This window comes from Myxine glutinosa, chromosome 7, assembly GCF_964187855.1.
Source record: "Myxine glutinosa chromosome 7, kmMyxGlut1.1, whole genome shotgun sequence".
Classification (NCBI taxonomy): Eukaryota; Metazoa; Chordata; class Myxini; order Myxiniformes; family Myxinidae; genus Myxine; species Myxine glutinosa.
Window position 1 is genome coordinate 137855952 of NC_136267.1, and position 251079 is coordinate 138107030.

General features: G+C 44.9%; 3 protein-coding genes across 8 annotated transcripts; 1 reads left to right on the forward strand and 2 right to left on the reverse strand.

Annotated features, from left to right (window-relative positions):
• Window positions 1-5547: 5547 nt before the first annotated feature.
• LOC137431675 (putative methyltransferase-like protein 25) lies at window positions 5548-150930 on the reverse strand. 4 transcript variants are annotated; one of them, XR_013624175.1, is made up of 13 exons: window positions 150595-150929; window positions 133717-133845; window positions 130022-130122; window positions 129167-129835; window positions 124798-124948; window positions 87309-87394; window positions 67443-67472; window positions 54301-54374; window positions 36342-36435; window positions 26594-26668; window positions 25152-25223; window positions 13595-13803; window positions 5548-6606 (listed from the first exon to the last, which is right to left on the reverse strand). XR_013624175.1 is itself a non-coding variant. In XM_078782313.1 (12 exons), exons 1-12 carry the CDS (start codon window positions 150836-150838, stop codon window positions 13711-13713), a joined length of 1818 nt encoding a protein of 605 aa, XP_078638439.1. In that variant the 5' UTR covers window positions 150839-150929; the 3' UTR covers window positions 9728-13710. The 4 variants fall into 4 exon arrangements, 3 of the variants coding, with proteins under 3 accessions (XP_078638439.1, XP_067979367.2, XP_078638440.1); XM_078782313.1 differs by lacking the exon at window positions 5548-6606 and having other exon boundaries at window positions 9728-13803; XM_068123266.2 differs by lacking the exons at window positions 5548-6606; window positions 13595-13803 and adding an exon at window positions 24640-25016 and having other exon boundaries at window positions 150595-150930.
• Window positions 150931-151456: 526 nt separating this feature from the next.
• SAAL1 (serum amyloid A like 1) lies at window positions 151457-210153 on the forward strand. 2 transcript variants are annotated; one of them, XM_068123267.2, is made up of 13 exons: window positions 151457-152005; window positions 152118-152234; window positions 155019-155102; window positions 159400-159479; window positions 162015-162074; window positions 162806-162921; window positions 175725-175887; window positions 176022-176104; window positions 177146-177328; window positions 179239-179373; window positions 186265-186413; window positions 206574-206666; window positions 207180-210153. In XM_068123267.2, exons 1-13 carry the CDS (start codon window positions 151826-151828, stop codon window positions 207276-207278), a joined length of 1542 nt encoding a protein of 513 aa, XP_067979368.2. In that variant the 5' UTR covers window positions 151457-151825; the 3' UTR covers window positions 207279-210153. The 2 variants fall into 2 exon arrangements, with proteins under 2 accessions (XP_067979368.2, XP_067979369.2); XM_068123268.2 differs by lacking the exon at window positions 179239-179373.
• LOC137431677 (transmembrane protein 19) lies at window positions 206831-243523 on the reverse strand. Of its 2 annotated transcripts, XM_068123269.2 has the most exons (8): window positions 243165-243523; window positions 242850-242969; window positions 240815-240925; window positions 235472-235633; window positions 210317-210424; window positions 209678-209932; window positions 207980-208195; window positions 206831-207658 (listed from the first exon to the last, which is right to left on the reverse strand). In XM_068123269.2, the coding sequence occupies exons 1-8, from the start codon at window positions 243214-243216 to the stop codon at window positions 207501-207503; spliced, it is 1182 nt and encodes a 393-aa protein (XP_067979370.2). In that variant the 5' UTR covers window positions 243217-243523; the 3' UTR covers window positions 206831-207500. The 2 variants fall into 2 exon arrangements, with proteins under 2 accessions (XP_067979370.2, XP_067979372.2); XM_068123271.2 differs by lacking the exon at window positions 210317-210424.
• Window positions 243524-251079: the final 7556 nt, after the last annotated feature.

Below are 251079 nucleotides of genomic sequence, written 5' to 3' on the forward strand. Positions count from 1 at the left end.
TCTGCCATAAAAAAAAAACCGAACATGTAGAATTGATAATGTCATTGTTGAAGGACTGTTCCAGCATTCAATCCAACTGCTTTTGGCACGAGGGATGTACAGAACACCCAAATGCAAATTTTCAAGTAAAGTAATCGCTTCATGCAATAATCGTTCAGCCCATGCAACTCACGTCACCAAAATCTCATAATTTCGTCCTCGTCACATACACTACATCTCCGCAAAATTTTGTCCAAATCCGTCCACAACTTTTTGAGATATCTTGTTCACAAACAAAGACAGACAACCAAACAGACAGGGGTGAAGACATAACCTCCATCACCGATAAATCAAATCAGCAACAATGATGTGTTCAGTTTTTATGGCGGATTATATTGGTTAAGCGACGATTACTTTTTAGAGATTGCTGCCCATCACTAACTCATGGTTTTTAGCTCACCTGGAACGAAGTTCAGGGGAGCTTATGCGATGGCACGTCGTCCGTCCGTCCGTAAACACTTGAAACTTCGTCTCCGAAACCACTGATGGGATTGTGACCAGAATTGGCACAAATTATATTTGTTGTGTTGTGACTAAAGTTTGTTCACTGCACTAGAAAAATCGAGGTCAAAGGAGGTTTACCGGGGGTCAAAGTGGATCCAGGTTTGACCCCCCCAAAATAGGAATTTACTTTTTCCTCTGAAACTACACACGCTATTTCGATGAAACTTGACCACAACCTTCATCACGCATGACGTATCAGTTTGTTCACCGCACTAAGAAGATCGAAGCCTGGGGGGGGAGGCTGGGGTATACGGGGGGGGGGGGGGGGGGGCGGTAAAAGTGGGTCCAGGTTTGACCCCCAAAAATAGGAATTTACTTTTTCCTCTGAAACTACACACACTATTTCGATGAAACTTGACCACAACCTTCACCGCCCATGATGTACCGATAATGTTTGTTCACGGCATTATAAAAATTGGGGTCTGAGGAGGTATACGGTTTGTTCACAGCACCTGTTGGGAGTAGGGGGGGGGTCAAACCCCCCCCCCCCCAAATATGTCTTTTTTTGTTTGTTTGTTTAAAGTCTTATGATTATGTTAGTATGATTCTACATGCTGCCCTGTATTCCAGCATACATTGAAATTGGTTTAAAATACCTTTCGTCAGTGCAGTATACTGTTTATCCTACCAGGTGAGCGCCAGGGGTATTGCCCCTATTTTTACTATACCGAATCCCAACCACTTCTACCCTTGCTGAACCTTCATCACCTTTGCCTTCCTGGCACTTCTCTTCCCAGACTGTTATGTGTGTGCTTATTCTCCTCCTGTTCCGCCTATTCCCCTCTGTCAATTTCACTCCTTCAAGAGCCTCGACTACTGAATTAAAAACAAGCAACAGATGTAAAGCTGTGCGATCTTTACTAATGAGTCTGTATGTTTTATTCAAATTCAATCCATGAAAATCTCAACCTGCACAGATTTTAGACTTACTGGTCTGTAAATTTTCATTATCTCCTAAGAACCTCCTCTTAGTAATCTGTATAAAGGTGTTCACCTACTTTGAAGGTGTTTACTTGCTTCCTCATCCATGTATGTTTCCAATGTTTATCAATCTTCTCTTGAAAGTTAATCCTCGATGCAAGGCATATTGCCTTTTTCCGCCGTAAATGGAAAAACGGAATAACTAATTAACCAATCTGCCACAAATCTCCAGATTTACTCGCCCATATCTTCCCCGATCAACCCACAGTTGTCTAAGCCGACATTTCCATGTGCAGGTCATGCTGTTATCGGTAGTTCAACAGTGATGTATTGGTTATAAAACTGGACCTATTGCTCCAAATATCCATAGAGTTGTTTCGCTTTATGATGCATGCACAAGAGGATGCTCCACTTACTTCCGATCAAGAAACGAACTATCCTTCAGAAATTGATTAATTTACCTTAAAGATCACTCAGTACATCTTGAATAGGATAGGCCATCTAAACTGTAGATATCAGCAGTTTACAGATTAATTATAAAGGGATGGAAATGCTAAGCTATAACCTGTTAATGGCAAGAATGGGGTGAGTAAAACTGTTAAAAAAGTTTCAACAAGTACAGATACATTCAAAGTACACCATCCCCATGCCAAAAAATTAATATCCTCCAGCACGGTATAGCCGGGGCGCCTCCTGCGCCTGGCAATACCGCCATGCAGCACATCGAGCCGGTATTGGGAGGGAGACAACAACAACATGCATTTTAAGGCCATTTTCCCTGCTAGAGCGGGGGTTAGCCTCGGAGGGAGAGGGAGGGAGAGGGAGAGGTGTACAATAATTCATTGATTAATTGCGTAATTAAAAATAATAAAAAATAATCGTAAAAATAATTTTAAAAATAATTAATCAATTGGCTAATAGCATACCACGACCACCAGCGTTTCATCCGAAGCTGTAACTTTTTGAAAATCAATGAAATAAGCCATTAATCCCCCCAAAAAAATTCGTTGATTAATCAATACATAATAAGTCGATTAACTGATTAATCAATAAATCAAAAATATCCTTTATAGCCAAATCACTTGGTTACTGTCGTGTCAGCATATCAGCTTCCGAGCTCAAAAGGTGCCTGAAATAATGCACAGATGTGAAAGGAAATAAATAAGTACTTAATTAATCGATAATAATTAAGTAATTAATCAATTAATAGATGAATCAAAAAGCAAAAAATACAGTTTTTGCCAACGCAGCTCACTATTGTGCCGAAATGTCAGCTTCCTAGCTTAAAGGATTGCTGAGATAACGCACGGACAAACAGGAAAACAAGAAAACAAACAAAACAAACAACCGAAGTGAAAACTGGGTACTCCCTTTCAGCGTGCGTCATTGCCGGCCCCCCCCTTTTTTTTTTCTTTTTTTTTTTTGTATACTGAATCGAGGCTCGTGAAAGAGCTAACATTAACTTCACAAACAAATCGACCAGACAAACAAAATACACAAAAAGAGGGAGCGGAAGACAAGATGGGGAGAAAAGGGGAAGCACACACACACAACATTTGAGAGCAGGGAGATGTGTGGAAGGGAGAGGGCCCGGGGGGAGGAGGCGTGGGAAGGGGGGGGGGGAGGGGAGGGAGAAGTATAAAGCACAAGGACACCAAGGACTTCCAGGACAAAAGTTGGTATTTCAAAAAGTGGAATTGGGGTGAAATTAGCGGGGGTAGAAAAGATCAAGGTTTTGGATGGGGGAAGATAAGAGATGGTGGTGAACAGCTGTTTTAAAGACTTGGAGGGTGGAGTGGGATTGAAGAGAGTGAGGGAGTTTGTTCCAGAGGCGGGAGAAAAGAGGCATGAAGGAGTGAAGGTGAGCAGAGAGTCTTTATTTTGGCAGTTTAACCAAAAGAGGGTTGCAGGCAGATCTTGTGCGACCTGTAGGAATATTTGCGGGACAGAGCCCAGAGAGAGCTGGGGGGGGCAAGGCCAGAGAGGAGTCGGTAGAAGACGGAAAGACCAACAACCTGCCTGCGGTGAGTGAGTGAGAGGCCCTTGGAGTTAGCTTCATCGCGGGAGATTCCAATGATTCTGAATGCTTTGGTTTCAACAGCGTGAAGACGAGCTAGGTGTGAGGCAGGAGCACCAGCCCAGAGGGGAGAGCGGTATTCCATTGAGCTGCGGATGAAAGCCTTGTATGTGGTGAGGAGCTCAGGTGTGCCAAGGAAGGACTTCGCACCACGGAGGATGCCCAGTCGGCGACTGGCTTTGGAGGCCAGATTTGAAATGTGGTTTTTCCAGGAAAGATCATGGCAGATAGTGAGACCCAAAAGCTTGAGTGACAGAACTTCTTGGAGAGGATTATTCAGAAAGTGGATGGGAGGGTTGTCCAGTCGGTCTTTTCGGAGAGACATCGTAAGAGTGTGAGATTTGTCAGGATTGAAAGACATGTTCCACTTGTTTGCCCAGTCTGTGATTTTGTCAAGGTCTGCAGAGAGTGAGGAGGCTGCAGACTGCCGATCTGAGGGATGAAGAATGGAGCGACAGAGAGTAGAGTCGTCAGCAAAGAGATAGAGAGGATTTTCAAGAGAGTCAGAGAGATCATTGATGAAGATCAGAAAAAGCACAGGGCCCAGAACACTGCCTTGGGGAACTCCAGCCTGAACAGGAAGAGGAGATGAGAGAAACCCATTCAGGGCCACACGTTGACTACGACTAGAGAGGAAGTCCGCCAGCCATGCGTGGAGATTTCCATGGATACCAAAGGAGGAGAGTTTGGTGAGCAGAGCGGGGTGCCAGACCGTATCGAAGGCACGTGATATGTCAAGGGAGACTGCTCTAATTTCCTGTTTGGCTTTCGGTTCCCGGCAATGACATCATACAGCACCTGGAGATGGCATCGGAAATGAGCGGTGCACAACAATTGTGGATAAAAGACAGCTATGAGGAATCAAATGGTCTCCTTGTATGTTGAACTGTTTTGCATATCAATTTGAAATCCGGCTTACAATTATTACGTCCACCACCAAAGGTGGATGGAAGTTATGTTTTTACCCCTGTCTGTCTGTTTGTCTATCTGTGAACAAGACACGTCAAAAAGTTGGGGACGGATTCTGCCGAAATTTGGCAGAGAGGTGGTGTATGTTTCAAGGACGAAATGAATTAGATTTTGGTGAAGATCCAGATCTGGATCCGGCTAGTTGAATTTTAAAGCAATTCTTCACCATTGGGAGAGAGGGCCAAAAATGATATACAGCAGGATATCTCAAAAAGTTGTGGATGGATTTGGACGAAAATTGGTGGACAGGTTGGGTGTGTGACAAGGAAGAATCGATTCAATTCTGGTGAAGATCTGAAAGGGGATTAGGATACTGCAATTATTTAATTTTTTAGGTGATTCTTCACCATTGAGAGATTGGGTGAAAAGCGATATTATAACATGATATTTCAAAAAAAATATGGACAAGTTATGACAACTTGGTGGATGAGTTGATTCGGTGACGAGAACAAGCCGTTTAGATTTTGGTTCAGGTCCGATTCCAGATCCGGCGTATCAGTAGATAAAAAACCACCTTTAGAGGCCATTTTTCCCCGCAATGCGGGGGTTGGCCTTTTTCGGGGACCGTGGTTGTTGTTGTTTGTTTTTTTTTGATCCCCTTTTTGAAGCAATGTTTTACGGCTGGATGCCCTTCCTGCCACCAACCCCTTTTGTCGCCTTTTTACGACAAGCAGGGAATTACCAGTGAACTGGTACTCAATTAGCTGACCTCGGAAGGGATGACAGGCTGAGTCAACCCCCCTGGTGTTAATTCAGTGATCGACCGGGATTCGAACTCAGGATCCTAGGTATCCTAAGCTGGCACCCTAGCCGCTAGCCCAACACCAGGCTATTAGATTTTAGATTGAGTTGACAACTTGGTGGATGAGTTGATTAGGTGACGAGAACAAGCCGATTAGATTTTGGTTCAGGTCCGATTCCAGATCCGGCGTATCAGTAGATACAAAACATAAACTGGTCAGCCTGGCGGAGGTACACGCTCTCTACCGAGTGCCTTTCTAGTTAGACATATTAAAATGAATGTAGAAAAAAAGAAGAGGGATGCAAGCCTTTAATCGAGGACACAGCCCACAACTACAACTTAAAAATGGGATGTGTAGATTTTAATTTAAATAAATAAATAAACGACAGAGAAGTCTGTAAGTTGACACCAGAGTAAAGCTGATGGCACACCATCACAAATCGCCACACTTCCTACCGAAAGCAAAGTTGAAAGATGGCAAAAAGTTCCTCCAGTAATGACGAAATATCAAATTTTGGGTTGAAATTAGTCCAGATGGGAACACCAAAATGGCAAAACCAAAATATATTAATATTCTCAGTGTGGATGGATTGATTGGAATACATCAAATGCAGACAATATCCTCGCGGCATCCAACATATACAGCTCTGGCAAACCGTCTCGAACTTTCATGCACTTGCTACAGAGTCTATGTTTATCTTTTATAACTGCAGCAGAAGTCGAACAAATGGTCTGGTAAAAAGCAGCCAATATGTCTTGGACTTGGACTCGCTCTTTTTAAATAAAGGTGGCGAGTCTCATTGAAAGCAAAACACCAGATGGCAAAGGCCAACATATAAAGTGGAACAAATAATAAATAGTTGGAAAAGAACACACGGACGCATGACAATCCAATGAAAGAGGGAAAGGGTTTCAGCCTGTGCAATAAAGCTCAGAGGTGGAACTATCGAAGGCCTGGAGGGAAGATCTCCAGACAGCAAGAGAGCGATGAACGAATGGAGTTGAGTGTTTAAGCCGAGAATTTGAGAGAGCAACAAGGTAAGGGCTTCAGGTAGAAATGCGTGTAACGTTGGGAGAAGGGGAAGGGGGGGGGGGGCAGGGGATAGGTGGAGAGGTGAGAGGGAGAAGCAATACCAGAAGCATCCTAATATCCCACACGCTGATAGGCCTTATTTGTATGCAGCTTCACACTGCTGCTCAACCATGACTGACATCCTGCCAGGCAGAATACGCTTTTCAACATGAAGGACACCACAGCAGATGCATCGACGAGCCATTTCAAGTGACAACTTTCAGCATACTTTTGACCATTCGTATGTGGCCGAGGGTGTTATGTGAGCCACGTTGATCTTTCCTGCTTGGAATCACAAAACACACGACCGGCAATTAGATACAATGAACCTTTCAGATGCATCATGGTCCATACGAGAAACCAGTGGTTTTCGATAAGAAATCTTTGCATAATGAGATACAGACTCCTTTCTGGCGATTGCTGGTCATGACATTAATGCATTCACATTAGATCACTCTAAACATCATTACCTCCGCCACCGAAGGTGGGCAGAGGTTACGTCCCCGTCCCCCCCCCCCCCCAGTCTATTTGTGAACAGGATATCTCAAAAAGTTTTGGATGGATTCGGCCGAAATTTGGTGAAGAGGTTGGGTATGTGACAAGGACGAAATGATGAGATTTTGGTGAAGATCCGGATCCGATAATTTTTTAATTCTTCAAGTGATTCTTCACCATTAAGTGATTGGGCCAAAAACAATACATAGCATGATATTTCAAAAAGTTTTGGATGGATTCGGCCGAAATTTGGTGAAGAGGTCGGGTAGGGTATGTGACAAGGACGAAATGATGAGATTTTGGTGAAGATCCGGATCCGATAATTTTTTAATTCTTCAAGTGATTCTTCACCATTAAGTGATTGGGCCAAAAACAATGCATAGCATGATATTTCAAAAAGTTTTGGATGGATTCGGCCGAAATTTGGTGAAGAGGTCGGGTAGGGTATGTGACAAGGACGAAATGATGAGATTTTGGTGAAGATCCGGATCCGATAATTTTTTAATTCTTCAAGTGATTCTTCACCATTAAGTGATTGGGCCAAAAACAATGCATAGCATGATATTTCAAAAGGTTTTGGATGGATTCGGCTGAAATTTGGTGAAGAGGTCGGGTAGGGTATGTGACAAGGACGAAATGATTAGATTTTGGTGAAGATCCAGATCCGAGAATTTTTTAAATTCTTCAAGTGATTCTTCACCATTAAGTGATTGGGCCAAAAACAATACATAGCATGATATTTCAAAAAGTTTTGGATGGATTCGGCCGAAATTTGGTGAAGAGGTCGGGTAGGGTATGTGACAAGGATGAAATGATTAGATTTTGGTGAAGATCCAGATCTGAGAATTTTTTAATTATTTAAGTGATTCTTCACCATTAAGTGATAGGGCCAAAAACAATACATAGCATGATATTTCAAAAAGTTTTGGATGGATTCGGCCGAAATTTGGTGAAGAGGTCGGGTAGGGTATGTGACAAGGACGAAATGATTAGATTTTGGTGAAGATCCAGATCCGAGAATTTTTTAAATTCTTCAAGTGATTCTTCACCATTAAGTGATTGGGCCAAAAACAATACATAGCATGATATTTCAAAAAGTTTTGGATGGATTCGGCCGAAATTTGGTGAAGAGGTCGGGTAGGGTATGTGACAAGGATGAAATGATTAGATTTTGGTGAAGATCCAGATCTGAGAATTTTTTAATTATTTAAGTGATTCTTCACCATTAAGTGATAGGGCCAAAAACAATACATAGCATGATATTTCAAAAAGTTTTGGATGGATTCGGCCGAAATTTGGTGAAGAGGTCGGGTAGGGTATGTGACAAGGATGAAATGATTAGATTTTGGTGAAGATCCAGATCTGAGAATTTTTTAATTATTTAAGTGATTCTTCACCATTAAGTGATGGGGCCAAAAACAATACATAGCATGATATTTCAAAAAGCTTTGGATGGGTTCGGCCGAAATTTGGCGAAGAGGTCGGGTAGGGTATGTGACAAGAACAAAACGATTAGATTTTGGTGAAGATCCGGATCCGATAATTTTTTAATTATCTAAGTGATTCTTCACCATTAAGTGATCGGGCCAAAAAATATCATAGCATGATATTTCAAAAAGTTGTGGATGGATTCGGCCGAAATTTGGTGAAGAGGTTGGGTATGTGACAATAACGAAATAATTAGATTTTGGTGAAAATGCGGATCCGAGAATTTTTTAATTATTCAAGTGATTCTCCACCATTAAGTGATGGGGCCAAAAACAATACATAGCATGATATTTGAAAAAGTTGTGCATGGATTTTTACAAAACCTGGTAGATGAGTTAGTTAGGGGACAAGAACAAGCTGATTCGATTTTGGTTCAGGTCAGAATCCAGATCCAGCCCATCAATGGGATAAAAAACATAAACTGCTCAGCCTGGCGGAGGTACGTGCTCAAATATAAGAGTCTTCTGTCAGATTCGAGAAAGCAGTCATTCTATAATCATCATGTGAAGGCCACTAATTCAATCGCCCTCTGCTTCACTCATTAAACAACATCCTGTCATGTGATCAGGACAGACAAAATTGCTGACACGTAGCTGTGTCAAAAAACCCAGAAAATGGTGGCATTCTAAGGAATGCCATAAACCCCAAATGTGTTTTTTTCTGAAGGTTTTTTCTACAACAATCAAACTAATATGTACCACTTTGCTCTTAAGTAGTTTTTAATGGGTTTTAAAATCCTCTTGCGTTAGCAAATGGATTAGAAATAAAAGGAAATCCGTAATTTGATGCCAGCCACAGAATAATTAGGATTGCAAAAAATATATAATCCAAAAAATAATTGGTTTTACTGATGTCTGCGAAGTAAATAAATCTGCCTTTCGTACCCAGTGTGGCCTCCATTAAAATACACTTCCTTTTAATGTCATATGGAAGATGCCAGAATATCTCGGAGACTGTTACTCCACTTTGAGCCGTCCGCTCTGAGTTCAATCATCAGCCCGACTATAATCCGCCACCCTTGTAATCCAGGGTCATGGTGTTGTGCCAATGGGTGTGCTATCCCATGGAAAGTCGTTTAAAAAAGGGTGATGTCAAAATATCCCACGGTGCCTTTCATAAAGAGTTTGCTGTTGTATTCAATTTTGAAGATTTGACCGGTCAAATTCAAAATTCCTGCCGGAACCTACAGCACCCTTTCCATAGGATAACGCACCCATTGACGGAACGTCCTGACCCTGGATTATAAGGGTGGCGGATTATAGTCGGGTTGAGAATTGCGACAGGGTGGCGACTTGTCTGGAGTTGGTTTTAAGCCCAGGAATAATTCAAGAGTTAGAGGTAAAGTGACAATGCAGAAACACAGTATAGTTGGCACGGATAGATTTTTTTTTTTGGGGGGGGGGGGGGGGGGGGGATACAAGATCGAGGCTCGTGTAAGAGCTAACATTAATCACAAAAAAAAACAACAGACACACAAAGTATATAATAAGGGGAGCGGTACACAAGATGGGGAGAGAAAGGGAAGCACACAAACACAACATTTGAGAGCAGGGACATCGGGAGATCTGTGGGAGGGAGAGGGCTTGGGGTGGGGGTGGGGGGGTGGGGTGGGAGAAGTATAAAACACAAGGATACTACAAGGACTTCCAGGAAAGAAGTCGGTAATTCAAAAAAGTGGATCTGGGGTGAATTAATGGGGGTAGAAAAGATCAAGGTTTTGGATGGGGAAAGATAAGAGATTTTTATTTTTTATTTTTTTTGTACACAACATCGAGGCTCGTGAAAGAGCTAACATTAATCACACAAAAAGTCAAACCGACACAAACCGACACATAAAGCACAACATAAGGGGAGCGGTAGACAAGATGGGGAGAGAGGGGGAAGGACACAAACACAACATTTGAGAGCAGGGACATCGAGAGAAGTGGGGGGGAGAGGGCTTGGGGGGAGGTGGGAGAGGTATAAAACATAGGGACACTGCAAGGACTTCCAGGAAAGAAGTTGGAATTTCGAAAAAGTGTATCTGGGGTAAATTAGTGGGGGTAGAAAAGATCAAGGTTTTGGATGGGGGAAGATAAGAGATGGTGGTGAACAGCTGTTTTAAAGACCTGGAGGGGGGAGTGGGATTGAAGGGATTGGGGGAGTTTGTTACAGACGCGGGAGAAAAGGGGAATGAAAGAGTGAAGGTGAGCAGAGAGCCTAGATTTTGGCAGTTTAACCATAAGGGGGTTGCTGGCAGATCTTGTGCGACCTATAGGAATATTTGGGGGACAGAGCACAGAGAGAGCTGGGGGAGCAAGGCCGGAGAGGAGTCGGTAGAAGACAGAAAGACCACCAACCTGCCTGCGGTGAGTGAGTGAAAGGCCCTCGGAGTTAGCTTCATCGCAGGAGATTCCAATAATTCTGAAAGCTTTGGTTTCAACAGCGTGAAGCAGAGCTAGGTGTGAGGCAGGAGCACCGGCCCAGAGGGGGGAACAGTATTCCATTGAGCTGCGGATGAAAGCCTTGTTTGTGGTGAGGAGCTCAGGTGTGCCGAGGAAGGGCTTCGCACGACAGAGGATGCCCAGTTGGCGACTGGCTTTGGAGGCCAGATTTGAAATGTGGTTTTCCCAAGAAAGATCATGGCAGATAGTGAGACCCATAAGCTTGAGTGACAGAACTTCTTGGAGAGGGTTGTTGAGAAAGTAGATGGGAGGGTTGTCCAGTTGGTCTTTTCGGAGAGACATAGTAAGAGTGTGAGATTTTTCAGGATTGAAAGACATGTTCCACTTATTTGACCAGTCTGTGATTTTGTCCAGGTCTGCAGAGACTGAGGAGGCTGCAGACTGCCGATCTGAGGGATGAGGAATGGAGTGGCAGAAAGTGGGGTATTCAGCAAAGAGATAGAGAGGATTTTCCAGAGAGTCGGAGAGATCATTGATGAAGACCAGAAAAAGCTGTTTTAAAGACCTGGAGGGAGGAGTGGGATTGAAAGAGAGTGCGGGATTAATTTTGATTTTGTATAATTAGGCTTCACATCACCAACATGGAAGCTTGGCCACACAATATGCAATGGGATGGCTTGAGGCTTATTTTGAGATCATCATCGGAGGTAAGGAACAATATAACGTCCAAACTACATCTGTAACTCCAATTCCATCCGTTGTGACCCCTGGGTTATTGTGTACCTCATTGCCCCCCACAATCGCATCGCCCTTTTCCTTGGACATGAGCCTCAGTCTTTCCATCAGAAACACGTCATACCATGAACAGACAGGTGTGAGAAGTCAAGTCGAAACACTAATAATAAAGACGTCTGTTTCTGAATACATCACCGGCTGAATATCGTCAGGGGCCTTGCTCGACTTGAAGACTCGTGTCGTTTGTCTTACAATTGAACTGCTGTGCAATCTTGCTGTCCAGGAACAGAAATGGCAGACGCTCTGTGCGAAATGGTCCCCTGCAGGTGCAGGTGCAGTCAGGTCGTGCTCAAACCGTCTGCCTCCGTGAACACGTCTTTCACGCTTGGTTCCATTTTCTTAAGAATGACGTCACGGTGCTGTGTCCAGTCTTTGTTCCGCTTTGTCCAGTGTGAAGGGGTTCTATTGGATGTCCAGAGAACAAGCTGTGCAATAAGCAAACTGGTGTCCTGGCATTGATGCTGTGATGCAACTCAAGCGTCTTATCCACCGAGGCTGAAAATTAACAGCGTATATTTCTCTCCATAATCATATGTTGCTCTCCCCTTCAGTGCTTCTCTCGTTATGTACCTATCTCCTTCCGATTTGAAATGGTTTCCGGTTAGTACGTGCACCTGGATAGAATTCCCCACGTAGCCTTTTAAACCACAATATCAGATGGTCATTATCTATCTGTTACAAAATGCTCAGCAGTTTCCTCTCCATGGAGACGAATCGATGAAGCTTTGTTTTAATGAGAAGTCCATGAGAATTTGTTGCGTGACCATGAAACCTCAATAAAATTGGAAAAAAAATCGAGAGCTTCACAGATAATCCGTGGGACCTGACAACATTGCAGAAAAAGGAAAAGGTAAATAGGGGAAGGATGGGTGGACATATAAAAAAAGACGGTGAGAGTGGGATGGTAGGATTAAGAGCAACATATGCAAAATGGTGGTTCGACGGAGAGATATGTAAACTTCCCAAAATCTTGCTTTGTAATAAGAAGATGGCACAATCAGAAAACTATAACGACACTCGGTAGAGAGCATAGCTCCGCCAGGTGAACAGTCTACGTTTTGTATCCCACTGATGGGTCGTATCTGGATCCAGACATGAACCAAAATCTAATCGGCTTGTTATCGTCACCTAAACCAATTTATGCACCTAGTTTTGTCAGAACTCGTCCATAACTTTTTCAGATATCCTGATATATATCATATTTGGCCCCATATCTCAATGGTGAAGAATCACTTAAAAATTAAATAACTCTCCTATCCGAATCCCTATTCAGATCTTCACCAAAAACGAATCGATTCTTCCTTGTCACACACACAACCTGCCCAACAAGTTTCGTCCAAATCCATCCATAACTTTTTGAGATATCCTGATATATATCATATTTGGCCCCATCTCCCAATGGTGAAGAATCACGAAGAAATTAAATAATTCTCATATCCGAATCCATATTCAGATCTTCACCAAAATTGAATCAAATCGTGCTTGTCAGACACATAACCTGTCCACCAAGTTTCGTCCAAATCCGTCCACAACGTTTTGAGATATCCTGCTCTATTGTTTTTGGCCCTATCTCACAATGGTGAAGAATCACTTTTAAAAATTCTCCTAGCCGGATCCGAATCTTCACCAAAATCTAATTATTTCCTCCGTGTCACAAACACCAGCTCTCTCCCAAATTTCGTCCGAATCTGTCCACAACTTTTTGAGATATCTTCTTCACAAACAGACAAATAAACAAACAGACAGACAGACAGACAGACAGACACGGGTGAAAACAACCTCCATCCACTTTTGGTGGCGGATGTAATAAAATTATCTACATAATCCTCGGATCATGAAGGAACTAAACGACAGAGGGCCGCAAGTTCAGAGGCTGAGAGAGAGGATCAAAAAAGAACGGGGAGACAAAGTGAATGGGTTGCATGGAGGGGGGGGGGGGGGTGGGGGGGAGGGATTTCTAAAAATAAAGGAGAGCAAGGGTTGGAATGGGAGAAAGCATGAGGTGACAATGGGCAGAACTCTTGGAGGGGAGGGGTACAAGGAAAAAGACACAAGGAGTCGGTTCCAAAGATGAAAAAATTGAGGGATGAAGGAATGCAGATTCTCACCAATGAATTAGCATCCCGAATTCTATCCACGACCGTAATGGAATCCTCATTCAAACAGCCTTTTCATTCCCAAATGTACTTGGAAGCTCGAATTGTGAAGCCTATGAGGAAGCTCTTCACTGCTTGCCTTTGACAGCAACAATGGCATAGTGACGAGGAGACTTTGCAGGATCAAAAAGGGAAACCAGAGCAGCGTGGCAAGACGGATCCTGCGGGATGAACACGTTGACGAGACAAAGACAGTAACGGGTAAGAAAGTTAGGACAAAGCATAGTTTGCATAAATTATGAACTCAAATAATTTGAAAGCACAGTTTGCAAATCAGAAAATTCCATTTTTCACCCAAAACTTGCCAATCTAACAACCTTTGGGGCACAACTTTACACCAGCATTGTTATAACTAATCATCTTTCAGTCATCAATATATCGATCTGCCATAATCATTAATCATATCGGTGAAAACCCATGGGGTTTCCACAACAGCAACCAGAACTTTCCAGTTGTTGTGTTGATGCCAATTAACTCCACCACCGAAAGTTGACTTGGAGGTTACGTTTTCACTTCTGTCTGTCTGTGAGAAGGATATCTCAAAAAGTTATGGACGGATTCGGATGAAATTTGGTGGACAAGTTAGGTGTGTGACAAGGACGAATTGATTCGATTTTGGTGAAGATCAAGGTGTGAGAATTTTTTAATTGGTTCTTCACCATTGATACATCGGGCCAAAAACGATACAGAGCAGGTTATCTCAAAAAGTTGTGGATGGATTATGACAAAACTATGTGGACGAGTTGGTTATGTGACAAGAACAAGCCGATTAGATTTTGGTTCAGGTTTGGATGCAAATCGGGCCTATCAGTGGGATACAAAACGTAAACTGTTCAGCCTGGCGGAGATATGCGCTCTACCAAGTGCTGTTATAGTTTGCGTAATGTAACAAGAAAAAGAGCAATCAGAGATTGCAAACCCTCACCAAGATGTATTTTCAGTGGTTTTTAAAGGCTTTTTCGTTAAAACAAATATGGCGGCCGAACCACGTGACCGATGACGTCATCATTATTTTTTTTCTAAACTAATTTATTCCTAGATTATGCTGAAGAAATTTCATCTTGATCGGATGAAGTTTTGTACTTGTCCAATTATGACGTCATAATGGAGGCACCTATGACATCATCATTAACATATTTTATTCCCCATGGAGAGTTCTTTACAATGAACGATGTCTCATTTTTTTCTATTCAGTGCTTTCGGAGATATGGAGGTGCAATTTTTTTCGGTTTTTCCAAGATGGCGGCCGAACCACGTGACTGATGACGTCAGCATTTTTTTTTTTTTCTAAACCAGTTTATGCCGACATGATGCTCAATAAATTTCATCTTGATTGGATGAAGTTTTGTACTTGTCGAATTATGACGTCATAATGGAGGCACCTATGAAATCAGCATTAACATATTTTATTCCCCATGGAGAGTTCTTTACAATGAGCCATGTCTCAATTTTTTCGATTCAGTGCTTTCCGAGTTATAGGTGTGCAACGTTTTTCGATTTTTCCAAGATGGCGGCCGAACCATGTGACCTATGACGTCATGATTATCATAAAAAATTGTACAGGTGGAGTTGCACATATGGTGAAAATTTCCTGTCAATCGGACCAACGGTTGCAGAGAAAATCATATTTATGCTGTGCGGACAAACAGACAAACAAACAAACAAACCGACTCAAATGCGATACCCTCTCCTCTGGCGAGGGTAATAAACAAGTATAAATTGGAATTGTTCATTCTTTTATCGACCTCCGCTTACTCATCATATCCAAATGTAAAAATGATGTACTCTGATATCAATCAGACGATGAAAATAAACAATGACGATGTTGATCATTCTCCAGTAGGAATTTAAATTCCTCCTTTATCGAAAGCAAAGGGCAATTATATTTTAATATTTCACAATCGAGCAAACAGGGAGCAATTGCAGATAAAACGACCAATTATCAAAGTACCACAATTTGTAAACAACATGGCAAGCAAAATTTTCCGATGCATCATCCTGGTGTTGGGCTGTTGCTAGAACCCTGGTGTTGGGCTAGCGGTTAGGGTGCCGGCTTAGGATCCCGGTCGATCGCTGAATTAACGCCAGGGGGGTTGACTCAGCCTGTCATTCCTTCCGAGGTCGGCTAATTGAGTACCAGTTCACTGGTAATTCCCTGTTTGTCGTTAAAGGCGGCAAAAAGGGTTGGCGTCAGGAAGGGCATCCGGCCGTAAAACATTGCTTCAAAAAGGGGACCGAAAAACAACAACAACCACGGTCCCCGAAAAAGGCCAACCCCCGCTTTGCGGGGAAAAATAGCCTCTAAAGGTGGTTATCAGGAGTGCGGTAATGAACGAGTCAAAAGGGTTGGCCTGTTTTGTCATCCCATATGAATTGATGGGTCATGATGCCTGGAAATACAAATTTTATAATGCTGAGTATTCAACAACAGCCGAGGAATCTAAAGAGTAACTCATTCTCTTTGTTTTGTCAAACGTTTTTCTTTTGCATTTTGAGTCTCACCCTGAAGGGGACGCGAGACTATCGCAATGCCCCTGTCTATCTGTCTGTTTCGGCATCTATAGATTTTCGCTTTACAAATGGTTTTCTTTGCAACCGCTTGTCTGATCGATGTGAAACTTTGAACAAACGAGGGACTCCCCAGTCCCCATGGAGAATATTTCATTGCTAACTCTGACATCATAGGTCACATGGTATAGCAGCCATATTGGATTAAATTTAAAATAAATGTCGACATAATTTTCACTGAAACCGCTCAACTAAAAGAATTGAATGCTGGCATGTCATCAACTCTCCACAAACTATGGCTAACTCCCCATAACCATGTCATCAACTATGGTATTCCAGCCATAATTGGTTGAATTGAAATCTTTATCTGAAAAATCTGAAAGTTCATATGGCTGATCTATGACATGATGTGTGAAGAATTACATTTATGACGTTCATAACCCATGCCAATAAATTATGTGACATAATAGGGTGCGTGGATGACGCAAGTATATGGGCCATAATAGTCACGTGTTCAGTTAACAATGGTATTTCTGTTCATAATGAGAGTGCGAGGCGAAACTATGCACTCTACAAGTGCCGTTCTAGTTGTTGTTGTTGTTGTTTTTTGCATTTCTGTCATGCCATTGTATGTATGTCTTATCACAACATGAGAAATCAGCTCTGAATCTGGGAAGTTGGCGGTTTGAACCCGACTGTAGCCAATTCATACCAAAGACCTAAAATGATACGTGCTGCTTCCTTGATTGATGCTCGGCATTCAAAAAAGACAGAGTACAGAAAAAACAACCATCGAATGGAAGCCATTGCCTAGGGTTAATGGCCTAATGTATTAAGGTTCCTTGCAAGGGAACTCGTATTTATTTATCTTGTATAAAAACCAATGCAAAAATGAATAAATAAACATGTACAGAACATCTTATGCAGACCATGACCCAGGCTCAATCGTTTGGAAGATAACAATGATGAACAGTCTACTGCTGTTACACTTTATTTTTTTCAATCGTTGTTGCACTTTCGAAAATTACCTTTGGAAAATTATCTATGTAATCCAAAGCAGCAAGGAGAGGCATCATTTATCACTTTCGCAAGATATTGACTGCAGGTGTCAGTTCAAAACATATCGTCTCTGATCCCAATGGTAAGGCTGATGACTTGGGAACGACTCGGCAGGAACTCAACGTAAAAGGCCAATTATTGTTGGAGAGCATTCAGATAATTACTGTATATGAAAAATTATTCTGTTCTATATCCCGTGGCCTGTGTCTCGTGCTAGAATAAGACAAATGATTTAAAAAAGAAAAAAAAAGAAAAAAAAAAGCTGCTCTTCTCACTTCTTGGAGTCAGAAGTGGACTTCAACCCTGTTGAGAAACCTCCAAGGTAAACCGAATGATTCGGAGACGCAACGGCACAGCACGATGCGTCACCTACAGCTCTCCAACTTTTGGCGGTCCATCATTTGTTATCCTCACAAAAGTGATTGGACTTTTTGTTGAAACACAGGAATGCATAATTATCGACTTTGTAACAGATACCTATCCTAATCTTATAAATAGGAGTCATTTTCTGTGTATCTGTCGGTCTGTGTGAAATGCCAATCACGCCCAAGCTACTGGTCCAATTGGCACCAAAGTTGACACGTACACCAAAATTGACCTCCTGTTGAACATGAGCAACTTGTTTGTCTGTGACGATGGCTGATGATGATATCGCTAAATTAAATTCTAAATTCATTAGTTACTTATTCATTGTGGAGGTTTGTTGCGTGTGGCCTCGATGTGATCAGTTCCCGTTCCCTTCACCCCCCCCCCCCCCTAAATTTCAGTTTCTCAAATTCTCCACCTCGCATTTCCCTCCCGAGTTCAAAATTGTGAGACTCGTGTGTGAATTGCATTGTTTTGTCGAGATTTAAACTTTTAATTATTTTTTATTCCGCCATTTTGTGTTCCCCGTCTGGATTTTTATAATTTATTTGATAAAACCTCTTGTCTGCAGACAATCGCTCCGATGCATTATTAATCTGTATTCGTGAAAGACTTGCATGCCCTGGCCGGTTCGTGAAAAACTTAGGCCAAAGACTTCCCTCCGGCCTACCCGACAAGAACGTGGGAAAAAATATGGACGCTAAAGAAAAAGAATAATAATCTCCCTCAACATTCTCTGAAAAGGACTTTATTCGACCATTTTCTACAGCCGATGTAGAAAGAAAAAGAACCACCTTTAGATGCCATTTTTCCCCGCAGAGCAGGGGTTGGCCTTTTTCGGGCACCTTGGTCCCCTTTTTGAAGCAATGTTTTATGGCCGGATGCCCTTCCTGCCGCCAACCCTGTTAGTCGCCTCTTGCGACACACACAGGGAATTACCAGTGAGCTGGTACTCAAATTGCCGAGCTCGGAAGGATGACGGGCTGAGTCAAACCCCCCTGGCGTTAATTCAGCGATCGACCGGGATTTGAACTCAGGATCCTAGGATCCCAAGCCGGCACCCTAACCACTAAGCCAACACCGATGTAGGACAACCGGAATTAAAGAGTGACCCGAAGAATATGACACAAGTCTTCAGCTTCATGCCTCTGCAGCAGATGACTGCAGCTCTGTAATTGTGCGGGGTCCAGACACATATGTCGCCATCAAAGGAATTGGCCTCTCATCCACACTGGAAAGAATGGAAAGGCGAGGACACTTCCCTCGGTTTGATTTGTAAATGCATTAGGGCCTGCTAAGATAGATATGCTCATTGGCTTGCACTGTATAATGCTGTATGGCTAAACAGTTGCACCGTAAGGGTGTGAACGTGGAAGTGCTTTCCCAGCAAAGGGAAAAAGAGAGAGAGAAAAAGACGGTCTTCAAGATGAAAGAGGTCCAAGCAGTGTGCTAATCAATGCAAGCTTTTGGAGAAGACAATGAACTACATTTGGGACATTTGTCACCCCTCAATAGATTTCGCTGTTTGTGGTACAACCAGAGAGGATGAGATGTACACATGGCTAGGTACAATGCATTTTCCTAATGCTTTAAAGAATGTGACTGCATGCACTTCGCACAAATGAAGATGCATTACTGGTCCATCCTAAGTGTGCAAACTATCAGGCAGCAATTTATCGTCAGAGCCTTCTTCCACACATTCAAGCTCCAGCACCTGCTGGTTATGGTTGGAGGATCGAAGATGGGCAACAAATCATCCCTCAGATGGAAAGTAAACCAGCTTTGTAAAGTTAATATAAAATTTGTCACAGGAGATGTAGTAAATCAAAGTGTGGGAGCAAGAGTAGTTCCTTCTGCAGAACACATCTTCCATGTGCAGATGTGTGTGGCTGAACAAACTGTACCAACTTGCCCAAAAAGAAACAATTAGTGACAGTGATGAAGATTAATACTGTGCAAAAAGCTTATTTTTTTAAACACCAAACAAGTAAAAATTTTGAAAGTTGCAAATATAGGAAATTATCACAAAGTATACAAACAAGATCTCATGCATCTCATTCAGATGCGACATTTTGTATAACCAAATAGGTAAGCAATGATTTTGGGTACCTGAACACATAAAGTACAAAATTAAATAAAGAATGCACCAAACATATCATCCAATGCCTTGCATCAATTGCAACTCGTATGTCTTCAATGCGATTTTGGGACCGTTGACAGTGGGGCAGTAGGACAACATGTGGATACAAAGGGATGAATGAACAAGAGGAGGAAGGAGATGCATAGAAACATCAACCTGAAAAATTGATGCGGAGGTTGGTAAGGGGAGATAGAAGTAGGCAGGGATGGAGGTGACCTGACGTGAAGGCACACTGCCAACTTGAAGCACTGGAGGGAAGAGGGTGGGGAAGGAGTGGAGGTGAGCTTTAGGCCTGGATTCTGGGAGTTTCACAAGGACGTGGTTGCTGAAGGAACACAAGTGACTCGGAGGAACTGAAGAGGGACGGAGGGTTTCAAGAGCACATCAAACAAAACCTGAGGAGAGGCGGCAGAAAGCAGGGAGGTCACCAACCTCTCTGCGATGAAAAAGCAGTAGGCCCTGTGCTTTTGCTTATTTGTGGAAGATGCCAATGATGGTGAGAGCTGTGTATTCCACAGTGAACAGGACTGAGAGGTGTGAATTGGGTGCACTTGCTCCATGCGAGAGCAGTATTCCTTTGATCTAGGGCAAAGGCCTTTAAGCCGTGATGTGTTTAGATTTTAAAAGGAAGAACGTGTCTGCAGCTTGATTTATGGTTGAATGCCCAGTCTACAGCTGCTTTTGGAGGAGCGCTTTATATATATAGGTGAGGTGGTTGGAAACGGTGAGGCCCAGAAGTTCAAGAAAAGGGCCTTGTTCTAATGGTTGGAAATAAATAGGTGGGCTTGTTTGACAATGATTCCCGAAACAGGGTTTGGATGTGACATTTTCCTGGATTTAAAGACATATTCCCAGTGTTAGACCAGAATTCTGATCCTTTTCAGGTCAGCAGAGAGGGAAGTAACTGGTGCCGGAATATCGATGGGATGTTGAGTTGTCTGCAAAGAGAAAGAGGGTTTCCGATACATCATAATGTCAATAAATTAATCTACAAGCAGGACTGGACCCAGGCCATTGCCTCGAGATATTCCAGCCACCCTGGGAGAGGAGAGGAGTGGATTCTGTTGAGTGCTCCACACTGAAGGTAAGTGGATAGAAAGGTTGGGCATGTTGAATGACCGAGTATGTTCAGAGACACGGCGCTGATCTCCGGCTTAAGATTCAGGGCCTCCATCCATTGTGGAGAGAGAAGCAGCAGTATATCCCAAGTTGACATTATCGATGTTTTCACGTCGTCTTTGACTTGTGTCATCCCAGCAAAACAAAAATTCAATGCAAATCAAGCCGATAGCCAGTTTTAAAGGGAGGTAGGAAAAGAGAAAAGCTTTCATGTCTTTGATGTGGTCAAATTCAAAGGCCAGGAAAGGTTATCGATCAGCCGGGTTCATCAAACATCCTGAAGGGCACCATTTGTTTTTTAAAGTATAAAACGAGCATTACAAAGGAAGTATAACACCACATGCATAACTGGGCAACATTACATCCTACACAGTTACCTCTTAGCTCCTTGCTTCCTGCAGCAAACATAATTGGGCAAGCCTATATTTCCTTTGAGTTATTTTTTTTTGGTATATGATGAAGTAGTTATCAATATCTAGAGTGTCTAGTTAAGAGGAATAGAAAAGATCACCGATTATTGGTAAGGGCAGTGTGACAGACACATGAACAGCAAGCCAAAGTTTTATCAACAGCTAAGGGAGTTACAAGTGACAAGTTACTCCTATCTTGCCAAGTGAAGCTTTAGGGCTTCTCTCATTGGCGGAAGCTGCTCCAACTCTTTTCCGACCTTGCTGAATGGAGTGCACCTTAATTCATCCACACTCTGAATTTCCGGGTCTTCACCGCCAGACAACTTAAACCCAAATTCTTCTGGACCCGAGATGTCACCGTCCCGACCGATACCTTCCAGAAGGGCAGGATATTTCTGATACATCTTCCAGCATGACTTATTGGAGAACCCTGTCAAGGGCGAGATGGTATCACAACCGGTGAAGGCATGGAATCCAAAGCAAATTGGCTAAAAGAACCCCATCAAGTTTGGGTGCTATCAAATGTACCGAATAACATTTTCTTGGGTTTCCATACCTGCGACCATCCACACTTCCACATCAAGGCGTCCAAGATAGCAGAGCAGGAGGAGAAGTACATAGGTATCGCGACACATTACAAGTTACTGGTATTGGTTTTGGTTTTGGTAGGCATCTTTGCCATGGAGTATACGTCATGTATCTGCCTCTTTGTGGATTGCAGACAGGTTTGTGAAATGAATGAATGAATGATCGTTTTAAGGCCATTTTCCCCGCTAGAGCGGGGGTTAGCCTTGCGGGCCCCATGACAATCATGGTTCCCTGTTTGAGGCAATGTTTTTTTATGGCCGGATGCCCTTCCTGACGCCAACCCTTAGTCGCCTCTGATACGGTGTACCTATTCTAAATCGGGGTACACACCGTAATCATTCATCCCAGCAAGCTGGTACTCAATTTGCCGACCTCGGAAGGATGACAGGCTGAGTCAACCCCCCTGGCGTTAATTCAGCGATCGATCGGGATTCGAACCCAGGATCCTAGGATCCCAAGCCGGCACCCTGACCGCTAAGCCAACACCAGGCTTGTGACGTCTCATTTATTAGATCTTACATTTACAGGATCTAGATGCCCTCCACCAGTCATGACTTCATGGTCTCCTGTGAGAGAGGAAGACTTCCGAAGTAGCTCATCAGATAGAAAGTGGAAAGATATTTACTTTCCTCTCGTACCAGGAACTGATCCCAGACTTGTGGTAGAATACTTTCTGGTCCCTGAATAAGCTTTCTAATAGGTCTTCATTTAGATGTCCTTTTGGATTGCGTTGAAGACAAGATGCATCCAAGCAACATCCTGTGGATATAAAACCAAATGCAGCACAGCGTGATCCAGGTGTTATCGGACAAGCCAGGTTTGCATGTATGAGTGCGTGTGATGCAGATGGATGCGCAAATCCAATGACCTCAGAGGCTGCTGGAGTTGACAATTTATTCAGATGAACTGTGGAATATCTTCATGTAACTGAGTTTGCACTGGTACTGTGAAAGTACACAAGTGTTATTTTGAAAACACAAAATCATGGTTTTGAAAGGTTGAAATAAATAACTTCTAAAACCATCCAAAATTATTTGGTATATTTATTACTCTCGATATTAAGTATTTTGAAAAACAAAAATTTGAAAAACTTGAAAGTCATTTTGAAAAACAAAAATTCATGTAATCATGAGTTTTTCATGCAATATTGTATATTTGACCTTTGACTATTGGGCTGTGACCTTTGGCACTTGACCTTTGACCCAAATTTGTTTTTGGTTCCTTTAAAATGAACAAAATACCTTTTATATATATATCTATCTGTGATATAGGATATTGTAAAGCCTATTTATGCAGTAAAATCTGCACTAATATGGTACGACTTCTAAAATAAGCCCCCTGGATAACCTTTGACCCTTAAATGACCTTAAACGCAAATATCCAGAATGGCATCCGCCTCAGGTGATGATTGTCACACACCAAAGAACATTATGAGCATGGATGTTGGCCATTAACAAAAAATGCCCTCAAAACTTGTTTAGACCTCTAAACCTACATGCTACTCCAATTGCAAAACAGGGAGGGGGTCACATGACTTGTCAAGTGAAGAAGAGTTATCCTTTCTGAAGATTGGTACTGGGATTACACGGGTGCACCTTAACAATAGACCAATGCATGATGACAGGACACTCAGAGAGGATACTCGCTTTTGACCTTTTGACGCGATGATACACCGTTACCGCCAGATGACTCAATGGCTACCATTTGCTTGTGGACGTTAAAGACCCCACAGTACCTCAAAAAAAATTAAAGGGAGTGGGGTAGGCCATTTTGTGCTGACATCCTGACTACATTTTAAATTCTTGCCCAAATGTACGAGGGAAGGTGGGTGGAAGTGGAGGGGGTGGAAGGGGGGAACAGTTTCAGTGCCATAGCTGCACCCCCAAAAATGAAGCAACCAGCACACAGGCAGTTGCTGCAAAATGTATGAATGAATATCTTCGTTCATGACAAAAAAAAAAAAAAAAACGTACCTCGAATCATTTTACTCATGCGGAAGATTTAAGTTGATAAAGAATCATTAAAATAACAACTGAAAAGTGCAAACGAGATTACATCAAAATCCGTTTGAGCTCAAATTTATTCTTCCTTCCATGTGATTGGTTTATACACTTAACTTGCATTTGTGATATACGAGAGCCTTTGGAATTCAATAAATACATTTGCCTCCTCCGATAGTTTTGTCTCTTTTCTTACTTATTTTTCTATATCAACACGCAATCTAACTTTACCCTTCCCATTTCAATCCATATTTTCCAGTAAAGCCATTTATATGTTTACCCACACTTGTTATTACCGCGATTTTGAGCGGTGTACTTGGCTGCCAGCCTCATCGCATTAGTCTTGTCTCAACTGGTTTTGCCATTTGGATAATAAGCTTCAAGTCTGATAGCACCAAGGCTGGAATTGACGTCCAGTTACGCAAATCTAAAGTAACAAGTGCTCACCTTCACTCCTTCATTCCTCTTTTCTCCCGCCTCTGGAACAAACTCCCCCACTCTCTTCCATCCCCCTCCACCCTCCAGGTCTTTAAAACAGCTGTTCACCACCATCTCTTATCTTCCCCCATCCAAAACCTTGATCTTTTCTACCCCCGCTAATTTCACCCCAAATGCACTTTTTTGAAATACCAACTTCTGTCCTGGAAGTCCTTGGTGTCCTTGTGTTTTATACTTCTCCTCCCCCCCCCCCCCCCCCTTCCAACGCCTCCTCCCCCCAAGCCCTCTCCCTCCCACACATCTCCCTGCTCTCAAATGTTGTGTTTGTGTGCTTCCCCTTCTCTCCCCATCTTGTCTTCCGCTCCCTCTTTTTGTATATTTTGTTTGTCCGGTTGATTTGTTTGTGAAATAAATGTTAGCTCTTTCACGAGCCTCGATTCAGTATACAAAAAAAAAAAAAAAAAAAAAAAAACAATGGAATGCACTCTTGTTGGGCAAAAGCCAGCATTGTCGTGGTTATAATTATTCAAATATTTTCAATCCGCCAATCATTTGTCCTGATTTAATAACTGCAATCACCTGGACTAAGCTTCATCTTGAATTTCAACCAGCACCAATTCTTACTCTATCCCACTCCCATTATAGCTTCTTGTCCTGACCTCTTCTTCACTTAACCCTTGTTAAATGACCACACCAGGGTTCATTATTGTGCACAAAGTTCTTCCAAACAACCTGGTTCCCGGTTCCTCGACAGGAAAAGAAAAACAAACAAACAGCTGTCTTACCTCATGAGATGAATCAATAACAGGAGTGAAATGGACATTTACATTTCATCGTAGCCATAAAGCAGCAACGGTTCACTGCAAGAATGAAAGATTCACCTGTTCGAGTAGAAAGCAGAGACGATCAAGGAAGATGATGGCTTCGACACAGGGGGATAATGCCGCTTTGAGCTGCCGCAGACACAAAATATCAACCGTTCGTCAAACAAAAACGACTTTACAAAACCACCACTTGATTTGAAGGTCAGAAAAGACCGGACATCTCTTACAAGTCCCAACAGCTTATTTACAGATTAACTGTTTTACGTTCCAGGTTGTACAAGTGGATCATGATGCGCAGACACCAGGCTCAAATCTCATATAACTGGAATGGCACTCAGTAGTGACCATACCTCCGGCAGGTTGGCCATATCACTCAATGGTGAAGAATCGCTTAAAAATTAAATAATTCTCATATCCGAATCCATAATCAGATCTTCACCAAAATCGAATCGATTCTTCCTTGTCACACACACAACCTGTCCAACAAGTTTCGTCCTAATCCATCCATAACTTTTTGAGATATCCCACAATGTATAGTTTTTGGCACGATCTCCCAATGTTGAAGAATCACTTTAAAAATGAAATAATTGTCATATCCGAATCCATATTCAGATCTTCACCAAAATCGAATCCCTTTGTCCTTGTCAGACACCCAACTGGTCCAACACGTTTCGTCCAAATCCATCCATAAGTTTTTGAGATATCCCACAATGTATAGTTTTTGGCACTATCTCCCAATGGGGAAGAATCAGTTAAAAAATTAAATAATTGTCATATCCGAATCCATATTCAAATCTTCATCAAAATCTAATCTATTTGTCCTTGTCAGACACCCAACTGGTCCACTATGTTTCGTCCAAATCCGTCCACAACTTTTTGAGCGATCTTGCTATGTATCGTTTTTTGCCCTATATCTCAATGGTGAAGAATCACTTTAAAACATTATAGTAGCCGGATCCGAATCCGGATCTTCACCAAACTCTAATCATTTCGTACTTGTGACACACGCTACATCTCTGACAAATTTCGTACAAGTCTGTCCATAACTTTTTGAGATATACCGCTATGCATCTTTTTTGGCCCGATCTCCCAATGGTGAAGAAAGGTGAAATCACTTTAAAAATTCTAGTAGCCGGATCCGAATCCGGATCTTCACCAAAATCTAATCATTTCGTCCTTGTGACATACGCTACATCTCTGCCAACCTTCGTACAAATCTGTCCACAACTGTTTGAGATATTTTGTTCACAAACAAACACACAAAAAACAAACAAACGGACAAACAGACAGGGGCGAAAACATAACCTCCATCCACCTTTGGTGGTGGAGGTAATAAATGTTTTGTCTTTTGTGTACCAACATCCTTGCAATTCAACCATGAAAGTAAGTTGACGTCTACTCTTGTATTTGCTCTGGAGGGAATTTACTTAGAAGCTCCACTACGAAGACTTAGATCACCATGAAAAAGAGTGCAATGAAATGGCATCGACTTCACCTACCATGTTGAAGGCTTCTAGTTCATGGGCACGTGGAGCATAGCTGTCGTGGTATGCAGTGATGTCATCGTCTGAGATCTGCGTACATTGCAAGCATGCATGTCCAATTTGACCACCGCCAATGGTAGCGACTATTTTACAAAACTAAACAAGAAAGAGCAATCAGAGATTGCAGACCCTCGGCAGGTTGTGTTTTCAGTGGTTTTTAAGGCTTTTGTGTTGAAACAAATATGGTGGCAGAACCACGTGACCGATGACGCCATCGTTTTTTTTTTTTCTTCACCAGTTTATGCTGACATGACGCTCAAGAAATTTAATCTTGATCGGATGAAGTTTTGGACTTATCGAATTATGCCGTCATGATGGAGGCATCTATGTCATCATCATTAACATAGTTTATTCCCCATGGAGAGTTCTTTACAAAGAGCCATGTCTCATTGTTTTCTATTCAGCACTTTCGGAGATATAAAGGTGCAAAGTTTTTCAGTTTTTCCAAGATAGCGGCCGAACCACGTGACCTATGACGTCATCATCATTTGTTTTCTAAACTAATTTATTCCTAGATTATGCTCAAGAAATTTCATCTTGATCGGATGAAGTTTTGTACTTGTCGAATTATGACGTCATAATTGAGGTACATATGACATCATCATTAAAATATTTTATTTCCCATGGAGAGTTCTTTACAATGAGTGATGTCTCATTTTTTCTATTCAGCGCTTTCGGAGATATAAAGGTGCAAAATTTTTCGGTTTTTCCAAGATGGCGGCCGAACCACGTGACCTATGACGTCATAATTATCATTAAAAAAAATTCTACAGATCGAGTTGCACCTATGGTGAACATTTCCTGTCAATCGGACCAACGGTTGCAGAGAAAATCATATTTATTCTGTGCGGAAAAACAAACAGACAAACAAACAGACAGACAGGCAAACAAACAAACGGACTCAAATGCAATAGCTATACACACCTTCCTTCAAAATGAGAGAGACCGACCTTGGAAATGCAATAGCTAACACAATATAATTACTCCTCTGGCGAGGGTAAATATATTGAAATCACCTACACCACCGATATGCTATAATAAACAACTCAAACATTTATATCCATCAGTGTAATTAAAACAGCTTGCTGTTGGCTTCGCGGTTAGGGTGCTGGCTTGGGATCCTAGGATCCTCAGTTCGAATCCAGGTCGATCACTGAATTAACGCCAGAGGGGTTGACTCAGCCTGTCATCCTTTCGAGGTCGGCAAATTGAGTACCAGCTTGCTGGTATGAATGATCCCGGTGTGTACCCCGATTTAGAATAGGTACACCGTATCCCTGCGTGTCGTAAGAGGCGACTAAGGGTTGGCGTCAGGAAGGGCATCCAGCCATAAAAACATTGCCTCAAACAGGGAACCATGATTGTCATGGGGCCCGCAAGGCTAACCCTCGCTCGAGCAGAGAAAATGGCCTTAAATCGACAATTCATTCATTCAGTGTAATTAAAACGAAGAGGACATCACAGCGTTCACATCAGTTTGGTCTTTCCATCGACAATGATTCATTGCCAGTTTCAATCAATTAGCACCAAAAACCCGAATCAGAATGCACCGACCAATAAAAGCAAATGACAAATGTAACTTAGATACTGTATCACCCATAGCTACAATCAGCATCATGATGATTCACGAATGTTAATCAATGCACGACAAGAAAAGTTTATCTGTTGGAGTCTCCAAACGTTTGAGGCGGTCGTATTCCTGTGGTCTTCGAGCATGAACTTTCGCAGGCAAATGCCACTGCTGTTCCAATTAGAACGACATCAACAAAGGCCAAATGGATTCTTTACGAACAAAACAAAACTCAGCAAGAACCAGGGGCAGCCTTTATTAAGGGCCGTTTGTTTGTCAAATAAGAAAAGCAAACATTAAATCTAGCTATTAAATTGGAGGAGCGTGGGCCATGTCTACGGTCACCATTGCCATAGTGCATCGGGATGCATTTATTCGAGCCTGATGTATCTTCGTGGAACAAATTCGTCGTTTTGTTGTGACCTTCTCTCCATTTTCATTTCTTCCTGAAAGGAATCATACAGGGTTATCGTTAGAAACCCATTGTGCGAATTCCATGAGTGGAATATAAGAGGAACAATGGAGTGGAGGTGAGCAGTACGCCTGGATTTTTGGAAGGTTACCAAATAAGGGCTTATTTGAAAAAAATGCATGTCTCCTGATGAGGCTGGGGAACGGCAGGGGACAAAGAAAAGGAAGACATAAAACAGGAGGACCAACAACTTGCCTGTGTTGAAAGAGTAGTGCCTTGGTTTCTTGGTGGACAACTCCAATGAGGTTCAAAGCTTTGGATTCCATTTCATAGCATCGAGAAGTGACAAATCCGACACGAGGGTGCAATTTGCACAAGACAGAGCAGTCGTCCAATGAGTTATGAACAAAGGCCTCGTGGACCAGGAAAGGTTATGAACAAAGGCCTTGTGGACCAGGAAAAGTTATGAACAAAGGCCTTGTGGACCAGGAAAAGTTATGAACAAAGGCCTTGTGGACCAGGAAAAGTTATGAACAAAGGCCTTGTGGTCCAGGAAAAGTTATGAACAAAGGCCTTGTGGACCAGGAAAAGTTATGAACAAAGGCCTTGTGTGCTAGAAAAAGTTCCATCTAACTTTAGAGTCAAGCTCAGAAGTGTGGTCTGCCCTGGAGAGGATTTGTCTGATGGCAAGGCCCACGAGTTCAAGGGAAAGGACTTCTTCCAGGACAGAACACAGAAATAATGTGTGGGTTGGACAGTTGATCCTTCCAAAGAGACACAGTGATGAGCCAACATTTACCTGGATTAAATCAATTTCCAGTTGTTGGACCACCTGTCGATCTTCTCCAGATTTGCTGCGAGGGATGCAGCTGGCACAAATCTGTTATTGTAATGAGGTCCCTTTCGACAATATGGAATGAAATGCAAGGCGAATAAAGAGGATTCCAGAAGTTTAGGGAGGTCCTCACGTAGACAATTCTCCTGAGATTAGTTCGGTGTCCAGAAGGTTGGAATCCACATTCTCAACACTATTGCCTTCAGAACTGGGTTTGAATCTGCAAGCTTTGGCATACAATTCCAGCCTCCTCAACAAACCATGTCACCTACCATGGGAACAAACATGGATTCCCCATCTTGCTGACATTTCACACCTCAGTTGACCTATAACTTTTCTGTCTGTTTTTACACTGTTGGCTGTCCCAACTGTCTTTTTGTTCCCCAAATACCTATTCTATTGAACATCACTTGGATGAGCTTCTGTATATCTTCTTGTTTTCCTGCATGGCCTTTGCCTGTCTGCTTGTACTTAACTGTATGTTCTTCTTTGTTCCCTCACCATCTATCTGCGCGGTCTTCCAAAAACATTGGCCTTTATCAAAACGAGCAAAGAGCCCATCCTTATAGACACGAGGAAGAGGAAGCAGGAATCAGAGAACGTGTTTACTAAAGTACCACTGTAAAACACGCAAACAAACTAGAACAGCACTCGGTAGAGCACATACCTCCACCAGGATAAACAAATGTTGTATCCCCACTGATAGGCCGGATCTGCATCCGGACCTTAACCAAACTCGAATCAGCTTGTTCTCATCACCTACCCAAATCATCCACCAAGTTTTGGCATAACTCGTGCACAACCTTTTGAGATATCGTGCTATACAATACAGTATATTGTTTTTGGTTCCATCTCTCAATGGTAATTGTCACGGTTCCCTTTTTGAGGCAATGTTTTATGGCCGGATGCCCTTCCTGACGCCAACCCTTTTAATCGCCTCTTACGACACGCAGGGTTACGGTGTACCTATTCTAAACCGGAGTACACACCGGTACATAGGGGGCACCTCCGGGACACAAAGGTGATCCCGGGCGAGGAGGCTGTTTCACAGCACCACTTGGTTGTCTGCGACACAAGCGTGAAAGGTGCGAGGAGAACTCGGCGGGTGAAGTACCAACCGAAAATAAAGGTGTGGAGGTTGAAAGAGACTACGGTGAGGGAGGCATTAAAAGAGAGGCTGAGTATGGTAAAGGATGATGTGGCTGAGCTTGAAAGTGGTTGGAAGTCAATGAAAGATAGTCTGTTGGGAGCCGTTGGTGAGGTATGTGGATGGACAAAAGGACCACCGAGGCACTTGGAAAAATGGTGGTGGGATGATGAAGTTGGAAAGAGGATTGACGAGAAGAGGAAGAAGTTCAAGGAGTGGCAGAAGGCGAAGGGCACAGGGGCAAAAAGGCAAAGCATGAAAGATATAAGGCAGCCAAGAGGCTGCAAAGAAAGAGGTAGCAAAGGCAGAAGGCAAAGGAAATGTTGCAGGAAAATGTTCGGAGAACGCTTGTATTCGGCAAAGGGTCAGAGAGCAGTATATAGGATTGCAAAGCAGATAGCTAAAGAGATGTACTATGTGATGGGGGTGAGTTGCTTGAAGGATGAAGTGGGACAAATCGTTGTGGACCCAGATGGAATTAAAGGAAGATGGAAGAGATATATGGAAATGCTGTTGAATGCAGAGAATGAATGGGATGGCAACATAGAGAGTAACCCAGTTTTAGGACCGGCAGAGAAGATAACTGAGAAGTAGTGGGGCAACTTAGCATAACAATTGTGCATTTTGTGAGGAAAGCACCAAATTTGGCACACTCGTAGACTATCATATTATGAAAAGATCTGGATATTGGGCCATCTCAGATTCAGAGCTTTGATTTTTGCAAGATTTCGATTCGTTTGTGATCGAAGAGAACACCTTCTTCGTCTTCTGTACAGTGACGTTGCCAGCCCTGAATTCTCTGGCTACATCTGGATGCTTCATTGGGAGTGCAGCCATGTCCCTCAGGTGAACAGGGACCCACCTGGCATAGTGTGTATGGTCTAAGGCATGGAACCATGGGACCAGTTCCGTCAGGGCATCAAGGTACATCATGAATGAAGCCTGCCGCAGAGAACGCACGTAGACCAGTACCAACATCTCTAGTTCCAGCACAGTTGCCCAGTACTGAAAGTTGGGAATGTCTTCTCCTCTCTGGTGACACCAGTCTTCGAACTCAGGCAGGTCTTCTGCATCATCAGCATACGTCATACAGTGGCGTTCATACGCACAGTGTTTCAGGATGTGCAGTGCCGCTGCAGTGGTTTGATGAGCTCTTCTTGTGCGGGTGACGTGGGCAGCTCGCAGGAAGGAGTCGGCCGTCCCTGGCGTTGCAATCTCAGCTTGAAAATCTGCAAAATCTGCAAATCTTGCAAAAATCAAATCTATGAATCTGAGATGGCCCAATATCCAGATCTTTTCATAATATGATAGTCTACTAGTGTGCCAAATTTGGTGCTTTCCTCACAAAATGCACAATTGTTATGCTATATTTAGCTTGGCTGCCGGACTAAAGGAAGTTGAGGAAGCGATAAAAGCAATGAAGAGTAGAAAAGTGGGAGTGGCGACGGGAGTTGTGGGAGATATGTTGAAGGCAGCAGGAAGTTGGGGTGTGAAGAGAATGGCAGAGATCTGTAATCTGGTGGTGAAAGAAGGTCACATTCCAATGGATTGGGAACTGAGTACCCTCATCCCTCTATACAAGGGGAAAGGTGATCCTCTGGACTGTGGCTCGTATCGAGCGATAAAGTTATTGGAGCATGGAACGAAGGTATTGGAAAGGGTGTTGGAGAGGAGGATAAGGAAGAAAGTGAAGATCGACAAAATACAGTTTGGATTTATGCCAGGAAGAGGAACGACAGACGCGCTTTTTATTGTAAGGTAGTTGCAGGAGAAGTACATGAAGAAGAAGAAGTTGTTTCTTGTGTTTGTTGATCTGGAGAAAGCATTCGATAGGGTTCCACGCGAAGTAGTGACATGGGCATTGAGGAAGTTAGGAGTGGAGGAATGGTTGATCAGAGTAGTGATGGCAATGTACGAGAGAGCGCGCACAGCTGTAAGGACGAAGGACGGGAACAGAGGTGAGTTAGAGGTGAAGGTGGGAGTGCATCAAGGGTCGGTACTGAGTCCACTACTATTTGTAGCTGTGATGGAGGTGCTGGCTCGGAATGTAAAGGAGGGTTTACCGTGGGAGTTGTTGTATGCAGATGATCTGGTGTTGATTGCGGAAAGTATGTATTTTTTTTTTTTTTTTTTTTTTTTTTTTGTATACTGAATCGAGAGCTCGTGAAAGAGCTAACATTTATTTCACTAACAAAACAACCAGACAAACAAAATATACAAAAAGAGGGAGCGGAAGACAAGATGGGGAGAGAAGGGGAAGCACACAACCACAACATTTGAGAGCAGGGAGAAGTGTGGGAGGGAGAGGGCTTGGGGGGAGGAGGCGTGGGAAGGGGGGGGAGAGGTATAAAACACAAGGGGACCGAAAAAAATTTTGTATACTGAATCGAGGCTCGTGAAAGAGCTAACATTTATTTCACTAACAAAACAACCAGACAAACAAAATATACAAAAAGAGGCAGCGGAAGACAAGATGGGGAGAGAAGGGGGATGGACTGAAGGAGAAGATGAACAAGTGGAAGGAATGTATGGAAACAAAAGGTCTGAAGGTGAATATCAGAAATACGAAGGTGATGGCAAGTGGGAAAGCATGTGGTGATGTGGAAAGAACTGGGAAGTGGCCATGTGCTGTGTGCAGGAAGGGTGTCGGAGTGAACTCCATTCAATGTACAGTGTGCGCTGAGTGGGTTCATCAAAAATGTAGTGGTTTGAGAGGGTCATTAACCAGTGTGGCAGCTGCATTCAAGTGTAAGGTGTGCACGGAGGGAGCTGCAGATGGAGGAAATGTTGAGTTGGATCTTGGAGACGGTGTGAAGCTGGAATGTGTGAAAACATTTTGCTACCTCGGAGACATGCTGAATGGAGAAGGCGGATCAGACTCGGCAACGGTTGCGAGAGTGAGATGTGCAATGGAAGAAGTTTCGGGAACTGAGTGGCATGCTGATGAGGAGGGGAGTGTTGTTGAAGCTGAAGGGAAAGGTGTATGCTGCATGTGTGAGAAGTGTTATGATTTATGGGAGCGAGACATGGGTAATGAACGTAGAGCAGCAACGAAGGTTGGAAAGGGTGGAAATGCGAATGGTTAGGTGGATGTGTGGAGTATTGTTGAGAGAGACGAAGACAAATGATGAATTGCGAAAGATGATGGGAATAGAGCCTGTGATTGATGCTGTGAAGAGAAACAGGTTGAGATGGTTTGGTCATGTGTTGAGGAAGGATGAAAGTGACTGGTTGAGAAGAGTGATGGAAATGAATGTAGGAGGAAGTAGAGGACGGGGATGACCGGTAAAGACTTGGCTAAAGGTGGTGGAAGAAGAAATGCGGGCAAGGGGGTTAACAAGGAGAGATGCAGAAAATAGGGCAAAATGGAGAAGATTGTCATGGGGACCGCAAGGCTAACCCCCGCTCTTGAAGGGAAAATGGCCTTAAAATGCCTGTTGTGTGTTGTTGTCTCAATGGTGAAGAATCACTTGAAAATAGTTGTAAAATTCCAGGTCCGGATCCAGATCTTCACAAAAATCGAATAAATTCATCCTTGTCACACACCCAACCTGTCCACCAAAGTTCGTCCGAATTGATCAATAACTTTTTGAGATATCGTGCTCATACAGCTCACAGACAGACAGACAGGGGTGAAAACATAACCTCCGCCACTGAATATTTTCCCTCTCAGAGATACTGTGGAGTAATTGGCTAGGCATTAAAAGGTTGCAGGTAAAATATAAGGTAAGATACAGGTTAGCTGGGGTTTAGGGATAGGTAAAAGAAGCAGAATGATAGAAAACAATGGGGATAAATGCAACAGTTAGTTTCTGATCTCGTGGTAACCAACGTTGCCTGATAAAATATCATCCAGGGCCATGTTTAACTCTCCTGTGACATTCTGACAGCAAATTATACTTTTATATACGTTCATTTATCTTAGTTTATCATTGTATATATAATGCGCAACCCGTCTGTTGGTTTGTTCTACAGCGACACTCCAAGTCCTGCTTCCTCTTCCTCCTGCACAGGAGGATGATGATGATAATAATGCAACATCTTTACCATGTAAAAGTCAACATGAGCGCTTACCCACTAGTTAGTGGATCCGGTTCAATCCCATAAAAAGCCAAGTTCGAAATTTCTTTCTTATTTGATGCGGAAAAGTGTTACACACAGAAATAGGCAAATACAAATGTAAAATGGCCCATAGGCTATGAGCCAAGGGGGTTGGTCAGTACCATACAGATGGAGTAAGGCTCATTGTGATTTTTAGCAAGATATATGTCCCTAGATATGAAAAAAAAGGGATAGCAGTGTATAACTCTCGGCCATCTCTGTGTTATCACCCGAAATATTATTATACGCCCGCTTCGCTTCGCCAAAAAATGTGATATTTGCTAAAATTGGAATAAATATATGTTTTTAAGGACAACAGAGTGCCAATAATTTGCATACTGGATGCCAACTAATATAGTAATAGAAATATAGAACATTTGTGGGGGTTATTTATCAAAATATTGATATAATGACAAAAAATATGTTAAATTTAGTGAAAAAGTGGTCGAAATCGCTTCGAGTTCAGAATTCACATTGTACATTTTTGTCAATATTTCAAAAATCAAAACTCCCAGAGTAACATTTGACCCCTCAAAATCTTCGCAAGGAACCACTGCATTGGAATATATCATTACTTTGTAATATGGTGGTTGTTTGGGGCACATATTTTGGCAAAGTTCAAAATATGTTCAACCATACCCCCTAATTTTGATATTTTGGAACGAAACATAGCTTTTGAACATTTTAGGTTTATTCGTCTACTACTTTTGGTATCTCAGTGTAATTTTTGGTATTAGCTAGTATCCTAAAGTAGGTTTGTAACATCAGCTACATTATATTTCACAATGCATGCAAACTTGCTCCACACTCTAGGTTTATCATGATCTCTCGAACAAATACGCCTTGTTATTATACAGTATTATTACCAATCAATTTTTAACACAATTGACACAGATTACAGGCATTTAAAACACATACTAAATAATGCTTATAAATTGAACCTATCCTTTTATGCATCGGGCTACTTTAACCATATTACAATGTGCCCCAAACAACCACCATATTACAAAGTAATGATATATTCCAATGCAGTGGTTCTTTGCGAAGATTTTGAGGGGTCAAATGTTACTCTGGGAGTTTTCATTTTTGAAATATTGACAAAAATGTACAATGTGAATTCTGAACTCGAAGCGATTTCGACCACTTTTTCACTAAATTTAACATATTTTTTGTCATTATATCAAAAATTTGATAAATAACCCCCACAAATGTTCTATATTTCTATTACTATATTAGTTGGCATCCAGTATGCAAATTATTGGCACTCTGTGGTCCTTAAAAACATATTTATTCCAATTTTAGCAAATATCACATTTTTTGGCGAAGCGAAGCGGGCGTATAATAATATTTCGGGTGATAACACAGAGATGGCCGAGAGTTATACGCTGCTATCACTTTTTTTTCATATCTAGGGACATATATCTTGCTAAAAATCACAATGAGCCTTACTCCATCTGTATGGTACCGACCGGTCAATTTGGGGGGTCTGGCTCATAGCCTACCATGTTTATTTGTATCTGGCCTTCTCTATACCTCAATTGAACAGACAGATCTGTGACTAATATGCAGCATATTAGTTTGCTGCAACATTAGCAAAATTTCAGAATTTCCACCCAACCTGGCATCATTATCACCCACCTGTGAGTCATCGAGCCCGAGGAGGACGAAGGCTTTTCTGCAATAGCCAAGGAACGAAGCACTCTTGTTGCAAGCCTTCCCAATATGCTGTGTACTGCAACAACAAATGGCAAGGAGAATTACCATGGGCGGTGATGGTGGTGGGAGAGAGCTTACAGTAACATGCATGGGGTGCAAGAATCACCTGCTGGCTTCGTTTTGAGACGTGGTGCACAGATTACTCACCAAATAGAAGCTACGCTACTGGCTCCTGGGTTGGCCTGTTTGGTGCTCCCAACTGAGTATACAGTTCATAACACCGGGATCCCAGAAATTAAAAGCATAGTCTGTTGATGTAACCATTGCCAATTAGGGCTCTTGGAATTCATGCAGAAGTACCCTCATGCCCACGTTCTGCACGTAGTTATTATAATTGTTAATCAAAGAAAAGTTACCTTTACATTACCAATTAGAGGCAAATCTAAGCTTTGCATAAGGCTGGCGGCGTATTTGACGTACACTTTTGCTATGCTCCCAACTGATAGCGAAACTTTGTTTTGTGGTCAGCCATGGTCAATATTTGGCTACAACCACCATGATTGAGAAAATGTTTGGCAACAAGTTCATCCTCATCATAATCGTCACGACAATAAAATCCCAATTGAATTTGAAACCTCAAAATATCATCAATGGCTGACTTGATATTAAAGGTAAAAGTGCGGCGAACGGTGAACAACCCGAATTATCAAAAAGGTGGAATCAGGCTTTTTGGCTTCATCACCTGCAACTCCACCACCCTATTTCCTACCAGAGCAAGAAGCATTGTATTGTATTGTTCCATTCATCTAATGACTACTTTTGTCACCTTTCGGTGGAGTCATTGTCTTTAAACTTCTTGCCATCACCCAAATAGCAAAGTTTGGGTTAGGGTTAGGGGTTAGGGGTTAGGTTAACTGCATCAACTCTAAGGAATTCAAGCAACCGTACAAACTATGGTATCCACGAAATTGCTTGCCCGCCGTTCCTCGCATTGCATTGAACAGTATGCCCCAGCTGTGACTCGTCACATTAAAATGCTCATTCTCCCAACTGATTAAGCACTCCGCCATTCACCCAATTTTCAGTTAGCCAGCTCACCCACAAGATATTACCGAGAACAGAATTTGTTCAGTGCTTTGCACAGTCCAAGTATTGGTGTGATGCCAACTTTGCCTGTGAAATCAGCATCAGTCAAGGATGAAAAATGGGATTGGAAGACTCATGCTAAAGGATTGAGAAGGTGGAAGATGGGGAAAGGAGAGCGATTTAAATGAGAGAACAAAATATGGAGAGTGGAAGGTTAATGTACTGGAAATGGACGGCATGCACAGAAAAGTCAGGGACCATTGAACAAAAGTGGACAGAGAAAGAGAACTAAAGCATTGATTCTGGAGACATCTTCACCTTATTGAGTGACTGATTCAATGACCATCGGATCGGCAGCTAGACACCCAAAGAACGAGAGAGGGGTTGGGGGTGGGGAGAGGAGAGAGTGGGTGAGGGGGTGGGTTAGGAGAGAGCGAGAAAGAAGGAGATAAAGAGAGGGAGAGAGAGAGAGAGAGAGAGATCGAGAGAGAGATCGAGATAGAGATAGAGAAAGAGGGTGGAGAATGAGAGAAACAGAAAGAGATAGACATAAAAAGAGAGAAAGAGAGAAAGACACAAAGGGACAGAAAAAAAATGGAGAAAGACAGATAGACCAACCGGCTGGCAGAGAGACAGGCCGACCGGCAGAGAGACAGGCCGACCGGCAGAGAGACAGGCCGACCGGCAGAGACACAGGCCGACCGGCAGAGAGACAGACCGACCGGCAGAGAGACAGACCGACCGGCAGAGAGACACACCGACCGGCAGAGAGACACACCGACCGGCAGAGAGACACACCGACCGGCAGAGAGACACACCGACCGGCAGAGAGACACACCGACCGGCAGAAAGACAGACCGACCGGCAGAGAGACAAACAGAGCAGCAGACAGAGAGACAAACAGACTGGCAGACAGAGAGACAAACAGACCGGCAGACAGAGAGACAAACAGACCGGCAGGCAGAGACAAACAGACTGGCAGACAGAGAGACAAACAGACCGGCAGACAGAGAGATAGACAGACCGGCAGACAGAGAGACAGACAGGCACACAGAGAGACAAAACTACCGACAGAGAGCCGGACAGACTGGCAGAGAGACAGAGAGACCGGCAGAGGGACAGACTGGCAGAGGGAAAGACCGACAGAGAGACAGACCGACAGAGAGACAGAGAGACAGAGAGACAGACCGACAGAGAGACAAACTGACAGAGAGACAGACCGACAGAGAGACAGACCGACAGAGAGACTGACAGAGAGATAGAACGACCGACAGAGAGACAGACAGACTGACAGGGAGACAGACAGACTGACAGGGAGACAGACAGACTGACAGGGAGACAGACAGACTGACAGGGAGACAGACAGACTGACAGGGAGACAGACAGACTGACAGGGAGACAGACAGACTGACAGGGAGACAGACAGACTGACAGGGAGACAGACAGACTGACAGGGAGACAGACAGACTGACAGGGAGACAGACAGACTGACAGGGAGACAGACAGACAGGGAGACAGACAGACTGACAGGGAGACAGACAGACTGACAGGGAGACAGACAGACCGGCAGACAGAGACAGGAAGACCGACCGAGAGACACACACACAGACTGACAGAGAAACAGACCGACCAACAGACAGACACAGACCAACAGAGAGACAGACACAGACTGACAGAGAGACAGACATGGACTGACAGAGAGACAGACACAGACTGACAGAGAGAGAGAGAGAGATGGACACACATAGACAGACACTGACAGACAGACAGAGAGAGAAAGAGAGAGAGAGAGAGAGAGAGAGAGAGAGAGAGAGAGAGAGGGGCAGAGAGACAGATATGTCATACTAAACAATAAGGAGAAATATGAAATGATGATGAGCTGCCACAATAGAGGAATGAATGGAGGTGCCATCGAAATGATGAAAAGATGCAATTCAAGATGCTGGAAAAATGAAATTCGAATAGCACGAGGTTGGCAGTGAGTTTGTTTGTATTACGTGTACTCCTTCAGGGCTAAGGATGGTCAGGTGATGAAGAGAGAGGGAGAGAGATAGAATCAATTGGACTCTAAGGTTGCCATAATATTCCATTTACTGCTTCCGATGTGACCAGAAATGGAAGGCGTCATCATGCTGGATTCGCAAGCCACAAAATACATGCCCATGCCACAGCACAACACAAAATGAAATGCATCAACACTGTATAATGCCTTCACATGATAAAAAGTTGCTCAAAAAATAAGTTTACTATTACAAGCTCCTCCCATCGTGGGAAATATGAGGGAAAAACAATGACATCACATAATTGCCTCACCAGATGAAATCATCCCGTCACCCCTCCCCCTCCCCAACTACCACCCCTCCAATCCATGTGCTGAATAAACATTCAACTCAGCTCGGTTCGGTCTAGCAATACTATTTGCAATAATAATAAATAAATAAAAACACAAAAACCTGTACAGGTATTGCATTTGCCAGAAATATAAAATAAAGGATGCCATGGCATGTGGCCACAGGATGAAAGTGAAGGAACAAAGCAATTACGATATCTTTATAAAAAAGATCACATGGTAATGGCAGATCATATCCACAAGGAGTCATCAATCTGAAAATATTTACTTTGAAATTTTCCTCTGTTTTGTACAAACACTGAATATACTCTGGTAATTGGGAAACCATGTTGATACAAACAGTGATTAACTGAATCAAAGAAATAACATGGAGTGAGAAGCTTTTTCAGATTCGATGATGAGCTAGCTCTCATCGAGGTGTCTTCTCTCCTGTAGTGGTCGGACCGAGGGCAGGTACCGTCCTGCCAATGCAGTGTCAATGCGAGGATTGCACCGGGTGGTTTACCACTCGCTGCCTTCCTATCGGTATCCGGAGCTGGGACCTGTAAATTATTCAGGGTGCCGGTGATAACTTGCCAAATCCTTCTCGACAAACACCATGCGATCTTTAACGAGCACAAACTAATGAGAGAACATGGGTCCCCAAGGGGGACATCAATCCAAAGGATGGTGCACTTTGTGACGGAGCATCATGCATGCAAAGCACCAAACCAACAGTTTATAGTCGGGTAGGGAATCAAACGCAGAATGGACAACTCAAAGGTCAATGCACTGCCGGGCATTTGTTTAGTCCGGGCATTTGTCCAGGCAAAGCTCGGATGATATCGAAATATCATTGGGAGATCCTGTCAGGGCAAAGCTGATGTATCTCACCATACTGAAAATGACTTCGTAATGACAATTACAGTGCCTTCAGAAAGTATTCACACCCCTTGACTTTTTCACATTTTCTTGTGTTACAGACTGAATTTAAAATAGATTAAATGCAAATTGTTTTGTCACTGATCTACACATAATACTCCACAATGTCAAAGTGGAATTTCATTTTTAAATTTTTTTACAAAGTAATTAAAAATGAAAAAAACATAACTACAGTCACGTGAAAAAGTAAGTACACCCCATGTAAAATTTTGACGTTTTCAACAAATTTCAACATACAGCAATTTGATCTTCATTTCAACAATATTGAAAGATAAAGGTGATAAAATATAACAAATATAATGAAACATTTACATTTTGTAGTCCATTGTATAATTTAAATAAATATAAATGCAAATTTCGCATGTGGAAAAAGTAAGTACACCCTTGGCTCCAATAGGTGATATTGCCCCCTTTGGCAGAAACGACCTCAAGTCAGCGTTTCTTATAACTGTCTACCAGTCTCTGACATCTACTGGGAGAAATTTTTGCCCACTCCTCCATGCAGATTTCTTTCAGCTGTGCGATGTTTGAGGAGTTTCTTGCATGCACAGCTCGTTTCAAATCCCCCCACAACATCTCGATGGGATTTAGATCCGGGCTTTGACTTGGCCATTCCAGAACACTCCATTTCTTTCGTTTCAGCCATTCCTTGGTGGATTTACTGGTATGTTTAGGGTCATTGTCATGTTACAAGGTCCACCTTCGGTTGAGCTTCAAGTTTCCGACAGATGGCTCCACATTATCCTCAAGCACCCTCTGGTACAATGAAGAATTCATAGTGGATTCTATGATGGTGAGCGGCCCAGGCCCTGATGCAGCAAAGCTGCCCCAAACCATAATATTTCCACCACCATGCTTTACAGTTGGTATCAGGTTCTTGTGGACAAATGCTGTCTTTGGTTTTTGCCAAACATGTCTTCTGGTACTGTGGCCAAATAGCTCTACCTTTGACTCACCTGTCCAGAGCACATTGTTCCAGAAGTGCTCGTCTTTGTCTAGGTGTTCATCGGCAAACTTTAGTCTTGCCCTGATGTTCTTTCTGGAAAGCAAAGGTTTCCTCCTGGCACACCTCCCATGTAGATCAAATTTGTGCAGTGTTACGTCGTCCTCCCTGTGACCGCCTGGTCTCGGTGACCCCCGGACCTTGAGAGGAACCCCGCCAGAAAGATATATGATTTATACGCTTTCGTAACACAATCAATACTAATTAAACCCTCCGGTGGACCAACGAAGGAAACAATCCAAATCAATAAGGAAATCACACCAAGGATCCGGATCAATCAACAATATATTCACCCCTGGGTAGAATCATCCACAACACAATACTTCAACGTTCAGTATGAATATTCCAACAATATTGCTAAGATGGCCATCTTATATATTTCCCCCCTTGACCCCACTCACGGCCCCCTCAATAGTCACTGTCCCTCACAATGTCTCTGGGCCCCTCCAGACCAAGGTGAAGGTCGACTTCTCCGCACACGGGCGGTTGAACGGACCCCTGGCCGACGTGCTCCAAACGTGCACGTCCCGTACCGGGAACGGTTGCTGCAGCGGACACCTCCTCAGGACGCCACCGGGGTCGGAGCCCGTAATCGCGGCCTCTGGGCTGTGAACGGCTCGCAAAGCGCGCGAGGCCCAAGGTGCGGCCCGTACACGCCCTCGTAGGCGTCGAGGCGAACAGTGCCGGATGCTTGGTTCCTTCCAGGAACCCACGGCAACCTGACACGTAACAGGCAATCACCCCGCGCAGGTAACTCCTCTCGCCAGACGGGCTTTTCAAACTCAGCGTTCCAAAGCAGGTAAAGATCGACTCGGCTCGCGTCAGAGCTGCTCGAGGATCAAGATGGCCGCTTCTCTCCCGACCTTGTCTTTTTTCTTCTTCCGGTTCACCATCCCGTTTCCGGTCTCCTGTTATCAGGAGCGCTTCTAACCATTTAACCACAACAACCTTTAATGGAATAAACATTAATAAGCAATGACCTGAATAGTAATTCACATAAATCCGGAATCCGTAACACTCCCCCCCCTTCAAGAAAGAAAGTTTGAACCCAGCAAAAACTTTCTTTGCAGGCCAACTTTGATAAACAAACAAGATAACTCACACCCCAAATCATCAGTTCCCCCAGGCACAATTATCACATCTCAAAAAACAATGCAACAAAATTTCACAAAACCCCCAGAGATTCCAAAGGTAATTCACTCTGGACCAAGCGTCAACACTTCTAGTTTCTCTTAAATGCCGGTTAAGGGGTGGTGACCAAAACCCCAAAGTTAAACAACTCGATAGCACTTTTTCGGGAGGCCAAGCTGAGTATACACTACATGGACGCCTTAAGGAATGTGGAGTTCACGGTTAGTCCAGGGAGGAAAGTTCATTACATGGACGCCTTTAAGAACGTGGAGTTCACGGTTAGTCCGTGCAGGAAAGTTCACTACCTGGATGCCTTTAAGAACGTGGCGTTCACGGTTAGTCCGTGTAGGAGCCCAGGCTCGGCGGCTCCGCCGTATATAGTGCTTCAACTTCTCCGGACTCCTAACAGTCACGGTGGGACCACTTGACCCAGTAGTCACCTGACTGGTGGTCTCCGTCTCGGCCAGTACTCTGACAATCATTCTTTCGGGGGATGCCGTAACTCTGGGAGCCTCCATAGTAATATCGGCTGCTGCCAACACCAAAACTACCGCCAAGTTGTCCTCTTCTGTAGACCTCTCGACGCCTACGAAATGCCTTCCCTACTGTTATGGTCCAACCCTCCAAATCCTTACCATTCCAATTCTTCTCTGCCTCTCTGGCGTCTTTTGTGCTTGCAAACGTGACAAAGCCGAACCCTCTTGACTGTTGCGTTTCCCTGTCTTTTACCAACCGCACTTCCACCAGCGGCCCATATCTGTTGAAGACAGAGGTCAGAACTTCTTCCTCTGTTTTGAAGTTCAGTCCCCCTACAAATAACTTGGTACTTTTGTCGCCCTCCCGAGCTGGTGTGGTGTTATTTTCCCTGCTGGGCTCTTTACCAACCCTCGGGTTACCATAAACTTGACCCCCGGCCAAATCATTCCCGATAACCACACATACTCCCTCTACAGGAAGCGTGGCTTGTAAACCGACGGTGACCGGTCCTGACACCAAATCGGATTCCAAATGGATGACATGAAGTGGGGCACTAACACAGCCACCGATCCCTTGTAACCGAACACTATCACCAGTTGCTGTACTCTTTGACAATGGCAAAATGCCTTCAAGCATTCAGGATTGATGGGCTCCTGTGTCCCTCAATACCCTAACAGGACTTGGGTTAGTCAAGTCTCCCTCTAGTGAGACAAACCCCTCATAAATAAATGGTTGGTAACTCTTCTGTGGGTGATTTCTTACGTTTGCCATCGCATTCGGAGTTGTACTAGTCGGACTCCGCTCTGGGTTGTCCCTTTTCATGAGGTAACAACTGGACATCAAGTGTCCAGGTTTTTTGCAAAAGGCGCAAGTAGGCCCGGAGGAAAAACTCGTGGTCTGCCTCGGGCCCCCCGGGAAATAAGTTTGTCTTGGGCCCGTAGCCCCCTGATTTCGAACAGTTGGGGTATCAGATTTGTCCCCATAATCCTCTCGAGGCCGCCGCCATGTATTGTCGTTCTCCGCACCGGGTGTTCCATAACTCCCCTGCTGAAGTCTAGGCGAGGAGTTAGGTTTGTGGACCCCTATCCGGTGTGTTAAGGCATAATCATCTGCCATGGTGGCTGCGTCCCACAACTTTGGTACTTTCTTTTCCTGCAGGTACACTTTGATGTCCTCGTGGACACACTGTTGAAATTCCTCCACCAGGATCAAGTCACGCAATGCTTCAAAGTCTTTCCGACTCCTTTTGACTCCCACCACCGATCAAACATGTTTTCTTTCGCTCTGGCAAACTCCACATGGGTCTCACTCTCACTCTTCCTGGCATTCCTGAATTTTTGCCGGTAAGCTTCAGGAACCAACTCATAGGCTTTGAGAATGTGCTTCTTCAATACCTCATAATCTGCACATTGGTCCATTGGTAGTGCCGAATAAATATCTTGAGCTTTACCCACCAGCACACTTTGCACTAGGATGGTCCAGGCCTCCTCCGGCCAGTTTAACTGTCGAGCCACTTTCTCAAAGTGTGGAAAAAATTTAGCGACTTCCTTTTCACTGAAGGGAGGAACCAGCCTCACATGTCTGCCCACATCCCAGGTGTTCTGGCTAGGTGTCGGCCCCGTCAGCAAGGGTGGTACCTCTCCCCATTCTCTCATTAACTCCAGCTCCTTGAATTTAATTTCTTGCTGAAGCGCCATGTCACGTTCCTTTAATTCCCTTTCGGCTTTTCTCTCCTCTGCTTTTCTCCCTTCTAACCTTTCCTGGAGTTCTCGTTCCACTCTCCTTTCCTCTGCTTGTTTCTCTTCTCTCCTCTCTTCTGTTTCCTTTCTTCTTCTGCTCTTTCCTTTTCTGCTTTCCTTTCTTCTTCTTTGATCCGTTCCTGGCTCCGTAATTGCAACTCCAGTTTCCGGAGCTCAACGTCTTCTGGTTCTTCGGGTAGCCACTCCCAGGCTAACTCGTCCCATGTTCCTAATCCCACCATAGATTGTATCACCGCGGTCTGCAACTCTGCCTTCCTCAAATTAGTTCGGACCTCCAAGTTAAAATGTTTGGCCAATTTCAAGAGGTCCGATTTTAGTAACGCTCGGAACTGTGCCTCACTAGGGGTTACTGCAAAGTTCTGTGCAACAAACGCCATGGTGACTACCGTCAACACCTGTTAACCTTCACCCAAGACTTTACCACAATTTCCCAAAAATTTACCAATTAATAATTAATTAATAAAATTTAATTAATAAAAATATTATTTTATTATTTTACACAATTTTATATCCCGGAATTCAATTGGACGAGCCCCCAATTCTGTTACGTGGTCCTCCCTGTGACCGCCTGATCTCGGTGACCCCCGGACCTTGAGAGGAACCCCGCCAGAAAGATATATGATTTATACGCTTTCGTAACACAATCAATACTAATTAAACCCTCCGGTGGACCAACGAAGGAAACAATCCAAATCAATAAGGAAATCACACCAAGGATCCGGATCAATCAACAATATATTCACCCCTGGGTAGAATCATCCACAACACAATACTTCAACGTTCAGTATGAATATTCCAACAATATTGCTAAGATGGCCATCTTATATATTTCCCCCCTTGACCCCACTCACGGCCCCCTCAATAGTCACTGTCACTCACAATGTCTCTGGGCCCCTCCAGACCAAGGGGAAGGTCGACTTCTCCGCACACGGGCGGTTGAACGGACCCTGGCCGACGTGCTCCAAACGTGCACGTCCCGTACCGGGAACGGTTGCTGCAGCGGACACCTCCTCGGGACGCCACCGGGGTCGGAGCCCGTGATCACGGCCTCTGGGCTGTGAACGGCTCGCAAAGCGCGCGAGGCCCAAGGTGCGACCCATACACGCCCTCGTAGGCGTCGAGGCGAACAGTGCCGGACGCTTGGTTCCTTCCAGGAACCCACGGCAACCTGACACGTAACAGGCAATCACCCCGCGCAGGTAACTCCTCTCGCCAGACGGGCTTTTCAAACTCAGCGTTCCAAAGCAGGTAAAGATCGACTCGGCTCGCGTCGGAGCTGCTCGAGGATCAAGATGGCCGCTTCTCTCCCGACCTTGTCTTTTTATCTTCTTCCGGTTCACCATCCCGTTTCCGGTCTCCTGTTATCAGGAGCACTTCTAACCATTTAACCACAACAACCTTTAATGGAATAAACATTAATAAGCAATGACCTGAATAGTAATTCACATAAATCCTGAATCCGTAACAGCAGCCTCTTTCTAATGGTAGACTCGTGCACTTTGACATCAACAGTGGCAAGAGCTACCTGTAGGTCCCGTGATGACATTCTGGGGTTCTTGGAGACTTCTTTCAGCATCTTGCGGTGTGCTCTCGGGCTGAACTTGCTGGGGCGGCCTGGCCTGAACAAGTTGGCAGTTGTTTGGAATCTTCTCCACTTGTAGATGATCTTCCGGACAGTCGAATGATTGATTTCAAATTGTTTGGAGATCTTTTTAAATCCCTTCCCAGACTCGCAGGCATCTATAACCTTCTTTCTGAAGGCCTCAGAGAGCTCTTTTGATCTAGGCAGGGTGACGCCGCACACTTCAACAACAAAGAGGAAACCAAACTAAATGTTTGAGGTTTAAATAATAAAGGTTCCTCCAAGATCCTCTCTAACGATGTTCTAATCATTTGTACCTGAGCTGGTGCACCTGATTCTAATTTTAGGTATTTGAAGTAGTGATAAATGTAGGGGTGTACTTACTTTTTCCACATGCGAAATTTGCATTTATGTTTATTTAAATTATACAATGGACTACAAAATGTAAATGTTTCATGATATTTGTTATATTATATCACCTTTATCTATCAATATTGTTGAAATGAAGATCAAATAGCTGTATGTTGAAATATGTTGAAAAAGTCAAAACTTTACATGGGGTGTACTTACTTTTTCACGTGACTGTATATAATTTACATAGTATTCAGCCCCCTGAGTCAATACTTCTTAGAAGCACCTTTGTCAGTGACTGCAGCTTTGAGTTTTCTTGCGTATTTCTGTATCAGCTTTAAACATCTGGATTTGGGGAGTTTCTCTCATTCTTCCTTGCAGATTTGCTCAAGCTCTGTCAAGTTGGATGGGGAGTGCCGGTGCACAGCAATCTTCAAGTCTTTCCACAGATTCTCAATAGAATTAAAGTCTGGGCTTTGGCTGGGCCACTCAAGGACTTTCACATTCTTGTTCTGAAGCCCTTGCAGTGTTGCTTTGGCTGGATGCTGGGGGTCATTGTCCTGTTGGAATATAAATCTTCGCTACAGTCAAAGGTCTTTTGTATTCTGAAGCAGGTTCTCCTCAAGTATTTGCCTGTATTTCACTCCATTCATTGTTCCCTATTTCCTTACACGTCTCCCAGTCTTTGCCACTGAAAGGCATCCCCATAGCATGATGCTGCCACCACCATGCTTCTCACGGCAGGGATGATGTTAGATGGGTGATGAGATGTGCTTGGTTTCCTCCAAACTTAGCACTTTGTATTCAGGTCAAAGAGTTCAATTTTTGTCTCATCAGCCCACATAATATTTTGCCTCATGCTCCCAGTCTTTGATGTGCCTTTTTGCAAACTCCAGGTATGCTGTAATGTGCCTTTTTCTCAGGAATGGCTTCCGTATGGCCACTCTCCCATAAAGCCTATATTTGTGAAGTGCTGCAGAGACTGTTGTCATTCCGGCAGATGATCCCATCTCATCCAAGGAACTCCGTAGTTCTGTCAGAGTTGTTATTGGGTTTTTTTTTTGTTTTTGTTTTTTGTATACAACATAGAGGCTCGTGAAAGAGCGAACATTAATCACACAGAAAGACAAACTGACACATAAAACATATAACATCGGGAGCGGTAGACAAGATGGGGAGAGAGGGGGAAGGACACAAACACAACATTTGAGAGCAGGGACCGAGAGATGGAGACATCGAGAGATCTGTGGGAGGGAGAGGGCTTTGGGGGGGGGGAGGAGGCATGGGAAGGGGGGGGGGTAGGAGAGGTATAAAACATATGGACACTGCCAGGACTTCCAGGAAAGAAGTTGGAATTTCAAACAAGGTGGATCTGGGGTGAATTAGTGGGGGTAGAAAAGATCAAGGTTTTGGATGGGGGAAGATAAGAGATGGTGGTGAACAGCTGTTTTAAAGACCTGGAGGGAGGAGTGGAATTGAAGGGAGTGTGGGAGTTTGTTCCAGAGGCAGGAGAAAAGAGGAATGAAAGAGTGAAGGTGAGCAGAGAGCCGAGATTTCGGCAGTGTAACCATCAGAGGGTTGCTGGCAGATCTTGTGCGACCTGTAGGAATATTTGGGGGACAGAGCACAGAGAGAGCTGGGGGAGCAAGGCCGGAGAGGAGTCGGTAGAAGACAGAAAGACCACCTTCCTGCCTGTGGTGAGTGAGTGAAAGGCCCTCAGAGATAGCTTCATCGCGGGAGATTCCAATGATTCTGAAAGCTTTGGTTTCAACAGCGTGAAGCCGAGCTCGGTGTGAGGCAGGAGCACCGGCCCATAGGGGAGAACAGTATTCCATTGAGCTGCGGATGAAAGCCTTGTATGTGGTGAGGAGCTCAGGTGTGCCTAGGAAGGACTTCGCACGACGGAGGATGCCCAGTCGGCGAGTGGCTTTGGAGGCCAGCTTGGAAATGTGGTTTTCCCAAGAAAGATCATGGCAGATAGTGAGACCCAAAAGCTTGAGCGACAGAACTTCTTGGAGAGGATTGTTGAGAAAGTAGATGGGAGGGTTGTCCAGTCGATCTTTTCGGAGAGACATAGTAAGAGTGTGAGATTTGTCAGGATTGAAAGACATGTTCCACTTGTTTGACCAGTCTGTGATTTTGTCCAGGTCTTCAGAGAGTGAGGAGGCTGCAGACTGCCAATCTGAGGGAAGAGGAATGGAGCGGCAGAGAGTGGAGTCATCAGCAAAGAGATAGAGAGGATTTTTCAGAGAGTCGGAGAGATCATTGATAAAGACCAGAAAAAGCACAGGGCCCAGAACACTGCCTTGGGGAACTCCAGCCTGAACAGGAAGGGGAGATGAGAGTAATCCATTCAGGGCCACACGTTGACTACGACCAGAGGGGAAGTCCGCAAGCCCTGCATGGAGATTTCCATGGATACCATAGGAGGAGAGTTTGGTGAGCAGAGCTGGGTGCCAGTCCGTATCAAAGGCACGTGATATGTCAAGGGAGACAGCTCTGATTTCCTGTTTGGCATTGAGGACCTCCATCCATTGTTGAGACAGCAGAAGCAGCATGTCCAGAGTAGAGTGACCTGGTCTGAAACCAAATTGATGATCAGAGATCAAGCCATTGGAGAAGAGGAAAGATTTCATATCCGAAGCAATGATGGATTCCATGACTTTGCTGATAATTGGGAGCAGGCTGATTGGTCTGTAGTTGCAAGGATCTGTTTTTGCACCTTTCTGTGTAAAGCGGTCAGGTTTGCTGATTTCCAGGATGCTGGCAGATGACCTTGAGAAAAAGAGAGGGTGTAAAGAACAGAGAGAGGGTGAGATAGAGCGGCAGAGCAGGATTTTAGGACCCGTGGGCTGATGCCGCCTGGTCCAGTTGCAGAATCAGAGTCGAGGTTAGACAAAAACTCCTCCACCTTGTCAGGAGAGAAGGACACAGAGTCCAGGAGCAGTTGGGTTCGACTGGGAAAGGTGGGAACAGAGAGAGATGGGTTTGGGACGAAAGATTTTGAGGCAAACACAGAGTTGAGGCATTCGGCTTTGTCACGTGCGATGTCAACTGTGTAGCCATTTGAGGTAAGGGAGGGGATGGAGGGGGAACAAACACCAGAAACGGATTTGACCAGACACCACCAGGATTTGGAGGAAGGAGACAGGTTTGAGAGTTCATTCTTGAGTGTGGAGAGATAGTGCTTCCTGGCACTCCTGAGGGTAGACACACACTTGTTCCAAGCTTGGTGGAAGGAACTGAGATTGCCTTCAGTTGGATTAGCCTTCCAAGAGGCAAAGGCAAGTTGTTTCAGGGCAACTGCCTCACCACAAGATTCAGTGTACCATGGACGGGAGGAAGGGTAAGACAACTGAAGACAAGATGGGATAAATCTGTGCATGAGAGAGAGCAGTTTGCTTTGGAAGAATGCCCAGGAAGAATTGATGTCAGAGGCAGTGGAGATGGGAGACCAATCCAGACGATTGATGGCTGCTTGAAGACTGTCCCAGGCGGCCTGAGTGAAATGCCAGACTCGTCAACGCTGAGGAGGCTCTCTGAGAATGGCCAGAGAGATGTCCACTTTGACAAGCACATGATCAGAAGAACCGATTGGAGCAGAAGAAGAGCAGCAGACATTAGCATGGAAGTTTGTCATAACCAAGTCTAGAAGAGAAGATACTCCATTGGCTGAGATCCGGGTCAGGAAATTGACAGATTGTGTCAATCCCAGTGAGTCACAGAAGTCCTTTGCTGAGGTGCCATGACTGGTGAGAGAGGAACCCACACCCAACCAGCTGGCATGATGACAGTTGAAGTCACCACATATGAGGAAGAGAGAGTTGGGATGAGTGGATAGAAGTTGGTCCATGTTGTCAGACAGTGAAATGTAAATGGAGTCATCACTGTTTGGAGGACGGTACAGAACACATATGAACAAAAGGTGGGAGCGGAGAGGAAGCCGTAGCCAGAGGTACTCCTGGGGTTAAAGCCGTAGCCAGAGGCCGTAGCCAGAGGTACTAGCCAGAGGTACTCCATAGGTACTCCTGGGGGTTGCTGAGTTTGGTTGGACGGCCAGCTCTAGGTAGTTCCATATTCTTTCAATTTCCTCATGATGGAGTTTACTGTGCTTGAGTTTACTGTGCTTGAGTTTACTGTGCTCTTGGGAACTTTCAACACTCAATAAATTGTTTTATACCCTTCCCCAGTTCTACACCTCCTCACAATTCTATCTCGGAGTTCTACGGAGAGTTCCTTGGACTTCATGGTAGAGTTTCTGCTCTGACATGCACTGTCAACTGTGGGACCTTAAATAGAAGGGTTCTTCTTTAACACAACAACTGTGCTTCTTTCTAAATAATGTCCAATCAATTGAATTGGTCACAGGTGGACTCCAATCAAGTTGTAGAGACATCTCAATGATGATCAAAGGGAATCGGATGCACCTGAGCTCAATTTGGAGTGTCATCGCAAATGTTTCATGATAGTGTCCCTGCGCTTGCAAAGGGGTTGACTACTTATTGACTCAAGACATCTCAGCTTTTCATTTTTAATTAATTTGTAAAAATTATATTTAGATCAGTGACAAAACAATCTCAATGTAATCCATTTTTGATTTAGGCTGTAACACAACAAAAGGTGAAAAAAGTCAAGGGGTGTGAATACTTTCTGAAGGCACTGTTTATGAGGTCCCACAGTTGACAGTGCATGTCAGAACAGAAACTCTGCCATGAAGTCTAATAAACTGTCCGTAGAACTATGAGATAGAATTGTGAGAAGGCATAGATCTGGGGAAGGGCATGAAACACTTTTTAGATTGTTGAAAGTTTGCAAGAGTACAGTGAGCTCCATTATTAGGAAATGGAAAGCCCAATTCAGAAAAAATATGAAACTACCCAGACGTCCTAGAGCTGGCCGTCTGACCACACTGAGCAACCAGGCAAGAAGGACCTTGGTCAGGGAGGTAACCATGAACCGAATGATCACTCTGGCAGAACTCCAGAGTTCCTTGGCTGAGATTGGAGAACCTGCTGGAAGAACAAGTCTCTGCAGCACTTCACAAATCTAGGCTATATGGGAAAGTGGCCAGATGGAAGACACTCCTGACAAAAAGGCACATGACAGCACGCCTGGAGTTTGTAAAAAGGCACGTGAAAGACTCTGAAAGCACGAGGCAAAATATTCTGTGGTCTGATGCAAGATGGAAATTGAACTTGTTGGCCTGATTGCAAAGCGCTACGTCTGGCGGAAACTGAACACAGCTCCTCACCCATTTGACACCATCCCTACCGTGATAAGCATGGTGGTGGCAGATGCTTTTCATCTATGGGGATGCTTTTCAGTGGCATGGACTGGGAGACATGCAAGGATAGAGGGAACAATTAATGGAGCCCAATTCAGGCAAATCCTTGAGGAGAACCTGCTTTAGAGACCAAAATACCTCAGACTGCAGCGAAGATTTATGTTCCAACAGGACAATGACTCCAAGTATCCAACTAAATCAATACTGGAATGGCTTCAGAACAAGAACGTGAAAGTCCTTGCATGGCCCAGCCAAAGCCCAGACTTGAATTCAATTTATAAATCTGTGGAAAGACAAATCTTCCCAAATCCAGATGCACAAAGCTGATACAGACATACCCAAGAAGACTCGAAGCTGTAATCACTGCCAAACGAACTTCTATGAAGTATTATTGACTCAGGGGGTTGAATACTTGTGTAAATTAGATATTTCAGTGTTTATTTTTCAATAACTTTGTAAAAAATTTCTGAAAACATGTTTTCACATTGTCATTTTGGGGTATTATGTGTAGATCGGTGCCAAAAAATTACATTCAATCCATTTTACACATTCAATCCATCGACATCGTGATCTGCTTCCAGCTGAACGGCAAAGCCTCTCTCGAACTGGACTCAGAAATTCTCACCACATACACATTCCCCAATCAAGAACTCAGCAATATAAACAATCCAGTGTCCCTGCGCTTGTGAAACTGATAAACGTCTGGTTGAAACATGATTAATGTATTTTAATCTTTTAAATGAATTTTTTTGTTTGTTTTGATTTTCTGCATTTCTAGAATAATAACTTCTATACGATTTAAACTTTTATAACCAGAATGTGTAATTTAATACAAAGTAAATATATATTTTCCTGTATTATTGTAATAAAATGCATAATTTGGGGAGCATGATTAATGTATTTTAACTTTCTAAATTAATTTATTTTGTTTTGTTTTGTTGATTTTCCGAATTTCTGTAATAATCTCGAAAGATTTAAATTTTTATAAACAACATGTGCTATTTGACACAAAGTAAATACATTTTTCCTGTATAACTGAAATAAGACGCATAATTTGAAATACTTTGATTAATTGATTGAATATTTAATTTTTGTAATGTTATATACCATTCCATTTTTAAGTTAGTGTAGGCTATTTAATACAAATCTGTTAGATATTTTGAATGTAATTATTGACATTCATATATTGACCGAAGCATTTTAACTTTTTAAATGAATTTCTTCTGTTTTGATTGATTCACCAATGCAAATAGATAATTGATTTCTTTTTCTGTCTGTATAAGGTATTTGTTACTATGTGAAATTATTTATATTGTAAACCTGACATTATTAGTCCTTGGACAACAGTCATGTACATTTTTTCTTTTTTTCTTTTATTCTAGTAAAACCGAATTGATTGATTGATTGATTGATTATAAAAACAGGTTGTAACACAACAAAATGTGAAAAGTCAAGGGGTGTGAATACTTTTTGACGGCACTGTGCATGGTACAATTTCATTGGGTAATGAATGATCGTTTTAAGGCCATTTTCCCTGCTAGAGCAGGGGTTAGCCTTGCGGATCCCATGACAATCATGGTTCCCTGTTTGAGGCAATGTTTTTATGGCCGGATGCCCTTCCTGGCGCCAACCCTTAGTCGCCTCTTACGATGCGCAGGGATACGGTGTACCTATTCTAAACCGGGGTACACACCGGGATCATTCATCCCAGCAAGCTGGTACGCAATTTGCCGACCTCGGAAGGATGACAGGCTGAGTCAACCCCCCTGGAGTTAATTTAGCGATCGACCGGGATTCGAACCCAGGATCCTAGGATCCCAAGCCGGCACCCTAACCGCTAAGCCAACACCAGGCATCAGGGTAAGCACAAATAATATTATTAAACAAACTCAGCCAAAGGTAACTCTCAAAATAAACTAATAAAGAATATGTGACATTCTGTGAAATGGTGAGGGTTTGTGCTTCCCCTGAGTGCAAGCAGTGTGTGCACACATACGTAGACACGTGTTTAAAGCGATCTCGGATGATCACTTGGAGAACAGCCCAGCGAAAAAGTGATTGGTTAGGGAGCTGTGGAGAGAGAAGATGAACAGGAGGAAACTTTTGGGTTGAATTGCCAAACGAACACAAAAGGTCAATTATGCTACTTTGCAAGGTTCACAATAAATTAAATTAAATTAATACACTCATTCAGCCATTACAAGATGCTTTTGCTTTAAAGACAACTGGCATTACTGATCGTTTTGAATTCAGGCCGGGCTGTGTATATATCTGGGCACTATATGCCATATCGACAATCATGGATGAGGGTGCACATACCCAGAATGCATCCTTGGTTCAGGTATGTGCCGAACGAATGTTTGCTATACTTCAAGAGCATGGGATAAGTAAGGACCAACAATGCAAAAACTAGAACAGCACTCAGTAGAGAGTAAACGTCCACCAGGCTGAACAGTTTATGTTTTGTACCCCACTGATGGGTCGGATCTGCATCCGGACCTGAACCAAAAGTTAATCGACTTGTTATTGTCAATGACCCAACTCATTCACCAAGTTTTGTCATAAATCATCCACAACTTTTTTTAATATCATGATTATTATCTCAATGGCACTATCACTATCACTCAATGGTGATACTATCACATAAAAAAATTCTCTGATATGGATCCGAATTTGAATCTTCACCAAAACTGAATCAATTATTCCTTGTCACACCCAACCTGTCCACCAAGTTTCATCTGAATCCATCCATAACTTTTTGAGATATCCTGTTCACATAAAGGCAAACAGACAGACAAACAGAGAGGGGTGAAAACATTACATCCATCCACCTTCGGTGGCGGAGGTAACAAAATCAATATTTATACAGTGAGAATTAAGAAATTAAACGACCAGAAAATCAGCCAAAAGAAAAAGTAAAGTAATGAAGCAGAAAGTGTGTGTGTGCGTGTCATTGGTTGTTATCCCCATATGTGAGTTTCAAAATGTGGAACGGAGCACTCTATGGTCTCAACGTATCCAACTCCAATTCGGTAAGGGATCATGATTCATGGACCAAGTGGTGAAGTTTTCTTCTCAACGTTTTGTTCCAAGGTCTCTTTTGAGGATCGTCACTGAGCCCCTGACAGCTTCTAACTGCAGTTCGTTTGTAGTAATATTCCGAGGGATGGTTTTAAAGATACCTGTCATCATTCCCGTTGCTCCAATTATCACAGGTATAATTTTGGTGCTCTTCAGCTTCCAGGATCTTTTCCACTTCATTTTTTAGATCTTAGTATTTGATCATTTTCTTGATTTCTGCAATGCCTCGGCCAAAATCGCTGGATACCGACACCTCAATTAGCAATGCTGGCCTTTCTTTTTTGTACCTCAGTTCTATATCCAGTCACAATGCTTTGTTTTCTATGTTCATGCTCAATAGGATCATCAGGTTATACGTGAGCATTACATCCTTGTTTTCAGTGATTGCATTTGGTTCATGTTTCCATGGGTTTTCTGGAACTGGGAAATTCAGACTTTTGCAGATGTGCCAGTGGATTACTCTACATACCTTGCTGTGCCTTTGAGTGTACAGCTGCTCTGACATGAGTTTTTTTACATCCCGATTGGAGGTGGCTCGTACTTTCTGTTTCTACATTGCGGAACCTATACTTGTCCGATTGGCTCAATCCCACCATTTTCTCAAAGCCATTGGTGTAGTGTCCTTGGCCTTGGGCATTTTTAATGATTTGTTCTCCATCCCAGTTGAGCGAACCTCTTCTTAGCCATTCCAAAGAGCCTTCTTTGTATATGGAAAATCTGTCCAACTCTTTTATTCAATATCTTCCTGCTCTTTTATCATTTTTCAAGTTGTCTGTGTATATCTGTTGATGTTTCCTTCAAGTTTTTCTTTTGTCTTTTTTTGCAATCATGGGGGCTGTATTCGTTGCTGTTTCTGTTTCATGTTTGACATTTTCCTTTCACACTTGTCTTTGGAAATATTTTTGCAAGGTGAGTTTTGCAAGATGATTTTTGCAAGGGGACACCTTTTTGGCTTGCTGTTTTCATGTTTGCTTACTAATTGGATTTGGTAGTCTGTTTAACTTTTCACGTACTGAGCCAATCCTGCAGTTGTCGCTCTGTGCATTTGTTTGAGCTCCATCAGGCCACTATGATGGAGGCCGCCACCTTCTCCATCAGGCCGCCACCTTCTCCATCAGGCCGCCACCTTCTCCATCAGGCCGCCACCTTCTCCATCAGGCCGCCACCTTCTCCATCAGGCCGCCACCTTCTCCATCAGGCCACCACCTTCTCCATCAGGCCGCCACCTTCTCCATCAGGCCGCCACCTTCTCCATCAGGCTGCCACCTTCTCCATCAGGCTGCCACCTTCTCCATCAGGCCGCCACATTCTCCATCAGGCCGCCACATTCTCCATCAGGCTGCTATGATGGAGGCCACCACCTTCTCGTTTCAGCAGGCGCATTCCTGGGATGCATTGTTTTTTGGAGAACATTTTGTGGATAGTGAGGAGTTTCCTGGTAGGCAGTAACTAGTTTTTTGAATTTCCGCTTGTGGCCAGTATATTATTCTGTAGCTGTATTGGAATAGTAGTGGTACTGCGAGTTGGTTTATGGCTTTGATTGTGTTTCTCGGGATGAGGTATGTTTTTAGGATCAGCGTCAGTCTTCATCAGTATTCTTTGGTAATTGTTTTGCACATTTGTTTGTAAGATATTTGGTGGCCTTCTTCTACTCTGAGGTATTTGTGTGATGCTTCATTCTCCAGTTCCTGTGTTGTTATAATTAGGTCGATTGTTATGTTGCCCGTTTTTGTTGGTCTACCTTGTACGACTGCGCAATTGGCACATTTATTTCAGCCAAATTCCATTTGAATGTCGTCAGAGTAGCATGTCACTAATTTAAGTCGTTCTGCCAGTTTTTCGTTGTGAGGTGTGAAGATTTTTAAAAATCATCCATGTATAGTAGATGTGCCACTTTTCTTGTCTCTTTGGACACTCTCTTATTGAACGTTAGGGTGGATCCATGCCCTTGCTCATTAATGAAGTTGCTCAGTGGGTCCAGGGCCAAACAGGAGTGGTGAAAGACTGTCATACTGGAAGATATCGCGTTGTATCGTCACTCCTGGTATTTCAATCTTCCCTTCCGATTGCTGGAATATATCAATGTGGTGTCCCAGAGCTCCATTGCTTTCTCAATCAGTTTGATTACTTGGGGGTTGATCTTGTGTAATTCCATGTATTTTATCATCCATGATTGTGGAACACAATCAAAGGTTTTTTTGTAGTCTGTCCATGCTGTGGACAATTTGTTTTTTATTTTATTTTACAGTTTTCGAGTATGGCCTTGCTTAGTAATAGGTGGTATATTGGTCCGTAAAACCTGCTTTTGGCTTAACAGTTAAGGTCGCTACCTTAAGATCTTAGGGTCTTGAGTTTGAGCCCCTGTCAGGCCATTAAAGAACACAAGGTGGATTGACTCAGCTTGTCATCCTTCCGAGGTCTGCAAAATAAGTACCAGCTTACTGAAAACAGGGGGAACTGCATCAGTGGCACAACAACTCTCTCAGAAATGATGCAACCAACAGCCACAGGATGCTTACTAAATAATAATATTAATTGTTCTGCATCATCCTCTTTTACATCCCTTCTGTTCTGCCTGTGGGCCTCCTTTGTGTGGTCGATGATGGTATATCATTTCTGTGATGATTCCCATCAGAAGTTTGTATGTTGTTGGTAGACAGGTTGTTGGTCAGTATTTGTGAGGTCGTTGGGTTTCTTCAGATTTTGTGATGAGGAAGGTGTTACCTTCTGTGAGCCACTCATCCAATTACCTTTTCCTTCAAAATAGAAGGTTGATCAAAAAATGTTCAAGTGGATAAAGGAATTCGGTGACCAGAGGTTAGCGATGGTTGATCATGAAAAAAAACCAAAACGTGCTGTCAACGTCATGGCAATCATTAAACAGTTTCATTTTCCGACCAATTTCAAAAAGGGATTTTAGAGCCCGAGTGTGAAAAGCTTATATTTGACAGCATGGTAATGTTGATTCCCTTAATCTTCTAATCATTAGATGTTTACGAGTGAATGTGCCAAAACCAATTCCACAACACTTCAAAAACATCACATTAAAATGCAACAAGATTCAGCAACCTGACATAGGAAATCTGCAATGATAAAGCATCCCCTATTTATAATCGGGAATGTGGCAACGGAAGCAGAGTGCGAGATGTCAAAGAAGGCATTTGAGATTTGAAGCTTTCGGCAGACATTTTGAGCACAAAGGAGAGAGCTTAAGAACAGCGTGTCCATAACAAGAGCGTGAACAATCGGGTCCAAATCAAACCTAATGGCAAGAACACTCCACAAATACACACACAAACGCATACACTATTACGCATTCGCTCTTCATAGCAAGCTTATTCCATCTCCAGCAATCTACCTATTCCAATTCCATCACTTATCGTGGAAATCACACACACACACACACACACCTAAAAAAAAAAAACAGGATTCTGGCCTCATTAATTTTGATTTTTACATTAAGGAAGAGCACACTCTAAGCGAACTCACCTTTCGAACCAGAACGATCAACAAAGTGCCAGCCTTTGGCTAAAGCATTGCCACAGCCTACAGAGAAGGCTTTATATATTCTCTTACCAAGACGAATCACCGACTGAATCATCAATTTTGAAAGACATCTTCAAAGCACATCACTTTAGTGGGCCGCTCAAAATGACAGTGTGTAATGGTCACATAAGTTTGCAAGTGGTCCATTTTGAACATGGCCCGAACAGCACAACAAAAGATTGGAACATGAAACAAAACAACTCGAGCTATAAAGCCGATAAGCAGTTGACGAGTGGAATAAAGGATGAATTCAAATGGGAGAAGCCTTGATCAATAAAACGACTTGATAGTCCGAGTGTGCTCAGTGCAGTTAGATCCTGGAAGCTCAGCAAGTCGAGCCTAGTTAGTTCATGAGTGGGAGATCTTCAAATAATTTTTTGGGGATCTAGCCTTATTTGAAATTTGATAATATATTGTGTATAAGACACTCAGCAATTGGACGTTTATTGGCCAATCAGTCGGATTCTAAACAGCATTGTTGCACAACAAGTGGGCAGAGGATGTATCGCCGTAAATACGAGAGTTGCTGAGGGACGTTGTAGCCGAACGAGGCTGATCAAGTGTGCTTTGTATGGCCCAGGCAGTATAGATGCATCCTACAATCGGGTATTATTACATTGGTAGGTGTGCAGTATATATGAAAAGTCTTTCTCCGTGTGCAATTTATCACACTTCAAGCAAGGATGATCAAAGCACAAGAAGGACCTGGCTCGCGCAGACAGCAGTTCTCCAATGTTTGAGACAAGAGTGGGTTCTTTACAAGACAGAATTATTCAAAAGTGGATGCATCTTCAAACTGTGAGTAGTGAAGTCAAAAAGGTTTGGATAACTATCATTAGGAATCCAAAGAGTGAGGGTAGGCTAGCCAGGATGCATCTTCACAGGGACATTTGTTTGAGGTCATTAAACAAGGATAAGCTCTGTGCTTCAAAATCTCTTAAGGTAACACTAATTGTGACTAATTATGCCGTCCCCTGCACAGCACGAGATGGCGTTTTGTAATCGCATCTGTGTCTGTCTGTCTGGGCCGTAACGTTTTTACCATTTGACCCATTGTCATCAAATTTTCACCAAAGCTTTATGATAATATGGAGAAGGCAAATTATTAATTTTGCCAAAAGGTCAAAGGTCAGCATCACAAGGAATAATCAATTCCATCCAATTGCCCTGAAATTTAAATTTACCATTTGGGTTTTGTTATCAAATTTTCAACAAAGCTTTATTATGATAATATGGAGAAGACAAATTAAAAATTATGTCTAAAGGTCAAAAGGTTAAAAGTCAGCGTCACCTAAAATAATCAATTTTCATACAATTGACCTGAAATTTAAATTTACCATTTGAGTTTTGTCATTAAATTTGCAACAAAGCTTTATTATGATAATATGGAGAAAACAAAATTAATAATCATGTCAAAAGGTCAAAAGGTTAAAAGTCAGCATCACCTAAAATAATCAATTTTCATACAATTGTCCTGAAATTTAAATTTACCATTTGAGTTTTGTCATCATAATTTGCAACAAAGCTTTATTATGAGAATATGGAGCAGACAAATTAATAATCATGTCGAAAGGTCAAATGGTTAAAAGTCAGCATCACCTAAAATAATCAATTTTCATACAATTGACCTGAAATTTAAATTTACCATTTGAGTTTTGTCATTAAATTTGCAACAAAGCTTTATTATGAGAATATGGAGAAGGCAAATTATTAATTTTGCCAAAAGGTCAAAGGTCAGCATCACAAAGAATAATCAATTCCATCCAATTGCCCTGAAATTTAAATTTACCATTTGGGTTTTGTTATCAAATTTTCAACAAAGCTTTATTATGATAATATGGAGAAGACAAATTAAGAATTATGTCAAAAGGTCAAAAGGTTAAAAGTCAGCGTCACCTAAAATAATCAATTTTCATACAATTGACCTGAAATTTTAATTTACCATTTGAGTTTTGTCATCAAATTTGCAACAAAGCTTTATTATGATAATATGGAGCAGACAAATTAATAATCATGTCGAAAGGTCAAATGGTTAAAAGTCAGCTTCACCTAAAATAATCAATTTTCATACAATTGTCCTGAAATTTACATATACCATTTGAGTTTTGTCATCATAATTTGCATCAAAGCTTTATTATGAGAATATGGAGAAGACAAATTAATAATTATGTCAAAAGGTCAAAAGGTTAAAAGTCAGCATCACCTAAAATAATCAATTTTCATACAATTGTCCTGAAATTTTAATTTACCATTTGGGTTTTGTCATCAAATTTGCAACAAAGCTTTATTATGATAATATGGAGCAGACAAATTTATAATCATGTCGAAAGGTCAAAAGGTTAAAAGTCAGCTTCACCTAAAATAATCAATTTTCATACAATTGTCCTGAAATTTAAATTTACCATTTGAGTTTTGTCATCATAATTTGCAACAAAGCTTTATTATGAGAATATGGAGAAGACAAATTAATAATCATGTCGAAAGGTCAAATGGTTAAAAGTCAGCTTCACCTAAAATAATCAACTTTCATACAATTGACCTGAAATTTAAATTTACCATTTGAGTTTTGTCATTAAATTTGCAACAAAGCTTTATTATGAGAATATGGAGAAGGCAAATTATTAATTTTGCCAAAAGGTCAAAGGTCAGCATCACAAAGAATAATCAATTCCATCCAATTGCCCTGAAATTTAAATTTACTATTTGGGTTTTGTCATCAAATTTGCAACAAAGCTTTATTATGATAATATGGAGAAGACAAATTAATAATCATGTCGAAAGGTCAAATGGTTAAAAGTCAGCATCACCTAAAATAATCAATTTTCATACAATTGTCCTGAAATTTTAATTTACCATTTGAGTTTTGTCATCAAATTTGTAACAAAGCTTTATTATGATAATATGGAGAAGACAAATTAATAATCATGCCGAAAGGTCAAAAGGTTAAAAGTCAGCTTCACCTAAAATAATCAATTTTCATACAATTGTCCTGAAATTTAAATTTACCATTTGAGTTTTGTCATCATAATTTGCAACAAAGCGTTATTATGAGAATATGGAGAAGACAAATTAATGATTATGTCAAAAGGTCAAAAGGTTAAAAGTCAGCATCACCTAAAATAATCAATTTTCATACAATTGTCCTGAAATTTAAATTTACCATTTGAGTTTTGTCATCATAATTTGCAACAAAGCTTTATTATGAGAATATGGAGAAGACAAATTAATAATCATGTCGAAAGGTCAAATGGTTAAAAGTCAGCTTCACCTAAAATAATCAATTTTCATACAATTGACCTGAAATTTAAATTTACCATTTGAGTTTTGTCATTAAATTTGCAACAAAGCTTTATTATGAGAATATGGAGAAGACAAATTAATAATTATGTCGAAAGGTCAAATGGTTAAGCATCAACTAAAATAATCAATTTTCATACAATAGTCCTGAAATTTAAATTTACCATTTGAGTTTTGTCATCATAATTGGCAACAAAGCTTTATTATGAGAATATGGAGAAGACAAATTAATAATCATGTCGAAAGGTCAAATGGTTAAAAGTCAGCTTCACCCAAAATAATCAATTTTCATACAATTGACCTGAAATTTAAATTTACCATTTGAGTTTTGTCATTAAATTTGTAACAAAGCTTTATTATGAGAATATGGAGAAGGCAAATGAATAATTTGGTCAAAAGGTCAAAAGGTTAAAAGTCAGCGTCACCTAAAATAATCAATTTTCATACAATTGACCTGAAATTTAAATTTACCATTTGAGTTTTGTCATTAAATTTGCAACAAAGCTTTATTATGATAATATGGAGAAAACAAAATTAATAATCATGTCAAAAGGTCAAAAGGTTAAAAGTCAGCATCACCTAAAATAATCAATTTTCATACAATTGTCCTGAAATTTAAATTTACCATTTGAGTTTTGTCATCATAATTTGCAACAAAGCTTTATTATGAGAATATGGAGCAGACAAATTAATAATCATGTCGAAAGGTCAAATGGTTAAAAGTCAGCATCACCTAAAATAATCAATTTTCATACAATTGACCTGAAATTTAAATTTACCATTTGAGTTTTGTCATTAAATTTGCAACAAAGCTTTATTATGAGAATATGGAGAAGGCAAATTATTAATTTTGCCAAAAGGTCAAAGGTCAGCATCACAAAGAATAATCAATTCCATCCAATTGCCCTGAAATTTAAATTTACCATTTGGGTTTTGTTATCAAATTTTCAACAAAGCTTTATTATGATAATATGGAGAAGACAAATTAAGAATTATGTCAAAAGGTCAAAAGGTTAAAAGTCAGCGTCACCTAAAATAATCAATTTTCATACAATTGACCTGAAATTTTAATTTACCATTTGAGTTTTGTCATCAAATTTGCAACAAAGCTTTATTATGATAATATGGAGCAGACAAATTAATAATCATGTCGAAAGGTCAAATGGTTAAAAGTCAGCTTCACCTAAAATAATCAATTTTCATACAATTGTCCTGAAATTTACATATACCATTTGAGTTTTGTCATCATAATTTGCATCAAAGCTTTATTATGAGAATATGGAGAAGACAAATTAATAATTATGTCAAAAGGTCAAAAGGTTAAAAGTCAGCATCACCTAAAATAATCAATTTTCATACAATTGTCCTGAAATTTTAATTTACCATTTGGGTTTTGTCATCAAATTTGCAACAAAGCTTTATTATGATAATATGGAGCAGACAAATTTATAATCATGTCGAAAGGTCAAAAGGTTAAAAGTCAGCTTCACCTAAAATAATCAATTTTCATACAATTGTCCTGAAATTTAAATTTACCATTTGAGTTTTGTCATCATAATTTGCAACAAAGCTTTATTATGAGAATATGGAGAAGACAAATTAATAATCATGTCGAAAGGTCAAATGGTTAAAAGTCAGCTTCACCTAAAATAATCAACTTTCATACAATTGACCTGAAATTTAAATTTACCATTTGAGTTTTGTCATTAAATTTGCAACAAAGCTTTATTATGAGAATATGGAGAAGGCAAATTATTAATTTTGCCAAAAGGTCAAAGGTCAGCATCACAAAGAATAATCAATTCCATCCAATTGCCCTGAAATTTAAATTTACTATTTGGGTTTTGTCATCAAATTTGCAACAAAGCTTTATTATGATAATATGGAGAAGACAAATTAATAATCATGTCGAAAGGTCAAATGGTTAAAAGTCAGCATCACCTAAAATAATCAATTTTCATACAATTGTCCTGAAATTTTAATTTACCATTTGAGTTTTGTCATCAAATTTGTAACAAAGCTTTATTATGATAATATGGAGAAGACAAATTAATAATCATGCCGAAAGGTCAAAAGGTTAAAAGTCAGCTTCACCTAAAATAATCAATTTTCATACAATTGTCCTGAAATTTAAATTTACCATTTGAGTTTTGTCATCATAATTTGCAACAAAGCGTTATTATGAGAATATGGAGAAGACAAATTAATGATTATGTCAAAAGGTCAAAAGGTTAAAAGTCAGCATCACCTAAAATAATCAATTTTCATACAATTGTCCTGAAATTTAAATTTACCATTTGAGTTTTGTCATCATAATTTGCAACAAAGCTTTATTATGAGAATATGGAGAAGACAAATTAATAATCATGTCGAAAGGTCAAATGGTTAAAAGTCAGCTTCACCTAAAATAATCAATTTTCATACAATTGACCTGAAATTTAAATTTACCATTTGAGTTTTGTCATTAAATTTGCAACAAAGCTTTATTATGAGAATATGGAGAAGACAAATTAATAATTATGTCGAAAGGTCAAATGGTTAAGCATCAACTAAAATAATCAATTTTCATACAATAGTCCTGAAATTTAAATTTACCATTTGAGTTTTGTCATCATAATTGGCAACAAAGCTTTATTATGAGAATATGGAGAAGACAAATTAATAATCATGTCGAAAGGTCAAATGGTTAAAAGTCAGCTTCACCCAAAATAATCAATTTTCATACAATTGACCTGAAATTTAAATTTACCATTTGAGTTTTGTCATTAAATTTGTAACAAAGCTTTATTATGAGAATATGGAGAAGGCAAATGAATAATTTGGTCAAAAGGTCAAAGTCACATAAAATCGCCAATTTTCATCCGATTGACCGGATATTTTAAGAACTTGCATATTGGATCACTGAATTAGTTCATCAATCAAAATATAGAGCTGATGTTTTAGATAAAAAGGTCAAAGGTCAAAATGGCCTTAAATTGCCAATTTTCACCCGGTTGACCTGAAATTTAAAGAACTTGCATATCGGTTCACTGAATTGGTTCATTAATCAAAAGATAAAAGCCGATTGATTTTTAGATCAAAAGTTTTTTTTTTTTTTTTTTTTTTTTTTTTTTTTGTATACAATATCGAGGCTCGTGAAAGAGCGAACATTAATCACATGAACACAGAAAGACAAACCGACACATAAAACATATAACATAGGGAGCGGTAGACAAGATGGGGAGAGAGGGGGAAGGACACAAACACAACATTTGAGAGCAGGGACCGAGAGACATGGAGACATCGAGAGATCTGAGAGAGGGCGAGGGCTTTGGGGGGGGGGGGGCGTGGGAAGGGGGCAGTGGGAGAGGTATAAAACATATGGACACTGCCAGGACTTCCAGGAAAGAAGTTGGAATTTCAAACAAGGTGGATCTGGGGTGAATTAGCGGGGGTAGAAAAGATCAAGGTTTTGGATGGGGGAAGATAAGAGATGGTGGTGAACAGCTGTTTTAAAGACCTGGAGGGAGGAGTGGGATTGAAGGGAGTGAGGGAGTTTGTTCCAGAGGCGGGAGAAAAGAGGAATGAAAGAGTGAAGGTGAGCGGAGAGCCGAGATTTCGGCAGTTTAACCATCAGAGGGTTGCTGGCAGATCTTGTGCGACCTGTAGGAATATTTGGGGGACAGAGCACAGAGAGAGCTGGGGGTGCAAGGCCGGAGAGGAGTCGGTAGAAGACAGAAAGACCACCTACCTGCCTGCGGTGAGTGAGTGAAAGGCCCTCAGAGATAGCTTCATCGCGGGAGATTCCAATAATTCTGAAAGCTTTGGTTTCAACAGCGTGAAGCCGAGCTAGGTGTGAGGCAGGAGCACCGGCCCATAGGGGAGAACAGTATTCCATTGAGCTGCGGATGAAAGCCTTGTATGTGGTGAGGAGCTCAGGTGTGCCGAGGAAGGACTTCGCACGACGGAGGATGCCCAGTCGGCGACTGGCTTTGGAGGCCAGCTTGGAAATGTGGTTTTCCCAAGAAAGATCATGGCAGATAGTGAGACCCAAAATCTTGAGCGACAGAACTTCTTGGAGAGGATTGTTGAGAAAGTAGATGGGAGGGTTGTCCAGTCGATCTTTTCGGAGAGACATAGTAAGAGTGTGAGATTTGTCAGGATTGAAAGACATGTTCCACTTGTTTGACCAGTCTGTGATTTTGTCCAGGTCTTCAGAGAGTGAGGAGGCAGCAGACTGCCGATCTGAGGGAAGAGGAATGGAGCGGCAGAGAGTGGAGTCATCAGCAAAGAGATAGAGAGGATTTTCGAGAGAGTCAGAGAGATCATTGATGATCATCTCAGAGAGATCATTGATGACCAACAAGTTCAAAGGTCAAGGTTGAGTAAAGTCACCAATTTTCATCCAATTGACGTAAAATTTTAAGAATTTGCATATATGGTCACATAATTCCCACACATACATACATAATATACATACAAAATATCACATACATAATATATGGTACATACATACAACATGTCACATACATAATATATGGTCACATAATTTTAAGAATTTGCATATATGGTCAGTGGTCACATAATATCCATAATTATGGTAACATAATTCCTCCCGCTCCCTTTATTTCGTCTTGTGTCCGTTTTTTTTTTTTGTCATTAATGTTAGCTCTTACATGAGCCTCGATCTTGTATACAAAAAAAAAAAAAAAATTGGTTCACCAATCTAGGTCAAAATGCTAGAAGCCGATTGCTTTTAGCTCAAAAGGTCAAAGGTCAAGGTTGCGTAAAATCAACAATTTTCACCACATTGACCTGAAATTTAAAGAATTTGCATATTGGGTCACTGAATTGGTTCACTCATCAAAAGGTAGAAGTCAATTGGTTTTTATTACATCAAAAGGTCAAATGTCAAGGTTGCATAAAATCACCAGTTTTTGTCCAATTGAGCTGAAATTTTAAGAACTTGCATATTGGGTCACAGAGTCTGTTCACCAATCAAAAGCTATAAGCTGATGGGGGCATAAAATCATCAATTTTCATTTTGTAATTTTTTTAACCGTTTTCATTATTTTGAGCATACGGAAGAAGATGATGATGATGTCTGAATACAAATGGTTGCGGACGGCCTTTGCATTTTCAGATGCTTTCTAGTTATGCATTGTAACAATTTGTGGAGTGAATTAAAAAAGAAATTAAATTACATATATTAAAACAAAAAACAAGTGTTCTCACCCCTTTTCCCCGCGCTGCTCTCTCTGGTGCCTGCAAGAGATGCGATAAAATTAGAGTTTAATACACGTTTAATCTGCCCAGCAGGCACCCTTGCCACAAAGTCATCTTCAAACAGGATGTCCCCAATCCATTGACCATCCTTTAATCCAAAATAGTCCTCAAACCATTTAAAATATGACAATGAAAAATTAATTTAACCTTAAAGGTTACAAAAGAGAGTTAAGGAGCATTTTGGTAAGAAGTTCAAAAGGGGGCATTTATTTTGGTTCTGTGAACATCATCCTCATATTACAAACCTTGGTGAACAGCGAGTAAAGAGACCAAAAAAAGGGAAGAATAAGAAAAAAAAATGGGGGGTTGAGTGGGGCAGGGGTTAGTTATATTTAATATTTACAGTTGTGAATGTTTCCTGCTCACCATGTTTTAGGTACGATTCCCAATTCATGCGTATTTGTAAGTCGGTTGCATATTTTTTCGTTTTGATATTCTGAACACGAGGCAGAAATCACGTCACAAACTCTCTTTTGAAACCAACCAACATGATGCTCTGTTTTAATTATAACAGCTAGAATACCCTTGTGTACTCCGGTTTCATACATGGGTTGTTTACGATCTCTGGTTTATGCAGCACTGCCGGTCGTCGGCCAAGGCACCAACCTATACACGAGTACGCATTTGCTGACCGCCACGCTGGCCTATAAAGGTCAGCTGTGGGGTGAAAGAAGGGTGAGCATGAAATACGGATGGTCAAGGTCGAGGACGGTGCACACATTGTGGCACTAGCCACAACTAGCACACACCACAATCGACTGGGAGGCAATCCAGGATGAAGAACAAAGACAAGATCCCATCGTGATCTACACTTGCCATGAGCTACATATGGGGTGAAGAAAATAAAATTGGTGTTGTGGGCATTGGGAAAGGTTCGTCCCGACCGCACATTTATTCTCCCAACCAATAGACACACAGGAACAGTGCTGGCCTCATCATTGATAGCGTGGAAAGTGTAGAGACAACACTGTCAAGGGAAAATACAAGGTCCCAAGATGACACGCAACACCATTCGACCGCACAGTCCTTATCAACCACCTCAGGTCCCCTCTTGGTGGTTAAACAAACAAAAAAACACCACCAGCTGATGAGCGTGTTCCCATGCACCACTATGGGCCTCAACATGAATGTCTCAGCTGTTAAATGCAATCCTCGAACCTAAAGTCATTGGTCTAGCCCTGTATTTAATGCTATTCATCATATCTAAAGATCTTTTTAACCACTGACACACTCGCTCTTAAATGTTTAGTACTTTCTAGAATGTAGATGTACCAGAAACTTGAAATTTGACATACAGATATTACTCGAAGCCACAATTCCAGGAGCAACTAGAACAGCGCTCAGTAGAGAGCATACCTCCGCCTGGTTGGCCATATCATTCAATGTTGAAGAATCATTTAAAAATTATACTAGCTGGATCCAGATCCGGATCTTCACCAAAATTGAATCGATTCTTCCTTGTCACACACACAACCGGTCCAACAAGTTTCGTCCAAATCCATCCATTTCCTTTTGAGATATCCTGCTAATGTTGATTTTAGTCCCGTCTCCCAATGGTGAAGAATCACTTTAAAAATTAAATAATTCTCATATCCGAATCCATATTCAGATCTTCACCAAAATCTAATCGAATCGTCCTTGTGAGACACCCAACCAGTCCACCAAGCTTCGTCTACATCCGTCCACAACTTTGAGATATCCTGCTATGTATCGGTTTTGGCCCTATCTCCCAATGTTGAAGAATCACTTTAAAATTTTTATAGTAGCCGGATCCGAATCCGGATCTTCACTAAAATCTAATAATATAGTCCTTCCTGCTACATCTCTGCCAAATTTCGTCCGAATCCATCCACAACTTTTTGAGATATTTTGTTCACAGACAAACCGACAGGGGTGAAAAAATAACCTCCATCCACCTTTGGTAGCAGAGGTAATTAAATAACAGTTTGTGAACAAAAATTGACCCGCGGAGCTCATGGTACTAAATAAATAAATAAATAAATAAATAAATAATAATAATAAATAAACAAATAAAAATTCCCACCCATGGAGGGCTGACTAGCCAGCTTGGAGGCGAATGTGCAGACCTATAGGCCACCCTTATCACAATGATAGTAAATAAATGAAACAAAAAACTTCTTTGTTTCCTAAAATACATAGCTTTGTCAAAAACGGTGACTTTTTATTTAAAAGGGGTGTGTGTGTGTTTTTTTGTGTGTGTGTGTTTTTTTGTGTGTGTGTGTGTTTTTTGTGTGTGGTGTGTGTGTGTGTGTGTGTGTGTGTGTGTGTGTGTGTGTGTGTGTGTGTGTGCGCGCGCGTGTGTGTGTGTGTGTGTGTGTGTGTGTGTGTGTGTGTGTGTGTGTGTGTGTGTGTGTGTGTGTGTGTGTGTCATTTGCTTATCAATTTAAAATGTGTGAATTTCATTCATCAATCATTTTGGGGACGCCAATGGTTAGTGTCGTGTTAAAACTTGATGTGACTGTCGATAAGAAATGGTGATGACGTCACGACTGACACGTTTTTGCAGAGTTCCGATAACTCAAAATCAGGCACTGGCGTGTGTCCAAAGATAATGGCAAGTCACATGATCTTGCACGGGAATGGGCACGATCGATTGAGCATGATAGCAAGTGTTTGTCTGTTGGTAGTGTTTATGGTGGTACGATTAGAGAAGTATCAGTGGGTTTTTGTCGTTTACCGACGGTGTACAGTGTTTAAGTGTTAAATTACATATTTTAAGTATCACATTTCTATATATATATATATATATATATATATATTGTTGCGGATCTCGGACATCGGCTCTCCCCTTATCAAGGGGGGTTTAATCCCCCAGTCCTTTTATCTGGCCGACCCGAGTCCTGGAAGTTATAACGTTCCTTCCGGTCAGTGGTAAATAGGGTTGTTGGTCGAGTCTTAGTCCAATTACCTAAGTACTACCACCGGCCGTAAAGCAAGGAGATAACTCCCGCCCGAACCACGGCGTTAGTGGACATGTCGAGCGAAGCGAGCCGCGATTCGGGCCGTTAGCAAGGACGAAACCCGATTCTGAGCGGTTTCTAATCGTGCCACGTTTACCCAATTAGAGAAAATACGGATGCGATCGAATGGAGAGGAAACCCAGAAAATAGGAAGAACAAGGATTGGTTTACTAACAATTTACAAGAAGGAGAAGAGGAAACGAAAGAATGTACAGGATAGGAAGAGGAAGAAGAACACAGGGCAGCCTTAAACAGTCTTATTCTTAATACCCAGGACAAACATACACACTCACACGGGGATTGTAGATGGTTGATGGTCACCAGCGAGTCCAGGCTCCAGCCCGGCCCCGGTCCAGGCTCCGATCCAGCGGACGAAACCCGGCAGGCAGCTCCGCATGTAGTTGGAACACGACCGGACAATTATATAGCGGGGGAAAGCTGGTGTCCTATGACGTATGTAATAAATGCAAACTTGTGCCAAACGCCCCCTCTCTCCAAGGTCCTTTCGCACAGCGTGTTTCCAACCAGTCCTTTACAACGCCGATCGTACGACGCCGTCTTTGACAGTTCTCTCATCAATCGTGCCGTATATCACTTCACAAAGGTGCGCTCTCCCGATAAGTCCTCCTTTAATAAGGTCCTCCTTTAATCAGCGCCACTGCATCAGTTCTCCGGTAAGTTCTCTCATCAAGCGCGCCATATATCTCATAAGTCCTTTTGCAATGCGCGTTTCCGAGTAAGTCCTGTGAAAGGGCTTTGCGTTCACGCTTTTATAACGCGACCAAGCGATCGCTCCGCGAGCCCCAAAGCCACGCCTGTCGACGATGTCATTTCAGCCCTGGTTGGCTGGTTATCGCTGACCGGCCACGCCCTGATGGTGGGTTGACGTGGCCACACCTTCTTCCTGGCGCTCGGCCCCCCTTCTCGGGCCTTTCCTCGTGGCTTATGGCGGCGTTGAGCGAGCGCTAAGGCAGCTGCTGCTGGCCGAGGCGCATAACACTTGGGAGGGGCCATGATGTACAGACTGTAGGGGCGCGTAATGGCGTCGCTTGGAGGGGGAGGCTTGCAAAATGAATGGAATGGGCCTACTTCTTATTTGATTGACACAACGCAGATTCAACTATTGGAAACATGGCCTTACCTACACACATACTAATGAAATAACTGAAGTCCTATGGTGACCGACGTGTTGCTTGTGGCCTAACTATGGGGTGCAACCTTTAACCCTTTAATGTCATATTTATTTACAAGAGTGTGGGTTCTCAAAACCGCAACACTGCACCCCCCCTTTTCCAGGCTCGTCCCGAGCCGAAACAATCGGGACAATCTTTTAAATTAGTGTGACACTTTGGTGTGGTTACCCTCTACTTTTGACCTACTACCCTGAGTGCGACAGTTTTAACACTAGATATGTCCCCCCTGCTGCGTTGCGTCCTATCTAACTGACTCATGCCCACAATTAACCGAATTACGGAATTATTCTCAAACTACACATAGAGCCGGTGGGGAGCATTATTTACAAGACTACTATTATTTACACGACAACCCAGGACCTGTCTTTTGTGGAAAAAAGCAGAAAGAATTTGAAAAGAGGAAATGCCATTGCAATGCACTGCACCGATACACCATACCCATATGTACCAAAATGCACCAATTCAAAAAAATATGCACAAAAAGCACCAGCACCAATATGCACAGTCATCACATTTCAAAAATTATAAAGGATGACGTCTTCTTGCGCTTCTCTGCTGGGCCGATGTATCTTGGCTTCTGGCTTGATGTTCTTACTTGATGTTAATTAATGAAAAGGGCACAAACCGCGTCCGCTTTTTTATTTATGGCCAGCAGGGCCAACTCAGGTGGTCCGACTGCTGGGCATTGATGCCACTTAAAACAGTGGTCCACAAGCCAGATACTGCTGGCAGCAAAGGTCTGTCCCAGCAGAGGTGCCAGGCCACAGAACGTGTGGTCCATAAGTGCCAGGCCACAGAATGTGTGGTCCATAGGTGCCAGGCCACAGAACGTGTGGTCCATAGGGTGTACCGGTGCAGGCAGGCATGCAGGCAGCACAATTCAGGGCACCTGCACACTCCCCTCGTGCAAAAAGACCATGGTCCATGAGTGGGGAGGCAGACAAAGCAGAGGTTAGCAGGGGACAAGGGCGCAAGGGTACACATCAATACAAGGCAATGCGACATGAAGGGCGCTGGAGAGCGAGCTGAGAAAGCTCGTCCCTAGCGTTCGTCACCCCCCATGTCACCTACTCTACCCTTGCCCCTACCCTGTATTTACACAATTTACAACTTTACAAATTCGTCTCTACTGTCACGTCCCCCATATCTCCCCTAATCCAAATTCGTCATCAATCCATCCTAAGGAGGAAGAGATGGAATACCCACAGTGTCTCACCCACGTCAAGATGCGTCTTACATTCCAAACATTTGCCAAAACCTGGTGTGGAGTTCTATCACCTTAGTGAGTGGATGCGGATGGTGCGAAGAGATTTTCTCCTAACTATCTTCTAATTGACATTAACACTTTAAACTACCCGGGGTCTTGCCCTGCCAATCCATTGGCCATCTTTACACTATGCGGTTCTAAAAACCAATTCCCATTGACCATATTGGGGCGCTCTACCAATTTGGGGTCTCACTCCCCCGATTTTTCTATACTGTGCCCTCGCACAATTTCGGGGCTGGGTCGTGTGGCTCTCCTAGCAGGTCCTACTTACCTGCGCACCTCCGCCACCCGAGCTTGCCTAGCTCCTCACTACCCTAACCTACCTGGAGAAGGCCTTCCCTGGCGCTTACCCCCTCCATGCCCACCTTGGCATCGGGCTACCGGGTCCTTCCTCTGGATGCTCGGGCCCCACTTAACTCTACACAACACTACCTGGCTCCCACAGCCTACCTGCGGCCTCACCTGGCCGACAGACTACCAGTGGCGGAGTGCTCATCTAACCATACGCACTAACAGGCTTACACGCCCAGCCATTCCATACACTTATGCACCCAACAAAACACTTCTTTACTACTACACGCACCACAGATGTCAATATCCACCTAAATTTACCTACTCCCTCTACCTACTTTTAAACTACCCTCCCCGGGTATTCGTGAAGGGGTCCATCCTTCCCCCATCCACTCCTTCACACCATGCACTCCACTCCACTCATCCCACATTACTCACACCACACCATTTATTCCACACACCAAGCTCTCTTGCACACTCTTGTGCTCTCACCATTCATCCACTTGCACCCCTTGCAAGTCAATCACTCAATACACAATGACACACATCCTCAATACTCCATCCATACACTTTTACACACACACACACATCTTTCACGAGCATTGCCTCATTCGCTCAGATTTTCCCACGCTCCAATTCCTCATTTCAACATGCTCACCAGCAAGATTCCCATACCAATTCCTCATTTCATCCTAAACTTCATGCTCATACACACAGCATCATTTAATCTAACTATTTCCCCTAATACTGGTGCTTCCCCTGTCATCCCTTATACTAAGCACTCCCTCGTCGTTATCATCCAACTACTCTACTCTACGTCCCCACTACCTGTACAATGTCACTACTTAAATCTTAAGTCTCCCAAAGTCATTTCTAGGTCCCTAGACATTTATCCAAGCCCTCCCTGGCTAGTTCATACCGCCAAACCCCATAATCCTATAGCTCCTCTGCCCCAAAATTGAATGGTACAACTACCATTCCTATCACTACCACTACTATTTGTCCATTAAACTTGAGCCTCTCGGTGCGGGAAATACATTTTCGCAGCTCGGCTTCGCAAAGCCAAGCCATGTATACGGATGGTCAGTCTCCGGTAGGTTGGGTCCGTTCGGCATTTTCGATTCTGGGGAGGAGGCATACTCGGGCCGAGGTTCCAAGCTCCATCTCGGCGCCTCACCGATGACCCAACCTCACCCGGTCGGAACACCGCGCCCACCAGGGGGCGGAGGTCCGACCTGGCCTTTCTCCCCCGGAATCATGCCGCTCGCCGCAACGACGTGGCACCGACCATACAGAGCGGAGCCCGGCCCGAATCGTGCACGGCGCTCCTTGCAGGAGCAACGCGGCAACGATCCCCGCCGGCCCCCGCAGCACACAAAGAACACCACGCCCCGAGCGCTCGCGTCGGCTATATGTCGGCCTAAGCGCTGCTCCGGTCAGCGTCGATGCTCGAATCGCATGCTCACATCCACACGTGACTCTTCCCATACTCACAAAACGCGGCGCTCCAGCGCCTCCCATACACTCCACACATTTTGTCATTGCATTCTCTCTCCGTGCACTCTCCCGTGCACACCACCCAGGCACACTCACACACTCCGTTACACACCTCTCTCGCGCACACCCTGGCGCACTCTCCTCCGTAACACTCGTGGGTGTGCACTCTTGCATCCACCCACTCAGCGCACACCTACCCACAGGTGTGCACTCTCTGGTCGCACACCCAATCACGCGCTCTACTGTACATCCCGCACACTCTCCACAACCAACTCAGGTGTGCATCCTCGCACACGCTCCTCATCCATCCCAGGTGTGCATCCTCGCACACTCTCTCCATCCATTTCACTCTCTGTATCACACTCACTCTCGCTATCACACTCTGTTGTGCACTCACCCTCACTTTCACACTCTGTCGTGCATCCTTCCTCGCACTCTGTAATACACTCGCGCTCCGGCGCCGTCCGCACACACGCGCCAGTCGCGCCATTCTCTTTCATACACCTCTCCACGGACCTTCCACAAGCGCCCGGGTTATGCCGGGATCCCAAGCGCGCGAAAAATCCTTTCGCGCCAAACCTCTTCGTGCCATATACAGCCCGGCTTACCTTTGGGATCCTTTTCTCCACACGCACCTGCAAATCTTTATTGGAATTAGGCAGCACGACATCATGATGTGAACACAGACTTTGTACATACTCCATCCTTTCCTCCCGCTGTTGCTCTTCTAAGTCCGCCGTCTCTTCAAACCCAATTTCCACTATTTCTTCGATTTTATTTTCTTTATCCTTGTTAAGCTCGACGACCGCTGGTGCTAATAAAATTTTCTTTTCTACTTCTGCGGTCGTCGGCTTTCCCATACCCCGTGTCGCGATTTCTATCCCGGTCCACCCGGCTGTGCTTTGCTCAGGCTCGCTTTCCCCGCGCTTCTCAAGCCGCGCTACCCCATCGCATACTCGTGTGCCTTTCCCGCTCGACATGCGGTCTATGTCTTCCCCCAATTTTTCCATATCACACCTGGATTCCTCCCTCATTTTTTTAATGTCCCGGGTGAATTTGTCCATTTCCTCTTTCAGCATCGCGGCGAATTGCGTCATGAATAACTGCATTTCTTCAGCACTTATTTGCACAACGGGGTTGGCCCCCGCCGCCACGTGCGAGGTGCCGCCACCTCCTTTACCAGCTGCCGCACCCTTTTCTGCTTCCCTTACCAATTGCCTCTCTCGGTCCTGGGTTAACTCTAATTCCTCATCTACCCCCACCGGCATCCGATCGCCTTGGCTATCCATGGCACGATTCAAAATTTAGGTGTTAATAAAATTTCGGCCGCTTGTAATTTTGACCAAATTTTTCCACAGATAAGAAAATGTGGTTCGGGCTCACAAAGGTGCGCACAAAGGTGCGCTCTCCCGATAAGTCCTCCTTTAATAAGGTCCTCCTTTAATAAGGTCCTCCTTTAATCAGCGCCACTGCATCAGTTCCCCGACACCAATTGTTGCGGCCAATAGCACAATTGGTGTCCAAAATTTGGTCTACTAAATTTAGTCCCAGGTTCCAAATCCCCACTCCTGACTACCAATTGTTACGGATCTCGGACGTCGGCTCTCCCCTTATCAAGGGGGGTTTAATCCCCTTGGCCTTTTGTCTGGCTGACCCGAGTCCTGGAAGTTATAACGTTCCTTCCGGTCGGCGGTAAATAGGGTTGTTGGTCGAGGCTTAGTCCAATTACCTAAGTACTACCACCGGCCGTAAAGCAAGGAGATAACTCCCGACCGAACCACGGCGTTAGTGGACATGCCGAGCGAAGCGAGCCGTGATTCGGGCCGTTAGCAAGGACTAAACCCGATTCTGAGCTGTTTCTAATCGTGCCACGTTTACCCAATTAGAGAAAAGACGGATGCGATCGAATGGAGAGGAAACCCAGAAAATAGGAAGAACAAGGATTGGTTTATTAACAATTTACAAGAAGGAGAAGAGGAAACGAAAGAATGTACAGGATAGGAAGAGGAAGAAGAAGAACACAGGGCAGCCTTAAACAGTCTCATTCTTAATACCCAGGACAAACATACACACTCACACGGGGATTGCAGATGGTTGATGGCCACCAGTGAGTCCAGGCTCCAGCCCGGCCCCGGTCCAAGCTCCGATCCAGCGGACGAAACCCGGCAGGCAGCTCCGCGTGTAGTTGGAACGCGACCGGACAATTATATAGCGGGGGAAAGCTGGTTGCCTATGGCGTATGTAATAAATGCACACTCGTGCCAAACGCCCCCTCTCTCCAAGGTCCTTTCGCACAGCGCGTTTCCAACCAGTCCTTTACAACGCCGATCGTACGACGCCGTCTTGGACAGTTCTCTCATCAAGCGCGCCGTATATCTCTTCACAAAGGTGCGCTCTCCCGATAAGTCCTCCTTTAATAAGGTCCTCCTTTAATCAGCGCCACTGCATCAGTTCTCCGGTAAGTTCTCTCATCAAGCGCGCCATATATCTCACAAGTCCTTTTGCAACGCACGTTTCCCAGTAAGTCCTGTGAAAGGGCTTTGTGTTCACGCTTTTATAACGCGACCAAGCGATCGCTCCGCGAGCCCCAAAGCCACGCCTGTCGGCGATGTCACTTCAGCCATGGTTGGCTGGTTATCGCTTACCGGCCACGCCCTGATGGTGGGTTGACGTGGCCACACCTTCTTCCTGGCGCTCCGCCCCCTTTCTCGGGCCTTGCCTCGTGGCTTATAGCGGCGTTGAGCGAGCGCTAAGGCAGCTGCTGCTGGCCGAGGCGCGTAACACTTGGGAGGGGCCATGAGGTACAGACTGTAGGGGCACGTAATGGCGTCGCTTGGAGGGGGAGGCTTGCAAAATGAATGGAATGGGCCTACTTCTTATTTGATTGACACAACGCAGATTCAACTATTGGAAACATGGCCTTACCTATACACATACTAATGAAATAACTGAAGTCCAATGGTGTCCTACGTGTTGCTTGTGGCCTAACTATGGGGTGCAACCTTTAACCCTTTAATGTCATATTTATTTACAAGTGTGGGTTCTCAAAACCACAACACTATATATACTACATGGCCAAAAGTATGCGGACACCCCTTCTAATTTGTGGATTCGGCTGTTTCAACCACACCCATTGTTGACAGGTATATATAATCAAGCACACAGCCATTCAATCTCCATAAACAAACATTGGCAGTAGAATGGGCCATATTGAAGAGCTCAGCGACTATCAACGTGGCACAGTCATAGGATGCCACCTTTCCAACAAGTCAGTTCGTCAAAATTCTGCCCTGCTAGAGCTGCCCCGGTCAACTGTAAGTACTGTTATTGTGACGTGGAAATGTCTAGGAGCAACAACAGCTCAGCCACAAAGTGGTAGGCCACACAAGTCAACAGAATAGGACCGCCAAATTCTGAAGCACATAAAAATTGTCTGTCCTCGGTTGCAACACTCACGACAGAGTTCCAAAATGCCTCTGGAAGCAACATCAGTACAACAACTGTTCGTCGGAAGCTTCATGAAATGGGTTTCCATGGCCGAGCAGCCGCACACTTGCCTAAGATCACCATGCGCAATACGTCGGCTGGAGTGATGTAAAGCTCGCCGCCAGTGGACCCTGGAGCAGTGGAAACGTGTTCCCTGGAGTGATCTCGCAGTCCGACAGACTAATCTAGGTTTGGCGGATGCCAGGAGAATGCTATCTGCCCGAATGCATAGTACCAACTGTAAAGTTTGGTGGAGGAGGAATAATGGTCTGGGGCTGTTTTTCATGGTTCGGGCTCGGCCACTTAGTTCCAGTGAAGGGAAATCTTAACGCTACAGCATACAACGACATTCTAGACGATTGTGTGCTTCCAACTTTGCGGCAACAGTTTGGGGGCAGGCCCTTTCCTGTTTCAGCATGACAATGGCCCTGTGCACAAAGCGAGGTCCATACAGAAATGGCTTGTTGAGATCGGTGTGTGTCATGTATGAAGCTGCAAATATTCACCGTTGTATCCCGACACCGTGACCGCGGGTTTATTTCGGTTTTTCCGGAAGTTACGGCCCAGCTCGGATGGCGCTGCGGTGAATCGGGCCTGTATCAGGAGAGTCAATAAAAGTGTGCTACAATCGATTGTGGTCTGTCGAGATACCTTACATGGCGACGAAGATAAACATCTAGACCATGACTTCTTTCGGCCATATCGATGAATTCGACCCTCATGAGGGAGATTTTGACACGTATTCTGAGCGGTTGTCTTTCTACTTCGAGGCGAACGGCATCGTGACCGAAGCCCGGATGAAGGCCGTCTTCCTGTCCGTTTGCGGGGGTGAGACATTTACACTCGTTAAAAACCTGATTCGGCCTCGGACAATCCAGGAGCTCACGTATGCAGAGCTCAAGGCCGCTTTGAAGGAACATTGTAATCCATCTCCTTCAGTCATCCTGAGTCGGTTTAATTTTTACATGTGCAGACAGCATCAAGGTCAGTCGATCGCAGACTTCATTGCACACCTCAAAAAACTGTCACATCTATGTGGGTTTGGGGCCACGATTGATGACATGCTCGATGATTTGCTGGTGGTTGGCATGTCCGATGACCGCACTCGTAGACGCCTGCTTGCTGAGAGAAGACTGACGTTCCAAAATGCCAGAGACACCGCCATTTCCATGGAAAGTGCTGAACGCAACGCTACAAGCATCGGTGTTTTCCTTAGTTTGCTTAGTTTTCTACAACTAAGTGTTCCCACATCCGCTTGAACCAACAATGAAGCATTTTGATTTTATTTTACTTTCTTAGACGGGTAAAAAAAATGCTGCCGCTCTGCTTGCATTAACCACTGTATTTATAATTTTAGAAAATAAACAAAGAAATCATCCATTATATTACAAGTTCATTTTAGAAATTCTATATTTTAGTCTTTCAAGTTTAATTTGAAAATAATCCATTATTTTATTGATGTAACACCTTGTTTTGACACCACTCCCCTCCTCTCATGAAAATCGTGAATAATATACAACTCTAACTGAAGCCAGGGTGATGGGTGGTGTCGGGGGTGAGGTGGGAGAGGGAAGAGGAGTGAGGAGGAAAGGAAGGGGAGGGGAGGGAGAGGGGAGCCCATATTAAAAATGAAATTATAATACCGTCTGCCAACACCACCAGGTGGCGCTACACGGCACACATTTACATAGAGAATGTTTGACCCCCTATCTCGCACTACCCCACACTCCCACATGATACCACAGCCACATAGCCTATGTTACCCAATGTATAAAGTTGCATCTGTACCTCGAGTTTGGAGTTTGCAACTTAAAATATGTGGCCGTGCATAGAACACATACAAACAAAGAGAGAGAGGGGGAGACAGACAGACAGACAGAGAGAGAGAGATAGAGAGAGATTTTTGCCTTTTATAAATATACATTAATCCATGAAACATGACCCAAATTTTACCAATCTCTTCCATTGTTAGGAAAGTCCTCAAACCATATGTTGAGCATCAGGAAAGTCATATTATGTATTATCAAGTCTTCATACCATATTGTAACGGATTTGAGAAGTGTAACGGATTTGCGAAGTGTAACGGATTTGAGAAGTGTAACAATTTTGAGAAAGTGTAACGAATGTGAAAAGTATGGTTTTGTTGTGTGTAACTGACCCTCATAATGTAAAGAATGGTCGCAGCTCGTCCTCTTAGTTAATTCCATAAACCTACACACATGACACGATATATCCTTTTAAATAGTTAGTCCCTTATTCTCTGTGTAGGCTAAGGATGTGTTTCCCACTAGTTTGACTCTTCATTGCACCGAATTAAATAAGAGTAGGCCCTCCGACGCCCCATGGCAGCTTCCAAGTGCCAGGTTTGCACTTTGCTGCATTTTCATCTGCCGTCCACTTTGCAGCAGTTGACTCCATTACGCACGAGGTAACGCCGAAGAAGAAAGGCGGGTCTCCACCTCGTCATAGAGGGGAGGAGTAAGTCGGCCCCGCTCATCCAACCCAGAACGAGGGGTTTGGCTTGAGAGGGCGGAGAGAGAACGTTTGGGGAAGGTTCGAAAAGGGTGAAGGGCGGGGCCTATATAACCCGCTGCTGGATGCTCCCAAAAGGAGTTGAGGTGAGCTGAGAGGAGGGATGAGTTCTGGGTCCAGGAGATGCGCTGGAGACGAGCAGGTGTGACCGAGCCGCCGTGAAACGTGCCGCGCTGCAGGAGAAACGGACCGGGGCAACGCAAGGAGCGCACGAGGCAGTACGGAGAAAGGAACTTCGCCCGCGCAGTTTGGGGCCAAAGCTCGGCTTCTTGACGGCGGTGTCTTCTGGCCCGACCGTGCCCAGCACCCGCTGAACCTTCCTTGCCTCTAAAAGCCACCCATCTCCAAGCCATTCCTTCCTGCCTGCATTTCCCCGTGTAAGTGTGATCGTCCGTCTGTCTTTAATGTTGTCCTGGGGTTTATTAATTAAGCTTGAATAGGTAAGCTAACGATTTCACTGTGTGTCTGCTCCTTCCATTTTCTGTATATAACCGACTGCTCTCGTTGCTTTGGCTTGTGAAAATACTTAATAAATCCTGTTATTCCTCCGTACTTCTTCTTCTTCTTCATTCTCGTTCGGTCGCTTTAGAGGTTTCCATATTGAGGAGCTGCGGCGCGATACGGCCAAAGTTTGGGGTGAATCGGGTTTTAGTCAGGGAAGCACTGTTCGGTCGCGGAGCCTCCGCTCGGCAAACATACCATCTTTAACCGTGTACCGTAACAATATATTGAGCTCTGTTATTAATCCTGTAAGCGTAAGGTATTCGATTTTGGCTGTAATCATTATTATTTTTTGTTCGTTTTTATATTTCTTCATCTGATTAACAAGAATACAATCACAGAATATATACATGCATTGTTTACATGTTTGCATCTCTGCGTTTAATCCTACTCATTCGTACACTGGACTGGAGGTTATAAAATGTGTTCTTCGGAGATTTATTTCAACATCTAAAAGGTGGAGTATCCATTAAGTCAAGAGCAAATAACATCATTTATATAGGACATATAGGACAAAAGTTTTTTTTATCTTATCCTGATATAATAATAATAGCCTTCATTATATCCAAACTTAACGATGAAGTTTGAAATCATATCAAACACCTCTGTTTCACATAATTGTTCCTCCTCAGAACTGCCACCCTGAATCATCTGTAGAACTCCCCTCGTATGAATCATATCATCTGTGCAAAAGGCTTCACTATCATCTTCACTTCACGAAATTTTCCGTTTCCGGTCCGGTCGTGAGAGGACGCTGGCGTCACTTGCTCGCCGCTTCTCTGACTGGACCATTGTCCGTATCTTGCTTTCCTGGTGGTCGTGGTGGATTTTTGGCCATCGAGTCTGCCCTCTGCACGGTCCCGGCTCTGCTCTGCTGCTCCTGGCTTCACCTGCTCGGCTCCTTCGCTGTTTCCTCGGGCTCACTCTCGTGGGTTGTGCCCATTGTTTGCAGCGGCGGTGGTGGCGGTTTGCCGCCGTGATCTTGATTAGCGGCGGCGGTCGTTTGCCGCTGCATTTGCCGCTTTGCCTCCTCAACCTTGGCCTCGTGCTCGTCTCTTCGCTCCTGTCTGCCCTCTGCATGGTCCCGGCTCTGCTCCTGGCTTCACCTGCTCGGCTCCTTTGCTGTTTCCTCGGGCCCACTCCCGTGGGTTGTGACGATTGTTTCGCCTCCTCACCCTTGGCCTCGTGCTCGTCCCTTCGCTCCTGCTGGCATGGCTCTGCGGTACTCCGCCGCAAGGCTTCTCCTGCTTAAAACCCGCTCCACCCCATCATGCATCTCTGCAATCAAATCGAATGGACTCCTGCGTCGACCCAGGTACATTCACCGTGGCTCCGGTCGTAAGTTTGTTTATTTACAATCAGGTCACTCCATCCCCATCCTCTGGTCGGCTCAGCGCACTCCCACTCATCGTCCCAACACACCTGGTCACAACAACGCACAAAATCGCACCTCCTGTCTGCGAACCCTGGCCAAATCACCTGGATTCATACCCGCCGTACAAAACAACATCAAGCTCACCCTGTTCAATACCCGGTCCCTCAACAACAAATGCCTCATCCTGAACGACTACATCCTGGAAAATAAACTGGACTTTGTCTCACTGAGACCTGGCAACAACCACTGGACTACTACACGCTCAACCTCACCACACCCAATGGATATTCTTACATCAATAAACCACGCTCGGAGGGCCGAGGTGGTGGAATTGCCGTTATTCACCGACAAGACATCAAGACCAACCTCATCTCCATCTCATCTGCTCCATCATTTGAACACCTGGCTTTTAAACTCTCTGGTCATACACAGTCAGTCATGGCTGTTGTCTACCGCCCTCCCAAACCACACCCATCATTCCTGTCTGACTTCTCCTACTTTCTGACCCAGCTATGTTCCCTCTCCCCCTCAATCCTCCTCCTTGGTGATTTAAATATCCACATGGACTCCACTGACTCCATGCTAACCACTGACTTCACTGATTTACTCACCTGCTTTAACCTCACTCAACATGTCAACTTTCCTACCCATAACCGTGGTCACATTTTGGACCTTGTCTGCTCTACTGGACTAATTTTGCACCATCTCTCTGGCTCCGACCTCACTCTCTCTGACCACCTAGCCATCACTCTGACCATCAACATCCCCACCCCAGCACCAAGGCATTATCGCACTATCAACTTCCGTAAGCTAAACGCTCTTTCACCTACCTCATTCTCATCGACCCTCTCTGAAAAAATGTCCACTTCTCCCTTCGTTGACCTCCACACCCCTTCTGACCTCACTGACTACTACAACCACACTCTCTCCTCCTGCCTTGACCAACTTGCGCCTATAAAAACCAAAACAGTTTCTTTCACCCATTCTGCTCCCTGGTTTACCCCTGAACTCCGCCTGATGAAAACTCGTGCTCGCCAACTTGAAAGACTCCGCAATAAAACAGGTCTCACAGTTCACTCCCAGGCCTACAAGGACCACATACAACACTACAAAGATGCCCTCTCCCGTGCCCGCTCCGCCTACTACTCTCAAATTATCCACTCTGGCTCCGGAAACCCAAAAGCACTCTTCTCTACAATAAACAAACTCCTCAGCCCCCTGAACACCACCACCCAGTCATTCACAATAGACAACTGCATCTCCTTCCTTTCATTCTTCCAACGCAAAATTGAAAACATCTACAACAGCTTGACCACCGCCGCACCCGCTCCCCCTCAAACCACCTGCCCCCCCTTATCCTGCCATCCCCTGTCTCAATTCTCCCCAGTCTCCCCTACTGACCTCTCTGAACTCATCGGAATGAAAACTGCCACCTGCACTCTTGACCCCATCCCCTCCAGCTTTGTCAAGGCCTCCCTTCCTGCTCTCTCTCCACTTATCATTGCAACAATAAACTCCTCCCTGTCTACAGGCATCGTCCCACCATCCCTCAAAATTGCTGCTGTTACCCCCATTCTGAAAAAACCTGGACTAAACCCTGACACCCTAAATAACTTCAGAACCATCTCCAACCTACCCTTTCTGTCAAAGGTTTTGGAACGCGCTGTAGTCACTCAACTCAAACATCACCTCTCTGCCAATAACCTGTATGAAACATTCCAATCCGGATTCCGCTCCAACCACAGTACTGAAACTGCTCTCCTCAAAATCACCAACGACCTTCTCCTCTCCTCTGACGCTGGCAACCTCAACATTCTCATCCTCCTCGACCTCAGCGCCGCCTTTGACACCATCGATCACACCATCCTCCTCACCCGACTTGAAACCACCTTTAACATTACCGGCACTGCCCTCTCTTGGATTAAATCATACCTCTCTGACAGACGTCAGTTCATCTCCATCAATAACTGCAAATCCCCCACTGCTCCCCTCCCCCAAGGTGTCCCCCAAGGTTCAGTTCTTGGCCCCCTCCTCTTCATCCTTTACCTGTCCCCCCTCGGTCACTTAATCCGCCGTCATGGTCTCCAATTCCACTGCTTCGCCGATGACATCCAGCTTTTCATCTCCACCAAGTCCATCTCCACCGCCACCCACTCTATCCTGACAAACTGCATCACTGAAATAAAATCCTGGCTTCAAATCAACTTCCTCAAACTTAACTGTGATAAATCTGAAATAATCATCATTGGCCCAAAAACGCTCACCAAGTCCACCCATAACTTTGCCCTCAACATCGACGGTTTCCCAGTGTCCACCTCCCCTCACATCCGGAATCTTGGCATCATCTTTGACCAAACCCTCTCCTTCGACAAATACACTAAACAGATCACAAAGACAGCCTGCTTTCACCTGAAAAACATCGCCCGTCTCCGTCCATCCCTCTCCTCCGTGGCTGCAGAAACCCTCATCCACGCCTTCATCACTTCCCGTCTGGACTACTGCAATAGCCTCCTTTATGGTTCACCCTCAACAATCACCAATAAACTCCAATACATTCAGAACTCCGCTGCCCGTCTACTCACCCATTCCCGGACCCGTGACCACATCACCCCCGTCCTTTACAAGCTTCGCTGGCTCCCCATCTCCCAGAGAATCCAGTACAAAATCCTCCTCTTGACCTACAAAGCCCTCCATAACCTGGCCCCATCCTACCTGGCTGACCTCCTCTCCAGACACACTCCCACCCGCAACCTCCGCTCTGCTGGTACCAACCTCCTGACCCCCCCCCCATCCGGACCAAATTTAGATCCTGGGGGGACAGGGCCTTCTCCATCGCTGCTCCCACCCTCTGGAACTCGCTACCTCACACCATCAGAGACTCCTCCTCACTCACCACATTCAAAACATCACTAAAGGCCCACCTGTTCAACACTGCATTCAACATTTAACCCACAGCATCTAACCCCTGACTATCTCCTCTCCTTCTCCCTCCTTTGTGCTTTGAATATTTCCCTATTGATTCTTCTTTTTTTGCAATTGTTTTTATGTTTTGCTATGCATTATGTTTTGCACTCTGTCAAAGCGTCTTTGGGCTTCCTGAAAAGCGCTATATAAAATAAATGCATTATTATTATTATTATTATCTGCTATCTCTTGAGGTGTAATAACACATTTATTAATGCAAAAAAACCTGACAGGAGACTGCAAAATTTTACTTGCACAGTATTTACATTTTTTGTTTCTTTTTTAAAATATACTTATGAGTCTTAGCATTTATGTTTATCTTAATGGTTACACCTGTAAATTTATTTTGTATCTTAATTGGACTTTCCTCTCATCAACAAATGTTCCTAATGCTTTCTTATTTACCTGTTCTGAACATATCTGGTGTTTACAACTGCAAATGGTATTCATCCTTCCATATTATAAAATAAACTATGATAATAATGTCAAAAATATAGTCTTTGATTACATTGTTCTTTTATTTATCTCCTAAAAATTTTTTTATCAACCTTCACCAAAGCAATGGATAGGCAAAAGTGTGGAGAAAGGAAGTTACTACATTATGATCCAAAGCATACACCTTCACCTGTGAAACATGGTAGAGGTCATGTCATGGCTTGGGTTTGCATGGCTGGCTCTGGAACAGGCTCACTCATCTTTATTGATGGTGTAACTAATGACGGCAGCAGTAAAATGAATTTTGAAGTACCGGTCAGTATACAGAAACATTTTGTCTGCCAATGTACAAGAAGATTCCTCCAAACTCATTGGGCGGTGCTTCACCAAGCAGCAAGACATTGACCCAAAGCACACTGTCAATACAACCAAGGAGTTCATCGGGGGGAAAAGGTGGGAGGTTTTAGACTGGAGAAGTCAATCTCCTGATTTAAATCCAATGGAGCATTCATTTCACTTACTGAAGAGGAGACTAAAATCAGAACCCCCAAAACAAACAACAACTGAAAATGGCTGCAGTAAAGGCTTGGCAAAGCATCTCAAAAGAAGATACCAAGAGTTTGGTGATGTCACCAGGTCACAGGTGTGATGCAGTTATTGTATGCAAGGAATATGCGTCCAAATACTGACTACTATACTACTCTAATTTACTTTAAGTTAATCTGTTCCAATAGTTATGCTTACCTAAAATGAGAGGACTGAGAATAAAAAGTGTTGTTGCTCTACAATGGTAAAATATATTTACATCGAAATTCCAATAAATAAAAGCTGACCTTCTGTACTCTTGCCTCATATTCATGTTTTGATCTCACATCCAAATTTCTTGAGTATATAGTAATAATAACAAATTTCACTTCTCTATTCCAATACTTGAGGGCACGTTACATGTTTTCTTGTTCTTCTTCATTTTTCAAAATAATGCTTAAAACACATGGAAAGGTTCATCATATTTGGTACTTATCGAATATGGATATCTAACATGCCCCCTTTAAACCCCACATAAAATTGCAGCCAAGTTCATCCCGACTGTATCCATGTGTCATATCAAATGGTAGATGTAACTCAACTTTTGTGCTGAGATAATATCACATCTACAGAAGACTGAAATGCAAACAACTTGGATTTTGGTTATTTTTCTTATCAATCATTTGAAGTGACATTTTCCAAAAACCAAACCATATCATTGTTTTCATTAACTCTCCAGACATCCCCCATCCACAACATCTTGCTTACCAGGCAGGCGGTCATCTTCATATTCCGTCCAAGTCTGAATCCAGACTTCATAAGGAAATGGCTCATTGGGAAACCACATGGCTCATCTGCAAACAATCAATCAAGATTTGTTTTAATGCACCATACCCTTTTCCAGGGTCTCGGCGCTGCCAAAGCAGTCTCTTAACAAGGGTTATGCTGGAGGTTCGTCGTTGCCATACCAGCAATCAGTAAGAGCAGGAAATTGCAATTTGTTCAGGATGCCAGCGAAAACTGACCTACTCTTCATAAAAGACACCGAGGGACATAGAATGTCCACAAACCAAAGCCCGCAAACAGGTCCTCCGGCTTAGCATCCACCAACAGACAGCGCACACAACTATGTCTCGCTTTGCATGCAAAACACCAGGATGACAGTTTGTAGCTCGGACAGGATTCAAACCCATGCTGGAAAACTCAGAGTGGAGGGCACACACTTCCATGCTATCTGCTAACCCTTTGTTTTTTTAATATATGTATGTCTTTAAAAAGAGGCTTATGGAAGAGGTATGCAGCTTACTGAAAATAGGAAATACGGATTATCATTATCAATAAGGAGGGATGCCAAGATTGCCTAAGAAGCATGCACCTTCACATCTCGGCTGTCTAGCCTGGGTTCCAATATCGGCCAAACTATAATCTGTCACACTTGTGTTTCGCAAGTACAGTGAGACATCAATGTGTGCGCCTGTCTTGGATGTGTCTTGGATGTGTCTTGGACGGATGCAAAAACCGGGCATCCCGTCTGCCAGTTGTTAACGATCACATTGCATCCTTTGCAAAGAGGAGGCAAGCTATCGCCGACACCCTCCAAATTACTCCCTTAACCTACAGGGGACACTGCATCAGAGGCACAGCCATGCCCTCAGCAAATGATGCAACCAGCAGCCATATGCTGCATACGAAAAGAAGAAAGAAGATATCAATGAGCAATGAGATAGTTGGGGAAAGCTTGGCAAGAATGAACCCAGAAACAATTCTCACTTTGCCTGATAGATAAGTTACAAACTACAAAGCATCATCATTATTAATTAGGAACATGCTAACACATATGATCGTTTGCTTAATGGTTAATTTGTAGTGCCATTGACTTGAGTTTAACCAGAGATGGTGACATTTTGGTTTGAGCATCTGCTCTGAGTCAGTGAGGTCGGTGGTTCAAATCCAACCCGACTAGTCCCAAAGACTTTAAAAATGGTACGTGCTGCTTCTTCGCTTGACGCTCAGCATTTAAAAGGATAGAGCACGGACAAACAACCATCGGTTGACAACCATTGTGGAGGCTTGATGAGCCCAATGGGCCTCCTCCTGCATTGAAGTTCCTTGTAATGGAACTCATAAGTTGCTCAAGGTGTCTTTGCAATCGATAATATTGCCATAATAATGCAAAGCAACTGTAAAGTTGACAGTTCGGGTAAAGGCTAGTGCCTGATGTTGGCCTAACGGTTAAGGTGGCTCGCTTGAGATATTGGGGTCCTGAGTTTGAGCCCCATCATGCTGTTGAAATAACACCAGATGGGTTGACTCGGCCTGTAATACTTCTGAGGTCGGCAAAATGAGTACCAGATTACTGGTAATAGGGACACTGCATCAGCCATACCTGCAGAAAATGATGCAGTAAAGCAGCCACAGGCTGTATACAAAACAACAACAACAACAACAACAAGGTAAAAGCTCAGCAGGAAGTAGTTATTTTAATGCACAGTAAGAAAAGACTCATTGCTGAGCTGAGCAGAGGTCGCAGACGGTGTTATTTTAATTTATCGGGGTTCAGCTGATCACTGTGTAACGCTACGCAATTTGGATATTGCTTTGGCATCTCGTTCGCAAGATTACCACTCGGTCATGGAAAATTTGGGCTTCATTCAGTCTTTGCCCTTTTCTCATTTCTTTCCTGCAGTTTGCAATTGTGATGTGTCCTGCTGTATATTCAAATTGCATCTCATCATATTGTTGCGGATATGGGATTTGCATCCATCCATATCCACTTGTAAATATTCCCCTATTTCCTCAATACTTCCCAACTATCCCCAATCCCCCATTCCCTAGTCCCATTTTCTGTAAACAACACTCTGTAGACCCGACCTCCCCCTATTTCCCCCATTAAATGTCGTGCCCAGGTTCACCACATCTCGTGTAAGACAACTATAGGACATCTTGCTAGTTATTCTTAGTCTATGTCAGTTAAGGACTCGTTTCCATTAATTCTGACCCTTCGTTGCACCAGAATGTGATTGTATGGCACCGTTAGGAAGTTTAGGACCTCCCAATACCTCCCCGCAGCTCTTCCTCACGGTTCAGCAACAACAACAACAACAACAACAGCAACGGCAGCGGCGTGCACAGGGAGTGCGCGTCCTCACTCCGGCTTGGTTGGTAGGGGGTGTTGGGAGGGCACGAGGCCTTCCCAACGAGCCGCCATCGAACATGTGCTCGACGGGGTTACCAAATAGGGGCTCCCTGTCAGCTCCTCGTCAAGGGTGGAGCCCGGTAACCCCCGCACCCAATGGAAGCGGCGGACCAGCCCCAGGGGGGCGGAGCCAACCAGCCGAGGGCGTGCCACTCCCCGCTGAGCATGCGCAGGGAGAGGGAGGTGACGTCAGATGCGCGCTGAGCTTGAAGCAAGAGAGACGTCCCTTCCGAGCGCTGTGACACCTCCCTGCATCTCTTGGACCGTGCTTGATCCTGTCCCCGAGCCAAGGTGCACCTTGTGCTATCAACCTACCTGTCCATTCCTGCCATCAATCCCTGTGTAAGTCTACCTTGTTCCGTTTGTCTGTGGTCTGTCTCGGTTAAGATAAGACTGTAATTAAGTGCCTATCTCTTCTGTGTCTTTACCTCACTGCCTTGTAATCTACCCCCTTTTCTCCACCACTGTAATTATACCCTCCTCCGGAGGTCTTGAGAACTGTACCCCTTGCGTCGTTTCATCTATCCCAGTCGTTGTGTCCTTTCCATCATTGATTTAGCATAGCGCGATTTGGCCAACGTTTGGGTGGAATCGGGTGAGTTGGGGAAGAATCGGGGGAACTGTTAGGTCGCGGCAATACCACCGCTCGGTAAATAACATCTTAACCACGTCCGTAACAATATTATCAACAAATCTGCATTCTTGGAAAACTAAAATATAAAAACCTAACTTACAATTTTAGAAGATGAACACATCTAATAGTCAAGATGGTTCTATTATTTTCCTTTTTTTAAGGGTTGAAGGTTCATGGAAGAGTTGTTATACAAGTCGTGCACGCACATGCAGACATTGACATATGACAACAGTGGACTTGACTTTAGACAAACACAGCCGGTGACCTTAGGCGAAGAACCTTCCAGGGCACCCTCGGTACAGCAGTGCCGGATAAGCCTTGCCAGAGCCGGGGGCAAAGAATATTTTCTGGCCGGTCTCAACATGAGTGCCATCCCCGGAGCACAGGATGTCTGAGGTTGAGTAAATAATCTCTCATCTCTCTGGCTTATTTACGTTTTGAGTCGAAGGAGCTATATTAATTAAATACGTTTTTTAATTTTCCTCATTTAATTGATTACCTGCACATATATAAATAATATTAAAAACTGAAAAAAAAAATATATATATACAATCATGAACGACCATGTACATACCGTACAACCATGTGCATACCGTACAGAGCACCTCCTTAACATCTGACTTATAAAAAAATAAAAAAAATAAAAAATACAACCATGAACCATCTTTCTAAAAATAATAATAATAATAAAAAAATACAACCATGAACCATCTTTCTAAAAAAAATAATAATAATAAAAAAATACAACCATGAACCCGTCTGACTTCTAAAAAAAAAAAAAAAAATATCAGAAAACTCTCAAACAAAACTTATTAATAAGAATACTGAAATAATATATAATGGACAATAAGACAAACACTAATGGAATATTTAAAAAATAGCACAAAGTGATGCGTACATCCCCCACGCTACGTGGGGGTGTCCGCACGGGGATGTACATTTGTACAAACCGTACAGAGCAAGCACCTCCTTAGGACTTTTTTTTTTTAAATCATTTTATCAGTTTTTTCTGAAACAAAAAGTAAAAGTAATCATGATTATAGTCAGAGGTTTCCATTTTTTTATTATGGTTTGGTACGCACGAAAAAAAGAAAAAGAAGTGAGGTTCGAGTGTGCTCGTCTGCTTTCCCAAGCGCCACTCCGATTTTTAAGGCCGCTCTCAGCTTATTGTCTCCCTTACCATTCTCACTCTTCTAATAGCGCTTTTTTGGAACGTCCGCTCCAGACGAGACACTCGCAAGCCGCTCATTTTTTAGTTCCAGATGTAGCTTAACCTCCTCTTCTTCCTCCTTACTCGCGCGTTCTCCTTGCATCTATTTTTTTTTAATCTTAAAAGTTATAAACTTACAATATAACTTATAAATTATAATGTTATCATTTATAAACTTAATTTTGTATATTTAAATTTTAAAATCACAGCATATTAAATATCAGCATTATTGCAGAAGAATCTTACCGACACGAGCTCAGCAAACCTCCTCTTCTTCCTCTTCGCTCAAGTGTTCTCCTGAGATGTGTTTTTGTTTAATCTTATGTCATAAGTTATATGACTTTGCCACCGAAGGTGGATGGAGGTTATGTTTCCACCCCTGTCGGTCTCTTTGTTTGTTTGTTTGTTTGTCTATCTATCTGTGAATAAGATATCTCAAAAAGGTGTGGACGGATTCTGAGGAGATTTGGCAGAGAGATAGTGTATGTGACACGGATGAAATGATTCGATTATTTATTTTTTTGTATACAAGATCGAGGCTCGTGTCAGAGCTAACAATAATCACAAAAAACATAAACGGACAACATAAACGAAAGATTTTGGTGAAGATCCGGATTCGGATTCGGCTAGTAGAATTTTTAAGTGATTCATCATTGGGAGATAGGGCGAAACCGATACATAGCAGGATATCTCAAAAGGTTGTTGACGGATTTGGACGAAACTTGGTATCCAGTTGTGTGTGTGACAAGGACGAATCGATTCGATTTTGGTGAAGATGTGAAAGTGGATTCGGATACGAGAATTCTTTAATTTTTAAGTGATTATTCACAATTGAGGGATCGGGTGAAAAGCGATACATAGCAAGAATCTCAAAAAGTTATGGACGAGTTATGACTAAACTTGGTGGACGAGTTGGATAGGTGACATGAACAAGCCGATTAGATTTTGGTTCCAGTCAGAATCCAGATCCGGCCTATCGGTGGGATACAAAACATAAACTATTCGGCCTGGCAGAGGTATGCCCTCTACATAGTGCCGTTATACTTAATTATAGTGTTTTAATTCAGAAACTTAATTTTATACACTTACATTTTGAAATCACAGTATAACAGTACTGTATATCATAATTATCATGGAAGAATCTTACCTACACTAGCCTCTGTACTGGTAGTACTGTACGCTTTTCAGCTTTCTTAGCATCTTTGAAGTAAGTTGTTTTTTTTTGTTTTGTTTTTGCCGCACATGAGTATCTGTATCCCAGTTAATAGTTATGTGAACCCTCGATTATAGTTACTTTATGATACAGAACAGAACAGATTACCAAGTTTGGACCATATCCTGTGTCCACCCAGCTATTTTCCGTTGTAAAAAGAGAAACTGCATAAAACCATTTTCTTCACTCAATTTTTTGGGGCCAGACAAGATCTGGGGCAGGGGGCAAATAACCCACTTGCTTGACCTCTGACCTCAAAAACAATCGTCTTTCAGCTCGTCACTACCTCTACTAGGTGGTGAACTTTTGTGAAGACCAGATTTAAAATGTGACCTGTAGGTGACTGACATACAAACAGAGAGACAACCAGAACAAGAAAGATGTAGTGTAGAGCACAATACTTGCAAAATCCTGAAAACAAATTTGGCCTTAAAAATAACTGGTAGTTGAATTCAATAACCAAATGTGCATATCGTGTTCAAATTTCAAGTCAATCGGATGAAAATTGAGAATTTTAGAAATTTCACCTAGGTTGTTGACTTTTGGCCTATGTTGACCTTTTGGTCGACCTTGACGTAGAAAATAATTGGTGATTGAATTCAGTGACCTGATATGCAGATCCTCTTCAAATTTCAAGTCAATGAGATAAATATTGAGGATTTTCGAAATTCCACAAAGTTCCTTTCTTCCATGTAAGTGCTGCTTCATCAGGATGAAAATCACCTTTTCCTTTGGCCTATGGATTTTTTTTATGTTGTAGGCTCCAGTCACGGGATATATATTCCTCATCGAGGCAAGGCCTTAAATAAAATAACTGCATAAAGAGAAATAAAAGAGAGAGAATGTAAAGGTGAGGAATAAAAATGAGTAAACGTTTATGATGAAAAGTGTGTGATGTTTGTTTGCGAGAAAGAGAGATTGAAGCTAGCCCGCTAGCTATAGTTTGAGTGAGACAGAAGGTAAGACCAGCAATCCTGACAAGGAGAGTGTAAGATGGTTTCGGGCACCACTTCAACGCTCCTAAATCCGAACGGTAGTACTACCCTGGGCGGTTGCTGTCCACAACCTACTACCTAAAAAACCGGTCCAAATTGGATGGGTGTTTTTTAGGAGACACCATTTCCTTACTGGATGGTGTTGGCTCCCGAAAGGAGCTCATCTGCACTTTAAGAAGGTATTGTTTTTAGTCCTGCAGGGTGTCATAGTCACCCTCCCCACTGGCAAACCAGTGAGGGTAGTCAAGTCAGTTTAGACACCGACTACCGGACCATGCGGCAGGTAGCACTGGGTTGCATGTTACCAGTGGCAGTCAAGAGACAGACCTGACTAAATTTTGTTGGCCTTTGGCCTATATTCACTTTTTGGCTGATATTGACCTCAAAGATAATTGGTGGTTGAAATAATTGACCTGATATGCCAATCCTCTTCAAATTTCAAATCAATTGGATGATAATTGATTTTAGAAATTTGACAAGGTTGTTGACCTTTGGCCTATGTTGACCTTTTGACATCAAAATCAATAGGCTTCTTCCTTATGGGAAACTCTACCATTTGGTGAAATTTCATGAAAATCGTTTTGATATTGTGACCTGTATACGACTGACATGTAGACAAACAGACAGACAGAATAACACAAGCGACCAATCAATATATGTGTACATGAAAAATATTTGATTTCCGCAAAGAAATAACAGACCAGACAAAGCAATATATTTGCGAATCTTCTTCACAAGTAACAAACAGACAGGGGTGAAAGCATACCTCCGTCCACCTTCTGTGGCAGAGGTAATAAAGTTACAAAACCAAATGTTGAGAGAGGCAAGCTCATTATCATGGGTGCTTTTGTAGCTAAAGACGGCCAATCACAAGTGACATGCAAACAAACTGGGAAAGTGAATTTGATTATAGTGTAGGGGCTGCTGCCCAAACAACCACACACAGAGATAGCAAATGGTGCAACCTGCACGTTGCATATCCAAGAAGACCAGACCACTTGATAACCGTGGTTTTAGGCCACAAATTGTAATTTGTTAAAGTTGCTGGTGATGACTTTCGTACTCTTCGCGAATGACACGATGGGATCTTTAACGTCCACCAATGATATGAGTGCCAGCAGATGCGTCCTCCGGCTTAACATCCCTCCAACAGATGGCACCCGTTATGACACCTTACCTTGCATGCGGTTTTTATGGCGACAGTTTATAGTCAGCTCAGGAATCAAATCCAGATATGCAGCAAAAAGGTAAGTGTACACCTCCACCATGAAGTCTGATGTAGGTATGCTGACGACTGTGGGAATGAAAGTGAAGTGATGTTTTGGGTGTGAGTCCCAAAACTCACCCCCCCCCCCCCCCCCAAAGCCCTCTCCCTCCCACAGATCTCTCGATGTCCCTGCTCTCAGATGTTGTGTTTGTGTTCCTCCCCCTCTCGCCCCATCTTGTCTACCGCTCCCCATGTTATATGTTTTATGTGTCGGTTTGTCTTTCTGTGTGATTAATGTTAGCTCTTTCACGAGCCTCGATCTTGTATACAAAAAAAAAAAAAAAAAAAGTTCTTCAAAGTAAGAGAAGGGGCTCACATGTGAAACATCGCTATTAATACAATCCTCGGCTGGTTTGCGTTAGCTTTAGGGAAATACAGTGCATTCAGAAAGTATTCAGACCCCTTCACTTTTTTCACATTTTGTTATGTTGCAGACTTATACTGAAATCGTTTAATTCATTTTTTCCCTCATCAATCCACACTCAACACCCCATAATGACAAAGAGAAATCAGGATTTTAGAAAGTTTTGCAAATTTATTAAAAAGAAAAAACTGAAATATCACATTGACATAAGTATTCATACCCTTTGCTATGACACTTGAAATTTAGCTCAGGTGCCTCCCATTTCTCTTGATCATCTTTGAGATGTTTCTATACCTTGATTGGAGTCCACCTGTGGTAAATTCAATTGATTGGACATGATTTGGAAAGGCACACACCTGTCTATATAAGGTCTCACAGCTGACAATGCGTATCAGAGAAAAAAACAAGCCATGAGGTCAAAGGAACTGCCTGCAGAGCTCAGAGACAGGATTGTGTCGAGGCACAGATCTGGGGAAGCCTACAAAAAAATATCTGCTGCATTGAAGGTTCCCAAGAGCACGGTGGCCTACACAATTCTTAAATGGAAGAAGCTTGGAACAACCAGGACTCTTCCAAGAGCTGGGGCCGCCCGGCCAAACTGAGCAATCCGGGGAGAGGGGCCTTGGTAAGAGAGGTAACCAAGAACCCGATGGTCACTCTGGCTGAGCTCCAGAGATGCTGTGTGGAGATGGGAGAAACTTCCAGAAGGACAACCATCACTGCAACACTCCACCGATCTGGGCTTTATCGCAGAATGGCCAGACGGAAGCCAAACAGGTCAATCTTGGTTTCATCAGACCACAGAATCTTGTTTCTCACAGTCTGAGAGTCCTGTAGGTGCTTTTTTGCAAACTCCAGGCGGGCTTTCATGTGTCTTTCATAGAGGAGAGGCTTCCGTCTGGCCACTCTGCCGTGAAGCCCAGATCGGTGGAGTGTTGCAGTGATGGTTGTCTTTCTGGAAGTTTCTCCCATCTCCACACAGGATCTCTGGAGCTCAGCCAGAGTGACCATCGGGTTCTTGGTCACCTCTCTTACCAAGGCTCCTCTCCCCGGATTGCTCAGTTTGGCCGGGCGGCCAGCTCTAGGAAGAGTCCTGGTTGTTCCAAACTTCTTCCATTTCAGAATTATGGAGGCCACTGTGCTCTTGGGAACCATCAATGCAGCAGAATTTTTTTGTAGGCTTCCCCAGATCTGTGCCTCGACACAATCCTGTCTCTGAGCTCTGCAGGCAGTTCCTTTGACCTCATGGCTTGGTTTTTGCTCTGATACGCATTGTCAGCTGTGAGACCTTATATAGACAGGTGTGTGCCTTTCCAAATCATGTCCAATCAATTGAATTTACCACAGGTGGACTCCAATCAAGGTGTAGAAACATCTCAAAGATGATCAAGAGAAATGGGAGGCACCTGAGCTAAATTTCAAGTGTCATAGCAAAGGGTATGAATACTTATGTCAATGTGATATTTCAGTTTTTTCTTTTTAATAAATTGGCAAAACTTTCTAAAATCCTGTTTTCTCTTTGTCATTATGGGGTATTGAGTGTAGATTGATGACTATGAGGGAAAAAATGAATTAAACGATTTCAGCATAAGGCTGCAACATAACAAAATGTGAAAAAAGTGAAGGGGTCTGAATACTTTCTGAATGCACTGTACCTTCATCTTTGGAATGACTACAAGAAATAGATTTTTTTTTTAAAGGGATCTCTGCTGACAATCAGACTAAGATTTTCAAATTCAGACCAAAAGGGTGTTTGTGTACCTATTTGATGGCCAACACATCTCATACATTACTAATAAGACCCCTTCAATAAGACCCCTTAATAATAACAATAATAATAAGACCTTAATAATAATAAAAAGACCCCTTAAATAATACTAATAAGACCCACCTAATAAGACCCCGTTACCCGTCCCCCCCTCCCCCTGTCCCCCCCTTCCCACGCCTCCACCTCCCACAGATCTCCTGATGTCCCTGCTCTCAAATGTTGTGTTTGTGTGCTTCCCCTTCTCTCCCCATCTTGTCTACCGCTCTCATTATATAGCTCCCTTATTATATACTTTGTGTGTCTGTTTTGATTTTTTTGTGTGATAAATGTTAGCTCTTTCACGAGCCTCGATCCTATATCCCCAAAAAAAAAAAAGTCAGCTGCAAGTCTGTTAACCTACTTGGGCTGATCAGGATCCACATGGATGTTATTCAAGGCCTTTACCTTATATGGCACTCTACACGTCAATGTTATTTCTGGGTGGTGGTTAAATATATTCGTCGAGAAACGTGTCAAAATGCTTCTCTAGCACCAAATCGTAGCAGAAAAGCACCTGTTATGGTTCATTTAGAAGGAAGCAGACCCCAAGAACCAACGCTCCCCAGCTTCCATGTGCAAAATGAAGAATGCACGTTGATAGTCCCATGATGTGTTTGTCAAGAAATCGTAATGTCAAAACTGCTGCAGGCACCACATGGTGGCAGATGCACAAAACATGGAAGGAATATCAATGAATTTTGATCACAAAATGCTTATGATTATGGGATAAAGGCTGAGAATAGTCTTGTGTTCAAATCCGACTTCATCAATCACAGCAAACTACTTCAAATAATGTCAGCTGCATATTTTCTGCATATTTTTTTTATAATCCAAACCACACGACCATGTCCTGGTTTATTTACAAGCATATTCATGTGGAGTACAGGGAGGGGGACAATAAGCCTTGTCTAACACCAAAAATGGTTCCTTGTGCGAGTTTGATGCTGGGTTGGGAATTCCAAGCCAAATTCCATAAAGTAGTGGAAATCGAGACAAAAAAACCCCGTCACTGGGACTCCAGCCCAACGGCCCTGCCAATGGGACTCCAGCCCAACGGCCCTGCCAATGGGACTCCAGCCCAACGGCCCTGCCAATGGGACTCCAGCCCAACGGCCCTGCCAATGGGACTCCAGCCCAACGGCCCTGCCAATGGGACTCCAGCCCAACGGCCCTGCCAATGGGACTCCAGCCCAACGGCCCTGCCAATGGGACTCCAGCCCAACGGCCCTGCCAATGGGACTCCAGCCCAACGGCCCTGCCAATGGGACTCCAGCCCAACGGCCCTGCCAATGGGACTCCAGCCCAACGGCCCTGCCAATGGGACTCCAGCCCAACGGCCCTGCCAATGGGACTCCAGCCCAACGGCCCTGCCAATGGGACTCCAGCCCAACGGCCCTGCCAATGGGACTCCAGCCCAACGGCCCTGGCAATGGGACTCCAGCCCAACGGCCCTGCCAATGGGACTCCAGCCCAACGGCCCTGCCAATGGGACTCCAGCCCAACGGCCCTGCCAATGGGACTCCAGCCCAACGGCCCTGCCAATGGGACTCCAGCCCAACGGCCCTGCCAATGGGACTCCAGCCCAACGGCCCTGCCAATGGGACTCCAGCCCAACGGCCCTGCCAATGGGACTCCAGCCCAACGGCCCTGCCAATGGGACTCCAGTCCAACGGCCCTGCGACTGGGACTCGAAGCCAACAGCCCTATGACTGGGACTCGAAGCCAACAGCCCTATGACTGGGACTCGAAGCCAACAGCCCTATGACTGGGACTCAAAGCCAACAGCCTTGCAAATGAGAATCGAAGCCAACAGCCGTGTGACTGAGACTCGAAGCCTGCAGCCTTGCAAATGAGAATCGAAGCCAGCAGCCATGTGACTGGGACTCAAAGCCAACAGCCCTGTGACTGGGACTCAAAGCCAACAGCCCTGTGACTGGGACTCAAAGCCAACAGCCCTGTGACTGGGACTCAAAGCCAACAGCCCTGTGACTGGGACTCAAAGCCAACAGCCCTGTGACTGGGACTCAAAGCCAACAGCCCTGTGACTGGGACTCAAAGCCAACAGCCCTGTGACTGGGACTCAAAGCCAACAGCCCTGTGACTGGGACTCAAAGCCAACAGCCCTGTGACTGGGACTCAAAGCCAACAGCCCTGTGACTGGGACTCAAAGCCAACAGCCCTGTGACTGGGACTCAAAGCCAACAGCCCTGTGACTGGGACTCAAAGACAACAGCCCTGTGACTGGGACTCAAAGACAACAGCCCTGTGACTGGGACTCAAAGCCAACAGCCCTGTGACTGGGACTCAAAGCCAACAGCCCTGTGACTGGGACTCAAAGCCAACAGCCCTGTGACTGGGACTCAAAGCCAACAGCCCTGTGACTGGGACTCAAAGACAACAGCCCTGTGACTGGGACTCAAAGCCAACAGCCCTGTGACTGGGACTCAAAGCCAACAGCCCTGTGACTGGGACTCAAAGCCAACAGCCCTGTGACTGGGACTCAAAGCCAACAGCCCTGTGACTGGGACTCAAAGCCAAAAACCCTCTGACTGGGACTCAAAGCCAAAATCCAACTTATGGATTCGGACGAAATTTGACGGACAGGTTGGATGTGTGATTGGGACAAACTCATTCGATTTTGGTGAATACCTGGATCCGGATTGGAAACGAGATTTAAATATTTTTGAAGCAATTCTTCACCATTGAGAGATAAGACCAAAAACGATATTTAGCATGATATTTTAAAAGGTTATGGATGGGTTATTACAAAACATGGTGGATGGGGGTGGGTAGGTGACAAGAACAAACCGATTAATTTTGGTTCAGGTCCAGATGGGATACAAAATATCAGTAAGCCATGTGTGGAGTTGGCATGCAAGGCCAATGACTTCCTCTACTCTCGTATCCAACAGAATCCTTTCTTCACTCCTTGTCTCTGAAAAATCATCTTCACCTTTGCTGATGACTCCATGCTCTGACATGACATTTCCCATGCTTCAGACAGGCAGACAGCGGCCTCTTCCCTTTCTTCAGACTCTGACAAAATCACAAGCTAGTCAAATACTTGGAATATGTCTTTTAACCCTGAGAAATCCCACTTTTTCTTTCTTTCTTTTTCTCTTTCTCTTTCTCTTTCTCTTTCTCTTTCTCTTTCTCTTTCTCTCTCTCTTTCTCTCTTTCTCTCTCTCTCTCTCTCTCTCTCTCTCTCTCTCTCTCTCTCTCTCTCTCTCTCTCTCTCTCTCTCTCTCTCTCTCTCTCTCTCGTGGTTGGTGAGTCGTGCGTGGGTGTGGCATCATGGTGGCTGTGCATGTCGAGCTGTAAGTTCTCTGTCGTGTTGGTTGGTTTTCCTATCCCCCATTTCCCTCCCTTGTGTCCTTGTTTATGCTTGTAAATTTTCCTCTGTGGGTCCTTTCATTGTTGAGACAAGAGAGAGGGAGAGAGCGCACACGGTAGGTGGTGTTCGGTTGCCTTTTTTCGAACCTCCGGGTTTGAGGCCTGGCCTCCATTTTTGCCGTGTTTTCCTAGTCCAGGCAGCGGTGTTTCGCTGCTCTAAACGGTTCTTGGACCTAGTCCTTTAGTTTTGGTTTTACCTCCACTTGCCGGTGTTGCTTGTGGTTGGTATCGTTTTGTTGATTTCTCACCTTTTAATTATTTAATTTACGTTCGCTATGGCAAACGATTGTTTGAGGAATAGAATGTATGAGTCGCTCACTCGCAAGCATGGGCTGGTGTGCGACCCTCCGAGCGAGGTAAAGATGGAGCAAGTGCTTCTAGCAATCGGAAAATGCGTCGGCTCGTATAATATCCGTGCAGCCTCTCGAATGAACAAGAAGGTTGTTGTGTTTGTATCGGAGATGCACATGGTGAACTCCGTTGTGGAGCAAGGCCTTCTTATAGAACCCGACCTGTTTCTAGAAGTTTCCCCATCAGATACACCTGCTGTGAGGGTCAATGTGTCTAATGTCCCTCCCTTTGTTAAAGGTGAGGACTTGTGTGCTCTATTGAGCAAGTTCGGTACGATCGTATCAAAAGTGACAATGGTGCCGATACACTCGGCAAGGGGCGAATTTCAACACGTGATGACTTGTTTACATGATATTGGCCGAAAATGTGCAAAAGCTAAATGTAGTTTTGCATGCAAAGATTAATGGCCATACTTATAGAATGTATGCCTCCACTGACGTCATGGCATGTATGGGTGTGGAGCTTACGGACACGTAAAGAGTTCCTGTCCCGGTTTGGTGAGATCATTAGAAAATCGAGACCAGGTGATTGCAGATTCTCCTCCCTCCCCACCTAATGGGGCGGATGATGTTGTAGACTCCTCCACACGACCTAATGGTGATCGGGAAACAGTTGACTCCTCCCCCTCACCTACTGGGATACGTGGAATGGTAGACCCCTCCCCACAACCAATGGGTGAACGGGAAACAGTAGACCACTCCTCCCTACCTGCTGGTGTGACAAAAGTGGTTGATACCTCTCCTACTGTACAGGACTGCACGGATGACAATATGGAAGGGTTCGTAACCGTGGCTCGTAAGAAAGGACATAAACGTTCATGTCCCGTCGTGAAGGATGCAAGCACAGTACAAAGTAAGGTACTCGTTGTGTCAAATGTGTCGCTGAGCTTGCAAGGTGCAGCTTATGTAGAGAATCCTTGTTTGGGATTGCAAACTGAACCGGAACCGGGTTTAAATCTAAGCAATTCGTTTGCACCACTTGCCGAACTGTTTGAGGGTTCTGAGTGTGATATAGACATCGAGAATCCTCGTGCATCTCAGGAGGACACAAGTGGTGATATTGATAACCCTGATGTCTTACATGACATTAATGTAATGGCCACAGAGGTGGGCGCAGGGATGGCCGGGCGTAATGACAGAACAGATAAGTTGGACAGCCCCTCAGAGGAAACCTGTAAGTGTAAGCCTACATGTTTCGAACAATATAAAAGGGATGATAAGAAGGAGCTGCATGTGACGATGAGCAGCTAAACAGGAATGAAAACGACATCCATGTTTCTGATCCTGGGGAGATTTGTGCCTCAGAAATAAGTTTGCATCAGGAAGAGAATGACAAAGATTATGCGTTTGATTTTGATGAACCCTACTCTAGCCCATCAGGTAGTGGGTTTTGTGCCCAAGAGGATGAGGATGGGGACACTGTAGTTACAGAAGATGAAATTAAAAAATTCCTCGATGAATCCTTCAGGAAAAGGAATGTCAGAATTCAGGATTATTTCCCAAACCTACATGCTTTTCTAAAAACTACTAGAAACACGATTCGTGAACCCCAGCAAGTTGGGATCTCAGAACCTCAACTTCAGCGGTTGAGGAAGTGTGCCACTAAGGCAGGAAAAGAACTCCAAGAGGAGGAAAATTAATAAAGAATAAATTAAGGTAACGTCTCTCAATATAAACGGAGGCCGCAGCTGTATGCGGCGTCTGAGGGTGTTACAACTATTTGAGAAAGAAAAGATTGATATTTTCATGTTACAAGAGACACACATCAACCAATCTTGTGAAGACGAGTGGCGCAGAATGTTTAAAGGGTGCCATGTTTTCTCCAGTGCGGTTGAAGAAGCTAAAGCGGGGGTGGTGAAGGAGCTGTGCTCCAACTCGAATCGAAAGAATGGACGCGACAAAAAGCTGGAATTCGTCCGAGTTTCTTTATTGCATCAAATCAACTCGGGTACTCTGAAAAGCCCGTTTATCGGGCAGCATTATATACAAGCACTCAAATATCTCATGCCGGAGCGTTTGCCATTAAAAGGCGTGACTGGGCGTGTCCGGGAGACCTGGGCGAGTCTGGACATGCCCGGGAACGGCGAGACTGGGTGTCGCCGAACGGGCCGGGCGGGCCCGGGAAAGGCGAGTCCGGGCATGCCCGGGAAAGGCGAGACTGAGCGTCTCCGGGCGGTCTGGGCGAGCCCGGCACAGCAATCGCTCCGTGGTTGCGTCCTCGGCAGGTGTAAGGCGATTGTGTATGTTCAGCGGCAACCGCTACACACGCCCCCCCAGAATCGACTTGCACCGGCAGGGTCAATTTAAGGGGGGTCCTGATAACCCGGCCGAAGCGACCCCTGGAGGGTTGTGGGGGGGGGGGGTCCGGTGTGGGGGTGGGTGGTCGAGCGGGAGGCACCGTGGACGGGGGGCGGCCTCGCCGCGGAGGAAGGACCAACCAAGGTGGTTGGTCGATATCCACGTGCGCCGGCTTGAGGCGGTCCACCGAAATCCGGTCCGACTTGCCGCCGACGTCGATGACGAAGGACTTGTCGTCCCGTCGCAGGACCCGGAAGGGTCCGTCGTACGGCGGCCTGAGTGGCCCCCGGGGTGCGTCATGACGCACGAAAACGTACTCCGCTGTGCGAAGCGCTGGGGGGACGTAGGCCTGGGGGTCACCGTGGTGGGACGTTGGCACGGGGGCAAACCGTCGGGCGGTCTCCTGGAGGTCCGAGCGCTGGCGAGCTGCGGACCAGGGACTGGTGGCGTCGGGCACGAATTCGCCCGGGACGCGTAGCGGCTGGCCGTAGACCAGCTCGGCGGTGGACGCCCGGAGGTCCTCCTTGGGGGGCCGTGCGGAGGCCCAAAAGGACCCACAATAGCCGGTCGGTCCAGCCGCCGTCCTGAAGGCCGGCCATGAGCACGGCCTTCATGGAACGGTGGAACCGCTCGCACAACCCGTTGGCTTGGGGGTGGTAGGCCGTGGTACGGTGGAGCCTGACCCCCAGGTTGCGGGCGACCGCGCCCCACAGCTCGGAGGTGAACTGCGGCCCGCGGTCCGAAGAGATGTCCGCCGGTGCGCAGAAACGGGCGACCCAGGTGGCGATGAAAGCCTGCACCACGTCGGCGGTGGTGGTGGAGACGAGGGGAATGGCCTCCGGCCACCTGGTGGTCCTGTCCACCATGGTGAGCAGGTGTGTGAAACCCCGTGATGGGGGGAGGGGGCCCACTAGGACAACGTTGACGTGGTCGAAACGCCGTTCGGGCACGGTGAAAGGTGCCAGCGGGGCCTGGGTGTGTCGGTGGACCTTGGCCTGTTGGCAGGCCGTGCAGGTGCTGGTCCAATCGCGGACATCCCGTCGAAGGCCGTGCCAGACGAATCGCGCCGACACCAGCTTCTGTGAAGCTTTCCGGCCCGGGTGGGAAAGGCCGTGGAGGGAGGTGAAGATGCGGCGTTGCCAGGTAACAGGCAGGATGGGGCGAGGCTGGCCTTGGGAGACGTCGCAGAGCAGGACAGTGTCCGCGAAGGAGACGTCGGCCAGGCGGAGGCCCGTGTCCACCGCCCGGAGGGCTTGCACCGTGGTGTCGGTGGTCTGGTCAACCGCCATAAGCGCGAAGTCCACGCCGAGTTGGACCGCGTTCGCGCTGGCCCGAGAAAGACAGTCGGCCACGGCGTTGTCTTTGCCGGCGACGTGCCGGATGTCCGTGGTAAACTCCGACACGGCGGAGAGGTGGCGCTGCTGGCGGGCCGACCATGGCACCGTGACTTTGGCCATTGCGTAAACCAACGGCTTGTGGTCGACGAAAGCCGTGAAGGGTCGGCCCTCCAGGAGGTGGCGGAAATGGCGAACGGCCAGGTGTAGACCGAGGAGCTCGCGGTCGAACGTGCTATATTTGACCTCGTTCGGCCGGAGTTGCCGGCTGAAAAAAGCGAGTGGCTGCCAAACCCCGTTCACCCATTGCTCATGTATGGCACCCACCGCGTAGTCGGAGGCATCCGTGGTGAGGGCGATGGGAGAGTTGAGCACCGGGTGAGCGAGCAGTGTTGCGTCGGCGAGGGCCCGCTTTGAGCTTGTAAATGCCGCGTCAATGGCTGCGGACCAGACGACGTCGTGTTTGGCCGGCTTGCCCCGGAGGGCTTCATAGAGGGGCCGCATGAGCTGAGCAGCGCGGGGCACGAAGCGGTGATAGAAATTCACCATTCCGAGGAACTCCTGCAGGGCCTTGATGGAGCGGGGACGTGGAAACGCTGTGATGGCCTCGACCTTGGTAGGCAGCAGCACGGCCCCGTTCTTGGTGATGTGGTGGCCAAAAAAATCAACAGCCGTCGTGCCGAAGTGGCATTTGGCCGGGTTGACGATTAGGCCGTGCTCGCTGAGGCGCCCGAACAGTGTTCGGAGGTGGAGGAGGTGCTCGGCCCGGGACGCGCTGGTGACGAGGATGTCGTCAAGGTAGACGAAGAGGAACGGCAGGTCGCGCAGCACGCCGTCCATCAAGCGCTGGAACACCTGAGCCGCGTTCTTGAGGCCAAATGGCATTCGAAGGAATTCAAATAAGCCGAACGGCGTGATGACGGCCGTTTTTGGGACGTCGGCCGGCCTGACAGGTACCTGGTGGTATCCCCATATCAAATCGATCTTCGAAAAAATGACCCGTCCTACCAGACGGGCGAAGTCTTGAATGTGCGGGATCGGATACCTGTCGGGGGTGGTAACGTCGTTAAGGCGGCGGTAGTCGCCACATGGGCGCCAGCCGCCCCCCGGCTTCGGTACGATGTGTAGTGGCGAAGCCCACGCGCTATCGGAGCGCCGCACGATGCCGAGGTGTTCCAAAGCGTCGAACTCGGCTTTGGCCATGGCGAGCTTGGCTGGGTCGAGGCGGCGGGCTCTGGCGTAGACCAGCGGGCCCGTAGTTGGTATGTGGTGCTCGATACCATGTCGTACCGCGACGGCCGAAAACGTCGGCCTCGTGAGGGCCGGGAACTCCGCGAGCAGGCGAGCAAACTCGTTCGCCGCCGGGAGGGCGCATGCTAGCTCGGTCGGCGTGGAGCTGCTCAACGTGCATGCCAGGGAGCTGAAGGTCTCGGCGTTGACGAGGCGATGCCGTTTGACGTCAACCAGCAGCCCGTGTGCGCAGAGGAAGTCGGCGCCCAGCAGAGCCATGGGCACGCTTGCGGTCACAAAAGTCCTCGGCGCTGGCTGCCGAAGCAGAGGGTGACGTTGCGCGGGCCGAAGGTGCGGATGGCCGATCCGTTGGCCGCCACCAAGGAGGGGCCGCAAACCGCGGACTGCCTGTCCTGATCTGAGGCGGGTATGACGCTCAGTTGGGCGCCGGTGTCACACAGGAAGCGCCGTCCGGACGCTTTGTCCCTGATAAAAAGTAAGTTGCCCATGTGGCCGGCGCTCATGGCTGGTAATGAACGCCGGCCGGCCGTTTCCCGACTTGCCGAAAGTGCATGGGGGTCGGCATGTCCGGGCCTTTTGTCCGAACCTGGCATGGTAGTAACACCACGCCTGGTCAGGTGTAGTCCCCGGTCGTCGTATTGGAGGCGGTCGGCGCGGCCGCCAATTGCACCGGCAGTTCGGCCGCCGACCGTGCCGGGTGCTCGGGCGCCATGGGCGTTGCTTCGGACGGCGGCGTGCTCCAGGTCGCTGCCCCGATGCGTTGGCCTGCCGAGGAGATCTTGTCGGCATCCCTGGCGAGGGCGCGGGGATCCGTGATCTGCGTGCTTGGCAGGGCGAGGCGTACCTGGCTAGGCAGCTGACGGAGGAACAGCTCTTGAAAAAGAAAATCCGGGGCGTGCTCCCCGAGCAACGAGAGCATGTAATCCATTCGCTCGGACGGGCGCGTGTCGCCGAGCTCGGGCAGGTCGAGCAGGCGCCGTGCGCGTTCCGCCGATGAGAGGGCGAAAGCGTCGAGGAGGAGCTTCTTGATCACGCCGTACTTGTCAGCGGCTGGCGGGTGCTGGAGGAGGCTGAGGGCGCGGGCCGCGGTGGCTGAGTCAAGTGCTGCTACCACATGATGGAAGCGGGTGTCGTCGGCGGTGATGCCTCGCAGGGCGAACTGGGAGTCCGCCTGGGCGAACCAAACCGCCGCGTGAGCCTCCCAGAAGGTAGGCAGTTTGAGGGCAACTGCCGTGTCCATGTCGGTAGGTCACCAATGAAGGAGCTGTGCTCCAACTCAAATCGAAAGAATGGACGCGACAAAAATCTGGAATTTGTCCGAGTTTCTTTTTTGCATCAAATCAACTCGGGTACTCTGAAAAGCCCGTTTATCGGGCAGCATTATATACAAGCACTCGAATATCTCATGCCGGAGCGTTTGCCCTTAAAAAGCGCGACTGGGCGTGTCCGGGAGACCTGGGCGAGTCTGGACATGCCCGGGAACGGCGAGACTGGGTGTCGCCGGACGGGCCGGGCGTGCCTGGACATGCCCGGGAACGGCGAGACTGGGTGTCGCCGAACGGGCCGGGCGAGCCCGGGAAAGGCGAGTCCGGGCATGCCCGGGAAAGGCGAGACTGAACGTCTCCGGGCGGTCTGGGTGAGCCTGGCACAGCAATCGCTCCGTGGTTTCGTCCTCGGCAGGTGTAAGGCGATTGTGTATGTTCAGCGGCAACCGCTACAGTGGCAATAATTTTGCATCCTCGCCTTCAACCATCTGAGATTCACGATAAAGAGATTTGTAAGGGTTTCTTGATGGTGGTGGATTTTATTAGCAGCAATCAAAAGGTTAGCATTATTAATGTGTATTGCCCCAGTGACAGTGCTGAAAGGGCTCTATTTCTTCCAAAAATAGCGGATTGTTTAAGCAATGTTGATTTGACGTTTAATTTGTATGGGGGTGGGCGGGGGTCTATAATTGCACACTCAACCCTCGACTGGACAGGAACACTCCTGAGCCACATCCACCCAGTGCAAAGTCCTTGGCACAACTTGTGAATAAATACAAACTTAGAGATGTATGGCGATTACAAAATCCAAACACCCGTCAATATACATGGGTGTGCTGTGCAAAAAACCAGTTAACCATGGGTCGACTGGACAGATTGTACGTGAACCAAGGAATGGTGAATCTGGTTAAGAGAACATGTATAACTCCATTTGGCTTTTCTGATCACCATATGATTGCAATGGATTGTATGTTACCCTATCATTGCTGTAAGAGTGTACACTGGAATTTCAATGTGAAATTGTTACAAGATGAACTTTTTTTAAATGCCTTCAGACTGGTATGGGAAGGATTAGAAAAGAAAAAGTTTTCCTATGTCAATATGCGACAGTGGTGGGACTGTACCAAATCACAAATTCGGATTTTCTGCCAACAATATTGCTCGTATGCCACCAGTAATACGTCTGGGTTGATAAGTGCTCTAAAAGCAGATGTACTTAAATATGAACAAGAAGCTGGAACATCTTGGGGAAGTGACCAATATCAGCAGCTGATAGAAAAAAAGACCCTGCTGGCCGAACTGGTCAGAGCGTGCGGCGGGAGCAATGATTCACCTGCGGATGAGCAGAATACACCTCGAGACTCCAAACAAAGATTTCTTCAAAATGCAGAAGGCTGCCAACACTTCTCGGCAGATTCAGAGTCTACGCTCTTCCGACGGTGTTCTGACTTGCCAGAGTGACATTAAACATTCACTGCAAGCGTTTTACTCAAACTTGTTTACTCCAAGAACGGTGGATAAAACGACGGCAAATGAGATGATTGAACTTCTCCCATCTCTTTCTGAACAGCAGCAACTCCAAATGGATTGTGATATTTCTCTGGAGGAGCTCACAACAGCAGTGAAACAACTCGAAGACGGCAAGGCCCCCGGAATTGACGGACTTCCTGCTGAATTTTACAAAGTTTTTTGGAACGTTCTGGGTCCTGCTTTAATTGAGATTTTTCACGAGAGCCTAAATCAGGGGGAATTGCCCCGGGCTGCAGAAGAGCCGTCTGATGTCTTCTTCCCAAGAAAGGGGATTTGCAGCAGATTACAAACTGGCGGCCTGTGTCATTGTTAAATACTGACTGTAAGATTGTGTCAAAAATGCTTGCAATGCGTCTTAAAAAGGTCATCCCGTTCTTCGTTGGGAATGACCAAACGTATTGCATACCTGAACGATCCATGTACAACAGTATTTTCTTGGTTCGAGACTTGATTATTATCGATCAAACTGCGTCGCAGGCTTTTGGGTTATTACTCCTTGATCAGGAGAAAGCTTTTGACAGTGTGGATCACTCATTTTTGTTTGCAGTTCTTACTAAAGCAGGATTTGGAGAAAAATTCATTTCTTGCATAAAACTTTTATACAACAATGTATCATGCCTGCTAAAAGTAAATAAGAGTCTGTGTCGTCCTTTCCCCTTTCAGCGTGGCATCCGTCAGGGCTGTCCACTGTCAGGCATGTTGTACACACTGTCCATCGAACCCTTACTGGCTCTCCTTCGTACCACCTTATCTGGTTTGTCCTTGTCAAACAATTCCAAAATTGTTATGTCAGCATATGCAGACGACCTGTGTGTTGTGGTTAAAAACCAGGAAGATGTTTTTGAGCTATCCCGGTGTTTTGCCAAATTTGAACTTGCTTCATCAGCAAGAGTAAATTGGAACAAGAGTGTAGCTCTTTCTCTGTACCCAGACACCCTATCTGAGTCACAGGCTTCACATATGGTTCCCCCAACTCTTCCAGGAGGAATGTTATGGAAAACGGATGGGTTTAAATACTTAGGCATCCATTTGGGAACTACAAGCTATATGAAGAAAAACTGGGATGGTTTCCTAGATAACATCAAGCAGAAACTATCAAAGTGGAAAGGGATGCTCCATATCTTGTCACTTAAGGCACGGGTAACGATAATAAACAACCTGGTGCTTCCAATCGTATGGCATAAAATCATAGCACTCCAGCCTCCTCAAGCTCTGATCACCAACATTCAGAGGGGTCTAGTTGACTTCTTCTGGGGAGGCCATCACTGGCTTAAGCCAGATGTGTTGTTCAGACCACGTAATTCAGGTGGTCAAAACCTGGTGCACATCCCTAGTCGAATAATGGCTTTTCGGCTAATGACAATAAAACGTCTGCTGTACAGTGAGGTTGTGCCCTGGCGTCCTCTCACGAATACCTTGCTCAGGCAAGTAGGTGGAATGGACTATGACTGGGAGCTTTTCCTTATGGACTTGAAGCAGGTCGATAGAGCTTGGCTCCCTGCATTTCATCGGTCTCTCCTGAATGCCTGGCAAGCTCTAGGAGTGCAGCGGTTGGAGATCTCTTATGATCCCAGGAGGTTTGTGCATGAGCCATTGTTCCAAAACTCACTATTCGCTGAAATATCTACCAGCCGAGCTTTTATGGAACATTTTACGAACAATGGGATTAATAAAGTGCGAGATCTTATGGAGCTATCCTTGAAGCGATGGTTGTCTGCCAGCGCTGTTTCTGGAAAAATTGGCTTGCGTTCAATTAGAATAGTGAGCAGGGTCATAAAGATTGTATCCCAGACTTTTTTTAGATTTAAATATTGGGTGGAATGGGGTAAATGAAGAAGTAGATTTTCGTTTAACCTTCCCTGAACTCTCAGTCACTGCCCAGGAACAACATGGTGTGTTTTCCTCTAACAGCGAAGAATCCGGTGTGTTCCACATCATGGGGAAAAGGGCAATGTATAGAATTTGTCTAGAGGTGTGCTTACCGGGCTGTGCAGCACCCTTAAGGAACAAGTGGAAAGAGTTTTTACCTGCATGAGCATTTCTCACTCCAAATTGGGATGAAATGTACGGGTGTCCTACTGTCGGACGTACAGGAGACCTAAATTGGAGACTGGTCCATCACGCCTTGGCCACACAGGTGTTAGTTCAGAAGTTTAACCCTGCTGTGTCTAATTTATGCCCTTTTTGTGGTAATGTTGAACATTTGTATCATGCGTTTATTGAGTGCAAGAGATTGTCATCTCTGTTTCTGTATCTGAGCCGAATCTTTTGTAAATTCAAAATTGTTTTTTCTGTTACAATCTTTGTTTACGGACTTGCATTTAATACTAGGAAAAACTCTGATTTTGCTTTTGATTTTTTTTGCTTGGAATTGCTAATCTTGCAATTTATAAAACCAGAAAAGCCAGATTAGGTAGTGGAAAAAATGAAAATGCACTTTTTTGTTTCATAGGGATGGTGTCAGCACGTATAAAGCTCGAACATGCTTATCATGTAAACATGGGGAACCTTCTTGTGTTTGAAGAGTTAATGGGGCATTAATGGTGTTTTGTTGATGGTGTTTTGTGCAAATGCCTTGAAAATGAGGTTGTGATTTGTATGTAAAGTGGAGTTGGAATACTTTAGTTTTATACTTTTATAATAAAAGGACACAAAAGTCAAGTCTCTGTCTGTGTCTCTCTGTCTGTGTCTCTCTGTCTGTGTCTCTCTGTCTGTGTCTCTCTGTCTGTGTCTCTCTGTCTGTGTCTCTCTGTCTGTGTCTCTCTGTGTGTGTCTCTCTGTGTGTGTCTCTCTGTGTGTGTCTCTCTGTCTGTGTATCTCTGTCTGTGTCTCTCTGTCTGTGTCTCTCTGTCTGTGTCTCTCTGTCTGTGTCTCTCTGTCTGTGTCTCTCTGTCTGTGTCTCTCTGTCTGTGTCTCTCTGTCTGTCTCTCTGTCTATGTCTCTGTCTATGTCTCTCGGTCTGTGTCTCTCTGTCTGTGTCTCTCTGTCTGTGTCTCTCTGTCTGTGTCTCTCTGTCTGTGTCTCTCCCTCCCTCCGGATTCGTCACTTCCGTCTTTGTGGTTGTCATCCACTTGAAGCATTTTTAGTTTCATGTACTATTATTGTTACAGTTTGAGTGTGAAATGGAGATAACTGTCTTCAAAGGTAAAACTAATGTCTCAGAAGAAAAACGAGATGGGTGAGGGAGAAAACGGAAGAAGAAATCTGCCAACATCACCGCTTTGCACAAAAAAGGTGCAAAAACAGATCCCAGCAACTACAGACCAATCAGCCTTCTCCCAATTATCAGCAAAGTCATGGATTCCATCATTGCTTCAGATATGAAATCTTTCCTCTTCTCCAATGGCTTGATCTCTGATCATCAATTTGGTTTCAGACCTGGACACTCTACTCTGGACATGCTGCTTCTGCTTTCTCAACAATGGATGGAGGTCCTCAATGCCAAACAGGAAATTAGAGCTGTCTCCCTTGACATATCACGTGCCTTCGATACGGTCTGGCACCCCGCTCTGCTCACAAAACTCTCTTTTGGTATCCATGGAAATCTCCACGCATGGCTGGCGGACTTCCTCTCTAGTCGTAGTCAACGTGTGGCCCTGAATGGGTTTCTCTCATCTCCTCTTCCTGTTCAGGCTGGAGTTCCCCAAGGCAGTGTTCTGTGTCCTGTGCTTTTTCTGGTCTTCATCAATGATCTCTCTGACTCTCTTGAAAATCCTCTCTATCTCTTTGCTGATGACTCTACTCTCTGTCGCTCCATTCTTCATCCCTCAGATCGGCAGTCTGCAGCCTCCTCACTCTCTGCAGAACTGGACAAAATCACAGACTGGGCAAACAAGTGGAACATGTCTTTCAATCCTGACAAATCTCACACTCTTACGATGTCTCTCCGAAAAGACCGACTGGACAACCCTCCCATCCACTTTCTGAATAATCCTCTCCAAGGAGTTTTGTCACTCAAGCTTTTGGGTCTCACTATCTGCCATGATCTTTCCTGGGAAAACCACATTTCAAATCTGGCCTCCAAAGCCAGTCGCCAACTGGGCATCCTCCATCGTGCGAAGTCCTTCCTTGACACACCTGAGCTCCTCACCACATACAAGGCTTTCATCCACAGCTCAATGGAATACTGCTCTCCCCTCTGGGCTGGTGCTCCTGCCTCACACCTAGCTCGTCTTCACGCTGTTGAAACCAAAGCATTCAGAATCATTGGAATCTCCCGCGATGAAGCTAACTCCAAGGGCCTCTTACTCACTCACCGAGGGCAGTTTTTTTTTTTTTTTTTTTTTTTTTTTTTTGGTGGTCTTTCCAAAAGGTTGGTGGTCTTTCCGTCTTCTACCGACTCCTCTCTGACCTTGCCCCCCCCCCCACCCCCCCAGCTCTCTCTGGGCTCTGTCCCGCAAATATTCCTACAGGTTGCACAAGATCTGCCTGCAACCCTCTTATGGTTAAACTGCCAAAATAAAGACTCTCTGCTCACCTTCACTCCTTCATTCCTCTTTTCTTCCGCCTCTGGAACAAACTCCCTCACTCTCTTCAATCCCACTCCACCCTCCAGGTCTTTAAAACAGCTGTTCACCACCATCTCTTATCTTCCCCCATCCAAAACCTTGATCTTTTCTACCCCCGCTAATTTCACCCCAATTCCACTTTTTTGAAATACCAACTTCTGTCCTGGAAGTCCTTGGTGTCCTTCTGTTTTATACTTCTTCCCCCCCCCCCCCCTTCCCACACCTCCTCCCCCAAGCCCTCTCCCTTCCACACATCTCCCTGCTCTCAAATGTTGTGTTTGTGTGCTTCCCCTTTTCTCCCCATCTTGTCTTCCGCTCCCTCTTTTTGTCCCCCGTCGCACAGCGGAGCGAAAGGGGGACTATGGCTTTCCCCTCCGTACGTGTGTCCGTCCGTCCGTGCGTGTTTGCGTGCGTGCATAAGCGAAGGACCGCATTCGAATTTGGTGTGTGGGTGCAACCCACGTCAAAATCCAAGATGGCCGCCGCCATGTATGTCTGATGCCATGTATGTCTGAAACTTGTGAGATGAATATCTTGAAAAATAAGCGAAGTACCAACTTCTAATCTGGTGTGTGGGTGTATCTAGGCATAAGGAAGAACACCATTGAAAATTGGGTCGCCACGTCTAAATCCAAGATGGCCGCCGCCATGTATGCCTGAACCTTGTGAGATGAATATCTTGAAAAATAAGCGAAGTGCCAACTTCTAATTTGGTGTGTGCGTGTATCTCGGCATAAGGAAGAAAGCTATTGAAAATTGGGTCGCCACGTCAAAATCCAAGATGGCCGCCACCATATATATGTCTGAAACTTGTGAGCGAAATATCTCGAAAAATAAGCGAAGTACCAACTTCTAATCTGGTGTGTGGGTGTATCTAGGCAAAAGGAAGAACGCTGTTTAAAATTGGGTCGCCACGTCAAAATCCAAGATGGCCACCGCCATGTATGTCTGAACCTTGTGAGATGAATATCTTGAAAAATAAGCGAAGTACCAACTTCTAATTTGGTGTGTGGGTGTATCTCGGCATAAGGAAGAACGCTATTGGAAATTGGGTCGCCACGTCAAAATCCAAGATGCACGCCACCATATATATGTCTGAACATTGTGAGCGAAATATCTTGAAAAATAAGCGAAGTACCAACTTCTAATCTGGTGTGTTGGTGTATCTAGGCACAAGCAAGAAGGCTGTTTAAAATTGGGTCGCCACGTCAAATTCCAAGATGGCCGCCGCCATGTATGTCTGAACCTTGTGAGATTAATATCTTGAAAAATAAGCGAAGTACCAACTTCTAATTTGGTGTGTCGGTGTATCTCGGCATAAGGAAGACTGCTATTGTAAATTGGGTCGCCACGTCAAACTCCAAGATGGCCACCACCATATATATGTCTGAACCTTGTGAGTGAAATATCTTGGAAAATAAGCAAAGTACCAACTTCTAATCTGGTGTTTGGGTGTATCTTGGCACAAGGAAGAACGCTATTGAAAATTGGGTAGCCACGTCAAAATCCAAGATGGCCACCGCCATGTATGTCTGAACCTTGTGAGCGGAATATCTTGAAAAATAAGCGAAGTACCAACTTCTAATCTGGTGTGTGGGTGTATCTAGGCATAAGGAAGAACGCTATTGAAAATTGGGTTGCCACGTCAAATCCAAGATGGCCGCCTCCATGTATGTCTGAACCTTGTGAGCGAAATATCATATCATAGCATGTTTTCTGCATCTTCCACTTTGTCAACTCACATCACTTCACCAACGGGGGACCTAGGCGTAACGCTTGTTATATATTTTGTTTGTCTGGTTGATTTGTTTGTGAAGTAAATGTTCGCTCTTTCACGAGCCTCGATTCAGTATACAAAAAAAAAAAAGAAAAAAAAAAAAAGAAGAAGCAGCGGGCGAGCGGATTGAGTGAGATCGGGAAAGGAAGGCCTATCTGCTTCGAGGTGTCGAGCGGACGCTGGTGGACATTGGTCACGAGCGAATATTGGTTTCCCCGGGAAAGGGATTCCTGTGACAAATAAACCTGCGTGACGGGTTTTGCTTTTGGTTCCGAAAGTGAATCATCGCTGGAGAGCAGGTACGCCTCCATTACCGGCCCGTCCGCCATTTCACCTCACACCAGCCATTTCACCTCGCACCAGCCATTCGCCTGGTTCTTGTGTGTGTCGTGGATTTCGCTTGGGAACTCGCGGTTCTTCACGGTTCTCCGCTTGGGAGCCGCTGATCGTTCATGTCAGCGTCATTGTCTGGTGAACCGAAGGTGTGAATTCCCAGTCGCTTTTTGGGTGAACTTTTACCGGACCGACGTCGGCCCGACACCTCACCAAGCAGCTCGTCTGCAGCGTCGACTGTTAGCCGTTCTGGGTTCAGGTCTCAGTACGACCTTTTCTTGTGATCCCGAGAGCCAAGGGGATCGACTTTGGCCTGGTATCGTGACACAGTGACTTTGGGGGATGTTACCGATTGCTCACGTGGGAATACCGTGAGTTATTGATTCAGGAAATTGGTGGTACCATCATAGAAATTATATGGTGTTTGCTGTGCAAATGAGGTTTTCTTGTACGTGCGTTACTTGTTATTATTGTGTGGTTTTAATACAATACTTGGTTTTTGTAACTGATTGGTGTGGTTTCACCATTGGCCATTGGCACACATAATAGCACATCTTTCTGCCGTGACTCCTTTCGGGGCTCGGAGGTACACCGTGGCCGGGGTTTGGGGAGGAGCACGTAACTAACACGCGCGCACACACACACACACACACACACACACACACACACACACACACACACTCACTCTCTCTCTCTCTCTCTCTCTCTCTCTCTCTCTCTCTCTCTCTCTCTCTCTCTCTCTCTCTCTCTCTCTCTCTCTCTCTCTCTCTCTCTCTCTCTCTCCGAAAGGAACGTACCACAAACCCTCCAATCTACTTTGTCTCAAAAAAGTCCAGTCACCCAAACTCTTGCATCTCACTCTCAGTTATGATCTCTCTTGGACAAGCCACATTTGATATTTGTCCTTGAAAGAGAGTCTCTAACTGGGCACCCTCCGTTGTGTAAAGTCTCTCCACACCCAAATTTTGTTTCTGTTTCCATCTTGTCCACTCCCTGCGTTCTCCCCTACACCTCATCGTTAACCCAGGCATCAATTGTTGTCCGTCTCCATTTGGTTCTCCATCAGCCCTGCTGTTGCTATTTCCCCCCTTCTCTTTCTGCTGTTAATTTTGTTTTGTTGCGTCCTAACCCGAACCCTAACCCTAACTAACCCTAACCTTAACAACCCTAACAACTATAACCCTAACCCTGACCCTAATTAACCCTAACCCTAACAACCCTAACCCTACTAACCCTAACAACAACCCTACCCTGACCCTAACAACTGTGTTATTGGTCTTCCACAAGCCTCGAAAAAAAAAAAAACGTTTCTTTAGATTTCGCAAGTATCGTGCTCCATGCGACATCTTTCTTGCTTGTTTGTTTCACTTCTATGCATTCCTAAACCACCGGAAAGAAGAAGGTGAAAACTGTTGACGCTCCTTGGTGTGTGCGCAGGAAGGTTTTAAGTAGTAATAAAAAAAAACCATCAGCCTCAGGATTCAGGGTTGGGTGGAGAGGATAGAAATTCTCTCTGTAAAAGTCTCCTCTAGAAACTCGCTCCGGTGTGGGGGGGTATTACATATAATAAAATGCCCCAAATTCTGTGCATGAAAACCATCGACATCATAGAGGTGGGGAAATTATACCATTACATAATTCTGTTTGTGTGTTTTTGATTGACGTCGATGCACTCCTTAAGCACAGCACGGAATGAGGCCAAAGGTTGTGCTTGCACTCGAGGTGGACATAGGAAGCTTCGAGGCAAAAAATAAAATTCATACCCAGAAGTGGGAACTTTACAAGAACCAAACCGCTGGACGGAACGAGTTGAAAACGCGTGGTTGTACTCGAGTGGTGCCCGTGAAGGTTTTATAGGGTTAAAAAAAAAATTAAATGTCGCGGAGGTTCAGGATGGGGGGAGCAGCCCAATTCTCTCTGTGCTGCACAGGTCTTTATCGTATTGTGCCACTTGGTGACAGCCAGTATTATGTTGAAGGAGCCGGGGCTCCCACGTCGATCGGAAGAATGGACGCGACAAAAAGCTAGAATTCATCTGAGTTGCTTTAATGAAATCAAACACTCAGGCACTCTGAAAAACCGTTTATCAGTCAGCAATATATATCTATTCCGCCAGGGGGTTTGCCCAGGCCCGGCGCCAGGGGGCGTGGCCCAGCGTCCTGGCTGCGGCCTGGCAAGTTGAGGGCGAGCCTGCCCGGGCATGCCCGGGCATGCCCGGGCGTCCCGACTGAGGCCTGGCAAGTTGAGCGCGGGCCTGGGCGTCCTGGACGAGCCCGGCATGGTGATCGCTCCGCGTCCTTGATAGGTGCAAGGCGATTGTGAAAACTCAGCGGCAGCCGCTACACACGTCCCCCCAGAATCGACTTGCACCGGCAGGGTCAATTTGAGGGGGGTCCTGATGACCCGGCCGAAGCGACCCCTGGCGGGTCGTGGGAGGGGGTCCGGTGAGGTGGTGGGCGGTCGAGTGGGGGGCACCGTGGACGGGGGACGGCCTCGCCGCGGCGGAAGGGCCACCCGTGGTGGGTGGTCGACGTCCACGTGCGCCGGCTTGAGGCGGTCCACAGCAATCCGGTCCGACCTGCCGCCGATGTCGATGACGAACGACTTGTCGTCCCGTCGCAGCACCCGGAAGGGCCCGTCGTACGGCGGCTGGAGTGGCCACCGATGTGCGTCGTGACGCACAAAAACATACTCCGCTGTGCGGAGTGCTGGGGGGACGTAGGACTGGGGGTCACCGTGGTGGGATGTTGGCACGGGGGCAAACCGTCGGGCGGCCTCCTGGAGGTCCGAGCGCTGGTGAGCTGCGGACCAGGGACTGGTAGCGTCGGGCACAAATTCGCCCGGGACGCGTAGCACCTGGCCAGAGACAAGCTCGGCGGTGGATGCCTGGAGGTCCTCCTTGGGGGCCGTGCGAAGGCCCAAAAGGACCCACGGCAGCCGGTCGGCCCACCCGACGTCTTGAAGGCCGGCCATGAGCGCGGCCTTCATGGAGCGGTGGAATCGCTCGCACAACCCGTTTGCTTGGGGGTGGTAGGCCGTAGTACGGTGGAGCTTGATCCCCAGGTTGCGGGCGACCGCGCCCCACAGCTCGGAGGTGAACTGTGGACCGCGGTCTGACGAGATGTCCGCCGGTGCGGGCGACCCAGGTGGCGATGAAAGCCTGCGCCACGTCGGCGGTGGTGGTGGAGACGAGGGGAACGGCCTCCGGCCACCTGGTGGTCCTGTCCACCATGGTGAGCAGGTGTGTGAACCCCCGTGACGGGGGGAGGGGGCCCACCAGATCCACGTTGACGTGGTCGAAACGTCGTTCGGGCACGGTGAAAGGTGCCAGCGGGGCCTGGGTGTGTCGGTGGACCTTGGCCCGTTGGCAGGCCGTGCAGGCGCTGGTCCAATCGCGGACGTCCCGACGAAGGCCGTGCCAGACGAAACGCGCCGACACCAGCTTCTGGGAAGCTTTCCGGCCCGGGTGGGAAAGGCCGTGGAGGGAGGCGAAGATGCGGCGTTGCCAGGCGACGGGCACGATGGGGCGAGGCTGGCCTTGGGAGACGTCGCAGAGCAGGACAGTGTCCGCGCAGGGGATGTCGGCCAGGCGGAGGCCCGTGTCCGCCGCCCGGAGGGCTTGCACCGTGGTGTCGGTGGTTTGGTCCGCCGCCATAAGCGCAAAATCCACGCCCAGGTGGACCGCGTTCGCGCTGGCCCGGGAAAGACAGTCGGCCACGGCGTTGTTTTTGCCGGCGACGTGCCGGATGTCCGTGGTAAACTCCGACACGGCGGAGAGGTGGCGCTGTTGGCGGGCCGACCATGGCTCCGTGACCTTGGCCATGGCGTAAACCAACGGCTTGTGGTCGACGAACGCCGTGAAAGGTCGGCCCTCCAGGAGGTGGCGGAAATGGCGGACGGCCAGGTGTAGACCGAGGAGCTCCCGGTCAAACGTGCTGTATTTGAGCTCGTTCGGCCGGAGCTGCCGGCTGAAAAAAGCGAGTGGCTGCCAAACCCCGTTCACCCATTGCTCATGTACGGCGCCCACCGCGTAGTCGGAGGCATCCGTGGTGAGGGCGATGGGAGCGTTGAGCACCGGGTGAGCGAGCAGTGTTGCGTCGGCGAGGGCCCGCTTTGAGCCTTGGAAGGCCGCATCCATTGCTGCGGACCAGGCGATGTCGTGCTTGGCCGGCATGCCCCGGAGGGCTTCGTAGAGGGGCCGCATGAGCTGAGCAGCGCGGGGCACGAAGCGGTGATAAAAATTCACCATTCCCAGGAATTCCTGCAGGGCCTTTATGGTGCGGGGACGCGGGAACGTGGTGATGGCCTCGACCTTGGTTGGCAGCGGCACGGCCCCGTTCTTGGTGATGTGATGGCCCAAAAAATCAACGGCCGTCGTGCCGAAGTGGCATTTGGCCGGGTTGACGATGAGGCCGTGCTCGCTGAGGCGCTCGAACAGCGTCCGGAGGTGGAGGAGGTGCTCGGCCCGGGACGTGCTGGCGACGAGGATGTCGTCCAGGTAAACGAAAAGGAACGGCAGGTCACGCAGCACGCCGTCCATCAAGCGCTGGAACGCCTGAGCCGCGTTCTTGAGACCAAACGGCATCCGCAAGAATTCGAATAAGCCGAACGGCGTGATGACTGCCGTTTTAGGGACGTCGGCCGCCCTGACAGGTACCTGGTGATATCCCCGTATGAGGTCAATTTTCGAAAAAATGACCCGTCCCGCCAGACGGGCGGAGAAGTCTTGGATATGCGGGATCGGGTACCTGTCGGGGGTGGTAGCGTCATTGAGACGGCGGTAGTCGCCACACGGGCGCCATCCACCCCCCGGCTTTGGCACGATGTGCAGTGGCGAGGCCCACGCGCTATCGGAGCGCCGCACGATGCCGAGGTGCTCCAACGCGTCGAATTCGGCCTTCGCTACGGCGAGCTTGGCTGGGTCGAGGCGGCGGGCCCTGGCGTAGACCGGCGGGCCCGTGGTTGGTATGTGGTGCTCGATCCCATGCCGTACTGCGACGGCTGAAAACGTCGGCCGCGTGAGGGCCGGGAACTCCGTGAGCAGGCGAGCAAACTCGTTCGCCGCCGGGACGGCGCATGCCAGCTCGGTCGGCGCGGAGCTGCTCAATGTGCATACCAGGGAGCTGAAGGTTTCAGCGTTGATTAAACGACGCCGTTGGACGTCCACCAGCAGTCCGTGTGCGCAGAGGAAGTCGGCGCCTAGCAGAGCCACGGGCACGTTGGCGGTTACAAACGTCCAAGCAAAGCGTTGGCCGCCGAAGCAGAGGGTGACGTTGCGCGGGCCGAAGGTGCGGATAGTCGATCCGTTGGCCGCAACTAAGGAGGGGCCGCAAACCGCGGATTGCCTGTCCTGGTCAGAGGCGGGTATGACGCTCAGTTGGGCGCCGGTGTCGCACAGGAAGCGCCGTCCGGACGCTTTATCCGTGATGAACAGTAAGTTGCCCGTGTGGCCGGCGCTCATGGCTGGTAATGAACGCCGGCCCGGCCGTTTCCCGGCCTGCCGAAGGTGCACGGGGGTCGGCATGTCCGGGCCTTCTGTCCGAACCTGGCATGATAGTAACACCACGCTTGGTCAGGTGGAGGCCTCGGTCGTCGTGCCAGAGGTGGTCGGCTCGGTAGAGCGGCCGCCAATGGCGTCGGCAGTTCGGCCGTCGACCGTGCCGGGTGCTCGGGCGCCCTGGGTGTTGCGTCGGACGGCGGTGGGTCCCATGTCGCCGCTACGATGCGCTGTCCTGCGGCGGAGATCTTGTCGGCTTCTCTGGCAAGGGCCCGGGGATCTGTGATCGTCGTGCTTGCCAGGGCGAGGCGTACCGGGTTAGGCAGCTGACGGAAGAACAGCTCCCGGAACAGGAATGCCAGAGAGTGCTCGCCGAGCAGTGAAAGCATGTAGTCCATGCGCTCGGAAGGGCGCGTGTCGCCGAGCTCAGGCAGATCGAGCAGGCGCCGTGCGCGTTCCGCCGATGGGAGGGCGAAAGCATCGAGGAGCAGCTTCTTAATCGCGCCGTATTTGTCAGCGGCTGGCGGGCTTTCGAGGAGGCTCAGGGCGCGGGCCGCGGTAACCGACCCGAGCGCAGCTACCACATGGTGGAAGCGGGTGTCGTCGGCCATGATGCCTCGCAGGGCGAACAGGGACTCCGCCTGTGCGAACCAAACCGCCGCGTGAGCCTCCCAGAAGGTAGGCAGTTTAAGGGCGACTGCCGTGTCCATGTCGATAGGTCACCAATGAAGGAGCCGGGGCTCCCACGTCGATCGGAAGAATGGACGCGACAAAAAGCTAGAATTCATCTGAGTTGCTTTAATGAAATCAAACACTCAGGCACTCTGAAAAACCGTTTATCAGTCAGCAATATATATCTATTCCGCCAGGGGGTTTGCCCAGGCCCGGCGCCAGGGGGCGTGGCCCAGCGTCCTGGCTGCGGCCTGGCAAGTTGAGGGCGAGCCTGCCCGGGCATGCCCGGGCATGCCCGGGCGTCCCGACTGAGGCCTGGCAAGTTGAGCGCGGGCCTGGGCGTCCTGGACGAGCCCGGCATGGTGATCGCTCCGCGTCCTTGATAGGTGCAAGGCGATTGTGAAAACTCAGCGGCAGCCGCTACAATGTCATAATTAAATAAACAATAGACATCTGGAAATTGGGGAAATTAACCCATCCGTTGGGACCGGTTTTTGTGCTAGTTGTAGTAAATACATCATGCAACTAGCAACTCACCATTTGTCAGAAACAGTAATCATTGACAAATATTTGCCCAAGATTGTCATTCCAGGTCCTCCATATTGTAAGTACTAAATCCTTCCATCACCTATAGTTCATTGTGATATTCAAGATGGATGATGTAGGTCTAGTGTGACTCGATAGTGACAATCATTTACGGCATGCCTACTAATTGTTATTATTCCTTCCCATGCGACATTCCAAATTATAGCTGTTGTCATAATTGACTGAAAGAGGGTAGGATTTTGTTGTATATAACCTGCTTAGGTAATGCATCTGTGTTGTTACAGGTTGTCCTGTTTTCACTGAATAAAGCCGACCCTGTTCGAGTACAAACAAATCAAGCCCGTCTCTTCGACACTCCCTTTGGCTTATCTTACCCAACAAGCAAGTGGAAGCTGGCCCGGGCAGGCCTTGGAGACCATGAGCTACCGTGAGATTGGCGGCTGGGATGTGCCTGGGTCACAGATTATGAAAGCGAATGGAGATAAAAAGAGACAGGTGATATGAAGAGACATAGGTACCTGATCCAGGTGAGGGGACACCAGTGAAGTCACTGTGATTGTATTGCTGTCGTCTTTGACGGGGATTCTCCCTTAGAAACAAGGATGCTCTTGGAGCCTCAGAATGAGTCAGAGCCCCAGCCTCAGTGCGGCTGAATTGACTGCTTTGCGTGCTATTTATTGCAAAGCTCATACGCTCTTGGCTGGTTGTTCAACCTTGGTGAATCTACTATTGAGGACCCGACAGCTTGAACGTTACTCGGGCTGTGGCAGACATAATAAATCCAAATGGGAAGACTTTGCATGGAGATGCCAAACAAAACATGTTCTTAGCATCACTTCCCAACACAGGATCTACTTCTGCTACTGCTTCGCCCTCTCCTTCACAATTGCCTTCGTAGCAAATTAATTGTAGTTGCATCAACTGCTGACTGCCTCGTCAAGTCTTTTATCGACTGCTTCATTGTAAAATAGTTACAATTGCCTCCACAGCTTACATCAAGTTGGTCATCAAGTGCTCGATATGATGCGACATTGTGCCCAAATACTGATTGGCTGGTTATTCCAGCTGTCCTCTTGTAATCGGGTCTACAACCGGCTCCATAACTCTTGGTGTGCTTGCTGCTTTTTGGGTGTGGCCAACTAAGTATGCCCTTTGGTTGCTTACAATCCCCAAAGACACGACAATATTCAAAATCAAGTGGAGTGCAAGGTGTTCAAATCCCGGTCGATCGTTGAATTAATGCCAGGGGGGTTGACTCACTGACTCAGCCTGTCATCCTTCCGAGTTCGGCACATTGCGTACCAGCTCACTGTTAATTGGGGCACTGCATCAGTGGCACAAACAAGCTTCCAGAGAAATGATGCAACCAGCAGCCACAGGCTGCATACAAAACAACAACAACAACAACAACAGGAGACTTCAAGAGTTTCTACATGAATTACAAGTATATTGAGAGACAAATAACAAATGTACACAATATATGTTTTTCTATATCTCCGCAGCCAAAGGCCTTCGGCCGGAGGGAGGCATTATATTTTCGGGCTGTCCATCCTGCTGTACATCCATTATGGTTTTTGGTTACCATGATAACTTGTGAACCACTGAAGAAATTTCAATCACACTTAGCACAAGTATGGACTTTCAGACAAGGATGGAATGCTTTAATTTTAAGTTCAAAAGGTCAAAGATTCTGTGCCCTTTGAAAATCATTTTGCACACCATGACTTGAGTTAGGAGCATCTGATGTTGGCTCTCTTCTACTTATTACCTACCCAACCTTGTTAGCCTGTTTGTTTCTGTCTGTTTGTGAACATGATATCTCAAAAAGTTGTGGGCGGGTTCGGACGAAATTTGATGGAGAAAATTTGATGAATCGATTTGATGAATTTGAAAATTTGATGAATTGATTTGATGAATTTGAAAATTTGATGAATTGATTTGATGAATTTGAAAATTTGATGAATCGATTTGATGAATTTGAAAATTTGATGAATCGATTTGATGAATTTGAAAATTTGATGAATTGATTTGATGAATTTGAAAATTTGATGGACGAAATGATTAGATTTTCGTGAAGATCTGGATCCGGATCTGGATCTGAGATTTAAAAAAAGAGATTCCTCACCATTGAGAGATGAGGCCAAAAACGATATATAGCTTAATATCTCACAAAGTAGTCGACGACTTATTACAAAACTTGGTGGATGAGTTGGGTAAGTAACAATAACAAGCCAATTCGATTTTGGTTCAGGTTCGAATCCAGATCTGGGCTAACAGTGGGATACAAAACGTAAACTATTCAGTCTGGTGGAGGTACGCTCTCCACTGAGTGCCGTTCTAGTCTCTCATGTGACCTTAAATTTTTCACGTGACCTTTAATTGTGATCAAATGTAATAGTGGGATGCAATGTAACATCAAATGGCGTAACACCCATGTGGGTTTAGGAATATCCAGATGCATTTGCGTCAAACTCTATTTTCTAATTGAATCTGGGCGACAAGCATCACGAGCTACATGCTCAAATAGAAACTCCAAGCAGGCTGAAGTCAAAGTTCAAATACGCAGCCATTATGAATTTACAATCAAAAATGCATTTGGGTAAATGTGGCAAAAGTAAATAAATCATTAAGAGACCACCAACTCCCTCACTCAGCTTATCATCGACAAAAAAGACATTTGATGGTTAACAAATAAAAGAGTTCCTTTTACGTAATGAAAAATTAATTCAGGAGATGCTCCGTAGGGATTATCTAATGGATATCCAATCAATGAATAAGTGAATGCTTGAATTTTGAACAGAAAAATAAAATCCCTACCAGCATCGGCTCCAAGCAATGAAGTCTCTGTAAGTAGATGGTAACAGCAACCGACATTGCTGAGGGCACGGAGCTGTTTATGGCACAGGAAGATGCGGAGCATGTTCGAGCCAAGATTTCCGCATGTATGGAGACCCACGAGGACAGAATCCTAGAGGACGTATTTTTTAAATTGAATTAGTCATTGTTGCATTCATTGTGAAAGTGAATTTCATGTAATCACATAACCCATCTCTATGGCTCAATTTTTTTTTTTTTTATACAGAAGCGAGGCTCATGTAAGAGCAAACACATTGAACATGAAAACATGTACAGACACGTAAAACATGCAATGAAGGGAGCGGGAGACAAGAGGGGGAGAGAGGGAAGTACACATGCATAACAACAGAAGAGAACAGGGACATCGGTAGATCTGTGGAAAGGGGAGGGCTGGGGGAGGAGGGATGGGTACATGGTATAAAGCAAATTAACACTTCTAGGAATTTCAGGAAAGAAGTTGGGGATTAAAAGAGGCGGATTTGAGGTGTTTTAACGTGGGTAGAAAAGATCAAGGTTTTGGATGGGGGAAGATAAGAGATGGTGGTGAACAGGTGTTTTAAAGACCTGGAGGGAGGAATGGGATTGAAGGGAGTGTGGGAGTTTGTTCCAGAGGTGGGAGAAAAGACGAATGAAGGAGTGAAGATGAGCAGAGAGTCTTGATTTTGGCAGTTTCACCAGAAGAGGGTTGCTGGCAGATCTTGTGTGTCCTGCAGGAATATTTGGGGGACAGAGCACAGACAGAGCAGGGGGAGCAAGGCCGGAGAGGAGTTGGTAGAAGACAGAAAGACCACCTGCCTGCCTGCGGTGAAAGAGAGAGAAAGGCCCTCAGAATCAGCTTCATCGCGTGAGATTCCAATGATTCTGAATGCTTTGGTTTCAACCGCGTGAAGCCAAGCTGGGTGTGAGGCAGGAGCACCAGCCCAGAGGGGAGAGCAGTATTCCATTGAGCTGCGGATGAAAGCCTTGTATGTGGTGAGGAGCTCAGAAGTGCCCAGAGAAGACTTCGCACGACGGAGGATGCCCAGTCGGTGACTGGCTTTGGAGGCCAGCTTGGAAATGTGGCTTTCCCAGGAAAGATCATGGCAGATGGCGAGACCCAAAAGCTTGAGTGACAGAACTTCTTCAAGAGGATTGTTCAGAAAGTAGATGGGAGGGTTTTCCAGACGGTCTTTTCGGAGAGACAGAGTGAGAGTGTGAGATTTGTCAGGATTGAAAGACATGTTCCACTTGTTTGACCAGTTTGTGATATTGTCCAGGTCTGCAGAGAGTGAGGAGGCTGCTGACTGCCGATCTGAGGGTTGGGATATGGAGCGGCAGAGAGTGGAGTCATCAGGAAAGAGATAGAGAGGATTTTCCAGAGACTTGGATAGATCATGAATGAAGACCAGAAAAAGCACATTGTCTGACAATGCCTGACAGGAAAAAAAGCAGAAAACCAATGTCTGACACATTACCCAAGCTGGCAGTACAAAGCAGGCATATGGTTCTCACCATCGATAACTATAAATGTGTCGTATTCAGAATCGGGTTGTGTCGGACGAAGAGCATTATTACCCCCACCAGCGACAGCAATGTTTTCTACCCTGTTTCTGTCTGTCTGTGTGAGCACGATATCTCAAAAAAGGTATGGACTGATTCAAACGAAACTTGGTGAAAATGTTTGGGTGCGTGACAAGGATGAATCGATTGGATTTTGATGAATATTGGGATCCAGATGAGGATACTAGACTTTTTAAAGCGATTCTTCACCATTGAGAAATAGGGACAAAAATGATATATAGCACAAAATCTCAAAAAAGTTGTGGACAGCTTTGTACGAAACTTCAAACTGAGTGATAACTGAGAACTGAGAAAACTGATTTTTGTGAAAAGTGAGCGATTTTTGGTTTTGTGAAAAGTGAGCGATTTTTGGTTTTGTGAAAAGTGAGCGATTTTTGGTTTTGTGAATTATTTTATTTTTTGTGAAAATTTGTGAAAACCATTCACTTGTAAGCTGAATAAGCACAACTTTAAAGTACTAAGGAGAGCGCAACTTAAGGAAGGGGAGGGAAGAGGATGGAGGAGGCAGAGAAGAGGGAGGGAGGTAGTGAGCGAGGTGGGGGGAAGAAGAGAATAAGGAGGGAGTGAGTGGGGGAGGAGGAGAAGAGAGAGGGACAGAGGGGGGGGGGGGGTGAGCGAAGGAGAAAGAAAAGAGGGGAAAAAGGTGGAGGTTGGGGGAAGAAGAGAATAAGGTGGAAGTGAGTGGGGGAGGAGGAGAATAGAGAGGGACAGAGGGGGGGGGGGTGAGCGAAGGAGAAAGAAAAGAGGGGAAGAAGGTGGAGGTGGGGGGAAGAAGAGAATAAGGAGGAAGTGAGTGGGGGAGGAGGAGAAGAGAGAGGGAGAGAGGGGGGGTGAGCGAAGGAGAAAGAAAAGAGGGGAAGAAGGTGGAGGTGGGGGGAAGAAGAGAATAAGGAGGGAGTGATTGGGGGAGGAGGAGAAGAGAGAGGGGGGGGGGGTGAGCGAAGGAGAAAGAAAAGAGGGGAAGAAGGTGAAGGTGGGCATCAGTGCCTTGAGGGTGGGAGAGTGGAGTCGAGTGGGGAGGGAGAAGGGGGCCGGGTTGAGAAAGAGTGGTGTATGTGTGTGTGTGTGTGCGTGTGTGATCACAGGATTACGAGAACAGCATCGGGTAAAAGACAATTTGGTGTCTGTCGAACCGATATATATTTGGTCGTTACTTATCAAATTACAACCAGACTTGACAGGGAGACGAAGGGTTGCGGTTATAGCGATTTAAGCGGAAGGTTTAGAAAAGAGGCGGAAGGTTTAGAAAAGGAGTGGAAGAAGTACAGAGAGGCATTTAGGGGGATTGCAGAAGTGCTGTGTGGAAGGACAACAGGAAAGGGTGCATCGTCAAGGGATAGAAACCAGGTATGGTGGACTGAGGAAGTAGTGAAGGCAGTTGGTGAAAAGCAGGAGGTTTGGAAGAGGGTAGAGAAGATCAAGGATAGAGGTACGCAGTCAGATGTGGGGTTGTTGCACCTGTATGGGCAGAAGAAGAAAGCAGCAAGGAGAGCTGTGGATACGGTGAGGAACGATATGGAAGACGGGGTGTACAACAAGGTGGAAGAGGATGGTGAGAGGAAGATTATCTATAAATTGGCTCGTGACAGAGATGAGGATAGCAAGAACATGAAGAGGGGGTGGGAGAGTGGGTAGGTTGAGGGACCAAGGTAGGAGGAAAATAAGTAGACTGCTGTTGATATGGAAGGATTGTGTGAGGACATATATCAGTAAGGTGGGGGTGGTTGGAGGGTGGAGAGAGTCGGCTAAGGACAGAGGGGAGTGGAAGAGTGTTGTGGTCAAGGCAGGGCAGGGGCTTGGTGCCATTGGACCTCACCCCCTTACAAAGGGAAGAGGAAAAGAAGAATCGTTTTTGGCCCTATCTGTCAAAGGTGAAGAATTGCTAAAATAATTCTCATATCCGGATCTGGATCTGGATATTCATCAAAATCTAATCATTTCGTCCTTGTCGCACACCGACACTGTCCACCAAGTTTCATCTGAATCCGTCAGAGGTTTTTGAGACATCCTGCTCACAAACAGACAAACTAACACCCTGCACGAGTTTACGATACTGCTGTTGAGTGTTCCTTGTGAAATGAATTGCAAAAGATGATGGGAATAGAGCCTGTGATTGATGCTGTGAAGAGGAACAGGTTGAGATGGTTTGGTCATGTTTTGAGGAAGGATGAAAGTGACTGGTTGAGAAGAGTGATGGAAATGAATGTGGAAGGAAGTAGAGGACGGGGAAGACCGAGAAAGACTTGGCTAAATATGGTCGAAGACAAAATGCGGGCAAGGAAGGGGATTACAAGGAGAGATGCAGAAAATAGGGCAAAATGGAGAACATTGTCATGGGGACCGCAAGGCTAACCCCCGCTCTAGCAGGGAAAATGGCCTTAAAATGCATGCTGTTGTTGTTGTTGTTGAGTGTTCCTTGTGCCATGGCTTGTTACTCAGACAAAATAAACAGCAAAACAATTTTCAGTTAACCTGACAACTATGTAACTGCACCACAACAACCTAGTCCAAGGGAAACCGTACAACAACGTCTAAAACAGGAGCGCAAGCCATGGTACCTGTGCATATATCCCATGTAATTTTACATGAAGGACACCAGTTGAGATTGGACCAAATCGACATCATATACTGTATGGGGTTCCACCCTGGGTTCCAATCATCAAGCGCCCACTAAATAAGGCAACACGAGCCAGCACCAAAGAGAACACAGCTGTTGTTAAATGGTATTTCTAAGTCCAGACGTAATCCATTTATGTAATTAATATCTTACCTCCAATGCAGGGAAGAGTTGTTCCAAGTTGGTCTTATGAGTCAATCGAAGAGTCACTGGAGAGAAGAGTCCTGCATCATTTGGGGTCCTCTCAGTCGCTGCAGCAAGTTCTTGATGGTCCGTTCGATGGGCTTCACAGGTCGAGATTGTTGCGGAAGTATTAATGCTGTTGGCAAAACGTTGCTCTATATTGTCATTCACCTGAAATCCATCGGTGTTCTGCCTTTCCTGAAGCTGAAGTGGACGACCCATTTGTAGTGTTTCAGGAAACACTCCCTCAATACTTTTCGAGATCGAAATTGGAGTATCAATCATCTTCTCGGTGTTAATCAGCTCCACGCCGTTGGAACCTTCTCCTGTGAAAACTGCTCTAACAGGAGTAGTCCAATGAGCATTAGCTTCTCCTTCTGCATCAATCGTTTTTGTTCCAACTTCAATCTTTATACCACTCGTTCCACCGTCGACAGATTCTCCAATGACATTGCGCGGCACAGATTTGCTTTTGCATGTGGCATTCTGTCTCCGATTCAAAAACTTCTGCAGCTTTTGAGTCCTCTCGTGAGCACCGCAAGTGACCGTATTTGATGCATCGATGCCGATTACTTTGAGGCCGTAGCATTCAGAAAGGTGCGAGCTCAGGTATCCCTTCCCAGAACCAATGTCAATAACCTGTAAAGGCATGCATTTATAAAACACCGACATTGCCAATCCTTCAATTTGGAGCTCTAAAATAGGCCTCGATGAATGCGCAAATAATACAAAAATACATAAATCAACCCATTCGTAACTACTGCACTCATTTGACTTCCCTCTTTCAAATAAATTAATTAATTAAACCCACACTTCCTCTCTCACCTGGTTCAAGGCACAGTGCTGCATGAGTGTAACGACGAGGTGTGACAGCAGTGCCACCTCGTGGCACTTCTTGTCGCCCATGAGGGAGGGTTCTCGAAGCTCTGCATGGATCAGCATAATAATACATCAATGTTTGTGGATTAATTTGTCTCACTACTGGGCATGGCATAGTCATCCACTTTGGAAACCGCACTTAGAAAGCACTGGATTGTAATATTAAGCATTTTACCTTCATATTCCATGCAAATACATCAAACGTTATCCAGCATATCCAATCCTTTGTGAATTACAAAATAAATAAATAAATAAATAAAGACTTGTTGGGGGGCATCAAATAAATCCGGCCCTTTGTTCATAACAAAAATGTCTTCAAAACAAAATAAACAAATAAAAAGACTTGTGGGTCATCATTTCATCAGGTCAAAATCAAAAAATTAAATCAAACAGGATGTTGGGACCGTATTTTGTAAAAAATAAAATTTCACAGCTAACATCTTGAGCATTTTGACACTTTTCAACCAAAAAACATCTCAGCTTTTAAAAATTATTGAAAAGGTATTGATGATGTAATAAATGACCCTATACATAGCACAATGTTTAAATACATGCCAATTTGTTTGGGAGCTATTCAAGGACATAAAATCAGTTGTACAATAACTCAAGTACCAATGTTCCCGAATGGACCAGGTGTTTCTAGTCTAAACACAATGGCAATACTTATACAGTCTTTTAATATGATTGGAGATCTTCGTTCATATGCAGCACAAGGCTGTGGGGCAGTAGCACAAGGCTGTGGGGCAGCACCCCAGGCTGAGGCGTAGCACCCCAGGCTGAGGGTGTGGTTGTATCGCTAATACAATGCCCTCTGCAGGTTAGGGCAGAACTTTGGAATTTGGCCATGGTGCCGGTGATAGCTTGCCTACTCTTCATGAAGAACACCATAGGATCTTTAATGTCCACCAACGAATGTTGGGTGATTGTAAATACAACTCAAAAAACATAGTAAATAAGTTCCAACACTTCTTCTTTCGTACATGGCACAAGGCGGTAGGGTAGCATAATTGGCCGAGGAAACGGCTATGCCGCTTATGAAATGCCTTCTGCAGGCAGGGCAGGAATTTGTAATTTGTTCCATGGTGCCAGCAATAGCTCGCCTACTCTTCGGGAAGGACACCATGGGATCTTCAATGTCCACCAACTAATGCTAGCAGATGGGATGCCGAGTTCAATGTCCATCTGAGGAACGGAACACACATTGATGAATCACCTTTCCTGTGAAACACTGGGATGACATTTTATAGCTGAGATGACATTTGAACCCAGGCTGGACAACCTAGAGGCGAGCGTGTGTCCCTCATGGCCATCCTGCCAGCCTTAGTTCCAATACTGATCCTGGCTTTAAATACAACTCAAAGTATCGCCCAAACTTTCTCTCTCCATTGCTAAGAAAGTTTTCCGTTCAATGACCTGCCGAGCAACCACTTCCTAGGTTTTGAACTTCAGTAATCATGTATGGAAATGCATAAAATAAAAGGCTTTATTCATGAAAAATTATGATATATATAAAGCCGAATGCACCCGGCGTTGCCTGGGTTCTTTTTGAATGAATTTACCACGATAATTCAGCTTTTACTCGCGGCCGAATAAGATTGACTACTATAATTCAGCTCAACTTTTAATTGTGAAATGGACCTAGCCCGGCCGAAGCGGCCCCGACCGGCCTCGCCACCTAGCCTATAACCTTCCCGGAGCCTGTCCCAACATTTTAGTTCTTTTTGAATGAATTTACTACTATAATTCAGCTTTTACTCATGGCCATAGAAGATTGACTACTATAATTCAGCTCAGCTTTTAATTGCCAAATGGGCCCAGCCCGGCCGAAGCGGCCTCGTCACCTAGCCTATAACCTTCCAGGAGCCCGGCCGACATTTTTGGTTCTTTTTGAATGAATTTACTACCATAATTCAGCTTTCACTCGCGGCCGTAGAAGATTGACTACTATAATTCAGCTAAGCTATTAATTGCGAAATGGGCCCGGCCCGGCCGAGGTGGGCCTCGACCGGTCTCGCCACCTAGCCTAAAACCTTCCCAGGGCCCGTCCCGACATTTTTTGTATTGGAGGTTTCCTCCTATCTTTCACCGTTCAGGAGATTAGCTTGCGCAGACAAACAAACAAACAAACAAAAACTTTCTTTTATATTGTTGTGGTTTTTAGAACCCTCCACTTTGTAAATATTGTAATAATCCCTTATAAATAATCCCCTGTAAATATTCCCATTTTTGTGTAAAAGGTCAAAGGTCACAACCTAGTTAGGCCACAAGCAACACGTAGCACACCATAGGATCTTCTTTAGTTATTTCATTAGTATGCGTTTCAGGTAAGGATCTGTTCCCAATAGTTTGACTCTGCGTTGCATTAATCAAATAACCTAGGCCCCTTCAATTACCCCCAATCTCTCTCTCTCTCTCTCTCTCTCCAAAGTGCCAGTAGCACCTACGGACGGGGTTTGTCCCTCCCAATGCTTTGACGTGATTTTATTAGCAGCTTTCGCTGCATTCAAACGCCATTGAACACGAGGTCGGCTCGAGGAAAGAAGAGGCGGAGCCACGGGAAGAGGTGTGGCCTCGCCCACGAGCCGTCGAGGGTGGAGCCGGTGAGCCCTCGCTGACCAATCGGGGCTGAGGTAAGCTCACTGATAGGCGTGGCTCGATGAAGCGCGCATGGATTTTCCAAGCGCGTTATATAAACGCAAGTGGGAGGACTGCTTGAGGAGACTGCGCAGAAACATCTGATTGCAACATTGAGGAGACGAGATCTGATCTGCGCGAGGGTACCCTTTGATACGGATGTTGGGAGAGAGAGAGTTGGCACGCATATTATGTACGCGGCATCCCAGTCCCTCGCATATCTATATGGTCCGGTCGGGCGCCAACGACACCAGCTGCCTGCGATTCTTAGCGGCGGACCCGGAGCCTGGAACCATCTGCTGGACCCTTCTCTTCCTTCCCACCACCACCACCTTTTCGTGTAAGTGTGTTTGTTCTGTCCTGGGCGTGTTAATTAAGGCTGTATAAGGCTGCCCTGTGTTACTGCTTCTTCCTCTTCACTGTACATTCCCTTTCATTTCTTCCTTGGTTTTGGTTTTGTACATAATTAATAAACCTGTGTTCTTCCTTCTTATTCTTTGGGTTTCCTCTCATCCGGTCGCTTTAGTGATTTCTCCATTGATATACGTGGCACGATTTGGCCAACGCTCAGGATCGGGTTAGTTTTATTGCTAACGGCTCGGATTTCGGACTGCTAACCGCTCGGCAAACTCCATCTTGTCCAGGTCCGAGCTGGGAATTATATCCCTGCTTTGCGGAGAGGTTGGCAAGGGTATCTGGGAACCCGTTGACCAGTCACCCTGGTCAATCTCAACCCCGTAAAGGAGCGTGTAATTTCCAGGAACGGAGGATCGGCCAGTGTAAAAGACAAGGGGATTTACCCCCCCTTGGTAAGGGGAGCGCCGACCCCCAGTTCCGCAACAATATATATATAAAATAAATATAGAAGATATATAAGATAGCACTGCTGTGAGAAATTCACAAACTTATAACTTTGATGATTTGTAAAAGACTCGTTATGATATTGTTTATCAAATAGATTTTATGCACCCAGCTGAAAGTCCGTGGCACTCCAAAACAAGACCCACCGGTATGTACAGAAGACGGAAACAAATGCAAAACGTCTTGTGTGGACAGGAGGAAGCCCAATCCACCAAGAGTATGATGGGCAGCTGCCCTCAAGAACAGCTCCACGTTGACAAGCTTCTGCTGATCGACTGCAATTCAAAGCAGGATTGGGTCACTTGTAACAATCAAACACTCATCCTTTCATTAAGTGATTTTACAATGGTGTTTCCATTTTTGTCCACGACCTGTGTGTACGTACGTACGTACATACATACATACATACATACATACATACATACATACATACATACATACATACATATATATATATATATATATATATATATATATATATATACATATATATATATATATATATATATATATATATATATATATATATATATATATATATATATATATATATATATATATATATACAAACTTGGCATTTAATATGGAATTTTTTTTTTGTGGGGGTGAACTTAGTTTTCAAGATGTCTTAGAACCAAAAGTTCATTGGAATTATGAGGAAATTATTCTAGATTTTGTTAATGTGACCTTTAAAAGAAACAAAAACCACATTTGACATTTCAAAACAAATAAATTGATCCTTGAAAGTGATGTAAACTGATATCGAACTCAATTCACGGACAGTACTGTGTTAAACTTCTGTACGTTTTCCAGAAGTATCTCTTTATTTTGCACATTAACCTAATTTTTTTTTGAACAAAAACAAAAGTTAAATTACGACTGGGATTACGGACAGTAAAATTACAGTTCAGTACTTCGTGTAACCCCCACGAGCATTCAGGAGAGCACGTACACGTTGAGGCATGCTGTTCATGAGATTTGCCAAGGTTTGGACAGGAATCGCTTGCCATGCAGTGACAATAGCCTGCTGCCATTCTTGCACAGAGGTCGGCTGCTGGTCCAAGTGGTCAATTTGACGCGTTAATTCTGCTCACAAGTTCTCTATCGGATTCATATCCGGGGACATGGCAGGCCACTCCATATGCTCTACACCACGGTCAGCAAGAAAGTGTTGGATCATGCGAGCACGATGAGGCCATGCATTGTCATCTTGGAAGACAAAGTTTCCTCGAAAGGCTGCATGAGCAAATGGAAGCAATGTTTCTTCCAGAATGGCCCTGTACGTGAACTGGTTCAGGTTTCCATTCAGAACAACCAGGTCAGTTTTGCCCCCTGCATGAAAAGCAGCCCAAACGGTCACCCCACCACCTCCAGCTTGGACTCTTGGCACTATACAATCTTTGTTGTAGGCTTCATGCACTTGTCTGTGCACTCGGACGCGGCCATCTTGACGATAGACCAGAAATCTAGACTCGTCACTGAAGATCACGTGATTCCAGTGTCCTGGCTGCCATTGACAGTGCTCTCTGGCCCACTGCAATCAGCGCTGGCGGTGTTGTCTGGTCAGGCGTGGCTTTCTCAGGGGACGCCTGGCACGATAGCCTGCTTGAACCAGTCATTCGTTGACTAGCCTTCTGGATACAGGCACATTTGTCAGTTGCTGCCACTCAGCCCTAAGCCGATTAGCTGACTTGGTACGGCCATTGCGGACTAACCGGTGCAGCTGGCGATCATCCTCCCTTGTGATTCTGCGGGGACGTCCTGGCCTCGGTATTGGAGTAGGGACACCCCTCTGAGCATTTCGTTTCGGGATCTTTGACACCTGACCTTGAATGATGCCATACTGCCGAGCAATAGCACGCTCTTTCATGCCGTAATTTCGTAAAGCCGCCACTCCATGTCAAACAGCATTGTCGAGTTGACGGACCATCTCCAGAGGAAGCGGCAATAACTTTTGGAGACGTGCAGCAGTTGTTTTCCACTAATACAGAACGCAACAACCCTTGTATACCCGACTGTGAAGCCAATCGTCAAATGCACCTGTCCGTACATTTTGCCACGCCACCTGTGATATAATCCTGTTGTTGACTTGTAGCTGCGACAGACAATCAGTGACATGGTTCTTTGAACAAATAAATCACCAAAGTGTAAAAGAAACTCACCAGATTGATATACTGAGTTAAGAAAGTAAACCCAAGTCAAGAAAAAATATATATTCCATATTAAATGCCAAGTCTGTATATATATATATATATATATATATATATATACACAGACTTGGCATTTAATATGGAATTTTTTTTTTGTGGGGGTGAACTTACTTTTCAAGATGACTTAGAACCAAAAGTTCATTAGAATTATGTTGAAATTATTCGAGATTTTGTTAATGTGACCTTTAAAAGAAACAAAAACCACATTTGACATTTCGAAGCAAATGTAAACTGATATCAAACTCAATTCATGGACAGTACTGTGTTAAACTTCTGTACGTTTTCCAGAAGTATCTCTTTATTTTGCACATTAGCCAAAAAAAAAATCAACAAAAACAAAAGCTAAATTATGACTGGGATTACAGACAGTACAATTACAGTTCAGTACTTCGTGTAACCCCCACGAGCATTCAGGAGAGCGCATTCAGGAGAGCACGTACACGTCGAGGCATGCTGTTCACGAGATTTGCCAAGGTTTGGACAGGAATCGCTTGCCATGCAGTGACAATAGTCTGCTGCAATTCACGCACAGAGGTAGGCTGCTGGTCCAAGTTGTCGATTTGACGCGTTAATTCTGCCCACATGTTCTCTATCGGATTCATATCCGGGGACATGGCAGGCCACTCCATATGCTTTACACCACGGTCAGCAAGAAAGTGTTGGATCATGCGAGCACGATGAGGCCGTGCATTGTCATCTTGGAAGACAAAGTTTCCTTGAAAGGCTGCACAAGCAAATGGAAGCAATGTTTCTTCCAGAATGACCCTGTACTTGAACTGGTTCAGGTTTCGATTCAGAACAACCAGGTCAGTTTTGCCCCCTGCATGAAAAGCAGCCCAAACGGTCACCCCACGACCTCCAGCTTGGACTCTTGGCACTATACAATCTTCGTTGTGGGCTTCATGCACTTGTCTGCGCACTCGGACGCGGCCATCTTGACGATAGACCAGAAATCTAGACTCGTCACTGAAGGTCACGTGATTCCAGTGTCCTGGCTGCCATTGACGGTGCTCTCTGGCCCACAGCAATCGGCGCTGGCTGTGTTGTCTGGTCAGGCGTGGCTTTCTCAGGGGACGCCAGGCACGAAAGCCTGCTTGAACCAGTCGTTGGTTGACTAGCCTTCTGGATACAGGCACATTTGTCAGTTGCTGCCACTCAGCCCTAAGCCGATTAGCTGTCTTGGTACGGCCATTGCAGACTAACCGGTGCAGCTGGTGATCATCTCTCCTTGTGGTTCTGCATAGACGTCCTGGCCTCGGTATTGGAGTAGGGACACCCCTCTGAGCATTTCGTTTCAGGATCTTTGACACCTGACCTTGAGTGATGCCATACTGCCGAGCAATAGCACACTGTTTCATGCCAGAATTTCGTAAAGCCACCACTCCATGACAAACAGCATTGTCAAGTTGACGGACCATCTCCAGAGGAAGCGGCAATAACTTTTGTAGACGTGCAGCAGTTGTTTTCCACTAATACAGAACACAACAACCCTTATATACCCGATTGTGAAGCCAATCGTCAAATGTACCTGTCCTTACATTTTGTCACGCCACCTGTGATATAATCCTGTTATTGACTTCTTGCTGCGAAAGACAATCACTGACATGGTTCTTTCAACAAAGACATCACCGAAGGGTAAAATAAACTCACCAGATTGATATACTGAGTTCAGAAAGTAAACCCAAGTCAAGGAAAAAAAAATATTCCATATTAAAATGCCAAGTCTGTATATATATATATATATATATATATATATATATATATATATATATATATATATATATATATATATATATATATATACAGTGAAACCTTGACTTACGAGTTTAATTCGTTCTGTGACCGAGCTCGTAACTCAATTTGCTCGTTTCTCAAATTAAATTTCCCCATTAAAAGGCATTGAAATGCTATTAATCCGTTCCAGCCCCCAAAAAACCACACCAATTTTTTTTGTTACGTGTTTTTAAATAAGAAAAATGTACTTTATAAATAACAAATAATGTATAAACAAGCACGACCTCGTATATACTGTACATAATAAGCGGCGTTACGCACGCTGCTTGTAAACAAGGAGGAAGCGGACAACGCGGTCATTTGTAAGAGTCTTTATTCAAGAGCTCACTGTAACACTGGCGCGCTCCGGTCCGGGCTGCGCGCCCGGTGTATATCCTGAGGCCACGCCTACCCCTCGGCGTGGCCCCCGCCCACTTGGTGCGCGGAATGATGTCACCACGCCAGTGAGCTTCCGTGTCCGCCACAATGTAAAGAAATAAACTGGTTTTATTAAGTGTATTTACCATGAAGATCAGACGAAGATGCTGGCGGAGGTGGAGGAGATGACTTTTGCCTTTCCTCGCTTTCACTTGCAGGGCGTTTCAATAAAAACCTGTCCAACGAGGTTTGTTTCTTCCTCCCTTTCAAAATGTTTCGATCGTACTGCTACGATCGTACTGCCTCGCCAAGTCGACAACACGCACACCTCGCTCATGTTTTTCGACGATTGCGTGTTTTATATCCAAGCACATCATCCTCTTCTTCTTTTCAGTACTGCCCTTGGCACTCAATTTCTTAGGACCCATGGTTAAAACTAAGAAATTTTCCAAAATAACCAACATGCGAAAACAAAGCAGCAGCGATATACGGCAGAGATGCTTGCACGGCAAGATAACCACGTGACCGGAACGCTCGTTGGGCCACCTCGTGGCGGGTGGTGTAAGCTCGTAACTCAGATCTCGGCTCGCATCTCAAAGCAAAAAACCGCCCGAGCGACGGCTCGTATCTCGGAAAACTCGTAAGTTGGTGCACTCGTAAGTCAAGGTTTCACTGTATCTATCTATAATTCCAGTAATCTCTGTGTGTTTGTTTGTTTGTCTGTGACCGCTGTTTCTCGACAACCACGGGTCCGATATACTTTAAACTTGCCAGGTATATTGCTGGGGACCCGAGGATGTGCCTTTTCAAGGTTTCATATTAATCGGACAATTACTTACCGAGCTATGTCCAAAAAACGATTCAACCAATCAGAGAGCAGCGAGCTATCGCGTGTGCCGAACGTGGCGAACACACTCTGCCTCGGATGGCACATTTGAGAGCGTATTCATTTATTTCCCGTCGGCAAACTATGTTGGCGCTATGTTGGCGTTAAACGATGTTTTAAAACTAATTAAAACCCCGGGGGGATTGTCACTGTACTCGCAAGCCGTTCGCCGTTCGCTTTGGCGTTGCGAATGGACCAAAACATTTCATGGACCAAACCATTTCATGTAAAGCGTTCGCCGTTCGCTTTGGCGTTGCGAATGGACCAAAACATTTCATGGACCAAACCATTTCATGTAAATAGAGGGGGGGATATAATTTTAGATATAGATATAGTACGGGCATGCCCTAGTATATATAAATCTATCTATATACAGGGGTGTGAGGGGTTGGAGAGGAGTGTGAGGGGTTGGAGAGGAGTGTGAGGGGTTGGCGAGGAGTGTGAGGGGTTGGCGAGGAGTGTGAGGGGTTGGTGGTGAGATGTTTATAATTTCGTGGTGGTGAGATGTGTTTAATTTCGTGGTGGTGAGGTGTTTGTATATATAAAACACAGTTTGTGTGTGTGTGTGCGTAATGTTACCGATAGACTCCGAAACGGAGAGGCTCACGTGCTTGATATTTGGCATAGACATGGCCATTGAGCCTGGGACGAACATGGCCGAGACAATATTTGACGAGATCCATATTTTTTTATTCATATTTACCTCAGCGCATTTCAGCGAAGTACCCGCTAATCTCAGCCAGTGCGAGCAGCTCGCTGATTCGCTCAGAGCGATCACGTGATGTTCCATCCCGTCACACGTTTGCACGTAATTCAGGGAGAAAAGCCATTGCGTTTTTTCACCTTTATGCGACCGTGTTTTGTGTCGATTTGTGCGATATGAATTAAATTTTAATTCATATTTCGTGTTTACGAATTTGAATACGAAGGATTTCCCCTTTCGATTTCGAATATGAATCGAATACGAGCTTGAGTCGAGAGGGCGAATGTACGGGTTGGGAATGTGCGGGTCTCCCTTCCCCCGCCCGGCAACGCCGGTACTGGAGGACGTGGGTCACAGGATCAGTGAGTCTCCAAAATCCGCTTCGTGCTCTTTCGAAGATGCAGGACGATGTCGCGATTGTTGTGCTGCTCTCCGACCATGAGAACTGCAACGTCATTGTTGACTGGCCCTCCCCCTTCCCCCTCCCCCGTCCGTCCTCCCCCTCCCTTCCCCCTCCCTCCCCCTCCACCCTACCCCTTCTCCCCTCCCCCCTCCCCCTCCATTTCCCCCCCTCCCCCTCCATTTCCCCCCCCCCCTCCCCCTCCCTTTCCCCCCCCTCCCCCTCCCTTTCCCCCCCCCCTCCCCTTTCCCCCTTCCCCCTCCCCCCTCCCCTTCCCCTCCTCCCCCTCCCCCTCGCCCCTCCTCCACCATCCCCCCTCCCCCTCGCCCCTCCCCCCTCCCCCTCCGCCATCCCCCTCCCCCCTCCATGGCACCTTTAGATGAAGAGCAGGACAGTTGTCGCTGACATTCTGAAAAAATTTCAAAATCCTGCCACAGCTTCTTGTCGTGGTTCTGAGGCTTCTGTGGTCGTTATAGACCAGAAATAATCAAACACGTACAATTTGCAATTTCACCAGGCTGACAATGTTCCAAACATTTACGAAATATGAAAGGTAGTATATGGGATTTTTTTAATGCATTGACTCAAAAGGTCCATTAGATCTTTCACACGTGGGATGTAAAGGTTATCTATTTCCATCAAGTCGTGTCGGACTTCTGGTGATATTTATGATTCAATTTCGCCAAACATCCCTATCCTACACAGGCTCCCATAGGAAGCTCTCGCAAAGAACGTGGTTGCACCTTTCGATGAAAAGAAGTGAATTTTAAACACTAACATTGGATCCTTTATGCATAGGATCTACCTGTCTCATGAGATATTTACTTCGGCCACCGAAGTCTATTTGTCTGTCTGTCTACTGTCTGTCTACTGTCTGTCTACTGTCTGTCTACTGTCTGTCTACTGTCTGTCTACTGTCTGTCTACTGTCTGTCTACTGTCTGTCTGCTGTCTGTCTGCTGTCTGTCTGCTGTCTGTCTGCTGTCTGTCTGCTGTCTGTTTGCTGTCTGTTTACTGTCTGTTTACTGTCTGTTTACTGATGGTATTTTTTACATGTGGGATCTAAAGCTATGATGGTATTTTTTACATGTGGGATCTGAAGCTATGATGGTATTTTTTACATGTGGGATCTGAAGCTATGATGGTATTTTTTACATGTGGGATCTGAAGCTATGATGGTATTTTTTACATGTGGGATCTGAAGCTATGATGGTATTTTTTACATGTGGGATCTGAAAGTATGATTGATGGTTTGTTTTACATGTGGGATCTGAAGCTATGATGGTATTTTTTACATGTGGGATCTGAAAGTATGATTGATGGTTTGTTTTACATGTGGGATCTGAAGCTATGATGGTATTTTTTACATGTGGGATCTGAAAGTATGATTGATGGTTTGTTTTACATATGGGATCTGAAGCTATGATGGTATTTTTTACATGTGGGATCTGAAAGTATGATTGATGGTTTGTTTTACATGTGGGATCTGAAAGTATGATTGATGGTTTGTTTTACATGTGGGATCTGAAAGTATGATTGATGGTTTGTTTTACATGTGGGATCTGAAGCTATGATGGTATTTTTTACATGTGGGATCTGAAAGTATGATTGATGGTTTGTTTTACATGTGGGATCTGAAGCTATGATGGTATTTTTTACATGTGGGATCTGAAAGTATGATTGATGGTTTGTTTTACATGTGGGATCTGAAGCTATGATGGTATTTTTTACATGTGGGATCTGAAAGTATGATTGATGGTTTGTTTTACATGTGGGATCTGAAGCTATGATGGTATTTTTTACATGTGGGATCTGAAAGTATGATTGATGGTTTGTTTTACATGTGGGATCTGAAGCTATGATGGTATTTTTTACATGTGGGATCTGAAAGTATGATTGATGGTTTGTTTTACATATGGGATCTGAAGCTATGATGGTATTTTTTACATGTGGGATCTGAAAGTATGATTGATGGTTTGTTTTACATGTGGGATCTGAAGCTATGATGGTATTTTTTACATGTGGGATCTGAAAGTATGATTGATGGTTTGTTTTACATGTGGGATCTGAAGCTATGATGGTATTTTTTACATGTGGGATCTGAAAGTATGATTGATGGTTTGTTTTACATGTGGGATCTGAAGCTATGATGGTATTTTTTACATGTGGGATCTGAAAGTATGATTGATGGTTTGTTTTACATATGGGATCTGAAGCTATGATGGTTTGTTTTACATGTGGGATCTGAAAGTATGATTGATGGTTTGTTTTACATATTGGATCTGAAGCTATGATGGTTTGTTTTACATGTGGGATCTGAAAGTATGATTGATGGTTTGTTTTACATGTGGGATCTGAAGCTATGATGGTATTTTTTACATGTGGGATCTGAAAGTATGATTGATGGTTTGTTTTACATGTGGGATCTGAAGCTATGATGGTATTTTTTACATGTGGGATCTGAAAGTATGATTGATGGTTTGTTTTACATGTGGGATCTGAAGCTATGATGGTATTTTTTACATGTGGGATCTGAAAGTATGATTGATGGTTTGTTTTACATATGGGATCTGAAGCTATGATGGTATTTTTTACATGTGGGATCTGAAAGTATGATTGATGGTTTGTTTTACATGTGGGATCTGAAAGTATGATTGATGGTTTGTTTTACATGTGGGATCTGAAGCTATGATGGTATTTTTTACATGTGGGATCTGAAAGTATGATTGATGGTTTGTTTTACATGTGGGATCTGAAGCTATGATGGTATTTTTTACATGTGGGATCTGAAAGTATGATTGATGGTATTTTTTACATGTGGGATCTAAAGGTATGATGGTATTTTTTACATGTGGGATCTGAAAGTATGATTGATGGTTTGTTTTACATGTGGGATCTGAAGCTATGATGGTATTTTTTACATGTGGGATCTGAAAGTATGATTGATGGTATTTTTTACATGTGGGATCTAAAGGTATGATGGTATTTTTTACATGTGGGATCTGAAGCTATGATGGTATTTTTTACATGTGGGATCTGAAGCTATGATGGTATTTTTTACATGTGGGATCTGAAAGTATGATTGATGGTTTGTTTTACATGTGGGATCTGAAGCTATGATGGTATTTTTTACATGTGGGATCTGAAGCTATGATGGTATTTTTTACATGTGGGATCTGAAGCTATGATGGTATTTTTTACATGTGGGATCTGAAGCTATGATGGTAATTTTTACATGTGGGATCTGAAAGTATGATTGATGGTTTGTTTTACATGTGGGCTGTAAAGGTATGATGGTATATTTTACGTGTGGGATCTAAAGGTACCATGAGATCATTAATAATTTCATGGATGGGATTTAAAGGTATGATCGGATTTTTTAGGTGTGCGATCTAAAAGTACTCGTGCTTCACTTCACCAAAAAGGGCGATAATCGCGATGGGATGATAAACGTGCTTTAGATTTGCTATCGGATAAAAATAATGGTAATTAATTACCGCGATAGCTGCTGCACATGCACAGTAGGTAAATCGCAATTTGAACCCGGATATTGATGGAGTATCGGCTGCTTTTCGTTTTAGTGAGGTTTTTTTGTTTTAGTTTTTAGTAAACTTTTAGTTTTAGTGTGTTTAGTTCTCTCATTAGCTATACCTATATTAAATGCAGCTCTATAAAATAGAGCAGGTGATATTATATGTCATGTATATTGTCCAAGATGTAATTTTAAGGGTATATCATTAATACTAGCAACGGTACCCGCCCTACGGGTGGGTCTTCAATTGGGAGGCCCAAATGAAAAGGCAACATATCAGAAATTGAAGGCTTTTTTTAATTTTAAACGATTTATAGAAACATCCGTTAAATCATATCACATGCAAATCATCAAAATCTAAACAGTATTTGTAGAATTTCAATAAAAGCCACATCACTGTTCATATCGGTAAATATTATTCCATCGTTTGGAAAAACTGGAAAATTGGAAATTGGAAAAATCGGAAAGTATTTTTAAAAATTGGAAAAACAATATAGCCTATTTTACTTCAGGGGGTCCCAGGATTACCCACCCAAAATTTCGTTGCAATCGGTTTAGCCGTTTTTGCAGTACCTGGGAACAGACGGACGGACAGACGGACAGACATTTGGTGAATTATAGTAAGATAAGGGTATATCATTAATAATAAGCAATAAACGTCCAAACAAACAACTGCTCAAGGTGCCAAAAACGCTCTGGGGTCGAAATCGGTGATCCTTTTGAGTTTGATTGAAGTTAAGCAACCAAGGCAACATAATGTGAAAAATCGAGAATATGAGCGTCCTTGGTGTGCGGAGTTTTGGCACCGAGGACAAGGACAAGGAGGTAATCTCGTTCTTCTCTCCTTTCACCATTCTCGTTGGACTGAACAGAGCAGGCAACATGGTGTCTTGTGTTCCATTTATTTATCCCATTTTTGTCAACATCGGATTGCTTGAAGTTCCAGATCAAAGGTGTTATTTTAAATGCCTGAAGACAATAATATATGACTTTCTTCACAAATGTCCCAATTAGCAATCAGCTTGCTTGGTGTGTTCTGTTAGCAAGAAGCTTGCTCGGTGTGTTCCGTTTGCAAGAAGCTTGATCGGAGTGTTCCGTTAGCAAGCAGCTTGCTCAATGTGTTCCGTTAGCAAGCAGCTTGATCAGTGTTCCGTTTGCAAGAAGCTTGCTCGGTGTGTTACGTTTGCAAGAAGCTTGATCAGAGTGTTCCGTTAACAAGCAGCTTCCTCGGTGTGTTCCGTTAGCAAGAAGCTTGATCGGAGTGTTCCGTTTGCAAGAAGCTTGCTCGGTGTGTTACGTTTGCAAGAAGCTTGATCAGAGTGTTCCGTTAACAAGCAGCTTCCTCGGAGTGTTCCGTTTGCAAGAAGCTTGCTCGGTGTGTTACGTTTGCAAGAAGCTTGATCAGAGTGTTCCGTTAACAAGCAGCTTCCTCGGTGTGTTCCGTTTGCAAGAAGCTTGCTCGGTGTGTTACGTTTGCAAGAAGCTTGATCAGAGTGTTCCATTAACAAGCAGCTTCCTCGGTGTGTTCCGTTAGCAAGAAGCTTGATCGGAGTGTTCCGTTTGCAAGAAGCTTGCTCGGTGTGTTCCGTTAGCAAGAAGCTTGATCGGAGTGTTCCGTTTGCAAGAAGCTTGCTCGGTGTGTTCCGTTAGCAAGAAGCTTGCTTGGCGTGTTCCATTAAAATGTAGCTTGCTCGGTGTGTTCCGTTAAAATGTAGCTTGCTCGGTGTGTTCCGTTTGCAAGAAGCTTGCTTGGTGTGTTCCGTCAGCATGCAGCTTGCTCGGTGTGTTCTGTTAGCATGCAGCTGACTCGGTGTGTTCTGTTGGCATGCAGCTTGCTCGGTGTGTTCTGTTAACATGGAGCTTGCTCGGTGTGTTTCGTTAACATGCAGCTTGCTCGGTGTTTTCAGTTAGCAAGCAGCTTGCTCGGTGTGTTCCGTTAGCAAGCAGCTTGCTCGGTGTGTTCCGTTAGCATGTAGCTTGCTCGGTGTGTTCCGTTAGCATGTAGCTTGTTCGGTGTGTTCCGTTAGCAAGCAGCTTGCTCGGTGTGTTCCCTTAGCATGTAGCTTGCTCGGTGTGTTCTGTTAACATGTAGCTTGCTGGGTTGGTTTCGTTAGCATGGAGCTTGCTCGGTTTGTTCCGTTAACATGTAGCTTGCTCGGTGTGTTCTGTTAGCATGCAGCTTGCTCGGTGTGTTCTGTTAGCATGGAACTTGCTCGGTGTGTTCCGTTAGCATGCAGCTTGCTCGGTGTTTTCCGTTAGCATGTAGCTTGCTCGGTGTGTTCCGTTAGCATGTAGCTTGCTCGGTGTGTTCCGTTAGCATGTAGCTTGCTCGGTGTGTTCCGTTAGCATGTAGCTTGCTCGGTGCGTTCCGTTAGCATGTAGCTTGCTCGGTGTGTTCCGTTATCAAGCAGCTTGCTCGGTGTGTTCCGTTAGCATGTAGCTTGCTCGGTGTGTTCTGTTAACATGTAGCTTGCTGGGTTGGTTTCGTTAGCATGGAGCTTGCTCGGTTTGTTCCGTTAACATGTAGCTTGCTCGGTGTGTTCTGTTAGCATGCAGCTTGCTCGGTGTGTTCTGTTAGCATGGAACTTGCTCGGTGTGTTCCGTTAGCATGCAGCTTGCTCGGTGTTTTCCGTTAGCATGTAGCTTGCTCGGTGTGTCCGTTAGCATGTAGCTTGCTCGGTGTGTTCCGTTAGCATGTAGCTTGCTCGGTGTGTTCCGTTAGCATGTAGCTTGCTCGGTGCGTTCCATTAGCATGTAGCTTCCTCGGTGTGTTCCGTTATCAAGCAGCTTGCTCGGTGTGTTCCGTTAGCATGTAGCTTGCTCGGTGTGTTCCGTTAGCAAGCAGCTTGCTTGGTGTGTTCCGTTAGCATGTAGCTTGCTCGGTGTGTTCCGTTAGCATGTAGCTTGCTCGGTGTGTTCTGTTAACATGTAGCTTGCTGGGTTGGTTTCGTTAGCATGGAGCTTGCTCGGTGTGTACCGTTAACATGTAGCTTGCTCGGTGTGTTCTGTTAGCATGCAGCTTGCTCGGTGTGTTCTGTTAGCATGGAACTTGCTCGGTGTGTTCCGTTAGCATGTAGCTTGCTCGGTGTGTTCCGTTAGCAAGTAGCTTGCTCGGTGTGTTCCGTTAGCAAGCAGCTTGCTCGGTGTGTTCCGTTAGCATGTAGCTTGCTCGGTGTGTTCCGTTAGCATGTAGCTTGCTCGGTGTGTTCCGTTAAAATGTAGCTTGCTCGGTGTGTTCCGTTAAAATGTAGCTTCCTCGGTGTGTTCCGTTAAAATGTAGCTTGCTCGGTGTGTTCCGTTAAAATGTAGCTTGCTCGGTGTGTTCCGTTTGCAAGAAGCTTGCCCGGTGTGTTCCGTTACCAAAAAGCTTGCTCGGTGTGTTCCGTTAGCAAAAGGCTTGCTCGGTGTGTTCCGTTAGCAAAAAGCTTGCTCGGTGTGTTCCGTTAGCAAGAAGCTTGGTTGGTGTGTTCCGTTAGCAAGAAGCTTGGTTGGTGTGTTCCGTTAGCAAGAAGCTTGGTTGGTGTGTTCCGTTAGCAAGAAGCTTGCTTGGCGTGTTCCGTTAGCAAGAAGCTTCGTTGGTGTGTTCCGTTACCAAAAAGCTTGCTTGGCGTGTTCCGTTAGCAAGAAGCTTGCTCGGTGTGTTCCGTTACCAAAAAGCTTGCTCGGTGTGCTCCGTTAGCAAAAAGCTTGCTCGGTGTGTTCCGTTAGCAAAAAGCTTGCTCGGTGTGTTCCGTTAGCAAGAAGCTTGGTTGGCGTGTTCCGTTAAAATGTAGCTTGCTCGGTGTGTTCTGTTCGCATGCAGCTTGCTCGGTGTGTTCCGTCAGCATGCAGCTTGCTCGGTGTGTTCTGTTAGCATGCAGCTGACTCGGTGTGTTCTGTTGGCATGCAGCTTGCTCGGTGTGTTCTGTTAACATGGAGCTTGCTCGGTGTGTTTCGTTAACATGCAGCTTGCTCGGTGTTTTCCGTTAGCAAGCAGCTTGCTCGGTGTGTTCCGTTAGCAAGCAGCTTGCTCGGTGTGTTCCGTTAGCAAGCAGCTTGCTCGGTGTGTTCCGTTAGCATGTAGCTTGCTCGGTGTGTTCCGTTAGCATGTAGCTTGCTCGGTGTGTTCCGTTAGCAAGCAGCTTGCTCGGTGTGTTCCGTTAGCATGTAGCTTGCTCGGTGTGTTCCGTTAGCATGTAGCTTGCTCGGTGTGTTCTGTTAACATGTAGCTTGCTGGGTTGGTTTCGTTAGCATGGAGCTTGCTCGGTGTGTTCCGTTAACATGTAGCTTGCTCGGTGTGTTCTGTTAGCATGCAGCTTGCTCGGTGTGTTCCGTTAGCATGCAGCTTGCTCGGTGTGTTCCGTTAGCAAGCAGCTTGCTCGGTGTGTTCCGTTAGCATGTAGCTTGCTCGGTGTGTTCCGTTGGCATGTAGCTTGCTCGGTGTGTTCTGTTAACATGTAGCTTGCTGGGTTGGTTTCGTTAGCATGGAGCTTGCTCGGTGTGTTCCGTTAACATGTAGCTTGCTGGGTTGGTTTCGTTAGCATGTAGCTTGCTCGGTGTGTTCTGTTAGCATGCAGCTTGCTCGGTGTGTTCTGTTAGCATGTAGCTTGCTCGGTGTGTTCCGTTAGCATGTAGCTTGCTCGGTGTGTTCCGTTAGCATGTAGCTTGCTCGGTGTGTTCCGTTAGCATGTAGCTTGCTCGGTGTGTTCCGTTAGCATGTAGCTTGCTCGGTGTGTTCTGTTAGCATGGAACTTGCTCGGTGTGTTCCGTTAGCATGTAGCTTGCTCGGTGTGTTCCGTTGGCATGTAGCTTGCTCGGTGTGTTCTGTTAACATGTAGCTTGCTGGGTTGGTTTCGTTAGCATGGAGCTTGCTCGGTGTGTTCTGTTAACATGTAGCTTGCTGGGTTGGTTTCGTTAGCATGTAGCTTGCTCGGTGTGTTCTGTTAGCATGCAGCTTGCTCGGTGTGTTCTGTTAGCATGGAACTTGCTCGGTGTGTTCCGTTAGCATGTAGCTTGCTCGGTGTGTTCAGTTAACATGCAGCTTACTCGGTGTGTTATGTTAGCATGCAGCTTGCTCGGTGTGTTCTGTTAGCATGGAACTTGCTCGGTGTGTTCCGTTAGCATGTAGCTTGCTTGGTGTGTTCCGTTAATATGTAGCTTGCTCGGTGTGCTCCGTTAACAAGTAGCTTGCTCGGTGTGTTCCATTAGCAAGCAGCTTGCTCGGTGTGTTCCGTTAACATGTAGCTTGCTCGGTGTGTTCTGTTAGCATGCAACTTGCTCGGTGTGTTCCGTTAATACGCAGCTTGCTCGGTGTGTTCTGTTGGCATGCAGCTTGCTCGGTGTGTTCTGTTAGCATGCAACTTGCTTGGTGTGTTCCGTTAATATGTAGCTTGCTCGGTGTGTTCTGTTAGCATGCAGCTTGCTCGGTGTGTTCTGTTAGCATGCAACTTGCTTGGTGTGTTCCGTTAATATGTAGCTTGCTCGGTGTGTTCCGTTAACAAGTAGCTTGCTCGGTGTGTTCCGTTAACATGTAGCTTGCTCGGTGTGTTCCGTTAACATGTAGCTTGCTCGGTGTGTTCCGTTAACATGTCGCTTGCTCGGTGTGTTCCGTTAACATGTAGCTTGCTCGGTGTGTTCCGTTCGGATCTACTGCATATGGGATGTTAAGGTGTCATGGGATCTACTACATATGGGATCTACTGCACATGGGATGTTAAGGTGCCATGGGATCTACTACATATGGGATGTTAAGGTGCAATGGGATCTACTACATATGGGATCTACTGCACATGGGATGTTAAGGTGCCATGGGATCTACTGCATATGGGATGTTAAGGTGTCATGGGATCTACTACATATGGGATCTACTGCACATGGGATGTTAAGGTGCCATGGGATCTACTACATATGGGATGTTAAGGTGCAATGGGATCTACTACATATGGGAGCGAAAGGTGCCATGGGATCTACTACATATGGGATCGACTACATATGGGATCTACTGCATATGGGATGTTAAGGTGCCATGGGATCTACTACGTATGGGATCTACTGCACATGGGATGTTAAAGTGCCATGGGATCTACTACATATGCCATATGGGATATGGGATATGGGATATGGGATGTTAAGGTGCCATGGGATCTACTACATATGGGATCTGGTGCATATGGGAGGTTAAGGTGCCATGGGATCTACTACATATGCCATATGGGATATGGGATATGGGATGTTAAGGTGCCATGGGATCTACTACATATGGGATCTGGTGCATATGGGAGCTAAAGGTGCCATGGGATCTACTACATATGGGATCTACTACATATGGGATCTACTACATATGGGATCTACTACATATGGGATCTACTGCATATGGAAGCTAAAGGTGCCATGGGATCTACTACATATGGGAGCTAAAGGCGCCATGGGATCCACACCATATGGGATCTACTACATATGGGATCTACTACATATGGGAGCTAAAAGCGCCATGGGATCCACTACATATGGGATCCACTACATATGGGATCCACTACATATGGGATCCACTACATATGGGATCCACTACATATGGGATCCACTACATATGGGATCTACTACATATGGGATCTACTACATATGGGATCTACTACATATGGGATCTACTACATATGGGATCTACTACATATGGGATCTACTACATATGGGATCTACTACATATGGGATCTACTACATATGGGATCTACTACATATGGGATCTACTACATATGGGATCTACTACATATGGGATATACTACATATGGGATATACTACATATGGGAGCTAAAGGTGCCATGGGATCTACTACATATGGGAGCTAAAGAGTAAAGGTAGCGTGACAACCGTTACATGAAGGAGCTACAGGTACCATGCATGGGATCTAAAGGACACATGGGAAAGGATAATCCGTTTTCCATCCCCTCTGAAGTGAAAGACAATATGCTCCACAACGTTGTGGGACCTGCGAGTACTCAAGCCACAGTTTCATTGGAATCCCGTTCAGTCAAAACAATGGATCGATGTTAAACCAGCGGACAAATGCTACTCGTGAAATTAATGTCACTGATCACTGGTAGACAAGACATCTATTTCCGACATCAACCTTAATTCCCAACAGATTGTTATCCAAAGGAAAACCATTAATACCGTCGATTCCCCAAGTGTGGTCGCAGTTCTCGGGGGTCACCCCCATGCTCGAGGTGAACTCTCGCGCCGCACTGATGAGGTCGCGCGGATCCAACACCGGAAGCACGTGCTCGCGCCACGCACCCTTCGTATAAAACTCGGACGAGTTTACGTCCAGCACGAAGCGGACGGAGCGCAGAAAATCCGCGCACGTGCGCAAGTTTTCCTGTATCCGAGGGATGTCATCTTTGGTCATGAGCGCCATACGCAAGGGTGTGTTCACTTTCAAGCCGGCTGTTCCTCATCAACGGTTTCGAATGGAATGCTTAAGCTACTTGGCGAGCGCTCCACGAGAAACTTGCAAACTGAGCAGTGGCCACATTTATCTATGGGATTCTTGATAAATCGTTTTGATTCATCGTTGTTTTTAAGACGTTTAAGATGATTAGCTGTAATTACGTAACAAAGTAATAACGATGCAGTAACCGTTCTTTCTGAAAAAATTGAGGCTGTGTAGTGTGTACCGTGAAATAAATTCAGAGAAAACGAGTTGCACGAAAAAAATAAAATTTTTAATGCATTATATTTATACCGAGCGGTAAAACGACGTCGACTACACCGCCAAAACGAAAGGCTTGAACGATAATTTTAAAAAAAACAGGAATAAATATATTTCTGAAAAGAAACATAACGAAATAGAGATGGAATCATTATGAAATGTTCCAAACGTCTTCTTAGGAATTAATAAATGCACTCATTAGTTGAAGAAGTGCCATAATTTCTTCGTGAATTTTGACCTGAACCCGAGGGATCAACTACTCAATCTCTGAAGGTAGAATAAGAAGAGGAGGAGGTAGACGAAGTAGAAGAAGAATAGGAAGTTGACAACCAGAAGAAGAAGAGTTTGGTGATTGGAGAATTTGGAATCTGCTGTTTCGATCTTCCGGATATTTTCTACCCTTTTGTGCTATATGGATCCTCGTGTATGCAAAGTGACTATAATTTTTCAAAGAAACCAGAGATAAAGATTCAATTTTCGGAAGCCTGACGACCATTGTTTAGCTTTTCTTTTCAGGATGGCGTATATAGATTATCGCCACTCAGAATAGGCCATTCCTTTCAAAGAAGAAGAAGATTAGGGATCATTCAGCAGTTCCGCGTAGCGGATTCGTAGTAGCTGTAGATCAGCAGCATCAGCTTGTCAGCACGTGAATGAGTTTGGAGCAAAGCGCAGGGAAAGCCCTAAATTGCGATGAAGCACTGCAGTCCTTTTAAGCTCAGGAATCCATCCCCACCACCGAACGAGAGTAGCGATGATGAGGAAAAAGAAGAGAAGGCGAATAATGAGAAATCCGACAGGAAGGTGGGAGGTCCAGACGCCATTGGAGACACTATTTACAGCAAGAGTTGGCTGCTGTCTGTTCTCTCACGGGTAAGATGTGTTGTTTGTTTGAACCACCGTGAGTGGTGACCCTTGCACGTCGTCGGTTTTGGTGGTGCGTCGAATTGCTTCAGGTGGAGACGTTGCACGTCCTGTTTCCCAGGTGGTTGAACAGGCACAGGTGAACAGCACTAATAAAGAGGTTGTGAAGACCGACTTGGTATTGGACAAGGAGCTTGAAGATGACATGTGCAAGATTTGGGACATGTCCATGGATGAGGTATACCACTTGGTCCTGATAAAAACAACTTTTCCTTCAAGCAAACCAAACTTAATGAATCGTTATTGTCTTGTAAATGAATGATCGTTTTAAGGCCATTTTCCCCGCTAGAGCGGGGGTTAGCCTTGCGGGCCCCATGACAATCATGGTTCCCTGTTTTGAGGCAATGTTTTTATGGCCGGATGCCCTTCCTGACCCAAACCCCTTTATTTTCTTGTAAATTTTCTTGCGCTTGTTAAAGTGGACATCTCTCTGACCATTCTCAGAGAGCCTCCTCAGCGTCGACGAGTCTGGCATTTCACTCAGGCCAACTGGCACGGTCTTCAAGCAGCCATCAATCATCTGGACTGGTCTCCCATCTCTACCGCCTCTGACATCAACTCATCCTGGGAATTCTTCCAAAGTAAATTGCTCTCTCTCATGCACAGATTTATCCCATCTCGTCTTCAGTTGTCATACCCTTCCTCCCGTCCATGGTACACGGAATCTTGTGGTGAGGCTATTGCCCAGAAACAACTTGCTTTCGTCTCCTGGAAAGCAAATCCAACGGAAGGAAATCTCATTTCCTTTCACAAAGCCCGAAACAAGTGTGTGTCCACCCTCAGGAGAGCCAGGAAACAATATCTCTCAGTTCTCAGGACCGAACTCTCTTATCTGTCTCCCTCTTCCAAATCCTGGTGGCGTCTGGTCAAATCTGTTTCTGCTGTTTGTTCCCCCTCCATCCCCTCCCTCACCTCAAATGGCCACAGGGCTGACTCTGCACGTGAAAAATCTGAATGCCTCAACTCTGTGTTTGCCTCTAAATCTTGTGTCCCAAACCCATCCCTCTCTGTACCCACCGTACCCAGTCGTACCCAGCTGCTCCTGCACTCTGTGTCCTTTCCTCCTGACAAGGTGGAAAAGTTTCTGTCAACCCTCGACCCGGATTCTGCAACTGGACCTGACGGCATCAGCCCACGGGTCCTAAAATCCTGTTCTTCCACTCTTTCACTCCCTCTCTCTGTTCTCTTCACCCTCTCTTTTGCTCAAGGTCATCTTCCATCTGCTTGGAAATCTGCCCACATCACCGCTTTGCACAAAAAAGGTGCAAACACAGATCCCAGCAACTACAGACCAATCAGCCTTCTCCCAATTATCAGCAAAGTCATGGAATCCATCATTGCTTCAGATATGAAATCTTTTCTCTTCTCCAATGGCTTGATCTCTGATCATCAATTTGGTTTCAGACCTGGTCACTCTACTCTGGACATGCTGCTTCTGCTTTCTCAACAATGGATGGAGGTCCTCAATGCCAAACAGGAAATTAGAGCAGTCTCCCTTGACGTATCACGTGCCTTCGATATGGTCTGGCACCCCGCTCTGCTCACCAAACTCTCCTCTTTTGGTATCCATGGAAATCTCCACGCATGGCTGGCGGACTTCCTCTCTAGTCGTAGTCAACGTGTGGCCCTGAATGGGTTTCTCTCATCTCCTCTTCCTGTTCAGGCTGGAGTTCCCCAAGGCAGTGTTCTGGGCCCTGTGCTTTTTCTGGTCTTCATCAATGATCTCTCTGACTCTCTTGAAAATCCTCTCTATCTCTATGCTGATGACTCTACTCTCTGTCGCTCCATTCTTCATCCTTCAGATCGGCAGTCTGCAGCCTCCTCACTCTCTGCAGACCTGGACAAAATCACAGACTGGGCAAACAAGTGGAACATGTCTTTCAATCCTGACAAATCTCACACTCTTACGATGTCTCTCCGAAAAGACGGACTGGACAACCCTCCCATCCACTTTCTGAATAATCCTCTCCAATAAGTTCTGTCACTCAAGCTTTTGGGTCTCACTATCTGCCATGATCTTTCCTGGGAAAACCACATTTCAAATCTGGCCTCCAAAGCCAGTCGCCGACTGGGCATCCTCCGTCGTGCGAAGTCCTTCCTTGGCACACCTGAGCTCCTCACCACATACAAGGCTTTCATCCGCAGCTCAATGGAATACCGCTCTCCCCTCTGGGCTGGTGCTCCTGCCTCACACCTAGCTCGTCTTCACGCTGTTGAAACCAAAGCATTCAGAATCATTGGAATCTCCCGCGATGAAGCTAACTCCAAGGGCCTCTCACTCACTCACCGCAGGCAGGTTGGTGGTCTTTCCGTCCTCTACCGACTCCTCTCTGGCCTTGCCCCCCCCCCCCCCCAGCTCTCTCTGGGCTCTGTACCGCAAATATTCCTACAGGTCGCACAAGATCTGCCTGCAACCCTCTTATGGTTAAACTGCCAAAATCAAGACTCTCTGCTCACCTTCACTCCTTCATTCCTCTTTTCTCCCACCTCTGGAACAAACTCCCTCACTCTCTTCAATCCCACTCCACCCTCCAGGTCTTTAAAACAGCTGTTCACCACCATCTTTTATCTTCCCCCATCCAAAACCTTGATCTTTTCTACCCCTGCTAATTTCACCCCAATTCCACTTTTTTGAAATACCAACTTCTGTCCTGGATGGAAGTCCTTGGTGTCCTTGTGTTTTATACTTCTCCCTCCCCCCCTCCCCCCCTCCCCCCCTCCCATGCCTCCTCCCCCCAAGCCCTCTCCCTTCCACACATCTCCCTGCTCTCAAATGTTGTGTTTGTGTGCTTCCCCTTCTCTCCCCATCTTGTCTTCCGCTCCCTCTTTTTATATATTTTGTTTGTCTGGTTTGTTTTGTTTGTGAAGTAAATGTTAGCTCTTTCACGAGCCTCGATTCAGTATACAAAGAAAAAAAAAAAGAAAAAAAAGTGAAAAATGACCTGAACTCATTCTCTTGCAGGTTGTTGCTGCGTTTCTGCAGAAGGTCAACGGCATTAGCGTCTTGCACGGTGTGATCGAGAGGTCTTTGTCTTGGAGGCTCATTGTAAGGTTACTGGGACAGTTGCTGTATGTGATGTGTATCACTTGCCCATCTCTTTGCTCTTCTTAGGAGTAAATATGGTGGATTTATTTTCATCCCAACATGCCCCCTCCCCATGCTTGTCTCCAGGTCTCTCCATAGATTCTCCTCCCGCCTCCGTTTTCATGACCTCCCATCTAAACATTTTTCTTTCTCTTCTCATTCCTCACACGCTCTCCCTTTGTTTTTTTTGTAATCTCGTCTCGCTTTTTGAAGAGATGAACTTATAAAATGAGTCGTGATGTCCGGATGTCTGTCAGTCCATCCTCCGTCAGTCCGTTACCTTTTTGCTGTTTTTTCTACTCCCTTATCCTTATCCCTTATCTGTGGTGGGAGGAGACCTAAATGGACATGTGGGAAGGAGTATGGACGGTTTTGAGGGAGTTCATGGGGGTTACGGATATGGTGTGAGAAATGGAGAAGGTGAAAGGATTTTGGAGTTTGCTGATGGAGCTGATTTGTTGATTTGTAATACTCAGTTCCAGAAAGAGGACAATAAGCTTGTTACATACACGTCAGGTGGGTCGACGACAACCATTGACTACCTGATGGTGCGTAGGCGAGATAGGGGGCACCTCCGGGACACAAAGGTGATCCCGGGGGAGGAGGCTGTTTCACAGCACCACTTGGTTGTCTGCGACATAAGGGTGAAAGGTGCGAGGAGAGCTCGGCGGGTAAAGTACCAACCGAGAATGAAGGTGTGGAGGTTGAAAGAGGTGACAGTGAGGGAGGCATTAAAAGAGAGGCTGAGTAGGGTAGAGGATGATGTGGTTGAGCTTGAAAGTGGTTGGATGTCAATGAACGCTAGTCTGTTGGGAGCCGTTGGTGAGGTATGTGGATGGACAAAAGGACCACCGAGGCACTCGGAAACATGGTGGTGGGATGTTGAAGTTGGAAAGAGGATTGACGAGAAGAGGAAGAAGTTCAAAGAGTGGCAGAAGGCGAAGGGTACGGGAGCAGAAACAGCAGAGCATGAAAGTTATAAGGCAGCCAGGAAGGCTGCAAAGAAAGAGGTAGCAAAGGCGCAGGAGGCATGTAGGAAAATGTTCGGAGAACGCTTGGATTCGGAAGAGGGTCAGAAAGCAGTATTCAGGATTGCAAAGCACATAGCGAAAGAGAGGTGTGATGTGATGGGGGTGAGTTGCTTGAAGGATGAAGTGTGACAAATCGTTGTCGACCCAGATGGAATTAAAGGAAGATGGAAAAGATATATGGAAATGCTGTTGAATACAGAGAATGAATGGGATGGCAACATAGAGAGTAACCCAGTTTTAGGACCGGCAGAGAAGATAACTGAGAAGGAAGTTGAGGAAGCGATAAAAGCAATGAAGAGTGGAAAAGCGGGAGGGCCGACGGGAGTTGTGGGAGATATGTTGAAGGCAGCAGGAAGTTGGGGTGTGAAGAGAATGACAGAGATCTGTAATCTGGTGGTGAAAGAAGGCCGCATTCCAGTGGATTGGGAACTGAGTACCCTCATCCCTCTATACAAGGGGAAAGGTGACCCTCTGGAGTGTGGCTCGTACCGAGCGATAAAGTTATTGGAGCATGGAATGAAGGTATTGGAAAGGGTGTTGGAAAGGAGGATAAGGAAGAAAGTGAAGATCGACGAAATGCAGTTTGGATTTATGCCAGGAAGAGGAACGACAGATGCGCTTTTCATTGTGAGGCAGTTGCAGGAGAAGTACATGGATAAGAGGAAGAAGTTGTTTTTTGGGTTTGTTGATCTGGAGAAAGCATTCGATAGGGTTCCACGCAAAGTATTGACATGGGCATTGAGGAAGTTAGGAGTGGAGGAATGGTTGATCAGAGTAGTGATGGCAATGTACAAAAGAGCACGCACAGCTGTAAGGACGAAGGACGGGAACAGTGGTGAGTTTGAGGTGAAGGTGGGAGTGCATCAGGGGTCGGTACTAAGTCCACTACTATTTGTAGCTGTGATGGAGGTGCTGGCTCAGAACGTAAAGGAGGGTTTACCGTGGGAGTTGTTGTATGCAGATGATCTGGTGTTGATTGCGGAAAGTATGGATGGACTGAAGGAAAAGATGAACAAGTGGAAGGAATGTATGGAGACAAAAGGTCTGAAGGTGAATATCGGAAAGACAAAGGTGATGGCAAGTGGTAAAGCATGTGGTGAGGTGGAAAGAACTGGGAAGTGGCCGTGTGCTGTGTGCAGGAAGGGTGTCGGAGTGAACTCCATTCAATGTACAATGTGTGCTGAGTGGGTTCATCAAAAATGTAGTGGTCTGAGAGGGTCATTTACCAGTGTGGCAGCTACATTCAAATGTAAGGTGTGCACAGAGGGAGCTGCAGATAGAGGAAATGTTGAGTTGGATCTTGGAGGCGGCGTGAAGCTGGAAGGTGTGAAAACATTTTGCTACCTCGGAGACATGCTGAATGGAGAAGGTGGATCAGACTCGGCAACGGTTGCTCGAGTGAGATGTGCATGGAAGAAGTTTCGGGAACTGAGTGGCGTGCTGATGAGGAGGAGAGTGTCGCTGAAGCTGAAGGGAAAGGTGTATGCTGCATGTGTGAGAAGTGTTATGATTTATGGGAGCGAGACATGGGTAATGAACGTCGAGCAGCAACGAAGGCTGGAAAGGGTGGAAATGCGAATGGTTCGATGGATGTGCGGAGTATCGTTGAGAGAGAGGAAGACAAATGATGAATTGCGAAAGATGATGGGAATATTGCCTGTGATTGATGCTGTGAAGAGGAACAGGTTGAGATGGTTTGGTCATGTATTGAGGAAGGATGAAAGTGACTGGTTGAGAAGAGTGATGGAAGTTAATGTAGAAGGAAGTAGAGGACGGGGAAGACCGAGAAAGACTTGGCTAAAGATGGTGGAAGAAGAAATGCGGGCAAGGGGGTTAACAAGGAGAGATGCAGAAAATAGGGCAAAATGGAGAAGATTGTCATGGGGACCGCAAGGCTAACCCCCGCTCTAGCAGGGAAAATGGCCTTAAAATGCATGTTGTTCTACTCCCTTATCCCCCCAGCTGATTGTTCTGAAACATGACACATTACGACAAGACAGTAGGGCCCCCCCCCCCCCCCCCCCCCCCGAAAAAACCAAAACTTTGGATCCCTACTCGTCCCTTATTTACCAACCAATTGCTCTGAAACCCAATACAGCCCTTCTACTCGATGTTCCGCAGGATCATTCGGGTTTAGATTTTCTATTTCGTATCGGTGGGCCTCCCAGGGAATCAAAGGGGGTGGGGTGGTCCCCCAAATCAGCAGAGGTCTGAACTACAATCTCAAGAGATGAACGCCAGCCCACTCGAGGCTATTTATTTTGTATGCAGAGTCAAGGCTCATGGAAGAGCTAGAACACAGAATGGATCAGGAAGCAACATAAAAGGAACAGCAAAAAAGAGAAGGGGGAAATGCCAACAGCAGGGCCAAAGAACAAAATAAAGAGAGACAGACAACAATCTATGTGGGTAACGATGAGGGGTAGGGCAGAATGCAAGGGGTGGACAAGATGGATATAAGCAAAATTTGGAGGGTTGCGGGGTGGTTTAACAGGTGTAGGAAGGATCATGGCTTTAGATGGGGGAAGGGTTTCTCAGATTATGGTGAACAGCTGTATTGAAGACCCAAAGGGAAGAATGAGACTGAAGAGAATGTGGAAGTTGGTTTCACAGGCGGGGAGAAAATAGGAACGAATGAGTGTAGGTGATTAGTGATTCTGGATGTTGTGAGTCTCCATAGGAGGGGGTTGTTGGTAGGCCGCATGCACCCTTCAGAAACCTGGAGGGAGGGAGGGGGGGGGGGGGGGACAAAGCATGGACAGGGCAGAGGGTGCAAGACCAGAAAGAATGTGGAAGAAGACAGAGACCACTGACCTGTCTGCGATGGCAGCGATAAGTCCATAGACTCAACTTCGTTGCGGGAGATTCCAATGATCTTGAAGGCCTTGGTTTCCACGCGTCAAACTGATGAAGGTGTGAAGCAGGGAAGCCAGCCGAGAGGGGAGAGTAGTATTCAATCATCACTCAATTCTACCCACACTCTCTCTATTTGATTTGAAGTCTGTGAATTTTGACCTTCTCTCCCTATTCCTCACACATTCCTCCAATCTTTCTGTCTCCTATTGTCCTTTGTCTTCTCTGTTCTCAATATTTCCTCCACCCACTTTGCATACGTAGTAAATATGTAGCCTCTGAAATGAATGACAGTGCAAATATTCAAACAACTTTTCAGACACAGCCCGAAGTTGTGGATAAATTTGAGTTTTCTGAAGTTTTTGTTCATCTAGGAGATCTGCGTTGGAATTTTGGGAAACATGACCTGCTTTTTGCCATGCTGCTTGGCATTGAATAACGATGAAGCATTTATGTGAGTAACAACAGCTAATAGTTTCCAGGTTTGGTACAATTACCATGTCTTTTCGAGTCACTCTCTTGCATGCTTTACGATTTGAATTAAACGAGCTTTACAAGCCAGTAAGAATGCTCTTTTCTAAATTCAATATTTATTTGTTTTGCTGTTTCGAGGTTTATCTATTACATGTGCAAACATAGCGAAATTTTGGCGTCTTCATCTCCAAACTCAATACCATGCTACCAGAGCATGCTTTGCATTTTGTAACTTTTTGAGGTTAAAAACAGCTGTACATCCAAGTTGGGTAGTTTTATTATTAACATACCCCAATACTGTATTCTTGACCCGATTTCCCCACGTCCCTCCCCCATTTCTCTCCTGTGTACGTAATAAATAGATGGCCCCTTAAGTGATACTCATTGAGTATGCGGATGGAATACACATCTTGAATAAGTTGGGAGATTTATTTAACTTTGGCAAAACAAAAGGTAATCAAGGGAGGCACAAAGCACCCCTCACTTTATATGGTCCGTCCGTCCATCTGTTCACCCAAAATGTGTTGGCACTCATATCTCAAAGGCTATACATTGAAACTAGCTGAAACTTGGAATATACTTCTACCAATACATCTAATTAATGGCTTATGAAGCAAATGAAAAATCTGCGCTCATAAAGGTGGTGTGGTGTTGGCTTAGCGGTTAGGGTGCAGGCTTGAGATCCTAGGATCTCGAGTTCGAATCCCGGTCGATCGCTGAATTAACGCCACGGGGGTTGACTCAGCCTGTCATCCTTCCGAGGTCGGCAAATTGAGTACCAGCTTGCTGGGATGAATGATCCCGGTGTTTACCCCGATTTAGAATAGGTACACCGTATTCCTGCGCATCGTAAAAGGCGACTAAGGGTTGGCGTTAGGAAGAGCATCCGGCCATAAAAACATTGCCTCAAACAGGGAACCATGATTGTCATGGGGCCCGCAAGGCTAACCCCCCACTTTAGCGGGGAAAAATGGCCTTAAAATGATCATTCATAGGGGGGGTTTGTGGGGGGGGGGGGAGGTTTGTTAGTACAATTTGTTTGTTTGTTTGTTTGTTTGTTAGCAACTTCCCGTTAGTACAATTGGCTAGTGGCGGCAGTGGATATTACACATATGCACACACACACACACACACACACACACACACATCTCGTTTTTTCATTTCTGTTCCTCACAATTCTATCCCTCTCTTTCATTCACAGACACACACACACACACACACACACACACACACACACACACACACACACACACACACATACACTTAATTAATTGTACAGTATCGGTTGTTCCTAAACTTAAATAATTTAAAGGATTGTTGTAAATGATGTTAATTTCACAACATCCCATATTCAACTTTATTTAAATTGTAAACCTCAAAACATAGTTCCTCTACCTAAAGCAAGAACCTTAACCCGTAAGCAACTGACTTGTTTCCCGACTGCATGGATCATCAGCTGGGCCCCGTTCTTCCTCGAGGTTTCAATCCTTTCAGCCCAGGACCTCTCCAAACGGCGGATCCACATCAGTAGATCCACAACCTCAGTTGCGTCCAGGCAGTCAGTCAACCCATCAATGCAACATCACTTATTCCAACTTTACTTGCAATTGGATTTAATGTGTTGTCATATATTTATAACTTTCCTTACACACTCTATAATATGATATCATTAAATCATCACACACACACACACACACACACACACACACACACACACACACACACACACACACACACACGCTTCTCCTTTTGCCGATGATGCAAACATCGAGTATAATTTCTCTTGTCACCCTGGAACTAAACAATGAATATATATTTAAACGGCCCTCACATACCATATAGCTTCAGCCCCCACAAACTCCCCCCGCCCCCTCCTCCTAAACATCATTAATCGTAATTATCATTTTAAACTTGCTCTGTGCATTCACAAGCCCCAGATATCTTGTCATCATTGTTAAGAAGCACCCAAACCAGATACGGTGTTTTCCTTTGGGAAGTCTGCCTGAATGTTGGTAAAGATGTCACCGTCTTTCCAAGTGCATACTTCCATTAAATAAATCAGCAAGCATGCCACATTGGCACGAGCTAATCCCGCAAGGTTCAAAATCCACTCGCTGACTGGGATGATCGGGGGGAGGTCAAGTAGAACGCACCCGTCCACAGGCCCGGGCCCACTTTGTCGAGTTTTTGCAGTGCATGCTGCAAGATATCAACTTTTTGAGCGAGTTGATCAGGAAGTTCTCCAAATCTTTTGTTGTGCAGAGGCACACCCCGCTCTCACAAGTACATTTCCAACTATTTTTGGTTTCTTTCATAAGCTTTTTGAGCCATTTTATGCCACGATGCTTATCTGGCATGCGGAATATACTTCCGGTGGTCTTCGTTGCTAGGCGTCTCTGGGCATGCTCACCGAACATTCTGGGGTGAATTGCTTCATTTTAAAAGTCTCGTATTTGATTTGAGATCATTATTCATTGCTGTTCATATTTCCAGTGACAGACATTTCTTCCCACAGTGATTTTCTGCTGCAGCTTCTTGGTGAATCCGACCCGCCAACCCTTCTGGAAACCTCTCGGTAAATGAATCAATCGTTTTACTTAGCGTTTTTGAAATTAGAAGGATCAAAGGCAAGGTTTGGTGATGATGAGTGCTGCGCTTTAAAGGACTTCCGGAAGGGATAAAACTCAAGTGGGTAGAGAATTCCAGAAAAAGGGAAGAAAATAAATGCCGACGATGTGCGAGACGTCAGAGGGACACGAGGACTTCGGAAGGGTCAATGAGGTTATTAACTGAATGACGGTGTTTTGCCTTTGAAATCAGCTGGTAAAAGCAGGAAACGTAATGGAATTGGTATCGACGTGAAACATGGCATTTGGCTGAGCCATATATGTACTGGCAAACATGGATGGCCCCGTTAATTGGCATTGAAGAATGGCAGCAGACATTACGAATAACATTCGTTGCATAACTTTATATCGTTTGTGTGCACACGTTATGCAAAGAATGCCAAGTTAGTCGTGTCCCCAACGGATTACGAGTCTTTGAAAGCGATTGTTGATCTGCATCGGCGGACAAAATAAAATTGGATTAATCAACTAAAAGTTGAAGAATGTTTGCCTATCACTGTGTAATACGAGGTGCAACTTAGGTTTTGAATAAAAAAGTGCTAGCTCTGATAAAGGGCTAATGCTCGAAACATCAGGACCACCTCTTTTCCCTCAATGGTAAAAATGCTCTTTTCAACTTTCATTTCATCAAAATCGATTGTTTGTGTGCCCATTTGCTCATTGTTGTTTCTCTCTGCAGGCTCATTTTGACTTGTCTTTCTCACAATGAGGCGTCTAGCAGCTGGCTGGCTAAAATGAAAACGTTGGACTCTGTGTTTGACAACGTCTGCTTCATTTTGAAGAGTTCCACAAATGGTGAGTGATTTTGACTTGTGAACTAGTCGGCAGTTTTATCCTTACTTTGGAGGATTGGCAGGAATGTGATTATTTGGGAATGTTACGCAACGTTATGTTGTAAAGGGAGGGAGGGATCCATAGTTAAGTATATTTACTCTTGTAAACAGGGAAAATGTCAGAGTAAGTGGGCTTGCTTAACATGATGCTGAGGAGGCATCGTATGTAATTTTATAGACAGAAGAGCACGCGATAAGATAGATGATGTGTAAAAACCCTCCTTTTAGTGGGTGGGACCAGGTGAAGACTGACGACCACAAAAAAGCACAATGGAAGTGTTTTGCACTTGTAAAGGGACCGATCATGAACTGTTTTGCTGGCGCTCCGCAAGCCATGGCGACAAGGTCGGCTGTGGAGTTCCGCTGAGAGAGGGAGGAAGTCTTTTTCATTGGGGATGGCCCAGAAGATGGCACCTCCCACAGGCAACTGGCAGCCAATCACAGGACCTGCCACAGTTGAAGGTGGTCCCAGAGTCTACAAGGGTTGTAGCCGCACTTGCATGCGGGAGTTGGGCCTTTGACTCCGAGAGAAATCTCTTTTCTCTTTCTCACTCTCTCACTCTCTCACTCTCTCTCTCTCTCTCTCTCTCTCTCTCTCTCTCTCTCTCGCCCTCTTTCTCTCTTTCTCTCTCTCAAGCTCGCTTGCTCTCTTGCTCTTTCTCGCACTCTCGTCTTCTTTGTCTCACTGGCTTTCTTCGTCACCCACTCAGCTTCATTGTCAGGATAGGGAAGACTATTCTCTGGAGATGGGTATGCCACCTCACAATCTCTCGCCTCCACCGTGCCACTCCTGCCACCCTTCCAGTCCTGAGCTGCGCTTCACCTGTGCACCAACGACCTGCAGTCACCACCAGCTTCCGGCCTGCTAAAGTCCTCACCTGCTAAAGTCCTCACCTGCTTCCCCTTTATTAGTAAGAGTTGTGTGTGGTACCACAGCTACGTTAGGATTGTTAACGCTGAGTTCATCACATACTGAACCGTCCGTCGTCTGTCGTCGTCGTCGTCGTCTGTCGTCCGTTAACTTGTCCAGTCAGTTCAGTTGAGTTCTGCTTCCCTGGAAGCTCTAGTTTGCATTAGTTTTTATTTTATTGTATTTTATATTTTACATTTTATTGCCATTTTTTGCATTAGTTTTTATTTTATTGTATTTTATATTGTTGCGGATATGAGGACTGTTTTTTTTTATTGTGTGCTTTATTATTATTATTATTATTGGTTATTCTGCGCCTCCTGCCTCCGGAGCTGTGTAAAGGTCAAAAGGGCGTCCCATAATTAGTCCACAAGCATACACGTCAGCCAATAATAGAATACCCCTGTTCGATAGTTATATCTTATTCTGTGTTTTAGGATAAGGCTGTGTCTCCCATTAATAGAAATACTCCATTGCACCAGTGAAAGAGATAGATTCCCTTCATTCCCACTCCCAAAACTTCCATTTCCCCTTTCGTCTTTGCCAGGCCTCGAGTGCCATTGCCAATTACCTCCCTTCCAATTGCCAACTGCATTTTGGGTGGTTTTCCCTTCATCCGCCATTGACCACGAGGCAGGGTTGGGGAAGAAAGGCGGGTCCCCACCTCGTCATAGAGGGGAGGAGTGAACCAGCCCTTGCCGACCAACCCAGAACGAGGGGTTGGCTTTAGAGGGTGGAGAGAGAACGTTTGGGGGAGGTTCGCAAAGGTTGAGGGGCGGGGCCTATATAACCCACGGCGGGGCGTTTCCGAAGAGAGATGCGCTTTGAGTAGAGTCGAGGAGGGAGGAGATCAGAAGACAGGAAGGCCTTGAGTTGGACTAAGCAAGAGAGGAAGTTGTTGGACTGGGTGGGACTAAGAAAGAGAGAGAAAGAGTCCTGAAGCTTGTGAGGGAAGGAGAGAGAACCCGTCACACCAACCCCCCACCAGCCGCGTTGGCTCCACCAACCGTTCACCTCCACCAAGGCTCCACCAGGCTCCGCGTTGGCTCCACCAGGCTCCGCGTTGGCTCCACCAAGCATTCACCTCCACCAAGGTTCCACCAAGCTCCGCGTTGGCTCCACCAAGCGTTCACCTCCACCAAGGCTCCACCAAGCTCCGCGTTGGCTCCACCAAGCGTTCACCTCCACCAAGCTCCGCGTTGGCTCCACCAAGCGTTCACCTCCACCAAAGCTCCACCAAGCTCCGCGTTGGCTCCACCAAGCGTTCACCTCCAGCCATCCACCTCCTGCCATTCCTGTCATTCCCCGCGTGAGTCTGTCTTTTGTTTGTTCTGTCCTGGGTTAATTAAGACTGTAGGTAAGCTAGTATTTGCACTGTGTCACCTGCGTCTTATGTGTTGTAAATAAACGTGACTGCTTTCTTTTTACTTGTGTGTATAATAAATCCTGTTATTCCTCCGTACTCTGTTTTCTTCTCTCTTCCTCTTTACATTCGGTCGCTTTAGAGGTTTCCCGATTGAATACCTGTGGCGCGATCTGGTCAACGTTCAGGAAGTCGGGCCAATCGGGGATCCTGTAACGGTCGCGGTTGACCATCCGCTCGGCCCAAAGTAACATCTTGTCCGCGACCCGTAACAATATTTTACATGTTATTGCCATTTTTTGCATTAGTTTTTAACTCAACTGGACGAGGTAAACCTCGTGTACCGGAGGGTTCAGTATGTGATGCTCCAGTTGAGCATCACATACTGAACCCTCCGGCATCTGTCGTCGTCTGTCGTCTGTCGTCCGTTAACCTGTCCAGTCAGTTCAGTTGAGTTCTGCTTCCCTGGAAGCTCTAGTTTATTTATCACTAGCAGAAGTACCCGGCATTGCCGGGCGGGGGAGGGAAGGGGAGGGGAACGGGGGGGGAGGGGAGGAGAGGGGAGGAGAGGGGGGGAGTGGAGAAGAGGGGGGGGGGGAGAGGGAGGGGGAGGTTGGGGGGTGAGGGGGAGAGGGATGGTGGGAGGGGGGTGGGGGAAAAGGGAGGGGGAGGGGGGTGGGGGAGGGGGAGGGGGAGGGGGAAAAGGGAGGGGGAGGGGGGAAAGGGAGGGGGAAGGGGGAGGGGAAGGGGAGGGCCAGTCAACAATGACGTTGCAGTTCTCATGGTCAGAGAGCAGCACAGCAATCGCGACATCGTCCTGCATCTTCGCAACAGCACGAAGCGGATTTTGCAGACTCACCGATCCTGTGACGCCCTCAAGTACCGGCGTTGCCAGGCGGGGGAAGGGAGACCCATACATTCCCAACCCGTACATTCGCCCTCTCGACTCAAGCTCACTCGGACAAAAGCCTTGCACAAATTACACCGTGAAGGCCCAATGGCCATGTCTATGCCACAAATCAAGTACGTGAGCGAGTCGGGCGCACTGAATTGAAAATATATAGAACGCTCATACTCCGTGAAAAGTGAAGCCGCCGTGTCGCCATCTTGGTTAGCACGACTCGACCAACTCGCTTCGCGGATCTCGTTTGTTTTGAACGTGTGAATTACGTGCGAACGCGTAACTGTGAGTTTATGGCGGCAAGGAACATCACGTGATCGCTCTGAGCGAATCAGCGCGCTGCTCTGCCACCACCTCAGATTCCGTGCATAATATTCCTCGCTGAAATGCGCTGAGGTAAAAATATGGTAAAAAAATATTATGAAATAATTTTTTTTAGGTCGGCCATGTTCTTCCCAGGCTCAATGGCCATGTGTTACGTGGTCCTCCCGGTGACTACCTGGTCTCGGTGACCCCCGGACCGTGAGAGGATCCCCGCCAGAAAGATATATGATTTATACGCTTTCGTAGCGCAATCAATATGAATTCCAGTCAATAAGAAACCCCACACCAAGGATCCGGATTAATCAATAATATATTCCAAATCAATCAACAACAATCAACAATCAATCAACAATATTACTAAGATGGCCATCTCATATATTTCCCCCCGTGACCCCACTCACTGCACCCTCAATGGTCACTGTCCCTCACAATGTCTCTGGGCCCCTCCAGACAAAGGTGAAGGTCGACTTCTCCGCACACGGGCGGTTGAACGGACCCCTGGCTGATGTGCTCCAAACGTGCATGTCCCGTACCGGGAACGGCTGCTGCAGCGGACACCTCCTCGGGACGCCACCGGAGTCGGAGCCCGTGATTGCGGCCTCTGGGCTGTGAACGGCTCGCAAAGCGCGCGAGGCCCAAGGTGCGACCCGTACACCTTCCAGGAACCCACGGCAACCTGACACGTAACAGGCAATCACCCCACGCAGGTAACTCCTCTCGCCAGACGGGCTTTTCAAACGCAGCGTTCCAAAGCAGATAAAGATCGACTCGGCTCGCGTCGGAGCTGGTCGAGGATCAAGATGGCCGCTTCTCTCCCGACCTTGTCTTTTTTCTTCTTCCGGTTCACCATCCCGTTTCCGGTCTCCTGTTATCAGGAGCACTTCTAACAATTTAACCACAACAACCTTTAATAGAATAAACATTAATAAGCAATGACCTGAATAGTAATTCAGATAAATCCGGAATCCGTAACACATGTCTATGCCAAATATCAAGCACGTGAGCCTCTCCGTTTAGGAGTCTATCGGTAACATTACACACACACACACAAACTGTGTTTTATATATATAGATTGCACAGCACACCGGTGTGTACCCCGGTTTAGAATAGGTACACCGTATCCTTCCGTGTCGTAAGAGGTGACTAAAAGGGTTGGCATCAGGAAGGGCATCCGGCCATAAAAACATTGCCTCGAAAAGAGAACCATGACAATTACAACTACATATGGGCAGGGTGCAGCCCGAAGTACCCCGTGGGGGACCCCACTCCCTCTCGTCAAAACTCAAGGTGGGGAACCAGATCGAAGCAAGGGTGGAAATCACTCCATTTATGACGACGAAACGTCTGATGCCCGACATGGAGATCAGTTTCTGAGGTTTGGGATATGGCATGTAGGGACAATGACAGGGAGATCAGGAGAAGTGGTGGAAGTATTGGTCAGAAGAAGAGTGGACATATGTTGTGTGCAGGAGACGAGATGGAAGGGAAGTGGTGTGAGAATGGTGAAGGGTAGGCAGGGACAGAAATACAAGTTTGTGTGGCAAGGGTGCCCAGAAGGCGTGAATGGTGTTGGTGTCCTGTTTTCTGAGGAGTTTGCATACAGTTTGGTGAGTGTGACCAGAGTGAGTGAAAGGTTGATGATGGTGAAAATGATGATTGGAAAGCTCTTGGTGAATGTCATCTCAGGATATGCTCCGCAGGTTGGTCGGAGCGATGAAGAGAAGGACAAGTTCTGGTGTGCGATAGAGAAACTGATGGAAAACGTGAAAGATGCGGAAGTTGTTGTGGTAGGAGGAGACCTAAATGGACATGTGGGAAGGAGTATGGACGGTTTTGAGGGAGTTCATTGGGGTTACGGATGTGGTGTGAGAAATGGAGAAGGTGAAAGGATTTTGGAGTTTGCTGATGGAGCTGATTTGTTGATTTGCAATACTCAGTTCCAGAAAGAGGATAATAAGCTTGTTACATACACGTCAGGTGGGTCGACGACAACCGTTGACTACCTGCTGGTGCGTAGGCGAGATAGGGGGCACCTCCGGGACACAAAGGTGATCCCGGGGGAGGAGGCTGTTTTACAGCACCACTTGGTTGTCCGACATAAGGGTAAAAGGTGCGAGGAGAGCTCGGCGGGTGAAGTACCAACCGAGAATGAAGGTGTGGAGGTTGAAAGAGGTGACAGTGAGGGAGGCATTAAAAGAGAGGTTGAGTATGGCAGAGGATGATGTGGTTGAGCTTGAAAGTGGTTGGATGTCAATGAAAGATAGTCTGTTGGGAGCCGTTGGTGAGGTATGTGGATGGACAAAAGGACCACCGAGGCACTCGGAAACATGGTGGTGGGATGATGAAGTTGGAAAGAAGATTGACGAGAAGAGGAAGAAGTTCAAGGAGTGGCAGAAGGTGAAGGGTATGGGGGCAGAAAAGGAAGAGCATGAAAGTTATAAGGCAGCCAAGAAGGCTGCAAAGAAAGAGGTAGCAAAGGCGCAGGAGGCATGTAGGAAAATGTTCGGAGAACGCTTGGATTTGGAAGAGGGTCAGAGAGCGGTATTCAGGATTGCAAAGCAGATAGCGAAAGAGAGGTGTGATGTGATGGGGGTGAGTTGCTTGAAAGATGAAGTCAGACAAATCGTTGTGCACCCAGGTGGAATTAAAGGAAGATTGAAGAGATATATGGAAATACTGTTGAATGCAGAGAATGAATGGGATGGCAACATAGAGAGTAACCCAGTTTTAGGACCGGCAGAGAAGATAACCGAGAAGGAAGTTGAGGAAGCGATAAAAGCAATGAAGAGTAGAAAAGCGGGAGGGCCTGCAGGAGTTGTGGGAGATATGTTGAAGGCAGCGGGAAATTGGGGTGTGAGAGAATGACAGAGATCTGCAATCTGGTGGTGAAAGGAGGCCGCATTCCATTGGATTGGGAACTGAGTACCCTCGTCCCTCTATACAAGGGGAAAGGTGACCCTCTGGACTGTGGCTCGTATCGAGCGATAAAGTTATTGGAGCATGGAATGAAGGTATTGGAAAAGGTGTTGGAGAGGAGGATAAGGAAGAAAGTGAATATTGACGAAATGCAGTTTGGATTTATGCCAGGAAGAGGAACAACAGGAACAGCTTTTTATTGTGAGGCAGTTGCAGGAGAAGTACATGGAGAAGAGGAAGAAGTTGTTTCTTGGGTTTGTTGATCTGGAGAAAGCATTCGATAGGGTTCCACGTGAAGTAGTGACATGGGCATTGAGGAAGTTAGGAGTGGAGGAATGGTTGATCAGAGTAGTGATGGCAATGTAGAAAAGAGCGCGCACAGCTGTAAGGACGAAGGACGGGAACAGTGGTGAGCTTGAGGTGAAGGTGGGAGTGCATCAGGGGTCGGTACCAAGTCCACTACTATTTGTAGCTGTGATGGAGGTGCTGGCTCGGAACGTAAAGGATGGTTTACCATGGGAGTTGTTGTATGCAGATGATCTGGTGTTGATTGCAGAAAGTATGGATGGACTGAAGGAGAAGATGAACAAGTGGAAGGAATGTATGGAGACAAAAGGTCTGAAGGTGAATATTGGAAAAACGAAGGTGATGGCAAGTGGTAAAGCATGTGGTGAGGTGGAAAGAACTGGGAAGTGGCCGTGTACTGTGTGCAGAAAGGGTGTCGGAATGAACTCCATTCAATGTACAATGTGCGCTGAGTGGGTTCATCAAAAATGTAGTGGTCTGAGAGGGTCATTAACCAGTGTGGCAGCTACATTCAAGTGTAAGGTGTGCACAGAGGGAGCTGCAGATGGAGGAAATGTTGAGTTGGATCTTGGAGACGGCGTGAAGCTGGAAGGTGTGAAAACATGTTGCTACCTCGGAGACATGCTGAATGGAGAAGGTGGATCAGACTCGGCAACGATTGCTGGAGTGAGATGTGCATGGAAGAAGTTTCAGGAACTGAGTGGTGTGCTGACGAGGAGGGGAGTGTCGTTGAAGCTGAAGGGAAAGGTGTATGCTGTATGTGTGAGAACTGTTGTGATTTATGGGAGCGAGACATGGGTAATGAACGTAGAGCAGCAACAAAGGGTGGAAATGCGAATGGTTCGGTGGATGTGTGGAGTATCGTTGAGAGAGAGAGAGGAAGACAAATGATGAATTGCGAAAGATGATGGGAATAGAGCCTGTGATGGATGCTGTGAAGAGAAACAGTTTGAGATGGTTTCGTCATGTGTTGAGGAAGGATGAAAGCGACTGGTTGAGAAGAGTGATGGAAATGAATGTAGAAGGAAGTAGAGGACGGGGAAGACCGAGAAAGACTTGGCTAAAGATGGTCAAAGAAGAAATGCAGGCAAGGGGGTTAACAAGGGGAGATGCAGAAAATAGGGCAAAATGGAGAAGATTGTCATGGGGACCGCAAGGCTAACCCCCGCTCTTGCAGGGGAAATGGCCTTAAAATGCTTGTTGTTGTTTGTTGTTGTAGTATACAAGTTTGCATATTCTCCATTTCCTGTACATGTTTGTCCTGTCAGTTGGTTTGTTACATTGCCTATGCCCCGCCAACCTCCTCTCTCCATACCTCTTTTATTTTATTGAAAATAAACCATTATGATGGTAAGAGACGTTTTCCCATCTTTCTCCTCTGCACATTCCTCCACCATATTCGGCCGAATTGGGAATAACCTTGGGGAATCACAAGGTGAATATGAGCACAGTGCAATTTCATGTTTGAACACAGTTTCGCTTAACACTTTTCAGTTCACGGGATCGAAGAATGCGGTGCTGAGGCATATCGTGTTTGTGAGCCTACAGCGCCATTATAATTTTGGCCAGGTCCTTGAGATGGTCAAATCACGTTAAGTAGGCAAATACTTAGTCCTACTTAAGTAAGATCATATTCCTAATCTTCAACAATGATTGCTCCAACATTCTGGAAAATCCTCTTCATCTCTTTGCTGATGACTACACACTCTGCAATGTCATCAGATATCGTTCAGTTGGCAGGCAGCAAGCAGCCTCTTCCCTCTCTTCAGCCTTTGACAAAATTACAAGCTGACCAAACACTTGGAATATGTTTTTCAATTCTGAGAAATCTCACTCTTGCTCTCTCCAAAAGGACCATCTTGCAAACCCTCCCATCTAGTTTCTTAATAAACCTTTCGACGTTCAGTCAGGATACTCTAATGGTTCATTGTTCCCTGTAATCTGGTACTAATTCTGCGGACATTGGAAGAATAACATGCTGAGTCAACACTCCTAGTGTTATTTTAATGGCACAACAGGGGCTCAATCTCAGGACGCTCAGATGTTAAGCCAACACCAGGCTTTTAAGACGTAAGGCAACACCAATTCTGCTAATCATAATGTATTATAATTACACGTCTATTTGTTACTTGCATAATCAGAGTCGCAAGTGCTGTATATTGGTTGGTCTGATCTGTTATTAGTCCCCTACCGGTGGACACCGGAGGGGACTATAGGTTTGCACGCCGTCCCTCCGTCAGTCCGTCAGTCTGTCAGTCCGTCACGCAAAGAACAGTTTTCCGGATTTTTTTTCTAAACTCTTAATGCTAATGATTTCAAACTTGGCACATGGGTTCCTCATGATAATTTACAGATCCATTTCGAACTTCACCGACGTTTCGATCATGTTTGACAAAGTTATGGCACTTTGAACTTTGGGAATTCTGATAATTCTGATGATCCTTAACTCGGTGCCATTTTAAGTTTTAATTTCCTTTAAAAAAGATTTTCTCTGCAATAATAGGACCGATTGAGATCAAATTTTCACCGGAGGGGGGACTCGGTCTGTAGAATATTTTAATGGTAATTATAACGTCACAGGTCACATGGTTCGGCCGTCATATTGTTTTTCGTGAAAACACGAAAACCCCTTTTTCTCTGCAACGGCTGAACAGATCGAGGCCAGACTTTGCAGGCAGAATCGCATACCCATGACGAACAAAACAGTCAGCGAACATGACGTCATGCATCAGATGGTTTCAGAGTTATGACGTTTTTAAGCATGAACCTTTAAAACCGAGCTCCTCCGTCATTTTTGATCCAATCGAGGCGAAACTTCACAGGTCTGTTCAGCATGCCAGTCTACTAAAATGTCCTTTTGGAATTTGCGATAGGGCACGTGGTTTGGCAGATATCGTTAATTAAACGAAAATATTTTTTAAAATGGATATCTCTTGTTTATTCTGGAGTTCTTCTCAAGCCGCACCGCGCGCCCTCAGCCTCGTCTGGCGAACGTCGAAAGCGCGACACAGCACGCGCTTTCGGGAGGGGCGGAGCCAAGCCGAGCAACATATATATTTATACACATCGATCATTGATTGTGAACCGGAAAATATAATAAATTACTGATATTTAGCGACTCGAAAGGTTCTTTATCAACAACTTATTTTGTCATGCTTCTGCTGGCCTGTCTGCGAGGTGTATAAATCGAGGTCCCGAGTGCGAATCACAGGTGAGCCCGTCCTGAGGTAATTAGCGATTGGGAACGATTCAGAACCTGTCGGTAAATAACCCTTGGTAATTTCCCCAACAATTTTCCGGACGACAGACTGCTGGTAGGGGACATGTATTGCAGCGCAATACTCAGAATGCTTGTTCTCTCTGTCAATTGCCTACAGGCCGCATTTTCACTCCGAACTTCACGAAACTTACCCACCTGGTGGAGGTCGTCACAAGCAAGACCCATATTCTTTTTGAAGTCTATAGGTCAAAACGTCAAGATCACATAAATCATCAATTTCCATCGATATATAATATTGTTATGTCGATGGGGTAGTGATGACTTTAGACCAGGTAGATTTGTATCGGTAGCCTGCTCCGATTGTCGTGTAGAAACTTGTTCGCCCGGATGTCGGATTAGTGCATATTTGTCCCCGACACGCGGGGGCGTGACATGTTAACTAGCTTCGGGAATAAGGATAAATTATCCCTTGTACGTCGTCCCCTTGGTGATTTATCCTTTGTCCCTTTTGGCACCGCACCAGAGACACTAGTTAGAATTGCCATTAAACTACACTAAATAACAGTAAAAACCAACCGGAAGCCAGGCATCAAGCACTACGGCTGACAAACCCGCCTGGCAGACGCAGATAGCTCAGGCAGGCCGAGAGCCACACCAAGAAGAGCAGTGATTGGGTGGGAGTTGACAAACAGGAAGGCAGGGGTAAGAAGCAACTCGCTGATTGGCAGAGGGAATGGCGAGTAGGAACCATCACGCTGATTGGCAAGGCACGACCGACGACGTCAGAAGGCGAACTGCACGCTGATTGGTGGGGAGCTGGGCCTGTGGTGTTGGCCTGTGGAGATTGGAAGAAAAGGGCCGATGACGTCAGAGCGGGACGTTAAAAGAACTCTCTACCAGCATTTTCCCTCTTGCGCTCTTGCCTCTTTCTCTTGCCTTCTTCTCCTTCTCACTCTTGTGCCTGCTCACGTTCTGGACCTCGCGAACAATTGTGCGTGGACGACAGGCTCCAGGAAGCGATCGGACCGACCGTGTTCAGAGACGCCATCGGTAGATATGCAGAGGCAGCAGGAATAGCCGCGGCCCGGGAACTGCGGTTCTCTGTGCGGACGAGGGCGGCTTGCCGCTGCAGCGTGATGAGGCCTAGTGAACAAGGGTGCATCAAGGCCTACTGGGCGTGTTCCCATGCACGGACCTCCGGGACCCATTCGCAGACTGACGAGGGCCACGAGCTGATGAGAGTTAAGTGCACTAAATAATCAACACAATTATTTTCCAGTTTGTTTTCTTCCTGTGTCTGTGTTCAAGTCAGTTTGTGGGGGACGTCCATTTAAGAACATTATTTATTATCGCGCATTTTATTTTGTATTACCGGAAATCCGTTTTAATAAACCTGTTTATTTTTGTATATTACTAAATCCGGTTTTGTTTCGGTTATTTTCTGCAGGTACGGGAACTGCTGGCGGGGCTACAGGTAAGCTATTCAGTTCCCCCTTCTCCCTTTCTTCCCCTGCGTATATAAAGTCCGCATTTGATCAGTGCCTCGGAGTTAAAGCTTGCTCGGCTATTCATGCCTGGGAAAGATTTTTAATTGTCGCGTTCCTGGCGATTAAAATCTTTCCAAGGAATGGATAGCCGAACCAGCTGTTACTCCGAAGCGTTCAGTTCAATATGTGTGGAAGTTAATACACGCGGGGGGGGGGGGGGGGGGAGGGGGAGGAGGAGGAGGAGGATGCTGAAGAGCCTCTTACCTGAACGGATCCCACCGGCAGTCCTCAAACCTGCGGAAAATAACTCGCACAAAACGGATTTTAAATGTACAAAAAGAAACAGGTTTTATTAAAAGAAGTGCCGGTAACAAATAAACGCACGATCAAATAATTTCCTGAATTGGGACGTCCCCACAAACAGACTTGAAACACGGACAAAGGGATAACTGAAAATAATGTGGGTGTGGGTGCACTTAACTCTGATCACTGGTGGGGTCTCATCAGGGGTCGTCAAAATCGTCAAACACTTAGACCCGTTCAGACCTGTTGGACCCACACCACACAAACATATATGGTCTTCTTGCGCTACACAGACTAAACCTTTTTCAGCTAGTAATCTGCAATCTCCCCACAAGCAGAGGCTGGTACTTTGTTAGTTTGAACACAATTTGCATATTGGGTCACTGAATTTGTTCACCAATCAAAACCTAGAAGCACATTGGTTTTTTGGGCAATGCACAACATCTTTCTTTGTTTGTTTGTCTGACATATTCACTCATGAACTGGTGGTTGTACTCGGGGTGTGCACGGGAAGGTTTTAGGGCGTAAAATAAATAAATGGTCCGGGGAGGGGTTGGGTTCAGGGTGGATGGCTGGGAGGACCTCAATTCTGAGCATGAAGTCCATGAGTATGATAAGTTGACACACCTAGAATGCTGTCGTTTAAGTTTTTCTGGCTTTGATGCCACTCTGATTTTTGATGTTTAGCTTTGGGTTTGCAGTGATTAATCCACACCTCCAGCAAAGTGAGAAAAGAACTGCTCACTTAGACTAACACTGAGTCATTGGCTCACTGCTGCCACTTGTCAGCATTTGGCAAAAAACGATAAAGAAATGGTTGGATGTTATGGTGTTTCCACGGACTATGGTTTGTTTGTTTTTTTGCATCACGTAACATTTACAAGGAGGAAGCATTGCTTTGTATGACTGTCACAGGATTTCCATTGATCATCCTTTGCAGTTTATATCATTGCTATGATTGTAGCAAACAATTTTTCTTGTATTGTTGGCACGTAACTTGACATCTTCTCCCCTAATGCCCTTTTTTTATACCAGTTGATCTTCTGCTCAAAGTAGGAAAGGTTTTGGACAGCGCATTCGATCAAGATGAAGAGCTGATGGTCAAGTGGGCGACGAAGAATAGCCAGGATGAGAAGAGCATCAATAACCCACCCTCCACCTTAACATTGGCTCTTTTTGAAGCAATTTTGCAGCTGAGGTCAATCACGTTACTGTTGAGGGATTCCATGTGTGCTCCACCATGTTTAAACCTCTTGTGCCTTTCTTTTTATTCGCCATTTTGCCCTTTGTGTTCTTCCTTACGATTTTTCCTCTCTCCCACTGGTGCTGCAGGACAGAAAGCCCAGAAGCCTTGGAGGTTTACTTGCATGTTCTGCAGCTTCTCACAACAACTGATGAAGGATCTTCTGCCCTGGGTGAGTGTGCCATTGTCTTCTCGTCCATGAGGTCCACCATCCAGATTGTTCTAGCCTATTTTCACGACGACCTGAGGTTTATGGAGGAGTTTGTTTCTCAAAGAAAGGAACGTTGGACTTGTTTTTCTCTTGTCTAAGTTCAGATTATTAGCATAGTGACCTTAAGGGTATAACATTCTATAAAGCCCTGGTGTTTGGCTAGCGGCTAGGGTGCCGGCTTAGGATCCTAGGATCCTGGGTTTGAATCCCGGTCGATCGCTGAATTAACGCCAGGGGGGTTGACTCAGCCTATCATCCTTCCGAGGTCGGCTAATTGAGTACCAGTTCACTGGTAATTCCCTGTTTGTCGTTAAAGGCGGCAAAAAGGGTTAGCGTCAGGAAGGGCATCCGGCCGTAAAACATTGCTTCAAAAAGGGGACCAAAAAACAACAACAACCACGGTGCCCGAAAAAGGCCAACCCCCGCTTTGCGGGGAAAAATGGCCTCTAAAGGTGGTTATTTATTTATATTATAAAGCCCAAGTACATGAATGAATATATGAATGAATGATCGTTTTTAAGGCCATTTCCCCCGCTAGAGCGGGGGTTAGCCTTCCGGGCCCCATGACAATCATGGTTCCCTGTTTGAGGCAATGTTTTTATGGCCGGATGCCCTTCCTGACGCCAACCCTTAGTCGCCTCTTACGATGCGCAGGGATATGGTGTACCTATTCTAAACCGGGGTACACACCGGGATCATTCATCCCAGCAAGCTGGTACTCAATTTGCCGACCTCGGAAGGATGACAGGCTGAGTCAACCCCCCTGGCGTTAATTTAGCGATCGACCGGGATTCTAACCCAGGATCCTAGGATCCCAAGCCAGCACCCTAACCGCTAAGCCAACACCAGGCTAAAGCCCAAGTACATGACAAAGACTATATTTGGACAAAGTAGTTTTGATGACAAAATAGTTTTCTCATTGTATTCAATCTGTGATAAGCATTTGTATTTGTTCAACCGTGATGAAGTCACGTCTTTGTGAACCACCTTGTGTTCCTTCAGTGAGGCCGTCGAGCAAGGAATACCAGGTGTGGCACCTTCTCTTGGATATCCTGACCGACCTTTGCCATCCCGCGGACCCTGTTGCCGCCCTTTTGGAGCAAAGGGTGTCGTTGGCATGTATTCTCTCTGTGCTTTCTACAATGCTATCCTCTCCAGGTGGACATCTCAACAATGTGGCAAACAGTAAGTGCTGAAAATTGCTCTGCTTACTGCTGCTTATTGGGACTGAGGCCATGTCATAACACTTAAACACAATGCCATGGGTCGGTGCAATACTTTGAATTGCACACGGATGATGCAATTTCATTTATTTTATTTATTTATTTATTCTTAAGCGGTGAAGCCGCTTCAATATTTGGCTTTGTCCCTCTGTCAAAGATGAAGAAGAACCTTTGTAATCCACCATGTTTAATTCTAAAGGGTTCTAAAGGGTAATTCTAATGGGTTTCATTCGTGTCTAGGCTTTGCCTATTTCATATTAAAAATGCCAAAATGAACGGCTTCCTTCGGACATGGGTGCGATTATTTTTGAATGTGCCACATGTTGGGCAATGATCATGTGCCATGTGATCATGTGATCATGTGCCATGATCATGTGCCAATGAATGTGCCACATGTTGCCACAATGATCAGAGTAGTGATGGCAATGTACAAAAGAGCACGCACAGCTGTAAGGACGAAGGACGGGAACAGTGGTGAGTTTGAGGTGAAGGTGGGAGTGCATCAGAGGTCGGTACTAAGTCCACTACTATTTGTAGCTGTGATGGAGGTGCTGGCTCAGAACGTAAAGGAGGGTTTACCGTGGGAGTTGTTGTATGCAGATGATCTGGTGTTGATTGCGGAAAGTATGGATGGACTGAAGGAAAAGATGAACACGTGGAAGGAATGTATGGAGACAAAAGGTCTGAAGGTGAATATCGGAAAGACGAAGGTGATGGCAAGTGGTAAAGCATGTGGTGAGGTGGAAAGAACTGGGAAGTGGCCCTGTGCTGTGTGTAGGAAGGGTGTCGGAGTGAACTCCATTCAGTGTACAATGTGCGCTGAGTGGGTTCATCAAAAATGTAGTGGTCTGAGAGGGTCATTAACCAGTGTGGCAGCTACATTCAAATGTAAGGTGTGCACAGAGGGAGCTGCAGATGGAGGAAATGTTGAGTTGGATCTTGGAGATGGCGTGAAGCTGGAAGGTGTGAAAACATTTTGCTACCTCGGAGACATGCTGAATGGAGAAGGTGGATCAGACTCGGCAACGGTTGCTCGAGTGAGATGTGCATGGAAGAAGTTTCGGGAATTGAGTGGCGTGCTGATGATGAGGGGAGTGTCGTTGAAGCTGAAGGGAAAGGTGTATGCTGCATGTGTGAGAAGTGTTATGATTTATGGGAGCGAGACATGGGTAATGAACGTAGAGCAGCAACGAAGGTTGGAAAGGGTGGAAATGCGAATGGTTCGACGGATGTGCGGAGTATCGTTGAGAGAGAGGAAGACAAATGATAAATTGCGAAAGATGATGGGAATAGAGCCTGTGCTTGATGCTGTGAAGAGGAACAGGTTGAGATGGTTTGGTCATGTGTTGAGGAAGGATGAAAGTGACTGGTTGAGAAGAGTGATGGAAATGAATGTAGAAGGAAGTAGAAGACGGGGAAGACCGAGAAAGACTTGGCTAAAGATGGTGGAAGAAGAAATGCGGGCAAGGGGGTTAACAAGGAGAGATGCAGAAAATAGGGCAAAATGGAGAAGATTGTCATGGGGACCGCAAGGCTAACCCCCGCTCTAGCAGGGAAAATGGCCTTTAAAATGCATGTTGTTGTTGTTGTTTGTGCCACATGTATGGCTATGCAGGCAATTGGCTGATTGCCATGCCGCTTATGTAGCAGCAAAATGACATCTGCTTCGTTATTTATTGATTACTTGGTGAGGATGGGTGTGCAGGATTTCACAACAACAACTGAATTGGACAATCAATATTCCAAAAAAAAGTTCCTCTACTCCAAAGCCAATACCATTGAGGTGCTTGAACCACTGTATCAGCAGATTATCCTGTCAATCACAGGGGATGTAGTATGTAGCTTCTCATGATGGCCATTGTTGTCTTCTAGGCCACAAGCTCCTGAGAGATATATTGACCGTGTTCCAGTACCTGGCATCTGTAAAATCGTCGGGCAAGCCAAATGTTGACTGGGGAGCATTGCCTTTAACACGAGAGAGATGCAAGCGATCCACATGGTCAACTGGTATGATTTTAATCCCAACATTTAGTTCTTCGCAAATGGCAGAATCGTTTGACTAAATTGATGTTGCTCTGACCGCTGTTTCCATCTGGCCAATATGCATCAACCATTGCTCTCACCAATAATAGTCTAGGGCGATTAGTAATTTCGTGTTTTTTGTTTGTTAAAATTGATTTAGCAATGGATTCTGCTTCAGAATATTATAGAGATGTAAAAAAAATAGGGTTCCATTTTTTCTTTTACGTCTAATAGGTAGTAATTCGAAGAAATCCAAGATGGCCGCCATAAAATTTGGAAAATACACTTTTGTGCATATCTTTGTATCTAGATATCATATAAACATGAATAATATGTCCTTTTATATGTTTTCAGACCCAAGGAAGCCATATCTGCCATTGTTTTTACAGAAAAATGCAAGGAAATTAAAATAGTGGGCAATATACCAGCCAAAATGGAGACGGCCGTCGTGAAATCGGATCGTATAATTTCCCAATTAGAATCGATTCAATAAACAATCTTCACTGATAACATTTATTTTGAATACACACACACGCACACACACACACACACGCACACACATACACACACACCTAAACATAAACGATGAATGAACATAAACGATCACATAAACGAATGCCTCATTCATCCTCATCCATATCTATCACACGCGGTTCATTGATGTTTGCTTTGTTGTTACAACTGTAACCCACACACCCACAAACTTCAGTACAAGGAATATTGTTATTGCGACAGCTACATCTTCCCATACACCCTTTCTTGCACCCACAGTTCACGAGATTCATTATTGCTTCTGGGGCTGGAGGATTCAGGCATCGACTTGGGGCATAAACCCCATCATCCGAAAGTAACTGCCAACCATACTCGACAGGTGATGGAAGGGACGGATGGCTTTCTGCTGCCTTTCTCCATATCATTGCGATATAATGTGCTCGCTGAACGTGTAACTTTAGCGAACCAGTGGTAGGTGGAAGACTCTCTCCCTCAGCAGCACGGTTGGAGAATAAGAACCAGCGAAGCTCGTTTACTTTCGTGTGAACTTTAGACTTGTACAGCAGACAGACGAAGCGTTCCAGCTGGGAACACACTTCTGGTGACGGATCAGTTTGTCCCAAAGACTCCAGAGCCTCCCATATCTTGTTGTCACATGTCATGAAGACCTTAAAGCACCAGTCCTTGCTCCTGCCAGCGAACCTTCCAGACATGTCACTTCCCGTGAATGCGTGGAATCCAAGTATTGCAGACGCACGTTTCTCTCCTAGCATGCCATGAATAGGTTGGACTGCAATGCTCCTCCTCAACTTTCCCTTCCCAGTGAGAAACCTCGTAGCAGGTGGTAGATCGTGAAATCTCTGAATCAGTAGGAGGAAGATATCGGTATCTGGCGAATCAATGATAACTTCTGCATCTTTGTCGACTGTGAGAGCATGCAGAATTAAGAGTGTATCGGCCTCTTCTTGGCTGTGCGTGAGTAGACTGTCTGGAACTTCAGTGTTGCCCGTGGTCTTAGTTCCTGATGTCACCATGAACTTCTTCAACTTGTTTGGATGAGCCTTGCTGTAAGATAGACACTTCACAGCCAAGTACTCTGTAAGCTCTGCCTTGGTCTTCACATTGGAAAGGAAATCTTTGAGTGAAATCTTCTGGATCAATGTACTATCCCTGACGTGATAGTATGTTGATTTCCCCTTTGTCCTCTTTAGGCGCATTTTGTCTTTCAGTGAGTTATCGATGTATCGGTCGAATACCAACCTCACGTCATCATAATGCACGGCAATATTTTCGAGGCGTTCAATGAACGATTGAGCAAAGTCACTGCATGTAATCATTTGTTCTGTTTTGGAGATCCCGTTAACAAGAGCCATGCCATCAATGATTATCACTCTATGGCGAGAAGTAGTCTCGTTTTCATTGATCACTCCTGATCTTGTGGTTGTGTCTGGGTTTTGGCTGATCTGAGAGGGTTCCTGCAAATTTTGGCTTGAGATTTCATAGTCAGTTGATGGGTCATTAGTTTCTTCCCCAGCGTGTGCTGCTGCATCATTCAAAGCGGCAATTCCCGCGTCTTGATGCTCATTGATTTCTGTCGAAATAGGTTCTCCTGGTGGATCATGTACATCCTGCTCTTCAGGCTCAGCCAGATGCTCAAGTTGACGAAGGATTTTTGCCTTGTCGTATGCCAACAAGAGGGATCCATCAGATGCAAATAAAGAACGTGGAACGATGCCAAATTCATAGGTGCCAATACATTCTTTCAGGTCGAGCTCTGGTCGGCTCCGTGAGATAACGATGAACCTCTGCAACAATCCTCGCTCTTCTTTGACTTTGATCAGCTTGTCGCCCGATCTCACTTCTGTTGTGGCATTCGAACTCTTGAATGTTCGAAGGTTTCTTTTCGTCATTTTGTCCCACACAGAAAGTTTTCCCTCAGCTAAACGATCTGTGGCAAATTGCTGGAACATCTGTTGTCCGATCTCGTCGCGCTCTAAGATGTCGCTGGACACTTTTTCATTCATGACTTCTTTGGTGAGCAGGTTGTAGACCTCGTCTACTTCCTCTTCCATAAATGGATCGCCATGTTCACGGAACACCCTAGAAAGCTTGGAGGCATGGCTCATCACCCGGGAAAGCTTTCCCCCCGTGATTTCGTGGTGTTGTTTTCTGCTCTGGTTTTCACCAAGACCATATCCCTCCGCAAACTCGTGCAGTGACTTTGACAGCTCAGGTGCAATGAGGAAGAACTTGTCAAGCGCCTTCTCATTTTGAGTTATCCCTACGATTCCTCCAATCACCTTCAGTGTACGGTTTTCTTGCTCAATGCCATGGTCTGGGGCTATTGATGTGAAGCCTGCCAATCCTTTTGTCACACAGAAGTTCCCTTTCATGAATTCCCTCCACAGTTCTGGGTGCTGCTTTTCAGTCTCCTGCATTGTTGAAATGTAGAGAGGGAGCAACCGAGCATAGTTTAGATGATCGTGAGCGAAGAAGTACTTCGTGAGAGACTCGATGCTCTCCATATGCAGCAGCAGATCACGTTGTCTTGTACTTCTAATGAACAGAAGGATAGTCTCAAACTGTTTCATGTAGTTCAGGATGAAGCGCTGTATCTTGTTTGTGCTGACCTCAAATTGTTCCAGTTTTTTGGTCATATCTCTGGACTCCATCATGGCCAATGTTTTTTTGAGAATGCCGCATAGATTCTTCTCTGGCTCCATGCTCCCGCTGATGTCTCTCTGATATGCCTCTCCCAGACGAACAGATGACTCGTTCAGATAGGCCCTTTCTTCAGGTTCCATTGCCAGGAATCTCTGGAAGTACAGGTTGTACAAAGCGATCAGTGTTACCATGTGTGCCTCCAGAGCTCGATACAAGTGCCTCCCATTTAGTATTTGGCTCACTGTGGTTGGCGAGAAAAGTCCAGCCTCGACCCATGCCTGATCAATTCCACTCCCTTCCACGTATTTTCCTAATGCAGCTAAGGCCCAAAACACAACATGTAGCTCACCAGGTCGGAAGAGGAATTGCTTCCTGATGTCCTCGCGTTCCACCCACAGCTTCATCGCCAGGTCGTATAGCTGCAAATCGAGAGTCATGACTGTGATTGCCTCACTCCCCATAACACGAGTTGTGATGTTGTGAGCTCTCATCAGACCCATGTACAGTGTATCATAGTCTGTAGGAGGCGACCTTATCAACGGAGGAACGAGAGCAACATTGGTCTTCTCACTGGACGAAGATAGCAAGGAATTGAAGGCTCCCCACGTCCCCGGAGCTGTGAGTTTGACGTCAACTTCTCCTTCTTCCTCGAAGTTCAGGCATCCAATCATCCAGGTCATATCGGTTTTCTTGTTCTTGTCTGTCTCGGGTTTTGATGTGAGCAGCTTGCAGTCGCTCTTTCTCTTCTCGGGTGCTGGCTTCTTGCAGGTCAACGTTTTACAGCCAACTGCATCATGTATCGTTTGAGCTTTTGATGACCGGTCAAGTTCAATTGGTGGTATCATGGGTGATTTCTCCGGTGATACAGGCTGGTAGATCGCAATTGCTGTACCATGAAGGGTATTCATCCCGCAAGGAGTTGACTCTAGAAAATCGATGTTGTCCATGGCAAACCAGACGAACGTGTCCTGAACCAACCATGGTGGTAGACAGATGCCTCCGGTGGACTCCATTTGCTTCAGTACGGAGTTGGCAATGCTGGTCTCAATCTCCATGACCTTTTTGTAGGAGATGGCGAGGTCCAGATGTGCAAGTTTCTCTACAAGCGCCTTGGATCGTGTGTTTTTGTGTATGTCGAGAGCTAAGCCCACACTCAATGGAGTTTCAAATCGTTGTTTGAATGATCCATCCTCGCTTCTTGGTTCGTACGATACCTGTCGGTCAGATTTATAAGCACCGACAAAGTGCTGCGCCAACAATGATGCACTCACACCAATGGAGTCCTCCCTGTTGCTATTTCCTACTTTCCTTGTTCCCATGACTGCATGCTTGCAGAAGATGTTGAGCATCGGGGGTGGCTTGTAATCAGCAAAGGTTCCATTAAATTTCCATGCTGGGGAAGATGCGATGTCTTTCCTCAATATTTTCGCAGCTCGCAAAAGTACTTTAAAATCGTCTTTGATGCTGTCTGCTGTAATTGTGCTTGATATCATGTGGTCTTTGAGCTTTGTGGAAAGAATCTGCTCTGGCTTTGTTTTGTTTGAGGGCCGGCTGAAATGAACATCGGCAATGTTGTCTAGGATCAATTGTTTCAGGTATGGCTTATAACTATGGTTGTCTGAGACCGGAAAGTCGTGCTCCTTAAGTAAATTGACATAGGTTACATGAATTTCATTCATATTCAGCACAGCATTTTCAGTAGTATCATTCAACGCAGTTTCAACAATTTCAATGAGTTCAAGGTCTGATAACACCTGACCAAAGTTAACATTGGTTGTTTCTGTTTGTTTTTCCGTCTTAACTATAGCACGTTTGGCCTTAACTACACATGGTAAATGATATTTCATGTCCTCAGCCATTGCTTGCAATGGGTCAGGCGAACTTATGACACTGTTCAGTCTCACTTTCAGATTGTCATTACTTGTTTCTTGGCCAATGTTTCTGATCTGGAGTCCCATGTTCTTTGTTGACACATTGTGTAGTTCACTTCCTCTGTCTTCCTGGCATATGACACATCTGAGCGCGTCAAATGTCTGTTCTCGGGAACACCTTCTGGATGTTGACGTGCTTTCCCCTAGATCACTAGAACTTGGTCGTCCTCTCTTTTTCAGTCGGATTTCTGCGGCACTGCCTGATGTTGTTCCTTTCTCAAACCTAGCCTTTGCTCGATCAATGTGCATCTTATTGGTAACATCTTTGTAACAAGCTTTATGGTAGCGGAGACCTTTTGCGAGCAATTCTTCAGCAGAGGAATATTGCAAACGTCTATTCAATGATGCAAACTTTGTTTCACCATACGTGTACTGTTCCTCAGCACCTGCCATCAGTTTCTCGACAGAGGAGAGTTTTGGTTTCGTTACAAAGGTTGTATAGTCTGTTTGCCCTATGGCCATTTGGCATACAAAACAAAGTCCGAAATCTACTGACTTCTCAATCTTCCTGGGTGGTGAGTCACTCATCTTGAAGGTAGGTGTAATTTTCTAGACACTCTTGAACTGTCGTCGGTCCTGCAAAGATAGATACTACTATTCAGATTCACATTTCGTCAACACAGTCAAAACCAGACCTTAACTAGATGGTGGAAACTTAATTAACCGATTTCATGCCGGCCGACCCCACTTTGGCTGGTATATGTCCACTATTTTATTTTCCTTGCATTTTTCTGTAAAAACAATGGCAGAAATGGCTTCCTTGGGTCTGAAAACATATAAAAGGACATATTATTCATGTTTATATGATATCTAGATACAAAGATATGCACAAAAGTGTATTTTCCAAATTTTATGGCGGCCATCTTGGATTTCTTCGAATTACTACCTATTAGACGTAAAAGAAAAAATGGAACCCTATTTTTTTTACATCTCTATAATATTCTGAAGCAGAATCCATTGCTAAATCAATTTTAACAAACAAAAAACACAAACAATATTGTTATGACATATGGGCCTGCACTATAAGCTGGGAAGTTGGCCAGTAGTGGTTGCCTATCCAGCAAAATGCAGCCGCCACCAGCCATTCCCCTCTCCCATGAAGGGGAAGTTTGATGGACTGTCATCTTGTTGTTTTTTTTGTTTTGTTTGTTTTTACCTCCACCACCGACGGTTGATGGAGGATATGTTTATGGGATGTCCTTCCGGCTGTCCATCCATCCATGCGTCCGTGATAGGTTTTCGTTACCACTATAACTTGAGAATGGCTGAAGGGAACTACCGCAAGTCAAACGTGGTACAAGTATGTATCCCGGCACATGTAAAGCACATGCACATGGCACATGTAAGGATAAACTGATTTGATTATGGGGTCAAGAAGTCAGAGGTCCCGTTAGGTAAAAAATTCTGTTACCGTGCCAACTTGTGAACCAGTGATGTGAACCAAAAACGATATATATCATGACATCTCATATCAAAACATTGTGCATGCGTTATGACTAAACTTAGTGGACGAGTTGGTTAGGCGACAAGAACAAGCCGATTAGATTTTAGTTCAGCTCTGGATCCAGATCCGGCCTATAGGTGGGATACAAAACGTAAACTGTTCAACCTGGCGGAGGTATCCGCTCTGCCGGGTGCCGTTCTAATTCGTGATTAAATTCATCTCAGAGTCTAAGAATGTCATGAATGATTTGTTTGCATGGCCTTCAAATGTGTCAAAGAGACGTAGAATGCACAAAAACGGAATTTCCAACAAAATGAATGTTCCATCAACGGCTATATTTTGCAGAGAGAGACAGGAGTGGTAACGGGCGGAGAGGTGGAAAAAGGGAAAGTGAGATTCGTGACCTGCAACTTTTTGGCGATGACCCTCATGTGGCGATCATTCGAGAATCTGCCAAGGATATCCTGGCCACTGTGTGCCTGCACTGCTCGGCTGTAAGTCAAAATGAAATGGTTTTGTTGGATAAACACCCCTCAATGTAAAAAGGTGTTGTTTTACTGTCCAGCTATGATGAGTCTTTTGATCAAACAATATACAAGTTTCAGTTATTGGGGATGCTGTTTTTTCATTTGTATATAATACTTGTAACTATTATATAATGTGAACTGTGGTGTCTGCCCATGTGTTTGAATGTTCGCACATTAGGCTGACTCCCGTTTACGGCGGCCGCTTCCCACACTGCGTTTAAAAAGCTCCGCGCGCAGGCAAAGCAGAACATTTTCTGAAAGCAGAATGCTTTTTCTGGTCTTCATCAATGATCTCTCTGACTCTCTTGAAAATCCTCTCTATCTCTTTGCTGATGACTCCACTCTCTGCCGCTCCATTCCTCATCCCTCAGATCGGCAGTCTGCAGCCTCCTCACTCTCTGCAGACCTGGACAAAATCACAGACTGGGCAAACAAGTGGAACATGTCTTTCAATCCTGCAAATCTCACACTCTTACGATGTCTCTCCGAAAAGACCGACTTGACAACCCTCCCATCCACTTTCTAAATAATCCTCTCCAAGAAGTTCTGTCACTCAAGGTTTTGGGTCTCACTATCTGCCATGATCTTTCCTGGGAAAACCACATTTCAAATCTGGCCTCCAAAGCCAGTCGCCGACTGGGCATCCTCCGTCGTGCGAAGTCCTTCCTTGGCACACCTGAGCTCCTCACCACATACAAGGCTTTTATCCGCAGCTCAATGGAATACTGTTCCTCCCTCTGGGCCGGTGCTCCTGCCTCACACCTAGCTCGTCTTCACGCTGTTGAAACCAAAGCGTTCAGAATCATTGGAATCTCCCGCGATGAAGCTAACTCCGAGGGCTTTTCACTCACTCACCGCAGGCAGGTTGGTGGTCTTTCCGTCTTCTACCGACTCCTCTCCGGCCTTGCCCCCCCCCCCCCCCCCCAGCTCTCTCTGGGCTCTGTCCCCCAAATATTCCTGCAGGTCGCACAAGATCTGCCTGCAACCCTCTTATGGTTAAACTGCCAAAATCAAGACTCTCTGCACACCTTCACTCCTTCATTCCTCTTTTCTCCTGCCTCTGGAACAAACTCCCTCACTCTCTTCAATCCCACTCCTCCCTCCAGGTCTTTAAAACAGCTGTTCACCACCATCTCTTATCTTCCCCCATCCAAAACCTTGATCCTTTCTACCCCCGCTAACTTCACCCCAAATCCACTTTTTTGAAATACCAACTTATTTCCTGGAAGTCCTTGGTGTCCTTGTGTTTTATACTTCTCCCACCCCCCCCCCCCCCCTTCCCACGCCTCCTCCCCCCAAGCCCTCTCCCTCCCACACATCTCCCGATGTCCCTGCTCTCAAATGTTGTGTTTGTGTGCTTCCCCTTCTCTCCCCATCTTGTCTACCGCTCCCTCTTTTTTATATTTTGTTTGTCTGTTTGATTTGTTTGTGTGATAAATGTTAGCTCTTTCACGAGCCTCGATTCTGTATACAAAAAAAAATAAAAAAAATTCAACACAAAGAGCATGATGCCAAACAACATGCATTATAAATATATAATACAACATGGAATCGGTTTGTTTAACAGTGTGTTAGGATATGACCTGAGGATTATCACAAGGTTTAGCAAACCATGTCAGCATTGTTAATAACAATCGCCTATACTGAAAGTCTTTGAACAAAGGTTGCAGTGCAAGGTGATCTTTCAATTAAAGAGAAACCTCCATTTAGCTTTGCGACCTAAAAATAAGTTTCAATAATAAACTTCAAAAGAGGTCCAAAATAAACTTAAATTTAATATGCGGTGGACTCGATGATGCAATTCATGAGAGTTAAAGCTCTTTAAAAAGTTAAAGCTTTAAATCTCTTAAAGAGGAGATGATGTTAGTCTGTATCCATCCTGTCCACTTAGTAACCCTAAATTAGCCATACATTAGCCAATCTGTGAAAAAATTTAAAAGAAGCTAGTTTCAACTGATTTGGGTAGGTATGGGTATGGACAACTTCCAAAAAAAAGTAAGGAGGGATAGGGGTTGGGGAAACATTTTTATTAGAGGTCAAAGGTCATTGACCTCTGCCTAAATCATATAAAATTGTATTTCAGCAACAAAATATGGTATATAGATGATCTTGGTGTCAAAATGCACAGGATTACGAAAGAAGATGACATAAGATAATTATTGACCCTTGGGACCAAATCCTGACCTCTGAAAATGAGGTCAAAGGTCAAAAAAGCTGTTTTATCACTAAAATGTCATATTTATAACAGGAAAATTACCATATTATATAAAAATGAGCAAAAAAAAAACCGAAGAGGTTAATTTCAACTTACGTGGTGGATATGGGGGTTATTATTTATTCCAAGAGCAGAGGGGGAGGGGGAAATTACCTTTCTTGGGATCAAATGTCATTGACCCTAGACTAAAACACTATATATTGCATGAATGAAGTCTTTGTTTTGTCTTTGTTTCAGGAGTGATTACTGAGAAAACCTAGCTAGCCTACATGTACCTTGATTCTACCCCAGTGCAGTGAGATGTCCCAAAAGTTCCCTGAGGCCTTTGGAACAATACTGTAAAATAACAAAATTACCAGGATGGATATATGTGAAATATGTAGTGAGGACTTTTCAGAAGCAGGAAAGCTACAGAGGTTGTACAGAAAGGGATATGAGAATCTAATAGAGCAGTGTAGACTTATCAACAACTCTTCATTATTGGAGCGATTGGAACAAAAATGGAGTAGCAACACTCCTATGACAGTCCATCGTAGATGCCGAACCCTTTTCATGCAAAAGGAGCCAGATGTTGAGGAGCAAGAGCATGCGCCAAGACCAAAGCGACAAAAGGTGTCTCAAGCAGTAAATGATGACAAAGTTGATGATAAGATAAAGTAATTCTTTACTTGATTCATGTAAATTTCATTAAGATTCCAAGCCCATACCTGTTTTATGTTATTTTGTTTGAATTTTGAATGTTTGAAGTTAGTATGGTGATTTACATGGGATGGCAACTAACTTTGTCCATGTTTTCATGTAATGTTTTCAGGCCAGGGTTCTACTCGATTTCCGTACAGTGAAAGATGTTTCATATGCAATGAGGACATCCATTTTGATGAAAGACATCCTGATAGACAGCAGACCATACATCGAGCATTAACTATGACGCTAGGGAAGAAGGCGGATGGCTGGGAAGAAGGTTTCTCCGGACATGAGGGTCACACCGGAATTGACTATATCATGTGACAGAGAGGTTTTCCTGGCAAATGAGAAGAACAAAGGAGCCTTAATCATGATGATATCTGCAGAGATGGCAAGCCACAATATCACTGTACGCCAAGCAAAAGATGATGGTGACACGCTGATTGTTAGGTCTGCAATGGACTTGGTCGCAAGTGTTAAATCCCCAGTTGTTGTTGTCACCCAGGACACTGATATTTTGATATTGCTCTGCTATCATAGGCCTATCCACTGTACTAATTTCTATTTACAAGCACATTTTGGTGGTCTTTACGACATCTCTAGCATACACATCGGAGACAAAGAAGAGTTCCTCTTCAAGTATGGCTGGTCTGGAAACGACACTGTTTCATGCATTCATGGACATACCAAATGTGCTCTCTACAAATGCAGATTTCCTGCCAGTGTCATTACTGCATTCACAAGTCCCACTTCAACCGACTCCATAATTCGAACAGCTGGATTAAAAGCCATGCAGATCACATATGGCTGTGGGGATACTCCCCTAGAAAAGTCTCGCTACATGAAGTTCAAGAAGCAAGCAGCCAAGGGCAAAATCGATCCTGACCGCCTACCACCAACGGAAGATACAACAGCTCAACATTCCCTTCGTGTCCATCTTCAAGTTGTGGTATGGAAGCATCTTGACACCTCTATTCTTGATCCCAAAGGAAGAGGATGGGAGTTAGATTCCAACAGAAAACTCAGACCAAAAATGCTATCTGTTGGTATCGCGCCAGACAACCTTCTGAAAGTAATTTGTTGCAACTGCAAGGAAGGGGAGAGGCAATGTCAAACAATGAGATGCAGCTGCATGAAAGCTCGCATGTCGTGTGTATCTGCATGTGGAGTGTGCTGTGGGCATTGCGACAATGGAACAGATAGCATAGATGCAGAAGAAGAAATTGGTAGCGATGAAGAGGAAACAGACTGAGTATTATTAATTTGTTGTTGCCGATAGATACTGTAAGTTCTAAGTTGTGAGTAGTATTCTGCAAATTGTTGATATTATAAATTCACATATACTTTACATACACAAACTATTTGACACTAATGAACTTTACCCCCCCCCCCCACCCCCCCCCCCCCCCCTGCTTATTTTGACCATTAACCTCGTATTTTGGTGGTGAAGAATCCATTTCATATTTAGTTTGTATCTTGGTATAATTCTGTTACTGTTACCAATATGATATTTGATATGATATTTTGGTGATAAGATGTCTATTTTTGACCTTTGACCTCATTTTCGGAGGTCAGTAATTGGTTCCATGGGTCAGTCATTATTCTATGTCATCTTCTTTCGTAATCCTGTGCATTTTGACACCAAGATCATCTATATACCATATTTTGTTGCTGAAATACAATTTTATATGATTTAGGCAGAGGTCAATGACCTTTGACCTCTAATAAAAAGGTTTCCCCAACCCCTATCCCTCCTTACTTTTTTTTGGTAGTTGTCCATACCCATACCTACCCAAATCAGTTGAAATTAGCTTCTTTTAAATTTTTTCACAGATGAACCTTAAGTTAGGGATACTAACTCCATTCCTTCCCAGATCCATTGTTGGACAAGTCTCCCTCTATTTTGTCCTTCATCTCTGCTGTTGGTGCCCCCCGTCTCTCTCCCTACTGTTCCTTTTGTCCTGTTGCATCCTGAACCATTCAGTGTTCTCGCTCTTTCACGAGCCTTGACACTGTATGCAATAAATAGCACTGCAAAGTGGGCGTAACCCCTCAGCCCATGCATGGTGGAAACCAATTTCAAGATGGCTGCCGTGGCGGCCATATTGAAAATCGCAGCGTGCCCATTTTCGAAAGGAACCTTCCTCTACTCAACCCCAACACACACTGAAAAAATGGATTTAATCGGACAAGCCGTTCTGCTCGAAATTGACGGAAACCAATTTCAAGATGGCTACCGTGGCGGCCATATTGAAAATCGCACAGCGCCCATTTTCGAAAGGAACCTTCCTCGACGCAAGCCCAAAACACACTGCAAAAATGAATTTAATCGGACAAGCCATTCTGCTCGAAATTGACGGAAACCAATTTCAAAATGGCTACCGCGGCAGCCATATTGAAAATCGCAGCGCGCGCATTTTCGAAAGGCACCTTCCTCTACTCAACCCCAACACACACTGCAAACATGGATTTAATCGGACAAGCCGTTCTGCTCGAAATTGATGGAAACCAATTTCAAGATGGCTACCGTGGCGGCCATATTGAAAATCGCAGCGCGCCCATTTTCGAAAGGAACCTTCCTCTACCCAACCCCAACACACACTGCAAAAATGAATTTAATCGGACAAGCCATTCTGCTCGAAATTGACGGAAACCAATTTCAAGATGGCTGCCATGGCGGCCATATTGAAAATCGCAGCGCGCCCATTTTCGAAAGGAATCTTCCTCTACTCAACCCGAACACACACTGCAAAAATGGATTTAATCCGAGAAGCCGTTCTGCTCGAAATTGACGGAAACCAAAAGTTGACGGACGCCCGGATGGCTGCTGTGGCGGCCAAATTGAAAATCGCAGCGCGCCCATTTTCGAAAGGAACCTTCCTCTACTCAACCCCAACACACGCTGCAAAAATGGATTTAATCGGACAAGCCGTTCTCCTTGAAATTGACGGAAACGAAAAGTTGATGGACGCCCGTGACGACGCCTGTGACAACAATACCCCTTAGCCCATTTTGGGCTGAGGGGTGAAAACCTGGCATGAGTTGGCAACCATTGCCCAGGCTTGATGGGCTGGATGGTCTCTTTCTGTGTTGAAGTTCCATGGAAGGGAAGTCATCTATTTATATATTGCGGACCATGGTGTCTAATCATGTGTTCATCTGTCTCACGTTTATGGCAGCCACTTCCCGCACCATGTTTCAAAACAACATTCGCTTTCAAAATTACAGCAGAACAGGCATGAACTAGAACAGCACTTGTTAGACCGCACATCTCAGCCAGGCTGAACAATTTACATTTTGTATCCCACTGATATTACCGACAGTGCCTTCAGAAAGTATTCACAACCCTTCACGTTTTTCACATTGTTCTGTTACAACCTGAATTTAAAATGGAATAAATAGAGATTTTTTTTGTCACTGATCTACACATAATGACCCCATAATGTCAAAGTGGAATTTTTTTTTTTTTTGAATTCTTTGCAAAATAATAAAAAAATGAAAAGCTGAAATGTCTTGAGTCAATAAGTATTCAACCCCTTTGCTATGACATTCCAAATTGAGCTCGAGTGCATCCAATTTCCTTTGCTCATCCTTGAGATTTCTCTACTACTTGATTGGAGATTAGGGTGCAGGCTTGGGATCCTAGGATCCTGAGTTTGAATCCCGGTCGATCGTTGAATTAACGCCAGGGGAGGTTAACTCAGCCTGTCATCCTTACGAGATCGGCAAAATGAGTACCAGCTTACTGGGAAGAATGAGCCATTCGGGTATCCTGCGTCAGAGTGGCGACCCATCCAGGATTGTGCCCAATAGCCAAGGAAACTGCTTTGGCAGCCCTATGCATTTGACGGTGCAAAAGGAGTGGTCATCTTCTTCTTCTTTATGCCATGAATGTTTTCGTGTAACGGGTCTTCATACTTGGTTCCACAAAGTTTTCACGGATGTACAATCATTATGATGCTGTCAAGGAGTAGTCAGTATCGTAATCTGAATTGTGCCAGGTGCCTGTCTGGAGGACTCCGCTAAAGTGGTGTCTTCTGGTGATTTTTGAGTCTAGTTGATGCCAATGGCCAGAACCTTGACTGCACCATGACAATGTAGGGCTCTGGAAATACCAATGTGTTCACAATACCAATGTTTGCCCTGGAAAAATGTGTTCACAATGTAGGGCTCTCTTTTAGCACATGACCCAAGTAACAGTCGCCTGTTCTCATTGATGTTGCAAACGCAGTGATTTTAACTGATGTGCGTCATCCAGGAATCCTGGTCTGATCAAACGCATGCATTAAAGTCACCAAAGACAAAACAGCTTCTCACAGTGTGCCATGATCTTCTTATTCTGCAGTAACATACAAAGTTGTTGCTTAGACAAAACATCCTTCAGATAATAGACTTACTGAGATAATGCATTCAGATATTGTCACAAGTGTCTCTATCTTCTGCGTCGGTCTGTTGCTGACTGCAAAGCCTGCGCCATGCTCGCAGTGGTCTTCGGCACTCTTGCCTTGCCTGTGGAATATGAATTTGGCCTCGTGTATATGTAGCCCCTGTGTCTGCCTGTCTTGTCTACTGTCGGACAGCAATGTCGATGTTCAGCTTAGTAGCTCGTGGTCACTCGGTGCCATCCTGTGGGCATTCTCCGTCGACTCTAGGTACTCGTTTATACCAGAACACGTAGTCCTAATTTTCTAGCTTCCAAGGCAATAAAAGTTTGACTTTCTTTTTGTTGGGTACCCACTTGCAGTCTGCTTGTCAAGAATGAATCTCCCAGCTGCATACACCCAACGAGGCAGGCAAATGGTGGCAGGTCAGTACCTTTACTGACTGGTGGCTTCCCAACTTCTGCACCTCTGTGCACTCCCCATCACGTTGGGTGGAAGATAAAGATGATATGTTTGGCAAAGACGAACAGAATGCAATAATTGATTAAGAAATTCTCGCTGGACACTGAACACTTTAAAATTCCAATGGAAACCTTACAGGCTTGGCCCAAAATGGAAACTTTGCATGCTTCGTTATTCATCTGTGTGAACTCCGTTGCCCGGTCACAAAAACCTGTCGGGCGTTTTTGTTTTCCCACAGAGGTGAAAGGCACATTTTTGGTACACACCACTCCTGGGAGTTAGGGCGTCCTCGTTGGGCCATCGTTGATCATAACATGCCAAGCAGGGTCACAGATTGCTCGTGCTCGGCACTACAGGCAAAACTCCGACATTACTATTGATTACTGACGCCCGACAGGTTTCGTTTCTTCGTTTTTTATCTCACTTTGCTGTTCATAGCAATACATTCAACGTTGTCCTCTTATCTTGCATAATGTAATGTTATGAGTTGTACGGCATGTTTATGAATGCTGCACTTTACAAGGTACGTAAAGAAACGCTATTGTGCTTCCTTTTTTTTCCAGATGCACATAGCCCCACGGAGCCTGGAAAATAAAAAAATCTTTCTGGATTTAATGGTGTGCACCAGCAATGCAGATTAGATTAGTTGATGACCGATTTGAACGCTTTTAATCCTATCTAGATATTGGAATATCAACGGTCTAGCCGGCGTGCTGTACTTGTACAGGAGAATATAAACGGTGTACTGTACTTGTACGGGAGACCAGGTATTGGTTGGGGGCTGGAAAGCCAGGTGTTGTTGGCTGAGGGATGGCAGGATACCCAGTTGGTAGCATCATCTCCTCGGAACTGACGCTATCATATATTTCCACCTCCCCTGTGGAGTCTATGATAACAAAAAGTGCCGCCATCATGGGCGCTGCATATTCTGACCACGCTATGCTTTGGATGGGGGACTAAAGCTGGCTCTTCACGTTTGCATTTGGTCAATGGATTTTAAATATCCCACGGTATCTCTCAGAGAAGGCCTTTGTATGCAGGTGCCCTTGCTAAATTCCCTGCCGGAAGATGAAATGGCATGTGGAAACTGGTTATAAAAGAGATATGGATGTCCTGTGAAAGTTAATGGTAAAGGAATGTGATGCACCAAAATGATCGTCATGATCTCCTCTGAGTTGATTAGGCCAATTGACTGCAAAGAATCCACAAGAATTCCCATGTTTCCAAATGCACGCCACGTTAAGGTATAGAGCAGTTTAATGCGTCTTTCCACAGCATGGCATTCAAATTACTGTAATTACAAGAGATAGGTGAAATTAATGAGCTGTGCGTTTGACACAGACATGATGGGCCAAATGACATCCTATCACTGAACGGTTTGATCCTGTATTCACTGTGACTGTTTTCACTGTTTCACATTCACTGTGAAAGAACACGCACTCCAATTGGGCAGACCTGTGTGCAAAAGGACGATTGTAACAACACACAAAAATAACACAACACACAAAAGGACGATTGTAACGAAAACAAAAAATGCATTGCAGGCATTTTGTGACCATCGTGGTTCTTAAAACGTCGAAGAGATGTGACTTGCAGATGCATTGCACAAGGTCTATTACCCACTTGTCACTCACAAGCAGCAGTCGATCCTGGAGGAAACATTTCTCAAATTTTAAAATAGAAAAATGGAAATCAGCGGACAAAGTGACGAGCGTGATTAGTTCCGAACATTATGTTTTATTTTGACGCAAACCTTCCATGGCTTATTTTTATAATGTTGTGCGTGTGCATAGCTCCCTTGTGATGTCCGTGGATTCCGTGAAGAAATTGACTCCAGTACGCCATAGGATCTCGATTCCCACTGCTATTCATGGCCATATCGACCATAGTTATCTGGTAATCCGAACTGATGCGTCTTGTGACAAATTGATAGACCACAGAAGTCTTCAGGTTGAGATGTGTTTGATTGGTTATATTGCAGTTTGTGGAATGTTTTAAATAATTTTATTTTTTATTATTACTTTTTTAACAGAGAATTTGGTTGAATCTATGTCACGGTTATTACCTCCGCCAACGAAGGTGGATGGATGTTATGTTTTCACCCCTCCTTATCTGTCTGTGTCTGTTTGTATCTGTTTCTATCTGTCTATTTGTTTGTGAGCCGGATATCTCAAAAAGTTACGGATGGATTCGTCCGAAACTTGGAGGATAGGTTGAGTGTGCAATAAGGAGGAATTGATTCGATTTTGGTAAAGTTCCAGATACTATAATTTTTTTCAAAGGGATTCTTCACCATTTAGAGATAGGGCCAAAAACGATATATCGCGCGATATCTCAAAAAGTTGTGTACTTATGTGGATGACACTTGGTGGACAGCTATGTGTGTGACAAGAAAGAATTGATACAATGTTGGTGAAGATCCAGATTCTTGTTGTTTTTGTACACCGCACCTTTCCTATGCCATCTCCAGGCGCTGCATAACGTCATTGCCAGGCACCGAATGGGGCTCGGCAGTAACGCACGCTGAAAGGGAGTACTCAGTTTTCACTCTGGTTGTTTGTTTGTTTTCTTTTTTTTTTTTCTTTTTTTTTTTTTTGTTGTATACTGAATCGAGGCTCGTGAAAGAGCTAACATTTACTTCACAAACAAATCGACCAGACAAACAAAATACACAAAAAGAGGGAGCGGAAGACAAGATGGGGAGAAAAGGGGAAGCACACAAACACAACATCCGAGAGCAGGGAGATTTTTTTTTTTTTTTTTTTTGTATACAAGATCGAGGCTCGTGAAAGAGCAAACATTAATCACACAAAAAGACAAACCGACACACAAAACACAAAAAACAAGGGGAGCAGCAGACAAGATGGGGAGAGAGGGGGGAGGACACAAAAGAGAGGGGGAAGAAGGGGAAGGACACAAACACAACATTTGAGAGCAGGGACATCGGGAGGACTTGGGGGGGAGGTGGGAGAGGATTAAAACATATGAACACTGCAAGGACTCTGGGGTGAATTACTGGGGGTAGAAAAGATCAAGGTTTTCGATGGGGGAAGATAAGAGATGGTGGTGAACAGCTGTTTTAAAGACGTGGAGGGAGGAGTGGGATTGAAGGGAGTGGGGGAGTTTGTTCCAGAGGCGGGAGAAAAGGGGAATGAAAGAGTGAAGGTGAGCAGAGAGCCTAGACTTTGGCAGTTTAACCATAAGAGGGTTGCAGGCAGATCTTGTGCGACCTGAAGGAATATTGGGGGGACAGAGCACAGAGAGAGCTGGGGGAGCAAGGCCGGAGTGGAGTCGGTAGAAGACAGAAAGACCACCAACCTGCCTGCGGTGAGTGAGTGAAAGGCCCTCGGCGTTGACTACATCGCAGGAGATTCCAATGATTCTGAAAGCTTTGGCCTCAATAGCGTGAAGCCGAGCAAGGTGTGAGGCAGGAGCACCAGCCCAGAGGGGGGAACAGTATTCCATTGAGCTGCGGATGAAAGCCTTGTATGTGGTGAGGAGCTCAGGTGTGCCAAGGAAGGACTTCGCACGACGGAGGATGCCCAGTCGGCGACTGGCTTTGGAGGCCAGCTTGGAAATGTGGTTTTCCCAAGAAAGATCATGGCAGATAGTGAGACCCAAAAGCTTGAGCGACAGAACTTCTTGGAGAGGATTGTTGAGAAAGTAGATGGGAGGGTTGTCCAGTCGGTCCTTTCGGAGAGACATTGTAAGAGTGTGAGATTTGTCAGGATTGAAAGACATGTTCCACTTGTTTGACCAGTCTGTGATTTTGTCCAGGTCTGCAGAGAGTGAGGAGGCTGCAGACTGCCGATCTGAGGGATGAGGAATGGAGCGACAGAGAGTAGAGTCGTCAGCAAAGAGATAGAGAGGATTTTCAAGAGAGTCAGAGAGATCATTGATGAAGACCAGAAAAAGCACAGGGCCCAGAACACTACCTTGGGGAACTCCAGCCTGAACAGGAAGAGGAGATGAGAGAAACCCATTCAGGGCCACACGTTGACTACGACCAGAGAGGAAGTCCGCCAGCCATGCGTGGAGATTTCCATGGATACCAAAGGAGGAGAGTTTGGAGAGCAGAGCAGGGTGCCAGACCGTATCGAAGGCACGTGAAATGTCAAGGGAGACAGCTCTAATTTCCTGTTTGGCGTTGAGGACCTCCATCCATTGTTGAGAAAGCAGAAGCAGCATGTCCAGAGTAGAGTGACCAGGTCTGAAACCAAATTGATGATCAGAGATCAAGCCATTGGAGAAGAGGAAAGATTTAATATCTGAAGCAATGATGGATTCCATGACTTTGCTGATAATTGGGAGAAGGCTGATTGGTCTGTAGTTGCTGGGATCTGTTTTTGCACCTTTTTTGTGCAGAGCGGTGATGTTGGCAGATTTCCAAGCAGATGGAAGATGACCTTGAGCAAAAGAGAGGGTGAAGAGAACAAAGAGAGGGAGTGAAAGAGCGGAAGAACATGATTTTAGGACCCGTGGGCTGATGCCGTCAGGACCAGTTGCAGAATCAGAGTCGAGGGTTGACAGAAACTTTTCCACCTTGTCAGGAGGAAAGGACACAGAGTCCAGGAGCAGCGGGGTACGACTGGGTACGGTGGGTACAGAGAGGGATGGGTTTGGGACACAAGATTTAGAGGCAAACACAGAGTTGAGGCATTCAGCTTTTTCACGTGCGGAGTCAGCCGTGTGGCCATTTAAGGTGAGGGAGGGGATGGAGGGGGAACAAACACCAGAAACAGATTTTACCAGACGCCACCAGGATTTGGAAGAGGGAGACAGATAAGAGAGTTCGGTCCTGAGGACGGAGAGATATTGTTTCCTGGCTCTCCTGAGGGTGGACACACACTTGTTTCGGGCTTTGTGAAAGGAAATGAGATTTCCTTCCGTTGGATTTGCTTTCCAGGAGACGAAAACAAGTTGTTTCTGGGCAATAGCCTCACCACAAGATTCCGTGTACCATGGACGGGAGGAAGGGTATGACAACTGAAGACGAGAAGGGATAAAACTGTGCATGAGAGAGAGCAATTTACTTTGGAAGAATTCCCAGGATGAGTTGATGTCAGAGGCAGTAGAGATGGGAGACCAGTCCAGATGATTGGTGGCTGCTTGAAGACCATGCCAGTTGGCCTGAGTGAAATGCCAGACTCGTCGACGCTGAGGAGGCTCTCTGAAAATGGTCAGAGAGATGTCCACTTTAACAAGCACATGATCAGAAGAGCCGATTGGAGCAGAAGAAGAGCAAGTTGTTAAGTTTGTCCGGGCGATATCTCAGCCGTCCTTTGAGCTAGGAAGCTGACATTTCGGCACAATAGTGAGCAAGTCCTTTGACAAAAACGATATTTTTTGTTTTTTGATTAATCAATTCATTGAGGAGTTATTTAATTATTAGCGATTAATTAAGTACTCATTTTATTAATTAAACTTCCTTTCTCTTCTAGCCATGATCTCAGGCACCTTTTGAGTTAGGAAGCTGATATTTGGACATGCCAATGACCAGGTGATTTGGCTGCAAAGGGTATTTTTGATTTATTAATTAATCAATTAATCGATTAATTATTTAATTATTTGATTAATGACTAAAAAAATATTTTTGGGGGGAGTTACAGATTCTGATGAAATGGTGGTGGTTTAAGTGTTTTATGACCGAATTGATTAATTATTAGATTTTTTAATGATTATTATTTATTTATTTTCATTAGCCTGGTGTTGCGTGGTGTTGCTTAGCGGTTAGGGTGCTGGCTTGGGATCCTGGGGTCGAATCCCGGTCGATCGCAGAAGACGCCAGGGGGGTTGACTCAGCCTGTCATCCTTCCGAGGTCGGCAAATTGAGTACCAGCTTGCTGGGATGAATGATCACGGTGTGTACCCCGATTTAGAATAGGTACACCGTATCCCTGCGCATTGGAAGAGCGTGACCAAGGGTTGGCGTCAGGAAGGGCATCCGGCCATAAAACAAACATTGCCTCAAACAGGGAACCACGATCGTCATGGGGCCCGCAAGGCTAACCCCCGCTCTTGCGGGGAAAATGGCCTTAAAACGATCATTCATTCATCCATTTATTATCATTATATTAATCATTTATTTCTTTTCTTTCTCATTTGGCTAATATCTCAGGCATCTTTTGAGCGAGGAAGCTAATATTTGGACATGACAGTGACCAAGTGAGGTGGCCGTCAAGGATATTTTTGATTTTTTGATTAATCATTTAATCGATGAATTATTTATTGATTAATCAATTAATTATTTAATTTTTTATTACTGATTTATTTAATTACATTTCTAAAAGATACATCTTCGGATGAAGCACGAGTGGTTTAGTTATGCTATTGGCCAATTGATTGAGAAAATATTTTGTGATAATCTTTTATTGATTTTAATTATACAATTAATCAATCAATTATTGTGCACCTCTCCCTCCCAATGCAGTCTCTATGAGCTGCACTGCGGTATTGCCGGGCGCCTGAGGCGCCCCGGCAATGCCGCGCTGTAGGATATTTAATTACAGACTTGGCATTTAATATGGAATATTTTTTTTGTGGGGGTGAACTTACTTTTCAAGATGTCTTAGAACCAAAAGTTAATTGGAATTATGTTGAAATTATTCTAGATTTTGTTAATGTGACCTTTAAAAGAAACAAAAACCACATTTGACATTTCGAAACAAATAAATTGATCCTTGAAAGTGATGTAAACTGATATCGAACTCGATTCATGGACAGTACTGTGTTAAACTTCTGTACGTTTTCCAGAAGTATCTCTTTATTTTGCACATTAGCCAAATGTTTTTTTAACAAAAACAAAAGTTAAATTACGACTGGGATTACAGACAGTAAAATTACAGTTCAGTACTTCGTGTAACCCCCACGAGCATTCAGGAGAGCACGTACACGTTGAGGCATGCTGTTCACGAGATTTGCCAAGGTTTGGACAGGAATCGCTTGCCATGCAGTGACAATAGCCTGCTGCAATTTATGCACAGAGGTCGGCTGCTGGTCCAAGTGGTCGATTTGATGCGTTAATTCTGCCCACAAGTTCTCTATCGGATTCATATCCGGGGACATGGCAGGCCACTCCATATGCTCTACACGATGGTCAGCAAGAAAGTGTTGGCTCATGCGAGCACGATGAGGCCGTGCATTGTCATCTTGGAAGACAAAGTTTCCTCGAAAGGCTGCACGAGCAAATGGAAGCAATATTTCTTCCAGAATGGCCCTGTACTTGAACTGGTTCAGGTTTCCATTCAGAACAACCAGGTCAGTTTTGCCCCCTGCATGAAAAGCAGCCCAAACGGTCACCCCACCACCTCCAGCTTGGACTCTTGGCACTATACAATCTTTGTTGTAGGCTTCATGCACTTGTCTGCGCACTCAGACGCGGCCATCTTGACGATATACCAGAAATCTAGACTCGTCACTGAAGATCACGTGATTCCAGTGTCCTGGCTGCCATTGACGGTGCTCTCTGGCCCACTGCAATCGGCGCTGGCGGTGTTGTCTGGTCAGGCGTGGCTTTCACAGGGGACGCCTGGCACGATAGCCTGCTTGAACCAGTCGTTGGTTGACTAGCCTTCTGGATACGGGCACATTTGTCAGTTGCTGCCACTCAGCCCGAAGCTGATTAGCTGACTTGGTACGTCCATTGCGGACTAACCGGTGCATCTGGCAATCATCCCTCCTTGTGGCTCTGCAGGGACGTCCTGGCCTCGGTATTGGAGTAGGGACGCCCCACTGAGCATTTTGTTTCATGATCTCTGACACCTGACCTTGAGTGATGCCATACTGCCGAGCAATAGCACGCTGTTTCATGCCGTAATTTCGTAAAGCCACCACTCCATTAAAAAACAGCATTGTCGAGTTGACGGACCATCTCCAGAGGAAGCGGCAATAACTTTTGTAGATGTGCAGCAGTTGTTTTCCACTAATACAGAATGCAACAACCCTTGTATACCCGACTGTGAAGCCAATCATCAAATGCACCTGTCCGTACATTTTGCCACGCCACCTGTGATATAATCCTGTTGTTGACGTCTTGCTGCGACAGACAATCAGTGACATGGTTCTTTTAACAAATAAATCACCAAAGTGTAAAAGAAACTCACTAGATTGATATACTGAGTTAAGAAAGTAAACCCAAGTCAAGAAAAAAAAATATTCCATATTAAATGCCAAGTCTGTATTTGACATGGGGGCGGTGTACTTTGAATGTACAGTCACTTGAAAAAGTAAGTACACCGCATACAAAGTTTTGACTTTTTCAACATATTTCAACATACAGCAATTTGATCTTGATTTCAACAATATTGATAGATAAAGGTGATATAATATAACAAATATCATGAAACATTTACATTTTGTAGTCCATTGTATAATTTAAATAAACATAAATTTCGCATGTTGAAAAAGTAAGTACACCCCTACATTTATCACTACTTCAAATATCTAAAATTAGAATCAGGTGCACCAGCTCAGGTGCAAATGATTAGAACATCGTTAGAGAGGATCTTGGAGGAACCTGCCTTATTTAAACCTCAGACCATTAAACCTCAGTCCATCAGACCATTAAACCATTTAAATCCCAGTTTGGTTTGCTCTTTGTTGTTGAAGTGTGCGGCGTCACCCTGCCAAGATCAAAAGAGCTCTCTGGGGCCTTCAGAAATAAGGTTATAGATGCCTACGAGTCTGGGAAGGGATTTAAAAAGATCTCCAAACAATTTGAAATCAATCATTCGACTGTCCGGAACTTCATCTACAAGTGGAGAAGATTCCAAACAACTGCCAACTTGTTCAGGCCAGGCCGCCCCAGCAAGTTCAGCCGAGAGCAGACCGCAAGATGCTGAAAGAAGTCTCTAAGAACCCCAGAATGTCATCACGGGACCTACCGGTAGCTCTTGCCACTGTTGATGTCAAAGTGCACGAGTCTACCATTAGAAAGAGGGTGCACAAATTTGATCTACATGAGAGGTGTGCCAGGAGGAAACCTTTGCTGTCCAGAAAGAACATCAAGGCAAGACTAAAGTTTGCCAATGAACACCTTGGCAAAGACCAGCACTTCTGGAACAATGTGCTCTGGACAGATGAGTCAAAGGTAGAGCTATTTGGCCACAGTACCAGAAGACATGTTTGGCGAAAACCAAAGACAGCATTTGACCACAAGAACCTGACACCAACTGTAAAGCATGGTGGTGGAAATATTATAGTTTGGGGCAGCTATGCTGCATCAGGGCCTGGGCAACTCACCATCATAGAATCCATGATGAATTCTTCATTGTACCAGAGGGTGCTTGAGGATAATGTGAGGCCATCTGTCGGAAAGTTGAAGCTCAACCGAAGGTGGACCTTGCAACATGACAATGACCCTAAACATACCAGTAAATCCACCAAGGAATGGCTGAAAAGAAAGAAATGGAGGGTTCTGGAATGGCCAAGTCAAAGCCAGGATCTAAATCCCATCGAGATGTTGTGGGGGGATTTGAAACGAGCTGTGCATGCAAGAAACCCCTCAAACATCGCACAGCTGAAAGAATTCTGCATGGAGGAGTGAGCAAAAATTTCTCCCAGTCGATGTCAGATACAGGTAGACAGTTATAAGAAATGCCTACTTGAAGTTGTTTCTGCCAAAGGGGGCAATACCACCGATTAGAGCCAAGGGTGTACTTACTTTTTCCACATGCGAAATTTGCATTCATGTTTATTTAAATTATACAATGGACTACAAAATGTAAATGTTTCATGATATTTGTTATATTATATCACCTTTACCTATCAATATTGTTGAAATGAAGATCAAATAGCTGTATGTTGAAATATGTTGAAAAAGTCAAAACTTTACATGGGGCGTACTTACTTTTTCACGTGACTGTATCTGTACTTGTTTTATTTATTTTTAGTGATTCTTTTCCATTGAGAGATGGGGCCAAAAATGATATATGTAGAGCACAATATCTCAAACAGTTAAGGACAGATTTGAACAAAACTTGGTGTATGAGTTGGGAGGGTGACAAGAACAAGCCGATTATATTTCGGTGAAGATCCGGATCCAGATCCCGCCGATCAGTGGAATACAAAACGGAAACTGTTCAGCCTGGCGGATGTATGTGCTCTATCGAGTGCCATTCTTGTTGTCCCCCGTCGCACCGCAGAGCGAAAGGAGGACTATGGTTTTCCCCTCCGTCCGTGTGGGCGTGCGTACGTGTGTGCATGCGTAAGCAAAGGACCGAATTCTAATTTGGTGTGTGGGTGCAACCCACGTCAAAATCCAAGATGGCCGCCGCCATGTATGTCTGACGCCATGTATGTCTGAACCTTTTGAGCGGAATATCTTGAAAAATAAGCGAACTACCAACTTCTAATCTGGTGTGTGGGTGTATCTCGGCACAAGGAAGAACGCTATTGAAAATTGGGTCGCCATGTCAAAATCCAAAATGGCCGCCACCATATATATGTCTGAACCTTGAGTGAAATATCTTGAAAAATAAACGAACTACTAACTTCTAATCTGGTGTGTGGGTGTATCTACGCATAAGGAAGAACGCTATTGAAAATTGGGTCGCCACGTCAAAATCCAAGATGGCCGCCGCCATGTATGTCTGAACCTTGAGCGGAATATCTTGAAAAATAAGTGAAGTACCAACTTCTAATCTGGTGTGTGGGTGTATCTAGGCATAAGGAAGAACGCTATTGAAAATTGGGTCGCCACGTCAAAATCCAAGATGGCCGCCACCATATATATGTCTGAACTTTGTGAGCGAAATATCTTGAAAAATAAACGAACTACTAACTTCTAATCTGGTGTGTGGGTGTATCTATGCATAAGGGAGAACGCTATTGAAAATTGGGTCGCCACGTCAAAATCCAAGATGGCCGCTTTGCATCTTCCAGTTTGTCAACTCGCATCACTTCACTGATGGGGACCGAGGCATAACGCTTGTTTTTTTTTGTTTTTTTTCTGAAGCATTCAAGACTGTGCTTATACACTGTAGGTTTGTGCATTTCACATTTACGCCTGAAGATGAGTGGGGAAGAAGGAAGATGGTTGGGAGAGGGGAGACAGGGAAGAGAGAGGGGATTGGGGGAGGATGAAGGGAGTGGGGAAGAGAGGGGTCGGTGTATGGGAGGAAGTGGGGAGACAGGGTTGTGGGGTGGGGAGAGAGTGGGAGGGGCATGTGGGGGGAAGAGAGATGGGGGGCGGGGGGGATCCAATGCTAGCTTTTCCTGCCACTTGGGACGGTTACTCTTCCTAGTGTCTAATAAATAAAGAAGATATAAACACACCTCACACTAGGGTGAGACTTCAGACTTTGGCATGCTCACAAGAATGCACCATTGAATAAACTGTTCCAACCCGTCATATTTGACCGGCCTTTTACTAGTTACAAAATAAATAACAAAAACAATGATAGCATTGTCGCAATTACTATAATATATTAATTTGTACTAATAATATTAGCATCAATAATAATTGTAGTATAATTTGGCAATAATAATGAATGTGTAATCCCCCTCTCTCTCCTGCCCTGGCCCAAGCACATCTGGGCTTGGTAAAAGGTAAGCTAATGCTCAAGCACAACAGCAGACAGGTATGCTACAAGGCCGTGAATGAAAATTTAGTCCAATGAAACAACGGGCCCACTGGTAGGATTGAAGTGGTGGTGGTGGTAGTAGTAGTCGTAGTATTTGTGTCTTGTATTAAAAATGCTCAATTTTTTCCCGTTATTTCACTCTTCATGATATAAGAATCACTTTCTTAAAGTAGCATTATGATTCTTGGCGCTTTCAAAGGAAAAAGCGAATTTGTAAAAAAAAATGTCATTTATCTTGCATATCAGCGTTTTTGTTTTTTTTTTGGTTTTTTTGTACACAAGATCGATGCTCGTGTAAGAGCTAACATTAATGACAAAAAAAACAAACGGACACATAAGACGAAATAAAGGGAGTGGGAGACAAGATGGGGAGAGAGGGGGAAGCACACAAGTACAACATTTGAGAGCAGGGACATCGGGAGATCTGTGGGAGGTAGAGGGCTTGGGGGGAGGAGGCGTGGGAAGGGGGGCGGCGGGTGGGAGTGATAAAAACACAGACACTACTGGGACTTCCAGGAAAGAAGTCGGTATTTCAGAAACAGTTATGTTTATGTTCGGTTATGTGTTTAACATAGGTTATACAAATAAAATTAACTACAAATTTAGGGCTGTGGTTATGTGCAAAACTTTTTTGTGCACCCAACAATTGCTTCTTCTTTTTTTATGTGTGAAATGCAGAGAAACCTTAAAATAATTTGCGAGCAGATCATTTTGCCATTGCAAAATGATCTGTTTCGTTGGCACGCAATCCCATGCGTCTGGCTGGATCTAATTTCTGATGAATGTAACGTGTCATTGACAGACCATGCTCCGTGATGCAATTACGAGGAAAACGATATCCACTGCTCAGCTGAAAAACGCCGTCCTGGAACTCTTTCCTTCCCACAGCGAGTCCGTGAGTTCACTGCGCGTCTGACTCGACGCGTTTGTCCAGTCGGTCAGCGTTTTGGACCTGATGTCACGTTTTCACTTTTCATTGATAAAGTTTGTAAAAATGTATTTGCCATTATGTTTTTGGTAATTTCCCATAATTATTGGCTGAACTTGATCACCATAGTATTCCAAGTGAAAATGCTTTATTTACAGTTCATTTTTACAACTTGAAATTGACAAACTTCAATTAAATAGCTTATTTAACATTTACAATGGAGTTCTTGTGACTTAAGACATTCTGGTCGTGTAATCCATACAGAGGTGAAGCAACTTGAGGCATTAATCCAGTTTGTAGTACTAAATGGTGATGTATTTGAAAGTTGCTTTCAAGTTAGAATTGGAGTCTTGGGAATGTTGTAGTCTTGGAAAAACTATAAAATATTTGACTTTGATTCCATGAAGCAAAGTGGGAAACGCTTCTATTAAAGTCACATGATGGTGGTTTGTAGCGATTCACGTGATGTGTTGTTGGCAGGTCCATCACCTTCTCTCGGAATTGCGCAAGGCCTGTCCAGCTGAGGCCGAGCTTTTGCTGCTCGAGTCCCACGGACTTGCACATGAGGACTCTCAGTGACCTTCGGTTAAGTTGGTGATCGAAACACACCTGAATCTAGAGGTCTTTGAATCTGAAGTTCCCCCCTTTGAGCAAGGCGTGACGCCGCTCACGATATTTTGAAAGGTTGACGACTTGTTTCGGAGCGTGAACTCTCAAGCGTTCTGGCAAGTTGGGGTGACATGGGCTGAAGGAGTGTCAAAAGGTAACAAGCCAGCTCGACGTTGGATACTCGAGCCGTTATTAGGGCCAGAGCCTAACAGCAAGACCAGGTAAAGTGAGGGACAGAAGTATTGCCGAGAGCAGGTCAATGGCGTCGTTGTCAAAAACCGGCTTGCCTGTGATTTGGAGTACATCAGGACCAGGTCGCTCCACAACCATCCCAAGCTTCGTGTGGAAACCTTTGGAGATGGAGGAAAGAAAGCAGACTAAACTCCTTGTCTCTCTCAATTTAAAAATAAAAACATCGTGTTGTGCTATTGGCATTGTAGAAAAACGAGCAACCATACTTTGGTTTTCAATTTGAGGCAACAACGATTATTTTCCTAAGTCCAGCATCATTGTTTTGTTTTTTTTACCAATAAAACATCTGTGTTTATGCTTTTTGTTATTCTTTTGTGGTGGATTTTCTTGATGATCCATTCTTACATGAGTATGTATGTGACATCTGTTACATTTGGCCTATTCTTTCAGTCTGTAGTAGGGGAAAAAAAACGACAAACCTGAGAACTGAAATTCTGCTCCAAGGTACGAGTTCAGTAGATAGCCGAGGAGCCCGGCCACCCCGCCGAACAATACCAGTGGCCACTGGGATGCAATTGGCCACATCGGTTGCTCCTCGCTTGCCAGTACTAGTGTAGCCAGGTATGTCAGTCCCATTGACAGCCCACCGGCAAAGCTCGCTGATAGGCCAGCCAGCGTCACTCCGCCATTTGTGCCTGTGGATCAATCCCAATATCTCATCAAATGACATTTACGTTTTTCATGATGTAGAAAATGTCACACATACAGAGTGAGTCATAAGTACCAGGACACGGATTTAGCTGCTTATACAAGATTTTAATTATACTAGGGCATGCCCGTACTATATATATGCCCGTACTATATATCTATCTAAAATTATATCCCCCCCCTCTATTTACATGAAATGGTTTGGTCCATTCGCAACGCCAAAGCGAACGGCGAACGGCTTGCGAGTACAGTGACAATCCCCCCCCTCTATTTACATGAATGGTTTGGTCCATTCGCAACGACCACAGAACCCCCCCCTCTATTTACATGCAATGGTTTGGTCCAAAGCGAACGGCTTCCGGAGTTTGGTAAAGAAATCGCCATCGCGTGCACAAACGCGCAGGAAAGCGAATGAATCGCAAATTCGTTTTTATTAGTTGTAAAACATAGTTTAACGCCAACATAGTTTGCAAACGTGAAATAAATGAATACGCTCTCAAATGTGCCATCCGAGGCAGAGTGTGCCCGCCACGTTCGGCACACGCGATCGTTCGCTGCTCTCTGATTGGTTGAATCGTTTTTTGGACATAGCTCGGTAAGTAATTGTCCGATTAATATGAAACCTTGAAAAGGCACATCCTCGGGTCCCCAGCAATATACCTGGCAAGTTAAAAGTATATCGGACCCGTGGTTGTCGAGAAACAGCGGTCACAGACAGACAAACGTACAAACGTACAAACGTACAGAGATTACTGGAATTATAGATAGATATATATATATATATCCCTGGTGTTGGGCTAGCGGCTAGGGTGCCAGCTTAGGATCCAAGGATCCTGGGTTCGAATCCCGGTCGATCGCTGAATTAACGCCAGGGGGGTTGACTCAGCCTGTCATCCTTCCGAGGTCGGCTAATTGAGTACCAGTTCACTGGTAATTCCCTGTTTATCGTAAAAAAAGGCGACAAACAGGGTTGGCGGCAGGAAGGGCATCTGGCCGTAAAACATTGCTTCAAAAAGGGGACCAAAAAACAACAACAACCACGGTCCCCGAAAAGGCCAACCCCCGCTTTGCGGGGAAAAATGGCCTCTAAACGGTGGTTTTTATTTATATATATATATTTTTTTTTTTGGTACCATAGCACATGGTATTTTGTGTCGGTTTTCACACCGCACGAGGAGAAAAATTATCTTATGACAACAGCAGACGTCGTACGGATGCACTCTGTGTAAGGAGGCATTGTAATTGTTGTATTACTGTAATATGTTATTACTCCTGGAGCTTATGGCTCGCTCTGGTATATGGTATAAACAAATCTTGTATAAGCAGCTAAAACCGTGTCCTGGGACTTATTACTCACCCTGTAGATGGTGTACAGGTGTAAACCTCAAAGTTACCCTTTTACCATCACCATACCCTTTAATTGGACCAGAAAGGAATAAGGAATGATCCATATTTTGTGGTGGCCCTACCAGCAGGTACTGGCTGAAGGGTGGTGATGAGTACTGGTTGGCCACTGCCCAGCACCTTCCCAAATTCCGTGGCCCATGCATCCCCACAGGCAGAGGAGATTGCGGTGAGGAAGGCGAGCACGAGCCAGGATGCAGCGTAGTTGTGGTGGAAATCGATGGGGATTTCACAAGAGCCACTCTCCAATAGCGAGAAGAGAGCCAGCTCACCAGGCAGGGCAAAGCGGCAAAACACTCTTGTGCAGCTCCACGGTTCATCTGTGCAATTTCCGAGATTAAATTCACAAATGTATCGCATCATGATGGTAACTGTAAATGCTGTGACTTCCAAGACTTCTTCAAACAACATTCAGCTCTTCTGCTCTATGCTGGTTAAAATGCTGTTCTGGATATTTTTTTCAGAAAGTATTCACACCCTTTGCCTTTTTTCACATTTTGTTGTTTACTTTTGCCTGAATTAAAAATGGATTAAACTGAGATACTTTTGTCACTGATCTACACATAATACCCCATAATGTCAAAGTGGAATTTCTTTTTTTTAGAAACTGTTACAAAATAAGTAAAATAAAGTAAAAAATGAAATGCAGAAATATCGAATTCACATCAGTATCAAGCCCCTAAGTGAATACTTCGTAGAAGCACCTTTGGTAGTGATTACAGCTTTGAGTCTTCTTGGCCATGTCTTGATGAGCTTTGCACATCTGGATTTGGGGAATTTCTCCCATTCCTCCTTGCTGGTTTGCTCAAGCTCTGTCAAGTTGGATGGGAAGCGTCAGTGCACATCAGTCTTCAAGTCTTTCACAGATTCTCAATGGGATTCAAGTCTTGGCTTTGGCTAGGGCCACTCAATGATTTTCGTGTTCTTGTTCTAAAGCCATTCCTGTGTTGCTTTGGCTGCATGCTTAACCACCGTGGTAAAAGGTAGCGCCACTGACAATCCCGAGTGAATAAAATAATATTCCTCTCCGAGTTAACTAGTTGTTGTGTTGCCCCAGTCAGTTCTGGTTGAACAGACCAGCAGCACGGGGATAGCTGATTGACCTCACACGAGCGACCCAGAGGCCCCCAATATCCAATGTGTTGTGCTCTTGTCTACGTGAACCCAGGACCGTGAAGTCTTTCATGATAGGAGTTAACTAGTGATCCAGTATGTCGGATACAAGTTCCATGCCACATATGGGTACATACAATAATTTGGCAATAAACCATCAATCTCTCTCCTTTGCGGATTCTGGACTCGAGAATCCTTCAGTAGCACCGGCGCTCTATAAACAGTATGGCACATCATCAAGTTCGTACTTCTTATGATGTTTCTTCTGTTGACCGATTGTACTCTACTGATTGCACTTCAAAGAATAATGAATCACAGGTGTGTTCATTAACTGTTAAATAACTTTTGTTACAAATTGCGATGAAGACTGATGCAATTATTGCAGATGCTTTTTTGGGTTCTGCATTTGATAAACTGGGATATTGAATGACAGACGATAATGTCCAGTTTTTATAATTGTGTGATGGTGGAGTCCCAAATAATCTTAACAACAGAGCATGGGGTGCTCAGTGCTCACGACAAATTGGGAACGGCTGAAGCTCAAGTTGATGCTGGACAGGTCGACATTGTGCACAATATGTAATTAATCTGTACAATGGTTTATTAGCCCGTCCAATGCAGAGCAGGAGACGGGGTTTTGTAATCACTTGTGTGTGTCTGTCCAGGCCATAGCTTTTTTACCATTTGAGTTTTGTCATCAAATTTTCAACAAAGCTTTATTATGAGAACTAGCGTGACTCAGCGCTCCGCGTGCCTCACCACACGTCGTTTCAGAGGGGTAGGCATCTTTGACCATTTCGGTGTATTTTGGGTCTTCATGGTGTTTTGAGTCTTCAGCGTCTTTTGGATCTGCTGGGCCTTTAAGGGTATTTTGGGTCTTTGAGGTGTTTTTGGGTCTTCAGAGGCTTTTTGGTCTTCGGGGCCTTTTTGGTCTTCGGGGTATTTTGTGTCTTCGGGCGCTTTGGGTCTTCGGGGCGCTTTGGGTCTCCGGGGCATTTTGAGTCTCCGGGGCGTTTTGAGTCTCCGGGGCGTTTTGGGTCTCCGGGGCTTTTTGGGTCTCCGGGGCTTTTTGGGTCTCCGGGGCGTTTTGGATCTCCGGGGCGTTTTGGGTCTTTGGGGCGTTTTGGGTCATCGGGGTGTTTTGGGTATTCAGGGTCATTTTGAGCCTCAGGGCCTTGAAGGGTATTTTGGGTCTTTGGGGGTCTTCAGGGTATGTTGGGTCTTTGGGGGTCTTGGGGGAATTAAAGGGTCGTCAAAGGTCTGAGGGGTCTCAGCAGTCTTAACACAATTAAGAGGGTTAATTAAGAGGGTGGTAATTTTATTTGAAGAAGAAGACGACGTTTTCGTCGCATATAAACATACATACATAGCGAACCATATACGTTTGCTCTATTATAATAAGATGTGGAGAAGGCAAATTAATAATTTGGTCAAAAGGTTAAAGGTCAGCGCCAAATAAGATCATCAATTTTCATCCAATTAACCTGAATTTCAATTTACCATTTGAGTTTTGTCATCAAATTTTCAGCAAAACTTTATAATGAGAATGTGGACCATCTCCTATCTTCCCCCATCCAAACCTTGATCTTTTCTACCCCCCGTTAATTCACCCCAGATCCACTTTTTTGAAATTCCGACTTCTTTCCTGGAAGTCCTAGAAGTGTCCACATGTTGTTTTTTTTACCTCTCCCATCCCCCACCCCCCCCCCCTCCCTTCCCATGCCTCTTCCCCCCCCCAAGCCTTCTCCCTCCCACAGATCTCCCGATGTCCCTGCTCTCCATCTTGTTCTCCCGCTCCCTTTATCATGTTTTATGTGTCCGTTTGTCTTTTTTGTGATCAATGTTAGCTCTTACACGAGCCTCGACCTTGAATACAAAAAAATATATAAATAAAAAATGGAGAAGGAAAATTAACAATTTGGTTAAAGATCCGCATCACAAATTCGTCAATTTTCATCCGATTGACCTGAAATTTTAAGAATTTGTATATTGGGTCACTGAATTGGTTCACCAATCAAAAGCTAGAAGCTTATTTTTATTTATTTTTCGATCTAGGCTGCATAAAATCATCAATTTTCATTTTGTATTTTTTTTAACTGTTTTCGTTATTTTGGCAATACTGAAGAAGAAGAAGACGTCTGACTGCAAATTGATGATGGCGGGCTTTGCATTTTCAGACGCTTTGTAGTTTTATTTTCAATTGCGTGCGACTTAGGCTGAAAGCAATTGCACCGACCCTCCAATCTTGGGCACGAAGCAGACAAGCCCATCCACATGGGGTGTCAATAAAAGTTGTAATTAGAAACGGGTTTGAGGCCAGAGGGAAGTCGATTGACTGGTGTGGCTTGTGGAACTCCCACAGGCACAAAGACCAAAGGCGATCGACTCCAGGGTCCAAGTTAATTTGTTTGTACTTTGTTGCTGACCTCATTTACCTGACCTAATTTCACCCGATGGTTATTATTTCGCATCATTACAACCTCTAATTATTGAAGTATGATTTGTAGGAAGTTAGGTTGATGAGGCCGAGCGAAGTGAGGTGAAAGTCATTTAATCCTGATAGGTGAAACACCCTGCAAACGATTCCCCACAGAAAACAGACTTTTTGGAACTCCAGCTGCATTTTCCATCCAATAATCATACAACTTTATTGACGAATCCCCCATGGACAGGCGCTCCGCTGTTGAATGTTCTGTGTCAATCGCTCAAGAAATTGACGAGAAAAACAAATTAAAAAGCGAAAAAATGTGAAAAAGTGAAGGTGGAAAAAACAAGACCGGAAGTGTAACAGCGGCGTAGCCAAACTTGTAAAATATTATAAACCACCAACACACATGATTAGCTTTTTAAACAGTCGCTAATGCTGTCTATAACATTAAACAAAGAAATTTGGAGGAATTCAGACATCCGTGAGGTAGGTTTTACTTACAGAACTGAGGGAAGATCTACTGTAATCTAGATTATACCCCACAAGGGTTGGGTATGTACCGTTTTGTTGGAAGAGACGTAACGCCGATGCTTTCGATATTTGATGGTCATTTTAACAATCGGTTTTTTGTGTTTCACACTGAATGAAAAACGTAAAGGTAGAGCATGCCGATTGTGATATATGACAGGTTCGACGATATATTCGGCCTTAACGGCGAATATATCAAAATGGCGTTATGTGGAGAGTCAGTCGCCGTAATGACATCAGACGTAATCACGTCACCCCATCATGTGACCAGATCCTCAGCTCTGATTAGTATACGTTTGAGGGGACATACATACATACATATAAAGCGCGATGCTGCGCGCGCTAATGTTTACGCAAGGAGCACGCGGACAACGCGGTTCATAAAAGAGTCTTTATTCAAAGTACTCAAACTGCAGCACTAAGCTGCTCAGGGCTGCGCGCCCGTGTATATCGTGAGGCCACGCCTCTCTCCCTGGCGTGGCCCATCCCCACTTGGTGTGCGGGGTGATGTCACCACGTCAGTGCTTTCGTGTCCGCCACACGCGCCCCCCCAGAATCCCCGCGCACCTGAAGGGTCAGTTTGCGGGGCAAACGGATGACCCGGCCGAAGCGCCCCCTGGCGACTGGCGGCGTCTGGGATGCCTCCGGCTGCAGGACCGGGGGGCGCGTGGCGGCGGGGCTGGGCGGTGCCGGGGGTCCGCGCGCAGGGGGGCGGCCCCGACGCGGGGGTCGGGCCACTGGCGGTGGATGGTCCACGTCGAGGTGGGCCGGCTTGAGGCGGTCTACAGAAACGTGGTCAGGAGTAACGCTGATGTCCAGGGTGAAGTGCTTCGCCCCGGTCTCCAGCACGCGGAAAGGCCCGTCGTACGGGGGCCGCAGTGGTGTCCAGTGGGCATCGTGGCGGACAAAGACGTACTCCGCCGTGCGAAGCTCCGGGGCGACGTGCGTCGGTGGGTGCCCGTGGCATGCCGTTGGCACCGGGGCGAACCTCTGGGCGGTCTCTTGCAGAGCGGAGCGCTGCTGTGCCGCGGACCATGGTGCCGTGGAGTCGGGGAGGAACTCGCCCGGCACCCGCAGCGGTTGCCCGAAGACCAACTCCGCCGCGGATGCGCGCAGGTCCTCCTTGGGCGCCGTCTGGAGGCCCAGCAGGACCCAGGGGAGCCTGTCGACCCAGCCGCCGTCGCGGAGGGTGGCCCGGAGCGCGGCCTTCAATGAGCGGTGAAATCGCTCACACAGGCCGTTAGCCTGGGGGTGGTAGGCCGTGGTTCGGTGCAGCCGGACCCCGAGCCCCTGCGCGACCGCCCCCCAGAGCTCCGAGGTGAACTGGGGGCCGCGGTCGGACGAGATGTCTGAGGGGGCGCCGAACCGGGCGACCCAGGTGGCGATGAAAGCCTGCGCGACATCCGCCGCCGTCGTCGACGCCAAGGGCACGGCCTCCGGCCACCGGGTGGTGCGGTCCACCATGGTGAGGACGTGGGTGAAACCCCGCGAGGGGGGCAGAGGTCCCACCAGGTCCACGTGGACATGGTCAAACCGGCGTTCCGGCACCGTGAACGGGGCCAACGGGGCCTGGATGTGCCGGTGCACCTTGGCGCGCTGGCACGCGAGGCACGTCCTGGCCCAGCCGCGGACGGCCTTCCGGAGGCCATGCCAGACGAACTTGTCGGCGATCAACCTTTGGAAGGCCCTCGCGCCCGGGTGGGACAGGCCGTGGATGGCGTCAAACACCTGGCGCTGCCAGCCCGCGGGCACGATGGGGCGAGGACGCCCGAGGGAGACGTCGCACAAGAGGGCCGCGCCTGTGCCGTCGAACGGCACCTCGGTGACACGGAGGCCCGTGACGGCGGTCCGCAAGGCCTGGACGTCGGGGTCAGCGGCCTGGTCCGCTGCCATCCGGGCATAGTCGATGCCAAGGTGGACTGCGTGGGCGACGGCCCGGGAAAGGCAATCCGCCACCGGGTTGTCCTTCCCCGCGACGTGCCGGATGTCCGTCGTGTACTCGGACACGGCCGAGAGGTGACGCTGCTGCCGGGCCGACCACGGCTCGGTGACCTTGCCCATCGCGAAGATCAGCGGCTTGTGGTCGACGAAGGCCGTGAACGCACGGCCCTCGAGCAGATGGCGGAAGTGCCTGACCGCCAAGTGAAGCCCGAGCAACTCGCGGTCGAAGGTACTGTAACGGCGTTCGGGCGGGCAAAGCTGCCGGCTAAAGAACGCCAGCGGTTGCCAAGCTCCACGCACCCATTGCTCATGCACCGCGCCCACCGCGTAGTCCGAGGCGTCGGTGGTGAGGGCGATCGGTGCATCGGGCGCCGGGTGCGCGAGCATGGTGGCGTTGGCGTTCACGGGCGCGAAGCTCGCCTTGGCTGTGTCCATCTGCTCGGTCCAGGTAACGTCACCTTTGCCCGGCTTACCTCGGAGAGCTTCGTGCAGGGGGCGCAGGAGCTGGGCGATACGGGGCAGGAACCGATGGTAAAAGTTCACCATGCCCAGGAACTCCTGCAGCCCTCTGATCGTGCGGGGGCGCGGAAACCCCTTCACCGCCTCCACCTTGGCCGGCAGGGGGACGGCTCCGTGCCTGGTGACACGGTGCCCCAGAAAATCGATTATGGCGGCGCCGAACCGGCACTTTGCGGGGTTCACAATCAGGCCATGCTGGCCCAGGCGTTCGAAGAGCGTGCGGAGGTGGCGTAGGTGCTCTTTGCGGGATGCGCTGGCGACGAGGATATCGTCCAGGTAGACGTAGACAAAATCCAAGTCGCGCAGGACGCCTGAGCCGCATTCTTCAGACCGAAGGGCATCCGCAGGAACTCGAAGAGTCCGAATGGCGTGATGACCGCCGTCTTCGGGACGTCCTCCGGCCTGACGGGGACCTGATGGTAGCCGCGTATGAGGTCCACCTTCGAGAAGAAGGACATGCCCGCCAAACGGGCGGAAAAGTCCTGAATGTGGAGGACGGGGTAGCGGTCGGGAGTCGTGGCGTCATTGAGATGGCGATAGTCCCCGCACGGTCGCCATCCCCCGCCGGGCTTCGGCACGATGTGCAGCGGCGACGACCAAGCGCTCTCTGAGCGCCGAACGATGCCGAGTCGCTCCAGGGTAGCGAACGCTGCTTTTGCCACCACCAGCTTCGTCGGCTCGAGGCGGCGTGCCCGGGCATAGACCGGTGGCCCGACGGTGGGGATGTGATGGGCCACCCTGTGCTTGACGGCCCCCGCCGAGAAGGTGGGCCGCGTGAGGGCCGGGAAGCCGGCGAGGAGGCGGGTGAATGCGTCCGCTGCCGGAAGCGTACAGACCAACGTGGCCGGAACCTAACCGTTCGGCAAGCCGCTTGGCAAGCCGCTCGTTGAGCTGCTCGACGAGCTGGGCAGCGCACAAGCGAGCGAGCTGAACGTCTCGGCCTGGACAAGACGTCTGCGCTTTACGTCGACCAGGAGCCCATTAGCGCACAGGACGTCCGCGCCAAGCAGTGCCATGGGCACGTCGGCGGTGACGAACGTCCATCGGAAAACCTGCCCTCCGAACCGCAGAGAGGGGCAGCATTTTCCGTACGTACGGATGGGCGTCCCGTTCGCGGCAAGCAGCGCGGGGCCCCCGCCCGCGGCGTGCTTGTCTGACGTGCCGGCGGGAACGACACTCACCTGCGCTCCCGTGTCGCACAGGTAACGGCGCCCGGATAAGGTGTCCGTTATGAACAGCAGGCTGCTCGAACGGCCGGCGCTCATCGCCACTATTGAGCGCTGGCCCGGGCGTTTCCCGACCTGTTGAAGGAGCATGGCGGATGACATTGCCGAGCCTCGTGGCCAAACTTGGCGTGGAACCAGCACCAGGTGGTGGAGCTGGAGGAGTGTGGCTGGCTCCGCCAGGCCGGTGGAGTTGGCGGTTTTCGCCGCGGCGGTGGGCGGGGCGTGGCGGCGGTCACGAGGGGCGTATCAGCATGCTGCATATGCTGTGTAAGCTGATGCTGTGGATTAGCAGCATCAGCAGCATCAGCCTCGAGATCCATGACGGCCACGCCGACTCTCGCCCGCGTATCCGAAGCCGCAAAGTACCTGTCCGCCTCGGCTGCCAATGCTCGGGGTTCCGTTAGCCCGGTCCCGGCCAACGCGAGGCGAACCTGCGCTGGAAGTTGGCGACGGAAAAGCGCCCGGAATAGAGAACCGGGGGCTTCGTCGCCCAACAGTGACAGCATATGGTCCATTCGGACCGACGGGCGCGTGTCGCCGAGCTCGGGGAGATCCAGGAGGCGGTCGGCCCGTGCGTCGTCCGTGAGGCCGAACGTGGCTAGGAGTAGCCGCTTGAGTGCCTCGTACTTGTGACCGTCCGGTGGGTGGCGAAGGACGGACACAACTCGAGCGGCCGTGCCGGGCCCGAGGGAGGCGACGACGTGGCAGTAGCGCATGTCGTCGTTGGTGAGGCGCCGAAGCTGAAATTGGGCTTCGGCTTGAACGAACCAGACTTCGGCCTGGGCCTCCCAAAATTCGGTAAGTTTAATCGCCATTGCCTTGTCGTTTGCCATTGCAATGGCGTCGTGTTCGGAAGGATCGCTACGGCAGATCCAACGTCGAGGTCACCATATAAAGCGCGATGCTGCGCGCGCTAATGTTTACGCAAGGAGCACGCGGACAACGCGGTTCATAAAAGAGTCTTTATTCAAAGTACTCAAACTGCAGCACTAAGCTGCTCAGGGCTGCGCGCCCCGTGTATATCGTGAGGCCACGCCTCTCTCCCTGGCGTGGCCCATCCCCACTTGGTGTGCGGGGTGATGTCACCACGTCAGTGCTTTCGTGTCCGCCACACATACATACATACATATATACATACATACATGCATATATACAGACAGACAGACAAACACTGTTCTAGACGGCTTTGCCCTATGGGCTATGCCGTAAAAAAATAAGTGAGAGCCGCAGCCGACAATCCACGACATGCTCAAGGATGGTTGTGGATGACTATTACTCGTTTATCTTTAAAAATTGCATCACTACATTTTTGGGGAATCCAGCTTTTTCATTCTTTTCTGCCATTGTCCATTACTTACAATGGGGAGGAGACGTGACTACCGTGTGGATACCATGTGAATACCGCATTCTCACAGCAATGCATTCCATTCTCGGAACAGCTTAAGCCCACCTGCTCCACCTTAATCCCGCCTTCCACAAGGATACCGCATTCTCACAGCAATGCATTCCATTCTCGGTACAGCTTAAGCCCACCTGCTCCACCTTAATCCCGCCTTCCACAAGGATACCGTGTTCCCACTGCAATGCATTCCATTCTCGGTACAGCTTAAGCCCACCTGCTCCACCTTAATCCCGCCTTCCACAAGGATACTGCGTCCCACAGCAAGGCATTCCATTCTCGGTACAGCTTAAGCCCCACCTACTCCACCTTAATCCCGCCCTCCACAAGGATACCGTGTTCCCACTGCAATGTCTGCCATTGTCAGTACAGCTTAAGCCCCGCCTACTCCACCTTAATCCCGCCCTCCACAAGGATACTGTGTTCCCACCATGGGCGGACTGGCCATAGGGCATTTGGGCAATGCCCGGTGGGCTGGGACCGCTGGGTAAAAAATGGGCCGCTGGGCTGGATAAAAAACTGCTGAAAAAAAAAAATTGTCACGGAAAACTTCTGCCTCCATCCCCGGGGATTCCCCGCTAAAAATCAAAAGGTCAAAAGGTCATTATAATTACTAGCAACGGTAGGTCCCAATGAAAAGGCAAAACAAGTACACATACATTCAAAGTACACCGCCCCCATGCCAAATAATTAAATATCCTACAGAGCGGCATTGCCGGGGCGCCTCCGGCACCCGGCAATACCGCAGTGCAGCTCATTGAGGCTGCATTGGGAGGGAGAGGTGTACACTAATTGATTGATTAATTGTATAATTAAAATCAATAAAAGATTATCACAAAATATTTTCATAATCAATTGGCTAATCGCATAACTAAACCACTAGCGATTCATCCGAAGATGTATCTTTCAGAAATTTAATTAAATAAGTCATTAATAAAAAATTAAATAATTAATTGATTACTCAATAAATAATTAATCGATTAATCAATAAATAATTAATCGATTAAATGATTAATCAATAAATCAAAAATATCCTTGATAGCCACATCACTTGGTCACTCATGTCCATATATTAGCTTCCCAGCTCAAAAGGTGCCTGAGATATTGGCCAAATGAGAAAGAAAATAAATAAATGATTAATAATGAAAATAAATAAATAATAATCATAAAAAAATTAAATTATTAATCAATTTGGTCAGAGAACACATAAACTACCACTATTTCATCAGAATCTGTAACTTTAAAAAAAAAATTTTTTTTGTCATTAATCGAATAATTAAATAATTAATCGATTAATTGATTAATTAATAAATCAAAAATATCCTTTGCAGCCAAATCACCTGGTCATTGGCATGTCCAAATGTCAGCTTCCTAACTCAAAAGGTGCCTGAGTTAATGGTCAGAAGAGAAAGGAAATTTGATTAATTAAATAAGTACTTAATTAATCGCTAATAATTAAATAACTCCTCAATTTATTGATTAATCAAAAAAAAAAATACCGTTTTTGACAAAAGACTTGCTCACAATTGTGCCGAAATTTCAGCTTCCTAGCTCAAAGGATGGCTGAGATATCGCCCGGACAAACAAGAATGAAAGAAAACAAGAAAGAAAACAAGTACACATACATTCAAAGTACACCGCCCCCATGCCAAATAATTAAATATGCTGCAGCGCGGCATTGCCGGGGCGCCTCCGGCGCCCGGCAATACCGCAGTGCAGCTCATTGAGGCTGCATTGGGAGGGAGAGGTGTACACTAATTGATTGATTAATTGTATAATTAAAATCAATAAAAGATTATCACAAAATATTTTCATAATCAATTGGCTAATCGCATAACTAAACCACTAGCGATTCATCCGAAGATGTATCTTTTAGAAATTTAATTCAATAAGTCATTTATAAAAAATTAAATAATTAATTGATTACTCAATAAATAATTAATCGATTAATCAATAAATAATTAATAGATGAAATGATTAATCAATAAATCAAAAATATCCTTGATAGCCACATCACTTGGTCACTCATGTCCAAATATTAGCTTCCCAGCTCAAAAGGTGCCTGAGATATTGGCCAAATGAGAAAGAAAATAAATAAATGATTAATAATGAAAATAAATAAATAATAATCATAAAAAAATTAAATTATTAATCAATTTGGTCAGAGAACACATAAACTACCACTATTTCATCAGAATCTGTAACTTTAAAAAAAAAAAAATTTTTGCCATTAATCGAATAATTAAATAATTAATCGATTAATTGATTAATTAATAAATCAAAAATAGCCTTTGCAGGCAAATCACCTGGACATTGGCATGTCCAAATATCAGCTTCCTAACTCAAAAGGTGCCTGAGTTAATGGTCAGAAGAGAAAGGAAATTTGATTAATTAAATAAGTACTTAATTAATCGCTAATAATTAAATAACTCCTCAATTTATTGATTAATCAAAAAACAAAAAATAGCGTTTTTGACAAAGGACTTGCTCACTATTGTGCCAAAATTTCAGCTTCCTAGCTCAAAGGATGGCTGAGATATCGCCCGGACAACCAAGAAAGAAAACAAACAAGAAAGCAAGAAACCAGAGTGAAAACTGAGTACTCCCTTTCAGCGCGCGTCACTGCCGAGCCCCCTTTGGTGCCCAGCAATGACGATTTGCAATGCCTGGAGATGTCATAGGAAAGGAGCGGTGTACAATTATCACAAAATATTTTCATAATCAATTGGCTAATCGCATAACTAAACCACTAGTGCTTCATCCGAAGATGTATCTTTTAGAAATTTAATTAAATAAGTCATTTATAAAAAATTAAATAAATAATTGATTACTCAATAAATAATTTATCGATTAATCAATAAATAATTAATAGATGAAATGATTAATCAATAAATCAAAAATATCCTTGATAGCCACATCACTTGGTCACTCATGTCCAAATATTAGCTTCCCAGCTCAAAAGGTGCCTGAGATATTGGCCAAATGAGAAAGAAAATAAATAAATGATTAATAATGAAAATAAATAAATAATAATCATAAAAAAATTAAATTATTAATCAATTTGGTCAGAGAACAAATAAACTACCACTATTTCATCAGAATCTGTAACTGTTAAAAAAAAATTTTTTTGTCATTAGTCGAATAATTAAATAATTAATCGATTAATTGATTAATTAATAAATCAAAAATATTCTTTGCAGCACAATCACCTGGTCATTGGCATGTCCAAATATCAGCTTCCTAACTCAAAAGGTGCCTGAGTTAATGGTCAGAAGAGAAAGGAAATTTAATTAATTAAATAAGTACTTCATTAATCGCTAATAATTAAATAACTCCTCAATTAATTGATTAATCAAAAAACAAAAAATACGGTTTTTGACAAAGGACTTGCTCACTATTGTGCCGAAATTTCAGCTTCCTAGCTCAAAGGATGGCTGAGATATCGCCCGGACAAACAAACAAGAAAGCAAGAAAACAAGAAAACAAACAAATAAATAAATGATTAATAATGAAAATAAATAAATAATAATCATAAAAAAAATAAATTATTAATCAATTTGGTCAGAGAACACATAAACTACCACTATTTCATCAGAATCTGTAACTTTAAAAAAAAAAAATTTTTGGGCATTAATCGAATAATTAAATAATTAATCGATTAATTGATTAATTAATAAATCAAAAATATCCTTTGCAGCCAAATCACCTGGTCATTGGCATGTCCAAATGTCAGCTTCCTAACTCAAAAGGTGCCTGAGTTAATGGTCAGAAGAGAAAGGAAATTTGATTAATTAAATAAGTACTTAATTAATCGCTAATAATTAAATAACTCCTCAATTTATTGATTAATCAAAAAAAAAAAATAACGTTTTTGACAAAGGACTTGCTCACTATTGTGCCGAAATTTCAGCTTCCTAGCTCAAAGGATGGCTGAGATATCGCCCGGACAAACAAGAATTAAAGAAAACAAGAACAAACAAGTACAAATACATTCAAAGTACACCGCCCCCATGCCAAATAATTAAATATCCTACAGAGCGGCATTGCCGGGGCGCCTCCGGCACCCGGCAATACCGCAGTGCAGCTCATTGAGGCTGCATTGGGAGGGAGAGGTGTACACTAATTGATTGATTAATTGTATAATTAAAATCAATAAAAGATTATCACAAAATATTTTCATAATCAATTGGCTAATCGCATAACTAAACCCTTAGTGCTTCATCCGAAGATGTATCTTTCAGAAATTTAATTAAATAAGTCATTAATAAAAAATTAAATAATTAATTGATTACTCAATAAATAATTAATCGATTAATCAATAAATAATTAATCGATTAAATGATTAATCAATAAATCAAAAATATCCTTGATAGCCACATCACTTGGTCACTCATGTCCATATATTAGCTTCCCAGCTCAAAAGGTGCCTGAGATATTGGCCAAATGAGAAAGAAAATAAATAAATGATTAATAATGAAAATAAATAAATAATAATCATAAAAAAATTAAATTATTAATCAATTTGGTCAGAGAACACATAAACTACCACTATTTCATCAGAATCTGTAACTTTAAAAAAAAAATTTTTTTTGTCATTAATCGAATAATTAAATAATTAATCGATTAATTGATTAATTAATAAATCAAAAATATCCTTTGCAGCCAAATCACCTGGTCATTGGCATGTCCAAATGTCAGCTTCCTAACTCAAAAGGTGCCTGAGTTAATGGTCAGAAGAGAAAGGAAATTTGATTAATTAAATAAGTACTTAATTAATCGCTAATAATTAAATAACTCCTCAATTTATTGATTAATCAAAAAAAAAAATACCGTTTTTGACAAAAGACTTGCTCACAATTGTGCCGAAATTTCAGCTTCCTAGCTCAAAGGATGGCTGAGATATCGCCCGGACAAACAAGAATGAAAGAAAACAAGAAAGAAAACAAGTACACATACATTCAAAGTACACCGCCCCCATGCCAAATAATTAAATATGCTGCAGCGCGGCATTGCCGGGGCGCCTCCGGCGCCCGGCAATACCGCAGTGCAGCTCATTGAGGCTGCATTGGGAGGGAGAGGTGTACACTAATTGATTGATTAATTGTATAATTAAAATCAATAAAAGATTATCACAAAATATTTTCATAATCAATTGGCTAATCGCATAACTAAACCACTAGCGATTCATCCGAAGATGTATCTTTTAGAAATTTAATTCAATAAGTCATTTATAAAAAATTAAATAATTAATTGATTACTCAATAAATAATTAATCGATTAATCAATAAATAATTAATAGATGAAATGATTAATCAATAAATCAAAAATATCCTTGATAGCCACATCACTTGGTCACTCATGTCCAAATATTAGCTTCCCAGCTCAAAAGGTGCCTGAGATATTGGCCAAATGAGAAAGAAAATAAATAAATGATTAATAATGAAAATAAATAAATAATAATCATAAAAAAATTAAATTATTAATCAATTTGGTCAGAGAACACATAAACTACCACTATTTCATCAGAATCTGTAACTTTAAAAAAAAAATTTTTTTTGCCATTAATCGAATAATTAAATAATTAATCGATTAATTGATTAATTAATAAATCAAAAATAGCCTTTGCAGGCAAATCACCTGGACATTGGCATGTCCAAATATCAGCTTCCTAACTCAAAAGGTGCCTGAGTTAATGGTCAGAAGAGAAAGGAAATTTGATTAATTAAATAAGTACTTAATTAATCGCTAATAATTAAATAACTCCTCAATTTATTGATTAATCAAAAAACAAAAAATAGCGTTTTTGACAAAGGACTTGCTCACTATTGTGCCAAAATTTCAGCTTCCTAGCTCAAAGGATGGCTGAGATATCGCCCGGACAACCAAGAAAGAAAACAAACAAGAAAGCAAGAAACCAGAGTGAAAACTGAGTACTCCCTTTCAGCGCGCGTCACTGCCGAGCCCCCTTTGGTGCCCAGCAATGACGATTTGCAATGCCTGGAGATGTCATAGGAAAGGAGCGGTGTACAATTATCACAAAATATTTTCATAATCAATTGGCTAATCGCATAACTAAACCACTAGTGCTTCATCCGAAGATGTATCTTTTAGAAATTTAATTAAATAAGTCATTTATAAAAAATTAAATAAATAATTGATTACTCAATAAATAATTTATCGATTAATCAATAAATAATTAATAGATGAAATGATTAATCAATAAATCAAAAATATCCTTGATAGCCACATCACTTGGTCACTCATGTCCAAATATTAGCTTCCCAGCTCAAAAGGTGCCTGAGATATTGGCCAAATGAGAAAGAAAATAAATAAATGATTAATAATGAAAATAAATAAATAATAATCATAAAAAAATTAAATTATTAATCAATTTGGTCAGAGAACAAATAAACTACCACTATTTCATCAGAATCTGTAACTGTTAAAAAAAAATTTTTTTGTCATTAGTCGAATAATTAAATAATTAATCGATTAATTGATTAATTAATAAATCAAAAATATTCTTTGCAGCACAATCACCTGGTCATTGGCATGTCCAAATATCAGCTTCCTAACTCAAAAGGTGCCTGAGTTAATGGTCAGAAGAGAAAGGAAATTTAATTAATTAAATAAGTACTTCATTAATCGCTAATAATTAAATAACTCCTCAATTAATTGATTAATCAAAAAACAAAAAATACGGTTTTTGACAAAGGACTTGCTCACTATTGTGCCGAAATTTCAGCTTCCTAGCTCAAAGGATGGCTGAGATATCGCCCGGACAAACAAACAAGAAAGCAAGAAAACAAGAAAACAAACAAATAAATAAATGATTAATAATGAAAATAAATAAATAATAATCATAAAAAAAATAAATTATTAATCAATTTGGTCAGAGAACACATAAACTACCACTATTTCATCAGAATCTGTAACTTTAAAAAAAAAAATTTTTTGGGCATTAATCGAATAATTAAATAATTAATCGATTAATTGATTAATTAATAAATCAAAAATATCCTTTGCAGCCAAATCACCTGGTCATTGGCATGTCCAAATGTCAGCTTCCTAACTCAAAAGGTGCCTGAGTTAATGGTCAGAAGAGAAAGGAAATTTGATTAATTAAATAAGTACTTAATTAATCGCTAATAATTAAATAACTCCTCAATTTATTGATTAATCAAAAAAAAAAATAACGTTTTTGACAAAGGACTTGCTCACTATTGTGCCGAAATTTCAGCTTCCTAGCTCAAAGGATGGCTGAGATATCGCCCGGACAAACAAGAATGAAAGAAAACAAGAACAAACAAGTACAAATACATTCAAAGTACACCGCCCCATGCCAAATAATTAAATATGCTGCAGCGCGGCATTGCCGGGGCGCCTCTGGCGCCCGGCAATACCGCAGTGCAGCTCATTGAGGCTGCATTGGGAGGGAGAGGAGTACAATAATTGATTGATTAATTGTGAAATTTAAATATATAAATGATCATAAAATATTTTCATAATCAATTGGCTAATAGCATACCTAAAGCACTAGTGCTTCATCCGAAGATGTATCTTTTAGAAATTTAATTAAATAAGTCATTTATAAAAAATTAAATAATTAATTGATTACTCAATAAATAATTAATCGATTAATCAATAAATAATTAATAGATGAAATGATTAATCAATAAATCAAAAATATCCTTGATAGCCACATCACTTGGTCACTCATGTCCAAATATTAGCTTCCCAGCTCAAAAGGTGCCTGAGATATTGGCCAAATGAGAAAGAAAATAAATAAATGATTAATAATGAAAATAAATAAATAATAATCATAAAAAAATTAAATTATTAATCAATTTGGTCAGAGAACACATAAACTACCACTATTTCATCAGAATCTGTAACTTTAAAAAAAATTTTTTTTTGTCATTAATCGAATAATTAAATAATTAATCGATTAATTGATTAATTAATAAATCAAAAATATCCTTTGCAGCCAAATCACCTGGTCATTGGCATGTCCAAATATCAGCTTCCTAACTCAAAAGGTGCCTGAGTTAATGGTCAGAAGAGAAAGGAAATTTGATTAATTAAATAAGTACTTAATTAATCGCTAATAATTAAATAACTCCTCAATTTATTGATTAATCAAAAAAAAAAAATACCGTTTTTGACAAAGGACTTGCTCACTCTTGTGCCGAAATTTCAGCTTCCTAGCTCAAAGGATGGCTGAGATATCGTCCGGACAACCAAGAAAGAAAACAAACAAGTACACATACATTCAAAGTACACCGCCCCATGCCAAATAATTAAATATGCTGCAGCGCGGCATTGCCGGGGCGCCTCTGGCGCCCGGCAATACCGCAGTGCAGCTCATTGAGGCTGCATTGGGAGGGAGGGGTGTACACTAATTGATTGATTAATTGTATAATTAAAATCAATAAAAGATTATCACAAAATATTTTCATAATCAATTGGCTAATAGCATACCTAAAGCACTAGTGCTTCATCCGAAGATGTATCTTTTAGAAATTTAATTAAATAAGTCATTTATAAAAAATTAAATAATTAATTGATTACTCAATAAATAATTAATCGATTAATCAATAAATACTTAATAGATGAAATGATTAATCAATAAATCAAAAATATCCTTGATAGCCACATCACTTGGTCACTCATGTCCAAATATTAGCTTCCCAGCTCAAAAGGTGCCTGAGATATTGGCCAAATGAGAAAGAAAATAAATAAATGATTAATAATGAAAATAAATAAATAATAATCATAAAAAAATTAAATTATTAATCAATTTGGTCAGAGAACACATAAACTACCACTATTTCATCAGAATCTGTAACTTTAAAAAAAAAAATTTTTTTGTCATTAATCGAATAATTAAATAATTAATCGATTAATTGATTAATTAATAAATCAAAAATATCCTTTGCAGCCAAATCACCTGGTCATTGGCATGTCCAAATATCAGCTTCCTAACTCAAAAGGTGCCTGAGTTAATAATGGTCAGAAGAGAAATGAAATTTAATTAATTAAATAAGTACTTAATTAAACGCTAATAATTAAATAACTCCTCAATTAATTGATTATTCAAAAAACAAAAAATACCGTATTTGACAAAGGACTTGCTCACTACTGTGCCGAAATTTCAGCTTCCTAGCTCAAAGGATGGCTGAGATATCGCCCGGACAACCAAGAAAGAAAACAAACAAACAACCAGAGTGAAAACTGAGTACTCTCTTTCAGCGTGCGTCACTGCCGAGCCCCCTTTGGTGCCCGGCAATGACGATTTGCAATGCCTGGAGATGGCATAGGAAAGGAGCGGTGTACAACAAACAAGAAAACAAACAATAAAGAAACCAGAGTGAAAACTGAGTACTCTCTTTCAGCGTGCGTCACTGCCGAGCCCCCTTTGGTGCCCGGCAATGACGATTTGCAATGCCTGGAGATGGCATAGGAAAGGAGCGGTGTACAACAAGTACAGATACATTCAAAGTACACCGCCCCCATGCCAAATAATTAAATATGCTGCAGCGCGGCATTGCCGGGGCGCCTCGGGCGCCCGGCAATACCGCAGTGCAGCTCATTGAGGCTGCATTGGGAGGGAGAGGTGTACACTAATTGATTGATTAATTGTATTTGTCTTTGTCTTTCCCTCGTGGTCCCCCAGTGCTGTCTTTGTCTTTCCCTCGTGGTCCCCATGTGCTGTCTTTGTCTTTCCCTCGTGGTCCCCATGTGCTGTCTTTGTCTTTCCCTCGCGGTTGTCAGCTCTTTCACGAGCCTCGATTCAGTATAGAAAAAAAAAAAAAAAAAAAAAAAAAATTGTATAATTAAAATCAATAAAAGATTATCACAAAATATTTTCATAATCAATTGGCTAATAGCATAACTAAACCACTAGTGCTTCATCCGAAGATGTATCTTTCAGAAATTTAATTAAATAAGTCATTAATAAAAAATTAAATAATTAATTGATTACTCAATAAATAATTCATCGATTAATCAATAAATAATTAATCGATTAAATGATTAATCAATAAATCAAAAATATCCTTGATAGCCACATCACTTGGTCACTCATGTCCAAATATTAGCTTCCCAGCTCAAAAGGTGCCTGAGATATTGGCCAAATGAGAAAGAAAATAAATAAATGATTAATAATGAAAATAAATAAATAATAATCATAAAAAAATTAAATTATTAATCAATTTGGTCAGAGAACACATAAACTACCACTATTTCATCAGAATCTGTAACTTTAAAAAAAAAAAAATTTTTGTCATTAATCGAATAATTAAATAATTAATCGATTAATTGATTAATTAATAAATCAAAAATATCCTTTGCAGCCAAATCACCTGGTCATTGGCATGTCCAAATGTCAGCTTCCTAACTCAAAAGGTGCCTGAGTTAATGGTCAGAAGAGAAAGGAAATTTGATTAATTAAATAAGTACTTAATTAATCGCTAATAATTAAATAACTCCTCAATTTATTGATTAATCAAAAAAAAAATAATACCGTTTTTGACAAAAGACTTGCTCACTATTGTGCCGAAATTTCAGCTTCCTAGCTCAAAGGATGGCTGAGATATCGCCCGGACAAGCAAGAAAGAAAGAAAACAAGAAAGAAAACAAACAAGTACACATACATTCAAAGTACACCGCCCCATGCCAAATAAATAAATATGCTGCAGCGCGGCATTGCCGGGGCGCCTCCGGCGCCCGGCAATACCGCAGTGCAGCTCATTAAGGCTGCATTGGGAGGGAGAGGTGTACACTAATTGATTGATTAATTGTATAATTAAAATCAATAAAAGATTATCACAAAATATTTTCATAATCAATTGGCTAATCGCATAACTAAACCACTAGTGCTTCATCCGAAGATGTATCTTTTAGAAATTTAATTAAATAAGTCATTTATAAAAAATTAAATAATTAATTGATTACTCAATAAATAATTAATCGATTAATCAATAAATAATTAATAGATGAAATGATTAATCAATAAATCAAAAATATCCTTGATAGCCACATCACTTGGTCACTTATGTCCAAATATTAGCTTCCCAGCTCAAAAGGTGCCTGAGATATTGGCCAAATGAGAAAGAAAATAAATAAATGATTAATAATGAAAATAAATAAATAATAATCATAAAAAAATTAAATTGGTAATCAATTTGGTCAGAGAACACATAAACTACCACTATTTCATCAGAATCTGTAACTTAAAAAAAAAATTTTTTGGGGTCATTAATCGAATAATTAAATAATTAATCGATTAATTGATTAATTAATAAATCAAAAATATCCTTTGCAGCCAAATCACCTGGTCATTGGCATGTCCAAATATCAGCTTCCTAACTCAAAAGGTGCCTGAGTTAATAATGGTCAGAAGAGAAATGAAATTTAATTAATTAAATAAGTACTTAATTAAACGCTAATAATTAAATAACTCCTCAATTAATTGATTATTCAAAAAACAAAAAATACCGTATTTGACAAAGGACTTGCTCACGACTGTGCCGAAATTTCAGCTTCCTAGCTCAAAGGATGGCTGAGATATCGTCCGGACAACCAAGAAAGAAAACAAACAAACAACCAGAGTGAAAACTGAGTACTCTCTTTCAGCGTGCGTCACTGCCGAGCCCCCTTTGGTGCCCGGCAATGACGATTTGCAATGCCTGGAGATGGCATAGGAAAGGAGCGGTGTACAACAAGAAAGCAAGAAACCAGAGTGAAAACTGAGTACTCCCTTTCAGCGTGCGTCACTGCCGAGCCCCCTTTGGTGCCCGGCAATGACGATTTGCAATGCCTGGAGATGGCATAGGAAAGGAGCGGTGTACAATATCAGAAATTGAAGGCTTTTTTTATTTTACACGATTTATATAAACATCCGTTGAATCATATCACACGCAAATCATCAAAATCTAAACAGTATCGTTAGAATTTCAATAAAATCCACATCACTGTGCTCCGAGACTGGTGTGCAGCTGTGTCACGTCCTTCTTCACCAGATCTGTATTCCTGGGACTGCCTCCAAGACTGGTGTGCAGCTGTGTCACGCCCTTGTTCACCAGATCTGTATTCCTCGGACTGCCTCCGAGACTGGGGTGCAGCTGTGTCACGTCCTTGTTCACCAGATCTGTATTCCTGGGACTGCCTCCGAGACTGGTGTGCAGCTGTGTCACGTCCTTCTTCACCAGATCTGTATTCCTCGGACTGCCTCCGAGACTGGTGTGCAGCTGTGTCACGTCCTTGTTCACCAGATCTGTATTCCTCGGACTGCCTCCGAGACTGGGGTGCAGCTGTGTCACGTCCTTGTTCACCAGATCTGTATTCCTCGGACTGCCTCCGAGACTGGGGTGCAGCTGTGTCACGTCCTTGTTCACCAGATCTATATTCCTGGGACTGCCTCCGAGACTGGTGTGCAGCTGTGTCACGTCCTTGTTCACCAGATCTGTATTCCTGGGACTGCCTCCGAGACTGGGGTGCAGCTGTGTCACGTCCTTGTTCACCAGATCTGTATTCCTGGGACTGCCTCCGAGACTGGTGTGCAGCTGTGTCACGTACTTGTTCCTGCCTCCGATAGTCCTCATCAAGGCAAGCCTTCTTTCTTGCAACAGCTTCCTTGGACGTTTTCGTTAATGAGGCTTTCCGTTTGGGAGGCATTTTACCTGTTTATCTGAAACGGTACCCGCCCAGTAAAGTAACACGTACCAGAGAAAACAAATCGTTTGCGCAATGGGCTCTCCGATATTCGATGTGTTCACGGTTTGAATTACGTAACGTAACGTTTGTGACGAAGTTTGTGACGAAGTTCACAGTAGTGTTTGATGTGACGGTGTGAACGTAATTTCGTAATGTTTTTCGTTTTTATTTTCGTAATCGTTTTATGAACCTTTAATGTTTAATGAACGTTTAATGAGCGCAAGAATAATGTTTAATGATCATTAAATGAATGAATGAATGAATGAATGAATGAATGATTGTTATGAATAATGCCATGGCGTCGCGTTGGCAGCAGTGACAATATAAAAATGTTTGCCAAGAATTTCAAAGAGAGAAAAGGAACTTTTATCAGCAATGTCGTCTATCCTGAGTTCTAAGCTGAAGAAGAGGTACAAAATCATTCAATTCTTTTTCCTAAAAAAAAGCGTACAGTTGATATGACTAATCACGATTTGAAACACGATGGAATAATATTTACCGATATGAACAGTGATGTGGTTTTTAAAATTGAAATTGTAAAAATACTGTTTAGATTTTGATGATTTGCGTGTGATATTTAACGGATGTTAAAATAAATCGCGTCTCCCAATTGAAGCCCCGCCCTTAGGGCGGGTACCGTTGCTCTTAAGTCTTAATATAATATAATGGCGATACAACAATTTTTACCGCTTTGCTTTGAAGAACGGGAATGAAGGGGGAGGAGCGTGTTAATATGTCTGGTTGAAGGCTTTGGGCTGTGAGGGGGTTTGAAGCCAGATTTTAATATTACAGCCGTCATGTTGGTGCTCGTCATCACTGTGATGCGAAGCGAAAGACGCCTCAGAGCTGTTACATTCACAATCGCTATGTCGTATGTACTCCCGAAACGTGTTTCCTTCATTGTAAAAACTACCAAGTCAGCAGTTAAAAGGATTTTGAGCCGATAGGCCTAGTAAGTTTAAATAGGTCTACTGACTACTGATCTAGTATTGATAACAATGTCGTAAACTGACTTACGATGCTAAATTGGACACTATTGTGTAAATTGGTCCAACCGAATAGTGGACACTATTGTGAGCAGCATTGAGCAGCGGTTTGACAGATCAGCAACATCAAGATTGAATGCTGATCTCTCACTTCTTCACCCAAGGAACTTTGATCAAGTGCCATCGGGAGCTATGGAAGAGCTGCATAAACATTTGCTGAGATTTGATGATGGCGTCACTGCGGAACAACTACGAAAAGAACTGCGAAGCCTTGGAGAACAATGGTCTACACTGAAACAATCAGTAGCAGATGCTTATACAGTGCAGGACGACAGTGAGTCTGAACAGGACAGGAAGACTCTGTCAAGTACATGTAAGTCATGTAAAGCCTGTCCTCTCTGCTGCTACAAGGTGCTCCTCAAGTTGAACCTCTTCGCTGATGCCTACAAGAGCATTGGGCTTGCCTACAAGCTGCTGCTAACGCTGCCTGTGTCACAAGTGGCATGTGAACGGTCTTTCTCTGTTTGAAGAGAATCAAAAGCCGCCTGCGAAGTACAATGACACAAGTACATCTTGAGGCATTCATGTTGATGTCTGTGGAAAAAGGGATCCTGGCCAAACTTGAAACTAAGGATATCATTGATGGTGTGGCTGCCAGAAGCAGCGAACTGCGCAGGCACCTACTCTCTCAGACATGACATGTGCTCGTGTTACTGAAAATAAATGTAATTTTTAGTGGATTTTATTTAGTTTTTTTTTTTCAAGCATTTCGTCTATTTTCTCAGATAAGCAACATATTAATGAATAATGGGCCGACCTAGGTCAAGGATGCCCGGGCCGGTTTTAAGACCCAGTCTGCTACTGGTTCCCACTGCAATGCATTCCATTCTCAGTGCTGCTTAAGCCCCGCCTACTTCACCTTAATCCCGCCATGAATGGGAATATCAAATGATTGTGCACGTGTCGTATTTACAAATGGCTACTCAATCATGGCCCTGGCAGTCTTTGAGCAAATGGATATTATGAACGCTGCTCACTGCTCTCAACACACCTTAGGGGTTACGCACCTTATCATTGAATACGGTCAGGTGAGAACAAGGTATTGAAGCGCGGTGCTACGCGCGCTACTTGCTTAGCAAGGAGGAAGCGGGCAACGCGGTAGGTTTAAAGTCTTTATTTCAAGGGCTCCACCGTAGCACTGGAGCGCTCCGGGCTGCACGCCCGGTGTATATCCCGCGGCCAGGCCTACCCCTCGGGCGTGGCCGCCGCCCACGGTGAGCGGAATGATGCCCTCGCACCAGTGAGCTTTCGTGTCCGCCACACGCGCCCCCCCAGAATTCCCGTGCACCTGGAGGGCCAGTTTGCGGGGCAAACGGATGACCCGGCCGAAGCGCCCTCTGGCGACTGGCGGCGTCCGGGGTGCAGGGATGCCAGCTGGGATGCCTCCGGCCGCACCCGGGATGGGTGCAGGACCGGGGGGGGGGGGGCGGCGTGCCGGCGGGCCTGGGCGGTGCCGGGGGTCCGCCCGCAGGGGGACGGCCCCGATGCGGGGGCCGAGCCACCGGCGGTGGGTGGTCCACGTCGAGGTGGGCCGGCTTGAGGCGATCCACTGAGACGCGGTCGGGAGTACCGCTGATGTCCAAGGTGAAATGTTTCACCCCGGTCTCCAGCACGCGGAAAGGCCCGTCGTACGGGGGCCACAGTGGTGTCCGGTGGGCGTCGTGCCGGACAAAGACGTACTCCGCGGTGCGAAGCTCCGGGGCAACGTGCGTAGGCGGGTGCCCGTGGTGCGCCGTCGGCACCGGGGTGAACCGCCGGGCGGTCTCCTGCAGCGCGGAGCGCTCCTGCGCCGCGGACCATGGTGCCGTGGGGTCGGGGAGGAACTCGCCCGGCACCCGCAGCGGTTGTCCGAAGACCAACTCCGCCGCGGATGCGCGCAGGTCGTCCTTGGGCGCCGTCCGGAGGCCCAGCAGGACCCAGGGGAGCCTGTCGACCCAGCCGCCGTCGCGGAGGGTGGTCCGGAGCACGGCCTTCAGCGAGCGGTGGAACCGCTCGCACAGGCCGTTGGCCTGGGGGTGGTAGGCCGTGGTTCGGTGCAGCTGGACCCCGAGCCCCCGCACGACCGCCCCCCAGAGCTCCGAGGTGAACTGGGGGCCGCGGTCGGACGAGATGTCCGAGGGGGCGCCGAACCGGGCGACCCAGGTGGCGATGAACGCCTGCGCGACGTCCGCCGCCGTCGTCGCCGCCAAAGGCACGGCCTCCGGCCACCGGGTGGTGCGGTCCACCATTGTCAGGACATGGGTGAAACCCCGCGAGGGGGGCAGAGGTCCCACCAGGTCCACGTGCACGTGGTCGAACCTACGTTCCGGCACCGTAAACGGGGCCAATGGGGCCTGGGTGTGCCGGTGCACCTTCGCGCGCTGGCACACGAGGCACGTCGTGGTCCAGCCGCGGACGGCCTTCCGGAGGCCATGCCAGACAAACTTGTCGGCGACCAACCTCTGGGAGGCCTTCGTGCCCGGGTGGGACAGGCCGTGGATGGCGTCAAAAACCTGGCACTGCCAGCCCGCGGGCACGATGGGGCGAGGCCGCCCGAGGGAGACGTCGCACAAGAGGACCGTGCCCGCGCCGTCGAACGGCACCTCGGTGACGCGGAGGCCCGTGACGGCGGTCCGCAAGGCCTGGACGCCGGGGTCGGCGGCCTGGTCCGTCGCCATCCGGGCATAGTCGATGCCAAGGTGGACTGCGTGGGCGACGGACCGGGAAAGGCAATCCGCCACCGGGTTGTCCTTCCCCGCGACGTGCCGGATGTCCGTTGTATATTCGGACACGGCCGAGAGGTGACGCTGCTGCTGGGCCGACCACGGCTCGGCGACCTTGCCCATCGCGAAGACTTTTAATAACTCAGGTTCAAGTTAACAGATCTGCCGCTTTAAAACTGTTAACACGTTGTTTGGAAAACCGGAAATGGGTTTTAAAATAATAAAATTGAAAATCCCTACCGTATTCGTCTTGGACCTTTCCTGCGTGCACCTTGCTGGCTGAGGTGCTGGACAGTCGCTCCAAGCGCCAGTAGCGCAGGTGCACCGTTGTATAGAAGAATATGATGAACGTGGCCAGGTAGCAGTAGCTTGTCACACTCAACAGGAATGCAGTGAAGACACCTGCACAGTGCGTTATTATGAAGGTACGAGTCGAGTACACTTTAAATATCAGTTAAAAGTAGCCGTACCTGGGCACTGAATACACGAACTGTCTACGACTTTGTATTTAATGTTTTCTCTTTTTTGTTGTTGCTTCCTTGAGGGAATAACCTCCCAAATTATGGCAACGAGCACGAGCTCGTGTGATGAAAGCTTCTGTTGGAGGACAACTATTGTCGTTATTTAAACCGCCTCGTACGTTACTGAAACCGACTCGTCCGTGTTATATAGATGGAAACTATTACCCCTTTTTTTTTTGCCTCCGACACCAAAGGTGGACGGAGGTTGTGTTTTCACCCCTGTCTGTCTGTTTTTTGGTGAGCATGATATCTCAAAAGATGGTCCACGGATTATGACAAAACTTGTTGGACAAGTCGGGTATATGACAATTGACAAGGACGAATTGATTCGATTTTGATGAAGATCCAGGTATGATCCAGGTACATCTTTGATGAAGATCCAGGTATGAGAATTTTTTTTTTCTCAGTGAATCTTCACCATTGAGACATCCGCCCAAAAATATATATATATACAGTACATATGTATACTGTACATATATACCAGCAAAGGTACCCGTCAATGACGGGGGGTGCATAAATGTCCCACCTGAAATGAGCAATTTCCTTTGGAGTGTGTATTGATGGAAATGGGAATTCAGTGTAAATATCCAGTGGGCAAATGTCGCAATGGGTGCAGCAGGTAACCTCGACAACCTCGTTCCATTATATCAGCTAAGATTTCCAGTCCATGCTTGTTGTACCTCTGAAGTACTGCTCGGGAGTGAAGGTGATATTATGAAAGTTCAGCTGGGAAACGGGTTAGGCATGTTTTGAGCCTACAGCCTGATGGAAGATCACCAAAGTTCTTTCCATACCAACCGACCACCTCCAGGCACCTATACCTCTCCACATCGTTTCTTCAGCTCCGACCTTCCCCCTCTCTCTATATTCCCCATAGCTTTCCTTTCAGCAATTTCCCACAGCATTTTATTCTGGTTTCCCATTCGATGATCCATATATCAGTAGTTTCAGTTTGACGGTTCAACATCAGTTTCACTTTGAGAAATCAGTTTAGATTCGACATTGCAACTTGTGATGCGACGTGAATGGTGCACCGAAAAGGTCGGCAAAACCGATTATGGGAGGAAACATTTTACAATCATCTAAGGAGTCTAAAGTTTTTTTTAGGGTCGAAAAGGGATCTAAAGTGTTTAAAGAATCAAGGACCTTAAAAGGGTCAAATGAGGTCTAAAGGTGTCTAAGGACGAAAGAGCAAAAGAGGTCAAAAGTGTCCAAATGGTCTTAAATTGGCCAAAGTGTCTTAAAAAGTCAATAGGTCTGAAAACTGTCAAAAGGTGTATATGTCTCAAAAGGGTCAAAATGGATATGAAAGGGTCTAAAGGGTGTAAAGGTATAAGGGGTCTAACGGATGTAAAGGGGACTATGGGGTGTAAAGGGTCTTAGTAGTGTCAGGGGTCTAAAGGGTCTAAGGAGTGTAAGGGGTCTAAAGGGGTGTAAATGGTCAAAGGGATATAAGGGGGGGTAAAGGGTCAAAGAGGTATAAGGTGTGTAAAGGGTCTAGAGGGGTCTTAGGGGTAGAAGGGTCTAACATGTGTAAAGGAGTGAAGGTGTAATAAAGAAATTACCTCGGGTTCATAAATAAATTAACTCGGGAGTGCAACACGACAATAACGGGCCAAATGACCTCATCACCGTCACGGTATAAAACTCATTTTCAGGTATATCGTGGTTAAAAATCTGACGGTAGAAAGTTTCGATGTGATTAACATTGGGAGTTCAAATCAGGATGATCCCGAACAAAGAGCAAAACAACAACTCACCTTGTTGTGAGGATGAGGTAATCATTGGAGGTTCACCCGTTTTTATAATTTAACTTTATCAAGTAAAACGCTGTACGAGATCGGTGCCGGTGTGTGTCTTATTGTGTGTGTGTGTGTGTGTGTGTGTGTGTGTGTGTGTGTGTTACTGTGTGTGTTTCTATGTGTGTGTGTGTGTGTGTGTGTGTGTGTTACTGTGTGTGTGTGTGTGTGTGTGTGTGTGTGTGTGTGTGTGTTTCTATGTGTGTGTGTGTGTGTGTGTGTGTGTGTGTGTGTGTGTGTTACTGTGTGTTTATATGTGTTACTGTGTGTTACTGTGTGTTTATATGTGTGTGTGTGTTACTGTGTGTGTGTGTGTGTGTGTGTGTGTGTGTGTGTGTGTTACTGTGTGTGTTTCTGTGTGTGTGTGTCACTGTGTGTGCATTACTGTGTGTGTGTGTGTGTGTGTGTGTGTGTGTGTGTGTGTGTGTGTGAGTGTGTGTGTGTGTGTTACTGTGTGTGTGTGTGTGTTACTGTGTGTTACTGTGTGTGTGTTAGTGTGTCTGTGTTTGTGTCTGTGTTTGTGTGTGTGTTTTACTGTGTGTGTGCGTGTGCGTGTGTGTGTGTGAGTGTGTGTGTGTGTGTTACTGTGTGTGTGTGTGTGTGTGTGTGTGTTAGTGTGTTACTGTGTGTGTGTTACTGTGTCTGTGTTTGTGTTTTACTGTGTGTGTGTGTGTGTGTGTGTGTGTGTGTGTGTGTGTGTGTGTGTGTGTGTGTGTGTGTGTGTGTGTGTTACTGTAACTGAACGAAACTGTCAGCTAAAGGACCAAAAGAATATCATTGTCTTACACGAATGGTTTATTAAATTGCAAAAGCATAGCCTGGTACTTTGTCAGCAGTTTGTGAGTGTAACCTCCATGGGTTAGGGTCTCACTCCACTGCATCAGAGTCCATTGTACCTACGATCTATTTTTTAAATTCTCTCCAGATGATGGACCCAGATTGCGCATATCATATTCCCAGCAGGAAAATATTCATTGTTACCCGGCAAAGCCGGATACTTTTGCTGGTATATATATATATATATATATATATATATATATATATATATATATATATATATATATATATATATATATATATATATATATATATATATAATCATGGTATTTCAAAAGATGGTCAACAGATTATGACAAAACGCGGTGGACAAGTATGATGTGTGACAAGGACAAATTGATTTGATTTCGATGTAGATCTGAATGCGGATCCGGATATGAGAATATTGTTTTATTTCTCAGTGATTCTTCACCATTGAGAGATCAGTCCAACACCGATATACTCGTATATCACGATATTTCAAAAGATTGTCGATGGATTATGACCCCCAAATTTTTTTTTTTTTTTACCCGTACTCTTTACAGAGCGTCGGTGCTGCCGAAGCAGTTTATTAGCACGGGCTATCGTGGGTGGTTTGCCATTACCTTCGCAGCAGTCAGTCAATGCAGCAATTTGGAATTTATTGAGGTTGTGGCGATAACTTGCTGACTCTTCGTGAAGGGCACCGTGGGATCTTCAATGTGCACAAATAAATGTTGGCAGGTGAGACACGCAGTTTACCTGGCTGCACACGCATTGATGCCTCGCCCTGCATGTAAAACACCAGAGTGGCAATTTATACCTGGGCCAATATTCAAATCCAGGCAAGACAGTTCAGAGGCGAATTCGATTACTGGGATAAATGATTACTTTGACCCGGTTCTTTGTATTTACCTTTCTAACTGAGTGAAATCCCTAAAATAAACTTGGATAAATCAAAAAACGGGCGACATGAAATGTGTGCGCTTGCTAACTCGTGCCAATCACAAACAGCGACGACTTTTTGTGTGCACAGGGTTTAAACGGTCGAAGTCCAAAAGTTGTAAACATTTGTTCTTTGGAACTAATGATTTGACAAAGGGCTTGTTATTGTTTTGCTTCAAAGTTTGGGTAAGAGAGGGGCGGAGGAGGAGGAGGAGGGTGGGGAAGCCTTACAGAAACATTTAAAGTCAGACGACAAATTAAAAAAAAAAAATTATCTGTCAAGCCCAAAATGTAAAAACAAGGATGGCACTGAATGAATGATGTGGGAATAGCAGGAATGAGAGGGAGGAGGGGGGAAGGTAAAAACAAGATGGCACTGAATGAATGATGTGGGAATAGCAGGAATGAGAGGGAGGAGGGGGGAAGGTAAAAACAAGATGGCACTGAATGAATGATGTGGGAATAGCAGGAATGAGAGGGAGGAGGGGGGAAGGTAAAAACAAGATGGCACTGAATGAATGATGTGGGAATAGCAGGAATGAGAGGGAGGAGGGGGGAAGGTAAAAACAAGATGGCACTGAATGAATGATGTGGGAATAGCAGGAATGAGAGGGAGGAGGGGGGAAGGTAAAAACAAGATGGCACTGAATGAATGATGTGGGAATAGCAGGAATGAGAGGGAGGAGGGGGGAAGGTAAAAACAAGATGGCACTGAATGAATGATGTGGGAATAGCAGGAATGAGAGGGAGGAGGGGGGAAGGTAAAAACAAGATGGCACTGAATGAATGATGTGGGAATAGCCGGAGTGGGAGGGAGGAGGGGGGAAGGTAAAAACAAGGATGGCACTGAATGAATGATGTGGGAATAGCAGGAATGAGAGGGAGGAGGGGGGAAGGTAAAAACAAGATGGCACTGAATGAATGATGTGGGAATAGCAGGAGTGAGAGGGAGGGGGGGGGGGGAGGTTAAAGCAAGATGGCACTGAATGAATGATGTGGGAATAGCAGGAGTGAGAGGGAGGGGGGGGGGGGGAGGTTAAAGCAAGATGGCACTGAATGAATGATGTGGGAATAGCAGGAGTGAGAGGGAGGGGGGGGGGGGGGGGAGGTTAAAGCAAGATGGCACTGAATGAATGATGTGGGAATAGCAGGAGTGAGAGGGAGGGGGGGGGGGAGGTTAAAGCAAGATGGCACTGAATGAATGATGTGGGAATAGCAGGAGTGAGAGGGAGGGGGGGGGGGGGAGGTTAAAGCAAGATGGCACTGAATGAATGATGTGGGAATAGCAGGAGTGAGAGGGAGGGGGGGGGGGAGGTTAAAGCAAGATGGCACTGAATGAATGATGTGGGAATAGCAGGAGTGAGAGGGAGGGGGGGGGGGGAGGTTAAAGCAAGATGGCACTGAATGAATGATGTGGGAATAGCAGGAGTGAGAGGGAGGGGGGTTGGAGAGAAGAAAAAGAAGATTGACTTGACGTTCAAAGCAAAGCAATATCGACCAATGAATTAGTGGTGCCCACTTACCCAGCACAGCACCACCATAACTCGTAGCTCCATGTCGAACTCCACGCAGATATACGTACGTGGGGACAGCAATGGCGAGGACACAGCGCCACGGGGACACCATGTGCACACCTGTACATGTACAATTATGATGAGACAAAGAGCCAGCAAAAAGCTTAATCCACCAAATATTGGAGGACTCTGTCTAATGGAAGTTCCTTTTGGGATGATTGTGTCCTTGAATGGCAAGCGGTTGGTATTCGTGGCAAATGGTATTCAGGTTCTTGGGGAGTGTTTCCATATCCCATTGAACTACCAAGTGCCTAAACTGGGTTCGATTCTGTCAAATTCACGTTAAACTAAAAACTCCTTCTGATTTATTTGACAGAGCGCTGCATCTCGTACCATATTTTGGATGAGTACTTTAAGCCGGCTGTCCGGTCTGCGTTTAGGTTGTGGACAGATGCCACAATATCTTCATGAAGGAGTACGGCAATGTGTGTCAGTACCCAGCTGGTCACAACTCATCGTTGTACACCGGACAATTTATTTAAACACTTTCATCCAAACTACTAAACACAGTATCATGAAGGTGGCACCGCAGGTTTAAATCCAAATACCTTGATGGTTTGTCCAGTTTCCTAATGACCTCCTCCAAGTCTCCTAATGCGTTTATGTAAAATTAATTTAATATCTTCTAATGTACAAATTGTGACTGAGCAAATAGTGTAATCTCGTGGGTAAACTTTCAGCGTGGGTAAATAGTAAAGCAAACTTTCAGCAACTGATGACTGCACATTTTTGAGTATTTGTACAACTTAAATCCGCGCTGAGATCACATGTTCAGAGTGAGCTGGAAAACAAGTGTGATTGTGTAGTAATTAACAATAATTACCTCTGTTACTGAAGGTGGATGGAGGTTATGTTTTCACCCCTGTCTGTTTGTCTGCCTGCTTGTGAAGAGATATCTCAAAAAGTTGCGGACAGATTTGTACGAAACTTGGTTGGAGAAGATGGGATTGTCGCAAGATAAAAATTATTGGATTTTGGTGAAGATCTGAATCCGGCTCTGAATCCGAGAATTTTTAAAGTGATTCTTCACCATTGAGATATAGGGCAAAAAACTATATTTATCAAGATATCTCAAAAAGTTGTGGACTAATTCGGACGAAACTTTGTGAGCAGGGTTGTTGTTTGACAAGGAATAAATGATTCAATTTTGGGGAAGATTCGATTCCGGATGAGAGCATTTTTATTTTTTTGTGATTCTTCACCATCCGGCCAAAAACTATGTAAAACGCAATATTTCAAAAAGTTGTGGACGAATTCGAACGAAACTTTGTGAGCAGGTTGGTTCTGTGACAAGGAATAATTCATTCAATTTTGGGGAAGATTCGATTCCGGATCAGAGCATTTTTTATTTTTTGTGATTCTTCACTATTGAGTGATACGGCCAAAAACTATGTCCAACGCAATATTTCAAAAAGTTGTGGACGACTTATGACAAAAGTTGTGGACGAATTCGGACAAAACTTTGTCAGCAGGTTTGTTGTGTGACAAGGAATAATTGATTCAATTTTCGGGAAGATTCGATTCCGGATGAGAGCATTTTTAATTTTTTGTGATTCTTCACCATCGAGTGATACGGCCAAAAACTATGTATAACGCAATATTTCAAAAAGTTGTGGACGAATTCGGACAAAACTTTGTGAGCAGGTTTGTTGTGTGACAAGGAATAATTGATTCAATTTTGGGGAAGATTCGATTCTGGATCAGAGCATTTTTTATTTTTTGTGATTCTTCAGCATTGAGTGATACGTCCAAAAACTATGTATTACGCAATATTTCAAAAAGTTGTGGACGACTTACCACAAAAGTTGGTGGATGAGTTGGCTAAGTGACAAGAACAAGCCAATTCCATTTTGGTTAACGTTCGAATCGAGATCTGGGCTATCAGTGGGATACAAAATGTAAACCATTGAGCATGGTGGAGATATGCTCTCTACCGTTCCAGTTAATTTAATAATTCCGTGTTCAATGCTGTGATGCAACTCACGGTCATGGGAGCTGGCAAGAAGCAGCAGCGTCCAGAGGCCGAATGAGGCTGTGAGTACAAATCCGTACAGAAGTAGGTTGAACAGAAACCTCTGCAGGTCTTCAGCACTAGGGGCTTCATCTGGATAAAGGCGATCCATGGTACACTCACTCAACAATGGGATGGAAGTGGAGGGCACAGTGACATTGGAACAAATACGAGTCACACGTGGAGTAAATTGGGATCATTTTATTTGGTTCAATGGGAACATTTTCAAAAATTACAAGCATTTTGTCAGTAAACGCACCGCGGAAGAAAAACAAAAAAACTACATACTTTGTACTTTGCTCTGGGTTTGGCGACCGTGGACTCCTGGCAATGGAAGCATCACGGACAAGCAGCTTCTCACGCTCCTGGGGAACCAACTCCGGGCGACTGGGCAGCGCAATTATATCCAATAATAATTATAATTACCAATATCGAATTCATTTCAACTGGGAATAACTCCCAATTTCCGAGGAAACAGCCTCTCGAAGTTGACAAGTAACAGTAACTCCACAATAATTTGCCATGTCACAAGAACCAACACCGAGCAGCTTCGCAGTAACTACTAGTCCCGCAAAAGAGCGGACGCACCAAGTCAATGCGACCCTGCACCGTTCACAGGGGACACCGGGAATGGGCGGAGCAGTCCTGTGTGATGGGCGTGGCTCTCTGATCCTGTGCGATGGGCGTGGCTCTGATATTGTGCGATGGGTGTAGCTCTGATCCTGTGCGATGGGCGTGGCTCACTGATCCTGTGCGATGGGCGTGGCACTGATCCTGTGCGATGGGCGTGGCTCTGTGATCCTATGCGAAGGGGCCAGGGGGTGCTTCTCTGGTTGTGTGCGAGAGGCAGAGCTCTCCAGGATAAAGAATCAGAAAAAGCTCTAGATTAAAAACTTCGCGACGTTTCTTAGCACAAGCTGGTAACAAGTGGTTTTATGTTAATACAAGGATGCTGAATCCGAATCTGCTTGTTACTCAAAATCTCTTATTAAATGAGGGGGGCTAAATCTGAACAGACAAATTTCCAATAGGTCAGATACTCATAATATCATGTACAGAGAAAGTCAAAGATCATTGAATGCTAATAAGAAGTTTAAAACATTGATGTAACAAATACGAGTCCTACTACATATATCTTATTCTAATGGAGCAAACGTATATGGTTATGTATGTATATTTGTGACCAAATCGTCTTTTTCTTCTGTAAATCATACTAAAATACGCAATTTGGTGTGTCTGTCTGACGATTTATGACAGCAATACATTCAGTCGTTACTTATCCAATCTCAACGAAACTTGGCAGGAAGACTAAGGGTCACACAATAAAGGTTGTAGTGAATTCAATGCCCCCCCCCCCCCACCCCCCCCCCTCTGCCCAAGGAGTTTTTTTCTCTGCCATGAAAGGTTTTAGCCGCCAATGGGGTTGCGTGTTGAAGTGTATAACACAGACTTGGCATTTAATATGGAATATTTTTTTTGTGGGGGTGAACTTACTTTTCAAGATGTCTTAGAACCAAAAGTTCATTGGAATTATGTTGAAATTATTCCAGATTTTGTTAATGTGACCTTTAAAAGAAACAAAAACCACATTTGACATTTCGAAACAAATAAATTGATCCTTGAAAGTGATGTAAACTGATATCGAACTCAATTCATGGACAGTACTGTGTTAAACTTCTGTACGTTTTCCAGAAGTATCTCTTTATTTTGCACATTAGCCAAATGTTTTTTTAACAAAAACAAAAGTTAAATTACGACTGGGATTACAGACAGTAAAATTACAGTTCAGTACTTCGTGTAACCTCCACCAGCATTCAGGAGAGCACGTACACGTTGAGGCATGCTGTTCACGAAATTTGCCAAGGTTTGGACATGAATCGCTTGCCATGCAGTGACAATAGCCTTCTGCAATTCACACACAGAGGTCAGCTGCTGGTCCAAGTGGTCGATTTGACGCGTTAATTCTGCCCACAAGTTCTCTATCGGATTCATATCCGGGGACATGGCAGGCCACTCCATATGCTCTACACCACAGTCAGCAAGAAAGTGTTGGATCATGCAAGCACGATGAGGCCATGCATTGTCATCTTGGAAGGCAAAGTTTCCTCGAAAGGCTCCACGAGCAAATGGAAGCAATGTTTCTTCCAGAATGACCCTGTACTTGAACTGGTTAAGGTTTACATTCAGAACAACCAGGTCAGTTTTGCCCCCTGCATGAAAAGCAGCCCAAATGGTCACCCCACCACCTCCAGCTTGGACTCTTTGCACTATACAATCTTTGTTGTAGGCTTCATGCACTTGTCTGCGCACTCGGATGCGGCCATCTTGACGATAGACCAGAAATCTAGACTCGTCACTGAAGATCACGTGATTCCAGTGTCCTGGCTGCCATTGACGGTGCTGGCGGTGTTGTCTGGTCAGGCGTGGCTTTCTCAGGGGACGCCTGGAACGATAGCCTGTTTGAACCAGTCGTTGGTTGACTAGCCTTCTGGATACAGGCACATTTGTCAGTTGCTGCCACTCAGCCCTAAGCCGATTAGCTGACTTGGTACGGCCATTGCGGACTAACCGGTGCAGCTGGCGATCATCCCTCCTTGTGGTTCTGCGGGGACGTCCTGGCCTCGGTATTGGAGTAGGGACACCCCTCTGAGCATATCGTTTCAGGATCTTTGACACCTGACCTTGAGTGATGCCATACTGCCGAGCAATAGCACGCTGTTTCATGCCGTAATTTCGTAAAGCCACCACCCCATGACAAACAGCATTGTCGAGTTGACGGACCATCTCCAGCGGAAGCGGCAATAACTTTTGGAGACGTGCAGCAGTTGTTTTCCACTAATACAGAACGCAACAACCCTTGTATACCCGACTGTGAACCCAATCATCAAATGCACCTGTCCGTACATTTTGCCACGCCACCTGTGATATAATCCTGTTGTTGACTTCTTGCTGTGACAGACAATCAGTGACATGGTTCTTTCAACAAATAAATCACCAAAGTGTAAAAGAAACTTACCAGATTGATATACTGGGTTAAGAAAGTAAACCCAAGTCAAGAAAAAAAAAAAATTCCATATTAAATGCCAAGTCTGTATATATCAACTGCGACACGTCCGCATAAAGGAGCTTTGTGACAAGGAGGACCAACTCAACCCTTCAAATAATGTGGATCTGGGAACACAACCACCATGTAGAATAAGTCGAGAGCAGCACATAAGGCAGGTGAACTCTTGGATTGGAAACTGGAAGAGGGCCCATATCGCTCAACCAAATATTCCAGATGTAATGGTTGGCCATGGATGGGAGTTGGGTAATGGGATGCCAGAACCCTGATGGAACGTAAGAAATGTTCTGCCGCAACAACTCATCGATATCATAGACAAAACAACTAGATTCTGACCATGTGGACTCAGATGACTCAGATGCAGAACTGCCAGACATCCCATATAAGTTTGGTGGAGACAGCACTGACAGTGATCAAGATTGACAATATTCAAAGATATCCCATATCAGTTTGGTGGAGGCAGCACTGATAGTGATCAAGATTGACAATGTTCACAGATATCCCATATCAGTTTGGTGGAGACATCACTGACAGTGATTAAGATTGACAATATTCACAGATATCCCATATCAGTTTGATGGAGATTAGCACTGACAGTGATTAAGATTGACAATGTTCACAGATATCCCATACCAGTTTGGTGGAGGCAGCACTGACAGTGATCAAGATTGACAATATTCACAGATATCCCATATCAGTTTGGTGGAGGCAGCACTGACAGTGATCAAGATTGACAATATTCACAGATATCCCATATCAGTTTGGTGGAGGCAGCACTGACAGTGATCAAGATTGACAATATTCACAGATATCCCATATCAGTTTGGTGGAGACAGCACTGACAGTGATCAAGATTGACAATATTCACAGATATCCCATATCAGTTTGGTGGAGACAGCACTGACAGTGATCAAGATTGACAATATTCACAGATATCCCATATCAGTTTGGTGGAAACAGCACTGACAGTGATCAAGATTGACAATATTCACAGATATCCCACATCAGTTTGGTGGAAACAGCACTGACAGTGATCAAGATTGACAATATTCACAGATATCCCACATCAGTTTGGTGGAAACAGCACTGACAGTGATTAAGATTGACAATGTTCACAGATATCCCATATCAGTTTGGTAGAGACAGCACTGACAGTGATCAAGATTGACAATATTCACAGATATCCCATATCAGTTTGGTGGAGACAGCACTGACAGTGATCAAGATTGACAATATTCACAGATATCCCATATCAGTTTGGTGGAAACAGCACTGACAGTGATCAAGATTGACAATATTCACAGATATCCCACATCAGTTTGGTGGAAACAGCACTGACAGTGATCAAGATTGACAATATTCACAGATATCCCACATCAGTTTGGTGGAAACAGCACTGACAGTGATTAAGATTGACAATGTTCACAGATATCCCATATCAGTTTGGTGGAGGCAGCACTGATAGTGATTAAGATTGACAATGTTCACAGATATCCCATATCAGTTTGGTGGAGGCAGCACTGATAGTGATCAAGATTGACAATGTTCACAGATATCCCATATCAGTTTGGTGGAAGCAGCACTGACAGTGATCAAGATTGACAATATTCACAGATATCCCATATCAGTTTGGTGGAGGCAGCACTGACAGTGATCAAGATTGACAATATTCACAAATATCCCATATCAGTTTGGTGGAGACATCACTGACAGTGATCAAGATTGACAATATTCACAGATATCCCATATCAGTTTGGTGGAGGCAGCACTGACAGTGACCACAATTGACAATATTCACAGGTATCCCATATCAGTTTGGTGAAGACAACACTGATAGTGATCAAGATTGACAATGTTCACAGATATCCCATATCAGTTTGGTAGAGACAGCACTGACAGTGACCACAATTGACAATATTCACAGATATCCCATATCAGTTTGGTGGAGGCAGCACTGACAGTGACCAAGATTGACAATATTCACAGATATCCCATATCAGTTTGGTGGAGACAGCACTGACAGTGACCAAGATTGACAATATTCACAGATATCCCATATCAGTTTGGTGAAGACAGCACTGACAGTGATTAAGATTGACAATGTTCACAGATATCCCATATCAGTTTGGTGGAAACAGCACTGACAGTGATCAAGATTGACAATATTCACAGATATCCCATATCAGTTTGGTGAAGACAGCACTGACAGTGATTAAGATTGACAATGTTCACAGATATCCCATATCAGTTTGGTGGAAACAGCACTGACAGTGATCAAGATTGACAATATTCACAGATATCCCATATCAGTTTGGTGGAGACAGCACTGACAGTGATTAAGATTGACAATATTCACAGATATCCCATATCAGTTTGGTGAAGACAGCACTGACAGTGATCAAGATTGACAATGTTCACAGATATCCCATATCAGTTTGGTGGAAACAGCACTGACAGTGATCAAGATTGACAATATTCACAGATATCCCATATCAGTTTGGTGGAGGCAGCACTGACAGTGATTAAGATTGACAATATTCACAGATATCCCATATCAGTTTGGTGGAGGCAGCACTGACAGTGATTAAGATTGACAATATTCACAGATATCCCATATCAGTTTGGTGAAGACAGCACTGACAGTGATCAAGATTGACAATGTTCACAGATATCCCATATCAGTTTGGTGGAAACAGCACTGACAGTGATCAAGATTGACAATATTCACAGATATCCCATATCAGTTTGGTGGAAACAGGACTGACAGTGATTAAGATTGACAATGTTCACAGATATCCCATATCAGTTTGGTGGAGGCAGCACTGATAGTGATCAATATTGACAATGTTCACAGATATCCCATATCAGTTTGGTGGAAGCAGCACTGACAGTGATCAAGATTGACAATATTCACAGATATCCCATATCAGTTTGGTGGAGGCAGCACTGATAGTGATCAAGATTGACAATATTCACAGATATCCCATATCAGTTTGGTGGAGGCAGCACTGACAGTGATCAAGATTGACAATATTCACAAATATCCCATATCAGTTTGGTGGAGACATCACTGACAGTGATCAAGATTGACAATATTCACAGATATCCCATATCAGTTTGGTGGAGGCAGCACTGACAGTGATCAAGATTGACAATATTCACAGATATCCCATATCAGTTTGGTGAAGACAACACTGATAGTGATCAAGATTGACAATGTTCACAGATATCCCATATCAGTTTGGTGGAGACAGCACTGACAGTGACCAAGATTGACAATATTCACAGATATCCCATATCAGTTTGGTGAAGACAACACTGATAGTGATCAAGATTGACAATGTTCACAGATATCCCATATCAGTTTGGTGGAGGCAGCACTGACAGTGATCAAGATTGACAATATTCACAGATATCCCATATCAGTTTGGTGAAGACAACACTGATAGTGATCAAGATTGACAATGTTCACAGATATCCCATATCAGTTTGGTAGAGACAGCACTGACAGTGACCACAATTGACAATATTCACAGATATCCCATATCAGTTTGGTGGAGGCAGCACTGACAGTGATCAAGATTGACAATATTCACAGATATCCCATATCAGTTTGGTGGAGGCAGCACTGACAGTGATGAAGATTGACAATATTCACAGATATCCCATACCAGTTTGGTGGAGGCAGCACTGACAGTGATGAAGATTGACAATATTCACAGATATCCCATATCAGTTTGGTGGAGGCAGCACTGACAGTGATCAAGATTGACAATATTCACAGATATCCCATATCAGTTTGGTGAAGACAACACTGATAGTGATCAAGATTGACAATGTTCACAGATATCCCATATCAGTTTGGTAGAGACAGCACTGACAGTGACCACAATTGACAATATTCACAGATATCCCATACCAGTTTGGTGGAGGCAGCACTGACAGTGATCAAGATTGACAATATTCACAGATATCCCATATCAGTTTGGTGGAGGCAGCACTGACAGTGATGAAGATTGACAATATTCACAGATATCCCATATCAGTTTGGTGGAGGCAGCACTGACAGTGACCAAGATTGACAATATTCACAGATATCCCATATCAGTTTGGTGGAGGCAGCACTGACAGTGATGAAGATTGACAATATTCACAGATATCCCATATCAGTTTGGTGGAGGCAGCACTGACAGTGATCAAGATTGACAATATTCACAGATCACCCATATCAGTTTGGTGGAGACAGCACTGACAGTGATGAAGATTGACAATATTCACAGATATCCCATATCAGTTGGGTGGAGAAAACACGGACATTAGAAAAATATGGTGTCAGAGGTTTGTGGGGAGAGGAGGAGATGGGGAAGGGTGGGTGGTGGTTGGGGGAGGAGGGGGTGGTGGTTGGGGGAGGAGGGGGTCGTGGTTGGGAGAGGGGCTGGTGGTTGGGGGAGGGGAGGTGGTGGTTGAGGGAGGGGGAGCGGGTGTGTTTGGGGGTTGGTGGGGGTCGTTGGGGGAGGGTGGGGGTGGTTGGGGAAGGGTGGGCGTGGTTGGGGAAGGGTGGGCGTGGTTTGGAGAGGCTGGGGGTGGTTGGGTTAGGGTGGGGGTGGTTGGAGGAGGAGAGGTTGTGGTTGGAGGAGGGGTTGTGGTTGGAGGCGGGGGGTAGTTGGGGAAGGGTGGGGGTGGTTGGGAGAGGCGTCGGGTGGTTGGGGAAGGGTGGGGGTGGTTGGGGGAGGAGGGGTTGTGGTTGGAGGGGTTGTGGTTGGAGGGGTTGTGGTTGGAGGAGGGGTTGTGGTTGGAGGAGGGGGGGTGGATGGGAGAGGGAGGTGGTGGTTGGGGGAGGGGAGGTGGTGGTTGAGGGAGGGGGAGCGGGTGTGGTTGGGGGTTGGTGGGGGTCGTTGGGGGAGGGTGGAGGTCGTTGGGGGAGGGTGGGCGTGGTTGGGGGAGGCTGGGGGTGGTTGGGTTAGGGAGGGGCGGTTGGGAGAGGCTGGGGGTGGTTGGGGAAGGGTGGGGGTGGTTGGGGAAGGGTGGGGGTGGTTGGGGAGAGGCTGGGGGTGGTTGGGTTAGGGAGGGGGTGGTTTGGGGGTACATCAGCAGCTATAGTAGGCCATGGACTAATAACGCCCCAATTTCCCTTAAGCA

Excerpts from the sequence above, each read along its gene's own strand:
- LOC137431675 (XM_078782313.1), bottom strand. The coding sequence starts at position 150,838 with ATGGCGCTCATGACCAAAGATGACATCCCTCGGATACAGGAAAACTTG. Across the intron at positions 54,375-67,442 it reads GAGCAGCGCGGGGAAAAGGG|CTCCCTAACCAATCACTTTT; the intron begins GTGAGAACACTT and ends CTCTCTCCACAG. Across the intron at positions 25,224-26,593 it reads AACTAGAAGCCTTCAACATG|CTCAAAGCGGCATTATCCCC; the intron begins GTAGGTGAAGTC and ends TGTCTGCGGCAG.
- SAAL1 (XM_068123267.2), top strand. The coding sequence starts at position 151,826 with ATGAAGCACTGCAGTCCTTTTAAGCTCAGGAATCCATCCCCACCACCG. Across the intron at positions 152,235-155,018 it reads GGGACATGTCCATGGATGAG|GTTGTTGCTGCGTTTCTGCA; the intron begins GTATACCACTTG and ends ATTCTCTTGCAG. Across the intron at positions 177,329-179,238 it reads TCTCAACAATGTGGCAAACA|GCCACAAGCTCCTGAGAGAT; the intron begins GTAAGTGCTGAA and ends GTTGTCTTCTAG.
- LOC137431677 (XM_068123269.2), bottom strand. The coding sequence starts at position 243,216 with ATGCTTCCATTGCCAGGAGTCCACGGTCGCCAAACCCAGAGCAAAGTA. Across the intron at positions 240,926-242,849 it reads TCTTGCCAGCTCCCATGACC|GTGTGCACATGGTGTCCCCG; the intron begins GTGAGTTGCATC and ends GTACATGTACAG. Across the intron at positions 207,659-207,979 it reads AGCAGAATTTCAGTTCTCAG|GTTTCCACACGAAGCTTGGG; the intron begins GTTTGTCGTTTT and ends CCATCTCCAAAG.